We start from the raw sequence: 245,629 nt of genomic DNA, 5'->3' as shown, positions 1-245,629 counted from the left end.
AGTAAACACCCACATCCATTACAGGCTCATTCCCAGCCCGCCACAGCAGCAGCTAACTGTATTTACTTATCTCCTCTCAGCTGGAAAAGAGACCATGATACAGATAAGACTGCAACCAAATCTAGAGATTCATTATTTTAATTTGATAAATACAGTTTTATATATAATTAGTGTTAATTGTGTACATATTAGACTATAACAAACAGAAAGACATTTCCTTTGAAGATAGCTGGAAGAAAAGCATCAGTGCTTAGACCAGCTCTGCTTCTCTGAAACTAACTTTTGATGTAAGACTTTACCTTTGAGGTGGCTATATGCATTACAGAACGCAGATAATTGTCCATTAGGCAATTGCAGGGGTTTCGTTTATTCATGTTCATAAAGGAAAACATTTAAACACATATATAAATACTTCCAAAGAAGCTTGTACAAACATCAGTCCTCTTACATAACTCTGGATATCTGTCATATGGCAGACATTTATAGAAATTCAATAAGTTTCCTTAATTAAACATGGATTAATTCTTAGCTGCTTCAGGTCCAACTGAAAATGAGTCTGCAAAAAAATCTGAATTTGTTTATTTCTGCTTGAAAGTTGCTGACCCAATGATCAAACAAAATTAGAAGAATCTTGAAATATTCAGCAAAGGAACAACTATCACACCTATATTTCTGCAGTATAAGCTGGCAAGTCGGAAAGGTCATTCCACTGACAGGCAGCAAGCAAAGGTCACTTCTTCCTGGCAGCTGCAAACAAAAGTCATTTCTCTCTCAGAAGTGTAATATTTGAGTGCCTGAAATATATTTTCACAAAAGTCAAGAAATTATTCTGTTTATCCAATACACACAAGAGATTTCTACTCTCCTACCCTATCAGCTCTCACTTGAACTCTGCTCTTGCAGAGAGAGATTATTAGTGAAACTACAGGCTGCATACGTCAGATCTTTTGGGTCACTCTCCTCTGTCTAGCTTCTGTGCTGGCTAAATGGATTCTTCTGCTTAAGTAGTTAATGTTGATATTTCATTTTGCTTCAGAGTTAACACCTATCTGGAATGAATGTGGAAATTACACTTTTCATAACTATTGTGTCAGGCTATTTGTCTACACACTGAGTAAGACAAAATTATATCTGTTGGCATTTGCACTGTTTTCTTTACAACAATAAAGGCTAGAAACTATTTTTAAAAAATGAAATCTTAAATTCTGCAGAAAAGGAGGAGCCACCAGTTAACAGTAAGAAACTCCTTGGTGGTCCATAATTTGCCTATCATAGATATAAAATCTTAGTTTATGGTGTCTGGGTATTCACTCTGAGTGGACATGACCCATGAGAATAGTATGCCCACTTTCGCAGACCCACGTGTATAACTCTAGATTTGCATTACCTGTGAAAAGAGCAATCCCTTGTTTTCTATGCTGCCAAAATATGGATGCTTTAGAACATAGCAACTATGCAGTGTTGGGCCTATGCCATTTCCAAAATGAGTTTTAGTATTTACCGTTCCTTTCTGTGGATGGAACGCACCTCAGAATTAGTCTCCAAGATCCCAGATTTGCAAATAACCTGAAACTCAGTTTTGATTTGGCAAGGATTATAGTTTAGATTTTGTGTTTTGGTTTAAAGTGCAATTCTTCTCTGAAAAGTTATGATATAATATATGGCACCTCCTGGCCCATCAGTTTTGCTCCTTGTGTTTATTCAGTCAAATCATCTTATATTTATAAGGAAGTTTAAGTTTTATTGCCCACTCCTTACTTCTGTTATCATGCCATCACCAACACAGTTATGGGAGAATGAGCTGGATTCTATTCTGGCAGTAACTAACAGACATGTGAGTTTTGCCTTTTAGAACAATGGTGTTACAAAGATGTAAATAAAAGCAAAATTTGGTCTGCAGACTTTATTTGTAGCTCCCTCTTTTTAGTGTGCCAAGTGCGGTGCCAATTTTTACGACACACGAGCCAGAAAGAATCTAGTTTGCCTTTCATCTCCCTGCAATTTGCAGTGCTAGCAACTGGGGACTGGGGGAGCAGAGGAGAATCTTTTTTTCTTATGAACTGAGTGGTAGATATGCTGGAGGGTAGGGATAGGATACAGAGGGATCTAGACAAATTAGAGGACTGGGCCAAAAGAAACCTGATGAGGTTCAACAAGGACAAGTGCAGAGTTCTGCACTTAGGACGGAAGAATCCCATTCACTGTTACAGACTAGGGACCAAATGGCTAGGCAGCAGTTCTGCAGAAAAGGACCTAAGGATTACAGTGGACAAGAAGCTGGATATAAGTCGACAGTGTGCCCTTGTTGCCAGGAAGGCTAACGGCATTTTGGACTGTATAAGTAGGGGTATTGCCAGCAGATCGAGGGATATGATCATTCCCCTCTATTCGACATTGGTGAGGCCTCATCTGGAGTACTGTGTCCCGTTTTGGACCCCACACTACAAGAAGGATGTGGAAAAATTGGAAAGAGTCCCGCAGAGGGCAACAAAGATGATTAGGGGGCTGGAGCACATGATTCACGAGGAGAGGCTGAGGGAACTGGGATTGTTTAGTCTCTAGAAGAGAAGAATGAAGGGGGATTTGATAGCTGCTTTCAACTGCCTGAAAGGGGGTTCCAAAGAGGATGGATCTAGACTATTCTCAGTAGTACCTGATGACAGAACAATGAGTAATGGTCTCAAGTTGCAGTGGGGGAGGTTTAGTTTGGATATTAGAAAAAACTTTTTCACTCAGAGAGTGGTGAAGTACTGGAATAGGTTACCTAGGAAGGTGGTGGAATCTCCTTCCTTAGAGGTTTTTGAGTTCAGGCTTGACAAAGCCCTGGCTGGGATGATTTAGTTGGTAATTGGTCCTGCTTTGAGCAGGGGGGGTGGACTAGATGGCCTCCTGAGGTCCCTTCCAACCCTGATATTTTATGATTCTACGATTTTTGTGGGAAATCATTGACATGCAATAAACATGAAATCCAAAATACTTTTTACAATCAACTTTCTGAGTGGAACCAGGCTTCTTTAAATCTGCAAAACCCAGTGAGACACCAGCCCATACACTATTTGAGAATCACTGTTTATAAACTAGGCATCAAAATGCACAGCTTTTGCAGTGTTTGCATTTTGGTTAAAAGGGATTCTTTCAATTCAGTTAAAAATTGTATGTAGCAAAAGATTATTTCCCTATCTGAAAACCAAAAAGGGGGGAGACTCCTTTTGATGTTAATTTCACACCCAGATGTTGTAAGTTCCATTTACAGTCCAGACATTGTAACCATTGGTACATTTAAGGAAGTAAAATATATTAAGACAGGTGAGGATACGGTCTAAAATTGAGCCAATTTCTAAAAAGTAGGGTGACCAGATAGCAAGTGTGAAAAATCAGGATGGTGGTGGGGTATAATAGGTGTCTATATAAAACAAAGTTCTGAATATCAGAACCGTCCTTATGAAATCGGGACATCTGGTCACCCTACTATAAACTGAACTCAAATGTAACTATAAAATAGAGGAAGCATTAAACATTGATTAAATTATCCTTAATATTATCAGAGAGATGGTTGTGGAAATGGTATTACCATTCAAAAATACGGATTTCATCGTGAGGCATGGTACTGAAGATCCAACATGACTTTAAATTAATGCATCATACTCAGAGAGATCTTCTGTTAACAATTTCAAACCTACATCATTATGTAGTATCTCATCGTTATTAAGTGTGTTCGTCATGGCTGATTAAAGTCAGCAGAGACACACTGGTAATCAGAGACACATTACCGCTGAGAATTGTTAATGCCTCCCTTCATGAGGGCAAGCTGCTGACCACGCTTAAGTACTCATTGGTTAGACTGTGCTATCCTTGGATGCCAACATCCTCATCAATAACTGGCTACTCTGGAACGTCCTACTTTTAGAAGGGGTTATTGGGCCAAGTCTAGCAACACACACAGTCAGTTTTCTTTAATCTTAATTAAGCTGTATTAAAATTGATCTCTTTCCAGCAAGAAACAAGGATAAAGTGTCCATCCTGATTTGTTACAGCTGTTCTCAGTCACAGTGCTTCTTCAAGGATTTCACTGCCTCCTGATAGGGACAGTGATGAGCTGCCAAAATCTTAACAATCGGTTCCCTACCGGGTCTTCAGCGGCACTTCAGCGGCAGGTTCTTCACTCGCTCCGGGTCTTCAGCAGCACTTCAGCGGCGGGTCCTTCAGTGCTGCTGAAGACCCGAAGTGAGTGAAGGACCCACCACCAAAGTGCCGCTGAAGACTTGGAGCACTGGCCGGTGAGTACAAGCCCCACGTGTTTTTTTACATGTTTTTTTTAGTCATCCCTGCCGGCGCTCTATCAAAATCGGGCCCCGCACTTCCTAAAGCTGGCCCTGCACGTCAGAGTTGCAAAATTGTATTGGATAGGGAAGGCTGTGCCTCCCAAAACAGCCAGTCCCCTAATCCGACCCCCCACCCATGTCCTTCTCCTGACTGCCCACCTCAGAACCCGCAACCCGTCAACCCCCCCTGCTCTTTGTCCCCTGACCACCTCCTCCTGAGACCCCCCAACCCTAACTGCCCCCCAGGACCTTACCCCCTACCCAACTTGCCCCATTCCCTGTCCCCTGACTGCCCCGACCCCAGCCGCTACCACCCTGACAGACTCCAGGAACTCCCATGCCTACCCAGCTGCCCCCGTTTCCTGTCCCCTGACCGCCCCCCAGATCCTCCATCCCCTCCAACTGCTCTCTGCCCCTTATCCAACCCCTCCTCCCAGCCCTGGCCCAGCCCTCTTACCATGCCACTCAAAGTGGCAGGAGCTGCAGAGCTGCCCAGGAGCAGTCCAGAGCACTGGCGCTGGTGGCTCTGCTGAGGCTCTGGAAGAGGGAGGAAGGCAGGGGAGGGGCCAAGGGAGCCTCCCCAGCTGGGAGCTCAGGAGGGCCAGACAGGACGGTCCCGTGGGCCAGAATTTGCCCACCCCTTTAACAGCTGGTTCTAAACCGGCTTCTAAATTTAACAACCAGTTCGCACAAACCAGTGCAAACTGGCTCCAGCTCACCACTGGATAGGGAATCCTAGAGGGTAGTGCTGGACAATTGCTCCTCTCCTCAAAGGCTTTTCCTGAAGGTCCTGCAGCGTTCCATCTCATTACCTTTCTGGTTCACTGTTTTATATAAAGCCACAAGGGCATTCTGGACTGTAGTGAGATTAATATACTGACATTCAGCTGTCTCTCCTTTTCAGCAAACCCAAAGTCTACATTTTTGTTATCTGGCCAGGCTCTGACAGATAGGGATCTAGTGGGCAAAAGCTCAGCCCAGATAAAACAGGAGTAATGTTGAATCATAGAATATCAGGGTTGGAAGGGACCTCAGGAGGTCATCTAGTCCAACCCCCTGCTCAAAGCAGGACCAATTACCAACTAAATCATCCCAGCCAGGGCTTTGTCAAGCCTGACCTTAAAAACCTCTAAGGAAGGAGATTCCACCACCTCCCTAGGTAACCCAGTCCAGTGCTTCATCACTCTCTGAGTGAAAAAGTTTTTCCTAATATCCAACCTAAACCTCCCCCACTGCAACTTGAGATCATTACTCTTTGTTCTGTCATCTGGTACCACTGAGAACAGTCTAGGGGTATGGCTACACTTGCAACTTCAAAGCGCTGCCGCGGGAGTGCTCCCACGGCAGCGCTTTGAAGTACAAGTGTGGTTGCAGCGCCAGCACTGGGAGAGAGCTCTCCCAGCACTGCAGGTACTCCACCTCCCTGTGGGGATTAGCTTACAGTGCTGGGAGCAGGCTCCTAGCGCTGGGGCACTGTTTACACTGGTGCTTTGCAGCACTGTAACTTGCTGCACTCAAGGGTGTGTTTTTTCACACCCCTGAGCAACAAAGTTGCAGTGCTGTAAAGCACCAGTGTAGCCAAGGCCTAGACCTATCCTCTTTGGAACCCCCTTTCAGGCAGTTGAAAGCAGCTATCAAATCCCCCTTCATTCTTCTCTTCTGGAGACTAAACAATCCCAGTTCCCTCAGCATCTCCTCATAAATCATGTGCTCCAGCCCCCTAATCATTTTTGTTGCCCTCTGCAGGACTCTCTCCAATTTTTCCACATCATTCTTGTAGTGTGGGGCCCAAAACGGGACACTGTACTCCAGATGAGGCCTCACCAATGTCGAACAGAGGGGAATGATCATATCCCTCGATCTGCTGGCAATGCCCCAATTATACAGTCCAAAATGCCATTAGCCTTCTTAGCAACAAGGGCACACTGTCAACTCATATCCAGCTTCTCATCCACTGTAACCCCTATGTCCTTTTCTGCAGAACTGCTGCCTAGCCATTTGGTCCCTAGTCTGTAGCAGCGTGTGGGATTCTTTTGTCCTAAGTGCAGGACTCTTTGTGCACTTGTCCTTGTTGAACCTCATCAGATTTCTTTTGACCAAATCCTCTAATTTGTCTAGGTCCCTCTGTATCCTATCCCTACCCTCCAGCGTATCTACCACTCCTCCCAGTTTAGTGTCATCTGCCAACTTGCTGAGGGTGCAATCCACACCATCCTCTAGATCATTAATGAAGACATGGAACAAAACTGGCCTCAGGACTGACCCTTGGGGCACTGTGCTTGATACCAGCTGCCAACTAGAAATGGAGCCATTGATCACTATTTGTTGAGCCTGTCGATCTAGCCAGTTTTCTATCCACCTTATAGTTCATTCATCCAGTCCATACTTCTTTAACTTATGGAAAGAATGCTGCGGGAGACCCTATCAAAAGTTTTGCTAAAGTCAAGGAATAACACATCTATTGCTTTCCCCTCATCCACAGAGCCAGTTATCTCATCATAGAAGGCAATTAGGTTAGTCAGTCATGACTGCCCTTGGTGAATCCATGCTGACTGTTCCTGATCACTTTCCTCTCCTCTAAGTGCTTCAGAATTGATTCCTTGAGGACCTGCTCCATAAGGAAGAATCTTACAATCTTCAGGGCATGAAGCCAGATGCAATTTTTCTGATTAGCTTTTGATCAATATTTTTTCTTGTTCTGTCTATTAATCTTGGTAATTAAGGTACCTAGCTATCCCGATGCTCCCAAATTAGGCTTTTAGATAAAAGTTCTGATCAACAGCAATGTATATATAAAAATCAAAGGAAAAAAAGAGTGTGTGTTTGGATTTAAATATTTCCTTGCATTGTCTGTGACCCAAAATGCATTGTGCTAATATGTGAAAATCTGAAATTGATCCAGCTTGTTGGTGTTCATTTTCTAACCTGACTATACTGCAAAAAATAAACACTACTAATTGTGAAAAATAAATTAGAATGTGAAATTTTATTAGGTGCTGAAATAATGAGGGAATTCATATATTTAAGAAAAACATTAAAAAGCTTTGAGTTATGATTATGAGTGCTTACATCTCCTGCAACTCTGTCCAATCCTGGATCAAAATCTTGGAAATGCTTCACAGAAAAATTAGCTTCTCTGTATCTAGAAAAAGCTTACTACAGATGTCTAAGCATATTGGCTGCATAAGTTTCAAGTGTCTTCTGACATTCTAATACAAATATTAATAAGATTTTAAATGTCAGGTGTTGTTTGCCAAACATATATGAAGCTAAAGATAAAATCTCAAATGCACACACACAATGTACTAGTGGTCCTTTTTCTTATTTATATTACTTAGAACATGACGTGTCCTCCCACCAACATCAGAGTGCAGTAAATGCTAGTCCCAAGACTCTGAGGGAAATTTTAGGTAAGAGAGGCCCCAAGGTTCCATTCACCCCCACTGCCCCCCCACAAAAGTATGTGAGGTGCCTGCCAGAAGATGTGAGTAGAAAGAAGACCGTTTAATAGTGAAGAAAAAAGATATCTCAGAGGAAATAAATGCTGCCTTACCTGAAAATAAGGAGCATAGGATTTGCCATACTGGATCAGATCAGTAGTCCATCTTGTCCAGTCTGACAGAGGCTAATATCTGTCACTCCAGATGAAGCTACAAGAAGCCCCATAACGGACGAATGCAAATAAACTGCTTATAGAAGCAGTTTATTCCCAATCCCAGATTCCTTCTGATTCCCTTATCCCTGGAAAATGAGGGTTTATATGCCCTATTTTAAAAAAATAAGTTATCCTAACTAATTTAATTGTGATTATTCTTGCCATATAAATTTCTAGTCCTTTTTGAATCTTACTAAGGTCTTGACCTCACTTGAATTTTTTGGCAATGAGCTCCACAGGTTAATTGTGTGTGGCGTAAAAAGACATTTCCTTCTATTAATTTGCTATATTTCAATTTCATTTAATCTCACCTTATTCTTGAATTATGATAAATTGAATATCTATTATCAGAGGGTAGCCGTGTTAGTCTGGATCTGTAAAAGCAGCAAAGAATCCTGTGGCACCTTATAGACTAACAGACGTTTTGGAGCATGAGCTTTCGTGGGTGAATACCCACTTCCTCAGATGCATATCGGTCCACTCTTTTCAGTCTCTTTTGGTATGGAAGTCTCCCCATCCCGCTCACCATTTTATCACCCATCTCGATATATATGTTGTCTTTTTTAAGAGTGACCAGAAATCAACACTGTATCCTAGGTAAGACCATACCATTAATTTATATAATGGCATTAAAATATTTTCAGAAATATCTTCTATTAATTATTCATACATCCTTATGAAAAGCTCATTTGCTTTTTTAACTGCCACTGCACAGATATTTTCATTGAGCTGTCACAGTAACATGCTAGTGTTTTTCCTGAGTGTTTACAGTTAACTTAGAACCTGGAAATAGATATGAGAATTTGAAATTCTTCTGTTCAATATGCATTAAATTTTCAACACTGAATTTCCATGTCCACCAAACCCTGCATTCTTTTAGCTTTGTTAGATCCATTTGACATTCCTCTTTTCTAGTCTTCCCTATCTGAAATAATTGTTTGCAGTGGTGATGAGGCTGTGTCAGTCCCAGGATATTAGAGAGACAAGGTGGGTGAGGTAGCATATTTTATTGGACCAATGTCTGTTGGCGAAAGAGAAAAGCTTCAATCTACACAGAGGTTGCCTGCAGGTCTGGGGAAAGACCCTCTGACTAACTTTCCCAGACCTGAAGAAGAGTTCCATGTAGCTCGAAAGATTGTCTCTTTCACCAGCAGAAGTTGGTCCAACAAAAGATGTTACCATCTTGTTCCCCTAATAACTTAAATAATGTCATCTGAAAATTTTGCTATTCTGTTGTTAACCCTCTTTTCTGGATCATTGATACGTATATTAAACATTGCTTTGGACACTCTAATATTAATTATTTTAAATTTACTATTTATTCCTACTCTGTCTTATTTTACTCTTGCTCTTTACTTCTTAGCCAGTTTTTAATTTGACAATTTTTTACCTCCTATGGCCACTTGGTTTTCTTATAGCCATTGTGATGGACTTTGTCAAAGACTCTGGAAAGTCTGAATAAAGCAGGTCTACCAGTTTTCCTTTATCCACTATTTAGCTGACAAGCTCTAGGTCACTACAGTAATATTAATGATAATGATGATGTTTGGCTCACACTCTTGAATCTTGCTATTTAACTGTACTGGATTTTTACTTGCTTTCTTTCCTTCTTTATTGTTTTGACGTGTGCATCCCTTCTGTGACTATTATAGAATGTTCAAGTAGCCTGTAGTATAGGATTTTAATGTTATGCCTTTCTGACATTAAGGACTTTTTTAGGGTTGCCAGGTGTCCAGTTTTTGACTGGAATGTTTAGTTGAAAAGGGACCCTGGTGGCTCCAATCAGCACTGCTGACCAGGCCGCTAAAAGTTTGGCTGGCAGCACAGTGGGGCTATGGAAGGCTCCCTGCCTGCTATGGCCCCATGCAGCTCCTGGAGGCAGCAGCATGTCTCACCTCTGGCTCTTACATATAGGGGCAGCCAGGAGACTCTGCACACTGCCCCTGCCCCAAGCGCTGGCTCTGCAGCTCCCATTGGCTGGGAACCATGGCCACTACAGGGGCAGGGCCACTATAGGGGCAGGGTCACTACAGGGGCCTGCGGTGAGGGCAGCGTGCAGAGCTACCTGGCCACACTGCCGCATAGGAGCCACAGATAGAACATTTTGCTGCTTCCAGGAGCTGCTTGGGGTATGCGCGGAGCAGAGCATGCACCCCTGACCCTTCCCGCACCCCAACCTCCTACCCCAGCCCTGATCCTCCTCCTGTCCTCCAAACTCCTCGGTCCCAACCTGGAGCACCCTCCTGCACCCCAAACCCATCATCCCCAGCCCCACCTCAGAGCTCACCCCCCCAGAGCTCTCACTCCCCCTCCCCCACACCTCAACCTCCTGCCCCAGCCCTGATTCCCCCCTCCTGCCCTCCAAACCCCTCGATCCAAGCCTGGAGCCCCCTCCTGCATCCCAAGTCCCTCATCCCTGGCCCCAACCCAGAGCCAGCACCCACAGCTGGAGCCCTCACATCCGCCACATCCCCAATCCCCTGCCCCAGCCCTGAGCCCCCTTCCACCTTCTGAACCCCATGGTCCCATCCCCAGAGCACCGTCCTACACCACAAACTCCTCATCCTTATCCCCATCCCCACCCCAGAGCCCTCACCCCCAGCTGGAGCACCCCCCGCCCCTGTGCCCCAACCCTGATCCCCCCCTCCTGCCCTCTGAACCCCTTGATCCCAGTCCAGATCCCCCTCCTGCATCCCAAATCCCTCATCCCCACCCCACCCCACCCCACACCACAGCCTGCATCCCTAGCCTGAGACCTCATCCCCCCGCATACACAACTCCCTGTCCCAGCCGAAAGCCCCCTTCCCACACCCTGAACCCCTCATTTCTGGCCCCACCCCAGAACCTGCACCCCCAGCCCAGAGCCTATATCCCCTCCCACACTCCAACCCACTGCCTTAGCCAGGAGTCCCCTCCCATACTCCAAACCCCTCATCCCTGGCCCCAGCTCAGAGCCTGTACCCCCAACCAGAGCCTTCATCCCTGCCTGCACCCCAACCCTCTGAGCCAGCCTGGTGAAAATGAGCGAATGAGTTAGGATGGGGAGAGTAAGCGACAGGGGTGTGTGTGGAGTGAGCGGGTGGCAGGACCTCAGAGAAGGGACAGGGCAGGGGTGGTGCCTCGGAGGAGGAGCGGGGCAAGGGTTTTTGGTTTTGTGAGAGTAGAAAGTTGGGTAACCCTAGACTTTTTTGAGTACCTTTTTTTTTAAAAATGTCCTTTTCCAAAGTGTAGTACCATAATACCAGTGTTTGATTTGATTGCCCCAAGGATGTGAAATCTAATTTTATTGTGGTCACTCTATCGCTATAGCTGTTTCTTGATATAACTCTTCTGTGTTATTTAGGGCTAACTCAAGCATAGCTTCTCTTTTTGTACCTCTAGAAATACCTGTTACAAGAAGTAGCAAATTAAGGGACCTTCCTTACAAAACAGGCAAGAGTGATTTCAAAACCTCGAACAGGTTTAAGAACTACTTTTATCCCTTTAGCCTAAGAAAGTTTCAGAAATACTCTTTTTGTATTCAGAGCCGCAAGAAATGAGAACTATGGCTATGTCTATGTTGCAGCTGGTGGCATGAAAGGCAGCTTGCATAGATGTGATTGTGCTAGCTGTATTCTAGTTAGCTCAGTAAAAACCGAATTGAGGACACTATGGTGTGGGCTTCATCAGGAGCTGCACAAGGAAGCACAGATCTGAGGGGTTGGGATGGGGAGGTCAGGCAGACTTGTGCTGTCTGTACCAAAACCTGCACCATGGCATCCTCATTTCTACTCAGCTAGCTAGAGTACAGCGATCACAGTCATAATGGTGGTGTAGGTATACCTCAAGTGTACACAGGAGGCAACTACAGTCTTAGGTCTGGCCCAAAAAATTCCTTAATTTCCAGTTCTAATTTATTACAGTCAAGGATATCTTAGAAAAAAATTCTCAAATTGTTCTGAATACAATGAAGAGCCAAAAATCTGATTATATATATGTCTCCAATACCAAGTGACCAAGTAAAAGATTATAAACATGACCATATACTATGCCCTGCAGATAAAACAGGGCCCATAGAGATAGAACCAGAGTTAGAAATGTTTAGTGCTCCTCTTGACACTCTTTGTGATGTCCAAGTCAAAGAGTCTTTGAACAGTGTAGATATCTAAGTGTATAAAACTGTTTCAGAAGGAGTCATTTCAATCCCCCTCATATAAGAAAGGTTCCCATAGATGTCAAAAGGTTTTCAAGCATAAGGGATATGGATTTTGGATCTGTCACTATCATTTCTGTCACTATTACAAATATATTCATCATTATAAGTATTTATTTATGTACTTATTTGTGGTAGTGTTAACTATATGTTAGGTGCATTCCAGATAGATAAATAGAAGTAGTCTGTGTCCCAAGGAGTTCACAATCAGCTAGAGAGAAACAAATTGAATGGGGAACAACATTTTTATCTTTCTTTTCATTTAATATACATGTTAACATGTTTCACTGGAGATATCAAAGCAGAACTGGGTATGTGAGAGGGATTTAAGTGCAGACAGAGTAGAAGCCTAGCAGATAAGCTCAGAAAGCTTGTACCATGTGTCCAGCTGTCTAGAGTGGTACATGAGCTAATATTTTCCTTTTTATAGATTGGAATTGTAAGGACAACCCAGGGAATCACAGACCAGTCACCTTAACTTCATATAGATAATGGAGCAAATAATTAAGCAATAAATTTGCAAACACCTAGAAGACAATAAGGTGATAAGTAGCAGCCAGCATGGATTTCTCAAGAGCAAATCATGTCAAATCAACCTAATAGCTTTCTTTGACAGGGCAACAAGCCTTGTGGATGGGTAGAAGTGGTAGATGTGGTATAGCTTGACTTTCGTAAGGCTTTTGACATTGTTTATGACAAGGTCATGTGAGACAAACTAGGGAAATACAACCTAGATGGAGCTACTATAAAGTGAGTGCATAACTGGTTGGGAAACCAGTTATTCCCACAGAGTAGTTATCAGTGGTTCACAGTCAAGCTGGAAGAGCATATGAAGTGGGATCAGTTCTGGATCCGATTCTACTGAATATCTTCATCTGTGATTCAGATAATGGCTTAGAGAGTACACTTATAAAGTTTGTGGATGATACCAAGCTGGGAGGGATTGCAAGTGCTTTGGAGGATAGGATTAAAATTCAAAATGATCTGGACAAACAGTAGAAATGCTTTGAAGTAAATAGGATAAAATTCAATAAGGACAAATGAAAAGGTCTCCACTGAGGAAGGAGCAATCAGTTGCACACATACAAAATGGGAAATGACTGCCTAGGAAGGAGTATTATGAAAAGGGATCTGGGAGTTATAGTGGATCACAAGCTAAATATGAGTCAACAGCATAACACTGTTGCAAAAAAAAAACAAAACAAAACTAAGATTGTTCTGGGATGTATTAGCAGGAGTGTTGTAAGCAAGACACAAGAAGAAATTCTTCTGACCTACTCCGTGATGATTAGACCTCAGGTGGAGTATTGTGTCCAGTTCTGGGCACCCTATTTCAGGAAAGATGTGGACAAATTCGAGAAAGTCCAGAGAAGAGCAACAGAAAATGATAAAAGATCTAGAAAACACAACGTGTGAGGGAAGATTGAATAAACTGAGTTTGTTTAGTCTGGAGAAGAGAAGACTGAAGGGGGGACGTGATAACAGTTTTCAAGTACATAAAAGGTTGTTACAAGGAAGAGGAGAAGGGAGAAATTGTTTTTCTTAACCTCTGAGGATAGAACAAGAAGCAATGGGCTTAAACTGCAGCAAGGGCTGTTTAGGTTGTACATTGGGAAACACTTCCTGTCAAGAGTGGTTAAATTGCCTAGAAAGGGTGTGGAAGCTCCATCATTGGAGACTTTTAAGAGTAGGTTAGACAAACACCTTGCAGGGATGGTCTAGATAATACTTAGTCCTGCCATGTGCACAAGAGACTGGACTAGTTGACCACTCAAGGTCCCTTCAGTTCTATGATTCTAAGACCATGAGTGCCAACCTCAGGGCAGATTATTAAGAAACAGGACACAAACCCCAAATTGGTTGTGTATTCTATACTTAGATTTCAGCAACCAAATATCAAGTGTTAACTCCTCAAGCACTAAAATAGACTTAACATGGGGTCACAGACAGTCCACTTGTGTACTCTGGTCTATCTTTCCAACTAGGCAAGCTTGCCTTTGTGATAAATGGTCCCTTACACCAAAAGTCACAAAAATATTGAAGTTATCCAAGTTACAAAGGATCAGTCACTTACACCAAGTCAATTATACCTTAGATCTCTCACCAAAGACAAACACTTGTAGTCAATACTATAATAAACTAAAAGATGTATTAACTATGAAAAGGAAATGAGAGTTATATACTAGGGTAAAGCCGGTGAACATACATACACAAATGAGTTAGTCTTTAGTTTCAAAAAGTAATAGAAAATGCTGTAATATAACAAGCTCTATATGCCCTTTAGGCTAACCCAAGCTAAGCAGTTTTAGAGATCCCTGCTTCTGCTTCTGCTTCTGCTTCTGCTTCTGCTTCTGCTTCTGCTTCTGCTTCTGCTTCTGCTTCTGCTTCTGCTTCTGCTTCTGCTTCTGCTTCTGCTTCTGCTTCTGCTTCTGCTTCGTGTAACAGGTTAGCTACTCACTCCTGCCCTGAAGGGTTTAAAAAGCAGCCCAGGAGGGCTTGAAAGCTGCAGCTCTAAAAGCTGGGCTGATTGAGGAAGCGGCCACAGCTGGGTCACACCCTAATCAGGCCACAGCTGGCCTGTATAAAAAGGCAGTGAGCCATGTGCCCAGGCAGTCTCCCTCTGCTTGTAGAGGGAGAAGGGCCTGGCTGTAGGGAGTCAGACAGAGGGTACTTGAATGGAGCAGGGTTAGGGAAAAGCAGAGGAGCTCTTGCCTGGAAAGCTCCAGGCTATGGCCTAGCATAAAGCCAAGAGGTACTGGAGGATGCAGGGGGCAGCCCAAGGGGTAGGCAAAGGCAGCAGGTCCAAACCACTCCATCTATGATGCGTGGTGGATTCTGCAGTCTGCCCCAGTGAATGGGGGCTAGATGGAAACTGGGTAGTAGCCAAAACTGAGGCAAAGTGGGGATAGTGGTTGGCGGTTCCCCAGGGAGGGGAGACCCAAATTGGTGGGGGACTGCCAGGGGGCAGCACCCCAGTTAAAAGAGGCACTGAGGTCCAGGGAGGGACATGGGGCCAGAAGACAAGCAGATCACCGGCCTGCAGAGGGTGCTCCTGGATGGAAAAAGAGCTAATTGCCAGGAGTCACCAGCAGGAGGGGCAGCGGGGGTGCTGCACATCTACACTTGCAATTTAGAGAGGGTAATATTTCTAAGCAGCCTGTTGATACAGTTCCTTCTGGTTAGGCATTTTTATTCCCTTCCCCCAGAGTTCACACTGATAGAACAACTGTCAGCACCTCTCTCCTCTTTATGGGTATGTGTGGTGGGCATATGATGGGGTCCCCAAGGTGCAACCTGGATGTGGGACTGATGATCCCTCTGTCCCACCAACCTGGGGTATCCCTCACACTGTGATGCTGTGTCAAGCCAGAAACCTCTTACAGGCACTGCACTTACACAGCCATCTGCAGGCAGGGACACACCCAACTGAGTGACATGAATGATCTCTGAGGCACTCATGAACCATCAACAGGAAGGCTCCAGCCAATTTCCCCCAGCTTCCCAACCTTCCACCCCAGAACTGTACTGTCTTACATTGGTCAGAAGCCTGGACAGTGTAAGTTCATCACCCAGTCTGCCCCTCCCGCAATGTGGTGAGGACACACAGCAGCCTTTGTAAACTGAGCTGCAATTTACCAAGGACTTGAACCAAAAAAGACACTGTTTTAGATAAATATAAAACAGATTTATTAACTACAGAAAGATAGATTTTAAGTGATTATAAGTAGCAAGCATAGAAATCAAAGTTGGTTACCTAAGAAATAAACATAAATTCACAATCTGAGTTCTACAAACTAAACAGGATTTGAATCAAGCGGTGTCTCACCCTGACAGATGGTACAAACAGGTCACAGATCATCAATATACAGGTTGGAACTGCCTTCCAGCTTGGGACCATCCTTCCCCAGTTCAAAATCTTTGTCCTCCAGATGTTTTTTTCCAGGTGTTGAGTTTGGAGGGGTGGGGAAGAGGCCAAGTGATGATGTCACTTCCTTTCTTTTATAATTTATTCCAGCTTGCTGGGAAGATCTTTGCTGTGACATGGGGATCAGAAGCAGTCTCCACTGTCTACGTGCTCTCTCTGAGAAGTCTTCTGGAATGACTATTGGTAAAGTGGATTCCTTTTAATGGGCTATCAGCATGTCTGGCTACTCCATTTTGTACCTGAAAGGCTGGTTGTGGGTGTTCCCAACCTCACAACATATTTCAGTTACTCATACATAACAAAACTTAATAGCTTCACATACAGTGATAGCACATACAATCTAACAGGATATTAATGTTAAAAAATCAAGATATTTAAAACAATACCTCACAAGGCATACTTTGTATAAAATACACCATAATTATAAGAAGTGGTGAATATGGGGGTTCCAGGGTGCCACTCTGAGGTACAGAGTGTCACAGGGCAATCAACAAAGTGTTTGTTTGTTGATGTTTCACAATGGCTCAGAGGGTTTCAGAGGGCCATTTTGTGTGCAGCACCAATGCTTTACACTAAGTAATGCTTCTTTCCTGTTTGGTGAGTCACACAATTACAGAGGTTTACAATGCAAACACTCAATATAATTTTTTGCCATGGGCTATGGATGTTATAAGTGAGATCAATACATTCAACATCCTACAAGCATTTCATCAAGTCTAAACACTGAACACATTTTCATCAACGTAACATCTATTTTAACTCTGCTAACACACAGGTGAGCCAGACAGGTTTCTAGCTATGCACTTGTCAGTGTTCTTTGAGGTCTAGGGGCCTTGGCACGAGCTGGCACCTAGTCTGCCAGTGTCATACCATGCATGTGGGGCAGCATGGAAGAAGACACTGAAGTGCTTATGGGAGAAAGTGACAAACAAGTGATGAAAGGTAAGAACTTTAGCAGCAAATGTGAATCTGAACATGTAAGGAGGGTTAGAGGTATATAGAACTTTGAAAGTGTTGACAAGATGCTTGAATTTGATGTAATATCAGATGGGGAGTCAGTGGAGGATTCAAAGAGAGGAAGTGACATGATCAAAAGATGAGCAAGAAAGATAACTTGCACTGCAGCATTTTATATGGCCTGGGAGGCAAGACGGATTTTAGGGAGGTTGGAGAGAGATTATAGTAGTGGACGTAGGATGTGAGCGCCTGAATGAGTAATATAGATGTAAGGAAAAAAGGGGTGGATCTTGATGATACTGGAGAGGAAGATGAGGCAAGATTTGGACCTAGCTTAATTGTGTGGGGCAAGGGAGATGGGAGTATCAAAACTAACATCCAGGTTGTTGACCTGCGTGATGGGATGGTAGGTGGGGTTTTCAACTGTAACAGACGAGGGGGAAAGTAGAGCAGGTTTGGGAATTGAACTCAGTAGTCTGATTATTAACATGTTATGTTAAGGTAAGGCATTAAGATGACAATGAAACATCACATAGATGAGCTGAGACTCAGGATTGGATGGAAGGAGACAGAAACTTGAAAATCAGTCATAGAGATGGCAGTTGTAACCATCTAAATGGATGAGATTGACTGGAGATAGGGTGTAAACGGCAAGGACAGTGACTGGAGATACCTCTCACTGAAAGTGAGAAAGAGAATGAGAATTGACCAAAAGAAGCAGAAAGAATGGACAGTGCAACAGAAGAAAAACCAGGACAGGATGGCATCACTAAAGGCCTGTCGTCTCTCCCTGATGATTACCTGATATCTACTTATATAGCAGATGCACGTTTCCATGTCAGTGGAAAGTTCTCAAATTTGAATGCAAAATTATGCCTTTCCACTCTTCTGTATCAAATATATTTCCAAAAGTTTTCATAAACCACTAACAATTACTTGTACTGTTATCCCCAACTTTAAAGTATCCACGTTATCATACGAACAAACAGAACTAACTGGGGGACAGAGACAATGATTAGAACAATTCAAAAGACAAGAATCTGTAACCAAGTGAGAATTATATATAATTTAATTGTCTTTGGTATATGCCTCTATCCCCATATAGTACCATTACAGTTGAGATCCAATGAAGTGCTCAGACTAACAGCTTCCTGGTTGAAAAAGGAAGGAGCTAGAGGCAGAATATTTTCACTGAAAGATCTTCGGTTCTGGAACATGTTTTCTCTGTTAATCCACGAGAGCCCAAATTTGCTGACCTTCAGGTCCTGCTGCAAAGCTCATCTTTTTTCCCAGGTAATTCTTAGTTGAGTAGTTTGTATTAGATAGTAGGAAAGTCAAAGTTTGTGTGGTTTGGGGAGGATTTCATATATTGACATTAGTCTATTTTCTATTATTTCAGTAGAATTACCTGAGGAGTAAGGTATTAATCAACATGTGTAATGGTGGCAACATCCTTCCCTGATTATATTTTAAAAAAGAAAGCAGAATCTATTTTACTTTTCATTGTCTACTCTTTTGTTACCTTGTATTTCCCACAATAAAAATAAACTGGAAAGTTTCCCTCTTGTCCAGTGCTTGGGCTTCAAACACTGTAAGGGAATATTTGTTTAGAAAAAACGTTTTCTTTCTTTATTTTTTGGGGATGGGGTTATTTAAAAAAAACTTTTCTTTTGGTTTTGTGGTTTTTTAATGCGTATTTTTTTTACAAAATTCTAATTTTTGCATCAAATACATTTTACAGGGTCCCTTACAGAACTAAGAACCATCACAAACTCACCATTATTACTTCAACCTTCCCTTCTTTTATATAAACAAATAGCAGTGTGTACGAACAAAAACAACACACTGCACTGCAAACAATTCTCTCCAGAGGCTGAGACAAAGAACACACTGCACATAATAGACGTTAGTCATGTCACTTAATGCACTACTAGAAGGCACTCAGATATTACAGTGATAAGGGCAGAATAAGAACTTATAATACAAATTACAGTGCTTACTCCACTTTACCAGTAACTTTCTTTGCTCAGAAATAACATGACTACTCATCCTAAAAAGTTTTGTACTGTGTTATTTTTATTAGAAAGGAGTGTTCAAAGAATCATAGAAAATTAGGGTTGGGAGGTACCTCAGGAGGTCATCTAGTCCAACCCCCTGCTCAAAGCAGAGCCAATGCCAACTAAATCATCCCAGCCAGGGCTTTGTCAAGCCAGGCCTTAAAAACCTCTAAGAATGGAGATTCCACCACCTCCATAGGTAACCCATTCTGGTGCTTCACCACCCTCCTAGTGAAACAGTTTTTCCTAATATCCAACCTAGACCTCCCCCACTGTCAGTTATGTAATCGTTATAGAGTGTTGGAAATAAATAGCAGCATTCCAATGATCACTACTTATATATATTCTAGATGTAAGACCCATATACCTAAATGAAATAATGAAAAATACTTGATTGACATATGTATACTTGTCTGAATTTTGAATCTACACTACAATACGACACCTTCCATGAGATGTTTTTATTACTATGACAGTTGTAAAAATGAATCACTTTTTTTAATCTTGTAGGTGGGTAGTCATTTACAATGAGTCATTGATGAAAGAGTCTGTCTGGAATTGTACACTTTATGTAAAACACTGTACATGCATTGAGCACTATACAGGAAAGCCATTTTCAAAGTTGTAGCACTATAATTGTGTTTAGAAGTATATAAATTATTTTTGTTGGCCGTATTTTAAGTTTAATTTATTTAGTCAGAAAATCCTCCTCACTTGGCGGATAATCATATTTCATCCTTATATGATTGTTATAAGGCTGTTGCTCATTTGACTTACAATATATTACTTCCTTTTAAATGGAGACAGACTATATTTCATTTCATTGTGTGGTACTTATGTGGCAAATACGATACAACACAACCTCTATGATTGATAAATATGAAACAATGCTCATTCATAAAAATGATGAAGTATGATTCTGCCGTTTTTTGTGTGGACAAAACTTCCATTACCTTTAGTGGGTATTTTGCCTGCTAAGATTGCAGGACTGAGACCTAATTCTTATTCAGGACAACTTTTAATGCATACACTGGGCCACTAGAGAAGTACAGTATGTGGTCACTTCTCTAACGTAATTTCAACTTTTCATTAATACATCAATGTTTTAAATCTGCATTAAAATAAACCTAATTATGAAAGCAATATATTCTAGTAAAATGCATGTTTAGTATTGATAATAGGGCTGTCAAGCAATTAAAAACATTTATCATGATTAGTTGTGCGATTAATATTGTTAATTGTGCAATTAATTGCTCTGTTAAACAATAATAGAATACCAGTTGTTTACATATTTGTGGATGTTTTCTACATTTTCAAATATATTGATTTCAATTAGAACACAGATTACAAAGTGTATAGTGCTCACTTTATATTTTTATTACAAATATTTTCACTGTAAAAAACAAGAAATAGTATTTTTCAATTCACCTAATACAAGTACTGTAGTGCAATATCTTTATCATTAAAGTTGAACTTACAAATGTAGAATTATGTACAAAAAATAACTGGACAAAAAAAACCCCAACTACATAAAATACAGCCTACGAGTCCACTCAGTCCTACTTCTTGTTTAGCCAATCGTTCAAACAAGTTTGTTTACATGTGCAGGTGATAATGCTGCCCACTTCTTGTTTACAATGTCACCTGAAAGTGAGAACAGGCATTCACATGGCATTGTTGTAGCCAGGGTTGCAAGATATTTATGTGCCAGATATGCTAAAGATTCATATGTCCTTTCATGCTTCACCCACCATTCCAGAGGTGATGCTGATCGGCTTCTGCTCGATAACAATCCAAAGCAGTGCAGACTGACGCACATTCATTTTAATTATCTGAGTCAGATGCCACCAACCAAAGGTTGATTTTCTTTTTTTGTGGTTCGAGTTCTGTAGTTTACGCATCGGACTGTTGTTCTTTTAAGACTTCTGAAAATATGCTTCACACCTCGTCCCTCTAGGGTGACCAGACAGCAAGTGTGAAAAATTAGGACAAGGGGTGGTGGGGGGATAATAGGAGTCTATATAAGACAAAGCCACAAATATCGAGACTCTCCCTATAAAATTGGGACATCTGGTCACCCTATGACCCTCTCAGATTTTGGAAGGCCCTTCAGATTCTTAAACCTTGGGTTGAGTGCTGTAGCTACTTTTAGAAATCTCACATAAGGGTACCTTCTTTGAATTTTGTCAAATCTGCAGTGGAAGTGTTCTTAAAACCAACAACATATGCTGGGTCATCATCTGCAATTGCCATAACTTGAAATATATGGCAGAATGCAGGTAAAACAAAGCTGGAGACATACAATTCTCCCCCAAGGAGTTCTGTCACAAATGTAATTAATGCATTAATTTTATAACAAGTGTCATCGGAATGGAAGCATGTTCTCTGGAATGGTGGCCAGAGTATGAAGGGATATACAAATGTGGAGCATACCTGGCATATAAATACTTAGCAATGCCAGCTACAACAGTGCCATGCAAACACCTGTTTTCATTTTCAGGTGTATTGTAAATAAGAAGTGGGCAGCAGTTTCTCCCATAAATGTAAACAAACTTGTTTGTCTTAGTGATTGGCTGAACAGGAAGTAGGACTGAGTGGATTTGTAGGCATTAAAGTTTTACATTGTTTTTTGAGTGTAGTTATTGAACACAAAATTCTACATTTGTAAGTTTGACTTTCACAATAAAGAGATTGCACTACAGTACTTGTATAAGGTGAACTGAAAAATACTATTTCTTTTGTTTATCATTTTTACAATGCAAATATTTGTAATAAAAATAATATAAAGTGAGCAGTGTATACTTTATATTCTGTGTCGTAAACTGAAATCAAATATTTGAAAATGTAGAAAAACCATCCAAAATATTTACTAAATTTCACGAATGTGGCTTAATTTCAAGTATGTGTATAAGTCTCTTTGAACTCAGTGGGATTTAAGCAAGTTCTTAACTTTAAGAGTACACTTACATGTTATCCTAAATCAGGGCCAAAATTTGAAGCTCTTTAAAATTATTATTCATTACTAGTACCTCTGAAGCCACCGCCATGCACCTTAAGTAGACTTGAATTTGAAGATAAATAGCAGATTTATTACACATTCTTGTTGTACACAATTTGCATTTTAATTTTTGTTGCCTGTTTCTTGTACTAGAGTGATAATCTTATACATGCATAGTCAAGCCTAAATTAAACAAAAAATCCACATCATAACCAGCATGAGGAGATAAATTTCTTAGTGAGAAATAATCTGCTTTCATGCAGATATCATTACTTAGGAAAGGGAACAAACTCTATGGGTATAAAATGCCTATACAATTAAAATGGGAGGAAGTGACAGTACTCTGGAGGACAGAATTAGAATACAAAATGATCTTGACAAAATGGGAGAATTGGTCTGAAATCAACAAGATCAAATTCAATAGACAAGTGCAAAATACTTCACTTAGTAAGAAAAAAAATCAAATGTACACCACTAAAATGTGGAATAACTGGCTATACACTAATACTGCTGAACAGAATCTGGGGATTATAGTGGATCATAAAGTGAATACAAGTCAGTCATGTGGTGCAGTTGTAAAAAAGGCTAATACCATTCTGGGTTGTATTATTAGGAGTGCTGTATGTAAAACGTGGGAGGTAACTATGAGCTATGAGGATCAGCATTGGATCCACATACCTGTGTGAACAGGTATTTTCACACATGAAATCTGTCCTCTGTCCCTCTCGGAGCCGGTTAACAACTGATCTCTCAGAAGACTGTGTGCAGCTTAAAGAATCCAAATACATGCCAGACATTGGAAAACTCAGCAAGGAAAAGCCAGGGCAAGGATCACCCTAAACTGATAAGATCTGCATTTTAATTTAATTTTAAATGAAGCTTCTTAAACATTTAAAAAACCTTATTTACTTTACATACAACAATAGTTTAGTTATATATTATAGACTTATAGAAAGAGACCTTCTAAAAATGTTAAAATGTATTACTGGCACGCGAAACCTTAAATTAGAATGAATAAATGAAGACTCAGCACACCGCTTTTGAAAGGTTACCGATCCCTGGACTACGTAAACAAAAGGAAGAGTACTGTGCATTCTTAGAACAACATTGGAAGGAAATTAATTAAGTGCTTTCACTGGCCAAGGAAAATTTGGATAAGCAGAAAAATAAATTACTTCTTTGGACAGTGATAGAATTAAAGGAGTGTCTCAGTCAAGCCAAAAGAATGTGCTGCTAAGAAAACCTTACTTTAGGAACTGAAGATGTGACTGACAATTAAGAAAATGTAGAAAGCAGATCTGGATTTTAAATATTTCTTCAAAATAACTTACCTTTATTGATACGGTACTCATCTACTGAAAATGAGATGGAGATTTAAACAGCAATATTTAACTAAGGGAATAAAAAACTGTATGTATTATCGGTAATATACAATGAGGAAAGCCAAAGACTTTTTTGGAGACAAGTGAATGTGTAAAATATATTAAGTATTTTTTACAATATTCCATTGTGAAGTAATAAGAAAAAATAAAAATACCTATAAAAAGTTAAAATAGTTAAGTAATCTACATTATGGAATTAAAGTGTTATTGTGCTAATGTAGAGTGAAGGTCTGCTCTATTATACTAATGTAAATTCAGAATAGCTCCAGTGATCTCATGGCATTAGTTCAGATTTATACCAGTACAGAAGAATTTTTCCATAATAAAGAATGTTATAATTCAAGTAGTCTGGAGATTTAAATATAAATAAGGCCATGGAAGGAGAGTCCCTTTCTAGGAAAAGAAAATTTGAGATAAAAGCTTCAGTTTATTGTGGAGATAAAAGAAAAGTTTGAGTTCTTATAACTGAAGAGTGGAGCATTCAGTATTGAGCAAGAGAGCTCCTTCTTCCCTTTCCAAGGGCAGCAGATGAGTGAGTCTTTAGCCGAAGACAGTAAAACTAAGGGGCCCCATGCGGCATAATAACAGATGAGGAATGTATAAGACCCATTATAATGCAATGTTAGGCTGAGTGAAATTCTGCTCACTTCAACAGAGGGTGCCGTAGCAACCAAGCCACAGGATTCTGTGACAGTTGGGATGAGCCCAAGGATCTTGCAGGAAACCTGGTCTGGTTGCCCCATCCCCAGGTAAAAGTTTTGGAAGTATCATTTCAGAATAATTCAGAGTGGGGTGGAGTGGTCAAAGCTGTGACAGCATGTGGAGCATTATATATGATTACATTATATCCTGCAGAGTTGGGTGAAGAGGACTGGAAGACACAATGGAGCATATGGAGCTATGAAAAATCTGGAGAGGGGACAAACCAAAGTCAGGGGTGGGACAACTGCCCTCTTGCCCCATAGCAAATGATGTCCCTGACTGGGACTGGAGCGTCAAACATTGGAAAGAGAGTTCAGACATCAGGGGCAGAAAAGTCTGAGTAGGGCACAAAGAGGAGGTTGGGCAGAGTCAGTTTAGTTTGCAAAGAGAGGATGTGGTTATTGGGTAAGAGGAGCAGGGAGGGAGGAAGCTTTGAAATACTGAAACTAAAGCCTGAGAGAAGAGATAAGGAAGATGTTTGCTGCACTATAAAATGAAAGGCCTACTCTTGCTCCCATGGAAGTCAACGGGAGTTTTGCCATTGACTTCAATGGGAGCAGAAGTTAAGGTAGCAGGAAGAGTCAAGTTGGTGAAAGGCATCAGTCATAGAGGCGGGGGGTGGGGTCGGGTGGGGAAGACTACAGTACTACACAAAATAGCAACAACTGCATATATTATTATAATTTATTATTTGTATTACAGTAGCTCTGAGAGACATCTGTCAGAATCAGGGTCCTCTTGTGCTGGGTGTTGTATTAAAAACACAGCAAAACAGTCTCTGCTCCAAAGACCTTACCATATACTTAAAGACACTAGTACATAACTGGAGGGCACACAGTAGACAGGGTCAGGAAATGAAGGTGACTATAGTAGGAAAAAATGGTTATACAGGCCTCAAATTGTCAAACACTTAAGCACATTCTTAACTTTACTACTGTAATGTGATGACTGGTGTGTGTGTGTTGCCTTTCTGCTTCCTACTTCCTGTTCCCCTTCCTGTTTTCCTGCTACCTACCTGCTGTTCAGACTGTCGTCATGTTTTGTTCAGATTGTTGCTGACTTCACCAGTTCATGGTTATTACAGGTTTTGATTGACAATCTACCTGTTTGTCCTGCTTCAGGTTTTGTGTGTGTTTTTAAATTGCTATTCTGGGGTGCATCAGAGCATAACACGTGAATAGTCCTATTAACTTCAAAGGCACTGCTCACAGTAGTAAAGTTAAGGTCATGGTTAAGTATTTGAAGGCTTAGGGCTGTCAATGTGAACACAATGGGACCACTCACAACCCTAAAGTAAAATTACTTAGGAGTCTAAGTCTTTGCAACAGTTTTTTGTTTATAGTATAAACATTTGTCAGAAAATGCAAGAAATCAAACTAAAACTTAAAAAATATGGACTAACAATGTATAAGAGCAATAGATAATAAAACAGGAGTTGGAACTACCTACATATTTTAGAAAAGGAACAGAGTTTGTTTTATAAACAGGAACAAAACAACAACAAAACATTAATGTTTTATACAAAATGTATCCTGGCCCTTATCTAAGCCTATTTCTATTAAATATTTCCAACAGACTTGTGCCATCTCTTGGGTCAACTGAGAGCACTCCTTTGAGAGTGATTTGAGGAACTCCAATGTTCAACTCTCTCTTCTCACAGGTAATGTAAGGAAGCAACTGGTTCACTTAAGGACTGTCAACCATTTTCTAAAACTATGAGAACTATCTTAGCTTTTCCCAACTACTCATGCAACATAGACCTGCTTGGCATACAGGTCCAAATTGACTTACTGAGTTAATTAATAATCCCAGGGCAAAAATGAATAGAAGTTTCATTTCTGTTACCTTAGAGATGCCATGGAGAATCCATGAGATAATCTTTTCAAGTTATACAACACCTGCACCCCCACTGCTATGCCACATTCAGGTTGACTAAAAGGAACCCTTATATATATAATCTGTGCATTTAAATTTATTGTGCTTTTCCCCAATAAACCTCTATTCTATGTATAATGTAGAGATATTATGTAAGTGCTGTGTGTTGGTCTAATGCTATTCTTAAGGTATTCTTGTTACAGATAGGTAATGCCACTGGCTAACATTACTAGGATTGCATGCAATTATGACCTGAAATTATTTTCCTCATAAAACATAATTATAATAGATTTTCCCTCTTTATTCACTAACTGAAGACCTGGGGATGATTTGCATTTCAGAAGATATTTTAAAACTTTTTTTAAAATAAAAGAATTAATGTTTGAGGCAAGGACAATGACATTACCTTTCATGGTTGGGTATATGACCCTCTAGTCAGAGATAAGAACTATCATACTGCAACAGAGAAATAGAGTCTATTTTGATATTTTGTATTCGACAATAGCCAATGTCTGATATTTCAAAGAAAGGTGTAACTCTGCTCCACCCATCTAAATTGTTCAGTTGTGAAATAGCACCCATGAAAGGAAATGTCTTCCTAACCTCATCCATCATTTTATGCTTTATAGAATGAGGATGGAGAGCCCTTACCAATACTTTATTATGGTAATTTAAGTTGCTTTACTTGTTATGGAGATACAGTAGCTCCTCCATAGTTAAGATTGTAACCAGCTTCCATTATGCTCTAGGTTACATTTCCTTGAACACCAGTGAAGCACCTGTAGTAGGAAAATATATGTAATTAGGCAAAAATATTAGCTACTATTCTGTAAATAGTTCTGGGACCAATCCTGCTCTCAGTGATTTGAACATTACAATTTTGCCACTGATCTCTCATCATGTTGCTATTGGCTGATTGCTGCTTCCTAAGAACACAAGGAAGTTCATTGGTAACGTAGCTCCTTCTTGAAATCAAGTGGCAGCTAGATCTGTAGCATCAGGGGGTCTAGTGCATCTCCCCAGGTGGATGGGGTAATTATGAAGAGATAGTGAGCAGCTTCACCACAGCTGCTATCCACCCATGACCATAACTAGGTATGGTCAAACCATGAGTGCCTTACCCCAGTACCTGTGGGTATGGCTGAACCACTGATACTACACAGACACAGAGGGAAGGAACCACAGCCTCTCGACACCTGCCATCTGATCCCCGGTGCCACATCAGAGTGACAGAAGGTTGTTGCGGTGTTTGCACGGAGGACTCAAAGCAGGCATCCACAACCTCTGGCTCTGCCTGTGCTCAGAGGGTGTCTTTCGCCATCCCCCCGCGCACCCCTTCCTGGGGTAGCCTCCCCGGGCCGCCAAGCTTCCCCCCAGAGCAGGAGTAGGGAGAAGGACTCTGACATCCGGGTGCCTGCGCCCTTCGCGCGCATGCTCTACAGAGCCGCCGCTGGGTGGGTGAGGAGGCAGCAGCGGCAGGCAGCAGCACTGGCAGCTGCTTCTCGGGCGCTGCGCTTCCGCGTTGTGGGGCGAGAGGGCTAGACGAGGGTGGGGGCGGCTGGAGCAGGGGCCGGAGGATGGTGGTTGGGGGGCGGGCTGGCAGCCAGCACCAGCAGCAGCCAGGAGCTCGCTCCTGAGGCACGCGCCGCACTGAAATTGACGCGCGGCGGCTGCTGAGCTAGGGAAGGGCGAGCGTGAGCGGCAGGGACTGCGGCGGCCGGGGCACATGGAGGGCTAGCAGCGCGGCCGCCGCTACCGCTATGTGAGCGGGGTGGGCGAGAGGCACCGAGGCCATCGCTGTCACGTCGCCGCTGTACCGAGAGGCAGCCTCAGGCGGGGGCCAGGGGCCTCGGCAACGGGAAGGGCCCGGAGCGGGGCCAAGGCTGTGTGCGCGTCTGGGGCCTCGGCAGCTGCAGGAAGGGGGGCCGGGTCGGGGGGAGGGGGTCATCTGAGGCCTTGAGAGGAGCAGGCGGGGGGAGCAGATTTACCTTCCAGGGGTGCCCCGTCTCCGCACCGCGCCCAGGCTTCCCCCTGCTCCCCTGCCGGCTGACGGGCTCCCCGCCTGCCTGGGTCCGCCTGCTCCTGTGGATGAGGGGACCCGCTTGGACAGCACCACTCGCCTAGCACCGCCACTCGCCCCGCGCCGCCTGCGCTGCAGGGCTCTCCGCTTCCCTCTCCGTGAGCCGGGGGCTGAGGCTGCGGGGAGCGCCCGGGAAGGGGGAGACGGCGGCAGACAGAAGAAGAGGGGAGCGCCGCCGCCGCCGAGACCATGAGGAAATTTAACATCAGGAAGGTGCTGGACGGCCTGACAGCGGTCTCGTCCTCCTCCTCGGCTTCCTCCTCCTCGCAGCAACAGCAGTCCGGGAACCGGGAGAGCGACGTCCCGGAGACGCTCCAGTCCGAGCACTTCCAGCTCTGCAAGGTGAAGACTGCAGCCAGGAGCCCCGGTCGCAGCCCTGGGGGAGATAGTGAAGCCATGATGGGCTCTGCAGGCTTTGGGCTCTTTGGTTTTCAATACCTACAATTATCTGAACCCCTCCACTCTTTGGGGATGGGGAGGGAATGCTGCGGGAGTTATAAAGGGTTTGCGTGATCATTTTTTCCCTCTCTTGACAATTTCTGGATTGATTCTCTTGCCTGTAGGCTAGCTATTTCATGCACATAGTACTGTGTCTGTTCAGACTAAGCTGGGGAGGGGGAAAGTGGAAAGTAGGGAGGAGAGTTATGATACCTGGGTATAATAGAAGTCTGATTGTTGTTGCATTTGAGTGATGGAGTGGAAGTATGGGGAACCTAACCCTTCATGTTATTTGGAAGTGCATTTATCCTTTTGCACCTAAAATGGGCTGTGGAGGTTTATGCTGAATTTGTTGGAGTTTATCAAGCAGACACTTCTGATATTCTCAGTGTGAGGTGGGAGAGAAGTTAATATTCATTGCTGGTATAATTATTGCAGTTGAGGTCTATACATTTATAAAAGGATGATGCAGCAAATTAATCCAGCAGCTGCACCAAGAGGAATAAAAACTAATTTGAATATTAACACCCATCTTTATCTTTACAATATCCAGGGCCTACTTGTTATTTGGTTGGACTTGTCTGTGTATATTGTTTTACATTTTATCTAGTGTGCCATGCATTTTTATCAGCAATTTAAAAGAGGCAAGGGATCTGGAAAGGGAAAAGCAGTGTTGAGTTAAGTGGCCTTGTTTACGGTTACACTGTAATCCCTTATCACTTTCAAAATTATTGAAAGTTGAGAGGCATCGCTGTTTAACATAACCTATTTAACTTCATTAAAGTAAAACCTGTGTGTGTATGCATTTTTGAGATCCTAAATCACCACACTGGGATCTGTACATTTATGTTTGTAATTTTAATATAAGATTTTTTTAAAATAGAAAAGCTAGCATTTGTATGGTTTTATTTTTTCATTTGCATAGCTGTGATCAAGGTTAGATCACTATTAATATTTTTGTGTGAAAAAGTGAGTCATTCAGTGAAATAGCACAGTTCATTAATTTGAATCAATTATTGTCCTATAGTACAGTTTTTGATAACTGCGCAAGTGGTAATTAAAATCTTAGCTAGTCAGAAAAGGTAGCCATTCCAATAGCTCAATATTAAGTCTTGGTTTTGGGGAGGATGTGATATTTCTTTTAAAGTGCTATCCTGGAGAGAGGATGCACTGTGTCCTGCTTGAGAGAAATGGGGATGGCTCTCTGAAGAGCAGTTCTAATGATTTGTAATAGTTTAATTTACAGTGCTGGCTGCATTGTCAAGCTTCCCAGGAAACATCTCATATTTTAATAGTGGAATGCCTTATACACAGCTATAAACAAGAAGCCAGAGACTAGGGGAAGGGACAAAATGAAATGGAAGTAGTTGGTGGCTTTTTTAAGAAAAGAGGTAAAAATCAAATCCATTCTTAGTAACAATCTTTTATTTCATGTTCAAGGATGAATGAAATAATTTCTGGCAGAGAATCTTTCTGTAATGAATTCAGGGTAAAGTGCTGTTTTGCATCTAATCTTTTTTCCTAAATGCTTGTTTCCTTACTGAAGTGCAATTAAAACTGAATCCCTCCTCCTAATACACTCTTGATTTTATTTATTTTTGGTCTGCTGCTTGACCCACCCTTACTTCACTGCTCTGACTTGTTAGACCGTACGCCATGGTTTCCCCTATCAGCCTTCAGCCTTGGCATTTGATCCTGTTCAGAGGATACTGGCAATCGGGACTCAGACTGGAGCTTTAAGACTGTATCCTTTCATTCTGTTATAAAAAGAAAATCACTGTGCTGCTAATTGGAGTCCTGTCCTGGCTTATTCTTCTATCTTACTGGAGCTAGTGTGAGGAAGCACTCTGGAAATCAGGTATGCATTTGCACTTGAAGGAGAGGGAAGAGGGAAAAGTCTTGGTTGCTGTTGTTGGGTTCTGTCTATTTTGTGTCTGTGCACACATCTTTTGAGGATATGCCAGTGCTGTGATGTATGGGTCCTCAGTTTCCACTATCTTGGACTGGTATATGTGTCTGTGAAGTCTCTGTTGCGTTGGCATTTTTACAGCAGTTAAACACAAATCTGAATCGAGGCCTGTACTAGGATGTGTTAAAGATAGTGGTGGTGGTGTCTTTTTGGATTTGAAAATCTTCCAAAGGGAAATGTTGGCTTCATGCTTGTTTGTGGATTTACTTCTGGGGAGCTGGTTTCTAATGCTGTAATTATTTGCCATTTGTTTTTAGCCACCAGAAGATTGTTTTAGCAGTACCATTTGATCTTCTAACAGTAAAATCATCAACACTTAGTAACTTGTACATTTCAAACTAGCATATGGAATTTGTAGCATACGTCAACAATAACTGTGTTCTTCTGTGCTTAACAGTGCTAACTAAATAAAAATTTAGTTGCATTTATTTGGTTGAGACGGGGCCTAAATGTCTTTCCAAAAACAGATTGGAATTGCCTGAACATCACTTAATAGGAAATTCAATTGACTACATTCCCCTATTATCCTGAAATCTACTTAAGTTTTGACATTTCTGGATCTTCAAATCATATTTCTAGGAAAAATAAGTTAATCCCTTTATAAACTGCAGATAAATCTCATCTTTTTGTTGCTGCTGCTACTTTGTTACTCCTTGCTACTGCATATAGTATTCTGGGAGTTAGAGTAACATGGTAGCGCTACCTCCTTCAACTAAAAATGAAATACAACATTACAAATATGAATGGATTTTTTCAGTCCTTTTTATGCTCTCTCTTCATTTTAAGTTATATTTACAAGAAGTTAATTGTTATATGAGATTCAGAGAGGAGAGAATTTTAGATATAAACTGAATGAGGTAAGAAGTATAAAAACATACAAATGTGACATTTTATTATAATTATTGATGAATAAATAGTGTGTTGTTCATGGGAGCATCATATTATAAGGATAGTTTTAATAAAATATCCTTATATGTAAATAGTATGTATTTAATTATCTATTGAAAATATATCTTACAGTTAGGTTGCTATTTGTTTCCTATAAATAAATTAGCAATACATGGAATTGGTATGATTATAGTGAGGGTGATCTGTAAAAGTGGTTAAATGAAGAAGGGAATTAATTGTCTAATATCAGTGTAATAGTGGCCTTATGAGTGTGCTTGCTTTTTAGTAGGCAAGAGTACGTATTCTTGGAGGACAAGCAAGTTTAGCTAGAGCAGCAGTGTAAACATAAATGTTTTGTTTTACTCCTTTTGATACTTTAATGGAAATGTTGAAACAGTTGTACTGAACTAGTGAAATGGAGAAAAATATTTTAGAATATGGTTCTTATCTGAAACAGCTAGCTGGTAAAGCTTTGGCTAATGAGGGCTTGAAAAATCCACTTGCTAAAGACACGGAAATGTTCTCTGAATTGGAATGGAGGGATCAATCAGTCTCTGCAGAATTTAAATCTTCACTTGTTTTTGTTTGTTTATTTGTTAGAGAGGGGAAGCATTCCAAATATAAAACAAAGTTTGTCTTCCTGAGTGCATAGGCCTGAATCTGCTGCTAATAGCCTTCTGAAAGAGAGGGAAATGGACCTTTTGTTAGATTTCACTGTTAGTCAGAACCTTGCAGAGGGCAATGAAATTGACAAGAATATATTTCACTGTTGATGATTTAATGAATACTCTGAACAGAAACATGGCTCAGAGCAACTCATAGGGGAACAGGACCCAAAAATGGACCCTAAGGGAAAATATTGAGTAACAGACCTATCTTTTTGTCTCCACACACTCTGGTACCATTTAGATTGAAGTAGAGTGTCTTTCAGCTAAATGAGAAGTCTCTCTACAACATTGTCCTGAATCTAATTGGTGGGATTTCCCCTTGTCTTTTGTATTGGCCTCTGACTAGTAAATACTAAGTAAATTTTTAGGTTATGAAATCCTTCTAGTGTTTCATTATTACTCGTTGCATATTTCTAACTCTGGAGTTATACTGACTGCTGTAGCTAATTTAAAGAATCAAATCAGTCAAATTTCAAGTTAAATCAAGGTATGATTAGGTTTTTAGACATTTCTCTACCAATTTATGTGGGAAATTCCTTTTCACGAGAGGGCCTCAACGTTGCTTCTATTAAAATTTTTACATGATGCAGTTTTAAACAGGGTTCTAAGGCACTTTAAATTTAAAAGGTAACCTCGTTTAACTCTCAAAACTGAATGGGGTCAAAATGTTTTACAAATCATGCGACTACCTAGTAATGAATATTATTCACCTGTTTTAATGCTTTTTGGACATGTCTACATTGAGTAGTTAAGCCATTTAAAATACTGTTCTAGTGAATAGTTTTGAACTGCTCCAAGTTTTAAAATCAGTATTGGTTAGATCTATGCATAGTGTGGGATGGGTGTGACGCCTTCCTACAGCTTTACCATTTAATATCTGTCCATTATGGCCATGTCTGCACCTGGAATAAAAGGTATGTTTTTAGCACATTAGATGACTGTTTAAATATCAGGATTTAGCACATATGGTAGCATTAAAAAATGCACCTTTCCCCCGTTTTTATTGGGCTGTGCCACTGTAGCATGTCTGGTGAAAATGCTCTATTCTGACAGGAGAGAGCTCTCCCGCTGGCATACTAAAACCACCTCCATGGGAGGCAATAGCTATGTTGATGGGAGAAGCTCCCCCGCCAATATAGCAGTGTCCAGACCGGTGCTTAGATTGGTGTAACTTACCTTGCTTAGGTGGGTGGCTGATTCACACAAGGCTTTGCTATTCCATGGCCAGCTTGTTCCTTCCTTGAGCATCAATTGCTGTTTGATCTTGTTGTGGAGAAACAGAGCTGTCCATAAAGTACTAGGAAGAGATCACAAAATTTATTTCTACTTGTGACCTTACCCAGTGTTTGAACTCGGGTCTTCAGAGTGACAAACTAGTGCACAAGCCCACTCCACCCTATGGTTCTGAAGATGTGGTTAAATGTGTGACCTATTGAGTCTCATTAATATTTCCATAGGAGTTTGTTAGCAATATTTGAATCAGGAACATTTCTAACAGGATTAATTAAAAAAAAATAAACTTTGTTAAGTAAATATCCTTGTGCAGCATTGTGCTAGTTTGAGAAGCTATTATTCACCTGAAATAGAAAACTGTATTCTCTATCTCAGCTCTTCGAATAAGAGGAACTCTGCTCTATAGCAGACTGAGTTGTTAACAAGTGAATCAGTCAGCATGGAGTCTCCGTAATTGTGTTTGACAGCTACGGACAGAGAAAAATGGTGACCTCACTCTAGACCTTTCAAACAAAATCACATGACTTTTTAGTAGATGGAGGCAGAAGATACCATGGTTCTTGTTTCCTTGTCTTAGTCCTGAATACAGGAACTTCTCTATGCATTCTCTCCTTTCCAGAATTTCATGGAAGATAGAGAAAGGTCTTTAATAGTATGCCGTGCTCACAGATGAGACCCTAGTTCTTGCACTTGATGACTCAGTAGATTCCTTCCCTTCCTTGGCTGGAAGGACCTGCTAGGAAATACTTAAGAATTTAGACAAACTTTTTTTAGTATCCTGGATGCTGCAAGGGAACTATTAGAATATTTTTTTCCCCTTTCTCAGTCATTTCAAACTCTTCAGAAATCACTCTACAAATATAGCATATGTAAATTTATCTAAAGTTTATCTGATAATACACTTCCAAAAAATAAAGAATAGCTGCTAAGCTTTCTCAATACTGGTCCTTTGGTTTCTAATTCAATAATGGAATTGTTGAACACCCTGGACATGCCAGTGTCTTAGTGAATAAACCTGCTCCTTTTTTCCCATTCATTCATGCATTTTAAAGATAATTAAAAGCTGTGGCACAAAAGATCCAAGAGTCCACCCTGTTGAAAGCTTGATCTGGTTCCTTTAAGGGAGGCGAGGTAAAGTTAGAGGTTAGAGCAGGAGATTGTGAGGAGACCTAGATCCCATGTTTCACTGTTGCTTATTTGCTCCATGAACTTTGGCGTTTTTCTGTGCTTTAGCTGTGTGAAATCCTTTGAGATTCTCTCAGGAAAAGTACTACATAAATAAAAATTATTATTCTACAAGCCTTAAAGCCTTCAGTTGCATCTCAGAGTTCAGTTCCTAAGGTGCCACAAGTACTCCCATTCTTTCTGTGGATACAGACTAACACAGCTGCTACTCTGAAATCTAGCATTCAAGATACTCTTCCTGACTCTGGTTATTTACTCTATAAGATCTTCAGAAGTAAGGACTTTTCAGTGGAATTACAACATTGTGTCTTCTGCATGGACAAAATTGTGTCTAGGACTCCATGGGATATCTATATCTATATCTATATATTATTTTTTTAAAAATCTGAGTAAATGCTTTTATTAACCACAGGAGACGTTTCTTCCTCGGGTGTATATACACTTCACAAAAAGTTAAAAAGTATACATTGAAAGGTCCAAGTTCTTCCAAATGCCAGACTCTTTTCTTGTCCTTTTCTGTCTGGCAGTGAGAGAGAAGAAAACTACCAAATCTTCAGCAAGTGAATGGCTAAACTCTTACATACTGGAGGCACAGAAAACTTATTTTGGTTGATTTAAGGCCCCTCTGCAATAGTCACATGTACAACATGGGCAGAAAAGACATACACTTGTGTTTTCAAGACATTATAAGCTGAATGTGAAGTTTTTGATGCCCCTTCTGGCAAAAGAATGCTTCATGCTGTAGTACCTGAATAATCTTATTCTAAATTTGAATCTTTGTCCAAAAATCATTTTGACTAAATGTATACTTCTCTTTCAGAATTCCACTGCTATTAAGATTTCATTGTTCTGACTGATCGTCCTGGGTGTAATAGAGGGAAGAAATGGCATATCATACTTTCCTCTGAATATCTACATCCGCCAGACTATTTCCTCCCATCTTTGGGTATTGATTTATTCTTTGTGTTGAAGAGAACCTAATCACTAACTTTCTTACAGATCATAGAAAGTATTTTAAAAGAACGTTGTTAATATCCCCTTACATTCCCTGTGCATGTGAAGATATTATACAGTTCTGATCCCCACTTTTTGCCCCCCTTCAGGGAGACAGACTGATGCTTTTCTTATATAAAATAGCTTTAATTCTTTCCCACTGTCTCCAGGGATATGAAAAGGGCTTAGTAGGTTCATAGGATTAGTGGCTGTATATATTCAGAGTAAAACACTAACTTTTGTTTCCCATATAGCTCTTTTCTTCTAATGTTTTAAAAAATATGTTTCGAGGATTCAAGAATGTCAAATTAATTTGTCACTTTGTGGTGCAATAACCATTTTTTAAATAATTGTTTAATGAAGGTCCTTTTTTATTCAGAGCAGAATCTGTGCGCGCGCCAACACAATTTTGAATGAGGAGTATGTGATAGCACTGAGCAATACATGTGTCTCATAAATATGGTAGGTAATTGCAGAGCATGTTCTGACATCATGACATACCGTTCTGTTGCTACTGTTGTTTAAACTCTTGTACTCCTTCCTGCTATTCATATTTGTTCAAAGTCCAAACAACATGGTTACAGAAGAGGTTTATGAGGCTGGAGCATATTCTAGAAAAGGATGTCCTCACTTAGCTTTGGAAAAGCAGTAGACTTTGCATCAGTTAGTATGTTTTGCTTTATCTCTGAATTAAAGGCCTGGAACAATAGAAGTATGTTCAACTTGTATGTTACAGTGTGGGAGCTCTGAAAAGCAGCACATGTAGTGTGGTAGTTGGACACACATACTGCTGAATGAGAGCCACAGAAAACAGGGCTCGTTTAGTTTTGGTAGCCTGATGTCAGCATGGACTCCTTTTTCTAGAAAGCTATAGTTTTGGTCTTGCTAAAATGTCCAATAAGCAGATATGAGGTGACATTAAGATGAGACCTCACACTGCAGAAGGCAGACACAATGGGAGAAAGGATATTAAATAGAGTCCCATTACTTAGAACACTGTCTATCAGAAAAGAGAAGATAATCGAATTTATAAAGTAAATCCATATTTCTGTAGTAGCCAGTGTTTGAATGACAGTACAGTCATAAATGCCATCTAAATATTTGTATAATATGAGAACATGGGTGAAGTTTTCATTCATTCCTGCATAATAATTATATGCTAATTGATTCTCATTTGAAGGATGGAGACTGCCCTTTAGGGTAACTTTATGAGAATAAAGGTTACATTAGGTTTTTAATGGATGTCATATTTTAATCCCTTTTTGTTCTGTTGCTGTCCCAGCCCCATCACAAAGTGACTGTGCTTTCCTTTTTGAGAAGGGAATGCTGGTATTTAACTTTCATTAAGGTGTGCTCTGCATACAGGCATGATCCCACTCACTAGGAGACCTGATGTAGTAACTCTCCACTGGCTAGGAGAACAAGAGACCCATGTCTAGTTGTGAACCAGAATTGTCTGCATGGCAGTATATTGCCTTGCCAGTGCTATCAGACTGTCTTGAAGCAACTTCTTAAATATGATTCCTCATTATTTCTTTTTGTGTTGAGTCACAGTAGGTTATTGAGTTGTATTATCAGATCAACAGTCCATAGTGAGGCTATGTCAGTGGTTGTAATGTTCAGGTCAGCTAGTGATGTATGAGGTGACCTGTATTTGTGTCATTTGATTTAGGCACTCTCTTAATTATGATCTTGCATTAAAATTTTTTTTATTATTAATTTGCTTTGTAAGTTAAAATACTTGTTCACACACCACCTTCACTGTTGGTTTAAATGTGAGCACCTACCCTTTTAAAGGGTTATGTAAACATTTACTGGCATAAAAACCATTGACAATCAATTGCAGTTGCACCCTGTGCACCACTTTTAAAAACTTGGGGGAAATGGGCTGGTGTGAAACAGAGCCTTGGAAATAGTTAAAATTGAAGCTGTCATCCATTTCTTCTTCTTTTGTATGGCTGATGTAAATATAGAGCAACAGCTATAATTTTATGTTCAGATGGTTAAGCCAGATAATTGCATCTGGAGTAGCAGAGTGTATTACAGTGATGCCTCTTTCATATTTGTGAGTTGTTTTATAATCCATGGTCTGTTCTGTGTGATCACAGTCACATATTGGAGAGTCTTTAATTTTCTATTTGTGCAGCAAGTATCCGCATCTACCATGGTTTGTGTGGATATGGTTTAGAGTAGCTCATGAGCTTCATGGGAGATCAAAACCAGGGATCTTCTGCATCAGGTCTGTCATAAGGTGTTTATTTGTGACTTCTTGTGAACTCCATTTGGCTTTCCAGGCTTCATCAAGCTTGAAGTTGCATTATTGAAGGTTAAATATGTGGGTCCAAAAGGGCTTAGGCGACTGCGAGTGATAGTGAAGAATGATGTTAAGGTCCTGGTAGATGGGAAGACGTACATTTTCCATGATCCTCTGGAATTCCCGGAGGATTGTGGCATTGCAGCAAATGGCTGAGGGAGCAATGTGTGACACCACCAGCAGCCCAGGTGTTAGGGTCGACTTCAGGGTTCTAGTGATTGCATTGCAGGTTTAGTTCAACATCAACAAGTTGAGTATGGCTACTTCTGGTCCTTACCAGTACACAGTACTCAGCTACGGAGTACACAAGGGCCATTGCTGATGTCCGTAACACTGATGCTGATACCTCCCAGTTTGTGCTTGCCTGTTTCTGGACCACTGATTCTGTTGTATGGAAGCAGTGTAAATCTGTAGCCTGTAATGACTCCTATATACTCCTATATAGGATGAGATAAGCATAGAGATTCATCCTGAAACCTGATTTCCCTAATGTTTTATTTACACTCTACAGCTCCCAGCCGGCAGTGGCTGAAGTCACGGATTCCATGACTAAATCACAGCCTTTCCTATGGGCACAGAGTGATAGGACAAATGGCTGGAGGATCATGATAGGACAGAGAAGTTGGTACTGCTCTTTATTTATGTTAAATTAGTTTGCTTTCCTTTGTGGCCTTGAGAACGAGGACTAAGGGTTTTGCTCCAGAGCAGACCCCCACTGAGAATATGAGCCCTCCGAGAAGAAGGTGGGCCAGCGTAGGAAGTAGTCCATGGAAGAAGCAAGATGTCTGACCAGATACTTCATCTGCTTGCTACAAGAGTAGCTGAGTCAGAACCCGGAGTAGAGGGATGGACTGGTTTTCCCTGCAACATCGCTTGGAAAACTAACTGGAAGACCTCAGACACAAAGGGCTAGAAGGACTGTTGGGCCTAGACCAGGGCCATCAACCTGGTCTGAGATCCTAGGACTGCTGGGTGAAAACCTTATCTTACCTGAAAGGGATGAGACCAAAAGTGACCTGAAGAGAGGGCCAAGTCACAAGGCAAAAGGGACTGTCAGTGGGTCAGGACAACAGGTGTATGGGGGGTAGCGGGGAAACCTGGCCGTGCTGCACCTAGCCACAGTGCGGTGCACTTGCTGGTGAGTCACTCACTGTTGTAATTAGCCACCACTTGCAAAGACAATTTTTTGACTTGATATTGAATTCAAGCATATTCCCTTCTAAAAAGTATATGCTAGATAGCTGCAGTAGTTCTGCCAAAAGAGATTCTGCAATACAAGTCAGTCAGAATTTATCTACCTTTATAGTTCTTTAAAATGTTTGTTTTTTAATTTTGCATTGCTGGAATTCAGGGATAGGCCCCTCCTAATCTCTCCGCTTTTAGTATTTCAGCTATATTGGAGAGAGGCTCTAAGCAGAGATGTTCTTCATTCAAGTGAATTCTGTCAGCTGAAATGTTGAGGAGTTAATGTGTAATGGTCTTGAAACATATGCTCTTCATTAGTACAGAGAGAATAAAGTGTAAATGAAGTTCTGTTTTAGGCTTTTTAAGCAATGTCAAGCAAAGCTGATCATGCTGATTAAAGTGTCCAAAACTTGGCTTTCCATGATAAGGATGATGCTGAATACAGTGTTCTTTAAAAACAGATGCCAGGGCTGATCTTGGGACATTTGATAAGGTGAAGAGCAGATAGAAGTTTTGCAAATCCGCAAAATCAAGTGCTAAGCCACTGTTTGTCCCAGATGAAGGCAAGAATCTGGACTGTGGCCATCACAGAACAGGAAGAGAGCTTTTTCTTGATGTAAATAGCAGCCAACTAAAGCGCAAATGAATGTGCCAAGTAAATCAGTGAAGACCGTCCATTTTTGTTAACTTTTTTTTGCAGATTTTGGCTGCAGGCAGTTATTAAGGTCGTGTACTCTTTTTTAACTGATTGCACAGTTGCTGTCAGTACTGTTTAGTTTTCAATAAAATCTTTAATTCACACACAAATTGAGTCATAATATATAACTAAATAGAACAGCGGAGCTGTGGAAGTATCAATCCAACCTGTATTTAATGCAGCACGGTGGTTTCAAGTTGTAATAACAGTTGCTCTGCAAAATTCTGATCTTATTTGTGAAGGAGGCAGCACTTGTTCTGATATCTATAATCCAGTAGATGGACAGAAGTTTTTAATTTGCTTTTTGTTTACATGTTTTTTACTGTATTTGGATATTGTGGAGAATACAGTAATAGATTTTGTGATTAATTTACATTATTTTTACATTAACTGGATTAATGTACTTGGGTGCCATTAGTATGTATCCCTCTCATGCAGTTAGCGTTTATTATATTTTCAAATACATTAATTTGTTTACAGAATAGTAATTCACCTTGTTGCAGTTGAGAACTATTTTGTTTTAGAGATACAAGTATTAGTCATTTTTAAAAGTCATGCTTACTCATATGCAATGTTTTGCCCATGTAATATTAAAATAAGTTTGATTTTGCAGCCTTCCTTTGTATTGCACTTGTCACGTGATACTTGTGTATCAAACTGGCACAATACAAATAAAGCCAGAAAATCTTAATTTGAAGTTGGGTTATAACAGCGGTTCTCAAACTGGGGGTTGGGACCCCTCAGGGGGTCGCGAGGTTATTACATGGGGGGCTCGCGAGCTGTCAACCCCCACCCTAACCCCGCTTTGCCTCCAGCATTTATAATAGTGTTAAATATATAGATTAAAAACACTTTTTTATAAGGAGTGGGAGGGGGGTCACACTCAGGCTTGCTATGTGAAAGGAGTCACCATTATAAAAATTCAAGAACCACTAGGTTATAGCAAGAAAATCAATTGAAAAACTGATGAAAGTAAACAGATAATTTTTCAGTTAGAGTTCCTGTTAAGTAACTAGTTGTAATCTCTTTTGTCACTAATATGGTAAGGTTTTTAGTACTCTCATTCTTCAAAACAGTATTTTTTGGTAGAACTCCAGGTAAGAAGCTGTAGAGAGAGATTAGTTCAGCAATGTCTGGTTTTCTACAACAGTGCCCTGCCAAAGGTGGTTTGTAGATCCAGTGGTTTCAGCTAACTCTGTGTTTGCTGCTTTCCTTATAGTTTCTATCCTCCCATTCCTTTAAAAATCTGTCCTGAAGATTCTTCCATTTTCTGCAGCATGTATAGCTGCCTATAACTTGACTGCTTCATTCTTTCTATTTCATATTCTACCTATGCAAGCAGTATTTGCAGTAGACCCATTTTTAGTGTCCATTCAATGGACCTGCAAAACTAGGTAACTTAATGGATAATAAAGGTGGAGCAGACTTGTATGTGTTTTGAGGATGTTTTAGAGTAGACTCATAAATCAGAGTTGTTTAACAAGACTTGACTCTTGTACAGATTTTGCTGTATTGAGTATTAGCGGATGGAAACTAATTTGAACAGTCACTCTGCAAAAATGCCATTGTGGGAACCCATGTTTGTACATCAACTACCGTATCAAATATATTTGGTTTACAGGTAGAAAGATTTTTTTCCTCCCAGACTGCCAGTCCTGTAAACTCTGCCTTGACTGAGAGAGAAACTGGGTTCTTTACCTTTCGCTCACCATGGCCAGAAATAAAATTTTTGTAGATGAAATTTTGTCCTCAGTTATGTGTGCTACTCGATTGTCTTCAAATTAGACTTTTTGTAACCACTTTACCTTAAATAGGTTTTCATAGGTTTAACTGATTGGACCTTGGTAAACAATTTTGTTGATGCATGAGACATAACAGAAACTATGTAGCACACTCAATTTTAGCTCTGTTCACTCTTTATTGGTAACAAAAGCAGTAAAAACTTTTTGGTACTAGATATAGATGAGACTCTGATAACAGATTTGCTTTCTGGATTTGGCTGTAGTTTTTACATATGCACTCTTCAGAATGAAACTACTCTTTAATGTTTTGGAGTAGAGTTTTAAGATATTTAATGTTAGAGAAGTGATTGTATGGATGTAAATGCCAATAATAAACAAGGATCACATAATCAACACTTCAGCTGGAAAGAGCCCCTAGTGTGTGGTCTAGCTATCTTCTGCATTGTCTGGATTAACTTAATTTAGAACAGCTGATAGTTGGATGTCTAGTATAGTATTAATAGCTCCATTTTAGTACTAATGACTGCAGTTTCACAGCCTGCCTTGGCATGATGAAAACATTCCAGAAACTGGGGATTTAAAACCCTAGAGCCAAATTTTCTGATGGTGTGACTTCAGCCTCTTCTCTTGCCCTTCTGGTTTCAGTAGGGCCCCAGAAATACTCATTCATTGACTGGTGCTTAAACCATGGTATGGGACGCTAGAAATACCGAAAGTTTTCATCAACTGCTTGTAAAGAAAAAGACTGTAAGTTTCAAACTGCATTGTACAAGACTGCAAGGAAAACTAATAATGAAAATTTATTTTTACTACCTATTTTCAGTTTCTATGAATTTTTGACATATTTGATTTGAAAACTTTTATTCAGCTTCCATAAGTGTCCAATGAGCTGCGTTGTCATCAGGCTGCAGAGTGTGAGGACAAGGGAGAAGCTGAAAGACCAAGAAGGAGATGATAGTTAAGGGGGAGGGGAAAGTGTTTATAATAATAGGAAACTTTAGTATCAAATTAAATAACAATTTTGAGAGAACAGATGAACTGGTTGCACATATTGTTTGGCTCACCAACATGCCTAGGCTAGCATGAATGTAAAATTAATATTGAGTTAATATATGGCTTTTTGCTTTTTATTACTCACTGATTTGTTCTAAGTCTTAATTCTTTGTATATCGTTTTTTCCAGCAATCAGATGGAAGTGTGAGTGTGCTTTTTTCCCCCTCCTTAGTAGATGCAACAGCAGTGTTGTAGACTAGTCGTTTTACTGGTATTTTATACCTTTAAAAAGCTCTGTATAAAAGCACCCATTCAGTTATTTTTAATGAAACCTACACATAACCATTGTGGTTTGTTCTCCCCCCCCCCCCCCCCGGCTTCTTATGTACTTTATTCTCCTCCTGTGACAAGGGGAGAAAAAATATACAAATTGCCCTAAAAACTGTTTTTATTTTCAAAATGATTTTAGTTTAGGATGACTGCTATTGTTCTGACTAACTCTTTTTTAGGCATAAATTGACTCCAAAATTTCATTTTATACTTGTGTTTAATGTGTTTTTGTTTTTCCTCTCTGGTATTCAGGAATTCCTAAGCACTAAAGTATTCCAAGATTTCCACAGTTTATTGCTATTTGACAGACTATCAGATGTAATTTTTTTTTTGCCATAGTCAGGGATTTAGGTATGCAACTACCATAATGAATTGATGTGTTATGGTTATATCTCTTGATGAAATGCAAAAAATATATCCTGTAAATGGAGCAATGGACTATTAGCAATTTGACATCTGTGATGTTAAGCTAGTGTTTTATTTTTTTGCATTCTTTGTATTGTTTGACTGTAGCAATAGTTTAAAACGGGTCGGCAACCTTTCGGAAGTGGTGTGCCAAGTCTTCACTTATTCACTCTAATTTAAGGTTTCGTGTGCCGGTAATACATTTTAGACTTACAGAGAGAGAGGGAGAGACCTTCTAAAGATATTAAATTATTGTTGTATGTAAAGTAAACAAGTTTTTTAAAATGTTTAAGAAGCTTCATTTAAAATTTAATTAAAATGCAGATCTTATCGGTTTAGTGCAGTGGTTCTTAACCTGGGGTGCACACACTCCCTGGGGCAGGGCAGGTGCAAGGATATTTTGCCACCTAGGCAAAACTTCCACCTTGCACATCGGTTCATTGAGGGGCAAATACCCAATGAGCCTTTATAGATCCCAGGGGCCATCTGTGCCCAGGGGCTGCTCCCTAGACCAGGTTCCCCCCTCTGTGCCCCCTGAACTCCCCTGGAGGGTGCACAGCCCCCCTGCGAGCCCTCCCAACCCCACCCAGGTGGCCCCCGCCCTGAGTCCACTCACTAGCTTTGTCGGGCTTGGGCCACTGCAGCAGCTCGGCAGGGGAGGAGCCACTTTCCAGAGGCACCAGAGAGCCAGAGTGTCCTGCTTGCGGCAGCAGCAAGCCCCAACCATGGAGGAGCTGGTGCAGTGCAGGGGGGCAGCAGCCCTGCAAAGGTGGTGGTGGCACCACTAGTGGGGAGCAGCTGCGCCCCTCCTGCCCAGGCTGCTCCCTGGCACACCGCCCTGGGGGCGCCTGGAGGCTGGAGTGGATGTATGTGGGTGCCAGCCCCATGCGCCCCCTGGCTCCCCCCTCGCCTAGGGTTACCATCTTTCAACAATCAAAAAAGAGGAGAGCCCTGCCCTAGCCCCCATCCACTCCCTCCCACTTCCCACCCCAATTGCCCCGGTCAGAACCCCCCCCGCTCCTTGTCCCCTGACTGTCCCCTCTTGAGACCCTCCCACCCTAACTGCCCCCTATTACCCTACCTGTCCCCTGACTGCCCCAACTTTTATGAACACCCCCGCCCCCAGACAGACTCCCAGGGACTCCCATGCCCCATCCAACCACTCCCCGCCCCCTGACAGGACCTCTAGAACTCCCAATCCATCTAACCGCCCCCTGCTCCCTGACTGCCCCCTCGGACTCTACTTACCAGGCCCAGGCCGGTGAGATGCTGGCTCCACATGGAGGCAAAACATGCTGCTGTGCACACAGCACCCCCCCTGCAGAGTGCTGAGGCAGCGGGAGGGGGGGAGCTGCAGGAGGGGCAGCAGTGGCTCACACTCCTGGGAACCGCAGAACCGGATGGCGGTGAGAGGGTAGTTGGGGGGTGCGCCTGCCCAGGCTGCGGCCCGGTGCCCCCCCCGGGGGGGCTCCTGCAGCAGATGCATGCGGGCAGCGGGCCTCATGCAGCCCCCGGTTCCCCCCTGGCCGCGCTAGGGCTCTGCAGCTCCTGGGAGTGTGAGCCGCTGCCCCTCCCACAGCAGGCTCAAGGCCCAGTGCCCAGGCGGCTCACACTCCTGGGAGCCGCAGAACCTAAGTGCAGTGAGGGGGAAGCCAGGGGGTGCACCTGCCGCCAGTTTGGGGTCCCAGCCGCCAGCCCTGCTTCACTCAGCCGGCTGCGACCCCGGCTGGCAGCCGCGTGCCAGGCAAAATTGGCTCACATGCCAAAGGTGGCATGCGTACTGTAGGTTGCCGACCCCGGTTTAAAATACTGCATAGATCAGGATATTCTGTAGTGAATTTACTTGCCGATCATGAGTTATATTTGCTTCATAGACTGGTGTGTAGGGTAGCCATGATGGAGATGGCTTACAAGTGGGCGTTATTTTGTTTAGTGTTTTGAATAAAATTGTGACCACTTTTAAATTTACATAACATTAGTGTGTCTCTACGTTTTCATTAGTGGTGTGCCCTGTTACCAATGAGTGTTGTGCTCAGGATGACTGAAATCACTAATTTTGATCAATATTGAAATCACCAAAAAGGGAACCTTGATTTGCATTTGTACTTTTTAGTTAGCTTTCTAAAGAAAGGTTGTTGGTAACCATTAAAACATGTTGGTTTGCAATCAAATATAGCTCTTATGTAAATTTGATGGTACTTACTGTATCCTGTTGGTTAGCAAAATCTATACACATTTAAGCAATTATATAGCTTAACAGTTATTCAGACTCTTAATTCTTAGGCCTGGTCTACATGGGGGTGGGGGGGAGGAGGGATCGATCTAAGATATGCAGTTCAGCTATGAGAAACATCGACTTCAGCTACACTGTTCTCGTAGCTGAAGTTGACGCATCTTAGATTGACTTACTTCACGTCCTCAGGGCACGGGATCGACGGCCGCCGCTCCCCCGTTGACTCCACTTCCGTGCCTTGCCCTGGTGGCAAGATGGGGAGTGCATTCAGGGATTGATGTATCGCGTCTAGATGAGACATGATACATTGATTCCCGATAGATCCATCACTGCCTGCCGATCCAGCGGGTAGTGTAGACTTACCCTTACTCATTTTGCTGTGTTAGAAAATGGGGGATAATGCATTTCTTATTTACTAGAGTATCTTTTTACTGGTGATTGCGTCAGGCTACATTTGGATGAAAATTACAATTCAATTAAAAATGCATATAAACAGCATTTTACATTTCTTTAAAAAAAAATTTGTTTAAACAACCACAACAACAAAACCTACCTTACTTTCTTTCCTTATGCATACAGAAAATTTAAGTTTACCAAAACATGCTTTGCACTTAAAACTATTTATTAAACAAAGATAACGTTATCTATAGTTAGTGACTAGAACTGATTTTTCTTGTCAACTTTTCCTTCAGGATTTTAGAACTACTGTAGTAGATTTCATCCTCTCACATTTAGTTTTTATTCATCAAGTGGAAGAGGAAAATAAGCTTTCCTGATTTTTCAACTACCATTGGTTTCTTAACTTTGAGTGAGCTAGACATCGAACTAAACTAGTTGAATAAGCTGAAATCAAGAAAACACTCTCTACACATGCAGGAGAGGCTTCTGCTGTCAAAAAGATGGTTTAGCACAACAACAAATTTATAATTCTGTGTGCTTATCAGGTGACATTGACCAGCTCAGCACTTTGGCTATTTTTATAACTTCAGCAGCAAACGTACTGCTAGAATGTATTTTAAATTAAAATGATTTTAATAGATTATAGTAAGTTTAGGCATTAACGTAGGTTGTCAAACTTAAAATTTAAACTGATTTATTTAAAAAAAGAAAATTGTATTTAAGAATTTTGATAGTTTTAAAATCCATTTTTATCCACCCCATTATGCATCTATAGGGAGAGAGCAACCACTTATCTTAATTTTAGTGTACACAGAGTGTAAAATTCCAGTTAGATGGGTTAGTCTCTTTCAGGAGAAACAATGACACTTGTAGATCTCAGTTTACATTTGAATTCAAGAACTTTTAGATAATCATGTAATTCCAATAAAATGCGTATGAAACATTAATATTTTTTTACAACAAACCTGAATGAGAGTCTCAAGAAGCCTGTATTTGAATGGAAACCTTGGTATAGTTTAATCAATGCAGTCTGAAACAGGATACTTTTTAAACCATCTAATGCGATAACTTTCACAAGGAAAACAGTATGTTCAAATTCAACGGTAACTTCAGTGAAAACTTTTTCTGCTTTCTAGTAATCTTTATCTGTTACGATTTAAAATAAAATGTTAATACATTTCCAGCTTTCTTGGTGCATGAACATACTCTCTTTTATAATTCCATTTCGTATTTATTTTCCGCTTTCCATCTTTCTATAGTCCAGACGTGGGCAAACTACGGCCCATGGGCCACATTTGTCTGGCTGGGGAGCCTAGTCCCTGGCCCCTCCTCTGCTGTCCCTCCTCCCCCGCAGCCACGCTGCTGTGCAGGCCGTGCTCTGGCCCGCCGCTCCCGCTGGGCAGCATGGGGAGCACAGCTGGCTCTGGCTGGGTGTTGTGGCTGTGAGCTCCTGCTGCTGGTAAGGGGGTGGGGAGTTCTAGGGGGGGCAGTTAGGGAGGAGGGGGTGATTGGATTGGGTAGAGGTTCTGGAGGGCAGTCAGGAGATGGGGTACAGGGAGGATTGGGAGTAGGAGTCCCGGGGGGCCTGTTGAGAGGCAGGGATGTGGATAGGGGTCAGGAAGGCAGTCAGGGAGCAGGGAGGGTTGGATAAGGGGGTGAGATCCTGGGGGGCAGTTAAGGGTGGGGGGTCCTGGGAGGGGGTGGTCAGGAAACGAGCAGAGGGCAGTTGGATAGGGGGTGGGAGTCCTGGGGAGGCTGTCAGGGTGGGGTTGTAAATAAGGGTTGGAGCAGTCAGGGTGCAGGGGGGTTGGATAGGGGGCAGGAGTCCTGGGAGGGGGCGGTCAGAGGACAAGGAGCAGGGAGGTTGGATGGGTTGGGAGTTTTGAGGGGGGCAGTGAGGGGGCAGTAAGTGGGAAGGGGTGGGGGCTAGGCTGTTTGGGGAGGCAGAGTCTTCCCTACCTGACCCTCCATACAATTGTGCAACCCTGATGTGCCCCTCGGGCCAAAAAGTTTGCCCACCCCTGCTCTAGTCCTAAAGGGAGAAAGTCATTTGAGTACCTCTCAGGCCTGAGGCAGCCATCTTTCCCTTTATTTTTCTGTCTTTCCCCAAATACCTCACATTTTTTCCAGGTAGTAACTCCAGCAAAGGAGAGTGATGGGATGTTACTTCCCCTTGGCTAAGAGCAACCTTGCATTGCCCTCTAGTGATATTTTCCTCTCTGCAGATAATAACAGTGTGTTCTTAATTTGTATTTGGAAGCAGTTAGCTGTGAAACTCAGATTTAACTTCAGATGTTTGGCCAAATGGACACAACAGTTCTTTAATGTAGAAGCCAGATAAAAATGTGTGTATGCACATGACAATCTAAAGACTCTAATTTTAAAAGCCACATTTGCCCTTCTGTTTGTGGCTACTTAAATTGCTTAGCATCTGCTTCATTTGCCTCTCCTTCTAATGTGACTCAATAATATTTGTCACTTGATTAAAAATGGATCTCATACTTTTTGTACTTTTTATATAGTTGTCTCACAGCAAGTGGTACATTAGAGTAGTAGTAATGTTTAACGTGTATGTAGTGCTTCACGTCCATAGATCCCAAAGCAGTTTCCAAAGAGGTGGTAAGTAGAGACTCTTTAAAGAGAGGGAAGTTGAGGTGCAGAGAAGTAAAGTGCCTTGCCTAAGGTTGCAGAGTGAGTCTCTGAAAGAGCTGGGAATAGCACACACATAGTTGTGTAATATTTATATTACCATAGTGCCTAAGAGCTGGTCACATGCTAGGCACTGTACGTGTACACACACACACATACACAGAGATAGTCTCTGCTCCAAGAAGCTTACGATCTAGGTATAACAAATGGAGATGGACAAACAAGGAAGCACAAGGATCAATGAAACAATATTGGTTATTGAATAAGCTGCTGAGACCACGGGCTAACTGTTGTGAACATGTGTGGGCTTTTGTTTTTTATCACAGCAAAAGAGTTCTGAGGAGGAATTTGAAGGTGGATAGTCAGGTAGCTTTGCAGATGTTCATGGGGAGTGCCTCCTAAATCTGTGGGGCAGCATGGAACAAAGCATGAGGTGCCTGTTTGAAAATTTAACAAGTGGACAATGGAAGCTGGCATTTTGGGCCAATCAAAGGTGAGCATTGACTGCTCCATAGTGAATGAGAGATGATAGGGTAGGTATTGGCTGTGAAGGGCCTTGAAAGTAAAGTCAGGTTTCCTGACTTCCAGTGTAGTGTTCTGTCGAGACAAGGCTGCCTGCTTTCCCTAATGTTTTAATTATGCTATCTGTTTATCCTGATCCCTCACCACAGATCTGGTTATCTAATTGTCTTCAATGAAGTTGCATTTGTGGTCAGTTGCATCGCACAATATTGATTACTCTTCCTCCAAGCAACCACCAGATCCACCTTTGTCTCATTGTGTCCAAAAGGCACACATGAAGGATGTCTTCACTTCCCGCAGCAATCGATCCAGTGGGGGGGGGGTGTCAATTTATCGCGTCTAATCTAGATACGATAAATCGACCCCCGAGCACTCTCCCATCGACTCCTATATTCCCGCTTGGTGAGAGACACACTTCAGTGAAGACACTACGGTAAGTCGATCAAAGTATGATGATTTCAGCTACGTTATTCACATAGCTGAAGTTGCCTAATTTAGATCGATCTCCCCCACCTCCTAGGGTAGACCAGACCTAAGATACTATTTCATTCATGTAAATTTGGACCAGTGTCTTCATTGTTTAGATACAACCCCCTGCATGTCAATTTCCTGCTCCCTCAGGCTCTCCTTACCTTGTGTAATGAAAACATACATTTCATCAGATTAACTTTAATCTCACAGTAAATATATCTTACTAGCTTCCCATGTTGTCTTTCTACTCTTTCTGTTCTCTACCCCTACCTAGTGTTTTCAATCTTATTGTTTTAAAGATCTAGACAATACAGTACAAACTTCCCAGCCCTTTTTAAAATAAAAATGTGTTTAATTGCTACTGCTTAGAGTATTTTCCCTACCATATTTTAATTATGTAGTGACAAAATCATGATTCTGTAAAATGTGAATATTTTACATTTACAAATGGGGTAGTGATATAAAAACATTTGCTGGCTCTTTACTAACTTGACAGCCTCCAAACATTTAAGTAAGTCTCCTTTTGGCACCACACCTTCTATCTTTTTTTAAAGAAAAGCCTCCTGTAATTAGTAATGGATGTCCTAGCATTTTATAGCACTGCACTTTATTTCTCTGCATCAGGCCATGCTGAGTGTTGGTGAGAGAAGACTTCAATAATATCTTTTCGGTTCCCAGGCAAAAAAGCTCTATTAAATTGGAGTTAGGATTGAGAGTACGTGATGGTAATATAAGGATAAAACTTCTTACAGGGATGTTTTTAATTATCCTAAAACTAAGCATAACAAATCTAGGAAATTTAGCATTAACATAAAAACAAAAACAAAAATGCATATGTGTTAAAGTATTAAATAGAATTAAGGCATCCAAACAACCATAACTCTGCCCTATGGGATGCTGTGCAGTAACTCTATGATTATGATTAAGGCTTTTTAGTGTTTGTGATCCCAAATCAGATGCCACTACTTTAAGAACACGTCAGGGTTTTACATATTTGTCCTTATGGTTTTAAGGATTAGATCATAATAAAGCTTCAGCTCATTATTTAAAACAAAAAAGTGGTTAAATTTTCCCATTCCCAGCTAATAAATCAATTTTAACTTTAGTGGATTTGAACAAGACATGATGTGTTTGGAGGAAGTAAGTATTGTAAAATATCCTCAATTCAACTTCTTATTGGTTCCAGCTAATTGTTTTCTTTTATCTAATTTTCATTGATTTACTTGCATCCTGTTTGTATTACTTTGTATTCTTGTTTCTCTGTGACTTTTATTTTAATTTCACTGTTGGTGTTCTTTTCTACTTCACTAAACTATATTTTGATCTGTTCTTATTGCAACTCACCAGCAAAGAAATCAGAAAAGTATATGTAGTAAAAGTGCTGAATTTAGAGTCCTAGTAAAGAAGTTTATTTTTATAGCATCAACTGTATTTTTTGTGCTTTATAGAAAGGCATAAGAACCAGTTTTCACTCATGAAAAATGTGCAGTCTGGCTTGGTAAGGCTTGGAAGTGACACAGAACAGTGATTTTATAAACAGATCTTACTGGTTGTATAATTTCAATTTCCCTTTTATTAAAGGAATAAAGATTTAAAAGAAGTGATGCTTATAAGTGCTCACTCACAAGTGAAAGAAAAGGTGATTGGCTCCTTTAAGGGTCTCTACTGCATTTGGGTTCCACTTATCTGAGTGGAACCAAGGAGGGATCAGGCAGTGGCCAAACCAGGTGATCAACAGTGTGCACTATGGGAATGGGAGGCTCTTTATGCCTCATGCATTTGGCAAGGAACTCTCTCATGTCAGTTACCAATCAGCAGCTGGGGATATTTGTAACCAAGATTACTAGGTATTACAGCTTTTGTTAAAATGAGCTTTGCCTGTGGTGGGCCACCTAGATACACTTTTCTTTGCAGCAAGGGTGGAGGTAGAGTTGGCTGGGAGGGTTGGGCCATCCAAGGAGATTACTTTGCATGAACTACAAGATTGGCCACCTTCAACTTCACACACCTCGACGTAGGTATTTTACACTTGGCAGTAGGCTGCTTCCACAGCAGATCCAATTTATTGAAGGGAAAAATAATAGATGGAGGTTTTATTATCCCAGCAGTTAACCTTAATGCAAAAGGGTTTCCTGGAAGGGAGGATTGGATGCCAGAGTGAGATTGGAAAGTTGAGCAGTGCTCACTGGATTCAGAAAGGGATGGGAGCATAACCCAATAGAAGCTCTCTCCTGTCCTTGTGGCAGTGGTTACCTGTAAGAACTTAAGTCAGGGGTCAGGGAGGAGAGTCAGGCAGTGGTCCACATTGATAAAGAGCAGCTCAAGTCACTTAAAGTCTGAGGTGGGTGGAATTTGGTAGTTTGGTGCTGAGAGCCAGGGCACAGCTAGACCTCTGGAAGCTTGGATCTTGATTAACCAATTTTGTCTGAGTGTAAAGTAGGTAGTACTTTAAATATTCAGGTGTATATATTCAGGGGGTGTTCTACTTCTCTATCAGATTTAGTAAGGGCTTGAGCAAAGAGAGATTTGTAAAAGGTCTTTGGAATTTAAGGATCTTAGAGATCTGAAGCATCTGATGCTTTGAGTGTTTAAAAAAAAACAAAGGATTGCAAAGTGTGTCAAAATGTTATAACAGTGTGCGGACATTAGGATTTGTTGGAGGGTCAGTCTCTATTAAGATTAATAAGGGATTCAGCAAGGAAGAGTTAAGATAGGGTTTGGAATTCTGCAGGGTGGATAAAAATCAATTTAAAATAGATTTAAATAAGTTTTTTTTTATTTAAATTACGTAAGTTTTTTTTATTTTTTAAATAACAAAATCTGTTCTAGCAGGCATTGAACAGCTCCCAACATAGTTATACTTATAGTCTATGGCTTTCAAATATTTATAGCTTTCTGAAACAATGACCTTTTTGGCTGAAATTGCCTATGTTTAATGCCTTCCTGAAGATGGTTTGTTTTGTTTGGGTTTTTTGAGTATTTAAGCCAAATTTGTTTATCTAGCAATGGTAGGAAAAAATAGTTGATCTCACAACTTTAATACTGCATTAATGCATCCACAGAATAGCTGCAGTATAGGTAGCAAGTACATACTTGCTTAGCTTTTAGAGGCAATGTTATATTGATCTCAAAGCAAACTAAAGTCACCCTTGTTGCAGTGAGTTCCCCTGAGGAAGAGTTACTGCAACGAATTAGATAAACAATGTCAGTTATGTCAGATAAATTCTCAAATATTTTCTTGGTTTTCTACACATTTAAATACTGTGCCATTTATACTCTTACAACTTGTTTTCCTTTTTTTGATTATTTTTTTTAAACTATAACCCAATAAGCAGATGTCTGTTCATTGATTTCAGAACTTATATATTTAGTGCATTGAAGCAATAATATTTCTATTTCTAATGTGTAGTTTCTTTTGAGGAAGACTTGATAGACCTGCTAACATGAGGAGTCCAGCTTTTTCAACATTTTCCCTCTTGAAGATGATTAATATCAGACCTATCTGTTGTATGCTATTGCTTGTTATAACTGCAACCTCTAGGGTAGCTATAATTAAGGTGGCATTGGTTTATAAATCAAACTTTAAATCCAGACTACTTACTCTGAGCAGAAACTTGATTTTCAAGGTCTCAGTCTAGATGTGACTTTTTCTGCAAAAACTCTAGATTTTTTTTCCTGTGGTTATAGCAAACTACACGTGACATGTTAATTTTTAGGGTATAATAGCTTTCTGTTGGAAAAATGACACTATTACTAGTATAAAATGGCTTGTACACATTTGCAGTAAGTACTTTTTGTAAGGCATGTAGAAATGGGAACAGTAGCAAGCTTCAAAATTAGGGTTACATAGTGGTTTAATTTCAAAACCCATTTAAATTCATTTTCTAACAAAACTTTTGAATGTAGTCCATGGCTAATGGTGAATTTTGCTGAAATGACTGCCCTGCACCTTTAAGCAGGGGCTGGGGAAATATTTGACTGGCTCACCGAATGAAGGGAACTGTGCTTTATGAAAGGGGGACGGGGAGATGAAAACAGCTGCAAAAAGGGTCAGCATGGTTGCTGACTTATCCCCTGGGAATGAAGGATTTAAATGGGGGAGCCCTGTGCCTTAACCCTTCCTTTTGCATGGAGCAGACTGAGGCGGCACCCTCCCTCTTCTTTAGGTGGTATTGGTAAAATACCAGGTTTGGTCTAGACCTGCTGTGGGCATTACGCTAGCTGCCCCTTTGTTTAGGGGGGCTGGGAAGAAGTTATTCTCTAGCCACCATATTGGCCTAGGTGACATTGAGGTTTTTTTGCCTTCCTCACAGCAGGTTCAGGAAGGACTCCGTTCATGCATGGCATGAAGGGCAGTAGGCTATATGTCGCAACTCATTATTTAAGCATAGGGCGGACGTCCAGTGCTAGTACTTCATAGGAAAGGTATACAGTGACCGGATAAATGGCTTGGAAAAGGACTTAAAAAGAGGTGTTCGGTAAAGGAGTGTGACTCCCATGATTGGTGCAGCAGGAAGCCAGCCCCTATTATCCCTCCCATGAGGATGGGGTGTGGATAGTAAGGTCTAAGCAATGGATTTGCAGGAGGGACCTGGGTGGAATAGGAGGGGGAGCTGGTAAAATCATACCAGGTAATTACAGAATAAACATGAGGTTTCCTTCACTGTATACTTTTATCTGCCAGATAGTCCCAGACATCTAATAATAAAATTGCAGCCTGATTAAACCCATGTCAAATGTCTCCTGTCTCTCTTTCGGTATAGCCAGACAATGAATGAGTGAAAGTTGTTCAGCTGTAATTAAAGTGGGGGAAACACTTAACCTGTTATGTTGCATCACAAGAACTTATTTTAACCACTCTGCCACCAAAAATATCCAAATGCATACAAGTCTTCTAAGCTAATTTTGTTTTTGTTTCAATGGCTTTCTTGTTTTGTTGCTTTCTCACAAGTTAGTCTGTTCTGTTTATGAATTTCCTGAGCTGTGAATCTGCTAAGGGGCATAGGAGAGAAGCCCCACTCATGTACTCTTCAGTAAGTCTGCATGTGGGAAAAGTGCCTAGTATGATAAGCTTCAGTTGAGCATGTGCTCTGAAGATACTTATTATTTGGGTAGGTAATGCTGTAAATTTGTGACTTGTATATGTATGCATTTGTGTGCACACATTCTTGTGTATTGTAGACAGCACTTATTGTAATGTCTGTAGTTAAGGTTGCTTAATGTTTTTAAAAGATTCTGTTTTCATTTGTGTATATAACTTTGCCAAACTTAAGCATTTGTTGTGAAATGTTCCATCTAGGTGTCTATATCTAAGTAAAACTTTTTTTAATTTTTTTAAAAACTAGCTGTTCCTGGAAATCTGTATGGGCTCAGGATCATCCTGGATGTCCCTGTTTTTTGCACATCCAGAGGTGTCAGCCATAGGTGAAGAACAGAATGACAAGAAGGGTCAGGAATAGGCAGGGAGTTATAGGAGCAGAAGGGATAGAGAGAGTAGGAGCTGGTGGTGAAGGCATGGTCAGAGTCAGCAATGGGAAATGAGCAGTAGGGTCTGTAACCACTAAAGCAGTGGCTCTCGAACTTTTTTACTGGAGACCCTTTTCACATCACAAGCCTCTGAGTGCAACCTCCCTCACTAAATTAAAAACCTTTTAAAATATATTTAACACCATTATAAATGCTGGAGGTAAGTGGGGTTTGGAGTGGAGGTTGACAGCGCACGAACCCTCCCCCCCCCCCGCCCGTGTAATGACCTCATGACCCCCTGAGAGGTCTCGACCTCCAGTTTGAGAAGCCCTGCACTAGAGCATGCTCAACTATAGAACCTGGAAGTGAACTAGTGTTCCTGAGTCTTGGCATTCCTCTGCTGTCAATTGAATACCACTGGCGAAATATCTTATGCCTGGCTCTCATAAAGGATTAGAGGCTGAGGCCATGTCTACACTACAGATCTATGTTGATTCAAATAATTTTGATATACAGCTGCCGCAGTAGTACATTGCTTGTGTGCATGCATGCCTGGCTCTTTGTGTCAGTGAAGTGTGTACTCACCAGAAGCACTTGTATCAATGCAGAGCGCAGTTGCACCATGGGCAGGTATCCCACTGTACAACTTGCCACCGTGCAGCGCACTCTTTTATGGGAATTTTTGGCAATCCATGATAGGGCCAAAATGAGTCATGCAGAGGTGACTGGAAGCATGGAGTCAACTTCTCATAATGCATTGATCTCCATCCCCTAATTTCACATGCATCCCCTTCTTTTCAAAATTCCACAAATCTACATGGCCCTCCTCATTGTCCACCATTTCTGACAGAAACATGGAGCCTGCGCTATTGTCTTGAACATTGCAAGCACAGAGTGCATGACTGTGCAGTCTTTGCAGAGCTGCTAGAATAGACCCTGGGAACATGATGATTCCTTAGAGAACAGATTGTTATGGGACATAGTGAGAAACAGTTCAAGTTTTTGGTGGCATTCACGGAGCAGCTACAGATTGTGGAGTGTCAGTTCTAAGCCTGAGAAACAAGCACTGACTTGTGGGATTACGTTGTAATCAGATTTGAGATGATGAGCAGTAGGAGGGGTGTTGACGTGGTTCCACCTGATAAAATTTAAATTTTGTCAGTTTGCTTTAAAAAAAACAAATTGAAAATGTAATTTATTTATATTAAGAGTGTTAAGATTGCATAGTCCAAGCAATCAAGTTAGGAAATACAATGTATGCCACTAAATAGCCATCTGAAATTATTAACATCCGTTTATTAGCAACACTAGTGATCACAAGATTCTGCTGAGGGCGTTTTCCTTCTCATCAGTAGGTGAGGTGCAAATCAGTGGATGCTGCACTGGATAATTGTGATATTGTTTCTAGAAGTAAACTTCCAATTGGGATGAGTGCTTGAAGAAGCCACTGGAGGCATTGAATTTCTCAGAGCTAATATATAAGCTTGGGAATTGTAGGCCCTTTTTTTTCCCAGGGCCATACAGCTCTGATAATGCCTCAGATGACAGGTGTAATTCATTATTTTAGTGCCTGAGGCAAGCAAGCATATTTGTGCCCCTAGAGAGTGCCCCCCACCACCAATTTCTGTCTTCCATTTAGCACAGAGGTTTTCAAACTGCAGGGCATGTCAGCGGATCGGCCACTGACTGTGCTATAGGAGCTGAGGTGCTGGCTGGTTGGCTGGCAGCCCTACTTGCCCTGCTCCCCAAGCCAGGCCACTTCTGCATGGCTGGGCACTTGGCACAGCTCGGAGCTGTGCCCATAACGTGCTCTTGCCTCTCCCCCAAAGGAGCCCAGTGCCAGCCCCTGGAGCTGGCCCTTGCCCATGGAGCCTGGCTACCATGAGATGCTTGCCTCCAAGGGGTGGCACCAGGATCCTTTGTGGAAGAGGCAAGAACACATCAGGGGCACAGCTCAGAACTGTGCTATCTGTCCTGCCTAGGGAGCGCTGGACCGCCTCTGCATGGCTGGGTGCAGGGAGGGCTGCTGGGCAGCCAGTCAGCACCCTGGCTCCCAGAGTGCAGAGAGCCGAGTGGTTCCGAGCAGCTTCCAACCTGCTGGCTCCTGGCTGGAGGTGACAATTTGAAAAACTCTGTGCTAAATGGAAGGCAGAAATCTGGGGCGCACATGACCCCGCATGCTGCCTCACATTGCCCCATTTCTCTGCCCCTGCGGCTTTGTGATTGTCTTTTTATGCAGACAACATACACTTGAAACTAAATCCTTGTGGAGTCACTTAATTGATGCTTTGTTTGAGCTCTGTGGGAGGTGGGAAGGGTTGGAAACCCTGTAACCTGCTTTGTAGAATAGTATCCTGTTCCATATAAAGCATATTGAGTCCAGTGGAGATATGTATCCATTAGTTGAAAATTCACTACCTATGAGCACTTGAGTTTGCAAGTTAAAAACCTGCTTTTCTTTCTGAGCATTCATGCAAGTAAAATTTTAGTTTGAGAAGACAGAAGTGGTGTGAGCATGGTTGAAGCAAATTTACTTTGGAATTTCAGTTAATGTTTGTGGGAATTGTGTTTTTACAGTATCTTCCTATTTCTTATGTTCATCCATGCAAAATATTGGTATAAATAAATTGTTTGGGGCACAATAGAGTGTAGTTTTTGATGCTAGGGTATTATCGTTGTATGCCTGGTTGTGTGAACCGACTCCAAAAATTGAGTAATTTGATATTTTACAATAATAATAAATAGTAAAGATACTAGTTTATATATATTGTAAATTCAGATGAAACCTGGTAAAAAGATTGGGAAGGAAACATAGCTAGCTGTTGCACTTTTGTTCACCTTGAGGAGTGTTAAAGTCAACTACTAAATCTGTGTGGAATAAAGCTGGCATTGTGGAGGATGCTGAAGTCTGACATCTGTTTGTTGCATTTTGCATCACTTAGTCAATTGTGTACTGGTTCATCAGTGTAGTAGAGGAAAAACAAATGAACTGAAGTTTAGCAGTCAATACAATATTAGTGTGTATTGAAGCAGATGGTAATTTAGAATACTTTAATTTCTGTACATTCTGTAATTATGGTGTTTAAAAAGACTTGCAAAGACCAACTCCCTTACCATTAGTACATTCCTGCCTGAAAAATCTCACTTTTGTTTCACTCCCCCTCCACCCCCCGACCACCCATTTTGAAAGTTGTCGGAAGCACATGACTAGCCAGTTTACACCACATTCCTGATCTTAGCAGCCAGCCAAAGTGAATGCCATAAATGCAATTTGTTGTCAATCTTTTAATACGCAGGCTCCACTTTGAATGGAACTGATGAGATAACTGGCTCTGTGGATGAGGGGAAATCAATGGATGTGTTAGTACTTGACTTTAGCAAAGCATTTGATATGGTCTCCCACAGTATTCTTGCTACAGTCTTCCACAGCATTCTTGCCAGCAAGTTAAAGTAGTATGGTCTGGATGAATGGACACTAAGATGGATAGAAAGCTGGCTAGCTCATCGGGCTCCATGGGTGGTGATCAATGGCTCCATGTCTAGTTGGCAGCCGGTATCAAGCAGAGTGCCCCAAGGATCGGTCCTGGGACTGGTTTTGTTCAATATCTTCATTAATGATCTGGAGGATGGCATGGGTTGCACCCTCAGCAAGTTTGCAGATGACACTAAACTGGGAGGAGTGGTAGATAGGATACAGAGGGCCCTAACCAAATTAGAGGATTTGGCCAAAAGAAATCTGATGAGGTTCAACAAGGACAAGTGCAGAGTCCTGCACTTAGGACGGAAGAGTCCCATCCTCTGTTACAGAATCCCATCCTCTGTTACAGACTAAGGATTGAGTGGCTAGGCACGAGTTCAGCAGAAAAGGACCTGGGGGTTACAGTGGGCGAGAAGCTGGATATGAGTCAACAGTGTGCTCTTGTTGCCAAGAAGGCTAACAGCATTTTGGGCTATATATGTAGGGGCATTGCGAGCAGATCAGCAGAGGGCGTGGGGGGAGGGATAGCTCAATGGTTTGAGCATTGGCCTGCTAAACTCACTGTTGTGAGTTCAGTCCTTGAGGGGGCTATTTAGGGACCTGGGGCAAAAAATCTGTCTGGGGATTGGTCCTGCCTTGAGCAGGAGATTGGACTAGATGATCTCCTGAGGTCCCTTCCAACCCTGATATTCTATGACAGTACACAAAACATGTATAGTTGTAAAGTGGAATGCATACAATATATACATTTTTCAGTACACACAAGAACTAGTTGCAGAACTGCAGAATGCTCAAGGTTCTGCCAGTTTCCAGCAATGAACTTTTCGGTTACATTGTATATACAAAGAATTAATTGCATATTTTCCGTTTTTTTCCTAATTGACATTCTGAGCTGCTTTGTGCTTTTCAATAGTTGACTTATTTTTGAGAACAAGCTACAAAGTGCTGTGGCAAAATTACTACTCTAGTGCAAAAACAAGGAGTCCGGTGGCTCTTTAAAGACTAACAGATTTATTTGGGTATAAGCTTTCATGGGTTAAAAAACCTCACTTCAGATGCATAGAATGAAGGTTACAGATGCATGCATTAAATAATGACACATGAAGAGAAGGGAGTACCTCACAAGTGGAGAACCAGTGTTGACAGGGCCAGTTCGATCTGGGTGGATTTAGTCCATTCCCAGTAATAGATGAGAAGTTGTCAATTCCAGGCGAGGCAAAGCTACTTTTGTAATGAGCCAGCCGCTCCCAGTCCCTAGTCAAGCCCAAATTAAAGGTGTTAAATTTGCAAATAAATTTTAGTTCTGCTGTTTCTCTTTGAAGTCTGTTTCTGAAGTTTTTTTTTGTTCAAGAATAGTTACTTTTAAATCTGTTATGGAATGTCCAGGGAGGTTGAAGTGTTCACCTACTGGCTTTTGTATGTTACCATTCCTGATGTCCAATTTGTGTCCATTTATTTTTTTATGTAGGGACTGTCCGGTTTGGCCAATATACATGGCAGAGGGGCATTGCTGGCCCATGATGGCATATATAACATTAGTAGACATGCAGGTGAATGAGCCCTTGATGGTGTGGCTGATGTGGTTAGGTCCTCTGATGGTGTCGCTAGGGGAGCTATGGGGACAGAATGGGCAATGAGGTTTGCTACAGGGATTGGTTCCTGGGTTGGTCTTTCTGTGGTGTGGTGTGTAGTTTCTGGTGGGTATTTGCTTCAGGTTGGGGGTTTATCTGAAAGCGAGGACTGGCCTGTCTCCCAAGGACTGAGAGTGAGGGATCGTTTTCCAGGATAGGTTGTAGATCATTGATGATGCGCTGGAGAGGTTTTAGCTGGGGTCTGTATGTGATGGCCAGTGGTATTCTGTTGTTTTTTCTTGTTGGACCTGTCCTGTAGTAGGTGATTTCTGGGTACCCGTCTCACTCTGTTAATCTGTTGCGTCTCTTCCCCAGGTGGGTATTGTAGTTTTAAGAATGCTTGATAAAGATATTGTAGGTGTGTGTTTGTCTCTGTCTGAGGGATTGGAGCAAATTCAGTTGTATCTTAGGGTTTGGCTGTAGACAATGGATCGTGTGATGTGTCCTGGATGGAAGCTGGGGGCATGTAGGCAAATATAGTGGTCAGTAGCTTTCTGGTATAGGGTGGTGTTTATGTGACCATCACTTATTTGCACTGTAGTGTCCAGTAAGTGGGTCTCTTTTATGTTGACCGGTCCAGGCAGAGGTTGATGATAGGGTAGAAATTATTGAAATCCAGGTGGAATTCTTCAAGGGCCTCCTTTTCCGTGGGTCCATATGATGGTGTCATCAATGTAGCGCAAGTGGAGGAGGGGCACTAGGGGATGAGAGCTGAGGAAGCGTTGTTCTAAGTCAGCCATAAAAATGTTGGCATACCGTGGGACCATGCGGGTACCCATAGCAATGCCACTGACTTGAAAGTATAAGTTGTCCCCAAATTTGAAATGGTTGTGGGTAAGGATAAAGTCTCAAAGCTCAGCCACCAGGTGTGCTGTGGCCTCATCAGGGATACTGTTCCTGACAACTTGTAGTCCATCCTTATGTGGAATATTGGTGTAAAGCGCTTCTACATCCATGTGGCCAGGATAGTGTTTTCAGGAAGATCACCAATGCATTGTAGTTCCCTTAGGAAGTCAGTGGTGTCTCGAAGATAACTGGGAGTGCTGGTAGCGTAGGGTCTGAAGAGACAGTCCAAATAGCCAGATAATCCTGCTGTAAGACTGCCAATGCCTGAGATGATGGGGCGTCCAGAGTTTCCAGGTTTATAGATCTTGAGTAGCAGATAGAAAGAATACCACTGGTCAGGGCTCTGGGATGTATCCATGTAGATTTGTTCCCGTGCTATAGCCAGGAGTTTCTTAAGCAGATACTATAGTTTCTTTGGTACAATGTGGTATTGGAGAGTTGCCTGGCAACCTCCTGTTCATAATCCGACCTGTTCATTATGACTACAGCACCTCCTTTGTCAGCCCCTTTGATTATAATGTCAGAGTTGTTTCTGAGGCTGTGGATGGCTTTGTGTTCTGTATGGCTGAGGTTATGGGGCAAGTGATGCTGTTTGTTCATAATTTCAGCCTGTGCATGTCTGCAGAAGCACTCTATGTAGAAGTCTAGTCTGTCATTTTGACCTTCAGGAGGAGTCCATGCAGAGCTCTTCTTTTTGTATGTTGGTGGGAGGGTACTTGTTGGGTCAGTGCACTATTCAGAGGTGTGTTTGAAAATATTCCTTGAGTCAGAGACAACAAAAGTAAGCTTCCAGATCACCGCAGAACTGTATCATGTCTGTGGGGATGATGGGGCAGAAAGAGAGTCCCCGAGATAGGACAGACTCTTCTGCTGGGCTAAGTGTAGGGTTGGATAGATTAACAATATTGTTAAGTGAGTTGTGGGTACCACAGTTGTAGCCCTCTGTGGCATGTAGGAGTTTAGATAGTTTACTGTCCTTTTTCTTCTGTAGAGAAGTGAAGTGTGCGTTGTAAATGGCTTGTCTCATTTTTGTTAAGTCCAGCCACATGGAAGTTTGTGTGGAAGGTTGGTTTTGTATGAAAGTCTCCAGTTTTGAGAGCTCATTCTTGATCTTCTCCTGTCTGCTATACAGGATGCTGATCAGGCGGTTCCTCAATTTTTTTGAGAGTGTGTGGCACAGTCTCTCACCATAGTCAGTGTAGTATGTTGATTGCAATGGATTTTTACCTTCAGTCAATTTGGTATGATGTCCATCTGTTTGCACTTGGAGAGAAAGATGATATCTGTGGGAGTTTTTTCTTGAGATTGATGGATTTTCACTCCCTGCGGCTAAATTTAGTGCCTTGCATGGTGTCAAGTATCAGGGGGTAGCTGTGTTAGTCTGTATCCACAAAAACAACGAGGAGTCCGGTGGCACCTTAAAGACTAACAGATTTATTTGGGCATAAGCTTTCATGGGTAAAAAAACCTCACTTCTTCTGATGCATAGCGTGAAAGTTACAGATGCAGGCATTATATGGTGACACATGAAGAGAAGAGAGTACCTCACAAGTGCAAGCTTGCTTTCTGGGCTACTTCACACAGAGCATTTGTATTCTTCATTGCTTTTTTTCCTCATTATTTTTCTGTAAGTGTGTTTCTCTTCTGGGGTGGAAGAAAACCCTTAAAATCTTCTTTTTTATAAGTGAAATTGTGCATTACATTAATTTAAACTTGAAATTGGTGGTGTGAGAGAAACTTTTGAAACATACTATTGCAAATTCTAAACTAAAACAATTGAAATACATGGTGTGGAGATCAAGAATCTGTCATTTGTCTGATATATTCATTCTGGTGGTTTAGTGCTATTTGCAAAAACCGTTTGTTGCAAATATTTTTGTTTGTTGTTAGTGTGAACTCAGGAAATCATAGCATACAAAGCTTGATAATTTTAATTGTTACATTACTGTGATGGTGGTGCTTAATAGGTTACCGCTAATGACATTTGGATATGAACCAGTAACTCAGCTAGTAACTTTTACCAGACTTTTTTTCAGTATATCATACTTTATACAACTCCGTTTTCTCACAGTAGATATTCAGAAATAGCTCTGAATGCAATTATATGTACATGGTTGTGTGGGTTTTTTCTTTATGCTTTTGGATGTGCTAAATCAATTTCTATTTGAAGTTTCTCATTTAATTCTGTTTCTACGATATAACATCTCCAGAAAGTAAGAGTGCCTCGCCACCATCCGTTTTATGTACTGAATAAGGCAATGGTCCTCTGGATAAAATGCTATCTGACCATGTAAAGACTGTATCAATTCTGCTCCATTGTGCATACACACTAAAGTTGTACAGACAATCTTAATTTTGGTATTTTCCCAACTTCTGATGTCTTCACTTTGCAGTCTTAATCTTTTTAAAGTAGTTTTTTGTGTGTAAGTATGTAGATTTAAAAAAAAAAAGCAAATTCTATTATTTTCAACTGTAATGATCTTCACAGTCCACCCTCACATCATAAATATCATCAAGGTACGTTGGACCTTCAGTACTTTAATACAGACCTCTACTGCTGAGATTAAAGTAGTAACTACATTAGCTAGCAGCAGAAGACTATTATCCTATATGAACTAGGCGTTAGTGGAGCACATTTAACACACTGAAAATGTACTACATTTGAGGCAGGTTCTCAGCCATGTGACTTTTTAGGGGGGCATTAGACCTCAATTAATAATAAAGGTTACAACTACACAGAATCAACACTGATCAGTAGAAGTGTATCTAGACTTCAATTTTCTAGTTACCAGCTCTGTGCACCACCTCCTTGGGAACAGGGTATTTTGATGAGGAAAAGCATCATGATTTGCCTTTGTTTTCTCCAGAGGCTTAGTGCTCTGAGTTGCTGAAGCACGAGACTGGAGCTGTGCATGACCAGTACTGATGGAGTTTTGATGCTTTTGACAGCAAACCAGGAAGAAGCTGTAATGGGCAAAACACAAAATAAACAGTGATTTTTTTTTTGACTGTTTGTAACCTGGCCAGATATGACTGGATTGTCATTGGGCCTTTCTGGTGCCAGTCCTGCAGCTTTTCAAAAAATATTTGGAAGAATTTTTATAAGGTAATGAGTTGGCAGTGTTAATATAGGCATAATTACTGCTATTCCTATAGTACGTGTGATAAATATTCAGCGTTTATAGAGTGATTTTGAGATGTATAGTTCTATGTAAGTGACAAACTTTTTTTTTTTAATACAACCTTTTAGTAGTGGATGTGTGGATATACTATTGTTCCTGCAGAACCTGTTAAAAGCTTCTCTGACAACTTTCACGAATGCTAAATTCTCCTTTTTTGTCTTTTGGCAGCAGAAAATTTTATCCTATCAGTTTAATTGTCATCAGACCATTCACACTGGAAAGAATAAGATTATTTTTGCTGTGAGAAGGGAAAAGACAATCTTGTTTATAAATAACATTTATAACATGTTGTAGTGAGATTAAGAACTCCCATTTTTTACAATCTCTTATCAATTAACAGTCCATATGTTTCTTTGTGAAATAACTAGTGTTTTTCTCTTGGCTGTTCCTTCAAAAAGTTGACATTTCATGAGATTGTGGTGGTAAACTGAATTAAGGTGCTGAGTGACACTTCAGTATTAGAGTCATGGGTGCTCTATGAAACCTTTTAGATGTCAAATTAAGTTAGACAAGAATAAGAAAGGAACTAATTGTGGCTATCCTATTGTGATGCAAGTTTTCTGCACCATAGCTGAATCAAATAAGGAAGTAATTTTGACTGAACATTCAAACAGTGTTATTTGGAGCTCCTAAAGGTTTAAAACAGATAGGAATTGCTGTACTGGCCCAGATCAGCTGTCTGTGTACTGTAGTGTGTACTGTCAGAGACAGGAGTCAGTATCAGATGCTTTAGAAAGTGGTGCACAAAACCATTAGTGGACAAATATCGAATAATTTTGTCCACAGGGAAAACTTCTTTCTGCCCTCAAGCAGTTAGTAGTTGTCTTATGCCAGACTTATTAACTTGTCTAAACCTTCCATGTAATTGATGCTGTCCATGTAAGTGATCTTTTCTTGCATCTTTTCCTCAATTTTCTGTGGTGGGAGGTTCCACAGCTTAATTATATATTGTTAAAATTCTTTTTTCAGTCGTAATTTAGTTCCCTTTCAATTTAATTTAATGTCCTCTTGTTTTTGTATTAAATAGAATTGTCCTGTTTTCCTTCTCCATACCATTCTTTCTTTTATATCTCTCTACAACATTCCCTCTTATTCACCTCCTCTCTAACCTAAACAGACAGACCCAATATTTTCATCTGTCCTTGCATGGAATTCTTTCCATTCATCTAGTCGTTATAGTTGCCCAGCTTTGGCTCTTTTCTTTTTGCTGTATCTCTCTGAGATGAAGTGACAGGACCCTAACACAGTATTCAAGATGGTGTTCCACCGAAATTTTGCATATGATAGTGTTTATAATATTTTGGCCTAAGTTCCGTCCACTGAAGGGCCCCTTTGATTGTTTCTCTAACCCTAAACTGGAGTAGGAGAGTCAGACTGTTACTGGAGAGCATAAGAAGGCTAGAATTTCCTTCAAAGAGAGCTCTCAGTGTTTTAAATACTAATTTAAACATGGCCCTGCATTTCTTCACTAACTGGTTTGATTAGCCTGCCAATCTTGAGGTGCTCCAGCAGCTTTTTCTGTTTCCTCACTGCTCTGTAACTCAGTGTGAGATAGTGGAAAGGGCTAAAGATCGAAATTAACTCCCTTTCCACTATCTCACATTAACTAGCAAGTAATGTTTTTCCTACAGTTCTGCAAGGCACCAAAGAGGAGGAATTCTTATTTTTTAAGGAAAGAATAAAGGACTCATTGAGAAGTAAGTCTAGGTTTCATCTTCTGTGGTTTAGTCCTGGGTTTACCTCAATCCCACCAATACAGAAGCCTTTCAATCCTCCTCTGAGCATAGGGAGGGTCACAGTGACTTCATTGTCCTTTGGAATTACAATACATCTGCCATTCCCTTGCCACTTTGAGACTTCCTCCAGCCAAATTTGTGAAAAGTTTCAAGTAAGAGTTTTTGAACATCATTAAGATGGGTCTGAACTTATATTCTAAATAAGAGCAACAGGAATAAAGTGTCTGATCTGCATTTTGAAATAGCTTTGTGATTTATAACCTTTCTGGTTATTACAGAAGCATGTTTTATAATTAATTAAATTGGTAATAATACAGGCACCAAATTTCAAAGCTATTTAGGACCTGTTCACAAACATTGTGTTTTATATTCATTTTACTAATTTTTTGTTGCATAGAACAGTTATTCCTTAATAGCATTGTCAGTTTTGGTCGGCCAGGAGTTGAATGCTACTGCCAGCATGATGCTGAAACTGCAGTAATCCAGCTCCAGTTCCTGATTAATGAGGTTAGTAAAGAGTTTAATTTTTACTGTAATTAAAAAGAATTTATATCATATATTTAGGGCTGTGTTTTAAAGCATTCAATACAAAAAATGAATTACTGTTTCATATATTTAACGAGTAGTAATAATATAAGGACAATGAATGTTAACTTTTTTCTTGCTCTCTTCCAAGAAAAAGATATTACTAAAGTAATTTTCTCTTTGGGGTACTTTATCATAGTAAAGATAATAGTGTTATCAGTTTTTCTTAGAAAAACTATGGTCAAACATTGCAGAATGGATAAGCTCGAAAGCTTGTCTCTTTTACCAACAGACGTTGGTCCAGTAAAAGAGATTACCTCACTCACCATCTCTCTTTCTAAACATTGCCGAAGCTATTTAGTCTGACCTTTATTAAAAACATTGTGAATTGAGTAGCTACACATGTGGAATTTAAAAGGACGCCATTAAAATGACAGATAAATTAATCTCTTTTAAATGACCTATCTACACCTGCTCCAGAAACACCTGGCCAATTTTTGTGGCTTCACAGTTCTGAGTTTTAATTATATTTGTTCTCTCCTGTTGCTTAGTTCAAACAAAGGAAACTAACAAAAATGCTGTCACATGTGAGAAGTGAACAAGGTGGAAAAATAAAAATTTGTCTTCCTGTAGTCTCTCTTAAATAATATACTCTGAGTTGTAATTTGTAAGAGTTAGTAAGTGTGAGCATTTTCAGACTGAACTGTTAGTTTAAAAAAAACACTTTAATTTATAAATTTTGTTAGTTTCAAGAATATTCATAAAACGTGATACAGTAGTTCTGGGATTTTATGGAACAAACTACTGTTTTCTTAATATATTGATGTAAAATCACTAACCATTATAAGGGATATCAAAAAACTAGTTTTCTAAAAAGAAGTGGTAAATATTTTTCTGAATATTCCATCAGGAATATCCCCAAAAGCTTCACAAAGCAGTATGTGACGTGTTTCAGAATTAGGCATTTTTTCTGTGATGAAATACACATTACATATTGTATTTAATGTGATCCAGTAGCTTAAAATATGTACCTTCTCAATAAATAAAACTGGTACTCATTTCTGTTTTATTAATATTCTTATTACATTTACCCCAAAAGTAAATTTCTAAAGTTGAAGCTGTTCCTTTAAGTAGTAGTATAAATTTGCTATAGCACTTTTCAGTTTGAATCATGGTCTTGTTATAAAATTTCTTCACATTGATATTGGTAAACAAGTCTGTGGAAAGTAAATATTACACAAGTGAAAGACAGTATAAACTTTTAAATGTAGATGGACATCTCAATGGTCTTTTTTCTCAAGGGAGCTCTTGTGAGTGCCTTGGCTGATGACACATTACACCTATGGAATTTGCGTCAGAAGAGACCTGCTATACTTCATTCACTCAAATTTAACAGAGAAAGGTAAGAATTGGATCATATCACCTGCATATGTATATATTAAAAAGTATATGGAGTATGTGTATGTAATATATTTTAAAGAACAGATTGATGAACAGCAAACCATCTTAAATATTCACGTCCTGTGACCTGTCCATGACATGTACTATTTACCCCTGACTAAATTTTGGGGTGGAGGGGGCGCGGATGCTGGTGGGGGATGGGTGACCCAGAGGCACCGCAGGTTTTGGGGATGGGATGGAGGCAGCGCCCAGAGGGCTGTTGCTGCTTCTAGTAAGCACCGCCTAAAGCCCTCACCCCTGCCGTGCCTGAGCCCTGAGAGTGCTCGCACAGCCAAACTCCTCCTGCTGCTGCTGTGGGGAGAGGGGCACGGTGCTTACCCTGGCAGGCCGCGTGCCAAAGGTTACCGATCCCTATGTGTGTAGTGATTTTTTTTATTTTATTTTATTTTATTTTTAATCTGTGCTTTATACTGGGGCGAGAGGGACGGGAAGTCCTTCCATCAGGGAAAAGGAAAGAAAAAGGCTTTTTTGATGGTAGCACCAGATTCTGTGTGGAGTCACTTTAAAAGACTGATCCACATTGGATCTTAAAACTGCTCTCACAGCAGGACAAGGCCTGTGACAACTTGAAGTGATTGTTTTGTTTGTGCAATGCACTGCCACTTTTGACAGACAACTGGAGAAAGTATTACATGGCATGCCTCTTTCAGCTTGTTTGTTATATGTATGTTATATATGTATATTATATCTTGCTGCATACTAAAACCCTGGAACATGTGTTGATTGACAAATGGTCTGTGGTGAACGGAATGTCTCCAGTCTGAAACTGAACCCCCAAATGTGAATTGTTTCAAAATGGAGTAATTTATCTTGAGCACACAATTAGTGTGGAAGGAATTTCGACTGATAAAAATTAAAATTGAAGTTGTACAGATTGGCTGACTCCTTGGACATTTATAGATATGTAGAGTTTTGTAGAACTCTGCTCCTGTTGCAGAAGATTTATTGGTGTGTTTTCCAGTGCTGTAGAACTACTGCATAAGTTGGTTAAGAAAGGGGAAACTATTTCAGTGGTCAGCAGAGTGCGAAGAGGCATTTTCAGAGTTGAAAAAGACTCGTGACTGCTCCTTTCTTTGCCTATCTATGTTTCAAAATGCTGTTGATATTGGACTAAGATGCTAATGCTTTCATTTGGGGTCAGTATTGACACAAGAGCACAAAAGACTAGAGAAGATGACTTATTACATCAAATGTCTAACTTTTCCTGAGAGAAATTCTTGTAGTACCTGAAAGGAACTCCTGGCAGTGGTTAAATCTGTAAAATATTTTCATCGCTATTTGTATGCAAGAAAGTGTAAGGTCCCTGCAATGTCTCTTTACATTCAGGGTATCCTGAAAGGCAACTTCCCAGGTGGTGGGAAAACTTGCAGTACTATGATGGAAAACTTGCAATACTATGATTTCACAGTTGCACACATGTCTGTGCACAGACATGATAGTGCTGATGCTTTGTTGGGGATCTAATTGTGAACAGTGCCAGGAGAGCAAGGAATTCTTTGCTAAAGAAAAAGTGTTTGCCTTCTTCCCACAGTTTGCAGAAGTGAAAATGTTCCTGGTGTCGTAGAAGTAGACTCTAGAGCACCTTAAAGCTTTCCAAACAGAGTATCTTGATATAAGAATAGTATGTGGTGGGAAAATCCTTTGGCAAACGCAGCCTTTCTGGAATGCAGTATCCCTTCACAATACCAAAATACATGCTTTCTGGTCACAGTGGGAAAACCTGAAGTTAAAAGATGAAATATTGTATAGGAGATTGGGGAGGGGGGGAAGCAGCAGGTGATGAGGAAGTTCTGAGGTGGCTATTTGAAATCTGTTGAACACTTTGGGGTTGCAAAAATCTTAGCCAAGCTGAGAGGTTTTCTATTGGGTAAAATGCAGGCAGGATGTAAAAAACTGGTGCAGGAAAATTGATGCTCACATTTCAAAGAAGGGTTCACCTAAAACTGGGAGAGCCTTTCTGAAACAATATTTTGTGGGGGCCCCAGTGGAGTACATTGCTGTTTATATGCTTGGGCTTTTGCATGAGACAGGCTAGTAATCAATATTTTGTGGTAGCTATTGACTACTTCACAAAATGAGCTGAAGTTTACCCAGTAAGAAATCAAGGCTCTGTGACAGTGGCAGGCATCCTAGTGAATGAATTTGTCATCCAGTTGGGGTCCGAACTGAGTTTCTCCTTTTGATCTCTGTGAAACTTAGAATCCAAAGTGTTTCAGCAGGGATTCACAAAACATGCAGTACCCTGGCTCGTCCATAGTCTAATGGGATGGTGGGGTTCAGCTCACTGCCTTTTTATAGAACAGCACCAGGTGGACTGGTAACAGAATATCTCATTCCTTTTGACGGTTTATAGCAGTGGGTCTCAACCTTTCGAGACTACTGTACCCCTTTCAGAAGTCTAATTTGTCTTGTGTAGCCCCAGGTTTCATCTCACTTAAAAACTACTTGCTTACCAAATCAGACCTAAAAATACAGAAGTTGCACAGCACACTATTACTGAAAAATTGCTTACTTTCTAATTTTTACCATCCAATTGTAAAACAAATCAATTGGAATATAAATACTGTACTTACATGTCAGTGTATAGTGTGTATATATAGCAGTATAAACAAGTCATTGTCTGTATGAAATTTTAGTACATACTGCCTTGGCTAGTTCTTTTTCTGTAGTCTGTTCTAAATATTTGCCTAGTTTTACATGAATTGATGTACTCCCAGAAGACCTCTCTGTACCCTCAGGGGTACACACATTCCTTGTTGAGAACTACTAGTTCATAGAACAGCAGTCAGTGAGAGTACCACATATACTCAGCATTCCTCATGTCTGGGCTTGCACTAAGGATAGCAGCAACCTCTTGTATGGCGATCCTGGAGAGGAATAAAGGAATTTGGACTATGTAGAAACCCTACAATTCAAAACTGGAAAAGCTCACACCTTTGCGAAAGAGAATTTAATTATAGCTTCTGGTAAGATGAAAAGGTCATATGGGAAAACTTTTTAAAGAGGGGACCTGGTCTGGTTTAAAAATCCTGGAAGCAAGAAAGGGAGGAGTCCAAAGCTATATAAACCTTTTGGAGGGACCCTATGCAGTACTGACTCAATAAATGAAGTTCTGTGTAGGATACAGTTGGGCCCCAGGACCAAGCCCAAAGTTATCTCTAAGGACTATTCAAGGTTGGACATGATTTCAGCATGGCTGACCCCTGCAACTGAGAATATTGCAGTGGAAGTTGGGGGTGGAAAATTCAGAGTAGTGAGTTCCCCATTAGAACAAAATGGGCCTGGTCTGTATCAGCCGGTAAATTCCACCGAAATAATAGACACGCTTCAAGGGCTCGTTGTTGATTTTCTTTCAGACAGACAAGTACGCAGAAACAGACAGAGAAGGAAGTTGGAATCCAGCTGGACTGGTAGTATGTGAGAAACATAGAGAGGGTGTTTTTGCATCTGGTGCAATCTAAAAAAAGTTTGAGGTTGTAAGCAAAGAAACGATATCCTATTGTTTTGATTCCTTCTAGATTTAGGAGGAGCAGGACTTCGTATATTATTTGTAAATAAGATTGCATTAAAGGTACCTATTTCATCATTACTTTCTCCTCTTAACTGGAACAACCAGCAAGACCCTGAATTTTTGGCTAGCCTCTTGGTTCAAAATACAGGAGAATCCCGAAGAAAATTAACTTGGCATTGGAACTTTTACAGCCATTTCTAGTAGTGTGCATTGTGAATGTCAGTCCGCCTGCAATGGTGAAGGGCTTAATCTGTTCTTTCCTTCCTGCCCCTTTCCCATATTTGAGAGGAAGCAGTGTTGCTAGAAAACTGAAAATCAGGATTCCTGAGTTTGAATCCCATCTCTTCCACTAATTGACTGTGCAGTCTTGAGCAATCTACTCATCCTCTGTAGTAGTTTGTCCATTTGTCAGATGAGTATGCTAGTACTGGTGTTAGAGAGAAGATGGAAAACTTAAAGGCTATGTGCAGGTCTACACTACCGCTTAAGTTGATTCATAGACTCATAGACTCTAGGACTGGAAGGGACCTCGAGAGGTCATCGAGTCCAGTCCCCTGCCCTCATGGCAGGACCAAATACTGTCTAGACCATCCCTGACAGACATTTATCTAACCTACTCTTAAATATCTCCAGAGATGTAGATTCCACAACCTCCCTAGGCAATTTTATTACATTGTTTAACTACCTGATAGTTAGGAACTTTTTCCTAATGTCCAACCTAAATCTCCCTTGCTGCAGTTTAAGCCCATTGCTTCTTGTTCTATCATTAGAGGCTAAGGTGAACAAGTTTTCTCCCTCCTCCTGATGACACCCTTTTAGATACCTGAAAACTGCTATCATGTCCCCTCTCAGTCTTCTCTTTTCCAAACTAAATAATCCCAATTCTTTCAACCTTCCTTCATAGGTCATGTTCTCAAGACCTTTAATCATTCTTGTTGCTTTTCGCTGGACCCTCTCCAATTTCTCCACATCTTTCTTGAAATGCGGTGCCCAGAACTGGACACAATACTCCATTTGAGGCCTAACCAGCTCAGAGTAGAGCGGAAGAATGACTTCTCGTGTCTTGTTTACAACACACCTGTTAATGCATCCCAGAATCACATTTGCTTTTTTTTTGCAACAGTATCACACTGTTGACTCATATTTAGCTTATGGCCCACTCTGACCCATAGATGTCTTTTTACCGTACTCTTTTCTAGACCGTCTCTTCCCATTCTGTATGTGTGAAACTGATTGTTCCTTCCTAAGTGGAGCACTTTGAATTTGTCTTTATTGAACTTCATCCAGTTTACCTAAGACCATTTCTCCAATTTGTCCAGATCATTTTGAATTTTGACCCTGTCCTCCAAAGCAGTTGTAATCCCTCCCAGTTTGGTATCATCTGCAAACTTAATATGCGTACTTTCTATGCCAGCATCTAAGTCGTTGATGAAGATATTGAACAGAGCCGGTCCCAAAACAGACCCCTGCGGAGCCCCACTTGTTATACCTTTCCAGCAGGATTGGGAGCCATTAATAACTACTCTCTGAGTACAGTTATCCAGCCAGTTATGCACCCACCTTATAGTAGCCTCATCTAAATTTTATTTGCCTAGTTTATCGATAAGGATATCATGTGAGACCGTATCAAATGCCTTACTGCAGTCTAGGTATACCACATCCACCGCTTCTCCCTTATCCACAAGACTCGTTATCCTGTCAAAGAAAGCTATCAGATTGGTTTGACACGATTTGTTCTTTACAAATCCATGCTGGCTATTCCCTATCACCTTACCACCTTCCAAGTGTTTGCAGATGATTTTTTTAAATTACTTGCTCCATTATCTTCCCTGGCATAGAAGTTAAACTAACTGGTCTGTAGTTTCCTGGGTTGTTTTTATTTCCCTTTTTATAGATGGGCACTATATTTGTCCTTTTCCAGACATCTGGAATCTCTCCTGTCTCCCATGACTTTCCAAAGATAATAGCTAGAGGCTCAGATACCTCCTCTATTTACTCCTTGAGTATTCTAGGATCTAACTTATGTTGCCCATTTCACACACCCCCTCCCTGAACAGCACAAGTTTCATGCTGTCCACACCAGTGCTATATTCGCAGGAGATGAGACAATTTGATTCTCTTGCTTATTAAACACTTGCTTACTAAATACTAATTTTGAAGTTCTTTCCTGTTTGGATGACGGAATGTACAGTTTGTCTGGTGTTTGAATCTTTTTTATAAACAGTATACTCAATAACAAAAAAATAAAGGTCAATTCAGCAATTGGAGGTCTTACATCACCATGGATTTAATGTAGTGACTTGTATACAGGTAAAACTTCAGTCATACTGAAGTCTCGTATTTTAGGTAAGGAAGGTTTTCGTGGTGGTGTTTGGTATTATCTCCTGCTAAGATTGCGAAGGTCTTGAAAGTAAATAACAGATTTGGCATCCAAGTTTGAAAATTCTGTCCGTAAAGTTAATCACCTAAATTCATTTTCAGATTGTCAAATATTCTGAGCTTCTCACTGAAGAGTCTGTAGATTAATACCTTTCGTAGCAAATCTGAGAATATAAGAAGTTTATTTGTTGGCATTTAGTTTTCTTAACATATTACACTTCTATCATTTAAGGTGCTTGATATCCCAAGGATCTCAACTAGTGCCCACAAATAAAAATTCCCTTAATGCTCTTGAATCAGGTTTCCTATAAAATACTGTTAAGGAGTCCACAGTAAATTCACTGAAACATAATAAGTATGTGTATAAACATGAATCCACAATTTCCAAATGTAGTCCAACTTTTGGGAGTTTAAGCTGGGTCAAATTGAATGTGGTGAATTTTCCCATCTTAGTTTCCTTTTTAGGCAAAGTGTAGAAAACAACAAGTCACCTTTTATAGTCCCTTTTGTGTCCAATCTCCACTTCCTCAGTTTTCTCTCAACATTGATCATATATAGCTGCTTCATCAGAATGTCAGTCAAGATAGTTGTCTATTGCACTGATTCCAAAACCTAGCCTAGAGGCCATGCACACATCTCAAGTCTCAAAAATTCTGTTTCTAAGACAGATGTTCCCTTCTACTCCATAAAAGGAAAACTTACCCATTTATTTTATAAAAATTCTTCTGCTGCAAACATGGTATTTCAGACCATGCAGAATTCTTGATGTCTCAAGAATAGAATTGTTTAGTTGGATAATTTAATAGAACTTTATAGCAACACACTAACTGGCAAGAAGGCTTAGAAATAAACTGATGTAACTATAGGTTGAACTGAGCCAATATCTTCAACCACTGTCTTTATTTAAAAAACAAACAAATGAACAAAAACCCTGTCAAAATCTCTGCCCTTTAGTTAACACTGAAGAACCCTTGTTATACTTAAGTTTAGATTCCAGATTTTGTCCTGGCTATCGAATGAATTGGTTTTCATTGAGATGAATTTACCCTTTTATGAGGACTATAGCTGCCTCATATTCTGAATAAAAGATTGATGGAGACTTTTGAGGCTTCAGTCTCTTTTCCTGTTGCAGCAAAGGATTCCTGCATGATACTTTGCCACTTGTATTACTCATAAGTATCCCAAATGATGATTTGGAATTTAAATATACAATACTTTCTATATATGTATATGTACAGGTGTATGTATATATAATATGTGTGTATGCGCACAGACATTTTAAAGTCTTTATGTATGTAGTAAATATTTTTAAAATATTTGTACATTGTGTGCAAAGACACTAAGTACAGTTTTACTAGTTAGTGCTGGGGAAGCCAGACTTCTACATTAAAAGCAGCTGCTTAGACTAACTGTTTTTGAAAGTTAATTTGCATGTTAAATCATGTTTTTGCTGTGTCACTATATAAAAACCTTTTTACTGTGTCAGGTGGGGTGTAAAGTTTTTATTGTAATGAATTTGGGAATAATCCCATTACTCCTATACAGTAACTAATGCTTAGCTCCTTAACTTTAAGTACTTAGTCCCTTTTTCATTTTACATATGCAAAATACTGCGCTGAAAATGAACAGAAATTATGGCAAATGAAAAATGTTGCTTGGTTAGTTTGGCAGTGTAGGATTAAAAAATTCAACCAATACAAAATAATTTGTTAGTATATTTTCAACTGTAAACTTGAACCAGTATTTTACTGGCATCATTCAGATTACAGTACACATGTGAATATCTAAAAGGCAACTTTATTATTGTTTCCTTTTTGAAAGATCAAAGGCATTTCACATGTAAATTGACAATGACCTAAATGTATGATGTGACAAGTAATTACATGAGTTTAATGACTCTCTGCAGTTGGCATTTTAGAAATGCATCTACTTACTCTGAATGAAAAACAGTCCCATAGAACAGTGTTCTCCGTTGATTAAAATATTATCACTCTGTCCTTCAACAAAGCAAGGCAGTAGATGAATAGAAGTTTTGATTGGTTCGGCAAGTAATTAAATTGTGATGTACTGTAGGGAAATTAAAGGAGTTTTGTGGTGTGTGTGTGTGTGCGTGTCTTTTTTTTTTTTTTTTTTTTTTAATAAAAACACAGTTAAAGAATGACAGTTTTATCTATTTGGTACTTTACATAAGATTTCCATAATGTGCATAGAATACAATTTTTAAAAAGCTAGTACAAATATCAGTGATCCTTCCTTGAGAATTCCATAATGAAGTTGTTCTTTTCAGTAACTGTCTCTTGTTGTAATTAGTGTTTTGATACGTCTTGTGGGGGGATCATGATAAACATTTTTCTTAAATAACTTTGACAGTTTATCAGAGGCACACGGTATGCAACTAGCAAAGGAAATCCTTGGAGCATGTTTGTAAATTTTTTCTCAAGTGATCTGCCTGTCACTGTTTATATATTCCAATACACAATTATGAAAATTAGGTTTTAAAATTCATTAATGTAAAATCAGGAAAAATTAATATAGTAAGTTTATTTGGATCAGTGCTCTACTGTGTCAGTGGTGCATTAGTTTTGTTTCCTGACTGCTGTGTTTTTAAATAGTCAAAAGTATATCCATAAAGATAGATTTGACAACCTAAACACAAATATGTAGGTAACCTTTTATCTGTGTTTTCAGGGAAGGAAAGGGTCAGGATGTTCTTAAAGGTGTTAAGCACTAACATATTTCAACTATCCTGATTTTATCCAATCTAAAAATATTACATTTTTAGTCACGTTAAACATTAATATACAAAATTGAAACATCTCACAGCCGTACCTACTTTATAAATACCTCTGTGTTTGGAAGATTTTTCTGGTCACAAATAAAAAAAACAGAAGGAAGAAAAAATAACTTGTACTCTGTTGATTTGCTGAAAGGCACAGTCTCAAGCATAGATTTTCAGGTAAACAGAAACTGTTTTATTTAGTGGATATATGCTAGTAGTGAGAGCTAAACATGAAAAGAAAATAGTTGTCCGTTGAAAATGTGCAGACTTTTTGTGTTTAGCTAGAATTCTTTCAGCTCTTTTTCTGAGGCTAATGTAGACCTTAAGGTCAGAAAGGACCATTACGGTAATCTAGTCTGACCTCCTGCACAATGCAGGCCACAGAATCTCACCCACCCACTCCTGTAACAATCCTCTAACCTATGTCTGAGTTATTTGAAGTCCTCAAATTGTGGTTTAAAGACCTCAAGGTGCAGAGAATCCTCCAGCAAGTGACCCGTGCCCCACGCTGCAGAGGAAGGCGAAAAACCTCCAGGGCCTCTGCCAATCTGCCCTGGAGGAAAATTCCTTCTTCGCCCCAAATATGGCGATCGGTTGAACCCTGAGCATGTGGGCAAGATTTCACCAGCCAGCACCAGGAAATAATTCTCTGTAGTAACTCAGATCCCACCCCATCTAACATCCCATCACAGACCATTGGGCATATTTACCTACTAATAATCAAAGATCAATTAATTGCCAAAATTAGGCTATCCCATCATACCATCCTCTCCATAAACTTATCAAGCTTATTCTTGAAGCCAGATATGTCTTTTGCCCCCCACTACTCCCCTTGGAAGGCTATTACAGTTTTTCACTCCTCTAATGGTTAGAAACCTTCATCTAATTTCAAGTCTAAACTTCCTAATGTCCAGTTGATATCCATTTGTTCTTGTGTCCACATTGGTACTAATCTTAAATAATTCCTCTTCCTCCCTGATATTAATCCCTCTGATATATTTATGAAGAGCAATCATATCTCCCCTCCGCCTTCTTTTGGTTTGGCTAAACAAGCCAAGCTCTTTGAGTCTCCTTTCATAAGACAAGTTTTCCATTCCTCGGATCATCTTAGTAGTCCTCCTCTATACCTGTTCCAGTTTGAATTCATCCTTCTTAAACATGGGAGACCAGAACTGCACACAGTATTCCAGGTGAGGTCTCACCAGTGCCTTATATAATGGTACTAACACCTCCTTAGCTTTAGTGGAAATACCTCACCTGATGCATCCTAAAACCACAATAGCTTTTTTAACAGCCATATCACATTGGCGGCTCATACCCAGTCATTCCTGTGATCAACCAATACTCTGAGGTCCTTCTCCTCCTCTGTTACTTTCAACTGATGTGTCCCCAATTTATAACTAAACTTCTTGTTATTAATCCATAAATGCATGACCTTGCACTTTTCACTATTAAATTTCATCCTATTACTATTACTCCAGTTTACAAGGTCATCCAGATTTTCCTGTATGATATCCCGGTCCTTCTCTGTGTTAGCAATACCTCCCAGCTTTGTGTCATCTGCAAACTTTTTTAGCACATTTCCACTTTTTTGTGCCAAGGTCAGTAATCAAAAGATTAAATAAGAATGGTCCCAAAACCGATCCCTGAGGAACTCCACTAGTAACCTCCTTCCAGCCTGGCAGTTCACCTTTTCAGTATGACCTGTTGTAGAGTCCCCTTTAACCAATTCCTTATCCACCTTTCAATTTTCATATTGATCCCCATCTTTTCCAATTTAGCTGCGAATTCCCCATGTGGACCCATATCAAATGCCTTACTGAAATCGAGGTAAATTAGATCCACTGCATTTCCTTTGTCTAAAAAAATCTGTTACCTTCTCAAAGAAGGAGATCAAGTTTGTTTGGAATGATCTACCTTTTGTAAAACCATGTTGTATTTTATCCCAATTACCATTGACCTCAATGTCCTTAACTACTTTCTCCTTCAAATTTTTTTCCAAGACCTTACATACTACAGATGTCAAACTAATAGGACTATAGTTACTCAGATCACTTTTTTTCCCTTTTTTAAAAAAGAGAAAAAATGTTAGCAATTCTCCAGTCTTACGGTACAACCCTTGAGTTTACTGATTCATTAAAAATTCTTGCTAATGAGCTTGCAATTTCATGTGCCAGTTCCTTTAATATTCTTGGATGAAGATTATCTGGGCCCCCTGATTTCATCCCATTAAGCTGTTCGAGTTTGGCTTCTACCTCGGATGTGTTAATATCTACCTCCATATCCTCATTCCCATTTGTCATCCTACCATTATCCCTAAGCACCTCATTAAAGACTGAGGCAAAGTATTTGTTTAGATATTGGACCATGCTTAGATTATCCTTAACCTACACTCCATCCTCAGTGTTTAGCGGTCCCACTTCTTCTTTCTTTGTTTTCTTCTTATTTATATGGCTATAGAATCTTTTTACTATTGGTTTTAATTCCCTTTGTAAGGTGCAACTCTACATGGCTTTTGGTCTTTCTCACTTTATCCCTATATGTTCTGACCTCAGTAAGGTAGCTTTCCTTGCTTATTCCTCCCATCCCTTGTAGGCTTTCGGCTTTTTCTTAATCACCTCTCTGAGATGCTTGCTCATCCAGCTTGGTCTACGACTCCTGCCTATGAATTTTTTTCCCCTTTCTTGGGATGCAGGCTTCTGATAGTTTCTGCAACTTTGACCTGAAGTAATTCCAGGCCTCCTCCGCCTTTAGATCCACAAATTCTTCAATCCAATCCACTTCCCGAACTACTTTCCTTAATTCTTTAACGTTAACCCTTTTGAAATCTAAAACCCTAGTCCCAGATCTATTTTTGTTTATCCTTCCACCTAGTTTGAACTGAATTAGCTCATGATCACTCAAACGAAGGTTGTCCCCTACAACCATTTCTTCTATGAGGTCCTCACTACTCACCAAAACCAAACCTAAAATGGCATCCCCTCTTGTTGGTTCTTCAACTACTCGATGAAGGAATCCATCAGCTATCGCATCCAGAAAAGTCTGAGCCCTATTATTATTACTAGCACTTGTTCTCCAGTCTATATCTGGGAAGTTAATGTCTCCCATGATCACACAATTCCCATTGTGTTTAATGTTTATAATGAAGTAAAGAGGTCTCTATCCATATCCAAATCAGATCCCGGTGCTCTGTAGCACACCCCAAGCACTATGTCAGGAGAGGCTCTAGTTGCTTTCTTTCCCAATGTGATTTTTTGCCCAGACAGACTGTCTTATCCATTCCATCACTTGTTTATTTCTTTACAGTTTCTCTCATCATTGATATACAATGCTACTCCACCACCTTTGCCTTTATTTTTGTCTTTCCTAAACAGCACATAGCCTTCAATACCTGTACTCCAGTCATGACTACTATTCCACCATATTTCTGTTATCCCTATAATATCTGGTTTCACTTCCTGCACCAGTAGCTCTAGTTCCTCCATTTTGTTACTTAGGCTCCTTGTATTAGTGTACAAACATCTTAATTTTTGCCATTTGGCTTCACTGACATTCTTTACCCGATTAGGCAGACATTCTACCACCAGTATCACCTATTAGACTGGTATCTACACTGCCCTTCCTCCTTATGTCCATTCTCCTACCCACGGCTGTATCCTTTCTTACTTTTTCTTCCTTCTCAATGTTAAAATCTGGCATGGAGATTACCTGGACATCTCCCAACCATCTCCCCCCAAATTCCTAGTTTAAAGCTCTCTTAATCAGTTGCGCCAGCCTTCATCCTAGAAATCTATTTACCTCCTTATTCAGGTGAAGTCCATCTTGAGAGAACAGTCCTCCATCCATGAATGCTTCTCAATGGCCATACATTCGAAAGCCCTCCTTATAACACCACTGCCTGAGCTATCTGTTAATCGCCATAATTTTGTCACACCTTTGTTGCCCTTCTCTAGGAACAGACAGAATCCCACTGAAAATCACCTGAACCTCAATTTCCTTTCCTTCCCCAGTCTGGCATAGTCTCCCTTGATACGTTCCAGCTAGAATCTAGCTGTATCATTCGTTCCCACATGAAGGACAATCAGTGGATTCTTTCCTGCTCCCGTTAGGATACTTTTCAGCCTCAGGTCCACATCCCGTATCTTAGCACCTGGCAGACAGCACGCCCTTCTGTTCTCCGAATCAGCTCCGGTTACAGGACTGTCTATTCTTCTCAGTAAGGAGTCCCCAGTCACATAGACCTGCCTTTTCCTGGTGACAGTGTGATTCTCCAGTCTATCCCCTGTTGCCTCTGGCTGCAAGTCCTCTCGATTTCCACTGTCCTTTGCAATCTTCTGCAACCCATCCTGTATCCTTCTGGGGCTCATATTTGGTGTTGTCTCCATTGACTCTTCCCCTCTTCTTATAGGACTAGTTGCTCTTCTCTTCTTCCTTGCCCTCTCACCTTCAGCGACCACTTGCTGTGCCCCTTCTTCATTTTCCAACTCTGAAAATCTGTTCCTGAGCTCTCTTTCTCCTTCACTGGCCCAAATTTCATTCTGAAATGGAGGAAGCCTTTCCATTGTGCTGTTTAAGATGAATTTTAGGTCTTCAGAGAGTTTGGTTCACCAGCTAACATGCTGCTGTGACATCCCAGCATGCTGTGATGCTATAACTGCCGAAATTCAGTGGATCTAACCCACGGGGGTATAAAACATGCTACTATTAGGATGTGTATTTTATGAGGTGCTAAGTTTAACATGTGTTACCAGGCTACCTGCTAGTTCCTGTTCATTCTGATACATTGTGACATTTTCCACTGTGATATGTTACCTTATTTTACTCTTATAAGTATTTCTTGTAAAGCACAAGACTCAGATTTCCAGCCAAGTTGTTTAGGATCTTAACAGAAGTTAAAGGCTCCCTGAGGAAATCACTAGAAAAAATAAACTTTCCAACAAATGTTAGATTATTCTATACGTTTTTCTATTAAAAGTGTATTGTATTAAACTACTCCCTAGAAATAGTATGGGAAAACAAATATACTTATCCTAGAGTTGACCAAAAAAAATCTCCTTTCAATAGAGTTCAAAGGTTTGGAGTTTTTTTAGGTTCCTTAAAAGTGGAAGGTGAACTTTCTAATAACATAAAGGAGAAAATGGAAGCAAGTTACCTTATTTTTTGTGTAGATTTTAATTTAGTATATTCTGTGTGCACAGAGATGTTTATGAGGATGGCCTTTCACTTATATCCTTTCATTCTCTGGAATCCTAAACTACATTTCATGCTATACAGGGATCCATAAATTCCACTACAGGAGTAGCCTACTCCTGAATTAAAAACGATTGGGTATAAGTGAAAAATGATCCTAAACAGCAGTGACAGCACTTTATGACCAAATTGCTCATTGTACAGTTTGCGCAGGTGACCAGAAATAGTCATTGTTGGCAATTCCTTGAGGTCGAGTACGATCTTTCAAAGGTTTTATTTTTCCTGGGTCCTTTGGTGACTGAAGAGTCCGATTCTTGAGCCACAGGCTCGTTGGCAGACATTGCAGGTGGTGTTGGAAGACAGGTTTGCAGTGCGATTGCTGCATGACCGTTGTCTTTCCTTTCTTTTCTGGCATTTTTCTGTGACCAGGGCAAGGCAGTTTTCCTCAAGAGTAGACTTCTCTGACAAGTCTTTGCCAGTTATCCCTATCCTGGGCTGCTGACTCAGAGTGTGTCGTGTCAATGCCACATCTCTTCATGTTTATCTTGAGGGTGTCTTTAAAACGTTTCTCTTGACCTCCTTGTTTCCTTTCTCCTTTTGAGTTGTTTTGGTAAGAGTATATCAGCCATACGCACACGGTGCCTGCTCCATCTCAGCTGGTGCTGGATAATCAAGGCCTCAACACTGAAGATATTTGCCTCTGTAAGGACACTGACATTAATGCGATGATCCTCCCACTTATTTATTTATTTATTTGGTTCTTCCAAAGAAAGTGCTGGTGCTGGTGTTCTAGGTTTTTCAGGTGTTTTCTGTAGGTCACCCAAGTCTCACAGCCATAGAGAAGAGTTGGGATTACCACCGCTTTGTAAACTAAAAGTTTAGTATGTGTTCTGATGTTGTGATTGTTGAACACCTGGCAAGACAGTCTGCCAAAGGCAAGGCTGGCACAGCGAATTATGTGCTGAATCTCAGTGTCTGTCTGCCCTCTATGAGAGAAGACTGCCAAGATAGGTGAAGTATTCTACATTTTCCAGTTCTTCTTTGTCAATATAGATCTTCCTTGCTGACTCTGATGATTGACTGGGAACTGGCTGGTGGAGAACTTCTGTTTTGCCTATGTTCAGAGTTTAACTCTAGGCTTTTGTAAGCTTCAGAGAAGCAATTAAGGGCTGTTTGAAGATCCTCCTTTTGAGTGTGCAACTACAGCACAATCATCTGCATACTGGAGTTCAGTTGCTGTTGCTGATATTATTTTAGTTCTGGCATGGAAATGAGGAAAGTTGAAGAGGTTGCCATCAATCCAATATTGGATGCCAATGCTGTGTGGTAGATGGTCTTGAGTTGGTTCTAAGAAAATGGAGAAAAGGGTGGGTGCCAGTACACAACCTTGTTTTATGCCAGTTCAGATGACTAAGGGCTCAGAGATAGAACCACTGCACAGGATGGAGGCAGTCATATGGTCATGGAGGAGTCTTATAATGGTGATAAATTTGCTTGAGCAGCCAAAATTTTACATGACTTTCCACAGAGCCTCACAGCTAACAGAGTCAAAGGCTTTGTTCAGATCAATAAAGGCCATATAGAGCTCCTGGTGGTGGTGGTAAAATTTTTCCTGAATCTGCTTGGATGTGAAAATCATGTCAATTGTGCCAGTACAACAGAACCCAGTATAAGACCTCAACGGCAGAACAGGTGGATGAAGCAGGATCACCTCTCAATGGCTGCGAAGGCGGATGAAGGCTGCAACGGAGAAGGAACCCTTGGTTGTCTTGGATCTCCTTGCCACCAGATACAGGTGCCTCTTCCACTAAGATTTGTGTGGCTGCTGGTGCACGTCAGCTCGCACACATTAAACTACTCACATAGGCTTCTTTTACAGGAAGAACTTTTCTCCCCACCCCTACCCATAAAAATCTTGTGGTGATGGGCGAGTGGTGAAGGGGACAGGTGAAGTAATCACGAGGAGTCCCTAGTCACAGACCCACACACAGGCAAAGACTGCAAGATGGTAGTCATGTGCCCCTGGACTGAGATGGGGGGCATTTTCGGCAGCAGAAGTCATGATTGAGCAGGCCTTTTTAGGAACCCTTCTGCTCACCCCATACTGGGAAGGGGCTAGAAAAAGTGCCCAAAGCATAGGCTATCCCACCATCCCTGACTGGATAACCATGTCCAGAGGGATCACTCCCAATGCGGTTGAAAAGCAATGTTTCTTGTAATTTGGAGTGTCCATACTCTACTGGATGGATCAAAAAGTGAAAGACCCAAATGCAGAACAGCAATTGTTGTACCTCAAGAGTTCTCAGGCAACATCGATATCATCACTGCTCTCAGTGAAACAAGATGTGCAGATGAAGGCCACTTGAGGGAAGAGGGCGGAGGTTACACTTCCTTCTGGAAAGGAAAATCAGAAAGCGACAGGCAAATACATGGTGTTGGCTTTGCAGTCAAAAACCTGCTAGTCAACCACCTGCCTGAGCTCCCCATCAGCATCAACGAGCGCCTTATGACCCTCCGCATCCAACTGGTCAATAAGTCATTTGCCACTATAATCAGTGCATGTGCGCCAAATCTTGATGCTGAAGAAGAACCAAAAGAATCTTTCTACACTGACCTTGATAAAATTTTCTCATCCATTCCAAAAAAAGATAAGAGAATCCTTTTAGGGGACTTTAATGCAAGAGTTGGCCAATATTCTAATGTATGGAATAGCACCATTGGGATGGAAGGAGCAGGCTAGACCAATTCCAATGGCATCCTTCTACTTAGCAAATGTGCAGAGCACAATCTTGTGATCACAGACACAAACTTCAGACAAAGCAACAAGTACAAAGCAACTTGGCGGCACCTCCTAGACCAGAGGTGGGCAACTTATGGCACGCGTGCCGAAGGCAGCATGTGAGCTGATTTTTCAGTGGCATTCACACTGCCCAGGTCCTGGCCACTAGTCCAGGGGGCTCTGCATTTTAATTTAATTTTAAGTGAAGCTTCTTAAACATTTTAAAAACCTTATTTACTTTACATACAACAATAGTTTAGTTATATATTATAGAATTCTAGAAAGAAACCTTCTAAAAACATTAAAATGTATCACTGGCACGTGAAACCTTAAATTAGAGTGAATAAATGAAGACTCGGCATACCACTTCTGAAAGGTTGCCAACCCCTGTCCTAGACTATGTCACTGTAAGAACACAGGATCTAAGAGATGTCCAAATCACCTGTCATGAGAAGAGCTGACAACTGCTGGACTGACCACCACCTGGTGAGGTCAGTCATGTCCATCAGGATTGCACTAAAACATAGAAAACAATCCAGATCACACAGATGGCGATAAAACATCCAACGACTTCAATCCTCAGTCCGCCAAGAGAATGTCCAAACACTCCTCAGTGAAAAACTGGCCATATGCATACCTGGAAATGACAACACAAGTGTTTGAAGAAGACTGGGAAGCCCTAAAACACTCTCCATCCATGAGGTTTGCGAGGAATCTATTGGCCTCGCCATCCAGATTGGTTTGACGACGATGATGACACTGAGATTACAGCCCTTTTAGACCAGAAGAGAGAAGTTTTCTGACTGGTAAAACCAACCACTATCCAATCAGAAGCAGAGCTCTTTCCATCAGTTCAAAGCTGAAGTTCCAAGGAGGATCCAAGAAATTAAAAACAAACGGTGAGAGGACAAAGCAAAAGAAATCCAAACATTTGCTGACAGACATGAAATGCGGAGGGTTTTTTTTGTGAGACGAAGCTCATGTGGCCTCACACCTCTGAAATCCAAAGATCTAGTACCCTTCTTAAAGAAAAAGAATCCATCAAAGAGCGCTGGAAGGAACGCTACCAAAGGCTTCTAAATGGAGAATCGACTGTGACTGACACCATCGACTCAGTCCCTCGGCACCCAATCTTGAAAACGCTTGCCAATCCACCAACACCTGAGGAGGTCTGCAAAGCAATTAAACAAATGAAGAACAATAAAGGTCCAGGTCCTGATGGGATACCAACTGAAGTACTGCAAGTCGGGGGAGAAACACTGAGTAACAAGCTCCTTAAAATCTGGCGTACAAAAGAAATCCCTGCCGACTTATATAATAAATCGTCACCATTTTTCAAAAAGGGAGACGTCCGACTGTGGCAACTATCGAGGCATTGCCCTCCTCTCTATCGCTAGGAAGATTCTTGCTAGAATCTTACCGAATTGCCTGCTCCCTCTTGCAGAGGAAGTACTTCCAGAGTCCCAGTGTGGCTTCAAAACAGAAATAGTGTGCCCAGTCTTAATGGGAGTGGATGGAATTGGGATCTTAATGATTGCAAATTTCAATAGAGAGTTTCTTGGAATCCTACTCTTTTCCTTCTATAACTAGCTTCTGTTTCTTAGCTTCTGTTGCCCACTCTGTCTACCACCATCTTATCTTTAAATGTACAAAAAAAGGTTACAAAGTCATGAGGTGGGACATGATACAAGTCTTTCTGTCAGTAAAAAGATGCATTTTAAAGGATTCCCACTCCTACAACTCAAAGTTTTTAAGTCATTGGCTCTACTGCAGAAGCCTCGTGCTGCCATCAGTGGTCCAGTTCAGTTTAATTGAGTTCCTCTGGGTCTGTGACATTCCAACTAGCAATTCTCCTCCAAGTTTCTTGCAGTGCATATCAACATCTTTTTGCTCCCACTACACCATATCATCACGCTATTTCCAGCAAAAGTAGTCTTTGGTAAAAACTTTTAAATAATTAAAAATCATTGTATCCTTCTCCCCTCTTCCCTGTCCTCCCTCCAAAAACTGTACCAAGGAATTCCTCTCACAAATGCATGAGACACACTTTCTTGGGTTTGGTGCTCTGGTCTCTGTTCCCTTTGAAGAATCCATTGCATCAAGGTGATCATGAAAAACAATGTGCTATTGAGCACTCTACTTTTCTACTGTTAGTGTCACCAGAGCATTTCTCAGTGCTGAGTTTTGGATTTGAAAGCACCAACCATCTCTGTAACACTAACCATTTCTCTGCACAGAGTTTTGGCTGTGCAACACTTGTTGTAACACATGATTTAGCTGTGGCACCAAATTTAATTCTCTAGCATCATTTATAGTACTCGCCTATCTTGCAGGAAAAGAAAACACCATCACAGACAGGTTGAACTCATGAGTGGAGGATAAACCTAAATGGATTAATGTTATGAGGATTAGGGGATCAGTTCTTAAATTGTGCACCTGAAGAGTCTGTTAACTATATTCCTGGGGCATAATATTGGAGTAAAGTGCACCAGTGAGTGGTTTTCTAATGTGGACTAGAAATATTGTGAATTTCCCATCAGTTTCATATGACATCATTTATCTTGGCACTTGGGAGGCAGCATGCCATCTTATTTTCTTTGTAAGCCACAGATGTCTTTTTCCAGACTTTTCACTATGGGGGCACTGATCAGTTAGTGACCTGTTACTTCCTTGTGATGGCTCCCATTTTTTTAGTGCTTGGCTTGTGATTAATAGTTAGACTGCTGATCTCTCTTGAGTCCTGTTCTTTCTCCAGTTCTTGAAGGCAATTTATTAATGTTGCATCAATGCAAAATTGTTCTGTATTGGTTTTCCCTTTTGGTCTTCATACTAGTTACACTTCCTTGATATCTTCATTTTTCCATCTTTCAACATGTACCATCTTTATCTCATGTGAACTATGGACTTTCCTGTAATGCTCAAAGGGAACAAGATTTCCTGTACATCTGTAAATACCTGCTCAATCTACTATGCCTGCCTTTGCAAGCTTCTGACAGTGCATCTGGTAGTCAATTTGTTGCTCTTCTGTGAAAATGTCAATTTCCACTTAATAAATGTCTGTCATGGCCTTCTTTAGTGAATTGGATATATTCCAAATCAGCTTACCTTGAGTCCCACAGTAGCTTTCCTTTGTAGCAATTGCTACTTATTTAAGGATGTTTGCAACCTGTGTCAAGCTGCTCTGTCCAAAACACTTCATTCTTTGTAATGCTCTGTTCACTTAGGATATTTTTTTTTATTACTACTTACTAACCAATATGTCAAAACATTCTCAAGGGGTGAAAATATAATGAAACTGTTGTGCTTTACTTGCATAACTTGATACATGACCCGTGTGTTAAATTAATAATGCAGGCCAAACTTCTTGATAAGAGAAGAATCCCCTCTCCTCCCCCCCTCCCCTCCAGAACACCACCACCACCTCTTCAGGAAAGACTGAAGATTTTTTTTTTGTAAAGGAACAAATTAATTGTTCCAGTTTTTACTGATGATGCCTTGACTTTTGAAATGGAAATATTCATATTTTTGCACATGCAGATAAGTCATCTACCTGGCCATATAAAAATAAGAAATTTGCACATGCAGATATGGTATTATCACATGTAAATTAAGCCATTTACACATTTGTGCACACCCATCCATGAAAATAAGACCCTATAGGAAATAGTATGTGGTACCCATGCTGTGATATTACCACCTGGTGTTTGTCATATAGTTAAATTGGCAATTTCAGTCTCTCAAAATAAGTCTTAATCACAATCTAACCTTGCACATTTTTTCATTGCACTTATCTGTATGGTCAAGTTGACTGGAACAGCATCACATTGCTGGCACCTAAATACGTATAATTGTCTGGAAGATCATCTGTTTATATAAATGCTTGCGTGCCAGATTTTCAAATGTATTTTTGGTGCAGGCTGCAGCACATATGAGAATTTCTTTCAATGAAAAATACTGAAGTCATCATAATAAGTAATTCAAACAGTTAAATACACTTAGGTTTGGGCACTGAAAACTAATTATAGTACCTATGCTGTAAAATATACAAGATCTGCAATATAGCCAACGTTGCTGTTAGAACTTTAATTTCTGCTTTTCCTTACTTCAATGTTAACTGTGCAGCCTTAATGTTGATTTGCCATTTGCATTTAATAAGATTAGGGTTTATAACTAGCATAAAAATCTCTGAGATCAACCCTTAAGGATTTTATTGCTTGAAGTGGAAGAAAATGTACATAGGTTGAATGTTACTTTTTCTGTATGACACTAGTATAATTGAAATATTTTAGGTTTCAGCTCTTGCCACGGTAGTACCAATATTTGACATTCATTGCAATTAAAAACATTTATTTCTTGAACAGGTTAAAAAGTAAAGAAACATTCTTGAAAATGTAATGGCTCATTTATGGCATTCAACACAACTGAAACAAAGCAACTGATTATTTTGTGTGGTTGTTGTATGATTAGTACAGTGAATTTATATTCAATATGGCATTTTTCCAGTTTTTGGATTTTTGTTTCTTTAAAGTTATTACAGTTGTACAAGCATATTTTGATAGATTATATGAAGAGTTTATTGAGCACTTTTTGTGATGTAAGAATTTTTAAAATATACTATGAGTAAATAATAAGGATCAGATTGTTGATATTTTATGTTAACTCTGACCCATACAGGAATATATTTATTAGTTTATAAAAATTTCAAAAATATATTAAGGTTGCAAAATCAAGGACTCAAAAGTTGGGAAATGCCAGAATTTTTTTCTGATCAATCTTACTTTAACCCACTTTGTATCTGTATGCATTGTGATAATTATATTTAACTGGCGGATCACATACTAACTTCCACAGAAACCTCCCAGTCTTATTCAATGAACAGGGAGGATTCAACCTATGTACATTTTTTAATGAGACAGGGCTATGTGGTGCTGTAGGTATAAGAGAACCTTCATTTTCATGTCTCCAGATCCTGATGATGTACGTTATTTGATTGTTGCAGTGCCTAGGGTCCTTAGTAATTTACCAGAACCTCATTGTGATAGGCACTGTACAGAACACAAGAAAAGACAACTTCTCTCAAGTGGTTTACAATCTAAATACAAGACAACAGAGACAATATTGGTCACATGATAGGCTGTTGTGCTGAGACCACTGCCTAACTGTTGTCCAACTCTCTTGTGGGCATCACGGCAAAGGAGAGTTTCATGTTTGTCTAGCTGTAGTGACTTTAATGAAATAACAAGAACACAAAATAACAGAAATGAGATAAATGAAATGCTTATTTACAAGCTACATGCAACCCAACTTCATTGTTGAGTTCAGGCTGTATTCAGTTTCAACCTGCCAAGTGAAGTTTTTTTTTTAAACTCTGAAACATAGAATATTTCAAACTTGAGACTTTCCACAACCTCTGTGACTTCTGCAGAGGCCAGAGCGGCTGATCCCAGGACCGCCCAAGCAGCTGGCTCTGGAACACCCACACTGGCCACCGCTGGAGCAGCCCTGCAGTCGGCTGCACTGGCCGCTGTTCCAGTAGCCATGGCCAATGGTCCCTGGGTGGGCGGCCGGAGCAGCCACAGCCCGCAGCAGCAGTCCCTGGACAGACAGCATTTCCTTGCCGGGCAGCCAGAGCAGCTGCAGTCCACGGCCCCAGGCAGCAGTCCCAAGCAGCTGGTGGTACCCTCCTTCTACCACACACACAAGATATTTAGACACAGGTATTTTTAGTATGTCATAGATAGGTCACGGCCATCAATTTTTGTTTATTGCCGTGACTTTTACTAAAAATACCTGTGACTAAAACATAACCTTGCTTCTAGGTGAAGTAACTACATAATCCCTTATAATAGCACCTTGCATCTTAGAGGCCTACCCATTGAAGGTGTTAGTGAGTGAAACAATATTAACTGCCTTTTGTGTAGACCACATAGAAAGGCCATCTTTCTTTAGGAAGGAAATACTGCAGTAAAGCTATGTGGTGATTATCATTCTATTAGCTTAACAGCTCAAATAAAAGCAGACTGAGTGTAAATAGTGTCATTAAAGGGGGAGGACAAGGTTGCAATGAAGCTCATTTTTACTTTATTATGGATGATGATTGGGAAATTTCTCTCACAAGGGCATTTGTTTATTAGGGTGTCATAGTATAGAATTAACAGATATTAAGGCCTCTAGAAACTTAAAGCACAGTAAAGATTCTGCTGACAGTTATGTTTAGACAAGCATTAGAGGGGAATGGGATGGGATGGGCACTTTGCCCACAGGGTTTCAGAGGTATTTATTGACTGCAAAGGAAGGGTAACTCTAGGAAATCTTGGATTCCATTCCAGACTCTGAAGGAATGTGCACTCAAGTGGACACAGATTTTTAATCTAGTCCCTTTTAGAGCCTGACACTTTTTGTCTTGACCTCTCCAATCTGTCCCTATCCCAGGCCTTCCAATTCAACTTCACTTGCCCTAATCCCATTCTCCTTGCCTATCCAGTCTGTCTTTACTCCTCATGCTTCTCATCCCAGTCTCCCTGCCCAAAGCAAGTTCTAGGCAAAAATGGTTTTCTACATACTTATTGTCTCTTATGAAGCAGCTTTGTGCGGGCATAAGTGACCATTAGCTTTTTCCCATGTTTATTTGGACCTTGGAGACAGAAATACAGGAGCCAGAGGGGAAAAAAATATGGTTGTAAAACTCTAACATTCATCCGAGAAGTACTGGATCAACTTCAGTACCTAAAACTATTTTTAAATAACTTTTTTTTTCTTGAAATTGGTTATAATTCAGTATTGCATTATTTAAATATTTTGGAAGAAAAACTGTTGGTATAATATTAAAATTACTTGTCACAATTTATATTTATTGTATCTGATTTATTGTGTTTGATTTATTAACCTGATGTCTCTTGAAACCAATATAAAACAGAAGGCAACATCTAAAATGCATTGGGTCCTTGAAACTGGAAAGAAGTAGTAATATGGTGAGATTAATTTAAAAAAGCTGTTGGAAACTCAGTGTACAATTAGAATATCTTAAAATAAATCCCAAATAATGTATTGAAATTTTAAATGAAGATTTATCATTTGTTCCAAGGTTAACCTTCACACTTTCAATTTGTTTGTTATAGACAGGTTTAATTGCATCATAATTTCTGAAGCATGCTCTTTTACATAGCAATTACACCAGGTCTCTGAAGTTTAAAATTTCATATGGCTGAGTGATCTATAAATACAAATAAAATATGATAAAGATAAAATAGTTCTCTCTTCCTGGATGTAGTTTTCTGATATTGGGCTTTAACAATCTTCCTAATTACGTTTTTTGACTGCATTGTATCTTGCAGGATAACATTTTGCCATCTGCCTTTCCAAAGTAAATGGCTATATGTGGGTACCGAAAGAGGAAACATTCACATTGTCAATGTGGAGTCCTTTACACTCTCAGGCTATGTCATCATGTGGAATAAAGCCATTGAACTGTGAGTTTGGTTAAGTATTACCTAGCTGAAAAAACGTGTTTTGTCTCAGATACCAGTTAATTATAGAAATGTCATTTGTGTTAAATAACAAATTTTAAATAGACTCTGAAACATATACATTTGTTCTGATCTAAAATTCTTTTCTGCATGAGTGTTGGGACAAAAAAACCTTAAATCTTTTATGTGATGTGAGAAGTATTGCCAGTATGAGTATGTAGATCATGTTGAAGTACAATATGGATTTCATTTGTCTGATTTCTGAAATTTGGAGTACATAATTTTATTTTATAGTTCTTAAAGTCTGGCAGCTGCAGTTTCACTTAATAGAAGAGTAGTCTTAAAGTACAATACAATTCACTTCGTATGTAAATTTCCCTGAACTATCTATACTACGTAGAGTTTTCTATGTTATATCCTCATCTGCATGTACTTAGAAAAGGGATTCTCAAACTTTATTGCACCATGACCCACTTCTGACAACAAAATTACTATACAACCCCAGGAGTGGGGGACTGAAGCCTGAGTCTGCCTGATTCCCAACCAGTTTTTCGGTATTCAAGGATTTGCCTACAGGATTGTTCTGTTCAAAAAGTGTTAATTTATCTCATCCGGATGACTTTGTCTGGTAGCTTTTGTTGTAGTCCAATGTCAGATGGCATCATTGTAATGGTAATTTAATTAAAGGTTTCTGGGGCTCTTTTTAGTTCAGATCTTTTATAGAACAGCCATTGCAACACAGCATTTATTGTAACTTAGGGACACAATTTTTGGACCCATGCTTTCACTTTGTCAAAAATGCCATTGTTGGCATTTTTGAATGCAATGAGCTGCAGGATGGGCCCGTAAACAATAAAACTCATTAGTCATTAACTGTACAATTCAGCAGGATTATTTTTGTGCTCACAATAAATTTTTAGGCTTAAATAACATTGGTTCAAATAAATAAATTCAGTTTTATTGATCCTGGAATATTTCTTTCGTTACTGAACTAACAGTTGTCACATACTAAGTATAGCTAGGAATAAAAACTTATCTGGAATTGTCTTTAATAATTATCCTGATATTTAGGTTAAACTGAAAGGAACAGATGATAGTGTGTTGACAGAAAAGGAAAAGAAATACATAAATAGTGTGTGTTTAGCCAATGCTTCAGTATAGTGCAGAGCAATTCATATTTGTAAATTATTTTCAAAGCTTTCTTATTTGATAGTTGATGGATTAAAAAGGGAGCATGCAATACCCTGATTCACAAAGGTATCTCTATGGGACTTTCAGTTAATGTGTAAAGCTTTTTTTTTCAATAATAAAATGCAAATTATTACCCCAAAAATGAGATGTGCCTGGGGCTAATGATTTGTGAGGCTGTAGAGTCCTACATTCTCCACCACTTTGTGATTTAGCAGCTAATAAATTAGTTAGTGGTAGTATATGCTTTTGTGCATTGTTTTACACATACTGAATGGTCAACATTAAGGCCACTGCTACTATGGGATAAAATAATAAAGGCTGCTGTATCACTGCTTCTCAATTAAAAAAATCAAAATGCTGGTAAATAAAATAAACGTAACATAGTAACAGATTCACTGTAGTTGCAACAACTGCAATATTTAGTTATTCACAACATTTTTATCAGTGACCTGGAAGAAAACATAACATAAAATCATCATTGGTAGAGTTTGACACAAAAATTGAGGCAATGGTAAATAATGAAGAGGACAGGTCACTGATTTAGATCTGTATGCGTTGTTTGGTAAACTGTGTGCAAGCAAGCAATATATGGTATGTTTTAGTATGCCTAACTGTAAATGTATACATATAGGAACAAAGAATGTAGGGCCATATTTACCAGATGGGGGACCCTAACTTGGAAAGCATTGACTGTAAAAGATTTGGTAGTCATCGTGGATAATCAGCTGAGCATGAGCTCCCAGTGTGACACTGTGGCCAAAAGAGCTAATGTGAACCTGGGATGCATAAACAGGATCTCATCTCAGTAGGAACAGGTTGTAATATATTCTGGGGAAAAAATGTGTTTCTTTTATTTAAGATGGAAACATTTTCCCCTTCAGGTCATCCAAATCTCATCCAGGACCTGTTGTCCATATTAGTGACAATCCAATGGATGAAGGAAAGGTATGTTGAATTTAAAAATTGTATGAATAAAAATCTCAATAAAGAGTGAGATGGAGTGATATGAGAGTGTATTTATTTATCTTTTTTAAAAAGAAAGAAACCAAAGACAACCCAATATAAGTGCCATGGATTTTGAGGAAATAATAAATGAGGAAAAACTCATGATGGAAAGGATATAGCAAGGATATCCAGGGCTAGGCAAAGCACAAAAGTATTGAGACAGGCATAGTAAAATGGCTTGAAGGGTTTGATCAGATGAGCAGTTTGGGCTAAATGAAGTGAGTGTGTGTACTGAAGCAAGGAAGAAAGCAGAGATAGGAGAAAGGTTAGTTGTGAAGATCCTAGAAGGTATAAATGAAGAGGCTTACTGTGATGGGCAACAGGGAGATAATGAAAGAAATGGAGAGGCTGAAAACAGTCAGAAACAAGAGACATAAACTTTAGCATGTGCTTTTTAGGGCTGTTGTCATCAGTGACTGCATGATTTTATAAAATGTTTAGTGGATTTGGAACCACTAAAAGCAGCTGGTGCCTTTGGATAATTCAGGTGACACATGTCTGTCCATTCATTCAGTAAATCCACCCTCCCCATACTGTAGTTACAGCACAGAGGCATTGAGTAACTTGTGTTTGTATTCCTCCTTACTGATAAGTGCTTCTCACCTCCTGCTGTCCTCGACAATGTTTCTCCTTGCAGGGCTTCCATTCTTTGCAGAATTAGGTAGTGTCCTACTTTTTGGTAGTAGCCAGAAGGAAGTGTGACAGTTCTGCTACCACTAGGATACAGAAGATTGTGTCATCTTATGTGCACCTATAGAGGTGAAAAGAAAGTAAGAGGGACAGAGAGTGGAAGAATATGAGAGAGAGAGAGAGAGAGAGAGAGGCACCTTTCTCTAGATATGTTTGTTCAGAACACTAGAGCTATCTGGAGGGAAGAGGGAAAGGGTTACTATAGCAGCTGTAAATTTAGTTAAGTAATCTATGGAAGATAGAAACTTATTCTGAAAGAAATGGAGAGCATTCCTTACAAGATACATTTCAATGCTTATTTCTAATCACTAATATAGTTCTGCAAGACATGCTTGGGAAGAAGTTTGACTCTCTGTATAGGACTGAAATGGTGGAGTACTGATTTTTTTTTAAACTACATATTTTAACTGGAATTCCTTTATGTTGCAACATTAAAGTTAAAGATTAATGCATTAATTCACTCTGAAGTGGTTCTGATAGATTAGAGGGGGCAGTAGCAAGTGGCTCCTTGAGAGAGAGAGCTCATCTGTGTGGGGTGAACTCCTACAGAACAAAAGACATCATCTTCTGCTCCCAGGGCAAGGTGTACTACTTTGACCTTGCACATTTTTTTTTCAACCTTACTTCTGCAACAAACATGTAGAAGTGTGTACATTTAAAGAAACTTTTCCCCAAAATAAAACCCTCTGAAAATGCTGCAGAGCATACGCAAATATACCTCCTGAGGAGATAATGAGAAAGAGAGAACAAACCACACATGACAGATATGTATTCTGCAACATGACTCATTATGGAAAACATACCTATAAAGAAGAGATTTACATTTCTACCATATTCAGAACCTGTCTATACAGAGCAAGCTACCATGCTTATGAAAATTATAAATGTATTTGTGGTAGAATTGGTTGTTTGGGAAGGAACTTTACATTAAAAGTGAGCAAAGTGGTTGGCTGACAGTCCTTTAAACTTAATTTTGAGAAAATGCATGCTGATCAGACAGAAGCAGGAATCAAGAAAAATCATTCAGCACCATACAAATTTTATTAAAATTATCTATTTTCTATTGCATAAAATCACTGTTAATTAATGGAATAAATCAAAAAAACATTGGCAGTTAAGTACTCCTTCCTGTATCAGCTAAGGCCATTGTACCCCAAAATATAAGTAAAAATATTGTCTTCATCACAATATTAATGTACACATGTTTAATTATGAAACTTTGGATTGAACATGGTTTGGTGGTGATGTAGTATTCAGTTTGTTATTAAATGTGAATATTATGTGATTACAGAAATTTGGACGGTGCAATAGACATTTGATAGCCCAAGAGTTACCTTTTGAGACCATGTATCTTCTGGGTAATAGTGAAGTAGTTTAACAGTTTTAAACTTTGTTGTGGAGTGTCATGGGGTAAGTGCGCCCCATCCCCTCGTGGGGTGGGGCGGGGTAATTATTTCCTCATGGTCGCCTCCTTACTACCACGCTTTGTCTTGGGGTGGTGAGGAATAATAGTTACTCAGTATAGAATAATAGAATTTCAGGGTTGGAAGGGATCTCAGGAGGTCATCTAGTCCAGCCCCTTACTCAAAGCAGGACTAATCCCCAATTAAATCATCCCAGCCAGGGCTTTGTCAAGTCTGACCTTAAAAACCTCTAAGAAAGGAGATTCCACCACTTCCCTAAGTAAACTGTTCCAGTGCTTCACCACTCTCCTAGTGGAAAAAGTTTTTCCTAATATCCAACCTAAACCTCCCCCACTGCAACTTGAGACAGTTGCTCCTTGTTCTGTCATCTGCTACCATTGAGAACTGCCTAGCTCCATCCTCTTTGGAACCCCCTTTCAGGTAGTTGAAAGCAGCTATCAAATCCCCCCTCATTCTTCTCTTCTGCAGACTAAACAATCCCAGTTCCCTCAGCCTCTTCTCATAAATCATGTGCTCCAGCCTCCTAATCATTTTTGTTGCCCTCCGCTGGACTCTTTCCAGTTATTCCACATCCTTTTTGTGGGGCCCAAAACGGGACACAGTACTCCAGATGAGGCCTCACCAATGTCGAATAGCGGGGAATGATCACATCCCTTGATCTGCTGGCAATACCCCTACTTATAAAGCCCAAAATGCTGTTAGTCATCTTGTCAACAAGGGCACACTGTTGACTCATATCCAGCTTCTTATCCACTGTAACCCTTAGTTTCTTTTCTGCAGAACTTCTGCCTAGCCATTCAGTCCCTAGTCTGTAGCAATGCGTGGGATTTTTCCGTCCTAAGTTCAGGACCTCATCAGATTTCTTTGGCCAAATCCTCTAATTTGTCTTCGTCCTTCTGTATCCTATCCCTGCCCTTCAGCATATCTGTCACTCCTCCCAGTTTAGTGTCATCTGCAAACTTGCTGAGGGTGCAGTCCACACCATCCTCCAGATCATTAATGAAGATATTGAACAAAAACGGGCCCAGGATCAACTCCGCTTGATACCGGTTGCTAACTAGATATAGCACCATTGATCACTACCCATTGAGCCCAATGATCTAGCCAGCTTTCTATCCACCTTATAGTCCATTTATCCAGCCCATAATACTTTAACTTGCTGGCAAGAATACTGTGGGAGACCTTATCAAAAGCTTTGCTAAAGTCAAGGGTTAACACTGCTTTCCCCTCATCCACAGAGCCAGTTATCTCATTATAGAAGGCAATTAGGTTAGTCAGGCATGACTTGCCCTTGGTGAGTCCATGCTGACTGTTCCTGATCACTTTCCTCTCCTCTAAGTGCTTCAGAATTGATTCCTTGAGGACCTGCTCCATGACTTTTCCAGGGACTGAGGTGAGGCTGACTGGCCTGTAGTTCTCCAGATCCTCCTCCTTCCCTTTTTTCAAGATGGGCACTACATTAGCCTTTTTCCAGTCATCTGGGACCTCCCCTGATCGCCATGAGTTTTGAAAGATAATGGCCAATGGCTCTGCAATCACATCCACCAACTCCTTTAGGACGTTGGAAGCAGTGCATCCGGCCCCATGGACTTGTGCTTGTCCAGCTTTTCTAAATAGTCCTGAACCACTTATTTCTCCACAGAGGCTGGTCTCCTCCTCCCCATGCTGTGCTACCAAGTGCAGCAGTCTGGGAGCTGACCCTGTTTGCAAAGACAGAGGCAAAAAAAGCATTGAGTACATTAGCTTTTTCCACATCCTGTGTCACTAGGTTGCCTCCCTGACTCAATAAGGGGCCCACACTGCCTTTGACTTTCTTCTTGTTGCTAACATACTTGAAGAAACCCTTCTTGTTACTCTTAACATCTCTTCCTAGCTGTATCTCCAAGTGTGATTTCAGCCTTACTGATTTCACTCCTGCATGCCCGAGCAATATTTTTATTTCTCAGCTCTCTTCTTAAGGTTATGTGGCCCAATGGCCAGAGTCAGGGTGATGGCCCCTTCCCACAGGACTGTGGGGTCCAATTGCCCAGATCAAAATGGTTTTCTGGTTCGGCAAGGGTATCACCTAGTGATCAGAGTCAGTGTGGTCATCTGGTTCAGCAGGGCAGTATGACCTAGCAGCAAGAATGAGTAGGCCTAGCTGCCTTATCTCAGGGCTGCATGGCTCAATGGACAAAATCAATAGGGCTGCCTCTCTCAGGGCCATGTGGCCTAGTGGTCAGTCAGTGGCTGCCTGGCTCACTAAGGCTGTGTGGCCTAGTGGCAAGAGTCAGTAGGGCTTCCCCCTTTCTCAAGTTTGCATGGCCCAACAGGGACGGCTTTAGGACAATTCCCCTGATTCCTGGGAATCAGGCCCCATGCTTAAGAGGGCCCTGCAGCATCCGGAAGAGGGGCCCCGCACCCTCCACCGAAGTGCCGCCGGAAACAGCGGCAACTGATTGAGCTGCCGCTGAATTGCCGCCACTATCTTTGGCGGCAGCTCAATTGCTGCCGCTGTCTTCGGCAGCATTTCGACGACAGCTCTTTCGAATTGGTCCCTGCATGTCCTAAAGCTGGTCCTGTGGCCCAATGGCCAAAGTGAGTCTGCCCACTTCAGTAGTGCTGTAAGGCCTAGCGAACAGAGTCAGTATGACCTCCCATTTCAGAAGGGCGGTATTGCCTAGCAGTCAGATTCAGTAGGGCTGCACTTTCTCAGGATTGTGTGGCCTAGTAGCCAGAATCAGTATAGCTGCCCCTTCTGTGGGGCTGCATGATCTAGTGGCAGGTATGCTTGCCACCAAGTCAGTAGGGATTCTGCCTGTAATACTCTGACTCCAATCAGCACCATAACTGGTCTCCCTGAGCTAGTTCCTGATATTGGGATTCTGGCATCTCCGTGGGCTCTAGGCTCCTCGGTTAGGGTGGCTCTCAACAGCTCTGCCACTCCTTGGGCATTCTCTGGAGCCTCAGCATCCTTGGCTTCTGATGTCTGGGACTTCTGTGGTTTCTGGGCTGGAGCTTGCAGTGTGCATTCTCTCTCTTCGTAGTCTGCGCTGAATGAGCTGAGCTGCTCCCTTTTAAACCTATTCTCCAGCTGCAGCATGGCCAGCAGCGCTGCGGGGGCATGGGCTCCTTGGCCCAGAGAGTGAAGATAACCCTCGCAGTATCAGTGTGGGGCAAGTGCACCCCATTAAATGGAGGATTCCTTGTCACATGTAGGAATAAAGAAACAAATAAAGAGGGTGGATCTAATGTTACTGCAGTACCTACTTCATAGAACAAGAATTACAGGTATTTCAAGTAACTTTTTCTTTCAACCTTCTTTACTCTGATTATTGCAGCTCCTGATTGGCTATGAGTCTGGAATAGTAGTATTATGGGACCTCAAGTCAAAGAAGGCAGATTACAGATACACACATGATGAGGTAATGACATTATTCTTCAGTTGACTGATTTCCGGTTGTGTTGCATGTTTTTGTGTTTTTCCTATTTTGATTTAGTCATTAAATATTGGAAATGTTTTGTATGTTTGAACAATTATGTTTAGAAGTGAATATTATCTTCCTCATAATTGTTTAATACCTGCGTAAGTGAATCTGTACAGTCTATTGCAAGGATACTATTTCCTTCTAAACATTTTGCTATATTAAAATCATTTTTTCTAAATAAGACATTTGTTATTAAATTCTTTTTTTACTCTTTGCTGTGATTTGGTAAATACAACTCATATGTAAAATGCTTAAAATACTTTGTTTCTTAAAATTTCCTGCAACTGAAAATTTTTATTTAGAAAAATAGGAAAAAAGCCTATAACACATAATTCATGCAGCTGTGAAAATTTAAATATATAAAAACAACGTACAAATAATAATCTATTGTTATCTAAATTAAAATCCTTGTTAATCAATAGTTAATAGGGCCAATTTCAACTAAGATGGCTCAGAGGTGGGAAGTACTCTTTCCTGTGTCAGCTAAGGCTATTGTACTCCAGGACACAAAGGAGTGTTTGTGCTGTTTGTGTCAGGGAGACTGTTTCAATATCCTTTACTTCTTCACAAAAATTAAACCAGTGGAATCTTGTGAAGGGAGGTGCTGATTTTGTGCAGTTTAACGCCATCCTGGCAATGCTTGCTTTTTGGACTGTGCCTCGCATTTTTATATCTGCACAGGACCCATGTAGCCTCCATTCAGGTGGAGTTGTGACTGGTTTGCACAACCTGGTTTTGTAATTTTGGCCACCAGAGCCTGCCAACACAGTTTGTACTGATATAAGCAGGCAGAAAACTCGATCTATTGTATGTCTCCTGCACGTACCAGTAAGTGTAAAACAACAGTCTTACATCTATCTCATGTTTAACGAAAAAGAGAAAAGCAGAGACAAATATTTATAGTTTTCAGATTTTCTTCTCCCAGATTCAGTAGAAGGGCCAGGCTGCAGGTGGAGTTCAGCTACTGTCTGCCTCTCATGTTATGTCTATACTGCAACTGGTAGGTGTGATTGCAGCATAGGTAGACATATGTAGGCTAGCTTTGATCTAACTGTATCTGGCTTTGAACTAAAGCTAGTTTGAGTAATAATAGCAATGAAACCACAGCAGCACAGCTCATCCTCTCATGTATGCACCCAAGGTTTGCGGCAAGCAAAACTGTCACATTTTCACTGCTATTGTTACCTGAGGTAGTTTTGACCTAGTTAGATCTAACTAGCTTGGGTAGTCTACACATGCTGCAATCATACCTCTCAGTTGCAATGTAGACATGCTCTCAGGCCTGCTGGGATGTACCATGGGGAAGCTAGGGTAATGCTTCCCCTAAGATGCACTTCTGGTTTGGAGATGGGAGTTGTCAGGCAACAGATGGAGAAGCAAATCTGTCTTGGTCTTTGTCTATCTCACAGTCCTACTTGGCTATAGAAAAGTGGCAGGTGGGGGAGGCTCATTTGGAAGTCCACCTGAGATACTTTTGAGGTTGGGAAGGAGGCCTGGCCAGATTGCAGATAAAGAAGCAACCCAAGCTCCCATCTGTCATATAACATAGTGCTTCACATATTGTAAACACTGTAAATCAGTCCTGTGATGGACTGTAGTTGATATTGAAATATTTATCCTATTTTATAGATGAGAAAACTGAGAGAGAGAGAGAAATGACTTGCCCAAGTTCATATGGCTGTTGTTTTGCAGGGCTGATACTGGAACTCAGGAGTTCCTGACTTCCAGTTATGCATTCATATTCCTAGAACACGGACTGCCTCTGGAACTGCTAGTTAAGCTATTAGTTTGGACTTCTCATGACCTAGTCATGACTAAAATAACCTTAGTATCTTTCAGCTTTTACAAAAGTTGTGGTAGATATGTATTTTTAGTCTAGTCCTAAAATAAACGAGTCAAATTTACATGTGAATCTAAAATTTACATTCTAGCTGCTTACTTATTTAAAATCACAATATAAATCTTTAGGCATAAAAATATATTTCTACTCTTCATATCTTTTGTGTAAGAAAATCATGAAATAGAGAGAATTAAGTTTAAATTTACACTTTCACAATCTTTTTGTTTTGTCTGTTTTCTATACCACAAATTAGAGAGGGACAGAAGAAATTGAAGACTTTGTATTGAGAGAGCTCAATACATTTAAAAATATTCACTATAAAAAGAGTGAAAACAAATTTACAGTAGGGCAAATGGAATTCCTTCCTCTACAAATGTTTCACCAAGGATTTCCTGTTAATTTTAAATTAAATCACTTGTCCCTGTAGCACATGATGCTTGCTCAACTAGTGAACTTCCTGCATTGTTTGCCGTTTCTAGGTCATGTGACTTAGTGTTCGACGTGAATTGAGCCCAACTGAGAATCTAGCTTCAAGGCAAGCTATTAAGTGATTGACATGTATGTCTTGAGTGTATTTTATAATCATGCTGCAAGGAGTCACAGGCCCCACCTAGCCACGTAACCATTTTGCTCTTGATTCATTGTTTTTGGTATATTTTAGGTTTTGTTCTATACTAAAATTTTTTTAAATTTTTTTGGTAAAATAGTGATTTGATATTTTTTAATCTGAGACTTCATATTGTAGCTTGGTACTTCAAACCAAAAAAGTATAATAGAAATAGTATTTTTTGTTAATGTAAACTAAAAATTAATAAATAGAATATTGTTTTACTTGCCTATTGTCCCATAATCTAGTTAAGGGTTCTCAACCTTTTTCTTTCTGAGCCTCCCCTCCCAATAAGCTATAAAAAGTCCACCTTTGCCACAACTGTGTGTTCTGCATATAAAAACCAGGGCCAGTGTTAGGGAGTAGCAAGCTGAACAGTTGACTGGAGCCCCACGCCACGGTTCCACGCAAAGCTAAGTTGCTCAGGCTTCGGCTTCAGCCCCAGATGGCAGGGCTTCAGCCCTGTACAGCATCTTCAGCTTTTTTTCCCTGGGGCCCTGCAAGACTAATCCTGGCCCTGCTTGGCAGACTCCCTGAAAACTGCTCGTGGCCCCCCAGGGACCCTGGACCCCTGGTTGAGAACCACTGATCTAGTTGTTAATACAGGCTAAAAACAGTCCAGAATGCAGTTACTTATGCGCTGAGAGGGCCAGTGTATTAATTGCTTTGAAGAGAACTGTGATGCAGTGGATGTTTAAGATCTCTCTTCTACCATCCCGAACTTGTAGGAAAGGCCCTTTTGTGAGTTAGGGTTGGGAGCAATCTGCAGGATAAAAAAATCAGAAAATCACTATAGTCTCTAGCCTTTTTTAGTTTAAATTCAGTGTAAAATATTTCCTTACTCTGCAGGCTCTCATTCCAATAATTTTATGCAGACAAGTGTAAACATCCATAACAACTGAAGTACTATAACCAGTATTTGCTTAGATAATAGATTAGATCCTGAAGTTTGGTATAGTGTTGCCCAGAAGAGCCCATGTAGTAAAAGAGAAGAGTGTGGCTTTTAGGGTAGCCTGTCTAACAATGACTTTTTTTAAGAAAATATTTTAAAATGACTTAACAAAAGTATTGGATCTACCTCAGCTGGGGGAATGGGGGTGGTATCCATATGACCTCTTGAGGTCCCTTCAAGCCCTATATTTCTATAATTGTATGTACAGTATATCTTGATGTTTTAAAATAAATGGAGTAGTTTGTTTGGGTTGGTTTTGGGTCCATCCTAGCAAATATTTCTTCCCCTCAGAAGAGGAAAAATATGTAACATAGCAATTTGTTGGCTCATTCCTTGTTGTGCAATACTAGTTAGATACCCTTTCCTCCATGGACAAGGTGCTTATAGGTCATGTTTGCAGGACAGTGATTCCTTCAGCTTATAACTTGGGTTCAGTGTTGTTAGTCAGATCCATATGTCCTGTGTTTGGGGGAAACTGAATATGCAAAAAAGAGAAATTAATGCTGGTTTGCATATTGCATCAACAAATTAGAACAAAGTATGTAGAAGTGAACGGTGGAGAGGAAGCTCCTTTTGGTTGCTGCTGTCAGAGTAAGTTCAATATTGTACTGGATTGATGATTTTTAGAGAAAATGAACTGGCGAGTAAAAGATTCAAAAGGAAAATAACTGGATGATTTGATGTATCTTATATTGGTGTTGCATCTACAGTTTTCGGAATTATTTTTATTGTGAACTATTTGAGTGTTTCTTTCCTATGCTTACTTTTCATTTCCTTTTTTAAAACCTCTGTTTTGAAGTTAGCTGCTAGAATAGGAAAATATTAACTCCAGCAAATGGTAAGTCATTGAGAGTGTGAATTTGGAACCTCACAATGTCATTTTGCTACTGTTTTTCAAACCAACCATATGTAACACGGCATATATAAATCTGCTCTTGTTTGTGCTTTTAGGTAGTATGGCATTGTTTCTAATAAAGTCAATATTATGTTAACGTGGCTGAAACTGTTTTTAATTTAACAATATTGGCTTGTCAATGTTTATAAGCAGTCTCTTTAAAAAACATAACTGTACCAAATCTGCTCAGTGCAACAATTGAAACAATTTTCATCATGTGTAGATTGTGGGTCATATATGTAACTTATGTTGGTGTTTCTGTTGCTTTTACTGTCAAAACCAAAACAATTTTATTAAAATGGTTAACTGTTTGTGACATTGGCAGTATGGGGATTTGGTGTTGGATAATAAACCAGCTTGTCTTACTTTTAATAGTGATTGAACAGTTAAGACAGTTCCTGTGTGACCAATTATTTTATGTGGGGTGACCAGATGTCCTGATTTTATAGGGACAGTCCCGATATGTGGGGCTTTTTCTTATATAGGCTCCTATTACCCCCCCATCCTCATCCCGATTTTTCACACTTGCTGTCTGGTCAGCCTTGGCTTATATCTTAAACAGATTAAGTTTTTAGTGGCTCACTAGTAAAAAAACTGGTTAGATTAATTTCCACATCACAAAATTCCCACACTTTTGCCAAAGAACTCCGTTTCCAAGGTTTGTCAGAATACCAAACCGTCTGCTTATTATTGAATCATTAGTAGTGTTTCTTTAGTTGAGCTTTTCGCTGAAAATTCTTTTTCTCACGGCAGTGACTGAATAGTCTCCACATTTAACGCAATACTGTTCTGAGGTCAACTGAGTTGGTTTTTTTTAAGGCAATTTTTGGATAAAATATTAATTCTCTTTTCTGTAGAAAATAAGAACATATTATTAGCTTTTAAAATTGGGCTTTGAGAAGTCTCACTTTCATTTGACCACTAAAGAACCAAAGCCACCTCCAACTCAAAACTTAACATGCATGTACTTTATCATATCACCGACATATTTCACGTTATAAATTTTACAGTTAGAAAGAAAGTTATTCTTGTTGATCATTACCTTTTTTTGTTGCTAAGATGTCAGTATGCACCATGTACTTAGGAGACAGGCTTGCAGCCTTACGATTGATCTGCACGTTCTCCATTTGGTGGAATTCTTTATATGTCTGCAAAAGCCTTCAAAGAAATAGGGGGAGGGGAGAATGTCTACAGGGATGATCCTGTATTACCACAGTTCAGCATGTACTTCTGTTAATCATACATTTATGTACTTTTCTGTGTGAGCAATCTTTAGTCAGAATACTTATTCTGCCAAAGAAATGCAGACTACAGCTCAGTAGTAGACCTGAGGAACTATGGGAGCAAGGTTTTTGGGTTTGTTTTGGTTTTTTGCAGTCCCACTGTCGTCCACCAAAACAGCAATATTTACCCTCTCTTGTTCTTAAAACTCCATTAGAACAGTTTTTATCTCACTTATAGCCATTTTGGAGCTGTTGTGGTGATAGCATATCAGTATTTGACTTTTGACGCTGCACTTAAAGATGAATTACTGGTTTCCAGACAGAGACCTGCTTTTGAAGTTATATTGTATGCTGAGACACTGCCCAAGCACCCACGAGAGCACCAATAATGAATATGAGGCGCATAACCTCTGTTTTAAGGGAGCATACTGTAAAAGACAGAATATTTTCCTTTTTTATGCCGTCTTATGATTGGTGTCTCCAGCACATTAAGGAGGCAAAAACCTATTTTGGCTGTGTGATGTCACTAACGTGCCCCTCGGCTGTGCCCCAAGGCTGGAATTTAGCCTACAGCCAAAGGTTAGTGAATACCAGTGGGTGCTAGACCTTGAATAGCACTAACTGTACCGTTAACATTATCAGCAGATAATCTATAGACTGAAGGAGAGTGGACTAAATTAGTCTTTCTCTTAGTCTTTCTCAGCTCTATATAATACTTCATAATTGAGTCAATTCCTGGTACTAGTTGAAGCGATTCCTGGTAAATCTTGCTTCTAAATATCTCAGTGCTGCTCTTCAGTCTCTAATGCTAAATATATGACACTTTCTATGAACTCTGCATTCACTTGATGAAAACAGAAAGTCTTTGAATGATAATGCTTTGCACTTCCACCTGAGTCTGAGTTTCATAAATAATATTTGAATTAGGCTTCCTTGACCCCGTGTAGCAACTGCGTAATATTATTCACTATTTATAGATCAGGAAACTGAAACTACTGAGATGTGACACAGGAAGGGCTGTGTTCAAGGAGGGAATAGAATCCTCCATCATGACTCCCAGTCCCCTGAAAAAACTGTAAAATATTGCAGTTGTTTACTGTACTTTAAACTTTGAAAGAGTGACTAAGGCCTTGTCTACACTACAGAGTTTTTTACTGACAAGTTATACTGCTTTAAACTGCTGTTGCACGCCCACACTATGCTGCTTATATTAGCAGAGTGAATCCACACTAGCAGCTCTTGCATCAACACAGAAAGCAGTGCGCTGTGGGTAGCTATCGCACTGTGCAACTGTGTTTTGGGAATGCAAATGCCTCATGGGGCAGGTATAGTCACAGGATGCAGGTTTCTCAATCTCATCATTCCATGGGCATCTGAGTAGATTGCCAGCTGCTTTTCAACTGAAGGTTGGTGGGGGAGGAAGAGTGTTACAGGGAGTGAGTGTGTGTGTGTGGGGGGGGGGGGGGGAGCAGAAATGTCCTCTCAGAAATCGTATGAAGACATTCCTTCCCCCCCATCAGCCCATGGCTCTGCACGGCACAGCAGTCTCCCCATCCTCTCTCTGCACAGCAGCAGCCTGCTCTGCCTGCCAATGGTTTTGTTGTGATTCCCTCTGAGATCTCCCACAGCCTCCTCAGTTGCTGGCTCTGGGAAGTTCTGACACCTCAGCATCTGGCAGCAAAGAGCAAATCATTGAGGTGGCATCCTCAGCAGCTCTGTGAGATCTCCACCCTAAGGAATGTCATAGCTTCCCAGAGCTTTGAAAGGAGAGGAGTGCATGCCTCTATAGCTAGACAGAGGGCAGCTGAGTTCATCAGCCACTGCTTCGCTCCCTGGCTCTGCACAGCACAACGGTCCCTTCTTGCCTCCCTGCTCCACCCACCTCCTGCAGCAGCAGCTTGCCTGCCACTGTGTTCCTAATGCCCGGACGAGCAGGAGGATTCCACCTCAATGATTTGCTCTTTGCTGCCAGATGCTCAGGTGTCAGAACTTCCCAGAGCTTTCAAAGGGGAGGGGCGCATGCCTGCAGGGCAGCTGAGTTCAAAACAGTGAGCAGAGTGGTCACAAAGGGCATTGTGGGATACTGGGGAAGACCAGTTCTGGCAATAAAACAAACGGCAACATCTACAATGATGCTTTGTTGCTTTAACTTTGCCACAAAAAGCTTTATGCCTCTTATCGAGGTGGTTTTATTTTGTTGGCTAAACAGCAGTGTTTGGCCATCAAAAGTAACTTCTGTAGTGTGTACACCTCCACTATTTTGTTGGCAAAAGCTGCCTTTTGCTACCAAAACTGTGTAGTGTAGACAAAGCTTAAGCATTCCAGTCGACAATGAGAAATAGAGAACAGAATACTTAGCATTTAGGACACTGTTTGTCCTAGTAGTTTGAAAGTAGTCACTGAGTAAAATTGTGTAGTCAGTTATTCCGTCCTCTGCACTACCAGTTTTTACTTTGGAGGCAGTGAGGATGATTGTGCAGGTTTCCGCAGGCAGAAATGAAATAAGATTTTTATGAATTCCTTTCATTTAACAGGAAAGGTACCCGAAATCTGCCAATATAATCTTTGCCTTTACATTTACAGTCATAGACACCTAGAATTAAACCTGTTTTGCCAGGGAATTTCCTTTCTTTGCAAGATGAAGTCCATAGAATGACTCCCAGTGCGTGTTTAAAAAAACTGCTCCCTTCATGCAAGACAAGTTGGATTTTAAAACTGTAAGAATAGTACATGATCCATCGTTTCTTTGACAGAGAATCATCTGAAAGAATACAAAATCTAGCATTCATATTTAACAGAGCTAGGGAAAAAACAGTTTGTCTGGAATGTGATAGCTGTAATGTTAAAGACATGTGGTTATAAATTAACTTTTTAGAGCAGTGATTTATAATGCCTATCAAACCATCCTGTGCAGTAAGTTTCTTATTATTGTCTTGCCAAATGTTTATGCACAGTGAAATGATAGAATGGAAAATGTTAGCTTTCTTTGTCTCCTTTGTGAGTTTCTTTGTATTGAAAGGCTCTGTAGCTGTTGTAATAAAAAAGCATTTTCATGCCTTATTCATACAATATGAACATAAAATTAATTTTATGCTGTAAACATTCATTTTCTGCTGTTTTGTGGACATGAAAACAATAAAACAAAGACATTAGAGCATGATTTTTAACTGCTTTTTAAATAAATGTTTGGAAATGTAACTTTATCATTTAAAATTGTCAGGTTTCAAATGGAAAAAATATTTTGCCTGCTCTGTTTTAAACTAAACTTTTAATAACATTAACTCAGAAAATGTATTATAGATTACTATTTTTAGGTGCAGTCTTCTGATAAGTGGGTAAATATCAGAGCTTATCCCTGAGCTTTATAGAGGATATACCAAAATAGCCCAAGGGATTGCCATTTAGTCAACAAAGTAGCTACCAAGCAATTTGTTTATGACAAAAGAATGGATATGGACAGGAACCTTCTGCCTGGCACACTCTCTCATGCACATAGTAATGGAAACAGTATTTTTAGAAAGGTTAGAAATGCATGCAAGTTAGCCATACAAAAAGAGCTAAGAAGTAAATCTGTTTCTACCAAAGACGATGGAAGATTAGAGTATGAGACAGTGTTACCAGTTTGTTGTGCAATTCTTTATTGTGCACTTGGTACCTAGATGTCACATTTTGAGTGATGCATTAGAAATACGTCGACAGGATACTATTGGCTTTTAAGTGCTTTCAGATATTGGTTAAGTTTTTATCAAATAGGAATTAATGGTTTTATTCCATCCCATCTCTCTTCCGCATCATGGCAGTTCTCTTTCCTTCTCGTACTACTGTGGAGAATTAGTGAAGGGAAAGGGCACTGGGTTCACCCTTTTGAACTAGTTCCCAAGCTGTGCTCAGTTTATAGGGAAACAATGCTGTTTACCACCCAGGAACAGCAGAAAATACTATTTTACACCATATGGAGAACAGAGTACTCGTACACATAGAATTATAGAAATGTAGGATAGGAAGGGACCTCAAGAGGTCTTCTAGTCCAGTTCCTTAAATTCAAGGCAGGACTAAGTATTCTCTAGACCATCCCTGAGAAGTGTCTTTGATTTGTGAAGTCTGAACAGCACTCTAAAAACAGGCAAAGGCAAACTTTGCCAATTTTTAAAAAAGGCTCAAGTTCCTAAACCAGATCTTCCCAGTAGTATGTAATTGCTACTTAATTGCACAGAAGAGTTAATCATCAGTGTCAAATAGAAAGGAGAGAGGTAGAGATTTGGGTGGGGGCTAGTTCCTGTGGGATGTGGAAGAAATGAGAGGGATCTCGTAAAATGGGGACAGAGGTTTGTGGTTTGAAATGTTGCGGAAGAACAGAGGGAAATATAGGATGGCAAACACTGAGCTGAGAGAGGAAGTGAGAAGGAAGCCAAGGAACTGGCATCAGGACAAGAATGGATGGTAAAATAAGAGACGAGGACAGGATGGATATGAGGTAGAGACACAGAGAGAAAATGAGAAAGAGAAAAGAGAACTTTCTGAAGCACCTTTTTTCAAGGCCTGGTACAACTCTGATATACTGGTGTGCATAACTACATACTTCATAACCGTTTGATATACACCTTTGTATAACTGAAGGTCTCATTATCACCCAAGTAACCAATACGTTTCTGAAAACTGTTAAAAAAATTGCCTTGTAATGTGTGATTTGAATATATCTTATAGAAACTGCTGCACAGGTGTTAATGTTCAAATAATAAAGCTTAGTGTCTTATAACAGTACCAGGCATTATCTTTCAAATGTTTGCTTGAAAAGGGAGATTGATTCTCTTCAGACTTCTTATTGTAGTTTTTCGATTGGCAAATAGAATTTTCTTTAATTTTATGCAAACACTAATACTGCATAAGGATAATAATTTTTCTTATCAAAACTTTTTGACACACAAACAATGTTGTAACCTCTTAAAAGGAGAAACGGCTCAAAGAAATGCTGAATTGTAACAGAAAAATTAAACATGGATAATTCATACCTGTTTTGGTATTTCATACTTTAATGCGTTATTTATTTAATACGTTATCTCACACTTTAATTTGGTGTTTGTGTAATCTTTTTTAAGAAGATGGAATTGAGACCACACTAAAGTCTGGTCTACACTGCAATGTAGCTCTCGCCAATGTAAGTTGCCCACAACACCGACCTAATAACCATCTCCACGAGAGATGTAGCACTTAGGTTGATGTAGTTGGGTCGATTCTCTGTCCACGTAGACACTGTGTTGCTTACATCGTCTATTGCTATTTTTTGACAGCCAGACTCTCTGCCCCAGGGCTGACAGCCAGAGCCCTGAGCTGTCAGCTCCCCATAGTGCCCCACTTAAGCCAGTGCAAATGCTCCTGGTGAGGACATGCACCACTGGCAGAAGGACTGTAGTGTGGACATGAACAGCCAATTTAATGACTGCGGTGGCTATAGTCAACCTAACTTAAGTCGACTTAATTTTGTAGTGTAGACATGCCCTAAGTTGCTGTTTTCTGCTGAAAACTCAATTCTTTCTTTCTTCTTTTTTTCTTTACACAGGCTATTCACTCTGTTGCTTGGCACCATGAAGGAAAACAGTTCATTTGTAGCCATTCAGATGGTACCTTGACCATATGGAATATAAAATCCCCTGCCAAGCCACTTCAGACAATCACTCCACATGGTAAGAAAAGAATGAATATACACAATGTCTGGCAGTTCTTACACTGGAAATATGTCATTAAACCTTTTCTATAAAATCCTGTACATTTAATTCTAGCAAAACTACTCCCTAACAAAGGGAATTTTTGCTAACAACTTCTGCAAAATCCAAGCTGTTGTTTACCGTCCAAGGCCAATGGGGGTGGTGGGAAGCAGTGCGGGCGAGAGAGTTGTTGGCCTTGGCTTCCCGCCACCCTCATTGGCCTAGGATGGCAAACCTGCCAACGCGGCAGATAAACTGGCCCGGCCCGCCAGAGTGCTTACCTTGGCGAGCTGCATGCCAGAGGTTGCTGACCCCTGAAATACAGTATGTGACAATGTAATAAATTGTGTGCATATTTTAATTTGTAATTTATTTAAAAGAATAATTTCACATTACAGGTTTTTTTTCGATGTTTAATCTATGAAAATATTTTTTTTTAGGAAAGCAGTTAAAAGATGGGAAGAAGCCAGAACCTTGCAAACCTATCCTAAAAGTGGAATACAAAACAGCTAGAGCTGGGTAAGACTTTCCTTATAAGTCAATTGACTCTTAACACTATATTTGTAGTCTTTGAGAATGTCTTTTGTATCTTCTCATTTGTGGGATATGTACCTAGTGTCACTGAGCTTGGGAACCTCTAGAAAGCAATAGTGAGTGATGAACTGTAGTTGCTGTTGGGTAAAACATAGCTATTACTCTAAAATATATGTGCGACTAGAATAGGTAAAAATGACATGTTGATGAATACTCCATATCTATATGCCCCTTCTTTAAAACTAAAGGGCTAGCAAAAATATAAAAAAATGATAAAATAGTATTTGTTGCTGTTTTTAAATCTTCATGATTAAATGTCACCTTTTAGCAATATTAAGGAAAAACTGATAAATTGGCAGCGCATTAAATAAATTTTCAGTTGTACTAAGTTGTTAGGGAAATCTGTTTCTTTGAAGAATTGAACTTACTTTATCTAGTAATGAGACCTATCAGTAACTTTTTTTTTTTTTTTTTTTTTTTTTTTTTTTTTTTTTTTTTTTTTTTTTGGTGAAGCAATACGAGTTTGAAGTATGGCTGAATTCTTTTCATGTGCTACAGTAATTTATGCAATCACTGTGCATAATTATGTATATTTGTGTATACATATTGAAGCTGTAATTCCAACAAGAGGCTTTGATGAAATTACTGCATATTGAGTAGCATGTTCTTGTCACTCGAACTTAATGGAAGATTTTCATCATTTTATATACAATGTGGGGTTTCTTATTTACAGTTGTAAAGCATTTTGATACGCTTGGGTGAAAGGTACTATTTAAAATCATAATATTCATGGAAATTCTTGGAACTATTTGCAGATGTTCAATTTTCAAATAATCTCCATTTTTTTCTGTTGATTTGTTGTACCTTCTATTACTTTTTTGGCTTTCTGTATTGCTTGAATGTTTGCAAAGTAAATAAGACTACTGAAAATTGCTGATAGTTTAACAAATGCTTTCATATATATATATTGATATGCTTTCCAGTTAATTTTAATGGTTATATGAACCATTTTTCCTTCTCTAAAAGTCAGTTAAATGGAGATCTAAGGTTTTGAAGCCAATTCCCAATTTTTTGAAAAGGTATGACCGAGTCAGAGACAATTGTTCCATTGCGCTGTTTGCAGCAGTCTGCATCTGTCCAGGTATTTCCTTTCCACAATGAATAAAACACTGAATAATCATGAAGTCACGATACGTTAAAAAACTGACAACTCAACTGTCGTGTCCAAGCTTCTGACCCAAATTATGCTATAAATAACTGAAAAGCAGCCTCAAACATTCAGCAAGATAAAAATTCTACAATTTGAAGTGTTCACACTGCAAACAGTCATTTAAAAAATGTAATTTGAAATCTCCACAATGTAACAGTGTCTTTTTTTTTTTACACCATGCAAACTTTAACTGACTTTTGACACGGTTTAAACAAGATAAGAGTTGCAATAAAAAAAGCTTAACTATGCACAACTTCTCTTGTTAGTACAGCTTTCCAACTGTATTCGTTTTTCCAAGATTATTTTGCCTTTTCCGTGAATTTGTTTTGTTGTTGAGTCTTAATTTGTTCTCTACCTTTATTTATTACCTTAAAACTGTCCTTTTATGGTATTTTTCATGCTTGATGGTGCTCAGAACGCTGTCAAATTTATCATCATTTGAAACCAGGGTGGATTTGATTTAAATCAGTAGTCAAGAAGACTCGATTTAATCATGGATTTCTACATAAAAGTGCATTCTTGTTGGTTGTTATAACCTTAATACGTATTCTTCACAAGTCACAGATAGATGTAGGTTTCATGTTTAGAAGGTACACACTATACATTTTTAAAGTGATTCTGAAGACTTTTCAGATTAATTTTACAGCTATATCAGAAAATGAAGGATCGTTTGGTTATTTCATTTACCAAAGGTAATTGAAGCATATATTTATGAAGTCATTCGGAGGTGAACTATCTCCGATTCAACAGGTTAATCATTAATATTTGGAGGATTTTCTTGCCATGCTATATTAGAAGGAGAACATCACCAGACAGACATTTAAATTGTTTTATTTAACTAAAATAACAGTGTTATATATTCTGAATTTTTTTCTTCAACAGCAAACATATAATATTTTAACAAAACAAGTATTTAAATTTAATTAAACATTCAAGTTTTTTAAAATCAGGTTTGTTTTGTTAAAATTGTTTTTAACTAAAATAATTAAATGAAATATATTTAAAAAAAAACAAAAATTGAATAGACACTGTCAGCCAGGTCAATATGAGAAACTTAAAATATTGGCTTCTGCAGCTAACTCAGTTGTCTTCACCTTCATTTTCTTGTTTGTTCATATTCTGGGAAAGAATAACAAGCTTTCCTGCTTTATCAAGTCCCAAATGATTTCTCAATTTGGAATGAATTAGTCCAAAGGAAGAAAGTATTCTTTCTACACCAGCAGAAGAAGCTATTGCTGTTAAAAGTGAGGTTATCATTTCAACAGTCTCTGAATTCAAGTGCTTAAGTGACTTCCACCAGTTCACTGGTGTGACTTTCTTTAAAACATAATCAAGCAAACATATATTTCCTGAATGGTTCACCCTTCGCTCTGAAGTTTTATAGTTGGCATTATGCAGGGATGATTGTTGGGTGTCCATGTCATAGGCAATTCCTCTTCTTCAGCAGCTAAGGTTTGACCCCGGTACCAAGTATTGAGAATATTTGCAAGAAAATGAGCTGGAAATAGTGCTTGTCCCATTCGTTCTCTTAATGCTTGTAATTTAACTCTGTCAGTCCACTACTGAGTGCCATCGTAGGCTTGTGGGAGAGTTAGCTTGGTTCCTTGCACTTTTTTTCAGAGTAGCTGCTGCAGAGTGGTTGTTATGGAAGTATTTTGCAATTTCAACAACATTAGCCTTTATTTCTGGAACACTGAAGTCTTTGGCTAGGAGGTGCATCAAATGAGCACTGCAACCATATGTTGTTAGCTTGGGACTCTGTTAGCTCTCTTCTAAATAATTTCTTCTCATCTTGGATACATTTGAAGCATTGTCTGTGACCAAGCTGCATACTAGACATTTGAATTTTTTTCCCACAGTTTGTTATAGCTTTTACTTTTACTTCTTGTAAGTATTCTGCTGTGTATGTATTTGTTTCTGTAAGGAAGACATTCTTTTCTTCTGTTGTCACACAGGCACATACAACAGGATCATTGTGGACATTGCTCGACCGATCAAGATTCAGGTTAACAATTTAACCCTCTAGACCTTTTGCACACTGCTCAATTTCTGTTTCATAGACTTTATCCAGCAATTTGCTTGCGACATCTTCTCTGTTGGGTGGACTGTGTCCTGGTCTTAACTAAACCATGTTAATGAAGTGTGGGGTTCTCAGTCATACGGAAAGGAGAGTTTGTCATATAAACAAAGCGGGCAATTTTTTCATCAATTACCTCTTTTTGTAATTTGCTGGTTCTTATCACAAACTTATCTGTGGTTGTTTCTGGATGACGGAGATTTTTTTTTCTTTTGGCTACAGGTGATATACTGTGGCTATGTGACATACATGATGTGACTGAAGCACTATTATTGGCAGATAACTCTGAAACTCTAGAAAATGATGGTGATCTTGAAGGTGGATAGTGTTCAGAATCCTGTATGCTGAGGATGGATTCTCCTAAACAAAATAAATCAATGCAGTTATTTAATTATTATTACCATACTATTCATTTAGTATTACTCATTGCATTCCCTGACACTCAATACTACTTTAAAGGTTAAATTTTAAAAGGAAGATCTGCCTATTTCAGCTATTTATTTTTTTATCACAACTGCATCTAAAATGATAGTACCATAGAGTAACAACTATATTTTTTGCTCAAACATGAGAATTCAAGAATAGTCCAGAAGGAAGACCGGCAGTCCTTAGGAAAGAAGCATGAAAATAAACAAAGTTTACCAACCTGAAGATCCTGCATGTTCAGGCATGTTCCTTTCATCATCTTCAACGCAGCTTCCTCCTGAGAAGGAACACTTCTCATGATGTTGTTTCATTCAGGCAACTAGGCCATTTTTTGGTTGCACTGTTTGCATTTTGCCTGCATGCCTGCACCCCACAGGTAGAGGAACTTCATTAAAATATTCCCAAACTGGGTATCTTTTACAGCCTGCTGCCATTATAGGTTTTCCCTTCTAGTGAGAGAATGGTATGGTAGATCTCAAATCAATGAAGGCTACACTCTGAAAGACCTCAAGACTTCTGGAATATGCTGCTCAAACAGTTTCACTTTTGTTTCTACTGCCTGTTCCTCCCTTCTCACATTTGTCTCCAGACTTCTCCTCCTTGTCCAGATCTATTCTGCCCCCAACAATCTTCTGTTAATTGAACTTTTTGAAACTTTGCACTTTTAGAGAGAGGTCAGGGGATTCACTCTGTGTACATGAATTTGCAGAAGAACAATAGGATTGAGGTCTGTTTTTTCTCACTTCTATATATTATTTATTTAAAAACATTTTTGCTATTAACAAGCATATTATCTCTGGAGACACAAATCCAGAGATTGAGAACTGCAAAACTAAGCGTCTCTGATGGTATCTTCTAGACCAGGGGTTCCCAAACTTGGTTTGTGGCTTCTTAAGGGTAAGCCTCTGGCAGGTCGCGAGACACTTTATTTACCTGAGTGTACGCAGGTACAGCTGCTCGCTGCTCCCAGTGGTCGCTGTTCAGGTAAACAAAACGTCTCGCGGCCCGCCAGGGGCTTACCCTGAACAAGCCGTGAGCCAAGTTTGGGAACCCCTATTCTAGACTGAGCACCAAATACCATTGGGTAGATAGAAAGATTAACCTAAATAATCTACACAAGCCCTTGGAATCCTGTAAGATTGGGTCCCTAATCCATGAACTATTGGAACTAATTTATAAAACTTCTCTTAAACATTACATGAATATATTGTCTTATACTATAGAATTGTAATAGGGATTATAAATTCTATGATGAGAGACATTATAGCTCAAAGGTATCTTAAAATTATTTTTAGATAGGTTTTTCCCTCAAAAAGCTCTTTATGAAAAATGATTTTTTTATATTTTTTAAAAATCATTGAGTTTTATCCACCCGGTTTGAAAATGTCACTGATGTGACAACATTATCTTCCATATTAATAATAAAGAAGTTTAAATAAAGCCAGGCCTAACACTAATCTCTGAAACAACAGTTCACTGGATATCGTAGTTTAGCAAATTGCAGTTTCCAGTTCCAGTTAGTGCTCTAACTAGTTTAGTTTTTGTCTTAACTGAAAAATCTTGCTTTAAAAATTAATTATTCATATTTGTTACATTCCCTTTGCTTTTGATTAGAATATTCTGTCATGTTCATAGAATCATAGAAGATTAGGGTTGGAAGAGACCTCAGGAGGTCATCTAGTCTAACCCCCTGCTCAAAGCAGGACCAACACCAACTAAATCATCCCAGCCAGGGCTTTGTCAAACCCAGCCTTAAAAACCTCTAAGGATGGAGATTCCACCATCTCCCTAGGTAACCCATTCCAGTGCTTCACCACCCTCCTAGTGAAAATGTTTCCTAATATCCAGCCTAGACCTCGCCTACTGCAACTTAAGACCATTGCTCCTTGTTCTGTCATCTGCCACCACTGAGAACAGCTGAGCTGCATCCTCTTTGGAACCCCTTTCAGGTAGTTGAAGGCTGCTATCAAATTCTACCTTACTCTTCTGTTCTGCAGACTAAATAAGCCCAGTTCCCTCAGCCTCTCCTCGTAAGTCATGTGCCCCAGCCCCCTGATCATTTTTGTCGCTCTCCACTGGACTCTCCATTTTGCAGTTAGTTGCTTTTATAAACCTTTTGGTCTGTTGCTCATGATTTCATTTTCTGCAAATCAATCAGATTCTGATCCCTTTCCTTAGTTGAGTAATACCTTACTCCACAAGGAGCCATATTGACTTGAGTGCTTAGTTATTTTTTCTTAATATTTGTTCTTTAGTTCAGTAGGTATTGAAGATAGCCTTAGCCTTAGTGGATGGTAATTACCATCTTTTTAAAAAAACAAGTACTGTATTTTTCTCATCTTTTCAACATCAGGTTCACTAAGATCTTTCAAAAGAATTACCATTGGCTCAATATGTTTATTCATTTTGTTATAGATCCTGGAATATATATTGGGACTTGCTGATTTTTACATGGCATTTTTTTAAAAAGTATTCTCTTACTGGCTGTCTCTGTCAAGCCTTATATAGGGGCAAGCTTTTCATTTGTTCCTAACTGTCCATATCTTCCTTCACTGCTCCCTTTGATTTCAAAAGCCTTTTAAAAATATAGTAGTTCATTAGCTAAACCAATTCAGAATCACTGACTTAATCTTTATTCATTTCTTATTGAGTTGTGTGACTGGGTCAGTATACCTGCAATAATATCTGACAAGCGGGGGCTTAAAACATAGCCCCATACAGCCAGACTACCCTGCCTTCCCTTCAGGGTTTGTCTGTGCAGGGATTTTTCAGACCAGTAATTTCCAACAGGTGGTGCTTCACTGTTGGTGTTTGTGAAAGCTGTAGTGTTGAAAAGGTGCGTCCTGGTCCAGGTATAGCTGCCACTATGAAATCTAATTTTATTGACATGATGGTAAAATTGCCTGAGCCTGTCTACACTGTAGCCTCCATTAGTGGAGCTGCATGCATTAGGAATTAGAGATCCAAACTCTTAGTCAAGTGACAAACTAAGATTGCTGAGAGAATTCTGGCTGCAATCAGTCCAGCTATCATGGCTAACTGCCCAGCAGGAGTTCTTGCTAAAATTGCGTTCCATTGGCATCTTGCACTGGATTACCCAGAAGTTCTGATTATATAGGAGCAGCAGGAGTAGTAGTCAGAAGGCCTTCAGAAATGTAGAGGTTAGTGATCTCCCATTCTAGCTGAAGGAACTCTATTTGATGCTCTAGAGTGGGGGAAACTTAGAGATTCTTTTCATTCCACTTTAAACGATTCATTAAGTAATAAACTGTGTCAACCAGTATCTGTATTGAAATTCTGTTGTGCAGGCTCCTTTACTAGTCATCACACTGACCTGCTTGTCTTATATAGTAGTAAGCTATGAGGATGTTCAGTAGGTTATTGGAGCACTCCTTAGGATCTTGTAACTTTAACCACCAGAGAAATGCAGGAATAGCCTACTAATGCACATCCCACCGTGGCTTACAGTTGTTACTGTGGTCATGTGCATGTGTGTAGCATAACCTATATAGATGTTACAATATCCAGGTACAATATATATGTAGAGAATTCGGCATGTAGATCTGGGCTTAACTCAACTCTCCTTTTCACTTTGCCATTCACCTTTAAACTCTCAGGAGCTGTGTTTGGTTCTACAAAATACAAAAATTCAGTTCCTCCCCTGAACGTATAATTTAAGATTAGAAGACCAGGGAAGTACAGAGGTTGAGATAACTTAAGTTTAGTTTTGCAATGATCAAAAGGTAGCAAAAAAGTGTGTGTTTCAGCAAAAAAAAATTGAAAATGTTTCCAAGACTGAAAAGTGAATTATACAGTGGTAATGGCCTGACACCGCACATAATCCAATCCTTCACTCATCTACATGTTCAATGGGGTTTTGACCTAAGTCTTTGATTTCCTTATTTTTGTAGTAGGCTTACCTGTTATGGATTTACTAAACCGCAGCAGAAACACCTTGTAGGTTTGGGCTGCTCTGTGGTCTGTCATACTGTATTCTTGCTCCAAACTGCATGATGTAGTCTAGATTCCTTTTTAATAGTTTCCATTAAATTTTTAAGAATATTATATAATTCCATAGGTTTATATAGTGATTTATAGCAAAAGATGCCAAAATCGTTTGTAAAATTAAATGTTTAAATTTATTAGGATCACTTCAACTGTCTCTGAAGTAGAACTGCTTCTGAGCTAAATCACAAATTTTTAACAGCTCCCCGTAATCCTGCATAGCAGCAATTCCACAAAGTGAAAAACTTATTTCTAATTGAAACTACAAGAGAAAATTAGGTAGGCAGAATGTAATTACCCAACCTGGTTCGCAGTCATCTAAAATAATTTTCAAAATGGTTCATAAAAGGTTGTTTACAGCAATCATGCATCTCAATTATGTAATCATGCATTCTGATTTTTATAGTATTGCATATCTCAATTTCGTCTTATTCAAAGTGCGTACTTAGCAAACATAATTATATTACACTGTTATTTCAATATTAGGGCCTACTCTTAGTAGTAAAGTTCGATTTATTTCATTCACTAAAACATGCAAAGTAACACAATACAAACCTGGAATAGTCTTACTTTTGACACAATTCTTTTTCTAACCTCAACACAGTTGCAACATATTTTATATTGTGACTCCCTTTTTCTCATATTGGAGCTACTATGTCGTCCTTTCCAAATGACATTTAAATACCTTAAATTCATTGCTTTTCCCTCCTCCTCTGGTTGAGTCAATTGTGGGATAGAAATATATTTGATAGATTCCTTGGATACTGTTGTCAACTGTACAGTTGTTTTGGTTTACAAGAAACCCTGCCAAGTACAGCCCAGTTACCCTCAAATTTACCTCAGAAGTGAAATCTGCAGAAACTACAGGTACCAACATGCAACATTCATTATAATTTGATAGGTTATGCCTCTCAAATCAAGATATTATTGTATGTTGATGTATGTAGTCTGTGTGGATAGCAGTACAACAGTAAAATGTCCATTTGAAATTGGTGATTTTCATCAAAATCAATTAACTTCAATATGGTGAAGTTCCTTGACTGTACAATTTTTTTCATTTCCTTTTTAGCAGTGTGAAAACTAAGGCTATGTCTACACTAGCACTTTTCTCAGTCAGGGGATTAAAAAAAACACCCCCCTGACTGACATAAGTTTCAGTGACAGAAGCGCCGGTGTGGACAGGGCTATGTCATCAGGAGACGCTCCCATCACCATAGAGCTGCTACACGGGAGACCTTACAGTGGTGCAGCTCCAGCAGTACAGCTGTGCTGCTTTAAGGTCTGTAGTATAGACATAGTCTAACACAGGTAAATGTTCATATGCATAGCAGAAGTTGTCAGGCTCATACACAAACTCAGAACCTCCCTGTTGTGCCAGCTACACAAGCTCACAGTGAGTTATCCACTTACCAAGCAACTGCCACATTTTGCACCTTCAGTTTCTGGATGGCTTTAAGGTGTAGCCTCACGTAAAGCACATTGCATTAGTTTTGTCACCTGAAGATTAAATTATGGATGACAGTAGAAGAGTCCCTATCCAAAAGGAGTGGTCACATCCTTGCCCTCTGCAGGTATGACCCTGCACAATTAATATGGTGGCTAGTGCTACCAAATCTTTTAGTTGCACCTGAGAGTCCAATGTAAGGGAGAGCTCTCACTATTAATACAAAAATATTAATAAAATTAACTTTTTAAATCTTAAGTTATTAAATTTGCCTTTACAGAGGGTTAAGATATATTTATCATTGCTGTCTTACCTATGGGGCTTGGAAAAGAGTACCTCACAAGCATATATTTGTTTGTTTTAATTATATGAAATATTCAGGATAACCAGAAGAATTCCAGAAGGCTTCTGCTTTCTGTCACCCTAGGGACAAGCAACTGTTACCCCTACGAGTGTTATACAAATTCAGAAAAGCTGCATTTTAAACTTTAACTTGCTTTAACTTCATACTGTGGTGTTTTGTGGTATGTTTAAAAGATTGGGTATTTAATAGCAGTTTAATTGCTATAACAAACAGAATGTATCTCTAAGGCTTACGTCAAGAGACAGACAAACCAAAAAAACTCTTATCTAGACCAGAACACCACCTTATTGTATAACATGTCAGTCTGGTACAAGTGTAATCCTTACTTCAAGAAAACAAACCATGTAGGAAAAGATCTGATTATGTGGGAGGGAGAATAGGGAGATTGTTCTTTAAGCAGGATACTCCAAAAAGGAATGCAGGAATCCTAGAACTGTAGGACTGGCAGGGACCTTAAGAGGTCATCTAGTCCAGTCCCCTGCACTTATGGCAGGACTAAGTATTACCTAGACCAGCAGTTTTCAACCTTTTTCTTTCTGAGGCCCTCCCAAACATGCTATAAAAACTCTGCAGCCCAGCTGGGCCACAACTGCATATAAAAGCCAGAGCCAGAATTAGGGGATAGCAAGCAGGGCAATTGCCTGAGGCCCCATTTTGCAGGGTGCCCCACAAAGCTAAGTTGCTCAGGCTTGAACATCAACCCCGAGTGGTCAGGCTTGGGGCTGCAGGCCTGCGCGGTGGGGCTTTGGCTTTCTTCCCTGGGCCATAGCGAGTCTAACACTGGCCATGCCTTCGAGAACTGCCTGAAACCTGCTTGCAACCTCCTAGGGGGCCCCAAACCCCTGGTTGAGAACCACTGACCTAAACCATCTCCGACAGGTATTTGTCTAACCTGCTCTTAAAAATTTCCAATGATGGAGATTGGTCCTGCCATGAGGGCAGGGGACTGGACTCGATGACCTCTCAAGGTCCCTTCCAGTCCTAGAATCTCTGAATCTATGAGATTCCATACCATCTCTAGACAATTTATTTCAGTGCTTAACCACCCTGACGATTAGGAAGTTTTTCCTCATATGCAGCCTAAACCATTCTTGCACTTTAAGCCCAATACTTCTTGTCCTATCCTCAGAGGTTAAGGAGGACAGTTTTTCTCCCTCCTTCTGGTGGTAACCTTTTACTGAAAACTATGTCCTCTTTCCTCTTCTCCAGCTTAAACAATTTTAGCAATAATATTTTTCAATCTTCCCTCATAGGTCACTTTTTCTAGATCTTTAGTTATTTCTGTTGCTCTTCTCTAGACTTTTTCCAATTTGTCCACATCTTTCCTGAAATGTGACACATCCAGAGCTGGGCACAATACTCCAGTCCAGGCCTAATCAGGCCTGGAGTAGAGCAGAAGAATTACTTCTCATGTCTTGCTTACAACACTCTTGCTAATACATCCTAGAACGGTGTTTGCTTTTTTGCAACAGTGTCACACTGACTCTTAGTTAGCTTGTAATCCACCATGACCCCCAGATCACTTTCTACAGTACTCCTCTGTGGGCAGTCATTTCCCATTTTGTAAGTGTGCAACTGATTTGTTCCTTCCTCAGTGGAGTCCTCTGCATTGTCCTTATTGAATTTCATCCTATTTACTTCAGACCATTTCTCCAGTTTGTCCAGGTCATTTTGAATTTTAATGCTGTCCTCCAAAGCACTTACAAGCCCTCCCAGCTTGGTATCATCTGCAAACTTTATAAGTGTACTCTCTATGCTATTATCTAAATCATTGTTGAAGATATTGAACAGAACTGGATCCAGAACTGATCCCTGTGGGACCCCACTTGATACCCTCTTCCAGCTTCACTGCGAACCACGGACTCTCTGGAACAGTTTTCCAACCAGTTATGACCCACCTTATAGTAGCTCTATCTAGGTTGTATTTCTATAGTTTGTTTTTTTTATGAGAAGGTCATGCAAGACTGTATCATAAGCCTTACTGAATCAAGATATACCACATCTACTGTTTTTTCCACCCATCCCCAAGGCTTGTTACTCTGCCAAAGAAAGCTATTAGGTTGGTTTGGCACTATTTTTTCTTGACAAATCCATGCTGTTACTTATCACTTGATGATCTTCTAAGTGCTTGCAAATTAATTGCTTAATTACTTGCTTCATTATCTTTCCGGGTACTGAAGTTAAACCACTGGTCTGTAATTCCTCGGGTTGTCCTTATTTCTCTTTTAATAAATTGGCACTATATTTCCCCATTTCCAGTCCTCTGGAATCTCTACTGTCTTCCATGACTTTTCAAAGATAATTGCTAATGGCTCTGATATCTCCTCAGTCATCTCCTTGAGTATTCTAGGATATATTTTGTCAGGCCCTGGTGTTATCAGAGCAATAAATCTATGCGGTAAAAACGGGCTATACCCAACCCACCCCCTTTGTCAAAGAAAAACATCTACTCTTAAATGACATTTCTCAAAACTTTAAGGACATAAATGTAGAATATTTGTATATTAATAATGAATTAATTAATTAAGCTCATGCTTAAACAACTCCCTCACCCAACTCAGGCAGACAAGAAAACTCATCTCTCCCAAATATGAAGAATCAACCCTTTAAAAACTATTTAAACTAAAGACACTTTGAGAATTAAAAACTTAAGTTTAAATATAAACTTCAGCTATAAAGAAACAGAAATGTTTGGACCTTTTACAAACAGGTTTTCATGTCTTGTTGAATTCTGATGAAAACTGAAGGAATGTATCCGATAATAGACTGAATAAAAAGAGTTAAACTTTAAACTTTTAAAGACGTTCTGAGAATCTTCAATCACAAAGACACAGGAAATTTAGCTGTCAAAGAATTACAACCCTAATGCACGTTTGAATTAACAAACTACATATTCATAAGATGAGGAGGCTCCTAAGGACAACCCATGAAAATGCAGAGCCAATGAAAGTAACCAACTTTTGAATCTAAATAAGATTGAAAGAGGTGTGTTTTCCTGTAACTTCACTGCCGCCCCCCAGCTTCCCTGCTTAAACAGGAAGCACTTCAAAACTCATCCTGTCCATCTCTATAAGCAAGCTAAAAAGAAAAGACATCTAAGAAGAACAGAGAAGATTCAGGAAGAAACCAAACCCAAGGCAAACCACCCCAAGACTTCAGTATGGTTTGGTGAGAAAAAGTTAACTAAGACCAATGCCAACAGATTAGATTTAAAAACTCTTATAATAATTTTATTGAGATATGGAGATGTTGTAATATAAGATTAACTGTTTCTCCTCTACATGGTTAGACCATGTACTCCTGGAGAGAAGACAGGGATTAAAAATTTTGTAAACAGAGAAATAGTGGGATTTAATTGGATTTGAGATACTTCATATTGGTTAATTGACCGGTCTCAAGACTGCTTCTTTGATGGCTTCTTCTAAGTCATTGCTTCTCAAAGCCGGTCCGCCGCTTGTTCAGGGAAAGCCCCTGCCAGTCCGGGCCAGTTTGTTTACCTGCCCCATCCACCAGTTCGGCTGATCACGGCTCCCTCTGGCCACGGTTCACTGTCCTGGATCAGTGGGGGCAGTAGGAAGTGGCTTGTGATGATCATTAGAATTTCTTGGTTTCCCTTAGTAAGTACTCTGTTTGCTCATTATAAATTTCTTGTAAATAGTTATCTAGTACTTAATAAGTGCTATAGATAGGATTAGCTTTCTTTTTCAATCCCTAGATCTGGGGTTTCCATTTTTCGGTACAGAACAATACCTCGATCACAAGTCTTCAAGCCCTGTCTCTCTTGTTCTAGGCCAATGCCCATGAGCAACCCACACTCAAGCCACTTGAAGTGTTTGGGCGAAACTCATATTTGTTTATCATTGCCAAATTTGCAAAGACTTTTTTTAACCCAAGGATTAAAAGACTGAGAATCCAGGCTGAAGGCTTTGCTCCTGGAGACAGTCCTGAGACCTCTGTTGGAGCCTAGCCATTGTGACTCGGCATGAGCACTGCGACTTGAGTTAGGAGTGCAGTTTCTATGCAATCTGAGACCTGGCATCACTTGCCCTCTCCACTGTCTAAAAAGAGACATAAGGTCTCTAGAGACTCCGAGAGGAGGATCACTGACATCTACATTTACTAAGCATATGGTTGAGTAGAGTGCAGCCAAAATCCAAACACTTCTCTTCTCAGGTGGTGCAAAAACTAGCACTATTCACTCAAGTATTGAGGCAGGCACCACCAAGTCTGGTGCCCAAAGTGACATCTTCTATGTTTGTGGTACTTCAGCAGCCCAGGACCATCATGATGGAGGAATTTGTGGTGGTGAGACGTCTGCTGAGCTTATTGGTACCAGTATCCCCAACATTGCATGATACAATACTCCCAGTACCGGCAGACGGAAGGGCACCAGTATCATCAGTGCAGTACGTCAGTGTCCTTCAGTGCCTTAGACTTCACGCCTGTCTGTACCATTGGAGGGTAAACCTTCAATGGTAGAGACAGAGCAATGTTGGCTCTTCACTGACTCAGCACTGGTCTCTGGCACTGGGATGAGCGAGCTCCCCCTGGGTCAGCAGATGCTGATTTTATTCTCCTCTGAATCTGAGATTGGCTCTTATGTTTCCTAGTCTTGGAGCCTGGCACGCTACTCCCAACCGATGGATTACTACCCTGGGTACCTTGAAATTCTCATTTTCTTTTTTTCTAGCGGTACGTCAATCAGATTTCTGAAAAGCCAGGAAATCTTATATCTGCAGATAAGATAACCTGTTCCTCCCTGGGACTTGAACTTCGTTTTGTCAAAGCTTATGGGGCCTCCATTTGAGCTTTTAGCAACATGCTCCTTGCTCGATCTATCAATGAAGGTGGCTTTTTGGGTAGTCAACACTTCAGCCTGGAGCGTGGTTGAGCTGTGTGTTTTGATATCTGAACCTCCTTCTATGATTTCCTTTAAGGACAAAAGTATCAGAGGGGTAGCCGTGTTAGTCTGGATCTGTAAAAGCAGGACAAAGTATATCTGCACCATAATCCAAGAATTCTCTCTAAAATGGTATCTATTTTTGTATTAAGCCGTCCATTTATTTTCCTACAGTTTACCTGACACAGCACTTCAACGGAGATGAACCAGGAAAAAGGGCTTTGGCGTCCTACATAGACAGGACTAAACAATTCCATGTGTCAGGCCAACTATTGATGTCCGTCGCAGACAAGAATAAAAGTTCTCCCACACTCTTCACAGAGAATTTCATTGTAGATAGCATCCTATGTTTGTTTGTGTATGTTATGAACTGGCTGGCATTTTCTCATCAAGCAAAGTATCTGCAGATCTGACAAGATCACAAGCAGCCTCGGTGGCATTTTTTGTGAAAATCCTTATCCAGGATGTTTGTAGAGCGGCAGCTTGGTTTGCAGTCCACACATCTGCATCCCATTATGCCATCACTCAGAAATGATGCTAAATTTGGGTGAATCGTATTCCAGTCTGTGTGTACACAGACTCTAATCCTCCACCTGCTTTCTGGCTTGTGAGTCACCAAGAGCAGAGTGGGCACGTGCAATCACTCGAAGAAGAAAAAGCAGTTACTGACCTGCTGTAACTGTTGTTCTTCTAGATGTGTTGCACGTGTGTCCATTCCATGACCCCCGCTCCTACTTCTCTGCAGTAGAGTTGTTCAGCAAGAAGGAGCAGAGTGCATTCTGGGGCAGCTGGGTTCTTTATTTTGGGATAAAGTGCTGCACAATAGCACAGGGCGCTCAAGCAGCCCCAACTGGTACCACTGTGGGAAAAAATGTCTGATTCCATAGGTTGCAAACACCAAGCATAAAAGAAACATGTGCAACACATATCAAAGAACAACAGTTACAAAAGTGTAGTAACTAGTAAGGTATCATATGTAAAAAACAGACACCTTTTATGTACATGTTATGACAACAGTGTGTTGGGGTAGTGAGTGTGTCAGGCCAGATGTGTATTACATCGGCCCTCAGCCAGTGGGCATTTTAGGGCTTGTAAGGTGATAACATTTTAAGAAAAAACATTCTGTCGTGCACACAGTTCTGCCTCAGAGAGAGGATGAGAAACAGAATGAACCATATGTGAGATGTTAGTCATATTACTAAATGAGTGCTATTGGATGTCTAGTTTCTATGACAATGAGCATGGCAAAAGAGCCTATTTAGAATAAAACATAACATCAGATCAGTCCTGCCTGTATTAAGCATCACTCATCTAGCTCTTATCTTTACCAATTTCGTCCAGACACAGTGTGCGCCTATTAACTATTTTGGCCAGGTCAGATGAAATCTAGACATAAAGCAGAATGTCGTCAGCATATTGAAAACACTGCAGCCCATGTCTCCTTACTAACCATCCCAATGGCCCTATATAAATGTTGAACAAGACAGACGACATGATGAAACCCTGCAAACTCTACACAAACACTATCAGAGAGGAAGAGTTTCTCACCACTGCCTTCTGAGAATACATTATAAGGAATGGGTTTAATCATGTTGATCTACAAACTAGTCAAAATCATCTCATGATCAGCTGTATTGAAAGCAGCTGATAGATTTAATGATATCAGCTCCATTACCAAGAAGAGAGATGCTTAATGACTTCTTTGTGTCGGTCTTCACTGAGAAGTCTGAAGGAATGTCTAGTATAGTGAATGCTTATGGGAAGAGGGTAGGTTTAGAAGAGAAAATAAGAAAAGAGCAAGTAAAAAATCACTTAGAAAAGTTAGATGCCTGCAAGTCACCAGGGCCTGATGAAATGCATCCTAGAATACTCAAGGAGTTAATGGAAGAGGTATCTGAGCCTCTAGCTATTATCTTTGGGAAATCATGGGAGACAGGGGAGATTCCAGAAGACTGGAAGGGGGCAAATATAGTGCCCATCTATAAAAAGGGAAATAAAAACAACCCAGGAAACTACAGACCAGTTAGTTTAACTTCTGTGCCAGGGAAGATAATGGAGCAGGTAATCAAAGAAATCATCTGCAAACGCTTGGAAGGTGGTAAGGTGATAGGGAATAGCCAGCATGGATTTGTAAAGAACAAATCGTGTCAAACTAATCTGATAGCGTTCTTTGATAGGATAACGAGCCTTGCGGATAAGGGAGAAGTGGTGGATGTGATATACCTAGACTTTAGTAAGGCATTTGATACGGTCTCACATGATATTCTTATAGATAAACTAGGAAAGTACAATTTAGATGGGGCTACTATAAGGTGGGTGCATAACTGGCTGGATAACCGTACTCAGAGAGTAGTTGTTAATGGCTCCCAATCATGCTGGAAAGGTATAACAAGTGGGGTTCCGCAGGGGTCTGTTTTGGGACCGGTTCTGTTCAATATCTTCATCAACGATTTAGATGTTGGCATAGAAAGTACGCTTATTAAGTTTGCGGATGATACCAAACTGGGAGGGATTGCAACTGCTTTGGAGGACAGGGTCAAAATTCAAAATGATCTGGACAAGTTGGAGAAATGGTCTGAGGTAAACAGGATGAAGTTCAATAAAGATAAATGCAAAGTGCTCCACTTAGGAAGGAACAATCAGTTTCACACATATAGAATGGGAAGAGACTGTCTAGGAAGGAGTATGGCAGAAAGAGATCTAGGGGTCATAGTGGACCACAAGCTTAATATGAGTCAACAGTGTGATACTGTTGCAAAAAAAGCAAACGTGATTCTGGGATGCATTAACAGGTGTGTTGTAAACAAGACACGAGAAGTCATTCTTCCGCTTTACTCTGCGCTGGTCAGGCCTCAGCTGGAGTATTGTGTCCAGTTCTGGGCACCGCATTTCAAGAAAGATGTGGAGAAATTGGAGAGGGTCCAGAGAAGAGCAACAAGAATGATTAAAGGTCTTGAGAACATGACCTATGAAGGAAGGCTGAAGGAATTGGGTTTGTTTAGTTTGGAAAAGAGAAGACTGAGAGGGGACATGATAGCAGTTTTCAGGTATCTAAAAGGGTGTCATCAGGAGGAGGGAGAAAACTTGTTCACCTTAGCCTCCAATGATAGAACAAGAAGCAATGGGCTTAAACTGCAGCAAGGGAGATTTAGGTTGGACATTAGGAAAAAGTTCCTAACTGTCAGGGTAGTTAAACACTGGAATAGACTGCCTAGGGAAGTTGTGGAATCTCCATCTCTGGAGATATTTAAGAGTAGGTTAGATAAATGTCTATCAGGGATGGTCTAGACAGTATTTGGTCCTGCCATGAGGGCAGGGGACTGGACTCGATGACCTCTTGAGGTCCCTTCCAGTCCTAGAGTCTGAGTCTGAGTCTATGAGTTACCAATACAACCATTGCATTCTCTCTGTCCCAGACCCAGGTTGGTACAAACATTGACCATGGTTACAGAGCTCTGAGACAGCTATTTTATGTTCTATTCAAGATAGGTTTTTGTATTGAGCTTATCACTGTAGTATCTAATGTGAGAGATTACAATGTTTGCTACAATGTTTTTAATTATCTTAACCAAAAAATGGAAGATTGGGTTTTCAGGGTGGTGGTAGGTTAGTCAGTGGGCCAGATTTATAAAGGGATTTAGGTGCCTAAATTTAGTGGATCCACAAACCCCCCACTTAGCTCCTCCTAACCCTATTGGTGCCTAAACTCATTCAGCATCTCCTATTGCCAGGGACCTACCAAATTCATAGCCATGAAAAATGCATCACGGACCATGAAATCTGGTCTTTTGTGTGCTTTAACCTGTACTATAAAGATTTCACCGAGGAGACCAGCTTTTCTCACTTTGGGGGTTTTGATACAAAAGGGAGTTGCAGGGGGAGGTCAAAAGGTTAATTTAGGTGGGTTGTGGTATTACCACCTTCACTTCTGCGCTGCCTTCAGAGCTGGGTGGCTGGAGAGCATTGGTTGTTGGCCAGGCGCTCAGCTCTGAAGGCAGTGCTTCCCCCCAGCATAGGTGCAGAAGTAAGGGTGGCAGTATCATACCATGCCACTCTTACCCCTGCGCTGCTGCCTTCAGAGCTGGGTGGCTGGTGCGTGGTGGCTGCTGACTGAGGGTCCAGCTCTGGAGGCAGCAGCACAGAAGTAAGGGTGGCAATACCATACCATGCCATCCTTACTTCTGTGCTGCTGCTGGCAGCAGCTCTGCCTTCAGAGCTGGGTCTAAGGCCGGCAGCCGCTGCCCAGCTCTGAAGGCACACTGCTGGCTGCAGCAGTGCAGAAGTAAGAGTAGTAGAACTGCAACCCCCCCTACAATAACCTTGTGACCACTCTACAACTCCTTTTTGAATCAGGACCCCTACAGTTACACTCTGTGAAATTTCAGATTTAAATAGCTGAAATCATGAAATTTACAATTTTTAAAATCCTATGACAGTGAAATTGACCAAAATGACCCTGAATTTGGTAGGGCTGTAGTTATTGCTGTAATGGTTTCTGCCTCTGATCCTGTACTTCTGGCGTAGGCAGATGTCCAGACACTATCTCATGCCTAAGACACAGTGAGATCCTCAAACCACGTGAAGATAGGCAGAGTAACATGTGTCTCACCTGTATGGCCTGATCCATTAGGCATGCTCAGAGCTGGACTATAGAGGCATCCTCTCTCTGTCTCTAGCCCAATTAATATTAAACAATTACATACAAAATGGAATGGCTTCAGCAGGAGAGACTGAGAGAGACCCATATCAGAATATTCCATAGTCAATGGTTTGTGCACTCACTTGAGAGGTGAGAAACTTCTATTTAAAACCTTTTTCCTCATCAGGCAGAGGGGATTGAACTGGAGTCTTCCATATCCTGGGTGAGTACTCTAATCACTGGGCTAAAGGTTATAAAGGAAGCCATTTCTGCCATCTATCCCCACCCTAGCAGTTTTGTGTGAAGGAATACAGACATCTAAGCTGTTGCAAGAACAGGATAGGCATCTGTCTCCAAGAGAAAAGGTTCCTGACTATGGATCCCAAACAAAGATAGGTGCCTCCCTTCAGCTCTCACTTAAGTATCTAACTCTGGCAGAGGCACACGATTTAGGATACACTCTTCTCATCAGCATCTCCCTTTGACTAACCTATGCAGCTTCCCACCTGGCTTGTTGGTTTTTGTGGATCCCATTTTCAGATGCCTATCTTTTACCTATGCATTGTGTGTGGAGCCTAGGCACCTAACCCAGGTTTTGTGGATTTCAGTGATTTTTCTAAGTGTCTAAAAGTTGCATGTTGCAGTGTCTTTCGCTTTGTGACTCCCAGCCCATGCCAAGTTATGGCTTCTTGAGCAGTGGCATGTTGAAGTAAGAGAAGCCATCAATCTACCTTCCTTCAAGAAAGTGTTGACAATCTATTGTGATTCAATTTTTCAAAGGGATTTATTGTGTCCAGTGTTAAAAATACTGCTGATTTTGATGATGGTTGAATAAGAAAGAAAAAGTATTCCATTTCCTAGGTATATTCAGCTGTTTCACTCTTGCAATTTTATTGAATGAAACGTAAACTTGTGCATATTTGCTTTGAAAAGACTGTGTGTGTGTGTGTGTGTGTGTGTGTGTGTGTGTGTGTGTGTGTGTGTGTGTGTGTGTGTGTGTAATAATATAAAATATTATAATATAGGTGAAAAAACACTTTCCAGTAATTTAATGGAAAGTCCATAATCTGCTTCCTCAAGGGGAAGGATAAATGTTTCCATGAAGCAGAACTAATTTGTCCTTGCCTTGTTCAGTCATATAAAGAAGTTAATGAAACAGTAGGAATTTAATTTACGTGATAGTTATCTGGAGATGGTGTAAGTATAAAACTGATTTATGGCTAGAATTAAATCAGGTGAGCTGCCTCTGTTTCAAAAAGCTATTCATTTTTATTATAAGTAATCAAATAATCATAAAAGGCTGAATCATCAACTTGAAGAGAGCATTAGTAGATTTATTTAGTTATTGAGTGTGTTTACAATATTCAAGTTTTTGTTGTGGGCCTTTATTTAAAGGGACACTTTCAACTCAAAATTTTAAAATGTCCACTTAAGGAATAGCCTACAAGAAGTTTTTGGTGTATACTTCCACTTAAATGTTGCTGCCATTTTTGTGGTTTTATAATCATACTCTATCTTCAAAATATTTTTCTCCTGTAGCTGTGTGAAAAGCCCAAACAAGTAAAACATTGAAACTAGGCTAAACATTATACTGTCAAATACACCAAGAAAACAAATTGAGAAATAGTAAAATATTTTGTTCATCTGTTACAGTATAGTTAACTTAGATGTTCATAGTAAGTTTTTTAGAAAGTATGATTTTTAAATTAATAGTGTCACTTCAAATAAAAAAAAATCACAAACAATTGGAGAAATGGGTTTACTTTATATTTCTGTAATTCAAGACCACTTTGCATATTTTTGTTAGAAAATTTAACTGTATTATTTTGAAGACGTAAATAACAAAATGGGTTTTTAATCCCCTATATAATTGTTATAACGATATTCTGCCCTCAGATACAGGTGGAAAGCTTTTGCTGAAGTTAAAAAGGGTTGTTGGCGTTTCTAAGGGAAAAAAATTTCTCGTGTTTGAAAATCCTAAATATCTGTGGTTTTACTCTTAAAATCACTCTAAAATATTTATGCATTACATTAAAAAATAAATGTTAAATATTTTTATTTCCTGTTTGTAACAAACTTTTTGTTGCCAGCATTGGCCTGTTCAGTAAATGTAATGTACTCTAATATTATCTCAGTGTAGTGTGTACAACTTTTCCTCAAGTAATACAATTTATACATTCACTTACTATGTAGTCAATTAATCAATTTCCATTTCATTCAAAATGAAGTTCTTTGACCTTCTGTCACCTACATTAAGCACCTGATGTTCCATAATTGTATGAGAACATTGCTGTTCTATTGGCATTCTACAGAATGTAAGAAAAAAACATGTATTTACTCCTTATTAAGTTATATTGCTGTACTTCGAAATACTTCGTGAATATAAACTAGCAACATCACCGTACCACATTAAATCCGTTAATATTTCAGGTACAGTGTCCTGCCTCTCATAGAGCCCCATATATGATACTTAGGAAGAAGGGAAACTTAAAGCACTTAGCTCCACAGTTCAACATGTGATGCCATACGGAAGGGAGAAAAATGTCTTTTTAACCAGTGGGGTGGTCAACAGTACATCATCTGGTTTGAAATTTGATTGTTGTTTATTAATTTGGGGAGACTAACTTGGCCCAGAGAGTTAAAGGTGTTAATGTGACTGTCACTGCACAGCATTAAAGAGTTATAAAAGGCTTTGGGTATTGTAATACAGCGACTTCAGCCTGCTTAGTCCTATGACAAACACATCATTAACAATTGTTTTAAATTATGTATTAAAGATACAGGGCAGTGGGGGGTAAGGAAAACCTGTTCCAGTTACTCTAAATGTATTTACCATTAGATGTGTTCTCTTGAACCCTTACTATGGGGAAATGGGAAAACTGATCACTCTTTCCTTTGCAGTATGCCTTTCATTGTCATAAATGCCTGTTTTGTTTCCAGGGAGCCTTTTATCATTCTGTCGGGAGGCTTGTCATATGATACTGTAGGAAGAAGACCCTGTTTAACAGTCATGCATGGGAAAAGCACTGCTGTGCTAGAAATGGATTATTCTATTGTTGATTTTCTAACCCTCTGTGAAACTCCGTACCCTAATGGTAGGTTCTGTAAAGATTATACTGTTACCCATTCTCTTTGTAGATTTACTCTGCCAGAATACTCCTTTCTGCATCTGCCTTACTATTCTATCTCTGTGAGGGACAGGACTGGAACAATAACATCTGTTGTAGACATTGTCTGTCAAGTTTTGTTTCAGCATTCTTTTAAAGGTCAAATAGGTTTCATAATAAACCCCAACATCAATTATAATGTTCTGGAAAAGAATTAGTAATTACATGTGTTTTTCTCCTTTTTAAAAAATAGTACAATTTATTAAAATATGCATGCATACAAGCATTTATCAAATATATCTATGCATTACAATGCAAAGACAGTTATAAATAATATTAATAATGATTAGCACTTACTCAGGTCTTTTAATTTACAGTGATTGTGTAAATATTTACTAATTATTGTAACATTCCTGTGAGGTTGGTAAGTAAGTTATCCATATTTTACAGGCAGGAAACCTCCATCAGAGATTAAGTAGTTTGCCCAAGTGAACAGAGAAAGCACAATGTTTCATCTGGGATTGGAAATTGGTTTCTGGTACTATGTTCTGTGCTCAGGCCATTAGAATACACCTCTTTATTGTCTATTAGAAATGCCTATTAGAAGTGTATTATCTATTGTTACTAGAAGTGTATCCATTGAAGAAATACCTTTTGTAGATCATTAGAATGGTATGTCAATACATCTAATATGTAAATTTTCAGTGTTGAAACGTTAGATATTACATCACATGCTCAGAATAGAGATCACTGTAAAAAATGAGTTGTTGAAGCATGTCAGCAATATATTCAGACAGATGTTTTAAATGAAAGCATTACATTACTTTTGTGCATGTTCTGAGGCTCGCAATTGGAAAAAGAAATGAAATTTCATAAGGGAGAAAAGTTTGTGCACATCCCCACTTTAGGAAGTCACCTGTCATGTCTCAAGACCCAGAGTTATTCAAAGCAGTAAAACCTTTAGTGTCAGTCATCCACAGATCTAAATATTCTAAACCATGGTTACAAAAGACCCCAGTCGCATATCCTTCTGTAGTGCTTCTATTTCCATTAGCTGGAGCAACCGCTGAACTTGCTGGTTCATTTCTATTTTCCTCATCTTGTTGTTTGCTAGTTAATTAATTACTAACAGCTATTTTTATTTATAGTTTTTACTAGATGTGGGTTTAGAGTTGTGGTAGGCTGACACTGTGAACTCTCAGTCATAAATTTGAGTACAAGTGTGCCTCAGAGGTCCCAATGGTGGGCATTGAGACACAGCAAGGTTAATTTAAGAGTACTTTTTGTACTAGCTACATATTTGTAGCAGCCAAGTATGTTCAATGTCTTGGTGGTGGGACTTGCATCTTGCTCACCCAGTCTTACTTTAAACTTTTTGCCAGAGGCTGAAAGGATGAAGATGCAGTTGACTATCCAGGTAGAACAAGATCTGCCCAAACAAGTATTGCACACTGCTTATGTCTCCAATATTATGGTTCATTTGCTGTCCTCAGAAATCCTAGTCGGTTGGCATTCGTGGCTCAGAATGTCTGGCAATTCCAGAATTTTAACTTGGAGCAGACCTTTTAATTCTCCAGATTTTGGTACCACATTGGTGCTCCTTTCAGGTGGACAGTCCTTCAGTTCCTTTTGTAAATTAGGTCACTTACTGTTTCCTAATCTCACACAGTGAAGAACTGCAGAAGCAATTCTGTGAGAGGAAATAACGTTACTGTTAGTAACTGGAGTTCTTTGAAAATATCGTTTTTGCATATCAAACCACCTTCCTTCCCACTTCTCAGTCTTTTGAAATGGATTTAATTGAGAGAGAGAGAAAATTAAGATAAGTGGATGAGGTCTACAATTTTGAATATAACAGATTTGTGAATACCTGTGTATGCTCTAATGGTGTTACTGCTTATGGCTAGTAAAATGTGTGGTGTGCAATCTCCTGCAATGTAGACTGCTGAGCCTATATGTTAGGAGAACTAAAATGACTACTATGTAACCTTTCTTTTTGTCTGTTTTTAGATTTTCAAGAACCATATGCTGTGGTGGTTCTTCTAGAAAAGGATTTAGTACTTATAGACCTTGCACAAAATGGGTAAGAATCTAGGGTGTAATGGAGGGTATATGGAGTATCAACTTAATGACAGGCCGCTGTGTATCCATTTGATGTCACCTATCAATGCTCCACTTGTAAATGAAGATAATTTGTAATGAGACTTACTGGAACTATGTTTGAGATTATTGCCTTACTAAAACTCCCAAATGTACTCTTGATAAGCAAATTCTTTTTAAAGAACATTAATTTTCTATTCTACATTTTGGTTTTAAGGGCTAGATTTTATTTTAAAAATTTCTACTTCCATATTTTTATGATTGCAAAACTTCTGAGTATGGCCTACTCTCTGGCAGGTAGGTGCAACATGGCATATATTTATAATTGAGTACCATATTGTTCTATTTCTGCCAAGTTTATTGGCTTCCAGCTAATAAGAGAGAACTTCTAGTGATTTCATTCATGCTAAGCCCATCAGGAGAAAGTTCTTTGATGCTCTGCACCTAGCTAGCATTACAGTATTTTGCTAAGATTGTAAACTCTTTGTACAAGGATTGCCTTTTTGCTCTGGTTTTGTATAATGTTTAGCAAACCAGAGTCCTGGTCCATCTATGTGCTATAGTAATACAAATAATATATATTAATAGTTTTTTTTTATCTTAAATAGGGTTGCCAACTTTCTACCTGCAGAAAACTTGCCCCTACTCCTGCCCCACCCCTCCTCTGATGCCTCGCCCCCGCTCTTTTCATCCCCCCTCCATCTGTTACTCACTCTCCCCACCCTCACTGGGTCATTTTCACCAGGCTGGCTCAGAGGGTTAGAGTGCAGGAGGGGGTGAGGACTCTGGCTGGGGGTGTGGACTCTGGGGTGGGGCCATGGATGAGGGGTTTGGGGTGCAGGAAGGGGGTCCAGGCTGGGAGGTGGAGCCAAGGGGTTCAGAGTATAGGAGGGGGATCTGACTGAGGCAGGGAGTTGGGGTGTGGGAGGGGTACGGGCTCTATGCTAGGGGAGCAGGTTCCAGGGTAGGGCCAGAAATGAGGGTTTGGGGTGCAGGAGGGGGCTCTGGGCTGGGGCTGAGGGGTTGGGTTGTTGGGAGAAGGGGATTGAGAGCTCCGGTTGGGGCTGCAGACTCTGGGGTGGGGGTGAGTGGTTTGGGGTGTAGAAGAGTGCTCCAGGCTGGGAACAAGAGGCTCAGAGGACAGGAGGAGGATATGGGCTGAGGCAGGGGGTTGGGGCACGGGAGGTGGGGAGGGGGGCAAATTCTTGGCAGCCCTTACCTCAGACAGCTCCTGGAATTAACCCCATGTCCTCTCTCTGGCTCCTAAGCAGACGCGTAGCCAGGCGGCTCTCCCCACTGCCCAGGCCACTCCCGCATCTCCCATTGGCCACAGTTCCTAGCCAATGGGGAGCTGCAGAGCCGGTGCTGGGGATGAGGGCAGCGCACAGAGCCCCCTGGCTGCCCCTACACTAAGAGCTGGAAGAGGAACATGCCGTAGCTTCTGGGAGCCACGCAGAGCCATGGCAGGCAGGGAACCTGCCTTAGTCCTGCTGCACCACCACCGGACTTTTAATGGCCCCGTCTGCAGCACTGACCAGAGCCACCAGATCCCCTGGCAATGTTAATCTTAAAGTCAGCATCCTTAGTCCAAACGTTGAAATAATTTTCTTTATTTAGGGGAATTGATTTTTGTGTGTCTATTTATTTAGAGAAATTGGGCAAAGCCTGCTAGATAATGAAGCGTGGAGGGTGAGTGAGGCAGTCTAAGATACCTGACTGAAAAGAGAACAAGATTTTAAAAAAGGAAAGTTGAGACTTCATACCTTCCTCTTGGAAGCATAGACCCAAGAGTCAGAAATCAACTTCTATCTGCAGAGCACAAGATCTAGAGCTCAGTAACTTACTTTTTCATTTCTGCTGCTACAGAACCATTAAGAAGTAGTCTCTATGGTGACAACTTAAAAAACTTACATTACAAGTATAGTAAATATCTTTTCAGCATCTTCATCAGCTGAGCGAGCAACCTTTGCAGAGTGCAGTAGCTGCATTTAATTGTTTTGCACTGTAGGCACATTTATTATTTGTGGTTTTTTTAGCATAATGCTACCCAGAGTGTGCTAAATACTTTTCAGACAGACATGAAGTCCCTGCCCTAAGAAGCAATCCAATCTGCACTATTTCTGTAACTTATTTGGCAGATAGTAAAGTTATACAAATATTTTTTAATCAAATTGACAGGCTTCAGTTCTTCACTTATATTCTGAACACTTTTCTTTTGTTGGTTTAACAATGTTTCCCTTTCCTCCAATAAAGGTATCCTATATTTGAAAATCCCTATCCTTTGAATATACATGAATCTCCTGTTACCTGTTGTGAATATTTTGCTGATTGTCCTGTGGACATCATTCCTGCACTTTATTCAGTTGGGGCTCGACAGAAACGTCAAGGTTACAGTAAAAAGGTATGGTATAGTGTGCATATACTTATTTTATAATGCCAGTATAAAGTGTCATTTATTTCAGTCTGTTATTATTAACCTTCTAGGAATGGCCTATCAGTGGAGGCAACTGGGGTTTGGTCACTCAGAGCTACCCAGAGATCATTATTACAGGGTAAGTGATAAGATAGTATGCTAACTTACTCAAAATAACTAGAGTGCATTTTTATAGTTCATATTCACATAACCTGTAGAAAACAAAATAATTTGTATAGGAGGGTGAATAATTTAATGGAAGGTACAGAAAACTCATCTTAAAAAAACTTACAAGTAATAATTTTTGAATAACACATTGGAAAAAATATGGTTGCTATGTATCTATTACGTACACTGGGTGATGATATTCTGTCTGCAACTCTATTGAAGTGTTTGGAGTTAAAACAAAATGAAGCCAACTATATGTTGCAAAGAGAACCATAGCCTCATGCAAAAGCAGAATGGGAGCAGAGTCATTGTTACCAACTTGCTTTTGTGGGAGATTCTCATCTCATTGTCACAGAATTTGTAGACAATTACTAAAATGCCTGATATATTATTGCATAATATGTCTAGAAACAATAGTTACTTCTGCTCTTTGCAAAAAAACACACTTTTTCTTCCTGGATTCCTTCATTGTACTTTTTCTCTCTAGTATCCATCATTGTTATAACAACAGAATCATTGACTTGTAGGGTGGAAGATGCCACATGTCATGTAGTCCTTCCCCTCATACTAAGGCAGGTCCAAGCATGCATAGGCCATCCCTGAGAAGTGGTTGTCTAACTTGTTCCTAAAAACCTCCAACAAGGATTCCACAACCTCCCTAGCTAACCTAATCCAGTGCATAACTATTGTTATAATTATAACTATAATATTATAATTCCAGTCAGGAAGTGTATCCACTAGAATAAGCTGCCACCTCAAACATACTGCATTTGCTTGTTGTCACTAATTCTTAAATATATATTCCTTTGCTATTTATGACTCTTTGATGATGTTTAACTATTTTAATTGACATCATAGGCTTTCTTGAAACACTACTTTTAAATATATGTTCATGTTTAGATAGCGGTTGAGTTCAGTAATCAAAGAATTACCAAATGTCAGTTTTTTCTTTTAAATGAGAATAAGTCCCAGCAACTCCACTCTAAAGGAGTATCAGGAAAAAGTCAGAAGGGGATCTGAAAGACCAGGCAGGACAGCATTGGAAGAACATGAGCAGAACTAAACATTTATTATTGTATATTTCTTTAGCACCCAAAGGCACCAATCAGAATTAGGAACCCACTGAGCTAGGCACTGCACAGAAATTCAGAAGGATGCTGTCCCTGCCTAGAAGATCTTAGTCTGTGACTTTATGCAATGTTTTTGTAGAACATGCTGGTCCCAGCATATTAGAGAGACAAGGTGAGTTCGGTAATATGTTCTCCTGGATCAACTTCTGTTGGTGAAAAAGACAAGCTTTCAAGCTTGGGTCAATAAAAGGTACTACTTCACCCACTTGTCTCTCTATTAGTCTGTGATTTGACATTTTCAGAGGGGCCTAAGCAGATTAGATGTCTGTGCCTAATCCCTATTGAACTTCAATTGATTTGGGCACACAACTCTCTTAGAAAAATTCAGAACTCTTAAAATGTCTCAAGCTGTGTACCAGAAATTGAGGCACCTGAAATCACTAAGCACTTCTTAAAAAATTTTGCCATGGTACCTAGTGGTAGTGCAACAGAGTCATAATACTAATCAGAATATGCTAGCTCTGTGGTTTATGCTAAATAACTAATGTAAACTAGTCTAAATCTCCCCTACTCATTGCTAACCCGCTTATTTTTTTCCAGGAATGTTTTTTTCAATTTTTATTTTTTTTATTTCATAGACATGCTGATGGGTCAATCAAGTTTTGGGATGCCTCTGCAAGTAAGTATTTTGAATAATGATCATAACTTACTCAGACAACCAAAGAGTTCCCTAAACTTGCATGTTTCTGTAGTATAATTGCTGGCAAGCTGTTCTCATTTTATCTGCTTCACGCACTGTCAGTGCCTTATGTTAATCTTTGAATTGTAATAGACATAACTTGGGACTATCAAATTTTTTTGAATAGTTCCGTGTTTGACTGATTTTTACTCCCCAAAAAGAAAACAAATTATTAGAGCAGGCTGGAACAAGAAATGGGAATTTTGACATTCTTAAAACCTCTGACTTCTTTTCCTGGTGTTCTTTTCTATTGGCATAAAGATAGGAGAGAGGAGAAGGGCAGAAAAACAGATGAATTTTAGTGAGGTACCTCTATGTCTATATTTACTTCTTTCTAATGCAAAAAGTAACCAGTGTATATTTACAAAATATAAGCTCATGTTAAATAATAGCAGCTAGAAATAGTTATCCCACAATTCTTGCTAGCAAAGCACAGAAAAGAATTAAGTTCCTCTATAAATGCACCCAAATAATTCAGTGGTCCTAAACTTAGAGAATAAACTATTTCCGATACAGTTTTGAATTAGAAGAGCATTGTTGACACTAGTATGCAAAGAAGTACATACACATATTTAGAGTCATGTTGTGTCATTGGTATTCAAGCACAATTCAAAAGGAAGAAGTTTATCCTTTATATGTTGTAGGAGTACTATATTTCCTGGTGCTTGGATATCCTGTTTTGTAACTCTTCCTTCTTCACCTGATTTCTTTCTTGGAGAGATTAACTGATTTTTAGCCTAGATTTATGAAGTTCTGAGGCCTTTTTCCTTTTTAAATGTCTAAATATGGATATATTTTCATGAAAGAATTGAGAATGTTAACATTATGTAACCCTGCTTTTGTGCTTCCTGCTTGGTGAAAATTGGTTACTTTTGTAAAGGGAAAAAGGCACCAAAAAGGAGAAATGAATTAGAGAAAGATATCTGTTTAAATTGAAAACTAACTTTGTTATATATTCTTATTTATTCTTAGTAACACTGCAAGTACTTTACAAGCTAAAAACAGCTAAAGTATTTGAAAAATCACGAAATAAGGATGACAAGCCAAACACAGATATAGTAGATGAAGATCCATATGCCATTCAGATCATCTCGTGGTGTCCAGAAAGTAGAATGCTGTGCATAGCAGGAGTTTCTGCACATGTCATTATTTACAGGTTCAGCAAACAGGAAGTGACAACAGAAGTCATTCCGGTAATAGTATCACTTTTTAATTGTATGGATTTTGGCTGTAATAGAAATATATTGATGGTTTGGATTTTTATCATGATTCATCCTATTGGTTAAATTCTCATACATAGGAGATGTTCAAAACTAGGAACAGCCTTTTGCAAAAAAAAAAAAATTTGAATAAATGTTTTGTTTCTCTATTTATGTCTCTTTATAGGAGTTGGATGTGTGTCTTTAATAGGCCCAGTTCAGCAAAGTACTAAAGCACCTGCTTAAGTTTAACTTCATTGGCAATTAAGTATGTGCTTAAGTTCCTCTACTGGTTTCTAGTCAGATTCCTATACCAGCTAAAGGTTTTGGTTCTAATTTTAAAAGCAATTGATGAATCAAGGCCAGGCTGCATCAAAGTAAAATTTCAATCCATGAGCCATTGCTTTGTGTGAGAGCAGGAGACCAAGTATTCTCAAGGGGATTTGACTGTAGAATAGTCTTCCAGAAGAGACTGTCTTTGGGAAATGTTGCAATGCCTTTCTCTTTGGGAAAGCCTTTGCACCATAAATGACACTCGCCATTCAAACACCTCTTTTATTCCACTCTTAACCTCCTCCCCTGCCCACGCACCAAAAACAAACCTATCCAAAGCAGAATTACAACTCCCTAGATGAAGAACTGCCAGAGACTCTCTGAAGGCAGTTAGAGATTTTACTGTTGTTACTGATCTTACGTAGAAGGCTTTCAGGTACTAGGGTCATGGGTGGCAGTACAAAAACTCAAAAGGTCTAGATGAAAGCTTTATTGAATTAATTTCATACTGTATGCCTGCATACCCATATACAAAACAGTTAAGAGATGATAAATTATTTTGAACTCTATAACAAATATAACATCATTCGTTTTTAAATTCTTTGTAATGTGTTCTAAACAAAGTTTAATCACAATGCAGTTCTTCTAGTTTTAATATTATTTCTTGGGTAAAATCTCTGAGGATTTAAGCATGCTTTCTATTATCTTTTGACATTACCTGTGTATAATAGTGGGTAATTAACACGCAGGTTATTTTAACAGGTACATGCTTCTAAATGATTGTTTAAAAAGTTATCAGATAGTAAAACTGTTCTTCAAGACGGTATAGTTTTACAAATTACTGGTTGGCACCTTGCTATATATCAGCCTACGTGTTAAGTTCTGGTTGATAGATGAGAAAAATATTTGGCTGAGGGGAAAAAATAGAAAAGAGGGGAAATCTGTCATCCAAAAACTGTACTAAAATGATATTAAGGCTATAATAGAGAAAAAGAACTAAGCAAGAGAAATTTGAATTAAGGGTGAAACCTGTCTAATGTTTTCTAAAGTGTAGAGATCAGCACAGTGGTAAAACTCATTAAGTATTGTTTTGATGTATCCAGTTCTACCCAGTGTTATAGTATGGTGCAGTTCACCCTTAACTTTGAGTTCCATTCTTTTTACCTATTTCACCTAAAAGAGATTGCAGTAACTACATAAAGAAAATGCAGTTTCATGACTGAGAAATTGTACTGTTGATACAGTATGAGAATAACACATACGCTCTGATTTTTAAAGGTACGTAGGTGTTGCTGCATGCTCAGTGTCATAATGCCTAGCTGATTTAAGAGCCTGAATCTGTTTTATATGGGATTTAGGCACTTAGCTGATTTAGGCACTTAAGAGTCAAAATTCCATTGACTGTTAAGGGATTTTGTTAAGGGAAAATGAGCTTTAGGCAAATTAATTAGGCATTCTGACACTGAGAGCAGCAACACTTAAACACCTTTAAAAATCTGAGCCTTAGCCCTTATAGTATTTCATTTTTGTTCAGCAAAGAGCTGCAAAAAGGGGTGATATTCTTGAACTGCTTTTCTGTACAAAAGCTGGCCTGACATATTGATCGTCCATTTGAGTTTTTATTAGCACTTTACTTAATTCACGTATACATTTCTGTAGCTTTCAAGAGGCAAATGTGGGAATCAAAGGAGAGTGGTTTTCTAGAGAAGAAAGATAGTGTATTTTATTGTTGGTTTTGCTTTGGTTTAATTTACAGATGCTTGAAGTACGGCTGCTGTATGAAATAAATGATGTAGAATCTCCAGATGGTGAACAAGCACCACCGTTGCCAACTCCAGGCACAGGTTCCAATCCTCAGTCCATTGCCCCACAGTCACATCCATCTACAAGCAGCAGCTCATCTGATGGGCTTCGTGATAATGTCCCGTGTTTAAAGTAAGTGTAAGAACATGGAAAGTTTATGGTGCACTTTTGTTTATAATATTGTATCTTCTTATTTTCATTGATTAGAACCTTGACAAGACTACGCTGACATAAGTGCTTGTGTGCATTCATATTACTACAGAAAATCTGTCATAGCCTTTGGACAATCCTATACTGATTAAGGCAACATTTTGCAAGCTTGTGAAAGTTGAGCCCAATTTCAGGAATCTGAAACCTATCGAGTACAAGAATACCCCATGCACATATGCTCTCATATAGAAACGCTACCATCTGTTGTTTAATGGTGCCTATCGTAATTTTACATACCTCATTCCTAGTTAGTCTTTTATGCCCACTCAGTGGCCATTCTCCACACTTAGGAAAATGCTGATACAAATCATAATATACTTGCTCTCCTTTCTAAAATGTTTTGATGAGAAAATACTTCAGGTGTCAACACTTAACTATCATGGTATCTGATTTAACATCCATTGATACCATTCATACCTCAGAACCGTTATGTAAGGCTTTCTGCAACCTCAGGGAGACATATCTATATTGGTTACACTTGCTTCATGTTTTTAAAGTTTTATTTGCAACCATACTAATTAGTTTAAACTGAATACAAATAAGTCTCAGACTTTGGAGAACACCTGAGACACCTCTTTTTGCACACTCACCACTTGCTCTTCAAGCCCCTCTAGGTGTTGTGAACAAAACTTTGGGAAACATTGGTCTGAAGGATGGATTAGATGACCTGTTCTAATGGATCTTTTCAAATTTCTGTTTTCTGACCTTAGAAGTGATCATAGATGTATCATCTGTTCCCTCGGTTAATTATAAATACTGTAACAAACATGATTTTTTGTGAGTTCATTCGAGAGTGTAGTGATTGTCTGGATATACCTGCATATGAAGTTAAAGCAGCACTTGATCCTGCCAGAACAACGGATGCAAAACCTGAAGACCTATCTCCAGTGTTATGATGATCATACATCTGACAAGACACCTTTCAAGATCTATTGTTCCTACCCATGCCTAGCATAACATATGATGTATCTCATCTATTGCACTATATGCCCCAAGAACAAATATGGGACTGAAACCAGACAATCACTATGCTCTTGATCGAACTCACACAAAAAAAAAATAGACAAAAACACCATATCACTTCTGGGTGAACAGTTTTCAGACAGCAATCACTCTATATCTGACCTTCCAGTCCTCATCCTCAAAGGAAATCTGCACAAAAAACTTCAATCGTTCTCTAAGGAAATCTCCACAACACCTTCAAAAGACAAGGCTGGGGCTTAAATTCATGCTAGATATGAAAAATGATGGACTCGGTAAAGACACGGATTTATGGCTCATTACAAAAATCTGTAACTGACTAACCCTCCCCCTGCAGCTGCCTTTTTTCCCCCTCCCTTTCACCCCTATGACTTGAGAGGTGTTAACAGGCCACTTAGAATTATAGGGTTAGAAGGGACGAAAACAAGGGTCATCTAGTCTAATTTCCTGCCAAAATGCAGGATTTGTTGTGGCTAAACTATGCAAAGCAGATGGCTGTGCAGCCTCCTTTTGAAAACCTCCAGTGAAGCAGTTTCCACAGTCTCCCTAGACGTTCCATTGTCCTACTGTTCTTACAGTTAGGACATTTTTTCTGAGATTTAATCGAAATCTGATATGCTGCAGCTTCAACCCACTGCCTCTTGTCCTGCTCTTTGTGGCAAGAGAGAACAACTTTCTCCAACTTTTCTACACTTCACCTTGAATTGTCCTTTGAAATGTGTTAACTAATTATGCTTATCTGTTCCACCTTGTATTTAGTTGACACTCAGAGTATATTTCCCAATCCTGAAGAAGAGCTCTGTGTAAGCTTAGAAGCTTGTCTCTGTCACAGACAGAAGTTGGTCCAATAAAAGAGATTTCCTCACCCACTTCGTCTCTCTAATACCAGCTACTGTTCACTTGAGAAATCAGGAATGGAGTGAGGTTTTCCCCATTTGTACAGTGTTGTTATACCTCTAGATCACCATATTTAACCTGATGACAATGCCAATTAAAAATCCTCACCTGCAGATTTGATATTTGGATTGGCATGTGCTTTAGCTGCTAAATTGTAAAAGTAAGCACGCCATCTTAGTTTGCGATCTGGGTTAAATCCACAGTCTAAAAAATGATCCTGTGGACACATTTGTTTTCTGTGTGTGGGAACTCTTTCACACCTTACCAATATATTGAATTGTAGAATATAAAACACTGACTTGAATAATAAAACCTGGGAAAAAGTTAGAGCATACTCCTATTGTATTTTTGGTTGAGCTGTATGAGTACAAAGGTCTTGCACTCAACTCAGCATCATTTCTGCTCTCTATATGTAATGCTGAAACTTCTGAACACAGCATCCACTCCATTCCAGAATTTCAGGGAACAGTGGCAACAGTGAACTCTTTTGATCCTTGGAGAAATTTGGAAAACTGAAAAGAGGAAACATGGGAGACCATGCTGGGCACCTGTCATCTGCCCCTGTTATAACTTCAAGCACCTCTGCAATTGTCTGTAAATCAGGCAACTGATTGATGGCACTCATTAATGCCTTCCAGCAGAACGATAGCCCATCTCATCTCTGGCTATCCTCCCAATTAAGTTTTAACTTGTTGCTACTCTGTCTCTAACTGAAAGAAGACAAGTAATAATGGGGAGTTGGAGGTGGTGCAAAGGAGGATTGGGGACATACACATAGCCTCTTGCACAGGAGGGAGAATAGGGAACCTGGAATGGGGAGAAGAGGGCAAGCAGAGCGGCCCAGCCATGGGAGGGAGAATGGAAGAGCCTTGAATGGGAGGAGGGAGGAAAGGAGGCACGCACAACCCTGGTGTGGGAAAGATTGGGGAACCCAGGTATAGGGAAATGGGGGTGCACATAGATCACCTATCATGAGGCGAGAATGGGACACCCTGGTATTGGGGATGGGAAGTGCACGGGTCCCCTAGTGGATGGGGAATTCGGAGATCCTGGCATATGAGAAGAGGTAGGCATAGAACTCCTGGCAGGGGGATTGAGGAACCCTAAAGTGGGGGAGAAAAGAGAGAATGGAGGGAACACACAGAGCCTGTGTCTTGTGGAGAAATGGGGGGTCCTTGAATGGGATGGTATTCAAAACCTCTGGTGCAAGCAATTCTTTATATTTGTTCCAGGCAAGCTATCTGTCAAAAAATCTACTTTCTCATCTTGCACTCTTGTGCCCTTCTGTCATACCAGCAACCTTTGCCTGAAAGCCCCTGCCTACCTCAGTTAGCCATACTTACACATCACAATCAAATCCCTCCTCAGTATAAACTTCTTTCATTAAAGCTACAATTCCTAATTCTCCCCTCTTAGAAACACAGAATCTGTGACACATTTTCTCTGCTAAAGCCATCATATGATACTAGTGCTGTTAACCCTTGTTTTGCACTTTCCCATCCCTCAGTGTTTAGAATCATTGCTCAGGTTGTTTTAAGTTGCAAATCTAAGTATCATCACAGATAATGGGAGCAAAGGTGAAATGAACACTTTTGGTGCATTATTATTCTTTATTTATATTGTGTGTGTTCATTTGGTAGATTGTAAAATTCAATAATTTGTCTCCCTGCCTTGTACAAGTTAATTAGATCCTATTGTATCAAAGTGGAGAGATTAATATAAAGACATTATGCATTGTTTTTATATTTCAGAATAAAAAGCTCTCCCCTCAAACAGTCTGCAGGCTATCAGATTGAACTAGTTATTCAGCTGGTATGGGTGAGTGGAGAACCTCCGCAGCAGATAACCAGTTTGGCAGTGAACTCCGCCTATGGTCTGTAAGTATATTCTGTATTTTTTACTAGTTTCCTAATAAATTTCACTAGAGTAGCTGTTGTTTAAAAAGTTAATATTTGTTTATACCCACTATGTAGAAATATTGGAGATGTTATCAGTTTTCCCCTATACTTAAAATAAATAGCTGCAATATTTGTGTAGTAACTGGTGGTATCTTTTGGCAGATTTTGACTTTTTAGTGGTAATCAGTCATTTAAAGTGTTTTTATAAACCTGGATTTATAAACTTACTGAATATCCTAAACTAATCTATTTGCATTTATAAAAAACAAAAAAAATACACACACAAAAGCATTGATGCTTCTCTAAACAGAACTTGAAAGTTATATGTACAAAGAGACAAGTAAAGTTCAAATGTTTTTAATTATATGAACAAGAAATTTCAGATTTTTTTGTGCACCAAAAATCTTAAAATGAACTGAGTTGTATGTGAGTTTGTGTCATATATTTAAAAGAATCCTGTCCAGCTGCCTTGTTTTAGCTAAGAGCAAGTTATAAGTTCGTTAAAATAGAGATTTATAATAGGAACTTTAGCCCACCTTTTCCTCATTGTGATTGTCACTAAAATAATAAAGTAAATGACCAAAAGGAATTGCATAGGCAGCAGTATTACATTTTACATCCGTTACAGTGAAGGGAACAGAGTCTCGGTGGCTGGAGGGAGGCTTCTTTAAGAGAATCTTTCATTAGGCAATTTGCCCAATTATTTGACCTATGGTAATTTTATCTATCTATCTATCTATCTATCTATCTATCTATAACATCATGAATGTATATTGAACTTCCAAAAAAAAAAAAAAGATGTACAGGGAAATGTAAATTCCAGAGATGAAACTTAACTGTGGAAGAAAAGCATCTACTGTAAAAAGTGGATTTTATAAAATGAGTTGTAGAAATTCTTTCTGGTTAAATTTGCTCATTTTGCAAATAAAATGATTGTTAAATGCCAACTCTACAAACCCAACTTAGAATCTGGATATTATTGGAGAGTCCTTTAGACTCAAACATCACCAGTTTCTACAATTACAGCTTAGTTAGCAACTGTATTGATGAACGAGTCATAATTAAATCCAGTTAATTCTCACACAGCTATGTTGTCTCTTCAGAGTCAAACAGGAGTAAAAACTATTCAAATTGTCTCTTTAGTAAGTGAACTCTGTAGCTGCCAGAAGCTGGTTTATTGAGGAGGAAGTACTATTTTTAGTCACTTTCTAGAGCAGTGAACTGCACTTTAAAATACTAGTTCACACAATTGTTTTTAATCATTTTTCAGGTTCATTTAAAAGATTAATTTAAAATTAAGTGTGTTTATCATTCTTTGTCAAGTACAGTACAACATACAATAATAAAAATAGTAACTTTTGACTTATTAGCAACTTTATTGGAGCCTTAATCTTTCCTCCTACTCTTCTTCCAGAGTAGTTTTTGGCAATTGTAATGGTATTGCAATGGTTGATTACCTGCAGAAGACAGTGCTTTTGAACCTTGGCACCACTGAATTGTATGGCTCTAATGATCCTTATCGTAGGGAACCTCGATCTCCTCGCAAATCTCGGCAACCATCAGGAGGTAAGAATTGCTGGATGTTGCATTTCAACAATGGTACCTTTCTTCATAACTCATAATTGTGCTGTCAGTCACTACTTTGAATATAAGAACATTAGCAACACAAAATGTATATTTTTGTATGACTATTACATGTCTGATCTTTGAGAATAATTAATGGAACATTGGTTTGTATTCGCATTCTCCTACATGATGATTCTTCACAATTCAATAACTGAAGTATCTGAGAGACTCCATGCTAGATTCCTGCTGATTCAAGTATAATACTGCATTTTTGTCCAATCCTCCCAGATTTCATTTTTCTCTTGTTAAGTTGTATTTGTGATATGAGACTAAGCTTTGATGTAGACTGAGCTTTATGGTGGAGAGGTACTTGCTGTTTTTATTTTGATCAGTAGTGTTTTTAATTTATGTTAAAAGGACCTTAAGCAACAGATAAGCAAGCATTGTACACATTCATAGAAGTATAAATTAAATACAAAATAGTTATATGAACTTTAAAAGATCTTAATTAAATAACCAACACCGCTTTATAATTGTCAGAGTTTTGTAAATATGCCTAGGCAATATCCTGCAATTTCCGTGACACATCTGCTCTCCCCATAGATCTTCTCACACTTAGGCCTGGCCTACACTAGGGTGGGGATTGACCTAAGATATACAACTTCAGCTACTAGAATAGCTTAGCTGAAGTCGACGTATCTTAGTTCAACTTACCTCGCATCCTCACTGCATGGGGTTGAGTGCTGCAGCTCCCCCATCAACTTTGCTTCTGCTTCTCACCGAGTTGGAGTTCAGCAGTCAACAGGAGAGCGATTGGGGACTGATTTATCGTGTCTAGATGAGACACGAAAAATCGATCCCCAATAGATCGATTGCTACCCGCCAATCCAGCGGGTAGTGTAGATGTACCCCTACATATACCCCTTTTCTCAGCATAGAAGGAACATCAAAACTGGCTATCTTTTGCTTCTGCTGTTATTAGTTTAAAATTTCTCATCACTAGGAATGTCCATAATTATCTGGCCTCTTAGAGTATTGTGTGCTTCTTAGAGGAGAAACCTCAGTGTATGACATATAAATAGATATTTTAAATTTGCAAATCAAAACTTGTAAAATAGAGCGGGTCAAAAAAATAGATGTGGAGGGGAGGAGTTGAAATCACTGTTCTGTTTTTCTTAAATTGCGGTGACCTTTTGTTCAAATTTTTCATTTATAATTTCTGAAATAAAAACAGCTAATATTTTTGAAAAACATTTTTTTGTTCAGCTTAGTTACATGGATTTTTTTAAAATGAAAAAATGTTATTTTGAAAATGATAAATGATAATGTGCATGAAAAAAATTGTTACCTGAAAATGGCCACTTTTCAATGAAAAAGAAATTATTCGATAGATTTCATCCAGTGATAGTTTTGGTTCAGATTAAGTGGGCCAGGAGAAGATTTGAGCATGTTCTTATTTTATCTCAAGTGTTTCACGCTGTGACAGGATCCCAGCAGTACAACCTGGAATTCTGGGATTGCTGTGCCCTCTTAATTTTACCTCACAAAGCTATGCCAATGATAAGTAGCAAAATTCCTCCAGGGACTGTGATCACTCAGCCATCAGCATGTGGAGCCACACATCCAGCTAAATTGCATGAATAGTCCCTGAACCACTCACAGAGAGAGGCACCAGCAAGTCACCCCAGCTCCCAGCCTCGCACCCCAGAGAGATACCATCTTACACTTCTCAAAGTTCCCTTGGACAGTGCAAACTCATTAATAAGTTTGCTACTTCTTCATAGGAAAGTTGACATACACCTGCCTTTGTAATCTGAGCTGAGATTCCCCAAGTACTTCAAACAAAAACACATTGTTTCAGGTAAAATACAGTATAAAACAGATTATTAACTACAGAAAGACAGATTTTAAGTGATTATAAGTAGCTGGCACAGAGATCAAAGTTGGTTACCTAAGAAATAAAAATAGAATTTACACTAAGTTTCTAATTTCAACAGACTAAGCAAGATTTTAATCAAGCGGTCTCTCACTCTAACAGATGTTTACAGTTCCTAAACATGCAGACTGGACTCCCTTCCAGCGTGGGACTAATCTCCCTAGTTTTCAAGTCTTTGTCTTCTAGATGAATCTACAGGTGTTGAGACTGCGGGGAGGGAGAGGGGGAGAGAGAGACAAGTGATAATGTCACTGTCCCTTTTTTGTACTTTCTTCCTGCATCTAGAAAAATCCTTGCTGTGACATGGGGGTCAGGCAGTCCCTATTGGTAAGACAGTCCCCATTGCATACCTGCCTTCTCTGAGAAGCCTCTGGGATAGTAAATTCTTCTTGATGAGCCATTAACACCTGTCTGGACCTTTGTTGCAACTGAAAGCTGTGGGTGTTTCTCGCAACATATAGGAAAACTTCATAACTTCATATGCAATAATAGTATATTCAATCCGATGGGATATTAAGGTCCATACTTTTAAAATGATACCTCACAAGGCATACTTTGTACAAAACATATAATCATATGACAGCGGTGAATATGGGGCTCCAGGTTGCTATCTTGAGGTGTCACACATGTGCTATTCTTTTTTTTTGATTTGTAGATGCTGTAACTGAGGTAGGTATTTCTTGATAGTAAATTATTGGTTTGAGAAACATCAAAATAACTACAAAATGAAGTTCAATTGTTGAACTTTGAACACAAAACTAAAAAAAAGCACCAATTGCTGCTGATATTACCTACTGTATTATAAAGCATTTCAAAGATTTTTAGTCTTTGATTTTCCCTAATGGATGAAAGTTTCATTTTAAAAGAACAGAAACTTCCTCCTCACCTCCATCGAATATGATCAAAACAGGCAGTCTGATAGGCTTAATATTTTAGGTTCTTAGGGAAAAATGTTAGCAATCGTAAATACTGTTTTTATATAGTCAGATTACAAGTCACTCTGGGAGACATTAGAAACTACTTGTTTAGTGCTATTGGCCTTTGTCACTGTAACATCTTGTCAGCATCATTAACTGAACCCTTCTGTCACATCTGTGTACATGCTTATTAGCTGGAATATCCAGTACAGCTCATAAAGATAATGAAAAGAGAATCTTTGCTTGTGTGAATTCAGATAGTTAGACTTTTTTTTTTTAATTCAGATTTTAGTTGCACTTACTAACAGTTTGTCTGCCTGGCAAAATCATTGTATGATTCTAATTATTCAAGTTATTCGGTAGGTTTTTCTGTCTCAAACATACTATGTTGGTGTCTCGTCTTTCCTTTTTTCATTGCTTCATTAAGGTATGCTGACTGTGGCTTCTTGCATGTGCGGCCTTTCGAACTTATATTCAGAGTCTGTGAAAAAACTTCACACCTCTCATATAAGTAAGTCATTTAATGACAATAAAATATTTTTGAACATCTGAATTTGATGTACCGGTAAGCAACTTGCTGTTCACTCACCATGGGTTTTTTTGTTAGTCCATTTAAATAATACTCTAGTTTTAGAAAGTGGTGGTGTACTGTGTCAGTCCCAGGATGTTAGAGACAAAAGGTGGACGAGGTGTAATATCTTTTCTCACCAACAGAAGTTGGTCCAATAAAGGATATTACCTCACCTACTTTGTCTCTAATTTTAGAAACTGATTTTGGCATGATTTGTTCAATCATATACGTGTACCATATCTTTTACTTGTGACGCCACCAAAATACATTTGGTTGAGGGCATGGGAGGATCCTCCAGATACAGGAACTGTGAAAGACAGTCGAAAGACTGACTGCTCCTGAGGACTCCTAATGAGCCCAAGCATACATGGCTGAGCTCACAGTCCATCTAGGCATGGTCGTAGCACATAGCATGGCAGAGATTCAAGGCAGCGCTATAGCACATAGCCCAGAAGGCTGCCATGACTTGAACAGACCCACAAAACTGAATAAATTGTTAGACCCACTCCAGCCCCTAGAATACTCTATAATCAAGAGGGTGCAAAGCACGCAAAAAATCCTTCCCCAGGGCAGCTTATTCTGTGCCGCACTTCAAAAAAGCATAACAGAATTTCATTCTTGTTTTTTATTTTATTTTTTAAACAAGTCAGAGAGACTAACAAATTTATTTGAGCTTAAGCTTTCTTGGGCTAAAACCCACTTCATCAGATTCATCAGTACAGAGATTGTTATATTTAACTTTTGTCTTATTACTTGCAAAAAACTACACAGCAATAGTGTTTCATAATTGGTTTAAATAGAACTACCAAAGAAGTAAAATATCTTGTAAGGTAGAGCTGTGTGAATTTATCAGAATCTTTTTTATTTGCAGCATCCCTGACTCAGGTATAACCTGGGTTAGTGTTTTTGCAAAATGCAAGCTATGAACATGATCTTGTTTGAGCTTTGAAAGGGAGTATATCTTCTCCAATTTATTTATTTGTAAGGGGTTTTTGATGTGGAAAGGTGATATTTTTAAAAAAATCTAAAAATGTAGTACTTGAAATGCAGTTTTATGCATAGCACATCTTCAGCAGCAATAGCGTGCTGATAACCTCATAACAGACTTATGTTCTTCTTAGTAGTCGTCCTCTTATCCATCTCCATTAGATAACCATTCATGTAAATTCACTGATGCTATTGCTGCGGGAAGAGAAACTGAAAATACCTTGCTATTCTCTGCAATGGGAGCACCAATTTCAAAACGTATTTTAAAATTGTGGCATCACATCATAGACGTGTGTACTTCAAGTGTGTAGCCAAGAGGATTGCTAGCTTTTTATCTCCTTTAAGCAAACTAGGTTCAGTCAGCATGGTGCTCTTGTGACAGCAAAACATACTGCTATTGCACGTTGATCTATTTCTTCCAGAGTTAGTAGGGATGAGAACTGCTGACAGAGGGGAGACATCCCTTGCATTTTCATCAATCTTTTCCGTTATGTTCTGACCAAATGAAGGAACAAAACTAGCTATGAAAGGAAGGAGCTATAGCTGCCCTACCTCCCTAGTAGCCTTATGTCTGTGGTGTTTCTTTTATGTATGCATTTTTGTACAAAGAACACTGATGTACTATGTAAAATTTATCAGTTAATGAATTAACCAAATGAACTTTTTTGGGAATATTTTAAAAAGTTTGTGAAAAGTCAAAAGGCCTTATGTCATATGGCCTAGCATATGTCACCCTGCATTTATGTGACACTGCTTGTCACATTTCATCCACATCCATTATAAGCGTGGCTAAAGTCCATCCATTCTCCTAAAAAACATCAGGTGAGAATGAGTTGTGGTCCCACCATACTACTCAGCATTATCAGCGTTACTGTCACTGTTCCTATCAGCACTGACCTGGTGGTTAATCCCAAAAAAACATTTGTAGGGGGCTTCTCTACCATGCCTCCCACAAGTGCACGGATTATGGATGTGTCTGGAACAGGTTGGGGTTCCCATCTGAATTGCCTCCAGATACATGGAATAGAATCTGAAAAAGATGTGTCCCTTCACAAAATGTGCCAGAGCTGCAAGTGATCAGATTAGTTTGCATAGCATTGCTGCCTGTACTACAGAATTCCAAGCTTCAACCCTTAACAAACAACACATTTGCAACATATTACAGTGGAGTCCTCTTAATAGCTACCTGGATATTGACAACATCCAGTTAATAACAATATTTTGCCAGGAACCAATGCTGTACCATTGACTTTAATGTAAATGGTATGTAGGTATTGGCAATAGCATGCCATTTATTGACAACATTTTTTGAGAAAAAATGCCCCAGCTCTACAGGCAGGTTTACAAGATGGCAGTCAGGGAAGTGTCAAAGCTAGAATCAGGACTCACAATCTGTCAGACCACTCTGTTTTATTAGCGCAGCGCTCCGCCAATAACACCCAGATAATGTGAGTGGCCATGCAAGACCCAAACGGTCTTATTTATACAGATAAAAGAGCGGGAATTAGACAAAGGGACAAAGAAAGCAAAACAGTAAAATTCACCTGGGGCACAGCATGCATATCCTACTTCTTTACTAACGCTTATCGATCTAAGGCTAATACTTCACCAATTGCGCTTAAACGGTGCAATTGTTCTATGTTAATGTCTGTATTCCTGACACCTGGATTGCAGCATTCCAACAGTTTTACTTAAAGGTACAGACAGCATTTCTTTAATCCTTTCTATTTTCACAATATAATTCATTCTACTTTCACAATCCCTCCTCTTCGTCAAGCGCACGCCATGACCAACAATTACTGGGTTCCACAAATTAACTGTTCCTTATCTCTTTATTCATCAGTGATATTCAAAGTCATCATATTAGCACTCTGTTTTGGGGCAGTCAGCTGGGTGACACAATTCTGGATACAACAGGAGATTAACTGAAAGCATACAAAAATCACTAAGATTCCAAACAGGATAGTTAGGGCTCCCTGAAACAACCAGTTTTCTATGCCAGAGAAATTGAACAGGTTACTTAGCCACTTCCATAAAGAACTCGGCTCTTCATGGGGAAGATATGCGATTTGTTCTAAGTGGCTAGCGCGATCTATTACCGCATTGGTATTGTCAGGTATAAACACACAACATTCTTTTCCAGTGAGAGCACAGGTCCCTCCTTTGGCCCTCAGCACTATGTCTAGTGCCTGACAGTTTTGGAGGGCCACCTGTCGGATCGCCCCTATTTCTTTGGCCAGGGTTTTTAAACTTTCTCCGGTTTCATTTGCCATTATTTCAACTACTGCTTGTAACCTCAGGAGCCTTTTTGCCTGGTGTATTACTCCCCCAAGTGGGATAAAGGAGCTGCCAATAGCCTCTTCCCAGGTGTCATTACTGTTCCATATTGTGTTATACGGACAAGGTCCTCCAGTGAGGTCTGGGGAATTGAATGGGTAGCCAGGACAGGAACACCAGTTTGAGAGTGGGCTGGGATGTGGCTGCAGACCTAGCATTTAGAAATAATAAGGGTCTGAGCTATCCACACTTGCTGCTGGATAAAAGAATTGTCATTGTGGACTCCCCAGACCTTAAGACACCAACAGCCAAGGAACAGGCACCACCAGAGGTGCATGTTGGAGGCAGGGCCCTTCTGGTTCTGACAACCTCAGCTGAGGGAACTGCAGTCACAGTTTTATGTCCACCAGGCAGCAGGCGCCAGGCTCACTACTGCTTCTTCTTGGGCCTTACTTTAGGTTGTCATCTGCTTCTGGCAACCCTTACGAGAACATAGATTGTAAGGTATTGCAGGCTGTTCCTCTACATCTTCTTCTGGAGTCACAGTTGACTCTGTGTGGTCCTGAGGTGGTGATTGGTTCACTGGGGTTGGTGCATTTTTACGCGGCGAAGCATGTATCCACTCTGAGATGCCAGACAGTTTAACAGCTGTCGGGGTAGTAAGCAGTGCCTGGTGACTTTGATGTTCTTTAAGTCTCTTTACTACTTCTTCCTTGACTCTGGCTATAACAATAACAGTGGCTATAAAATACTACTATAACAATGGCTATAAAATACTACTGTTTGTATTCTCAATCTATTTGTGTGAATGAGGAGTGTATGCATCAGGAAAAGATATCTTTTCCTGATGCATACATTCCTCATTCACACAAATAGATTGAGAATACAAACAGTAGTATTTTATATCGAGCAAAAAAGCATTGCAAATTAAACCTTGCTAAGTTTTTTACAATTAATAACCAAGACAATTTACATTGAGACCCAGGCCTTCAATGTTTCTCTAATTTACTTAACATAGACACAATAGAGAATCCTGTCTCTTACTACCTAAATCTTAAAACAAAGAGTTAGAGAGGGCCCAATTTGTAATGCATATGGGAAAACAGAATCTTATAGTCCCAGGGGGTCATTTCTTTCTGCTATTTAAAAAAGGTGGCTAGCAGGATGAAATCAAATTATAGTTTAATTCTTATGGGACATTATAAAACCCTGCTCCTACATATCCCCCTTTTGACATTAAGATTATTAATCGCCAGTGTCACTTTAGAATCTCTCCCTATTCTCCTGATTTTGACTGCCCTATTGCAGCCATGACTTGGTCTTTATTTAAAAACGTTTTAATTTTGTAAAGAATCAAGCTACCCCTTAAGGTTAAATGCTAAATCCCAAAGCCAAACAACACTAATTACCTGGGTCTTGCAAAAAGGTCTGTCAGTTTTGCAACTTTGAATTAAAGAGTTAAATGAATTTTTAGTGATATTAAAAACAAAAACAAAACCAATTTATCTTACACCTAGAAAACAGGAGTTTTACAAACCAGATGTGCTGGTCTAGACTCTTAGAACATTACATATTTTCACAGACAAATAGATACATACACATTTTCTTTTCCTTAACATTTCTTTACACTGCTTTGTTTTTACATAGATGTATATATATTTGGATTATTTACAGGCATTCTTCTGGAAAAGGGCCCATTTTCCCTTCAGAATGGCTGCAAAGAAACCAAGAATTCTCTCTCTTTAACATGGTCCTTTTTTAACATGTTTACAGAGTTTAACTGCTTAATTCTCTCCAGCCTCTGTAGTTAACTTTTCACTCTCTCCTTAAATCACTTGTTTATGTCCCAAAATGACACCTTTATCACCACAGATTTCACCATTTTAAATAATGTTCCAGGGGTTCATGCCTGCACTTACTGCTTTTCTTACTCCTGACACTATTCCCTTAGGGCTTTCAACCTGTTTCTTTATCTGTTGCTTGCCTGCTTGTCTGGGCCCGATCCTGCTTTTTTTTTTTTCAGTGACCCGTTTGTGAGTGATATTGTGGTCATTTCACAATTTTGAAAGAAATGTTCAAGGAAAGGGACCAGGCAGGGTGGGGGCTAGTTGAGGAGCCCACCCTCCTTGCTGAATTGGTAGTGGAATGCTAAAGAATCAGTTTTTGAGGCAGACAGCAAAGGGGAACAGAACAATGGGCTTTTTGTCCTTTTTACAATGAGATGGGAGTATAAAGAGGGTTGGATCAATCTGGGGTTTGGAGAACTGGGTAAAGGGGAGAGCTCAGTCTGGTGGTGGGAGAGGAGGCTTTTAATAAAGCTTTTAACTTATTATTTGAATATTTGAGAGAGGCGAGTTTTGATTTTGTCCACCTATGATTTGCCCCTTGCCACTACTGCATGAAACAATTAACCTCTCCTTTAGCCAATTTAGTTTTAGGCTGGCCGAGTTTGTCCTTTAAGACGTCCACTCAGTCTTTGTTCCAAGATTTTAACAGTGGCCACTGAGTTTTTTTTGGGATCCCCCTGAGTTAGCCTAGACCATTTTTCCAGAAATTTACGGGAGTCTGGACCCTTTTTACAGGAGTCTGTACCAATCCTAAATACATAAAATGAGCCGGCATTCATTTAGGGAACTGTCCCGACTTAGACGTCTGGTTACCAATACAGGAGGACTTCACACACCAATCACACAAGAAGGAAATTCGGGTTCATCAGAGCGATGCCTAGTGCAACGCACAAAAGGAGCCCACAGACTACTGCCTCAATCGCCCTTGCTTTCACACCAGAGGTTTTACCCAAAGTGCAGTGCGGCTGCGATTGTGCAGATTCCACTCACTCAGACCGCGGGGACAGGAACCCCTTGGTCGGCCTATCCCCGGACGGAGATGGCACCAAGACTCAAACACTCCACAAGAGGACGGATAGACACAGAGACAGGACAGTCCTCAGTCTGGACAAAACAGAAATAATTAGCTGACCAGATTCCTGATGTCAGATCCCGGGATCCCTATCAGAACAGAGTGGGAACCAACAGGTTCGATGGCGTAGACCTCACTGTGGCTGTGCGCCTTTCTGCTCTAGTGGAGGACCGCTCGGGCCAAATGCCCAAGTGCCGGCTGCCACGGTCATCCTACAAAAACAGTCAGGAATCACACTGCCCCAGTGAAGACGGTTGCCATCTCGGTGGAACCTCCAAATTGTCAAAGTAAGAATCAGGACTCACAATTTGTCAGACCACTCTGTTTTGTTAGCGCAGCGCTCCGCCAATAACACCCAGATAATGTGAGTGGCCATGCAAGACCCAAACAGTCTCATTTATACAGATAAAAGAGTGGGAATTAGACAAAGGGACAAAGAAAGCAAAACAGTAAAATTCACCTGGGGCACAGCATGCATATCCTACTTCCTTACTAACTCTTATCGATCTAAGGCTAATACTTCACCAATTGCCCTTAAACGGTGCAATTGTTCTATGTTAATGTCTGTATTCCTGACACCTGGATTGCAGCATTCCAACAGTTTTACTTAAAGGTACAGACAGCATTTCTTTAATCCTTTCTATTTTCACAGTATAATTCATTCTATTTTCACAGAAGGAAATGCAAGGACATGCCTTCCCCAGTTGCAGTCCCATAAACCTGCTTGTGACCCGTGCTCAGATCCTCCCACTGCTTCCTTTTGGGGTTGAATCCCTACAAACCTGGCTTTTCATTCAGTTCCATAAAGCCCCACCTTACCAGTAGTCTCTGTATGCCATCCATTTGTTCAGTTTTCTCTCAGCCCACAGTAACCAGATTCCTGAAAGGGTTACTACATACTTACTCATGCGTTCAAGAACCCTCCTACTTGAAATCTTAATATTGTCCTTACAAACCTCATGGAGCCCCATTTTCAAGCCACTTTCAGAATGCTTCTTACATAACCTCACTCTCAAGATGATACTCTTAGTTGCTATCACGGCAGCTTCAGGCTCTGTGACCTCCAGGCTCTTATAGTTGATATCCCTTTACCCAACACTGTACAGACATAAGGTGGTATTGAGACTTCATCCTAAGTTTATCCCTTAAGGGGTTTTGGAATTTCATTTGAACCAGTCCATCAGTTTACCTGTTTTCTCCCCTAAACCTCATTCTGCTTCTGGAGGGAAAAAAGCCACAATTTGAACATTTAAAGGGTCTTGTTATATTACAAAGTTCTTCAGCCCGGCTTCTCATCTCTTTATTGCCATCTTTGGTGCTTTGAAGGGTCAAGTGTTCCTCTGCCAGAGAATATCAAAATGCACCACACAGTGCATATCATTTTGCTATGAAATGGCTGATAAACCTTTCCCTCCAAATATCAAAGGTCACTCTGTTAGCAGACAAGCTACAAGCTACCTAGAGTAATCCCCTGACTTTTGTTAAGACCTATACTCTTGACCTAGCTGCAGGATCAGATGCCAAGTTTGAAAAGGCAGTGTTAACATCCCCATAGTGAGGTAGAAGTGCATAGTGCTTCTATAGGCTTCTAGAGTGCCCATCTATAAAGAGGGAAATAAGAACAACCCAGGGAATTACAGACCAGTCAGCTTAACTTCTGTATTTGGAAAGATAATTGAGCAATCAATTTGCAAACACCTAGAAGATAATAAGGTTATAAATAACAGTCAGCATGGATTTGTCAAGAACAAATTCTGTAAAACCAACCTGATAGCTTTTTTTGGCAGGGTAACAAGCCTTGTGGATGGGGGGGGGAAGCGGTAGATGTGGTATATTTTGACTTTAGTAAGGCTTTTGATACTGTCTTGAAGGATCTTCTCAGAAACAAACTAGGGAACTACAGTCATGCTGGAAGGGCATAATGAGTGAGGTCCCGTATGGATTGGTTCTGTTCAATATCTTCATCAATGATTTAGATAATGGCATACAGAGTACACTTATAAAGTTTGTGGACGATACCAAGCTGGGAGGGGTTGCAAGTGCTTTGGAGGATAGGATTAAAATTCAAAATGATCTGGACAAACTGGAGAAATGATCTGACATAAATAGGATGAAATTCAATAAGGACAAATGTAAAGTACTCCACTTACAAAGGAACAATCAGTTGCACACATATAAAATGGGAAATGACTGCCTAGGAAGGAGTACTGCGGAAAAGGATCTGGGTGTCGTAGTGGCTCACAAGCTAGATGAGAGTCAACAGTGTAATGCTGTTGCAATAAAAGCAAACATCATTCTGGGATATATTAGCAGGAGTGTTGTAAGCGAGACACAAGAAGTAATTCTTCTGCTCTACTCGGTGCTGATTAGGCTTCAACTGGAGTATTGTGTCCAGTTTTGGGCGCCACATTTCAGGAAAGATGTGGACAAATTGGAGAAAGTCCAGAGAAGAGCAACAAAAATAATTAAAGATCTAGAAAACATGACCTATGAGGGAAGATTTAAAAAATTGGGTTTGTTTAGTCTGGAGAAGAGAAGGCTGAGAGGGGACATAACAGTTTTCAAGTAAATAAAAGGTTATTACGAGGAGGAGGAGGGAGAACAAATATTGTTCTTAATCTTTGAGGATAGGACAAGAAGCAACAGGCTTAAATTGCAGCAAGGGCAGTTTAGATTGGACATTAACCACTCTGTTAGGAAGTTTTTCCTAAGCACTGGAATAAATGGCCTAGGGAGGTGATGGAATCTCCATCATTGGGGATTTTTAAGAGCAGGTTGGACAAACACCTGTTGAGGATGATCTAGATAATACTTAGTCCTGCCTTGAGTGCAGGGAACTGGACTAGATGACCTCTTGAGGTCACTTCCAGTTCCATGATTCTGTGATTTCTGTGAGAACATGCATAGCACAGGTGTGGCCCAACGGAAAATGCAGTTCAAGAGATTTCTATTGCACATCTTGAGTGGGATCCTCATTGATGACAACATCTTGAAGAACCATAGTTACAGTAAGGCTAAGTAACTCTTCTTTCCCTCACAAGATAAGTCTTTGGTTTTGGCATTCAGAAAATATTCATTTGTTAACCCAGGCTCCAGAAGATAACTAGTACCCCATAGTTTTTAAATAGGAAAAACTCCTCCTTGCACCTACTTTTGCCCTCTATCAACAATGCAGACACACTGAAGTCAGAGTTGCACAGGTGCAAGTGGATACAATTTGATTCTGTCCTGACTTGGCGTGTGTAACCCACCCAATCTCCTCAACAGTCTCAACACATTTGTGGTTTTTTTCTCAGAAGATTCAGATACTAAGAACTAAGATTGCACTGTGTTGAAAATCTTGTTCTGTACATGCAGATACTTTTTTTCCCTAACAAATGATTCAATTGTTTCATTTGTGCAATTAGTACTCATTGTATTTAGATTAGTACATCATAACAGATCCAAAGAAAGGAATTATTTTTAAGTAAGTCTGAGAATGTTAATATTCTTAAAACATTAAATCAAAGCTTTTAATTAAAAAAAAAAGTCTAACTGGTAATTTTAAATTTCAACACATCCTTTGTCAAGCCATACAACTCCATTTGTATCTCCAGTTCGCAATATGCAATATCTCTGATCCCTATGATTTGACTTCCTTCTTTGCATCTAATTCTGCATTCTTTAAGTGTGCAAAGTTATCATTTCTGTCAGTGAAAGAATCTTGTAACTACAGTCTTGTGATTTGTATGATGATGATGTCATATTGAGTGTTATATGAAAGTCCTCAACAGAGGAAAAATCATTTCACTCCCCAAAAATAAACCATAACCATCTTATATCATCAATCCATTTCTTAAATGGAATCAGTGAGTTCTGTTGGAAAACTGATGGTACAGGATCACCTTAGTATGGCTGCAGAAATATAGTATAACTTTACCCCAAACAAGGAAAGTAGAAATTATTTCAAAATACACAATACTAGTCACATGTTAATCTTAAAGTATTTTATAGAATTCCTTAATATTGAAATCTTCCTATTCATCTGATTTTATCACAAACAAATTAGTTTTCTTATTTCACTTAAATAAGATTTTAGGTCCTACTATCCAAAATATAAGAGTAAAGTATACATGGTTAATGCACATACCTACCTCTAAAAAAATAAACAATTTCCTCTGATTATATAAGGCTATACTTTTTTCTTAAAAGTTTGCCAAATATTACTTTTCTGATTAAATATTGATGCATTGATAAAAAAATCAAGTGAAAAGTTTCAATATTTCTGAGGTAATACTGTAATTCTTTTGTCAAACAGACTATTTTAGTGCTGTAATTGAGGTCAGCCTCTTAAATGAGAGACTTATTTAAAAAAAAAATGAAGTCTTCTCTCCTTCTCTCCCTCGCCCCCTAAGTGGGAGAAGCACTTGCTTAGTGTTATATAGAGGCTAAAACATCACTAAAGTTCTAGTTCAGGAAAGATAGTAAACAGCAATTTTATTTTTTATTTTAAATTGTTCTTTGTATTTTTCAGCAGGTCTTTGTGATATTAATGAAGGGACTGCAGTGCCAGAGGATCGCTGCAAATCACCCACTTCGGGTAACTAGAAAACTACAGTTTTTTTCAAATACTTTAATATTATAATTGCGTAGAATGTGACATGCATTGTTCTAAATTGTGCCAGAAATGTTTGCTAAGTAATTTATATAGAAACTGTCTATGGTAGCTTTTTTCTTTCCATCACATTGTATTCATTTTGCCATTTAAGATTTCACTAACCATTTCAGAATTCTGGTTTAAATCAAGGACAATTTATCTGACTCAGAAATATAAACCTAGTGTCTAGTAAGGATGAGTCAAGTGGCATGTGTAAGTTTCCAATATTTATGCTTCAGGGAGACTGCACACAGGCAAAGATATTCTTAGATTGGAAATGCATGCTATCTATGAGGCTGTGAGGAAAGTGACGTTCTCGTGCTACAGTATATTTTGTAAAAGCGGCAAAGAGTTCTGTGGCACTTTATAGACTAACAAACATATTGGAGCATAAGCTTTCGTGGGTGAATACCTACTTCATCGGATGCAAGTATATTTTGTGAGCGCTTTTCTTATTAATGTTGTCAAACCACTAATGTGTTTGTGCGTGTTTGTGCGTGTGTGTGTGTGTGTGTGTGTGTGTGTGTGTGTGTGTGTGTGTGGAGTATGCAAGTTCAAAAGTTGAATGCCATTAACTAAAAATTTGTTGAAGTGTTAAAGGATTTGGGCCCTATACTGTGGTGTAGAGAAATATTTCCCTCATTTGGATTCAAAGATGTGCTTCCTATTTGTGTAACAAAAGAAGAAAACACTCATCCACTATCAAGCCCAGTAGATGTGAAAATCTATGATCCACTTACTGTATCCTGCTGTTGCAGTGAAGCACTTCCTCCCACATTTTAGGTGATGCTGGTGATAGTTCTAAGTGAACTACTTCAATTTGACAGGTAGAGTAAATAAAATGACCTAACCTGGACATTTAAATTTAAGGCAATTTTTGATTTAAAAAAAATAAATTCAGGTAATAGAACTAAGGAGATAATTCATATAAAAGGATTAATGTAAATGAACCTGAAAATATTGACTGATATATATAATTATTTGATATGTATGGGTTGTTTTGGTTTTGTTGATTTCTTTTGTTTCTTCTCCGAGTGATTGTTCACATCCCTTATGCATTAGGTGTGCGTGCGCCATGTGCACGGATGTCGGAAACGTTTTCCCTTAGTGGCTCCCATTAGGGCAGCAGGGGAGCCCCTCCAGAGTGGCGCCTCATGCTGGTGCATATATACCCCTGCCGACCTGACCCCCCTTCAGTTCCTTCTTACCATCCGTGGCGGTGTTGGAACGGCTCTTTATCTTTCGCTTGCGAGTGATCCTTTAGCAGAGTTATCAACAGTTAAGTTATCAGTAGTTAGCACTTCTTAATAATAGATAGTTAAGCTTTCTTTGTTTAGGTGTTGGAAGTTGTCTCCAGCACCAGCCCTGGGCTTCGTGGTGTGCCGCAGGCCCAACGCTTAAATGCTTGTGCCACATGCCGCAAGCCTATGCCAGTTAGTGACCCCCACGACTCATGTCTCCGTTGCCTGGGGAAATAACATCAGATGGAGTGCTGCAAGATCTGTAAGGCTTTTAATCCAAGGACTAAGAGAGAAAGAGACTTTCACCTCAAGCAGCTACTCATGGAGGCCATGCTGCAACCTTCGGCGCCGGTGTCCTCGGTGTGGAGTGCCCCGGCATTAGTTTGCGATCCAGCATCAGTGGGGCACCGCAAGCATGCCGCAACAAGAAAAATACAGGCACGGTTCAACCTCACTGGCATAGTCGAAGGGTCAGCCTACAAGCCGAGGGCGCTTCCTGCATAAGAAGCCGGCACTTCCCAAGCAAACGAGTGCTCAAAAGGGAAGCACTGCCCCAGAACATGCCCTGGCTCGGGTGGCTCTGGCACCAAAGAACCTGTTGAGCCCCAGGCTCAGTGCCTTGAGCATGGAGGAAGGGCTGGAGGAGCTCCTAGGACAGCCATCCACACCAGACACATTTGAGGTGGCAAAGGACCTCATCCAGTTGTCGGCAGCAAGCCCCCTCCCTGCCAAAAAGAAGCCTCCGGCACTGTTTCCTAGAGTTCTGTCAAGAGGCAAGCCAGCACTGGTGCGCTGATCTAGGTCACCATCCCGGCACCCCTACCAGCGTCGGTACTGGTTGAGCTTGGCCTCTGTGGATTCCCAGTTGCCCCTGACCCAGTGGGACTCGAGGGCACCGGATCCCAGCCAGCATATGGCACCAGCCCTGTCAGGGCACCACTCCCCAGCACCATCGCCGGGCTGGCTCCGAGGCAACGCAAGTTTGAAGTCCCTGGTTCCGAGCAGAAGCCAATGATCCCAATCCCGGTTCCAGGAGTATAGGTACCGGTACTGGTCGGCAAGGAGCCATTCTCCAGCCCCCTGGGGGCACCGTTCTACAGCACCGCCTTGGCCTTCCAGGTCAGCGTGCTTGGAATCAGAGGCGAACTCAGGCCACTTCAGCTGTGACCACAGGGCACCAGTGAGCAGGGAGCCCCAAACCCCATGGTATCCCCAATGGGGCCCTCCAGGACACCATGGGCCTATCACCAACAGCAGGGGCCCTCCTCCGGAGCCTTGAGATCCCGCTATTCGGTGCATTAGTCTTGGTCCCTGCACAGGCACCCCTCCGCGCTCAAGATGGCCATGATATCCAGGCCACCAGACACTTCTTCGGAACATAGGAGAGTGGAAGCAGCACTGAGCCCGGCACTGTCCCAGAGGCAGTCCGTCAGGCAGGACCCGGAGGAGCCCTCAGCATGCAAGAAAAGACAAGAAGGGCTGGAAGACAAGATGCAGAAGGCCCTCATCTCTTCATCATCCCCAGATGAAGCGTGGCGGGCACCGCAGTGTTGGGGCCTTCTCTGACTGACCAGAGAGCACACCAGGAGCTGCTCTGCAGGGTAGTCCAGAACTTGGGCCTACAGGCGGCAAAAACGGTAGAGCAGGAGAATCCTGTGGTGGATATCTTAAGCCTCAAGGGCCCCTCCAGAATTGCGCTTCTGCTCATAACGACGGTCCAGTCCAACTACAAGATGGTCTGGCAAACCGCGGCCTTTAGCACACCAACAGCAAAGGGCATAGGGTGGAAGTACTTTGCCCCTTCCAAGGAATACAACTTCCTCTTTTGTCACCCGGCCCCCTGTTCGCTGGTCATCTCAGCGGTCAATGAATGGGAACGACATGGTCAGCAAGCCCCGGCTCCTAAGGCCAAGGAGGCTAAACTTTTAGACCTTTTCAGCAGGAAGGTCTGTTCTTCTGGGGGCTTCCAGTTGAGGATCGCGAACCAGCAGGCGATCTTGAACTGACACAATTTTAATTCCTGGATGACCGTTTCCAAATTTAAAGACTCCTTGCCCCAGGGCTCTCAGCCTGAGTTTGTGGATGAAGGAAGGGAGGTAGCCAAGATCTCTCTGCAGACCTCTCTCGACTCGGCAGATGCAACAGCCAGAATAATTGCCTCAGGAGTGGTGATGAGGCGCTTGGCATGGCTGAAGGCTTCAAGCCTTCCTCCAGAAGTCCAGAATATACCCTTCAGGACCTCCCCTTCAAAGGGTCTGGTCTCTTTTTGGACGAAACGGATCCCAGGCTGCATAGCTTCAAAGACTCCCAGGCAACCCTCAAGTCGTTGGGAATGCACACCCCGGTGACACAGAGAGAACCTTTCAAGCCCCAACCACCTCAGCAAAAACCATACCAGCCCCACCCTAGGCAGGAGCTGTATCTTAGAGGCAGACACAACAGGTGGAGGTGGAACAACACGCCTAGCCAAGGCCAGGGCAAGCCGCAACCCAGCAACAAGCAAAGGTTTTAAAGGTGTGCTCGAGGACAGCGTACCAAGCCAATTACCAGATATTTCCCTATGTTTCCTGAACCGCTTGTCCCGCTTCCACCATGCGTGGACTCCCTACACTGGTGGCTTAACTAGCAGGTACTCTGCGAAGGGATCCCCTTCACCACACCACAACCCATGCTGACACTGGTAACAGACGCGTCCGACCTTGGCTGGGGAACACGCTTGGGGGAACTTTGGATGCAAGGCTTGTGGTCAAAGGATTAAATGTTGCTCCACATCAATGTAGAGGAGCTCAGGGCGGTTTACCTAGCCTGCCAAACCTTTCACGCTGCTTTAGAAGGTCACAGCATGACAGTTCTGATAGACACCACTACTGCCATATTCTACATAAACAAGCAGGGCGGAGCCCGATCCTCTCCTCTCTACCGAGAGGCCCTTCTCCTATGAGACTTTGGTATAGCCTGCTCAGTACACCTCGTAGTGTCATACCTCCCGGGGGACCGGAACTAGCTGGCAGACCACCTCAGCAGGTCGTACCACAGGCATGAACGGTTGATGAGACTGGATGTCTTGCAATCAATCTTCCAGAATTGGGGATTTCACCAAATGGACCTCTTGTCCACCAGGGACAACAGTCAATGCCCGCAGTTTTGCTCTTTCCAAAGCCACAGTCCGGGTTCAGTTGCAGATGCCTTCATGATCTCTTGGAGTGGGAACCTGAAGTATGCCTTTCCACTGCTCCCACTCATCCACAGAGTTCTCCTCAAAGAGACAAGGCGGTAATGATCCTCATCGCCCCAGCTTGGCCCCACCAACATTGGTTTACGACTTTGCTGGAGCTGTCAGTGGCCGACCCGATTGCCTTTCCACTGCACCAAGATCTCATCACACTGGACCATGAGCGCCTGCTCCACCCGAACCTGCGGTCTCTGCATCTCATGGTGTGGAAACTCTGTGGTTGAACGCAATGGAGAGCCAGTGCTCTCTTCAGGTGTGACACATTCTCCTTGGCAGTAGGAAACCTTCCACTAGGCGGCATACCTCACTAAGTGGAAGGGGTTCTCCTGCTGGTGTGAACCAAAGCGCGTACAGCTGTTTCAGGCTTCTGTTCCAGTTATCCTGGAATACCTGTTGCACCTTAAACATCAAGGTCTTGCCCCCTTCTCAATTAGAGTACATCTGCCATTTTGGCATTCCACCCCGGGGGAGTTGGGGCATTGTGTTTTCCAAGCCCATGGTAGCCCGGTTTCTCAAGGGGCTGGAGAGGGTGTTTCCCTACTCGTGCCCTCCGGTCCCTCCCTGGAATCTTAACCTGATCCTGACGAAGCTCATGGGACCCCCTTTTGGGCCCCTAGCCTCTTGATTTTTCACTCACCTCTCCTGGAAGGTGGAGTCTGCAAGGAGGGTGTCCGAGTTGAGGGCCCTCACCTTGGAGCCCCCTTATACAGTTTTTTATGAGGACAAAGTGCAATTTAGGCCACACCCTAAATTCCTCCCTAAAGTAGTCTCCCAATTTCATATGGGGCAGGACATTTGTTTGCCAGTGTTCGTTCCTAAACCACACATGGACCCAAGTCACCGACCGTAGCCTACATACTCTGGATGTCCGTAGGGCCCTGGCGTTCTATCTGGAGTGAACTAGATCTTTCCACACATTGACACAGTTGTTCGTCGCCACTGCGGAGAGAATGAAAGGACTCCCTGTCTCAGTGCAGCGGATATCATCATGGATTGCGGATTGCATCCGCCCGTGCTATGAGCTCGCCAAGGTGCCGACCCCGGCGATCATGGCTCACTTGACTATGGCTCAAGCATCCTCAGCAGCTTTCCTGGCACAGGTTCCACTCCAGGAGATCTGTAAAGCAGCCACCTGCTCGTCTGTGCACACATTCACAGCCCACTACGCAGTCCAACAGGCCAGAGAGGATGCAGTGGTCGGCAGGGCTGTGCTTCAATTGTTCCATGACTCCTATCCACCTCCTATGGTAAGCTTGTGAATCGCCTGATGTGTAATGGATGTGAACAATCACTTGAAGGCCTGATCTGTGCTGGGGGGAGAGGGGGGTGTCAATGTAAGATATGCAACTTCAGCTATGAGAATAAGGTAGCTGAAGTCAACGCATCTTAGTTCGACTTACCTCCCATCCTCATGGCGCAGGATTGATGGCCGTGGCTCCTCCGTTGACTCTGCTTCCGCCTCTCACCCTGCTGGAGTTCCGGAGTCGATGGGGAGTGCGTTCAGGGATCGATTTATTGCGTCTAGATGAGATGCAATAAATCGATCCCCGATGGATCGATCGCTACCCGCCAGTCTGGTGGGTAGTATGGACATACCCAAAGAGGGAAAAACGGTTACCTACCTTTTCATAACTGTTGTTCTTCGAGATGTAGTGTTCACTCTGTTACACTTTCCACCCTCCTTCCCCTCTGTCTGAGTCTCCGGCAAGAAGGAACTGAAGGTGAGTCAGGTCGGCAGGGTTATATGTGCACGTGCGTGAGGTGCCACTCTGGCGGTGCTCCCCTGTTGCCACGACGGGAGCCGCTAAGGGAAAAAGTTTCCGACGTCCATCACATGCACACCTAATGTGTAATGGATGTGAACAACTTTTCTCAAAGAACAACAGTTACAAAAAGATAAGTAACCTTTTTTTTTTTTTTCAAAAGAGCAATTTTAGGAGTAAATGAGTGTGGTTCACAAGAAAAGACTGACATCCGAAAGAGTGGAAAGAGGAGACATTTCATGGATGAGGAGAGGGCAAGCAATGAGAAACAAGCCTGGGGACCATATGGGGAGGAAAGGAAAGATGGAGAAATGAGCAAGGAGACACCCAAAAATATTCATCCTGCAAGGATTAGCATCTTTTGTGAAGTCAGGTATCATGGCCCCAGAAAAATCTTTATTTAGACATCGCAGGTGGAAGAAATATAAAGAAGCTTAAACTAACTTTCCTTAGGAAGGAAAACTTGAAAAACAAAGAAAGGAAGAAGACTGGAAAGTGATAAAGAAGAAGAAATAGGATAGGTTTTTTGATCAATGTTTCCAGATTATCACTAGTCTTCAAAGACTTTGAGGGAAAACAACCACTGGATTCAACACTATACTTAAATTTGAAATTCAAAAATTTCAGTAAATTCATTTAACATAATCTCTTCCCTCTCCCACTCCCCATCAAATTTTTCGATCTGAATTTGAAATCAGGTACAGTATTTAAATAAATTCAACTTGCATTCTGTCATTGAAGAACCAAAGAGTATGCATGCATAGTGCAGAAATTTAAAACACTCTAGTGGGTGAATAACTAAAAAAAAAAAAAAAAAATCCTGGGTACGTTTTGTCTTGAATTAGATTAAAATTCAGAAGTGGGCTTCTCAAGATAACTTAACTTAAAAATTAATTTGCAGTAATAGAAAATGGAGAAATGGGATCTATGGGGCTGGAGGTACACAGTTGTCAGCTTCACAGAGGGACTCTAAGGCCATGTTTGCACTTACCGGGGAGCAACGTTGCTGCGATCGATTTTAGAAGGGGTCAATTTAGCGAGTCTAGTGAAGACCCCTAAATCGACTGCAGAGCACTCGACTGCAGAGCACTGGAACAAGAAGATTAAGTTAAGTCGATGGGAGAGTGTCTCCTGTCAGCTCAGCGTGGTATGGACACAGCAGTAAGTCGACCTAAGGTACGTCAACTGCAACTACATTATTCACCTAGTTGGAGTAGCGTAACTTAGGTCTACTTACCGCAGTAGTGTAGACAAGACCTTAGGGAGGTCAACAAGACTGGGGAGGAGCCATGAGATGCTGAGAAGGTGAGGTGTGGATATTGTCAGAATTTAGGAACACCAGGAGAAATCAGAGGATCAGACACTAGTGCACTAAAGCTGCAGAGAATAGGAGGAGAAAGATTTCGGTGGTTGGAATTTGTCTAGTTAGGGAGAGACTAGCTATCGGCTAAGACTGCAATATCCAAATTTAATGAAGTTAATTACAAAATTATGCTTTGCGTTTTTTTTAAAAATCAGTGAATATGGTTTTGGAACTTACCGTTATAAAATAATGCTCCACTAGAACTTGATTAGGAAACTGGTTGTACAACAGTCTGGAAGATCAGTGTTTGGGACTGACAGTCTGAGACATCCTAGGGTAACTGAAGCTACAGCATGAATGGTGTGACAATTTCAATCTTCCAAATGAACAGAGCTGCAACTTCAATTACACTCTAACTTCCTCCACTGAGTAGTTACACAGATTGGCAGCTATAGAAAAGGCTCCATGCCCTTGCTAGTTGGCAGAGCATCCTCTAGCTTTGGGAGACAAAAAACTAAATTGCAGCAGAAATAAAATAAAAACCAAAACAAAGAGATTATAAAAGCTTTAAACTTTGTTCCCCTCATCCAGTGACCTGGATAAAGTTGCATAGCATATACAAAGCGCCATGCTCAGATACATAAAGTAGTAAGAAAACAATACCCTTGTAACACTTTCTGTCCTTTTTATTGGTGATTTTTTTTAGAGGTATAAAAACCTGTTGTGTTTGGCATTTTAATAAGATTAAAAAAGCCACCAAGTTAAATCTCTCTCAAACAGTGGTTCACAGATTGTAGCCCACTCACCATTAGTGGTCTTTAGAACCACTGCTTGCAGAATTAAATACTCTATTGTGGTGTTGGGATAGGAGTTGTTTGCAGAATAAAATTGCTGCTCTAAACAGATTTCTTACTTTTAGAGACCAAACGATGCTCCATGTTGCATTTGCTCTTTAGATCAAAATGTGGATAAATTCTTTGTCGTCTTCTTATTTACAGACCTACATACTAGGTGTCCACATATTAAAATGTTTATATTAAATAAAAGAAATGTCTCTAACCAAAATAACCCAGATGCACTGTGTTGTGGTGGTGTGTCTTGCACTAATAAGTCATTTTGCTTCAGACTACCTGCTTATTTTTGTGTACGCTCCTTTATTGCAAAGAGTTTGGCATCTATAGTGCCATCACATAACAGAGCTTCTCTGATCTTTTGATCTTTGATCAGTACTTTGATGTATCTTAGCTGTGAAGTCAGTGTGACAGTATGTTATGTCTCATAAGTCTTTTTAAATATAATGCATAGTCTTTCTGTCCAATCAGTGCTGTACATGTATCTTGTTTTGTGAATGTCCATTTTGCATGTCTGTTTCATTCTGTCTTCACTCATATAGGTTCTGGTTCTCCAAACAATTCTGATGATGATGATCAAAAAATGAATAATTTTATAGAAAAGGGTACAGTATTTTTTTACAGCATCATTTCTTTTGTTCATTCATCCTTTTAGTACATTTATAGTTTTTGACATTTTTTGTTAAAATATTATTTACAGTGAAGACCAAAGGCAGAAAATTTTCCAAGATGATAGCCAATGATCTAGGTAGGAGCTAGAAAAATTCTGCTTTCTTCCTAATCTAGTGCATTACTCTATGCAACACTAACCCAACAGCAAAAAAATTGAAATTGCATTGAAATATTTAGTTAATCTGTCTTTCCCTGTGCTAAATGGTAATCCTTTGGGCTGCTTCTGTGCTAAGTATATTGGGCACAATGATTAACAAAATCAAGGAGAAACGGTGTTTTAATACTTTTAATTTATATGATGTGCACCTTCCTATTTATTTGGGAGAAGAGGTTCTACTTTATTCTGAAATATTAGAAGGGTTCAGTCTATGTATGTTGCAACATAATATTATTACGTTTGTCATGGTGCAGTATACTTTAGAAACTATTGCTGATTTATTTCCTTCTAAATGTTACACCCATATCCAAAAGGCCTACTTTCCCCTATAAGATTTCAAGAGAGTTGTAGGAGTGCATTTTCCTTCCTCATAAAAATGAACAATAGCTATATAAACTTATCCTCGTTGTCAGTACTATAACCCAAACGGTATATGCTATCCAGACATAATATGACAAGTCACCAGTCTATAAATTCTTTTAAATAAAAGTTGCATATTAATTGACAAAAATAGTTTGAATTATGTTGTATGCAAGCTATGAATTGAACCCTTTTATGATCAGAATGGAAATATGATGGATTGATAACCTAACACATGGTCAGTAAGGAAATATGGCAAATGGATATTTGGTGTATTCTGGGAAAAAGTCTCCATTTTTCTAATTTATTCTTATTTTAGCATTAGTACCTTAAGGTTTTTATTTGTTTTATCTGCATTGTATGGTAGCAATATGATTTAGTTTATATTCCTTTGGAGATATTTTATTCAAAAGATTTAATCTGCGTTGTGTTTATATAACAACATTGTTTGGTATACCTATAATGTCTTTAGAATATAAGAATACTTTATAGAAAGAATAACTAATAGCGTAGTAATAATCTACCAAAGATAAAGAAATTGTTGAGACAATGAGTGAAAGTAAGTTTGAAAGTGACAATCCAGAACGACATGTCCAACTTCCACCATAGGATTTTGGTACCTAGCTATCATGTTTACGATCTTTTCTGGACCTCTTTCATGAAGTACTATCTACATAGTACTGCGGAGACAAAAGTGGTGGTGAGGAATTCTAATGCTTCCTGGCTGGCAAATTACGAGTCATTGTAGTTTTAATAGGTAATGAGTCTGTCTGGGACCCTACCAACTTAATTGTGAGTGCTAAGCACCAAAAAGGTTGAACCCTCTGTGCACAAGAATCTGTAGTTTGTGCCATTACCTCCATCATAGAGGTATTTTCTGAGTAATCTATGAACAGCAGAATTTGCTGAATAAGGTATAAGACTAGGAATTGAGATAATTGGATTTTTACTGGCTCTGATTTATTGTTTGACCTTTGGCAACTCAGTTTTTTTGCACCTGAATGGAACAAAGGGAGACCAACAAGTAATGACAGTGCAGCAACTAAAGGGAAAAATATAGCACTCAAAATTCAGAGTTGTAGGAATGTTGATGTGAGGAGGTTGTGAAGGCTGCTTATCCTGTCCCACATATGGAGAAAGTAAGAAAGGCCTCTCAATTTAGTAAAAAGACTCTATAGCAGAGACATCAGGAAGGTGGAAAGAGGATGTATTTTTGTCCCAGTCCTGACTGGAGAGCTGGCCACAATAATAAAAGCATCAGATGTAACAGGCTTTCTCTGTTCTGAATATCCCAGGACTGAAATAAGAAGGGTGTAGAAAGTCAGTTTTATAACACAATGGTAGAGTAACTGACAAAGCTTGCAAAACTTTTCCTGACATTTTACATGTTATCTTTGCCTGATAAAGAGGTAAATTTGTTTTATTGTTAAGTGTTCCAAAAGGAGTGTTCTTTACTGTATTTTAAAAAAATGACTTATATTATGCAAAAAATTGCTTTTAGTTATGTTAATTGTTGACCAGGCTGTCTGAGCTTTTTAATTTGGCTCTGATATTGTAATTTCTACTGTTGTCACTATATTGCAGCATTATTATATTAATAAAACAAATTAGTGATAATTATACAGAATTATAGACATCTATTCCAGCCTAAAGTCTTTTTTTTCTTTCTAAAGGAATAGAATAGTATCTTGAATTTGCTTCACAGCTCAAATAACTTTCTAGAACAAGTTTGAAAGAATTGCATCTTTCAGGAAGAAAGTGATGTGCAGAGTTAAGTTGAGACTGATGTTAACTGTGTGTAACATATGCATTAATTAAGGCTACAATTTTGTCACAAAGGATGCAGAAGTCGCAAAATCTGGGACTTCCAAAGACCTCTGTGTCTTCAACCCCAGCGGCTGGGAGCTGCAGGGTCATTCCACCTCCCACAGCTGCAGGGAGCTGTGAGGTATCCCCGCCGCCTGAGGCAGCCAGCCCCAAAGCTCCCAGCCACCACGGGCAGTGAAGGTATCCTGAAGCTCTCAGCCACTACAGGCAGTGGGGGGCAGCTCTCCAGCCATCACCATGGGGAGCAGGAGGACCCCTGCAGCTCCCCACCACTGGTGAGGCGGCAGGGGGACCCTGAGACACCCCTCTGCCACTGGAGCCCAGAGCTCCCAGCTGCCCTGTAGCTGCCCAGTCCCTTCCCATTGTATCATGGATATTTTTAGGAAGAGTCAGGGACAGGTCATTGGCTTCTGAGAATTTTTCTATATTGCCCCTGACCTGTGCCTGGCTTTTCCTAAAAATATCCATGACAAAATCTTAGTTTGACGCATAGTCAGTCCATGAACTCCACATTGTAACTGAAATTTCTGCTATCAGTTTAATAAATTGTACACATCATAGAAGATTTTGAAAGTCGTCATCTCACTCATAATTATTTACTAGGGTTGTGAGTAGACAGATGTCATACTAATAATGTATTTTAATAGGAGCCCAGTGAATCTATCTAGAAGAATTAGAAAATGCCCATCTTCATGGTTCTCATGTTGCTGCTATGAATAGGATTGTTGTGTAGTGTTCAATTTGAAATGTATTAAGGAGTGACCATTTGAAGTCGGTGAAAACAAAAATACTTTTTTGCATTGCCATTTACTGTACATTGTATGTGGCATGTTTATGTTGCGTGGCTGTTTTGTGAGTTTATGGTGCTACTTTAATCTCTTTCTTTTCTGTGTCATATTGCAGAATGCCACTGTCTTGTCATTATTTGACAGTAATAATTGTGTGTTTTATCACTTCATTGTTTCAAAATGAATTACGATCAGTTGGATAGAGATTGGGATATTTTGTAAAACGTGTGCCATCTATTGTTACCAATTTTATTTATCTATTGTAAAACAAATCATTTCAGTTTCTCAAATGTATAATCAGATGAGACTTGTCTTGTGGCATGATAGGGTTCCTTGTGTGACAATGCAATGAACTGCAGAGTTCAGAAATAAGCTTCTGGAATTGTTTGGCCCCAACCTGTTGCAGATTTATCCTATTAGAGAGGCTACTCTTGGTTATTAGATAAAGTGAAAGTACCCACACTTCCCATTGCTCTGACTTGCAAAGTATTATTTTCAGAGGAAGATATTAATCTTGTCCTTGTGTTCAGTTACATGCTGCCATCATGGCAGCAATTAAGGGTAAGGAGATGTCACTCATGAAAGGATAATTGAAAATCTAGGTCCCACCTAACTGAAGAGAAAAATAAATACAATTCCAGTGACAGGACCATAAGGAACTGTCTCCCTAAAGGAAACTTTTATATATGTCTAAATCTTAAAACTAGGGCTGTCAAAATGATAAAAAAAACTTAATTGTGATTAATCGTGCTGTTAATAATAGAATACCATTTATTTAAATGTTTGTGGATTTTTTTACATTTTCAAATATATTGATTTGTTAGATCACAGATTACCAAGTGTACAGTGCACACTTTATATTTACTTTTGATTACAAATATTTGCACTGTAAAAAAAACAGAAGAAATAGTATTTTTCAATTCACCTAATAGAAGTGCTGTAGTGGAATCTCTTTATCATGAAAGTTGAACTTAAAAATGTAGAATTATGTACCAAAAATAACTGCATTGAAAAATAAAACAATGTAAAACTTTTAAGATTACAAGTCCAGTCAGTCCTACTTCAGCCAATCGCTCAGACAAGCAAGTTTGGTTCAATTTGCAGGAGATAATGTTGCCCGCTTCTTGTTTACAATGTCACCTGAAAGTGAGACCAGGTGTTCACATAGCACTATTTTAGCTGGCGTTGCAAGATATTTACATGACAGATGCGCTAAAGATTCATACTTCAACCACCATTTCAGAGGACATGCATCCATGTTGATGATGGGTTCTGTTTGATAACGATCCAAAGCAGAGCAGACCAATACATGTTCATTTTCATCATCTGAGTCAGATGTCACCAGCAGAAGTTTGATTTTCTTTTTGGTGGTTCGGGTTTGGTATTTTCCACATCGGAGTGTTGCCCTTTCAAGATTTCTGAAAATATGCTCTCCACCTCCTCTCTCTCAGATTTTGGATGGAACTTCAGATTCTTAAATCTTGAGTTGAGTCCTGTAGCTATTACAGAAATTTCACATTGGTATCTTCTTTGTGTTTTGTCAAATCTGCTGTGAAATTGTTCTGAAAATGAGCCTGTGCTGGTTCATCATCCGAGACTGCTGTAACATGAACTGTATGGCAGCATGTGGATAAAACAGAACGGGAGACATACTATTCTCCCCTGAAGAGTTCAGTCACGGATTTATTTAACATTATTTTTTTAAGAAGCATCATCAGCATGGAAGCGTGTCCTCTGGAATGGTAGCCAAAGCATGAAGGAGCATATGAATGTTTAGCATATCTGGCACATAAATACCTTGAAACGCCGGCTACAAAAGTGCCATGTGAACACCTATTCTCGCTTTCAGGTGACATTGTAAATAAGAAGCAGGCAGCATTATCTTTTGTAAATGTAAACAAACTTGTTGATCTTAGCGATTGGCTGAACAAGAAGTAGGACTGATGGACTTGCAGGCTCTCAAGTTTTATATTGTTGTTTTTTTTTAGTGCAGTTATGTAACACAGAGCAAGATTTGTAAGTTACACTTTCACGATAAAGAGATTGCACTTCAGTACTTGTATGAGGTGAATTGAAAAATACTATATGTTCTATCATTTTTACAGTGCAAATATTTGTAATAAAAATCATAATATAAAGTGAGCACTGTACGTTTGTATTCTGTGTTGTAACAGAAATCAATATATTTGAAAATTCAGAAAAACATCAAAAATATTAATTTCAATTGGTATTCTATTGTTTAACAGTGGGATTAATCACGGTTAATTTTTTTGAGTTAATCACATGCATTAACTGCAGTTAATCAACAGCTCTACTTAAAACAAATCTTTCTCCTTTTAATCATTTTATTTAAGATATGTGCTTATGTAAAGTTTCTTTATTCCTACAGATTCATATCTATAGCAACAAATTGATGTCAGAGTCAGAATTCTTGGTTTGTTACAGGATCAAGAAAAATCTAGTGTGTGTTTTAGGCAAGATTTTTTCAACAACCAAGTGCAGTGTTAGCACAAAGAATATAAAATAAACTGGAGTCACAAAGTCACCATTCCAAATTTACCAGATGTATTCTAGTTCTCTAGTCATTTGATTATTTTAGTAACGCTCCCAGGACTCTTCAGGAATGAACATGACTCAGACACCAAAGCACATACAATATCCCTTTTTGTAGGCTCATTATTATAGCCAAACTTTCCTTTTAATTGTATGAAAAGCTAACTATGGAGCAATGGTCTCGAGTTGCAGTGGGGGAGGTCCAGGTTGGATATTAGGAAACACTATTTCACTAGGAGGGTGGTGCAGCACTGGAATGGATTACCTAGGGTGGTGGTGGAGTCTCCTTCCTTAGAGACTTTTAAGACCTGGCTTGACAAAGCCTTAGCTAGAATGATTTAGTTGGGGTTGGTCCCACTTTGAGCAGGGGGTTGGACTAAAAAACCTCCCGAGGTCTCTTCCAACCCTGATCTTCTATGATTCTATGGAATAATTATAATGCTCTTATATTTATATAGTTCCATTTATCCAGGTGGAGCCCAAATACTTAACATGGTTTACTAGCTACTTCTACAAAGTATACTATAGGAAATGCTTTGACCACTGCTCAAAACAACCACATGTGCAGTGAGGCATGATAAATATTTGCTACTACACAACAGGTCACATACGTCTCATGTGACCTTTAGAGCTTTTACTGCTGAATTAGTTAAATCTGCTATTCTGCATTTTTAAATAATGATCAAAATTTACCCAGCCGCAGAAGGTTTTCTTAAGGTATACTGTGTTACAGCCAATAGAGCATTTTTTTATAATACCCTAATGCAGCCAATCTTAGAGGGGACTCCTCTGCACAACAAATCTCATGCTATGCATATGATATAATATGAACAAAAAGGAGTTAAGATACATAGACCAAATGTTTTCTATTTAGCTGAAGAAGACAAGCTAGAATGAGCTCTTTTGCAGCAAAGGGAAGTCGAGGGAAGAAGGGTAGGGAGTGTCTATCTCTGTGTTTATATGGCCTGTTTCATAGTAGTATCTGAGTATTTTAAACATCTCTTCAGATATGGAAATATTATCCCTACTGAGTCAATGAGGGACAGAATACATAACACCACTCCTCTTGTGGCAGATGTTTTCCAGAATTTCTGGGTTTCTGTTATGGAAAGTCCACAACTCCCATGTGTGAAGATTTTCATGTCTTTGAAGAAGTTAAATTGAATTGCCTTTGACCAAAGAATAGGAGTAATGTATGCAGCCTAAAGGCTGAGAAAAGCTGAAAAACACTTCATTAGCATGATGTGCACTAACTGGCCCACTGTACACACATTAATGCACACTAAAACTTTTAGTGCCCACCAGCAGGGTACACACATGCCAGTTAGTGCATGACATGCTAATGTGTATTAGAATTTACATGCTAGCTAGTGCAGACAAGCCTTAAGTGATTTACCAAAGGTAACACATGAAGCTGGGAATTAAATCCAGATCTCCTGAGTTCCAGTCCTGTGCCTAAGACACAGCACCCTTCTGATAATAAGAAAGACAAAAGTGTGATAATTAATTGTTCTAGTAGCAGTTAGTTATTTAGTATTTTAGTTGTATACTTGCTTTATAAATAGGCTGTATGTAAACACTGTTTTCTATAAATAAAATTTCACCATGTTGTTAATTTCACTTCATTATTACAAGGCTGATTGTTCTGAACAATATTAGAACAATTATAGTATAAAAATCAGGTCTTGTTATGTAGCTCTATGAATCCCTAAATGAGTGGTTTTAAAAATCTATCAGTTGTGTTGCTTGTGGTGATGAGAGAAAATTAATGGTTGTCTTATTTCTTTAGAAGAAACTTTTTTTTGTGAAGAGAGATTTATTTACTGCGTATGGAACTGTAGGCTTAGTTGCTCTGTGTTGTGTTTAAGATTTTACAGTCTTTACAGTTTTAGGCTTTTAAATTATGTTACATATGAAGACCATGTGTGTGAATGACTGTCAGAATTTGAGACAAGTTGAGGAATTGGATGGTTCACCTGTCACAAATGGTTGCACCTTTTTATTACTTCGTTTTACATTCCTCGTGTCTTAATTTTACGTTTCAATGACAATAAAAAGAGAATTTTTCTTTCTACGTATTGGTAGTGCACCACTCACTGTGACATTTAGCAATATCAACCTAATTGTTCCAGAAATAGATTTTTAAGGAGGCTTGCTTTTTTAATATAAAAAAACTTTTTAAAAAAAGTTACTGGTACCTTGTCTTCTGCAAGGTAACCCACAGCTGGATCCTAGATGTTAGCTATGCTTGAGTTAGAAACAGGGCCGGCTTCAGGCACCAGCTGAGCAAGCTCCTGCTTGGGGCGGCAGATTCTATAGGGCGGCATTCCGCCCAAACCTAGGGTGTCGCAGCCACTTTTTTTTTCCCGTTGCTTTGGGTTCCCTGTAGGGGGCAGAGTAGGGGAGCGCCCTGCAGCAAATTCCGCAGGGCAGCCTGTGTCCTTCCCTCCTCACCGACCAGAGCGGCATGGAACCCTTCCTGCCTGGCGGGAGGGGCCACGTGGTGAGCACCCTGCCGAAGTGCTGGCCGCCCCCTTCTCTCTCTCCCCCCGCTCCCTCCTCCTCCCCTCCACTAGACTGGGTGCGCACTCTGCAGCACAGGGAGTCCCACTGCACCTTTGCTCTGGCCGCTCTGTAGGATTTTTTGTTTTGTTTTTTCCCCTGCTTTGCCGGCTGCGCCGTTGTCTCCCACCTCCCACTTTGCCACTCCAGCCGTGCTGTTTTTTTGTTTTGTCCCCCCTCCTCCTTTGCTGCTCCGGTGGCCGCGTCTTTTTTTCTTTTATTTTTTCGCCTGGGGCGGCAAAAAGGCCAGAGCCGGCCCTGGTTAGAAGAGCATCTTAACAACTGAAGTAATTTTAAAGAACTAAGAGGGCATTTCTTTAGGACTACTTTTAAGTTTTCCTTGGGGTTTGAACAAAGCCAAAAATGCAAAAAAAATCCATGGGTTTTGTCAAGTTTCAGGCAAGATCTTAAGAATGGCATAAGCTTAAAAATGTGAGTCTGAATTTCAGTTTTCTTCTCCCCAGAAATTAATGGGATTTTGAGTCAGGTTCAACTCTAGTGGAAACATTACTTAACACAAGGTTTCAATCATACAGAATTTGGATTAATTGCTTAGTACTGAAATTGCATGTCATAAATTGGGATGTATTAAACATTTGGAAAACGGCAATTTGTTAATAAAAAGGCCAGCACTATCATATTTCTTTTAAAGATATATTTTATTTTTCAGCAAAGATGTCCAGAAAGTTAAGTTTGCCAACTGAGCTAAAGCCTGATTTAGGTAAGTTCAAAAATAAAGGTTGACCCATATTGCAACTGTGTTTTATAGGAAAAGTAAATTTCCATAAAGTAAGAATCCTAAATTTGTGTTTAAATGGACATGTAAATCTCAGTCGTTGTCATCCTAATGTCAACAAACAGATTTGTGCATAGTTGTGAAATTTTTATCTGAATTTTTTGAGGCTGCTGTAATTCTTATGTCCGTTACCTTGTGATGTCAGGAATATTACAAGAGGAATATTACCAGAAAAAATGTCTTGTCTGTTTGGAACCCCGTAACATGGGGAAAAATGGAAAAGGAAGTTTTACAGACCTCACAGGAGATTTTAATTAAGATCCCATTCTGCGAACAGTTACACTTGTAGTTGATTACAACCAGGCTACAAACATGTTTAAAGCTAATGTGTAGAGCTAAGTTGATGTATAATGGTTATAAGAAAATGTTGTTTTAGAATTTTGTGTCTTGAGACATAGTACAGTAATTTCACAGTAAACATTCTAGTTGTACAGCTTGCATATTAAAGTTTAGAAACACAAATGATCGTTCCATTGCATAATTAAATATCTTAAAATAAGCATATTTTTTCAGCACATTGTTACATCTTACTTGAATGTTAAATCCACAAATATAGGTTTAATTTTATATCTGTCACAACAATCCTATTTTGCTCAGAAAAAGAAACTGGAGAATTCTTATATAATGCACACAAGAAAGGTATATGCAAATCAAAAGTCAAAGGGACAGAATTCAAGAAGTTATTTGCAACCCCCAGTTTGTGAGTTACTAGAATTTTGGTTAGCTTCTCTTATGCTTCGTAATGGGTCAATTCGATTTTATCTTCAATATGCAGCTCACTTGGAGACAGTATAATGAAGGCACTTCTGTTTTAAAAAAAAATTTCTGATGGCTTTTAAGCTAATTTTCCTGATTTTCAAAGATTCTTGTTAAAGACAGAAAAAATTAATCTGTAGCTAATCATGTCTACACATTATTAATTTGGGTGTTAAGGGTATTTAAATAGGAAAACCCTTGGATTTGTTTTCTTCCCCAGTAAATATTAAAATCTAAAGAAGCATCTTTTTGAAGAGGGTGCTATGATCACTGGCTATATGACTCTGTACCATATTTTCTTACTATAATGCAGAAAGTAGTAACTTTTCAAAAAAAAGCCCAGTTACCTAGGAGATTGTTTTCCCCACTGAGAGAAAATGTCGCCCATTAATGAAATGGCACATTATGTTGTGCAGTAAGGCCTTTATGAATAATATAAGCAAATTCTGTTGGTTAAACCTCAATCCTGCTTGTGCATAGAGTTGCCAATTGTATCTATGCACCAGTGGGGTCTTGAAACCAGCATAATCTAGGCCTAAACAAAGGCACAGTGTAAATTACACCATATTTTTAGTGATAAACTTGGTTTGCCTTTTAGTAAAAGCATTAGGAGATGCAAGCTGAAAGAGAATAACTTGTCAGGAATTTAAAAATCACATTGATGCTTGAGTACAAAAGAGAATCTCCAAAAATGTTGACCCTCTGGTATTCACAATGTGTGCAGCTGATAACATGCAGACGCAGATGTTGGTAGCATTTCCATTATATCATCCTATTTTTAAGGAGTTGCACAGTAAATTTGAATTAAATTAAAACAAAATTACTTTGTGCTTATGATTTGAATTCCCCTTCATGGAGCTACTTTGTGCTCAACCTTCTTTTAGTCAAGGAATGACTGCCAGAAAAGCTTATCAATGTCACTTTCTGTAGCACTCCAGAAGACTCTTCAGCTACCCAATTTCTTTGTTTTTGAACATCACCACCAAAGAACCTTAGGTTTTTTAAGTGACCTATGCCAGAAGTTCAGGCTTATGTGAATAGACAATGAGCCTTCCTTCCATCAATCTCCTAAAGTCGGAGAACAAGACAAGCTATTTTATCGCCATGGTATGTGGGTCCCTTTACAAGCTTAAACTGAGACGTTTGTCGCTTAGTAAGATAATAAAAGGCTTCTACTGTTTGATAAATGACTGCTGTCTTTTGTCCCACACAAAAGATGAACACACGCAATGACCATCTGGAACAATTATATAGTGGTGTACTCTGCAGTTGAAGAGATTGTTGCAATTAGAATACAGCATGGAAAATGGGGTCAGTGGGCAGGAGAGGAAATGTAATTAGGGAAATATTTAGCAAAAGGAAGTAATCTGTGAAGTGAAAGTTACTACATGCTTGATTTTTAAAGAAATATCTTTACAAAATATGCTAAAAAATCCTAACTATAGTTTATTTTGAAACTTTATGCTGTATTTTGCAATGCTTTTTAATTAATGTAAACTTGTTTCAGATGTCAGAGACAACTCCTTCAGTCGATCCCGGAGTTCCAGTGTAACTAGCATCGATAAGGAATCCCGAGAAGCAATTTCTGCTCTTCATTTCTGTGAGACTTTCACACGGAAAGCAGATACGTCACTTTCTCCGTGTTTATGGGTCGGGACTACTCTGGGTACAGTGCTAGTCATTGTACTGAACCTACCCCCAGGAGGAGAACAAAGACTAATTCAGCCAGTAATTGTTTCTCCCAGTGGTATGTACAAGACAGAAGATTTGCTGCATAACATAGCTGGTATTCTGCATTATTATTTTTGAGGGATTTTTAATGTGATTTTGTTTTTTCTCAATTATGTAATACAGAAGCCCCCCAATTTCCATGATCGTTCTGTTCCAGAAAGCCTTGTGTACCTCAGATTTGCATAAGTCGGAACCGTATACCCATACATTATACAAAAATTTCCACAACTCAAAAATCCTATTTCTGGCTTATGGAACTTTTTCCATAAGTGCGAATTAGCGTAAATCGGGTCTTGCATAACCCGGGGAGCGTCTGTAATTCCATAAATAAATATACAATGCTCACTGTTTAGGTCAGGACAGTGTAGTGTTTTGGTATTCTAGAAAGTTGCTATGTCACTTGTGCTTTAGAGATAATTGATTTGCAAAATTGCTAATCAGGTTAAGTCTGAACTGCAGGTTTACAATGTGGTATAGGAATATCAGGTAAATGGACTACTGTTTGTGTAGAAAGAATGACATTTGAGCAGCCTTACTGCAACGCACACAGTGTTAACAGTATAACTAGATGGAGATAGCAAGAGAAGAATATTGTTAGATGCCATAATCTTTTTATTCACCTAGCTCTCATGAAGTTCATATTAGATTTTTCCACTACAAAAAAGAATAAAAGTTGATTATGACTACATAGATTGGACTGGCTGGTACTATGTGCTAGGGACAACATTCTTCTCTCAGACCCATGTGGCAGATTTCAGCTCTAATATTCTGCCTTTCCCCAATGCATAGAAACTATCATGGCCTGCTCCTTCCTGGGCACACACCTTGTTCAACACCAGTGTCTTAGGGTCACTAGTATAGCCCTTTTGTCTGTCTCGGCATCCTCTCAGAACACTTGCCTCTGAATATCTGGCCTGACTGCTTTTCTTACCTCTATTTCAAGGGCCCTCTAGATCTCTTCAAAAAAATCCTGATTTGATTATGCCTTCGATTTACAGGTTGGAAAAAACAAAATTTTTATATTTAATCTGAGTAAACATAACATAACAATAGCTTTCAGTAACCATTATACTACTTACTCCCAGAAGGAATACCTAATTTTATAAGAGCCCAGCAGTGCTCCCCTTCCTGATCAGTCTTGCTCCCTGACCGCCTCTGTAATCTTGCTCTCTTCCCCCATCATGAGCAAACTTACCACGCTTCAAATTCAGAGCCCCAAAGTTCTGAAGGAGCAGTCCGGTTGGAACTTCTGTCCAGGAGTCCGAACTTCTGTCTCTCTGGGCACCCCCTGGCATATGTTCTTTTGGTCTTTGTCCGACAACGTACCCCATCATATAGGTACACAGGCAACACTTATCCTATAACACCATCTGCTATCATACCATTTCAAGTTTACATAGTCCTTTCTCTACAGAAATCCAGTTGATTTAATGGTAGTTACGCACAGATGTGCCTGAGGACTTCTGCCAACAAGCATGTTAGGGTAAATATTGTTTATCATGTGCAATGCTGATTGTGGCTGGCCCATGTTGACTGCTACACTGCATTCATCTGCTGGTCAGCTAACATGATTGTTGGCAACCATATTCAGACAAAGTAAAATTTTGTAATATAGACCAGGCTGTAGATTGAATACATCAGTCACTAGATCTGCAGTGTGGATCAAAGAGGAGAATTTTGACCTAAATAAGCTTTCCTCTGTAGATGGCAAATCAAAATTTATCTAGCTATATGTAAATAAAAATGACCTTAGACAAAAGAAGCAGCACAGCACAAGGATGTCTGTTTTACCACATGCAGGAGACAGCAATTCAGTTAATAACAATGGTGAGTGAAAATCCTCTTCCCTGCTAAACAGACCTTGTTTTGTAATCCCCTTATCACTAGTACAAAGCCAACGAGGGAAGATGCAAGAGAGCCTGCTCACTTATACCTAAACATGTCTAATTCAAAGAGGGAAACACAGGTTGACACTCCTGACAGTTAATAGTGTTCATCATAGATGGTATTAAACACACAGTAGAATTTATTGATGCTGTGTTTAGGAAAGCATTAATGCCTGTGAGGAAAAGAGTGAAAGCTGTTTGTTTTTAACATGTAAGTTTAAAACACATGGGTTCCAGCTTGGTCCTCCTCAGCTGTTTCTTAGCACTTTCTTGTCAGTCTCTCTGATTCAGGAAAACATCCCTGTTTAGGAAGGTCAAAGTGCTTAATTTCAAGTATATGCTTAATTTCCATTGTAGTCAATGGGACATATCCACACACTTTAAACTTAAGTCCATGCTTAAATGCTTTCCTGAATAGGGATGGTCTTAAGCACAAGTTTAAATGTTTTTGTGGTTTTTTTTAAACTAACATTTTGGCCAATTTGAGTTTTACTGTGGAAGAGACAGAAGGCAAATCTGAAGGTTTTGTTTGGAAGGATCTCTTTTATGTTTAAAATTTTTTTCAAAGACAATTAGTATGTAGTTTGGAAGACAATTCAGGAGAATTATTTTAGATATCATGTCAAATTCTATATCCTAGGAACCATTTTGAGGCTAAAAGGGGCAATCCTGAGAATGGCGTTTCTGGACACCACAGGATCTATAGTTCCACCAGCATATGAACCATGGAGAGAACACAATGTTTCTGAAGACAAAGATGAAAAGGACAAATTGAAAAAACGGCGGCCTGTCTCAGTGTCCCCCTCCTCCTCTTCTCAGGAAATCAGTGAAAACCAATATGCAGTAATCTGTTCTGAAAAGCAAGCAAAAGTTATCTCACTGCCATCACAGAACTGTATTCATAAACAAAACATAACAGAGACTTCTTTTGTTCTTCGTGGAGATATAGTGGCATTGAGTAGTAGTAGCTGCCTTGCATGTTTCTGTGCCAATGGACATATTATGACTTTTAGGTAAGATCTATTTAATCATGATTTAAACATTAAAAAGAGATAAATTATAATTCCCTGACACCTCCTGCGCTGTCCCCCAATGCACTGTTTCCTCAATCCACAGAAAAAAAAACAAAAAATATATATTCAATGATGATGATAAACCTGTAGGAATAGTAACGTCTTGGGAGTGGGGGTAGTTTGGCAGCTGGATAATACTGAACTTGAAATTTATTCCTATATGAATTAGGTTCAAGCTGTAGTTTAGATTAATTGCTAACAAATAACATAGGCTAAACTCCTCTAAAGTAAAATATAGACTTGTATTATTTAAGTGTTCACATCTGAAATCCATAGTTTACTTTACTGATTTTATGATTTGTTACAAAACTTGTGTAAAAACATTACATATTGAAAGCCAAAACCTGCTCTTCCTTATTCCTATCCCTTGTTTTGGTTTATTTTACTCCCCCGCCCCCCCCCCCCCCCCCCCCCCCCCAGTTCATTTATGTATTGATTGATTTTATTTTATTTATTTTTTTGCTTTAATATTCTCAGGAATTACTTTCTTCCCAGCAGTGCTTGTCACAGAGGCATAGAATCATAGACTTTCAGGTCAGAAGGGACCATTATGATAGTCTAGTCTGACCTGCTGCACAACATGAAACATGGACTATTTATCTGTCTAAAGTATTGCACAGAAAAGAAAAAAATGCCAAAAGAACATCATTAAGGTTGCAAAGTCAACTCAAGTTAGGAAATGCCAGAATTAAGGTTGCTCTTGTTGCTTTAATTGACTCCCCTGTGTATGTATGCGTTATGTCACTCCCAATCCCTTTCTTTTTTTCCTCAAGGACTCCCAGCCCCAGTTCTCATACCTCAACTCCCAGTCTTCTTGCCTAGACAGCCCCAGTTTCTTCTCCCAATCCCAGTTTCCTTACTCCCACTATCCTACAGTTCTACTCTTCCTCTCCCCTAGGCTCCTTGTCCCAATCTACTGACCACGTTTACCCTCCCCCGGATCTGGCCCTTGCCCTCCTCAGCATTCAAATCAGGAAACTTCATCCATCTGCCTGAGCCCTGGAGGAGGAGCACTGAGCGCACAAGAGAGACAGGCTCCCTGCTTTCAATTCTGGTGCCCTGATCCAGTGTATGACCCAGCCACCAGCAGCTCAGGATAGAGTTGTGGGGAAAGTCCTGCTCAGTGCAGATAAAATCTTCATAGATCTTAGTGCAAAGGTCTAGCAAGTCTCTGCTAAGCATGTGACGCAAATTTTTAAAGTTGGCTGATTTGGGGTAGATTTTTAATAATTATTAAAATGTTTATTACAGGAGTACATAAAGGCCAATGAAGAGTGGGGCCCATTGTTCTAAACTCTGTGCTAGGCACTAGAGTGTCTCAAAGGGTACATCTACAGTGGATCTGGAGGTGTAATTTCCATCTCAGCTAGACATACCCATGCTAGTTCCAATTGAGCTAGCATACTAAAATTAACAGTGTATGCACAACTGCACAGGCAACAGGATGGGTTAGCTGCCCTGAGTACAATCCCGTCCAAGACCCTTGGTACATACTTGAAGTAGCTAACCCATCCTGCTGACTGTGCAGCCTGGCTCCACTACTGTTTTTAGCACTAGCTCCATCAGAACTTGCACGGGTATGTCTGCCCACGCTGGAAATTACACGTCCAGCTCCAGTATAGACATACTCAGAGATGGCTGCCAGACTATGGGAAAAGAATACATTTTCCCTTAGCTTCATTCTCAGAAACTGTTGACCCATTTTGGCCTCTTGAAGCTAAGTTACGTGCTTCAGCCCCACCACTTGGCACTTGGGCTTCAGACAAGGCTCACAAACGAAAAATCACCTCAAGTATGACACTGAAATGTAAGCACGATATTTATATTCCAATGAATTCATTTTAAAAAGTGCTGTGGCACTTTTTCTATTTTTATGCCTGATTTTTTTGTAAGCAGGTAGTTTTTAAGTGAGGTGAAACTTGTCTCCTGAAAGGGGTACAGTAGTCTGGAAAAGTTAAGAACCACTAATACAAGCAACTGAAAATAGTGTTTTATAATGGGAAGTGTCAGGCAACCAGCCCTGTCTATAATTATAACATACAGCCAAACAGTTCTCGTAACTCCTTCTAGGACTCTATACTGTGAGGCAGATGCTTCTTCAAGGACTTCTTAATATAAGATTAAGGTAGATATACTGTCAAAAATCCTTAACTCCTAGCCTACAGAACCATAAGAAAAAAATATCACTAGTCCTACATGCTTTGAAAACAAGAGTGCTGGTCATTTTGCAAGAAGAGAATTACTAAGGAGAAGTTTATTCTATTCATTTTATCATCCAGTCTTCTCCCAGTCACAAGTATAACTATTTCTAAATTAACAAATTCATCCAAAATGATGGCTAATTAAAATGTCAAAGAAAGTGATCATAAATATGTCATTTAACTTGAAATATTTAAAATAGATTGGCAGGATCTGGGACCGCTGGTCTGGCGGAAAGGATATGCAAGAGCCAGCAAGTCGCATCTTGGATGATGCTACAAATGTTTGGCCTTGTGAGGCAGCTGCAGTGGACCTTGAAGCATACAACACATGGCCTTTCACATCCCATTAGTATGACACAGTATGATATTCCGGCCTCAGTGACCTGGTAGCAGACCAGGAAATACATTTCCAAATGCAACCTATTCACAGTGTAGTGCAGAAACTGCTTGAACAACCTTCTTCACCTGTGTGAGTCTAATCTAAAGTCTAGCTCCATCTAAATTCGTTGGGTAGCTGCTTTGACTTACTGCTCATTGGTCAAAGGTAGATCAGTGCTTCCACAGCCCCTCATCATCAGGTTCATGCAGGGGCCCAGGGCTTGACACATTTTACCACCCTTTCCAATTAAAATGCCTCCTGTGTCATGAAACGTTAATATTGTCCTGACAAATTACGTTGTTCCTTTTAAAACACTGTTTCCTTGTGGCAGAGACTTGAGCTTGCAGAGTGCATGAACTTCAGACTCTAGTAACTGATCCTCCTAGACCAAGCTTTACGAGGATAAGTTGGTGCTGCAGAGTCACCTTCAAAGTAGTGATGGAGCTCCACCTTACTGAGCATATTGGCAGGACAACATTTTTCTCATATTCACATGCCCTGGCAAAGCCCTTCTCTAGGTCTATAATGTTAAAAGTTCCTTCCATTCTAATGGAGGAGGCTGAATACCTCACACAAAGTCCACCCAATGTATTGCTTTGTTTGATATCTATCACTAAGATATCTGTGATTGACCTAGCTTGAAGCTGGAAAAACATACTGGCTTAATTAACCTTAAAGCAACTTCCTCTCTGTCTTCACTTATTTCTGTTTCAGATGCATGCAGGCCAGCCACTTCAACCCTGCACCACGTATTTACAAAGCAATACTGTTTTAATTCAGCCCCTACAGAGGAATCCTGTTCTGGTCTCTCTCCTGCAGAACCTATTTCTGAAGCAGGGCAGCCCAAACTCTCCACCTCCTTGATATGTTTCTTAAGAGATGTCCGTTTAGTTGGCTATGCTTTTGAAATTTTGTTTTCAACAAGCTATCAGGCTTGATAAGCTTGATGTTTTGAAGAGAGATCTTATATGAAGAAAAAACCTTCTTGTACATGTTGTTACTATTACCCTTTTTCTTCTTTACTGCTAGTTATAGTTTCATTTTTGCCTTTACATTTTTTTTGATCTCCAGGAATTAGAATCCTACCAGCTGGTATCTTTAGAGTAGAAGGAAACTACTTGGCATGTAATTCTTCAACTCTGAAGATAACCTATTGCATGACTTTTTGCTCTCTCGCCCAAGTTTCTAAGGGAACTTTAAGATGGTGGCCTATCTTTGTTTGTGTTGAGTAGTTAATCTTTTTGGTCATTTTATTATGATTGGCTAACTTATTTCAGGGGGTGGGGTTGCAGGAAAGCAATGCTTCCCAATAACATAAAAAGCTGATTGAAAAGTTCATGGGATGATGTTTACAGCCCAGAGATTGTATGTGATCACCAGTACGGGGCATGATTTATGATCTAGCCCATTATTGCTGCCTTTGGAGAATTCAGCCTGACTTGTTCTAGTGAGGCCAAGAAGTGAGAATCCTGCAAGGTTATATATTTAATAAATAAATAAATAAATAAAAAGTACAAGGTAGGTAAGCTTTGTTTCCTCTTGAAATGCAACCAGATTAGGGAAAAGGGGAGACTAGTTCACACCAAGACGGTAGAAATCTTTCTTTTTGAGAGTACTTTCCATGCCCATTTCCCTATGAATAGAATAGATGCTCTTAAAAAAAAAATTACACAATGAAATAGTCTCTTCTAGTGAAACTTTAATTCTTCCAAAAGCGACCTATCTTGAATTTATAGTGTAGGTTTAAAAGTGTGTGTGTGTCTGTATTCATATGGAAGGGCAGTAAAATTTTGTGCTAGAAGTTAATTGTTCAATGCTACTTTAAATTTTAGGCAATAAACTTTTGTACTACCAGGGGGCAGGAGGGGGTTAGGTCTAAAATCAAGGAGCTTCCTGGTTCACTACATGTTGTTTGTTATCACTGAGGTTTCATGCCCCCACTGAATTATACTTACCAGTCTACTGCAGTACTATTAGTAACATGATTAAAAAGGAGAAGAAGAGTGTAATACAGTTTGTAAATAGAAATTGAGAAACTGAACAACAATAATAATAAGGTAAAACTTAAATGATCTTTTAATTCTCTTCGCAAGTTTGCCAAGTTTAAGACCATTGTTGGATGTATATTACTTGCCGCTTACCAACATGCGGATAGCCAGAACATTCTGCTTCACGAACAACGGACAGGCGTTGTACCTTGTCTCACCTACAGAAATTCAGAGAATCACATACAGTCAAGAAACTTGTGAAAACCTACAGGTAAAGATTATACTGTTAATGCTGTTGTTTCTTCATAAGTAGGTATCCTCTACAGGAGCCAGATCTTAATTCTTGATAATCCCATGGTAGATTAAAACCCGTTGTAAAGAAGTTATGGTGCACTGCAGGGCTTTACAGTGCATAACACATCATGATCTCTCATGCTTCAGTTCCCTTTCTCCCAAATGGTGGTGTGAAACATCCCTTGTACGTCCATGGGGCAGTCTTTTCCTTTTTTTGTCAGTCATGTTCCATGTGAAACTTCCTTGATAATTCTTGCAGTTAAGGACTTCAAAATTCCTCCAGTCAAAATGATAGTAATCAAAGATACATGCTGCCAGAGGCAGGGAGCACAAACTCAAGGCATTTTGATTGACGCATTACGTTGCAGAAATTTCAGAGATGGAGCATGAGATTCTCATCTCTTTTTTGGTCCCATATAACAAATAAAAGGCCCAGAGCAGCATAAAGGGACTCCACAAGCGCCAGTTCTGGATAGGGAAGAATTCCCGCAGTGTTGGAACTGTGGAAGATGCACATGGAACAAGCAACATGTTGCAGGATTAGGGCATTATCCTTTTTTGGAAAAGTACTGTGGGATCTTCAACATCAGTGCATAGCTGGAAACATGTAAGCATTCAAGCCTGATTCTTAGTCCACTTAGTTATCTGTCCTGGGCTTATAACTTTCATAAGGATAATTTAGATAAAAATGGAACTGACCATTAAATACCAGGATGTGTTGTATACTGTGTACGCTTCAGTGTTTGTGTTGGCTGCCTTGTGAATATCATGTAAGCATTTTGGGTGAGATTTTCAAAAGCAGTCAGCATTGTCCTGACTCTGCTCCTATTGAAATTAATGCTAATTTCAACGGTAGAATAGTTAAGGAGCACCAAGTGTTCCTGAAAATTGCACCATTATGTCTACTTCCCACAAAAGGGATGGGACCCAAGAGTGGGGATCTAGGGAGGACCCAGCATCTCAGAACTTCAATCAAAGGTATGGGTGTTTTCATATACCTTTATGCCACTAAGTGCAAATTTTAATATCAATGTAGAAACAGAAATTCTGGGATAGAAACCAGAAGAAATCTATCCTCTGACATCCATCAGGAATGTGTGCACTGTACATCTTCTTATACTATTATATACGTATCTATTTAGAGTTAAGTTCATGAGAACTGTTGCTCCCATGCTGTTGGGTCAGTTCTTTTCCATGCTCATGAGCCTCTGGGTGAAACAGAGCCAAATGAGAAAAATGTCCCTGAAAGGATAACATTTTGTAGGAGTTTTCAAGTAACACAGTAGGGGTAAAATCTTGGCCTTATTGAAGTCAATGACAAAACTCCCATTCACTTTAGTGAGGCCAGGATTTCATTCTAGAATTCCAAAAAGTGAATCCATGAATATCCAATTGCTGTCCATCCTAATGTTATCTCATTTTAAAAATTCCAGAACTAAGACAGCTTTTCAGCCACAGCTGTAAGTGAAAAGAAAAGAAGCTGAGTGTTTGTTTTAATTGGACCTGATTTACATGTTCTTGAATTTGTATATTTTGCATATTAGAAGTCAGAAAAAAATCGTAAAGGCAGCTCGTTATATAATGAAGACATGGTGCCACAATGAAATATTAGATAGCCAGACTTGTGTATCAGAAGCTATGAAAATGACTTGATGTCTTGAAATATCCAATATTTAAAAATTAGGCAGAATAACATGAACTGCACGTAAGTTTGGACATAAACAGAACGTGGTAAATGTAGTTTCAGCAGGAAAAGAGTTAGTGTTGCCCAATTTTCAGTTGGGGGAAGACATGGCTATTCTCAAATATTACTTTTCAAGTACTCCTGTATTACAAGCTCAAACTATTAGTTAGCAGATGACTTTGAAGAGTTTCCTGATCTGTTTTTTACTTCTGTTCAGGCATAGTGCCAAACATAGAAGATAATTGTTCTGAGTATCTGCTGAAAAGTTCTGTCCTAGTGTGAATATGTTGCATTATTAAATTGCAAACCCTAAAGGTAGATGGTTAAAGTGAAAATGGACTACAGTAATGTGTTTTTTATAAGAGTTTTGTAGCAATAATTTTTTTTTTCATTACAAAGGAAATGTTGGGTGAGCTCTTCACTCCAGTAGAAACACCAGAAGCCCCAAATAGGGGTTTCTTTAAAGGCCTGTTTGGAGGTGGTGCGCAGTCACTTGACAGAGAAGAACTCTGTAAGTTCATATTTTTTATTCTGAAGAATATTTCCACATGAGGAAAGTTGTGAACCATGCAGAATGTATTTAAATATTCTATACAAATTGTACATTAAAAGAAGATTAATGTTGCAAAGAGAAGCACTCGGAAACTAAGAAATAAGATTTCCTGTGCAAACATAACTCTCTTATTTATATGCAATATAATGAAATCCTTAAGTCCAAGATGACATATTGCTTTTCACTGAATCTTCTGCCTCATTTATGCAGGGGTTGGATGGTGTAATAAATAAAACAGATGATACTTAATTGTGTTCATCATCGCCATTCATATGTGACCTCATACCTGATTCACTGAGCACCATCCATCCACTGTACTGATGACTCAAATATGGGAGGGAAGTAGTAAATAATGAAGCGGACAGGTCAGTAATACAGAAAGATCTGGATCACATTTTAATATGGCCAAATGTAAAGTTATATATCTAAAAACAAAGAATGTAGACCATACTTACAAAATAGGCAACTTTATCCTGGGAAGCAGTGGTGGGGAAAAAAACCAACAATCTTGGGATACTAGTGGAGAATCAGCTGAACATGAGTTCCCGATGCATTGCTGACCACAAGGGCTAATGTGATCCTTAGCTATATAAACAGGGGAACATTTGAGTAGGAGTAGGAAATGATATAGTCACATCTCTGTTTTGGCACTAATGCAATCACTACTGGAATATTGTGCCTAGTTTTAATGTCTGTAATTCAAGGATGCTGATTATTAGATTTCAGAATTTGGTTATTAGAATTCAGAGAAGAACCACAAGAAAGATTAAAGGTTTAGAACTGATGACATTCTGTAAGTATCTTCATGGGGAACAGAAATTTGAAAATGAGCTGTTCAGTCTAGCAGTCAAAAATGTAACAATATCCAATGGCTTGAAATTGAAACTATACAAATTCAGGTAGAAATAAGGCATAACTTTTTTAACAGTGAGGACAATATCCATTGAAACAATTGACCAAGCGTCTTGGTAATTCTCCATCACTGGAAATTTTAAAATCGAGATTGGATGTTTCTTCTTCGAGTGCTTGCTCATGCGTATTCCACAGTAGGTGTGCGTGTGCGCCATGTGCACCGGTGTTGGCAGTTTTTCCCAAGGAGTACCCGTAGGGGGAGCGCTGCTGCGACGCCTGGAGTGGCGCCTCTATAGCGTTCTATAAGGGGAGCTGCGTGCTCCCCCCACCCTCAGTTCCTTCTTGCTGCCAGCAATGGTGTATTGGAACTACTTGCTCCAGCTTTGCTGCAGCTCGTCCCAGAACTCGTTTCGTTGTTAGGAGTACCTGTGTGTGTGTGTTAGTTCAGTAAAGTTTTCAGCTTAGTTAGTTACTCGGTGTTCAGGCCGGGGCATGCCCCGGGCCCGAAGGTTTAAATCGTGCGAGTCTTGCAGGCGTTCAGTGCCTAGAAGTGACCTGCATGCTGACTGTCTCCACTGCATGGGCGAATCTCACATCAGTGACCGCTGTAAAATCTGCAGGTCCTTTAAACCCATAACTAAAAAAGAGAGGCACATTAGACTTTGGGCCCTTCTCATGGAGTCAGCACTAGCCCCAACCCCAGTGCACTGAGCGGAATCGGCACCGGGCACTTTGTCTTTAGTGTGCATCAATCTCCCAGCACCTTCCGGGGGCCGGCACCACTCCCCGTTCAAGAAGCAGAGAAAGACCCCATCCTCTGAGGCATTGAGAGAAAGTAAAGGATGAGGCTAGACCCGTGTCGGGCAGTCCTAGTCCAGTCTCTCCCCGCCCCTCTCCCAGTCACTCCAAAAGGCCAACTCAGGTTGAGCAGAGCAGCCCAGTTACATCAACTCAGGCCTCTCCGGACGTCCGCATGCCTTCGACGCTGGAGGCCCTGCAGGTGGCCAAAGACATTATGACTCTCCAGGTGCCAGGGGCACCGCCGGCACCAGGACCCCAATCTAGAGGCAAGCCACCGCTGGGCTCTCATCAGTTGACACCGATCCGACGCAGATTCCAGTCAGGGGATCGCTCTTGGGCCCGCTCAGTGTCCTGTCAGGACACAGCCTCCACCCTCCGCTTTCGTCGCCCAACAGGTTGTCTGGTCGGGTGCCGTCAGAGCAGAGTTCCAGGCACCGTTCATGCCGAGTACAGAGTATCGGCGGGACAGGTGCAGACGCTGTAGATGCTTCCATTCTCAGTGGAGCTACTGAAGCCGCTCCCAACACGGGTGCCGTCGCCGGTCACGCCCCAGCTCTCGCCTCAAGGCACCATGCCCACAGCCCCCGGCAGGGATCACCAGCTCACCGTCGTTGCGGATCTACGTGTCGAAGCATATCGAGGAGTAACAGCTCAAAGCGGCACCGTTCCTCGACGTCAGAGTCCCGGTCCCATGGCAGATATCGCTCTCAGTACCACCTCTCATACTGCTCCCACAGCACTGATAGGTCGTTGGTAACCCCGACCTCCACGCAGCACCCTACAACTCAGCCAGGCCAACCCAGCCAGCTGGTGCTGCCGGTACCGCACCAGAGTCAATGGCAAGGGCCCCCGTGGCAAGGCCAGTGGTGCCAGTGGACCCCCTGACTTCCCCTGTACACACCCAGCCAGGCCCTCGGTCAATAGCAGGGCAGTGGAGGCTCCTTGAGCTGCATTATCCAGACCTCCGAGGGATAGATCAACGGGTCATGGATCCTCAGCACTGCATGAGGAGTCCAACCAAGGGGTGGATTCCGTGTCACCGGCAGATGTGCAGAGCCCCATACTGGCCCCCTCCTCCGCACCGGATGACAAAATTGCAGCCCCAACCCCCTCTGCACTGCAGGAGGACTTCAGGGCTCATCAGGAGCTACTAAAGCGAGTAGCATCCAGTCTCCAGCTCCAAGCCGAGGAGATGGAGGGACCCTCAGACTCGCTGTTTAATGTGCTCTCGTCCTCGGTACCAGGCAGAGTGGCCCTCCCACTGCATGAAGGGGTGGCTGACATATCCAATGCCCTTGGGCAAATGCTGGCCTCCCTTGCGCTGATATTGAAAAAGGCAGAGTGCAAATATGAAGTAAGGGCATGAATACCTTCATATCCACCAGGCCCCCAACTTCCTAGTGATGGAGAGTCCGTAAATCATAGGGAAAGACAGGGTTAACCAGGACTCACACTCAAAAATAAAGACTCTAAAAAACTGGACTCATTTGGCAGGAAGTTTTATTCGTCTGCCAGCTTCCAGCTCCGGGTGGCCAACCACCAGGACCTCCTCAGTCATTATGAGTTTAACTTGTGGGGGTCACTGCCAAAATTCGAGCCCTCCCTCCTGGAACGCGAAAGGAAGGATTTTAAGGCACTGGTGAAGGAGAGTGCTGCCGCTGCCACCAAGGCTGCTCTGCAGGTGGCATCAGATGCAGCTGACATGGCTGCTTGGTCCATGGCCTCGGCTGTGCCCATGCGCAGGGCATCATGGCTACTGCTGTCTGGGCTCTCCGCGGAGGCGCAGTCTGTGATGCAGGATCTTCCCTTTGACGGCAAGGACCTGTTTGCAGAACAAACAGACGTGAGACTCCATGGCATGAAGGACTCACGTACCACCCTTCAAACCCTTCGGCTCTACATCCCACCCAAAGAAAAACCTAAGACACAGGCCTCCGTCCCTGCACGCAGCCAAAATACGAGCCTGCCTACAAGAGGTCCAAGACCCAAGAGAGGCGACCTCAGAGGCAGTCTCACTCTGCCCCACAGCCTGGGCCCTCCAGGGGCAAGCAGCAGGGCAAGAGGCAGTTTTGATTGGTTGGTTGCAGAAGGGTACTCCGGTGACCCCCAAGAGGACCCTCCTACCAATAAAGTTTACCTTCAGCAACCGCTTGTGTGCGTCCCTTACGGGATGGTCCCAAATAACATCGGACCAAGGGGCCCTCAACACCATTTCCCAGGGTTACACGCTACAATTTGTCTCACCCTGCCCTCCCTCTCACCCCCCTCCAATGGCAAGGGGGATCCATCATATTTATCCCTGCTACAACAGGAAGTGGATCTGCTTCTCAGCTTTGGAGCTGTGGAGAAGGTTCTGTGGGAATTGGAAAGAGATTTACTCCCATTACTTCCTGATCCCCAAGGCGAAAGGGGGGCTCAGGCCCATCCTGGACCTGCGAGACCTCAATCGGTTCATGACAAAATGCTGGTTCCACATGGTCTCTCTGGCATGTATCATACCCACTCTGGACCCTGGCGATAGGTATGCAGCCCTGGATCTTCAGGACGCTTACTTCCATATTCATATATTCAAGAGGCACAGACACTTCCTCCAATTTACGGTCCTTTCGTTTGGCTTGTCCATCATGCCCAGGGTATTCACAAAGTGTATGGCAGTAGTGGCGGCCCACCTCAGACGCCAAGGGGTACAGCTATTCCCCTACCTCGACAACTGGCTGCTCAAGGGCAACTCGTGGTCCTAGGTACAAAACCACGTGGACCTGCTCTTAGCTATGTGTGCCAACCTAAGCCTCTTAGCGAATGAGGCCAAGTCGACACTGGTTCCAGTGCAGCGCATAGAATTCGTAGTATCAGAGGGGTAGCCATGTTAGTCTGAATCTGTAAAAAGCAACAGAGTCCTGTGGCACCTTATAGACCAGGGATAGGCAACCTATGGCACACGTGCCACCTTCGGCACGTGAGCTGATTTTCAGTGGCACTCACACTGCCTGGGTCCTGGCCACTGGTCCGGGGGGCTCTGCATTGTAATTTAATTTTAAATGAATTTTAAACATTTTTAAAACCTTATTTACTTCACATACAAAAATAATTTAGTTATGTATTATAGACTTATAGAAAGAGACCTTCTAAAACGGTTAAAATGTATTACTGGCACGCGAAACCTTAAAATAGAGTGAATAAATGAAGACTTGGCACACCCCTTCTGAAAGGTTGCCAACCACTGTTATAGACTAACATAAGTATTGCGTCTGATGAAGTGGGTATTCACCCACAAAAGCTTATGCTCCAATACTTCTGTTAGTCTAGAAGGTGCCAAAGGACTCTTTGTTGCTTTTTATAGAATTCATAGGTGCTCTCCTGGATGCCTCCAAGGCCACAGCCTCCCTTCCCTTGGACAGGTTCCAAACCTTTAAAGGGCTCATAGGCTCGGTCACAGAGTTCTCTGTCACCACGGCCAGGGCATGCCTGCAGCTCCTGGACCACATGGTGGCACGCATGTACGTGGTGCGCCACGCCAGGCTTCAGATGAGGCCCCTCCAACTCTGGTTGGCCTCAGTTCTCCCTAGCCCGGGACAAACTAGACAAGGTCCCCTCGGTACCGGCACAGGTGATCGCCATGCTACAATGGCGGTCCTGCCCAGCCAATATGCTCCGGGGAGTTCCCTTCCAGGACCTGACCCCATCACTAGACCTAGTGTCCGATGCGTCAGACCTGGGCAGGAGGGCCCACATAGGGAACTCACAGACCCAAAGGATGTGGTCAGCCATGGAGCTGTCCCTTCACATAAATGTCAGGGAACTCAGGGCGATATGCTTAGCCTGTGTGGCGTTCAGCTCCCAGCTGCGCAGCAAGGTGGTCAGAGTACTCAAAGACAACATCGCCGCGATGTTTTACATCAACAGGCAAAGTGGAGGTCCTCTGCCTGGAAGCCCTCAGCCTATGGGAGTTATGTATAGCCCACAACATCTCCCTGAAGGCTTTCCACCTGCCAGGTATCAGCAACACACAGGCTGATTGCTTGAGCAGGGTTTTCTCCTCCCAACATGAGTGGTTGCTCCAGTCCGGAAGTCATTCACCAGCTCTTCCGAGCCTGGGGCACTCCCCAAGGAGACCTGTTTGTGATCCAACAGAACCGCCATTGCCACCAGTTCTGTTCCAGAGGGGGGTGGGGAGGAACAGGGTCTCAGATACCTTTCTCCTGTCATGGTCGGGTCAACTCCTCTATGCCTTTCCCCCATTTCCCCTCATTGGCAAGGTCCTGGAGAAAGTGAAAATGGACAAGGCATGCGTCTTCCTGATCACCCCAGCTTGGTCCCAGCAACAGTGGTACGGGGCCCTCCTGGGCTTGCTCGTGGCCCCTCCGCGGCCATTGCCGCTCCGCCCAGACCTACTCTCCCAGGGCTGCCTCCTCCACCCCAATCTGGCCACCCTCCATTTGACAGTGTGGCTGATCAATGGCTAGATGTGGAGGAGAGAAGGTGTTCGGAAGGGGTCAGCCATGTACTTCTCATCAGTAGAAAGCCATCCACACGCTGAGCCTACCAGGTTCTCCCGGTGGGCGGTCAAGCAGGGTACTTCCCCAATGTCCGCCCGCTCCAACTTATCCTCGAGTACCTCTTTCACCTTAGAACTCAAGGCCTGGCCCCTTCCTCTGTCAGAGTGCACCTGGCGGCTATTTCAGCGTTCCATCTGCCAGTCTAGGGCTGCTCGGTTTTCTCCCATTCCATGACCGGGTATTTCCTCAAAGGGCTAGACCAGTCCTTTCCTTATGCTAGAGCCCCTGTCCCTCAGTGGGATCTAAATTGGTGTTGTCCTGCCTCATGGGGCCCCCGTTCGAACCGCTGGCCACAAGCTCATGGTCCCACCTTTCATGGCCACCTTCCTCATGGCCATCACGTCAGCCCGGCAACTCTCGGAGCTCAGGGCCCTGACCTGCAACCCCCCCCCCCCTTACATAGTCTTTCACAAGGACAAGGTTCAGCTCCACCCACACCCGGCATTCCTCCCTAAGATGGTCTCCACTTTTCACATGGGCCAGGACATCTTCCTGCCTATCCTCTGCCCCAAACCTCATGCCTCTAATGAGGAACGTTGCCTCCATATGCTCAATGTGCACAGAGCACTGGCTTCGGCCGAGCGCATGAAAGGTCAACTGATCTCCACCAAGAGGCTTTCCCGGTGGATTACATTGTGCATCCACACATGCTATGACCTAGCAGGGGTTCCCACACCACCTGTCATAAGGGCTCACTCGACAAGGGCTCAGGCCTCATTGGCCGCCTTTGTGGCCCATGTCCCTATCCAGGACATTTGTAGAGTCGCTACTGGTTTCTCAGTACACATGTTCACATTGCACTATATGATCGTCTCCCATGCCAGGGATGACGCTGGTTTCGGTAGGGCTGTGCTTCAGTTGGGATCTGAGAACTCCATCGGACATAGCTTGCAATCACCTACTATGGAATACACATGAGCAATCACTCGAAGAAGAAAGGACAGCTACCTGTTCCGTAACTGGCGTTCTTCAAGATGTGTTGCTCATGTCTATTCCACATCCTGCCCTCCTTCCCCTCTGTCAGAGTTGATCCAGCAAGAAGGAACTGAGAGTAGGGGGAGCACATGGCTCCCCTTATAGTGTGCTATAGAGGTGCCACTCCAGGGGTTGCAGCAGCGATCCCTCTATGGGTACTGCTAAGGGAAAACTTCCGGCATCGGTGCACATGGCGCGCACGCACACCTACTGCAGAATAGATATGAGCAAGCACTCAAAGAACGCCAGTTACGGAACAGATAACTGTCCTTTCTCTAAAAGATCTGCTGTATTTCAAACAGTAACTAATTCAAGAAGTCCTATGGACTGTGCTGTACACCTTTTTTCTTTCTGAGCCATACCCCCTGCACATGCTATAAAAACTACATGGCCCAACTGTTTTTCTGCATATGAAAGGCAGGGCGGCATTAGGGGTTAGCAAGCAGGGCAATTTCCCAGGGTCCCACACAGAGCACTGGAAAGCTAAGTTGTTCAGGCTTTGGCTTCAGCCCTGCGTGGTGGGGCTCGGGGCCCCAGGCTGTGGTCCCGTGCAGTAGGGCTTAGGCTTTCTACCCTGGGCTTAGCGAGTCTAATGCCGGCCATGCTTGGCAGCCAGCCCGAAACCTGCTTGCAGCCACCCAGGGGCCCCAGACCCCTTGTTGAGAACCACTGTTGTACAGGACATCAGACTAGATGATCAAAGTGCTTCCTTCTGGCTTTATAATTTATGAATGAGGCTGAGATCAGGACCATCTCTTCTTTATTCATTCACACCATCTAACTTCTACTACAGCGAATGAGGCAGGAGTTCTTTGTGCTCCATTCATTACATATCTCTGTCTCACCACTCAACTTGCTACAGCCACGCGCCGTGCGGCACGGAGTACAAGGACAGGCCGGGCTCTGCAGCTGCACTGCCCCAGGAGCTCGTTGCTCCGCCGCCTAGAGGATTGTGCTAGTGACAGGGCAGGCTGGGGGGGAGGAGCAGCAGCAGCAGGGGAGGGACTGGGGGAAGGAGCTCAGGGACCGACCAGGAGAGATCCCACTGGATGTGGCCCATGGGCCATAGTTTGCCCAGCTCTGCTCTAGACCTATCTATAAAAATGTCCACAAATGTGTGGTGTTTTTTAATAACTGCAAACATCTGTGTTTTCACTCTGCTTTTCTCAAAAACAGCAAACCTGTCTTGGCTCAAATTTCTGAATGAAACGTAAAAATTTGACAAAGTTATAGAAGTATCTGAAAATGTCTCCAGAATAGTAGTTTTTAACTATAGGCCTTACTACATGTTCCACTTGCAATCTAAATGAAACAATTCATTGATGCCATTCTTTTGATAAGCACTCAGTAATATAATTCTATATGGTTAAATGGAATGAGGACCATTCAGTATGGAAATATAAAATCTGACCAGAAAATCTCAAGATATTGCAACAACCCGTTCAACCAGAAATGTGCATATTCTGATCGCAGTAAGAATAAATTGAAACGGAAATTAAAAAAATAATGCTCCAGAAATTACGAGTAATTTTTTTCTTTTTGATATCTGACACTATTTTGTTTTCTTAAGCTAAGACTTAAACAGATTACTATAAAAATTATTTTTCTCTGATTAACTGACCTCACAAATATCAAATAATCAGGTCTGCCATTAGTTATATGGTGTCCTAAGTGAAAAATAATTTGGCCTCTCTTTTGGCTAATGAAAAAAGTAGTAATTTTACAGTAGCATATGAAGTGAGGTTAATAGAATTTTTTAAACAGCAGTATTTTTTTGTTGTTTTAGGCAAACAGAACGAATAAGTGGATGATCATTTGGAGTTAAATTCCTAATTTTTTCTGCTTTGAAGTTGGAGTTAAACAGTGTCTAATGTTACCACTGAAAAGTTAATCGGTTTATTGAAAGCTTTATTTTTCTGTTTTGGGTATCTTGTTCCTTGAATATATATAGTTGGAGAATCAGCATCTGGAAAGGCATCAAGAAGTCTTGCTCAGCATATCCCAGGGCCTGGTGGTATTGAAGGTGTTAAAGGATCAGCATCTGGAGTATCTGGTGAACTAGCAAGAGCCAGGATTGCACTAGATGAAAGAGGGCAAAAACTAGGAGAACTGGATGAAAGAACGGCTGCTGTGCTAAGTAGTGCTGAGTCTTTCTCTAAACATGCTCATGAGGTGAGTTCTTTGAGCTGTCACCCTCACAATCAGGAGCCAGAAAGGCAGCAGCATATTCACCCTTAGCAGATTTGTCATGGAATCTGCTGATATTACTGTTGGAGAAATTCATCACGTTAAAAAGCTTTGTGAGATAATGAAAAATAAAGAACTGACTGTCTTTTATGTGATTGTATTTCTGCATGTCTGTGGCACTGTCATAAACAGATAGTTAAGGGTTAATGCCTCTTTTACCTGTAAAGGGTTAAGAAATTCACCTAGCCTAGCTGACACCTGACCAGAGGAACCAATGGGGGAACAAGATGTTTCAAAAGGAAGGAGGGATGTTTTCCTTTGTGTAGTCAGTTTCAGCCGGAGTGAAAAAGATCAAGGAACCACCCTCTTATCAGAGTAGTACGTTTTAGAAAGGGATAAATAGGTTTATGTTTATTTTCTTTGTAACTTGTCTTGGTACCGTTAAGGGAATTATCAAATTTGGGTATTCTTGTGTGTATTAAGATTTTTGCCCAGGGGAACTTCCTCGGTGTTTTGAATCTGTTGTCTGTGAGAGTAGCTGGTATGCTAATCTCTCCCAGAGGGTTTTCTTTTACCTTTCTTTTCTTTAATTAAAAGCCTTTTTCTTAATACTTGATTGATTTTTTCCTTGTTTTTTAGATCCAAGGGGGTTGGATCTGGATCCACCAGGAGTTGGTGGGAGAAAGGAGCGGGGGGATGGTTAATTTCTCCTTGTTTTAAGATCCAAGGGGTTTGGATCTGTGTTCACCAGGAAACTGGTGAAGTCTCTCAAGGCTACCCAGGGAAGAAAAGTAGTGCTTGGGGGTGGTGGCAGCGATACCAAATCTAAGCTGGTAATTAAGCTTAGAAGTGTCCATGCAGGTCCCCACATCTGTACCCTAAAGTTCAGAGTGGGGAAGGAACCTTGACATGGTGAGCAGCGGTGAGGGATTTTTTAGGAACCAAAAGCCAGATTTTTTTTCCTCCTTTGAGATGCTGGGGAAGCAGTGAAGGAGAGAGACCCTGAAGGCAAACAGATAAAGGTTTTTCTAACAAGGTTTTGTTAGAAAGGATTTCCAGCTGAGCTTAGCTGGAGGGCAATTAACAGTTCGCAAAAGACAAGTTACAAACCAGTTTTTCTGGTCTCTTTCTCATTCTGAGAAGTCCAGTTTAAAGCTGTGGAATTTTTTTTTTTAACCTCGCAAACCAAGATAGCTTAGGCAGAGCAGGGGAAAATGTCAGGCAAAGGAAAAAAGACCATCCAACAGCAGCTAGAATTAGCTAAACTCCAGGCTGAGGAGAGCCAAAAGGAACATGACAGACAGATGGCCAGGGCTGAGGCTGCCCACAAAAGAGCTATGGAGGCGAGAGAAAAAGAGATGGAGGCGAGGGAAAGAGAGAGAAAGCATGAACTGGAATTAGCAAGGCTTAAGCAGGATGTACCAGCCAACCCTAACAACCCTTCGCCAGGTACTGCTTTCCATCCCAGAAAATTCCCCACCTACAAGGCAGGTGATGATACTGAGACCTTCTCAGAAAATTTTGAAAGGGCCTGCCTTGGGTACAGCATCTCTACAGACCAGTACATGACAGAGCTGAGGCCACAGCTCAGTGGACCCTTAGCAGAGGTGGTGGCTGAAATGCCTAAGGAACACATGAACGATTATAAATTTTTTCAAACCAAGGCCTTTAACCAGCTTAAGGCGACACTCATGTCTGACCCTGTGCTAAGGGCCCCAGACTTTGACAAACCATTCCTAGTAACCACAGATGCATCTGAGCGTGGTGTAGGAGCAGTTTTAATGCAGGAAGGACTGGATCAAGAATTCCCTCCTGTCGTGTTTCTCAGCAAGAAACTGTCTGAGAGGGAAAGTCACTGGTCAGTCAGTGAAAAGGAATGCTACGCCATTGTGTATGCCCTGGAAAAGCTACGCCCATACGTTTGGGGACGGCATTTCCAGCTACAAACTGACCATGTTGCACTAAAGTGGCTACATACTGCCAACGGAAACAACAAAAAACTTCTTCAATGGAGTTTAGCTCTCCAAGATTTTGATTGTGAAATTCAACACATTTCAGGACCTTCTAACAAAGTAGCTGATGCACTCTCCCGTGAAAGTTTCCCAGAGTTGACTGGTTAAATTGTCCGTAAAATGTAAAAGATCTTGTAGTTTTACATAATTCGTAGTACAGGTAAAGGTGCATGTGTTTTATTAATCTGTTTATTCTAAAGTTTTAGGAAGAAATCACCGCCAGTGTGGTTCAACACTGTCAGAGATTTGGAGGGGCATGTCATAAACAGATAGTTAAGGATTAATGCCTCTTTCACCTGTAAAAGATTAAGAAATTCACCTAGTCTAACTGACACCTGACCAGAGGAACCAATGGGGGAACAAGATGCTTCAAAAGGAAGGAGGGATGTTTTCCTTTGTGTAGTCAGTTTCAGCCAGAGTGAAAAAGATCAAGGAACCAGCCTCTTATCAGAGTAGTAAGTTTTAGAAAGGGATAAATAGGTTTATGTTTATTTTCTTTGTAACTTGTCTTGGTACCATTAAGGGAATTATCAAATTTGGGTATTCTTGTGTGTATTAAGATTTTTGCCCAGGGGAACTTCCTCGGTGTTTTGAATCTGTTGTCTGTGAGAGTAGCTGGTATGCTAATCTCTCCCAGAGGGTTTTCTTTTACCTTTCTTTTCTTTAATTAAAAGCCTTTTTCTTAATACTTGATTGATTTTTTCCTTGTTTTTTAGATCCAAGGGGGTTGGATCTGGATCCACCAGGAGTTGGTGGGAGAAAGGAGCGGGGGGATGGTTAATTTCTCCTTGTTTTAAGATCCAAGGGGTTTGGATCTGTGTTCACCAGGAAATTGGTGAAGTCTCTCAAGGCTACCCAAGGAAGAAAAGTAGTGCTTGGGGGTGGTGGCAGCGATACCAAATCTAGGCTGGGAATTAAGCTTAGAAGTGTCCATGCAGGTCCCCACATCTGTACCCTAAAGTTCAGAGTGGGGAAGGAACATTGACAGGCACTGTCTGGAAATGTTAATTGTATTTATATCGTTACTTTTTTGTTTATTTTTAGATGATGATGAAGTACAAAGATAAGAAGTGGTACCAGTTCTGACAACCTACATCCAAATAGATCAATTTAACTTTATCTTGAGGAGGAAAAATGTCCTTTTTTTTTTTCTTTCTTTTAATTAATTTCTGCAGGACCATTGGAGTTGGAGGAGTATTCACTATCAATTGGATAGTGTTGTTTCCTAGCACAAATCATACACAGTTTTACCTCAGTCATATGGCTTTAACTGAGGAGCATTATATTTAAAACAGACACACACAAAAACTTGAGTGTTTGTCGTAGCTGTGGGTTTACTCAGAGCTTGGGAACAGAACAGGTGACACAGGACACTTGGAGAAGAGAGGCAAAGGGAAAAAGATGCAAGATGGGCGGTGGCAATGCAGGATCAATCCTGTGTTAATATGTCATATGCCAAAAGTTTCTGTAACTGCTGTCAGTGTTTCACCCTCCTGTGAGGAGAGGCAATAAATCAGGGGTCCAAAAGCTGGAATAAAGTTGTTTGTCTTACTGAACTATAAATAGCTGACTTCACCTACCCTCCCTTCCATTATTACTGAAGAAGAGTTACTCTGTTTGCTACCATCTCTTTGATCAGACAAGCTGGAAGTCTGAAAGATCCATATTGAAAATGTATATACAGTTGACCTGTTCATAGTCTCTTCTAGGACCCCTGATCTAGTATTCTTGTATTCACATCATACTCTGTCAAGTGCAAAACAAAAGGATAAAACATTTTTGCATTAAAAAAAATCAAGTGAATAACATGACTGAATTGTGTTTCATACTGGGAGTTTTCATGTGTGTTATTGCTGTGCGAAGTGAAAACATCTCCATTGTGGTGAGAATACTTCAGTGTGTTTTGTGTGTCTTCTTTCTATTCAGCTAAATCTTTCCTGCTCCCCCTCCCACCTCACCCCCACCCAAAAAAACCAACTAGTTATTGGTTCAGTTTGTAAAACGTTCAGCGTTGGCTATCAGTTTCATTCATCCTGTGAATTTTTATAAATGTTTAACGGAATATCTTTTTACAGCCATTTAATTAAATTTGTTGAGATGGTTCTAAGCAAAAACTGTAGCTAACTTATATCCCCCTTTAGTTCTTTATTACCAAATCAAATAACCTTGGACTCAGGTTTGAAACAGTTTTAAACTCAGTGAAGATGCTGTTTCAAGGATAAGGGCAAGCATCTAATGTTAAGTATCTCTAAGTCTTTTAGTTTTTCTTAAATCCTGTTTGTAGAGCTGCTGTTCAAGACTGTATCTCAGTAGCTTCAAAATATTGGAGTTAGTCTGCAAAACTGTTTTCAGTTAATGGGTATGATACTAAAAATGAACAATAAAGAGGTTCTCAGTATTTCATGAAGTGGAGGATCACTCTTTAAATTTGGGCAGGAAAAAAATTAAGCATTTGTGCTAAATCAAAGCAGCATGTTGTGTTGGTGTATGACTGCTGCACTGGAAGCCATAACTGTAGGGATGAACAGAATTGGAAAGAAAGAGAGAAGAAAAATCCCTTAGAAGAAAATGTTTGCATTGTAAAAACTGAATGATTTTGTTATTTTAATCTCGAATTGGAAATAGTGACCAATTGTGTTTTGCAAGGGGGAATAGTTAGAAAATAACGGAGAATTTTTTTGAAAAGTTTCCTATATTGAATCATTAAGATAAACTCCTTCTAGCACCTTAGCTCTATATGTTTGTCATGCACTCCTCCTTAGGTATTCCCAGGGCAAAATGTGTTGTTTTTATCTAATTGAAAATTCTGTCATGGGTATATAAGCTTATAGTAAACTTGGCTTATAATCAAGTATCAGAGGGTAGCCGTGTTAGTCTGGATCTGTAAAAGCAGCAAAGAATCCTGTGGCACCTTATAGACTAACAGACGTTTTGGAGCATGAGCTTTCGTGGGTGAATACCCACTTCCTCAGATGCATGTAATGGAAATATCCAGGGGCAGGGATATATATGTGTGCTAGCAAGCAAGCTAGAGATAACGAGGTCAGTTCAATCAGGGAGGATGAGGCCCTGTTCTAGCAGTTGAGGTGTGAAAACCAAGAGAGGAGAAACTGGTTCTGTAATTGGTAAGCCATTCACAGTCTTTGTTCAATCCTGAGCTGATGGTGTCAAATTTGCAGATGAACTGAAGCTCAGCAGTTTCTCTTTGAAGTCTGGTCCTGAAGTTTTTTTGCTGCAGGATGGCCACCTTAAGGTCTGCTATAGTGTGGCCAGGGAGGTTGAAGTGCTCTCCTACAGGTTTTTGTATATTGCCATTCCTAATGTCTGATTTGTGTCCATTTATCCTTTTCCGTAGAGACTGTCCAGTTTGGCCGATGTACATAGCAGAGGGGCATTGCTGGCATATGATGGCGTATATTACATTGGTGGATGTGCAGGTGAATGAACCAGTGATGGTGTGGCTGATCTGGTTAGGTCCTGTGATGGTGTCGCTGGTGTAGATATGTGGGCAGAGTTGGCATCGAGGTTTGTTGCATGGATTGGTTCCTGAGCTAGAGTTATTATGGTGTGGTGTGCAGTTACTGGTGAGAATATGTTTCAGGTTGGCAGGTTGTCTGTGGGCAAGGATTGGCCTGCCACCCAAGGCCTGTGAAAGTGTGGGATCATTGTCCAGGATGGGTTGTAGATCCTTGATGATGCGTTGGAGGGGTTTTAGCTGGGGGGCTGTATGTGATGGCCAGTGGAGTCCTGTTGGTTTCTTTCTTGGGTTTGTCTTGCAGTAGGAGGCTTCTGGGTACACGTCTGGCTCTAACTCTAGCTCAGGAACCAATCCATGCAACAAACCTCGATGCCAACTCTGCCCACATATCTACACCAGCGACACCATCACAGGACCTAACCAGATCAGCCACACCATCACTGGTTCATTCACCTGCACATCCACCAATGTAATATACGCCATCATATGCCAGCAATGCCCCTCTGCTATGTACATCGGCCAAACTGGACAGTCTCTACGGAAAAGGATAAATGGACACAAATCAGACATTAGGAATGGCAATATACAAAAACCTGTAGGAGAGCACTTCAACCTCCCTGGCCACACTATAGCAGACCTTAAGGTGGCCATCCTGCAGCAAAAAAACTTCAGGACCAGACTTCAAAGAGAAACTGCTGAGCTTCAGTTCATCTGCAAATTTGACACCATCAGCTCAGGATTGAACAAAGACTGTGAATGGCTTACCAATTACAGAACCAGTTTCTCCTCTCTTGGTTTTCACACCTCAACTGCTAGAACAGGGTCTCATCCTCCCTGATTGAACTGACCTCGTTATCTCTAGCTTGCTTGCTAGCATACATATATATCCCTGCCCCTGGATATTTCCATTACATGCATCTGAGGAAGTGGGTATTCACCCACGAAAGCTCATGCTCCAAAACGTCTGTTAGTCTATAAGGTGCCACAGGATTCTTTGCTGCTTTGGCTTATAATTTGAGAGATGCAAGATGTGAAGGGTTAATTATTCTTATACAGCTCAAAAAATTGTAAATTTTGTCCCAGAAAATGTGTTCAGAATTTGTATACAAACTGGTGAAATAACTTAATTTTATCTTGGGGTGAGGAACTTAATGGAATTCACTGACTGCCTTTTGGTTTATCAGTACTTGAGGTTGTACCACACATCCTGCCATTCTGTGCTGTATCACACAAAATAACAGGTCTGACAATGTATTTAAATTTTTGTTAGGAAAAAAATGATCCACCAAAGAGAGTAGTTACTGATGTGGACATGAAAATGCAAAGCAGCGGCATTCTAAATTCTTGATAGTTCTCCACATAGATAAGGGTTATATTAGCTCCGGTTGTTTTGGCCACACATTTGTTTAGTCTCTTCTGTATGTTACCTATTTCATTTTTGCAGTCAGTTTGCCTACTGTATATTCATTATAAATTAATCTTGTATTTGCTTGCAATCCAGCAGCAGAAAACCAGATAAACTTACATTAGATCAATTTAAAAAGAAATTCTGAAGTGGTTGTTTAATTTTTCCCTCACCCTTAAATTCAAATTAGTTCTGTTACTTTCGCCCAGTGGAACTGCATTTCAGGGCAACAGGAATCTATCCAAGAAGATATTCTGATCAGTCTTTGGGAGAGATGCTCTTAGCAGTGCTTATCAAAAGTTGATGTCAGATCCATGGAAGCTCCCATCAGATTAAGAGGGAAGTCTTGCTTAGTCTTCCCAGAATGAAGCATTTGACAGCCATCAGCAAGCAAAGCAAAATAGGAAGGAATGAGAGAGCATATACTAGAACAAGGAAGATGTCTGTTTCTTAGGCACTGTGAGGAGTCTCATTTTCCTTAGCATCGTTTGTTTCCCATGTGTCATGGTATATAACTTAGTTTGAAAAATTAGTGAAATGATTGTTGCTTACCACATGAACCCACAATGGCTCTTTAGTCAATTATAGGGACTACATAACCAATTTTAATTGCTTTTTAATCTAAAATGTTGCTTGTCAGTGTTTTTCCTTGGAAGGAAGTTTGTGATACAGAAGCTATGTGGCATTTTATATGATATTACTGGACAAATTTTATACATTGAAGCCACATTTCAAACAAAGAGGGGAGATGCCACCTTTTATCCTGTTGATTAGCTTTTCAGTCGTTTGAACCTTTTTTTCTGTGTTTGGAAAAATATCAGAATACAACTGAACTATTACACTTTTTTCTCTTTTTTTTTTTTATGGAAGTGCAAGAAACTGCTGCTACTTGTGTTAAATAATGTGTATCACATTTAATTTAATTATCTTAAACTGAAGAAGCATTTCTTGAGTTTAGAAATCCTGCCAAGTTGTAATTTTTTATGAATGTTTTTTCATATAAACATAAGTGTATTCCAAATAAGTCTGAAACTGTTACACCACCACCATCTCAAAAGATTTGTTCTTTGGAAAATGGTCAGTTGGAAATAATTACACTAATTTACAACTCTATTCTTTGTCTATTTTTATACATACGTTTTGCTTGAGATACTCCTTGCATGACAATTATATTAGAAAGCTATATCCAAAGGTGATTTTTTTTGGCAGTGAATTTTTTTTCCTGGCTTAATAAATAGCACTGATCTGACCTGAACTTTAAACTTGAAATTATTTCCTGCACTTTAAAAGCTTGGTATTTTATTCCTCAATTTGACATTCCATATTTCTGTAGTTCTGATTCGTTATTTGTATATAAACACACACATACAATACACAACACTTAGAACAGAGTAGTCTTCACAGCTGATAATTACAGTTTAGAAAATGTGTGCTTTAAGTCAGCAAACATTGTGTATATAAATATATACTATATAGAATCTAATGAAAGGCACTTACCCTGTGTCAGCATATGTGGTTTTTAAATTACAACAACACTTTCAAATTTGTTTCAAGATCATACAGTGGCAATCTTATATTTATACATACTGTTATAAAATACTTTGTTTTAAAAGAAGATTTTATATATGTACACTTTTACTTTTAATTTTAAAAACTTGTGTTAAAATTTAAGTCAACGTACTTAAAAAGTATGTATATTATCCATACAAAATTATGTTTTAAGCTTATAATAAGAAAATAATTCATATCTCATATAGAGATACAATTACTAAACAAAAAAAAGCCCATTTTCTTTAGAAATATTCCGCAGAAATGAATCATACTTACTGTAACCTCCCTTTTGGAACATTCCAAAATAAAGGGAAGGGAAAGTATTACTTTCAAAAAACAAAACCTAATTGTAAAACCTCTCTCAATAGCTGGAGATTGCTGTTGGATGTTTACCATAATTTTTTTGTTTTATTGGATGTTTACCATAATTTTTTGTTTTAAGATATATATATATATATATATATATATATATATATATATATATATATATATATATATATATATATATAAAAAACTACTAGTTTTTCAGGTGTTTTTTTCAGCTTTTTAAATAAATTTCCAAATATTAAAAGGGAGTTTTATGTATTTTTGTCAATTAAAGTTTTCCTTTTGTAGTTCACTAATTTTGGTTCTTCATCAGTTTTGTACCCGCTGATCAATATTATGTTTTCAGAATGTTTTAAAAAGCATATTGTCTGTGGCTGAAGTGCCCTCCTTTTTCGATTCATGGTTTGATTTACCTGGGTGGAAATTGGATTGCAATTGCACTGCTTTGTTGATGTGTGGTGTTGGAATCGTGTGCAATGATTGCCTTCCTTTACAGAGTAATTTCTCAGTTGCACTTTTTCCTCATTCTAACCAGTTTCCTATATAGTCTTATGTGAATCTTTTCCTGTGGATTTTAATGACTTTACTGCCACTTCAAAAATTTCAAATATTTTGTAGACAGAAATTAACTGTTGGGAGGGGGAGGGTTGAAGATAAAGTGAAAAATATGTGTGGATCAGCTGAAGTAACTGATTTAACTTTATTTTCATTTTGACAGTTTAACTTACATTGAAAAGCAAAGCTGTTTAAATTATGCCCATTTCTAATCATCATGTGTCTTGTATAAATGTACTGTAAACCTTATATTTGGTTATAGTGTTTCAAGATAGCAGTGTATTTCTGGAATGTTTTACACTACTGGAAAGAGTAATGAATTCCAGGCCCAGAGATAGCAGTTAAGGGTAGAGATGTAATCAGAAAATAATCAAATACGAGAGGAGACTAAATCAGTATTACTTTTTTCAAGTTAAAGCACGTAAAAAACTATTTTAATTTTGTTATGCAACTGTAGTAATTTCTTTTGACAGTTGCATGCCTTTTATTAATACTTGTTATATATTACCAGTCAAGAGTGATTCATAGACATTAAACTTTGTTTGCTTAAAACATGTAAGGAGTTGTATATGGAGCACCAATAATATTCAGCAACAGGCAATGCAAGAGGGGGGAACATTATTTTAAATATTCCCTTTTTAAAATGTAAATAAACAGTACTAAGTTACTGTATGAGCTCCATTATGGTTCAGTGGTTAGAACTAGAAGAAATATGCTGCTTTCTAGTTATGCTACTGCTTCATTGTACGAGCACAATGGAAAAATGAAAAACATCGGTAATTTTTTTTAATATTGCCCGCTTTTGGGGTAAGCATGCTTGTGGTACCGTTCTTGCTTTATGTATATTTGTACATGTGTATTGTGGTTTTTTTTTAATTTTGTTCTGGGTTTTTTGTTCATCACAATTTATTTTTCAGTTAAGTCTTGCTGAGCTCCCCTAGCTCTTGAGGGTTATTACTGGGAAATGCATTTTAGATAGGGTTGCAAATCCATCTGTCTACAAATAGTTTCATATGAACTGCAAATTGTACTGTTACAAAACACAAATGTTAGATTGTGTAGAGTTATTTTATTTGTACTTGAATTCAACTGTCATCATAACAAAAGAGTTAAAATTAAGTATGGAATATTTTTGTAAATAAAAAATACCTGTGCAGCTGGTATTTTAAATGAAAAATGTATTATACATTAATGTTTCAGAAAAATGTTCATATGTGTATATGAATGTCTCATTATGCTGAAGGGCTCTGATTGGGCAAAATAAACTACTCAAATTTCTCCTGAAAGATATCAAACTGACTTTTTTTAAATTTGTGGTTAATTGTTTTCTACTGAATGTGATCTGTATGTCGTTTCATTGTATTGTATAGTACCCAGTTACTCTATTCAGAAAGGATGTTCCCCATTTGACAAACATATTGTCTGAAAATTCTGTGCATAGTACTGTTAGAACATTTTAGTTTCTGTGCATTTGACAGCAATTTAGATATATTAGTTGATTTTTTTGTTTGATGCATGCCTGCCAGTAAGCTCCACAAATGGTGTGTACAGTAACAGCAGCAGCCAGAGCAGAACTGAAAGTGACAAAGAGCAGGCAAATGTGCACACAAATATAGAAGGGGTTAGGGTTCCCAACTGTCTAATCTCACAAACCCAAATACACTTGCTCTGCCTCCTGCCCCTTCTCCAAGACCTCGCCTGCATTCACTCCATCCCCTCTCCCTCTGTTGCTCACTGTCCCCCACCCTCATGCACTTTCACTGGGCTGAGGCAGGGGGTTGGAGTGCAGGAGGGGATGTGGGCTCTGGGAGGGAGTTTGGGTGTGGGAGGGGGGTTAGGATGCAGGCTCTGGGGGGGAATTTGGGTGCAGGAATGGGGGTTGGAGCGCGGGCTCCCGGAAGTGACTAGCATGTCGGGCTCCTAGGCTCAGGCAGTTCTGCATGCTACTGGTGCCTGCAGGCACCGCCCTCGCAGCTGCCATTGGCCGCAGTTTCTGGCCAATGGGAGCTGTGGAGTTGGTGCTTGGGGTGGGAAAAATGTGCAGAGACCTCCTAGCCGCCCCTGCATCTAGGAGCCAGGGGGATATGCTGGCTGCTTCTGGGAGCCATGCAGAGCCAGGGCAGGTAGGGAGTCTGCCTTAGGTCTGCTGTGCTCCTAACCAGACGTAACGGCCTATTAAAATCTCCCAGACTGATTTCAGTAGCCCCCAGGAGATCAATTCCGGGAGACTTTCAGCTAATCCGGAAGGGTTGGACCTGAGTTTATTGGATGAGAGGGTCCAAAAACCTATCCAAAAGACACTTCTAAGCATAAATGAGGGACCAGAAAACTCATAAAAATTTGTAAATGTATTTTTGTACAACAAAGTCAGGAGGCTGCTTATCAGAAAGTTTCATGATGCTATGTATTATTCCCCCAATGTATTCTCGGTTTTGTCTCCTTCCTCTGGAGCATCAAAGATGGCCCTGCTGGAGAGATGACAATTGATACAGGGAGCAGGTCCTCACGTACTTGGCAGGTGGGTCTTGCTTAGAAATTCAGTGTCAGGAAGGAATTGGCAGTCACCTTGGATTTTTTCGCCCACCGTCTTTTGTAATATAGGGTATGGATTGCATCCTAGGATCATCTGGGTATCGCTCATAGAATCATTTACCTGGCGTCGAAGAGGCCTCAGGCATTGGTGTACCTCACTTCCTGTGGCACATACTAATTAATTCTCCTGAGGGTTATAGTACTTGGTCTAATTTTGTTGGTTGGGCTTGATGTGGCAGTGGCTGGGCGGTGGTTAGTAGCCTCTGATACATAGGAAGTCAGATTAGATGATCTGGTTGTCTCTTCGGGCCTTAAATGCTATGACTCCAAGATAACCCTGGGATTCCCAACAGATAGTTATGATCACTCATTTTGCAAAATAGACTTTATAAGGCAATTTTTTTTCTCTACTGACATTTTAAGATTGTTTAGTAAATCTTTAATAATTGAAAGAGACCAAATTTTCTTTTTCTATTCTCACTATCTGGGAACAGAGACATTTGTGAACTTACATTGATGAAATCAGTGCACTGTGTATGCTGTGATATGGTGCCTGTTGAATTTGCAACTGATCATCTCAATTATAAAATTGCTTCTGGCCTTTACCGTTGTGAAGACAACCTGAAATAATAGCTCTGAGATGTGCGAACTGCCCCATTCATCTCGGGAGTGTAGATTTTGAAACTGAATAATGTCAACTTTACTATCAACATTAAATATTGCACTACTGGTTATTTTAACATCCAACTGCTCAAGTACAAATTTCATTTTACATCGTCCCTAGGTGCTCAGTCCCCAAAACCTCCAGCTTCCCTCTTGTAGCATCTATTATGTATTTTAATACTAAATTCTGCAGTTAACTGTAAGTTTTTAAAGTAGTGACAGTAAATTAAATTTTAATGAAATGGGTATTCCATGTATTCAATTCAGTAAAAAAAACCATAAAACAGGTTATTTGAAGCTATGGCAAAGCCTCCAGTCTTTTCTGATGGAATGATGCAGAATGCAGCAGCATAAAGCTAGAAAATATTTTAGGGCAAGCTGCTGGCAATCCCTGCCTTTAGGGCTTGACTGGCCATCAGTTGTACCACCAACTGAAATCAGCTTTTGCCGAGAGAGAAATAATTAACCCCTCTCTCACTTGAATTTGTCAGGGAAGTTTTGGCACTGTGCCAAAATAACTAATCACAAACATACTAAAGCTGGGCTTATGCAGCTGGGCTGGACTCGGAGCTGCCACAGTAACTGTAGTGGGAAAGTGGAGAAGGAAAAAATCCAGGCTGTGCTTCCCTTGGACGTGGCACATGGCCCCAGTATCCATGCCCTCTGGGAACCCTAATGGGGCAGGGACAAGGCTAAGCTCCCTCCACCAAATACCCCCTGATCCCAACCCTCCAGATTTCGGACCCCATCCACCTCTCCAGTATATCACAAACATAAGACCCTACCAAATTCATGGTCCATTTTGGTCAATTTCATGGTCATAGGATTTTAAATCATGATTTCAGCGATTTAAATCTGAAATGTCATGGTATTATAACTGTAGGGATCCTGACCCAAAAAGGAATGGGGGGGGGGCAAGGTTATTGTAAGGGGAGTTGTGATACTGCTACCCTTACATTTCTGTGCTGCTGCTGCCAGGGTGCCCCCTTCAGAGCTGGGGTGTCAGAGAATGGCAGCTGTGGTTGGGCACCCAGCTCTGAAGGCAGCACAGAAGGGTGGCAATACTGTGACACCCTCTCCCCTAAAATAATCTTGCTTTTGGGTCAGGACCCCCAATTTGAGAAACTGTCCCCCCCGTGAAATGTGTGTAATATAGGATAAACACACACACACACACACACACACACAGATTTTACAGGGGAAAACCAGATTTCATGGTCTGTGATGTGTTTTTCATGGCTGTGAATTTGGTAGGGCCCTGCACAGAGGGCAGGCAGATCCTTAACTTCAGGGGTAGGAGAGGAAGACAGACAAACCAGGCTGGGCCCTCCTCCCCATCCCCTTCAACTGACTACACCTAGCATCCAACATCCACTCCCTCTTCAGGATAACAGCTTCTGCAAGATATTATTTTTATATTATAACGTAATTAACTGTACCTCAAGTGGTAGCACTCTGTGCTGTGGTGTTAAAGGTGCTGCTGCTATCTGATGGGGGATTGCCACTTACATAGAAAAGAATGTTTACACTTTTTCTTATTAAAAGACAGCACCCCTCCCCCTCCCCCGCCCCGCAAAACAAAAAAACCTTAACTATTTGGGTTGCAAAGTCAAGCACTCAACCATTAAGACATGTCATATTTACTGCTGCCCGTGCAACCTGTGTGTACATTCTGATATCTTTAATTACATGATCACATTGTTTACCACAGAACCCCTGCCTAATTCAGTGTAGACAAGGCAGAATTCAGATTGCACAGAAAGCCATAAAGCTGGCATTTCCAAACATTTGTGTGTTTGACTTTGCAATCTAAATAATGATGTTAAACTGGTGGATTATGTGGACTAAAAACTTGCTAATTTATAAGTTTCAAAAGGCAATTGTAAATGGGGAATTGTCATTGGGAGGCTGTCTAGTGGGGTCCCACAAGAGTTGGTTCTTAGCCTTACACTATCTAATATTTTTATCAATGCCTGGGAGAAAACAAAATCAGCAGTGATAATGTGCAGCTCATCCAAAGATTGGAGGAGTGGTAAATAATGAAGAGGATGGGTCACTGATACCGATCAATCTGGATTACTTGATAAGTTTGCTTGAGCAAACACTATGCATTTTAATAAAGCAAAACGTAAAGTTATACATGTAGAAACAAGAGTATAAGTCAGACTTACACACTGGGGGACTCTGTCCTGGAAAGCAATGACTGAAAATGAATTGAGGCAGATCATCGGCTGAACTTGAGCTCCTAGTGCCACACTGCAGTCAAAAGGGCTCAGGTGATCCTTAGATGTATAAAGAGCATATTTTGAGTAGAAGTAGGGAGACTAAATTATCTGTGCACTTGGCTGCTACTGGAAACAAGCTGATAAATTGGACAGGGTTCAGAGAAAAGTCATGAGAATGATTAAAGAGTTGGAAAATATTCCTTCTAGTGAAACTCCAGGAGCTCAATGTATTTCGCTTAACAAAGAGAAAGTGAAGAGACCACTTGTTCACAATCTATAATACCTGCATAGGGAACAGCAAATTTATAAAGGGTTCTTTAGTTTAGTAGACAAAGGTATTATAAGACCCAACTACTGAAAGTTGAAGCTAGACCAATTCAAGCTGGAAATTAAATGCAAATAAGATGATGATAATTAATGCTTGAAAAATGTTGTATTGGATTCTCCATCATTGGCAATTTTTAAATCAAGATTGGATGTGTTTCTCAAAGACCTGTTCAGAAACAAATTAATTCAGGGGAATTACCTGTTATGCAGATCAGAATTAATAATCACAATGGCTCCCTGGCCTTACTTATTAATAGTTTTGTGTATATACTAATCAGGGGAGTAAATTATTTTTTGTCAAGGTCCAAATTTCTTGGTCAAGGTCCAGACTCCAGAGAAAATAATAATAAAAACAATGCATTTGGTCGTCCAGATTTGGCCTGTGATTTGCCTATGTCTGACTACCCCTGTGCTGAGTCCTGCTGACTTGCCATAAGCAAATAAGGTTGAGCATTCTATTGCCACAGGAGGGCAGTCCTAGCTAGCATTCTGCATTGGCCACTGGCAAAAACATCTCAAAGCAGTTGTTGTGTTCTTAATGGAAAAAACAAGTCGTCATCGTCTTGTCAGACACACAGATTTTTGGAACATTCATTTAACCTTCACCACCACATATTTTATGATGAAATAACTTTCCCGTTTACATTTTACCATGCATCTTGATCATCGTTAAGATGCTGGGCTACAAAAGAGAGTTAACAATTAGGTTATGCTGTGATTTGTATAATGACAACCCCAAGGTTCTTTAAACTGTTCACAAGAGCTGCAGGGCACTGAGGCAAGAAGTGCAATGGCAACAAGTACATAACTGCTGGCTGACTTAAAACCAGCTGGAATGGGAGTCATGAAGGATCGCTGCTGCAAATTCTCAGTCATGGGCCTGTTAAGATTTACAGTATCTCTTATAGCAGTTGCCAGCCTCAAGTTCTGCACATGACTTCACACCATCCACAAGTGTTCTAAACACGTTCTTTTTTCTTCATTTTAGGACGTTTAAAAATCAATGTTACATAAAAGGCCCTGGAATTCTCATTCCTTCACTCTTTTTGCTAAGCCCTGAAGCTTCACATTTGGTTTCAGGCTGACTGCATCACCAGAGACAACATTTTGCTTGACACCACTAAGCCCTCGTCCAGACTAACCCGCGGCATCGGCGGGTTAAAATCGATTGCTCGGGGATCGATATATCGCGTCTAGTCTGGACGCGGTGTATCGATCCCCGAGCGCGCTTACATCGATTCCGGAACTCCATCAATCCGAACGGAGTTCCGGAATCGACGCGGAGAGCCGCGGACATCGATGCCGCGCCGTCCAGACTGGTGAGTACCTCGATTTTAGAAATTCGACTTCAGCTACGTTATTCTCGTAGCTGAAGTTGCGTATCTAAAATCGATTTAATTCCTAGTCTGGACGTGGCCTGAGAAGAAAGAAGCCAAATTTTTCTATTCCATTGTTCCACTATTCTGCTTAGAAAAGTCACCAGTTTCTCTCCTCGGAGCAGTTACAGTTTGACTCTAGAAACTTGAGACATGCAACACAAGTGAATGCAGCTCAAACAGCTGTGATTCATATGTCTGCTTTAGTCTGACTAAAAATCGTTTATATAATTTAAAAGTGGCTTGTTTTTAAAGGAGTAACTAGTTCCAGGGGAGTTCCCTGCTGATCGTCCAAACCCCCTGTATATGCTAATCCCAGAGACAAGAACAGTTTATGGGCTGCTGCTGAGAACCCTATTTATATGCACATGAAGAGTAAACAGGAAAAACTGTGCAACAGTGCCATAGTATCTCAGGCCAGTACCACAGAAATTAGGCTAGAGATGCCTGATTCTGCTCTCAGTGAGACCCCTGGGAATCTGGAGTCACACTACATCCTTAGCACTGGATTGCCAGAGATTAGTAACTGCCTGGAAGGGGCAAGAGAGGTAAACAGAGCTGAATGTCCTAAGGCTTCAGGACCTTTTGACTCTTCTGTGTACAGTCTCAGCCCTTTTCTTGCTGATTTGACTTGAACCACTGTTGGCTTGTTCAAGGGGCCACCTGAACCAGCAGTGTGTATCACAGCTGCTAAGTCCTAGTGAGATTTAGATAGGGTGACCAGATGTCCCAATTTTTGGGTCTTTTCCTTATATAGGCTCCTATTAACCCCCCACACCCTGTCCTGATTTTTCACACTTGTTGTCTGGTCACCCTAGATTTAGAAAAGTGCCATTGTGAGTTAAGTGACTAACTGGTATAGAAAGTTGCTGATTTCAATGGCATTTAGGTGCTTTTGAAAAACTCAGAAGGGCCCAAGTCCATTTGGGAAAATGGCGCCTAGGTTCCCAAATCATTTAGCCAGTACTGACATTTTTACCCTGTATCTCATTTCAAATGTATATTTCAGTATTGCCTAGAGGCCTCAGCCAGGTCCCACCTATTGTGTTAGTCCTTGTGCAAATGCAAGAGGAGGTACACTTTCTATGGATACGTCTTCACTACCCGCCATATCGGTGGATAGCAATCGATTGCTCGGGGATCGATATATCGCGTCTCATCTAGACGCGATATATCGATCCCCGAACGCGCTTATATCGATTCCGTAACTCCACCAACCCAAACGGAGTTGCAGAATCGACAGGGGGAGCTGTGGACATCGATCCCGCGCCGTGAGGACGGTGAGTAATTCTATCTTAGACACTTTGACTTCAGCTACGTTATTCAACGTTACGTTACGTTATTATGCGTATCTAAGATCAATTTTCCCCCGTAGTGTAGACCAGCCCTATGTAAGTAGCATAGTCCTGACCTATGACATTCTCTGCTTGCTGCAGGGATTGTTAAGAGAATTCCCTGCTGCTAACCTGAATCTGACAGACAATCACTGGGATTAGTACAGGGAACAGTTTGTGGGTTGCTACCACTCATCCTGTGTATGTAGGTGAACTAAATGTTTCTTTTAACAGCCTGACTACCTGTTTGAGTATAGCAATACCTCCATTCTCAAAGGCCTTGGTGTAAGTTACTGACCATTTTAATCATCTGTAAAGCTGAAAATCTGTCTTGAGAACAAACTTCTCATCCTTTATGATACTGCTCTGCTGCATAAACGTGTCACTGGCAAAGGAATTATGGAGTGTTGCTTTCAGTTCCAGCTTGGTGTTTACTACACAAAAAAAATTGTGGCTTTTTGTAAAAGTTTAGAGAAGCATAAATCACTTAACCTCTAATGACTGTTCTCAGCCACACAATGTAAAGATAATTTTTTCATAGATTCCATATGAACATTGACCGTCTGTCAGATTTACAACACAATCACAGAATAAACAGCTGAGCTGCTGTATGGTAGGCTTCACTACTCCATATGCTATCTGCAGAATCAGAGGAAAGCCAAGGGAATCTTAAAAACACACCCCACACTAAATGCCAAATTCCCTTGTGCGGGCTTTTCCTCAGGAGTGGCAGCAAATTGAATACTGACTTGCAGAGTTTCCTGCTTATTATTTTGATGGGAGAAGAGAAGAGGACTTGGCACCCAAAACTAACTAGTGGGTCTTCCAAGATGCACAGAGATCCTGCAGCCCCACTCCCTCTGTTCCTGAAGGGGGAAAAATAAGTAAACTCCCTGCCAAAGTTGCACAGTAGCAACTGCAGAAGCAATTCTATGAGTGTTAAAGTAGCTGAAACAGCATTAATGCCATCTGAGGTTTCTCACTGGAAATCCCAGGGTGTAGAGGGGTGCACTGGAGCCAGGATTGCCAAAATGGAAATACTAGAAATACAAATCTGTAAGAATAGAGAGGTTGATGCTGCCCGAGGGATGGAAGCAGGGAATTGCCTAGGCTCTAAGGATAAAGGGGATCTCTCATATACAAATTTCCAACTACACGTTTTTCTTAAAGACTTTTCTTTGCAAAGAGGGGGAGCAAAGGGCTCACTTTACCCTCAGGTTTTATGGTTTGATACGGATCTTCAGTGCTACTTCTTTGAAGTCCTTTAGACCAAATCATGTTTACCAGGTGCAGTCTTTCTAACTAAAACTACCAAACATTCTGTACAACACCCCAGTCGCAACCAAGCTTACATCCTTTTTTCAAAATGCAGTATAAGAGAAATTGGCATAGAAAGTTAAAGCACGGTAAGTTTAGAATGCAGCTCTTCCGTACACTCTTAGGGGTAATAAACATGCCTTCATGGCTAAGGACGGGTTATCTTCCTGACAGTTGCTTGTCCCTAGGGTAACAGAAAGCAGAAGCCTTCTGGAATTCCCTTGGTTAGCTTGAATATTTCATATAATTAAACAAAAATGTGTGTGTGTGTGAGGTACTTTTAATCATATGTATGAAAGATGATCAATAGCTCTAAAGCTTCAGTAAAGACACAGGAAGGTTTATCATGACCTGGCATAAGAATAAGCTATAATAAGTTTATTAATATTTTTTCCATTTATTTTTTTCCATCACAGGGGCTTGGACGTCTCAACCACCTGACTCCAGGAGAGGGGTTCAGGGCTGTGGATTGCAGGCAGAGATAAGCCCTGCCCCCCTCACAGAGTTTGTCTGGCTTATCTACACTGGCAATTAACAGTGCTGCAAATTTCTCGCTCGGGGGTGAAAAAACATCCCTCTGAGCGCAGCAAGTTGCAGCGCTGTAAAGCGCCCATGTAAACAGTGCCCCCGCGCTGGGAGCTACGCCTCTGGTGGAAGTGGGTTTTTAGAGCGCTGCCTTCGAGCGCTCTGCCATGATTATACAAGCCATGTTAAAGTGCTGCCGTGGCAGCGCTTTAGCATTGCCATTGTAGATCTAGCCAACACAGCCCTCTCCTTGGCATCTCCCAGGGGCTAGTTTAGGCAGCTTCCCTACACAGTGTGCTGGCTTTTGTGGGCCCCATTTTTGGGTGCCTTTCTCTCCCCATGTATTGTATAGGGAGGCTAGGCATCTAACTGAAGGTTGGTGGATTCCAGTGATTTTTCAAGTCACCTAAAAGTTAGCTATTGTGAGGCTGAATACTGCAATCCTTAAGTCCCTTTGTGGATCCAGACCTGTCCCTAGCAGATCCACAAAAACCAAAGGACAGATTTTTATAAAATGTTCTCTTTTGGCACTCAGCAATAGGAAGAATTTTTTTGAGCTAAATGCATGGCTTTCTAGGAGGACTGATATCAAAAGACGTATCAAGAAAGATTAGCCACGAACTAGTGGATTGATATAGGACAGGGCTTTCTTTACTCCTGTGCACTTTTTCAATGTGATACTCAGTTTGGCAAGAGGTTAAAGGATATATGTGCTTAGAAGACAGAGATTGCAAATGTTTCCAAGCATACATAATAAATTTTATCTGGGGTCGGCAGGGGGGAGAAGTCAGCTTTCAACTTCAGACTTGCTTGTTGAACCCAGATCACTCCCTAATGACCTGTAATTAAACAAGTGCAGGCCTGTAATGTCTTTTAGTAATCTAAACACTGCAGAACAAGGAAATTTTTCTAATCCACAAAAAGGAATGGTAATGGTGAGAAAAGCGACATGACCTATAAGACTTATCAATTTGTCTTTTTTATGCCATGCTATTAGTCTTGCCCTTGAATAGCCATCTAATGTCTTAAGAGTTCATGGACTCAACTACAGGGCACCTCAGCTAATAGAGAGATGGCAAAAGAATGCAAAATTCCCTAACTTCTAAAAGAGTATCTTTAGTTTTAACTATCTGCAGCCAAAACTTAACTCTTCACAGCAGGCCCTTGGAGAAAAGCTCCTCCTGAGATACGCATCAAGGGAAATAATCTACAGACTTAGAAACCCAAGGCAAAGCAGAAGAATTATGACTAAATAGCAACTATGACTATAAGCAGATGCATAGTGTTTGGAACTGCTCCCTCACATGAAATAGAGGTTATAGTTGTAAAACCACATAGAGAGATGTGGACACATGCCAGCCCACTGGGGAAAGATAAATACGTTCATTGCAAGACATGCTGTCAGGTCAAATTTGGCCCCCAATTAAGGTTTTATAATGAATTTTTTACAAAGCCCAAGGCTCTTTCATCTTCACTGTGCTTGCTCTGGAGAGCACAGAAAAGGGTGTTTCTTTTCAGTTTAAAGCATTCTGCAGAAATCAGCTGTCACCAGCTATATGGTGGCTGCAGCAAGAGTCCTTTTTCTCCCAATGTATAACGCATATAGGCAGTCTGAGCTCGTGGGGGAGGTGATTCCAGCTGGAGGAGACATACTCTCACTAGCTCTGACTGAATATAGAGTGCAGTCTCAGCCAGAGGCACCCGGAGGTGTGTGGGGGGGGGGGCAAGTGGGGCAATTTGCCCCAGGCCCTAGACCCCACAGGGGCCTCCACGAGAGTTTTTTGGGGCCCCTGGAATGGAGTCCTTCACTTGTGCCTGGGCCCCCAGAGATTCTTCTGCTCCAGGTCTTTGGCGGCAATTTGGCGGCACGGGGTCCTTCTGCTCTGGGACCTGCCATCGAAGTGCCCCGAAGACCTGTGGCCGAGGGTCCTTCCGCCCCAGGACCCGCTGCCAAAGTGCCGGGTCTTCAGCCGCAATTCAGTGGTGGGGGGCCCCCTGCCACCGAAGACCCCAGGCCCCCTGAATCCTCTGGGTGGCCCTGGCCTCAGCTGCATGAGCACTGAGAGGGATTAAAAATCTTATCGGAGGTGATAGTCATGGTGTCTGGGCAGTTAGCATAGCAGCTGGAGGGGCTGAAACAGCTACACATTTTTAGCATGCGATCTCTATCAGACCTAGGCTGAGTACGTCTCCTCGTGCTGGAATTACTCCCCCAGCTTGACGTATAGACATACCTATGCTCCCTGCAGTTGCACAATGAACACACACCAGCTAAAGTCTATAGTCCTAAATGTAGCATCTCTAGGCGCTTCACCCGTTTGATCAACATGTACCATACAAAGTAAAGGCTTGCACTAGCTTTATTTTCTCAAGCGAACAAAAATTTTAATAAAAGAAAATGTGCTGAGGCTACATGGAAACAGGGCAGTGGCTAGTGTTCATCCTGTGACTCAACTGCCTGGTGGTCTGGGCACTCACCTGGAAGGTGGGAGAACCAGGGTCCAGTGCCCCTGCTCCAATAACTCTTTAATAATTTATCCACAGTGGAACACTTCAGCAGGAGTGATTGAGACCTACTGGATCCAGCCCAACAGGTGAGATAGGCAGGGAAATGTCTAGCTTCACCTGTATGGGGGCTTAGGCATGCAGACAGCTTTAGAGTGAGGCAGAAGTGCTCATGCCCAGAGGCAGAAAATTAGATGCCTTGGGGATTTTTACAGCAGAATATAGATGCCACGTGAGTTTTGATGCCTACAATGGTAGATGGCAGTCAAGTCAGGATTTTATGGTTTGCAATGGCACCTAAATCCACTGCTTACATCCACAACACCCAAGCACTTATATTGTGTTGTGGATCTGGGCCAGGATTTCTAGTTTAACATTTCAGCTAAATACAGCCGGAGGTTTACTTCACATATGAGCTCACACCTAGATCTCTTCAAATTAATTTTAGAATCTGCTGTATTCTGTCTCTCACAATTGGCTTCTTCGTTAAGTCATTACTGGAAAAATGTACCATTCTTTAATAACTCTGATTAGAGGAATAAACAATGTTTTCTAACTTACCAATAAACAAACGTCTACATTTGTTAGCCAGGACCCGAATTGCTACTTCTAAAGCATGAAGTATCAATCTGGTTAATAGCACTACTTCAGGATCACTCTTATTTCTAATTTAAAAACTACTCTGCTGTTCTCCCATTAACAGAATGTAATACAGGAATCACCCACATGAAGTATGTGTCAGTCTTTTTCCTTGTGTTAAACTGTGGAATAGTCTGTCAAAGAAAGCAACAGCAGCCATCATCTGAGTCATTTAAAACTTAACTGCAGCAAACCCTAGGGAAGGCTGCACACTGTAATCACAGAGTGGTGGAGGGAAGGGGCATGGATGAGCTATAAGTAGGTTTTTTCCATCTCCAACTTGTGTTTCCTGAAGATGTAACTTTGGTGAAACCTCGCTAGAGCTCTAGCACAAGCCAAAGTTGTGTGGCTAGTGCCTGACTACAGTGTCCTCTGAACTGAGAAACACGGAGAGAATGAATCATTTGCACAGTGACTCAGGTCCAGGCAGCAGCCAATTCCTTTACCTCAATCTAATTTAGTGAATCCCAGATAATTTGATAATAATAATAAATTAGCACTTATGTTAACTAATCCACACAACAGCCTTGTAAGGGATAGGTTTTACAGATGGAGACCCTGCCCAGGGAGAGGTTAAATGACTTGCCCAGAATACCATTCAAGTGAGTCACTGCCAGAAATGAGATTAGAATTTAGGACTTTAGTTTTTGTTCATACCACTAAATCATCTGTTTTCTCAAGAGTGTGTTTTTCTCCGAAGAAAACCACCTTTTCTTACAATAGGCTCCTATTGTAAATTCACAATGCATAAATTACAGGATCTTACTGGAGTTAAACAGTCAATCTTTTCCATATGAGTGCATAATTTTGGCTGGGAAAAGTATTATCTGAATATAATGATTTCCTTTCCAAGCCAAAACTAAGTAAAGGATAGCACATCCAACTGCTATGAGAAATGACACATATTTCAGTTTGAAAAGCTGCTCTTTCTGACCGTGGTTTTACTGAAGACAGTGGTTTTGCTGAAGAGTTGCAATCTTCTTAAGTAGAGTATAAATAATAGTTAAAAACTAGATTGGAAGCAGAGTAAACAGATGATTAAGTCAACAAAAAAGCTAATTTTCACACTGATTACCCAACCTTGCTCACAATCATCACTTAATTACATTAGGAGGTTGTTAGATAAGGAACAAATCAAATAATTCAATTGATAAACTAAGTGACAATACATATTTAGCTCTTTTCAATCCACATGTAATTATTCTAGCAAGGCACTCTCAGCTCTGTTACACAAAAATATTCCTCTTCCAGTTTAAATACAGCTTCAAAAACCTGATTAAAAGACCTGTAAGTAAACAATGTGGGTGATGTTTAAACCTCAATTCCTACAACTCATCAATTTCCAAATAGGCATTTGGAAACTGTTCTAGGCTGACAAATATAACATGGCTCTCTGCTACTCACCAAAATATTTCATTTCTGTTCTCTCTCTCATTGCAGACAAATCCTCACTATTGCTCATTATCAGCCGCATTCTCCTCACCCACACTCCCCTGCAGGCACTTCCTGGAGCTGGTCAATACAAGTCAATCCATAGTTAATGAATAGTTTTATTTTTCTTACTATGTATTTCATACATTGATTCTACTCATCAGACATTTGGTGCCTTTCCAAGCAGAGGCTATCATCCACAACACCTTCCTCAGGCAAACTGCCCTGATAGGATCTCAAACAACCAATAGTATTTTATAGCTATATTTTACTTCATAATACTAACAGATAACTTTACCATAGCCCTGACCATATAAGACTTGGTTTTTTTCACCCTGATAGCAGAGGGAACAGGCTCAAGCCCACAACAACAAACTGATTTATTGTGTGTGTTTAGAAACCAAATTTCATGGTTTAAGATTTTTTTTTTCACTGAACATCTAAAATAAAATGCATCTTTTCAACTTTTCATCCAAGTTCATACATAGATGTGTCCTTCGCTTCATCACAGAAATACTCAAGTCATGTAAACAACTACACTTAAACTATCACTTCAAATATATTAATTTCTAAATCCTCAAAAAAAAAATGTACAAAACAGCACAACTCCATTGCTGTTAGCTCACTCACCCATGCCTATATTTTGACCAGGCTTTCATTTTTATACTCTCTAGAAAGGCAAAAGTATTATTCTCTAGGCAATGAATGCAATTTTCATTTACTCCAAGACCCTGCAGTGATGTTTCCCGGGAGTACCCAGGGTTGTCAGGCACCTTGCCATACCATCCTTTGCCCTTAGTGATGAGGGACCCTTGTCTGAGCCTGCTATGTATGGGTCAGTTCTCCAAAGCCACCAGCCTCTAGCAACACAAGCACTGCCTTCCAGGCCTCCACAGACTCTGCTCTGTCTTTACTGGTTAATGATAGCTATACTCCACGCATCCCCTGACATGCCCAGCACATGATCCACTTGACACTCACAGAATCCCCATCTCCTCTGCTCCCAAAGTAACAAATCATCCCAGCTTACCAGTTACACTTTAGATCACAGCTGCACTTGGGACACAGCACTTAGATATATTTACAGTAAAACCTATGTATTTATTTAACAGATATTTGAGACAATGCAAGTAGAATTAATGGAAAGAAATGATAAAACAACACGTTTCCTAGAGCCTAAACTTAATTAACAAGACATTCCCCTTTCATAAAGTTTAGCTCACCCAAGGTGTCTCACCCAGCATTAAACAGCCAGACAGACTGTGATCCTCTGTTCATAAGACAAGCCAGCTTGCAATTTGTCCCCTCAGTGAAGGATAACTAGATATACCTCTGCATCTCCAGTTATAGTCCCAACGATATATTGTTTTCACTTGTAAAAGGGCAAGACCTGCTGCCTGTTTTTTCTTGTCTAGAATCTCCCCTGGAGACTTTGCAATCTTTTGATAAGCATTTTGCTCAGATTGTAAATAGGCAATTATTGTGAAATATATAATACTAATCTACATGTAGCCAGACAGGTAGATAAACATCTCCTGCCTGAATGAAAAAGAGAGACAAGGTGGGTGAAATATCTTTTTTTGGACCACCTTCTATTGGTGAGAGAGGCAAGCTTCTGAGCTTACACAGAGCTCTTCTTCACGGCTGGGTTTTCCTTCCTTTTTCTTCAAATTGTGAAGTTTCCATTTCAGATGGCAAAATTTGCTATCTTCCTTTGTTGTATGCAGTGTTGTTGTAGCCATGTTGGTCCCAGGATATTAGAGAGACAAGCTGGGTGAGATAGTATCTTTTAATGGATACTCTGTGTAAGCTTGAGTCTCTCACCAACAGATGCTGGTCCAATAAAAAATATTACCTCACCCACCTTTTCTCTCCAATATCCTGGGCCTAACACAGCTACCACCAGTAAGGTGGTACGGGCCAGTATGGCTTACCGGTAAAAAGTCGCCGGTGGTACCAGCCTGTACAGCTGACTTTAAAGTGCTGCCATGCCATTGCCCCTTTTGCTCCCCCCGGGTCACCGCCAGCGGGGGGGAACAAAAGGGGCAGCTGCCCCAGGGCCGGCAACTAAAAAGGACACAGGGCTCCAGCCACCGCTGCTGCTACTGCGGCAGCAGCTGGAGTCCCAGGCCCTTTAAATCGCCCTTGGAGCCCCAGGTGGCATAGGCCAGCCAGCATGGATGGGCTGGCTGGGGGACGCTGACCCCCAGCCCCACCCCTTCTGTGGGGTGGAGGCAGAGTCGGCCTCCATACCAGTAAGGGTTCAATTTTATTTTCACCCTGACTACATGGCTGCATGTAATTCACTTGTTTAACACGTCTGGTAACCAGCCCCAACTCACAGACCTTAAGAACATAGTTTTCAGTATCGACACATAACTCTGAACATATTATCTGTGCATACATTTTTCAATGATTATGAGGACCAGTGTGAGAGAGACTCTCAGCAGAGTCCTTACTCTGGCAAACTATTATGTAGATACCAGAGCCGGGGATACCTGTTATCCTTAGGCACTCCTCTGCCAGGAGGTCCCAGGGTCAGACTTCTCTAAGACATAACACAGTAATACTGTATGTCATTACTAAAAGAAATGTATTACAGTAGTGTTAAGGGTCTATCTTAAATCCATGTTAAAGCTAGTAATTTCAAGATTATGGCTGAAAAACTGTCCTTATACTCCATGTCTAGGCACCATATTCAGCAAAAATACTTTTTTTTTAATATCATGTAGTTTCTTATATCTAGAGTGGTGATTGAGAGATTTTTTTACCTCATTGGCTATATCAGAGAAATTCCAAATTTCACTAAAAAACATAATAAAAATGGTCTTTTCAGAGATTCTCTCCACCCCCGTAGCTTTAAAATGTGGTTTTGCTCTAAAAGGACTTTTAAATGGCATTGTGGAATTCCATATTTATTGTGCCTCAGGGGTAAGAACCAATAAAAACTTATTTTTGTCTTTTGAACTAAGCAGATGTGACTCGACATACACACTAGAAACATGTCATCTTTCCAGGCTGCTCCGGTGCTCCCCCTTGCAGGCAGACATAGACTTGCAGGTGAGTTCTTACTTGATTTTTCCTGACCCAGCAAGTCCAAACAGACTGTTAGATGCTAAAGAGCATCTCTGTGTGGTGAGTCTCATTTATTAAAAGAAAAGCCAGTGCGCAACAAACAAAAGCTTTCACACCACCATCTCAGCTAGATGACTTGGTCATTCCTAGCCCATCTGTCCCTAGACCTGAGTCTAGCGCTCACTACTACCCAAGGGTTCTCTCAGTTCCAGTTTATGACACTGGTGTTGGGCCTCTTGCCTCTACTGGAGTAAGATTCTTCTCTGGAGTCAGGCGTCCAGAGAGGTGCATCCACTGTGTCTCTTCTTCAGGGATATCAGGTGATCCTGGCCAGACTAGGCTTCCAGCCATGTCAGGGATACCCCGGCTGAGACCAGGCCCTTTTGGATACCAGCCGACTGTAGCCCTCTGTCTAGGAGGCTCTCTTCTCTAGGAGCTCTTCTTACAGGCTCTCCATTGTGGTGGATCCCACAGAGAGATCACCCTCTTAGCTCAGGCCTCTCCTGCAGGCTTCTCCCAGGAGAAGATTCTCATCCCCCTTTAGAGTTTCCCCTCTGACTGAGCTTGAGTAATCTTATTAGATCTAGGGGCTCATTTACTGATTAGCCACCTGGGGAAGTCAGGGTATGTCTATATTGCAGTGTAAGCCTAAGGTTAGTAGAACTCAAGTGAGCAGACCCAGGGTTTGTAAACCTTGGTCTTGAGAGTCTACACTCATTTGTAACCCCAAGTTAGAAATGTTTGACACCAAGGTCTCAAGTTGGGTCTCCAGTATCCATTGTGCATTATGTGGGCTTGAATCCAACTACCAATAGCCCAGACTTCCTATCACCTTCTAGCCCTTTGTTTGTGGTGCAGTATGGGAAAACTTGACTGTCCACCAAATTTGACTGAACAGAGGACAAAGAAAGTCAGGCTGTGGGATATTTTTGGTGACTTCCCAAAGTAGGAGCCCAGTGGGCTATGACTACAGTGCAAAGCAATAGGGTTTGAAGCCTGGGTCCCAGCTTGATTCAGGCTTGAAACCTGACCTCCGTGGGGTCCTAGGACCCTAGGTCCAAGCCTTAGGTTAGCACAATTTGTGTGTAGACAGAAGGGAGCCAATCAAAAACTTGGCTTTACATAGCAGTGTAGACATACCCCCAATTACCACCAGGCAGGCATTGGCAGACTGGATCCTAACTGCCCATAAGGGGCAAATGCCCCATGATAGAGCTGTTCTGTTGTGCAAGTAGGGGACCACTTTTATACAATCACTTTTCAGAGTAGCACTTTGTTTTAACTGTAAGACTTAATTCAGAGCTCGATTTACCTGTATTTTCATTCAGCTAAGGCCAGTCTCCCTCTTTATAAAGGTCTCTCCTCTCTAGAACTGAGTGTGCAATAACTACAATAAAATCTGCATAAATTTCTCCTGGAAAAATATACTTTTAAGTCTGCTTGAAGTGCTCAGCTTCCAGTCATGGCATTGCAGTGAAGGTGAAGTAATGCAAGTATAACTTGTACTCAGAAACTAAAAGACAAAGGCTGTTGAATGGAATGGGGCAAAATGTACAGCATTATGTTACAACCACAAAGCAATCTGTTCTGTCAGCTAAATTGTAGGAATCCATCACATTGCAATAAGGCTTTCACAGGCAGTTTAGGTAACTTTGTTTGATACAAAACTCAAACAATAATGGTAGCGTAAAGCACAGAGAAAACAATTTACCCAACTTCTGACAATTATTCTTCCTGTATTATGGTATTCCCATTAGCCAGCCACAGGCAATAGCAAAACTCAGTATTTCAGCTAAGAATATGGATTGAACAAATTGGCTAGTCCTAAATCTGTTAGCCAGCTAAAGCCAAGAAGCCCTTATCAAACATGCATAGAGTTCTAAAAGATGAGATCATTAAATCCAATAATGTTCCCAAAAAAAGAATTTGAATTTTTATTAAGATTCTTAGCCAGCTATTGAGAATCACTTTGAGAATAATTTGCTGTCATCTCAAGCGGCAGATATTGAGCATTTCTAATGTATTAGCAGTCACATAAATAACATGGAAACAATTCTTTACCATTTAGAATGGACAATGGAAAATAATTGTGTTTGGGTGCCAGACAAAATATGAAGATACATTATTCCACCTACTAACTCTGTATCAAGGATGCACACCCATCATTGTTTGCTGAAAATACCTTCTGCTGTTTTTCTAAATAAAGCTTTAATTTAATGGGCTCTGAAACCTTGCTGTGAAACTGAATAATCTCTATAGCCTGTGACAAACCTATTCCCAAATGATTCTTCTGAGAGAGGGGTTCTGCTGGCATCCTATATAAGAGATACTGACTGATGGATTTCTTCCATGCTCAGATACTGCAGGAATTAACAAATCACATTTTGTCCCGCTTGAATTCTCATCATGTTTCATGTTTGCCTCAGTCTGCCCAGGCACTTTACTTGGTTTTCAATTCCAACTGTATTCCATGGTTTTAAAATAACACATATTTTATAATGTGGCAACATGCTGGTGGTAGTTCCTAGACTGTTAACAATTACAAATGAGTTTAAGCAGCTTCCTCTCAACTGTGGAGCAGGGAGTGAATGGATACATCAGGTAGAATTGTAAATAGGAAAAGATCTAAAGCAGAGGTCGGCAACCTTTCAGCAGAGGTGTGCCGACTCTTCATGTATACACTCTAATTTAAGGCTTCACGTGCCAGTAATACATTTTAACAGTTTTTAGAAGGTCTTCTTATGTCTATAATATATAACCAAACTACTGTTATATGTAAAGTAAAAAAGGTTTGCAAAATGTTTCAGAAGCTTTATTTAAAATTAAATTAAAATGTAGATCTTATTAGTTTAGTGTGAGCCTTGCCCTTGCTTTTCCTTGCTGAGTTTTCCAATGTCTGGTGGCCCGTATTTGGATACTTTAAGCTGCACACAGGCTTCTGAGTGATCAGTTGTTATGTGGCTGGAACCCCAGATCGGCAGCTGAGGTGCGTGGAGCTGACAACAGCTGGTAGGGCTGAGCAGGGTCAGAAGCCTGGACCCCGTCTGGCAGAGGGCCTGTGCTGGAACTCCAAGTGGAAGTAAGGTGAGTGGGGCTGCGGCGGGTACCCCGGCTGGCAAGGGGCCAGCAGCCAGAACCCCAGAGCAGCAGTGGGCTGAGGGGGTCAGCCCACCCAGCTCTGGGGTTTCGGTGGTGGGCTGAGCGTCTCTGCCCGCCCCCACCCCCGTTTCAGCCACCGGCTTCTGCCAGCCTGGACTTCCTTCCCCCATGTTAGCTGAGTGAGACCGGTGGCGGGACCCCAGCTGGCAAGGGGCCAGCAGCGGGAACCCCAGAGTGGCAGCGGGCTAAGCAGCTCAGCCTCTCCATGTGCCATCAAAAATCAGCTCGTGTGCCACCTTTGGCGTGCGTGCCGTAGGTTGCCGACCCCGATCTAAGGAAAAAGCTTGGATTCTGCAGGTGTGCCATGCCAATCGAGCTGTGAGCTCTGCACAGCATGAACAGCATTCTTAGACATACAAACCATTCTTGATTCTGTCGGTGTGGAATCTTGAGCAAGCATTAACACACAAAACAATGGAACACACTAACTAGTGTTATGAAGAGCACAGGGCAGCACAAGTTTAGGCTCCAACTCCATCTTAAAACTAAGTTAATGGGCCAGATTTTTTCAAGATATTTAGTTGCCTAAAGATGCAGATAGACACCTAGTGGGATTTTCAAAAGCACTTAGTTGCCTAATTCACACTGAAAATCCCCATGGCACCTCACTACATTTTGTACATGCCTAAATACCTTTAAAAAGCTGGCCCATGGTGCTGTGATCCTGTTAAATCACTAAAGCTAAACACTGTCAGCTCAAGTCAGTACTTAGACAACCTCTAAGGAACCTCTGGTGATGTTGGTGTTAGGGGCCCTGTGTTGCTAGTGGTGATATTTTTAGAACTATTTTTGGTCTTTACAGTTCCCATGGCATTTTCATAAGAGTTCTGGTGTCTTCCTCACCTCTCCCCCACTCTGGAATTTCATAAGTTAGATGGATTTTAAATTCCAAAAACTATACTTTGCCTACTTATAATTGCTGCTACAGTTTCTATTACATACACTATTCTTCATTTTTGGTCCTAACTTATGCAGCATTGAAGTGAATTGTTGGACTACTGATGCATTTAACCCCAGAAGTGGCAGCATCATGTCAGTGACAGAAGACACTATCCCTATATTTCCCCTTACCTAACTCACAGGAAGGTTCTGGGGCTTAATGTTTATAAAGAGCTTTCTTCAAAGAAAGGTGCTACAGAAATACAAGCTATAAGAGACTATCTAGCAGGAAGTATTTATCTAGAACTGAAAGCAAGAGAGAGCAACCATAAAAGCATCAAGTTACTGTGGGCCAATCTACCACTGAAGAAAGATTAATATCCCCACTGCTAGCACTGTAGAAGTGCTGCTGCCATAAATATAAATTACACTTCGCCATTGATATATCAGCAATCAAAGACTTAACGAAAGATCTTCATAAAAATATTCTAGTTTCAACAACTTTCGGTGTATGCTGATGACAGATAAATACTAATGTATTCTCTGTTTCCTTCCTTCCAGGGCTTTTAGGCTCTGAATTAATCCTCAGTTCCAGCAATGCTATTGCATTGGGAAATTGATTACAGAAAACATTTTACGTTTTGTTTTAGTTCTTCCTGAGGCTTAGAAGCGGATTAGATGATCCAATGGTAAAAATGCCTGTGCACTATCTACACTACAGTTTTCACCCTTGTAACACTGGAACTGCAAAGCTAATCCTTGTTTCCTACCATAGGCAACATTTATCAGTGCAATTAATCCTCTAGCCACTTGTGCTGGTTGCTTTGCCAATTAATAGGCAACAGCAACAGTTCTAGAGTGTGTGGTTCTGGTCGTATTAATTCAAGAACAGTTTTTCCCTGAGACATGGTTTCCTTAAACCGTGTTCTGACCATAATGTCTTATAGCATTCTTTTTTGCAGGCTATTCTGTATTTCTTCAAGGGAGATCCAGCCATTCTTGTAACTGGGTGTAATTCATTTCAATCATTAGGGTTATCATCATGCACATCTGCAAAGTCTCTTCTGCTTCATGCTCAAGTGTCCAGCAGTCCTCTGCCTACTTGTTTTTAGGCTTTAATGTTTCTCTGATCTTATTCCACCCCACAACCCAGCTTGTGTTCTACTTGTTTTACTTAGAGTGACCCCTCCAGACAATAACTGTTTATATTTCCTATATTTTAATTTGCCTTTATCTCCTTGCTAATGGCTACTAATATGTAACAAAGCTTACGCTTAATTAAAATCCAAGGATAAAGGAATAATTACAAAGTGAAAACAGGATGATATAGTTGCTAGGGTATTAGACTGGGAATCAAAACACTGAGGTTTTATTCCCAATTTTGCCACTGATTTACTATGTGACCTGGGGCAAGTCACTTCATCCTCTTTGCCTCTATTTTTCCTCTCCTACTTTGTCTCGTGTATTTAGACTAAGCTCTGCAGAGCAAGGATTTTCTGCTATGATGTATGTGTACACAGCACCTTGCACAATGGGTACCCAGTCTTGGCTGAGCCTCTAGGCTCAACCAAGCATTTCTCATATTGGTGGTCCTGACCCAAAAGGGAGCTGCGGGTAGAGTCACAAGGTTATTGGAGGGGGTGGTGTCACGGTATTGCCACCCTTACTTCTGCGCTGCCTTCAGAGCTGGGTGGCTGGAAAATGGCAGAGCCCAGCTCGGAAGGCAGAGCCACCGCCAGCTGCAACGCAGAAGTAAGCATGGCATGGTATGGTATTGCCACTCTTCTGTGCTGCTGCCTTCAGAGCTAGGCGCCTGGCCAACAGCCTCCACTCTCCTGCTGCCCAGCTCTGAAGGCAGCGCAGAAGTAAGGGCGGCAATACCATGACACCCCCTCCTCCAAGTAACCTTGTGACTCTACCTGCAGCTCCCTTTTGGATCAGGACCCCCAATTTGAGAAATGCTGGTCGCCCCCGTGAAATCTGTATAGCACAGGGTAAAAAAGCACACAAAAGATGAGATTTTACAGTTCACAATGCGTTTTTCCTGGCTATGAATTTGGTAGGGCCCTCCAGTGGGACTCAATCTTTCCCAGAAACAGATTTTTGCTGGTGTTTTTAGTCTTGAAGGCCGCCTTCCCCATAAATCCCTACATTCCTTCTACACTTTTCCTCCCCACTCATCCCACTAGCTCACTGTCTCTTCCTGAATTCTCTCTTTCCTCCTAGCTTCACTCTCCATTCCCACACTATTCACCATCCCCTGCTTTCCCCCACCTTCCTCAGCCTTTGCCTCCACCATAGCCTCTTATTCACTCAGTTGCCCCTCATCCCTCCTAGTGACTGCCTCACAGTGCTCCTCCAGCTCCCTCTGCCTCCAGCCCATTGCTCCCTAGCTCCTTCTGCACCATCAGATTCTGCAGGTCCCCTTGGCTGCCCTCAGCTTCTGTGCCCCCAAGCTTCCTTGTCCACGGGAATGTCTACATTTCAGTGGCACTGTAGTGCAGACACTTCCTACAGTGACAGAAAATGTTTTTCCATTGCTGTAGTAAATCCATCCCCTGGAGAGGCAGCACACAGGTCAACAGAAGAATTCTTCCAGCTATCTAGTTGCATCTACAGTGGGGGTCAGGTTGAGGTAACTGTGTCACAGACAATCTGACATTTTTCATAGCACAATATCGATAGGTTGACCTAAGTTTTAGGTGTAGACCAGGCCCATGTTCACATCTCCTGCTTCCCACAAATTTTAGTGATTCTTTAACAGCCCCCAAAAGGATCAAATGCAACCATTTTCTCCCTGTAACCAAATACTCCTAGATCAATATTTGCTAAAGTAAATACACACGACTTACAAAATTAAATTTCCTCCCCAAGGATTCCCCATCCTGGATCTGAGGGCATAAAAAGGAGCGAACGGCTCTTAAAAGCCCTGCATATGGCAATACTTCACTGGTTGGAGGACTTGCTGTTGAGAAGTATTAAATACTCCTTTTCCACCCCAACCCTTCGTCCTCTACATCTCTGCTCTAGGAAAATCTGCTTTTTGTTCACTCTAACAAAGTATCATTATTGCCTTGTCCATTCAGTCTCCAAGCCATAAAATTGCTTTTAATTATGTTGAAAGATTACCTTGAATGCATGTTCAGTGGAGATTTCTGTGCTATTTTTTGGCCATGTCATGCTATTTATTGATCGAGGTTCTTATAAGATACTTATCACAGTGGCATAAAGAATCTTCCAAAATTATTAAGTGTACACATAAAGATGTATTTAGCTCTCTTCCCTTACTGCAGTCCACAGGTCAAAGAAGTGAGTTTTGCATTTTCCTCTGAAAATGCAGAGTTTTGTGGTCATCTTGGTATATTCCAAGTACAGTGTTCCAGATTCCTGGACTACTTGCCAAGAAAGTTCTGTCTCACACACACACGAGTTTCGGTCTAAAGGTTGGCACTTCCATTGTTTCTCTGGAGTGTATAATAGATATAATAGGAGGTCATGATCACACAGGGTGAGGAGGTCTCAGATAATTTGAGCCAGTTGGACAGAGGGCTTTGATGATGAATGAAACCTTGTATTTGATTTGGTATTTTGAATTCAGGGTCAGGAAAGAATGCAGTGCTGGGGCGATGTGTTCTTGGCAGCCCGTTCTGCCAAGCATACATTTTAAATACAAGGAATTACAAGTGAGTGAGTGCTGAGGTCACAAGTGAATGAGGAAAGTCCGAATCCAGAAGGAAAAGTGCAGTCTTCTTGTCACCCATAGATGGAGAGTAAAACTTGACACCTAATGATTTTGTTAGTAGCTAGGTTCCTGCACTCCCACTGCTCTGCACTTCAAAAGGCAGGCTCAGGCCTTTCAAACAATATGGAGAGATACGGCTCCACATTCAGGAAAACTCCACGATAAAACAGCTTCCAAAGATGAAAAATATCTTAAGAACTTTTAGAAACAAGTTAGAATAACACTAATAATAATTTGCTCTCCATTCTACTCATTTATTGAGTATGATAGAGGCATATCTTAGTCCAAAATGTCTTTAATTCTAATTATCTATCACAAATTGGTGAGGAATTCAGAAAAGAAAAATCACCAGATACAAACCTTTAATTTCTACTTTCTCTCTTGTATCCAGGTCTGCCATTTCTATAGTAGGATGATTACAGCAGTGGAATCCATGGGTGGGCTTTTCACATTAATTTACAGTCTGCACAGTATTTAGAAATTTTATTGAGGTACCATAATGTGCAGGGCTTTCCAGCTTTTCCTGTTGAGGCCTGGATATGTAGGATGGGATTTTCAAAAGCAGCTAAGGAAGTTAGGCTCTCAGTACCTTAGGTGCTTTTAAAAATCCTACTCTTAATTTGACTAATGTGCTGGAGATTACCAAGTGGCTGTCTTTCCAGATTTCTTTGTATGATGTTAAGGAACTCTCAGCCTATGCTCTACACTGATGAGCTTTAATATCATCTGGAGGTTTCAGACCTTTAGTTTTAGAGATGTCACAGCAGGACTGACCCCTTGAAGAGGAGACGGGCCCAACCCCATATCCATCTCTCACTAATTAGTTGCTCCACTGCTGAGGCTCTGAAGTTAGAGGATCAGGTGATAACCAGTACCCAATTCCATACTGTCTGTGGGCATCTTACCATTATAACACTGTATGGCTCCACCAACACAAAGGCTAATAGTGAAGCAGATAATCTTTTACCAACAAAGGCCATCAGTCCTTAATGAAATTCTGAGAAGAGATGTCATTATGATCCTATGCAACTTTTATGCATAGGTAGGAAAGGGCAGGTATGCTCAGGAAGGTTGGGAATGGGCAGCAACTGCTGGGAATTTGTAGCTGCCAATGATGCAGTGATTGCTGACGTGCTCTTCTCCACCCAAAGTTTCAGAAGCAGACCTGGTACACTCCAGATACTTTCACTAGGATTGTTATTGATCATGTCCTCTTGAACAATTGTTGGCGGACAACAGTCATGATGTACAAATCCAGAGTCAGGTGAAAGAATCCAGTTAGTAGGTAACTCTCGGGTAGATGGTCTGGAAGTGGGAACTATAGGAAGTCCAAACACTTTTTTTTTTTAATAGAGCTGGAAGGGACCTTGAAAGGTCATCTTAGTCCAGCCCCCTGCCTTCACTAGCAGGACCAAGTACTGATTTTGCCCCAGCTCCCTAGGTGGCCCCCTCAAGGATTCAACTCACAACCCTGAGTTTAGTAGGCCAGTGCTCAAACCACTGAGCTATCCCTCCCCCACTTCTCTAGGAGTCTGTGCTCAGGGCTCCTGGATGAGAGAGGTGATGGAAAGGTCTCTGGGAATGTAGCCTATATTGGACAGAGGAACCACTTTAATTTGGTATTTTGTCTACGTTTCTGTTGAACAATAAATTGTGCAGCGAGGCAAGGCATGGCACCGATGTTCCCTGGGCCACAGAGCTAGGTCACTGGTCTGCAGGAAGTCTCCTGGATGCTAAATTTTAGTCTCCTTACACTTAGTCTCTTAAATCTTACCTAGGGTAATGGATATGGCATTTCTACATGACTGTGTACCTACATGATAGAGTCTGATCACCTGCAGGATGTGTTATTCCCTTTATATTGTGTATTTTAGAGAGGTATAAGATTGTCAGTACCAGGAAAAATCATAGAGAAAGTAGCAGCCGAGGAAGAGTGCAGCAACAGACCAGGGCAATGTTGCGTTGATTCATGCTCCAACAGTTGAAAAAAAGTGAGAATAGAGATTCAAGATTTTTGCTGTTTTCATCAACTTTATAAAGGCATTTGATTTGGGATGGAGAAAAGCATTATGGAAAGTAGCAAAATCATATGGAGTTCCAGATAAGCAATTATGAAAGCTATGTACAAAGACTCCAGCAGTGCCATAAGAATTGGTGGAAAATTAAGCAACTGGGTCAAGTTGAGGTTGGTGTCAGATAAGGAGGCATGAAATCACCATTGCTTTTCATCATGTTCTTAAATGGGACATAGAGAATGCTACAGTTGGAGGGCATGACTCCTTAGCTTATGCAATGACTTTGTTCAACTGGCAAACACATTTGAATTAATGATGGCTGTGGGCATCTTACCACCATCACAGCATATGATCCTACCAACATGAAAGATAATGATGAAGCAGATAATTTCTCAAGCAAAAATCAATCAGTCCTTAGTGAAATTCTGAGAAGAGATGTCACTGTGATCCCATGCAACTTTCATGAATAAGTAGGAAAGTTTGCTACCTGGAAAAATGCATGCAGTTGACTTGGACTTACAATAAATGCCAACAAGATAAAGTGGTTGCATCTTGGAAAAGTAACTATAGATGGAAGTGTTGAAATGCAACAGCAGTGAAGTCATAGAAAAGCAGAAACTTATGTCTACCTAGGAAGCTTGATCAGTGCTGACGGTTCCATCAAGGATGAGGTTAAAACGAGACATGCCTTAGTCCCAAGTGCTGCACAGAAATTGACAAAAGTACGGAATGATCAAAACATTGTGTTACCAAAGTGAAAATGTATCAAACCTGTGTGCTAGCAGTATTACTCTGTGGCCTGGAAACAGCTGCATTAAATGAAACAGATATCAGAAAGATGAAGGCAGTAGAGATGAGAGTTCTTCAAAAGATGGAAATTATAAAGTGCAATTACTTTTAAGACAAATTAAGAAGTTAGGTGAGTAGGATGTAAAATCAGGGCATGGTATTGGCTACAGCTGAAAAGATTGCAATGATGGGAACACTGCAGAAGAAAAACAGATGATAGGATGTCAAAGAAAATAACGCAAATACACCCAAGATCAATCCGACCTAGAGGCTGATTACCAACTAGATGGTGGGTCGTCATACACAGGGACTTGACCCAGGCTAGGCTTACTAAGGAATAAGACGAGGACAGGAATGAATGGTGATGCTGCACTGCTCCCGGTGTTTGCAAAGATGATCCAGGATAAAAAAAAAGAATAACAGTATAAACCAAGATTAAAAGCTAAAGTGTTACCAGTGACAAGTTTTCAAATATGAGAAAAATACTAAAATGTTAATTTCTTAACACTCAAGGATCTTTAATTATTATTACTATTATTTGTATTGCAGTGATGCCAAAAGGTGCTGAGGCCATTCATAACGCTGCTAGGAGAGGGTAGGGGAGGAATTCTTCTTAGCTCACTGTTTCAGTAATCATGTCCTGCTCTTTGAGTCCATCCACGGGCATCCTGTTCTCCACTGCATCATATATAAACTTTTCCTAATCCTCTTCTCTATGGTCCTTCATAGAATATCAGGGTTGGAAGGGACCTCAGGAGATCATCTAGTCCAACACCCTGCTCAAAGCAGGACAGATAATCCCCAACGAAATCATCCCAGCCAGGGCTTTGTCAAGCCTGACTTTAAAAACCTCTAAGGAAGGAGATTCCACCACCTCCCTAGGTAACCCATTCCAGTGCTTCCTAATATCCAACCTAAACCTCCCCCACTGCAATTTGAGACCATTACTCCTTGTTCTGTCATCTGATACCACTGAGAACAGCCTAGATCCAACCTCTTTGGAACCCCCTTTCAGGTAGTTGAAAGCAGCTATCAAATCCCCCCTCATTCTTCTCTTCTGCAGACTGCACAATCCCAGTTCCCTCAGCCTCTTGTCGTAATTCAGCACTCTCCTCTGTAGAAAATCCATTGTTTTATTAGATTTTTTTTTTTACTGCTGACTTTGGTCAACTAAAAAAGAAAACTTTTACAAACATTTAGTCCATTTATCCCACAAGGAAAGCATCTCCATGCATTCTTGCACAAACTCCCCAAAACACCAGAAACCCACTATTTTATTATTCTTCAAATCTCTGTTGAAGACTTGGTTCTGCTGTGAGGCCTACAGAACTCTACCTGATGATAAAAGGTAGGTTACCTGGTGTGCTACATTAGGGCACATGAAAATGTGTCTGTATTACTGCTATCTCATCTTTTCTTTTCCTTTCTCCAACCCATCTGTTTGTATCATTAATCTTGTCAGTTGCTAAGATTGTAAGAGCTTTTGGGCAGGGATTGTCTTGTTCACTATATGTTTGTACAGTAACAACCCAAGCTCCTGACTGAGGCCTAAGGGCACTACTGTAATACAAATAATTAATAATAGTCAGAACTGGAACCCCTCATGCAAAGTGTGGAAAACACACCATAGAATACATGGTTCCTGAAGTGCTTAGTCTTATTTAAGAGAAAATTGAACAAATGAATATGGAATATGGAATATGGAAAAGCATCTCACAAGATCCCTGTGTTTGAATATAAGCATATTTTTTATGAAGAGAGTCACCATCTAGTGCTGCTAAACACAGTAATGCAAATTCTTTTCCTTAGCAGACAAGCAATGTACTTTTTTTGTTTGTTTTTTTAAGAAATGTTATATCGTTGCTTTTGTGTTGAAGGTTCTTTGAGAACAAGCATTGGTGTTTGTACCTGAAAGGGGAGTGATGGTTTGTGTGCCATTTGTTACCACCTCTGTTCAGGGACTGATGGTCATAGTGTAAATAAGTTACACTAAATAAATACCCACACTCCACATCACTGATTTCCCCTCTACTGGTAAACCAATCTGCAAGACCCTGAAATCTGCCATTACATGTCAAAAAAGATGGCAATACTATAGGGAAGTTAAGACAGAGAGAGTCTAAGACTAAAATTTTCAAAATTGGCCACTGATTTTGATACTCTTTACTTTTGGCTACTGAATTTGAGACACTTTGGTCCTGATTTTCAGAAGTGCTGAGCACCCACTACTCCCATTGACACAAATAAATTAGTGGCAGAGCTGAGAATACAACTTCTGATTCCCAGTCCTGTTCTCTAGCCACTTTACACTACTCTTCCCTTAGGCCACGTCCAGACTAGGTATTAAAATCGATTTTAGATACGCAACTTCAGCTATGGGAATAACGTAGCTGAAGTCGAATTTCTAAAATCGAGGTACTCACCCCTCCAGACGGCGCGGCATCGATGTCCGCGGCTCTCCGTGTCGATTCCGGAACTCCGTTCGGGCTGATGGAGTTCCAGAATCGATGTAAGCGCGCTCGGGGATCGATACATCGCGTCCAGACTAGACGCGATATATCGATCCCCGAGCAATCGATTTTAACCCGCCGATGCCGCAGGTTAGTCTGGACGTGCGCTTAGAAACGACGTATAAATCAAATCAAATTTTAACTCTTTAAAGCTAAAGTAGATTCACTTGTTTAAAATACTTTTTTTTAAAAACTACTATATGGATTTCAAAATTATTTTAGTGGGTAGTTGCTTGCATATTTCTCCAGCCAAGGAAAACCATACATTGGCTGCATGTACTGAAAGGGATAGGTGCTGTTAAGCCAACACTCTCTTCCCCTGCTGAGCTTCTATGAATCATAATGAACAATGTAATTTGAGTGAAGTTTTTATTCCGTTGTAGAAATACATGTGTGATTGGGTCGCCTTAAAGTAATGAAATGTAGTGAGACTATGAAATACCTTACTCTGCTGCTTGCCAGCATAATACATTTTAGATTGTTTTCCATTATATTACCTCAGACTGCTAGACATTTGAGTTAATGTAGGTTTCTCCTATTTCATAATTAGAAGGAGTTTATTTTGAGATATTTTCTTTCCAGCGCTGCAAAGGGTTATTTTATTCTCCTGGTTTTGTTTTTGCTTCTCCTGTGCATCTCTTTCAATGACTTCACATTTGAACACCTCATGCTTTTCATGGGTCTTTAGTTCCATTAAGTGTCTAGTGCTAATTAGGCTCTGTTGTCTAAACTGCACCGAACACTTCACTCAAATCAAAGAGCATTTAATTAGTTAGGCTGTAACCTGCAGTCTATCTTGCAATGTTAAACTCAAATAAACAGTGGAAATGCTTGCTCCAGCCTCATGTGAATATAAAAAAGTCTGTTTAATAGAGGACAATATTTCCATTTCATTGCTGCTGTACTATAGTGTGATGGAGTGACAAGGCCTCTCCACCCACTGCTGTTAGGGGCTCAGTGTTGTTGTAGGGTGTTGGGATGCCAGTTCAGTACTTAAGCCTAGCTCCTGCAAGGCACGCCACATGGGCACACAGCTCCATAGGGCTGAGCTCCTTACAGGATCAGGGCCTTAGACTGGCAGCTGCAGAATACTCTAAACACCCAGCAGTTCCCATTGTTATGTTTATGGCCACCATTTCAAAAAATCTCAGAGCCTAACCTTTTTTGAAAATCTGGCGACGTATTCTGATCCTTAAATGGGAGTTGAGCAATTCTGAAAATTTAGTTCTAATTGTGGATGCTGAGTATCTTTGGAAATTGTGCCCCAATTGTGCCTCAGTTTCCTCATTTATCATATTAAGATATCATGTTGCCTACTCTCACATTTCTTCATGAGTCTCATAGGATCACTAACTTTCTAATTGCAGAAAACCAAACACCCTTTCCCCACCTTTGCCCCATCCCTTCTCTGAGGCCCTCCACAAACTCACTCTGTGCCCCCTCCCTCTGTTCCTCGCTCTCCCCCAACCTCGCTCACTCACTCATTTTCAGCGGGCAGGGTTTGGGGTGTCGGAGGGTGTACATGCACTGGGCTGGGGGTGCGGGTTTGGGAGAAGGGCCAGAAATGAGGGGTTGGGGGGTGCAGGAGGGAGCGTCAGGCTGGAACAGGGGGGTTGGGTGCAGGAGAGGGCTCCAGACTAGGGCCGAGTGGTTCAGAGTGCGGGAGGGGTCTCAGGACCGGGGCAGGCGACTGAGTTGCGGGAGGAGGTGTCAGCTCCGGGAAGGCGTTTGGGTGCGACAGGGGGTTCCAAGCTGGGGCAGGAGGTTGGGGAGCAGTAGGGGTTCAGGGTGTGGCCTCTGAGTGGTGCTGACCTGAGGTGTCCCTGGCATTTCCCGGGGACGGAGGAAGTCCACGTGGCTCAGGGAAGTAGCAACATTTACCTCCGGCTCCTAGGTGAAGGGGTGGTCAGGGGGGCTGCATGCGCTGCCCCGGCCCTCAGGCGCTGTCCCAACAGCTCCCATTGGCCAGAAACTGGTGCTTGGGGCAGTACCTGCAGGTGGGGACAGTGCGCAGAGCCCTCCGATCACCCCTTTGTCTAGAAGGCGGAGGGACATGCCACCACTTCCTGAGAGCAGCACAGAGCTGG

At 40.6% G+C, this 245,629-nt stretch overlaps 1 protein-coding gene and 1 long non-coding RNA gene across 6 annotated transcripts; one reads left to right on the top strand and one right to left on the bottom strand.

The window, feature by feature from the left end:
- Positions 1-15,843: 15,843 nt before the first annotated feature.
- Positions 15,844-27,454, bottom strand: LOC127049361 (uncharacterized). Of its 2 annotated transcripts, none has more exons than XR_007773961.1 (3): positions 27,195-27,454; positions 26,717-26,844; positions 15,844-16,271 (listed from the first exon to the last, which is right to left on the bottom strand). It is a non-coding gene; the product is annotated as an uncharacterized LOC127049361 (long non-coding RNA). The 2 variants fall into 2 exon arrangements; XR_007773962.1 differs by having other exon boundaries at positions 26,751-26,844.
- Positions 27,455-28,148: 694 nt separating this feature from the next.
- Positions 28,149-206,994, top strand: STXBP5 (syntaxin binding protein 5). Of its 4 annotated transcripts, none has more exons than XM_050949484.1 (28): positions 28,149-28,487; positions 30,230-30,327; positions 66,224-66,305; positions 67,625-67,725; positions 91,757-91,891; positions 93,961-94,024; positions 99,519-99,602; positions 110,740-110,863; positions 111,325-111,403; positions 133,424-133,578; positions 135,601-135,673; positions 137,944-138,091; positions 138,175-138,242; positions 139,980-140,020; positions 141,053-141,273; positions 143,309-143,487; positions 147,195-147,320; positions 148,756-148,907; positions 163,031-163,093; positions 172,083-172,145; positions 172,241-172,288; positions 181,130-181,180; positions 183,519-183,758; positions 186,269-186,641; positions 191,375-191,540; positions 193,647-193,758; positions 202,936-203,156; positions 206,228-206,994. In XM_050949484.1, the coding sequence occupies exons 1-28, from the start codon at positions 28,335-28,337 to the stop codon at positions 206,267-206,269; spliced, it is 3,462 nt and encodes a 1,153-aa protein (XP_050805441.1). In that variant the 5' UTR covers positions 28,149-28,334; the 3' UTR covers positions 206,270-206,994. The 4 variants fall into 4 exon arrangements, with proteins under 4 accessions (XP_050805441.1, XP_050805440.1, XP_050805442.1 ...); XM_050949483.1 differs by having other exon boundaries at positions 163,028-163,093; XM_050949485.1 differs by lacking the exon at positions 172,083-172,145 and having other exon boundaries at positions 163,028-163,093.
- Positions 206,995-245,629: the final 38,635 nt, after the last annotated feature.

The sequence above is a fragment of the Gopherus flavomarginatus genome, chromosome 4 (assembly GCF_025201925.1).
Source record: "Gopherus flavomarginatus isolate rGopFla2 chromosome 4, rGopFla2.mat.asm, whole genome shotgun sequence".
Classification (NCBI taxonomy): Eukaryota; Metazoa; Chordata; order Testudines; family Testudinidae; genus Gopherus; species Gopherus flavomarginatus.
This window is presented reverse-complemented; position numbering and strand designations above follow the sequence as displayed.

Coding starts and splice junctions, on each gene's coding strand:
- STXBP5 (XM_050949483.1), top strand. CDS start 28,335: ATGAGGAAATTTAACATCAGGAAGGTGCTGGACGGCCTGACAGCGGTC. Junction 138,092..138,174: donor GTCAAGGTTACAGTAAAAAG/GTATGGTATAGT, acceptor TTAACCTTCTAG/GAATGGCCTATCAGTGGAGG. Junction 172,289..181,129: donor GATGATAGCCAATGATCTAG/GTAGGAGCTAGA, acceptor TTTATTTTTCAG/CAAAGATGTCCAGAAAGTTA.